At 42.6% G+C, this 288,358-nt stretch overlaps 1 protein-coding gene and 1 non-coding gene across 7 annotated transcripts; one reads left to right on the top strand and one right to left on the bottom strand.

The window, feature by feature from the left end:
• The first annotated feature begins 46,106 nt into the window (after positions 1-46,106).
• On the top strand, positions 46,107-211,514 carry NCK1 (NCK adaptor protein 1). 6 transcript variants are annotated; one of them, XM_073625494.1, is made up of 6 exons: positions 46,107-46,485; positions 91,865-91,958; positions 124,202-124,255; positions 146,500-146,743; positions 193,872-194,578; positions 208,290-211,514. In XM_073625494.1, exons 4-6 carry the CDS (start codon positions 146,518-146,520, stop codon positions 208,482-208,484), a joined length of 1,128 nt encoding a protein of 375 aa, XP_073481595.1. In that variant the 5' UTR covers positions 46,107-46,485; positions 91,865-91,958; positions 124,202-124,255; positions 146,500-146,517; the 3' UTR covers positions 208,485-211,514. The 6 variants fall into 6 exon arrangements, with proteins under 6 accessions (XP_073481595.1, XP_073481594.1, XP_073481591.1 ...); XM_073625493.1 differs by having other exon boundaries at positions 124,202-124,245; XM_073625490.1 differs by lacking the exon at positions 91,865-91,958.
• A 55,820-nt stretch (positions 211,515-267,334) lies between these two features.
• Positions 267,335-267,407, bottom strand: TRNAK-CUU (transfer RNA lysine (anticodon CUU)). Its single transcript has one exon. It is a non-coding gene; the product is annotated as a tRNA-Lys (tRNA).
• Between the last annotated feature and the right edge of the window lie 20,951 nt (positions 267,408-288,358).

The following is a 288,358-nucleotide window of genomic DNA, read 5'->3' on the forward strand; positions in this document are numbered from 1 at the left end:
GTTACAAACATCCGACTTACAAACGACTCCTACTTACAAACGGAGGGAGACAACAGGAAGTGAGAGGAAATCTACCCCTAGGAAGGGAAATTCGCTCCTGTAAGAGCTATTATGGGGAAAAGGTACCTCCACTGATGCTTTATCACCAAGGCTTGTTTCCACAACAACCCAAAATTTTCAAAATCCAATTGTCATTGGGACACAAAGTGAGGTGAAATCTTCTTAACAGGGGCACAGACAGCAAAACAAATGTTATAGGGGTGTTAACCCTTCCCTATGCTATCCAAAAAGCTTAAAAATATTTTTTTTGGCTGGAGCTACACTTAAAAAATGTACCTGTTCTGACTTACAAACAGATTCAACTTAAGAACAAACCTACAGTCCCTAACTTGTTTGTAACCCAGGGACCCCCTGTAGTCATGCTGATTAGTTTTAAATCTTTAAAAATGTACCTGATTTCAGAAGCAGGCTGGTTTCCATCTATGATGTGGGCATCTGATGCCCGCTTGTGTCTTTTTCCGGGATTCGGTGCAGCTGGCTATCCTGCATGCACCTTCCGATTTCGCACCTGCGCAGTAATGACACTGCACGGCACAGTTGATTGCAGGCTGTCATGTATTCAAATACAAAAAGAACAGGAGGGTGCACCGACCTTGTGCATTACCAAATATAGAATTTATTTATAAAATAAAACAAGAAATATACTCACGAACGAGCTTTAAAACAAGGCTTATCAATACTCCAGCAATTGCGAGTAGTATCTCTAGATGCCTACAACCTGGACCAGATCTTGAAGGAACCAGATGGCATCGCAAGTGGCTTACGCGTTACGGGGGCGAACCCTCTTCCTCAGAGCCAAAGCGATGGATTAAAGGCACAAGGTCGATGCGCCCTCCTGTTCTTTTTGTATGTTTCAGTTCTAAGGATACCCATTATTCTGAAGAAGGTAGCAAGATCTGTGACATTCCATTGACTTTGCTAAGGGGGTTGGCTGCGCCACTTACTTAGTTGACCGGGCACCCGAGCACAGGAGATTGTTTTGTGTCATTTAGATGTATTCAAATACGGCAAGATTTCATTAGGCTTCCCAAAGACTCCTGGGATAGATGACATCGACATCCCAGGAGTCAATGGGAGTCTCCTAATGACTTCATCACCTAGACAGCCAGGACAGAAAGTGCCGCCCAAAGATATTTAAAAAAGGTATATAGAAAAATTTCATTTTAGCACTGCACACTGCCCTTATATGGACACATTGCCTTTTTTAGTCAATGTCATTGGTTAAAAATATGGGCATATGTCCATATAAGGGCACTGACATCATCAGCAACCCACCTCATTATTACATGTAGAGGACGCAGGGAATGACCTGGCCCGCAGCTGATTAGATTAAGAAAAAGCAAAATTTGATAGTCCAGATAGAGACACATTCAGAAATGCCTGAGGTCAGTAATAGCCATTTATACTATGTAGGATCCAAAAAATGGTACTCATCAAGGCTCCACTGTTCTATCCAGCCACGGATGTATCAGGTGTTGGGTTAGCAAATCCTGCCTATGCTCTATTCTCTGTTGCTGTAACAAACCAGGAACCACACTCTGATGATGTCACTTCTTTTAAAAAGCATGCTGGAAACCCTGCCTGAGATCTTCCCTCTCTGACACATTTCATGCTCTCTCTGGCTCAATAAAGCTTTTAGTGAGAAGTGATATCATTAAGGGTACAGATCCTGGTTTGTTATATTTGCTGCTGATCTATTGTATCACCTCTATTCCCAAATATCAGCAGGCATGCTAGTACATGTAGTTCCATAGATTTAACTGTGTATATCCTCATCTGCTGCCTTTGCAGCTTAAAGGGGAGCAATTGGGGGAGGTAAAAACACAACTTAGCTGTGTTTTTATCACTCTCCGACTGCAAGTGTAAATAAGGCCTTTACTTAGCCCCGGTTCACACTGAGGCAGCGCGACTTGCAGCGCGACTGCCTCAGGCGACCTGGACACGACAGAGGCGGCGACTTGCAAAACGACTTCTATATAGAAGTCTATGCAAGTCGCCTCAAGTCGCCCCCAAAGTAGTACAGGAACCTTTTTCTAAGTCGGAGCGACTTGCGTCGCTACGATTAGAACTGTTCCATTGTACAGAACGGGATGCTACTTGTCAGGCGGCTAAGTCGCCTGACAAGTCGTCCTAGTGTGAACCGACCCTAAGGGTCGGTTCACACTGGGGCGACTTGGGATCCGACTTGTACGCCCTCAAGTCGCCCCAAGTCGCCTCAGAAATAGATTCAATGGGAGTGAATGCTAGCGTCTTAATAGACGCTACTGAAGTCGCTCCGAGTTCAGAGCGTACTCCCTATACTACTTTGATCCGACTTGGTAGGCGACCTGTACCATAGAAATCAATGGAAGTCGCCTCCAAGTCGGATCTCTCTGTAAAGTCAAGAGACTTTGCAGGGAAAACCCCTCCCTCCCCCCCTCCCTCCCAGAGAGCTGATTGCCCTGTGATTGGCCACAGCCAAAGTCGCCTGTCATGGAGGCGACTTCAAGTCGCCTTGTAATTTGCTGAAGTCGCGCTGAAGTCGCGCTGAAGTCGCGCTGAAGCCGCGGTACAAAGTCGCGCTGAAGTCGTGTTGCCCCTGTGTGAATCGAGCCTTAGTGTGCCTTTGCTTTCTCCTAAACTTCCTGCACCTGCGTTATTCCCTGCGAGTTTCACCTTGTCATTTGTTACCAGCACCTGTGCATATCAGGTCTTCAGCCCGCTTCAGTGTGTCTCTGATTCTAGTGATAGTGATTCTAGTAATTCTTGTCTGTCTCTGTGAATTACTACTCACTCCTAGTGATCCTGTGTATTACTACTCGCTCCTAGTGAACCTGTGTATTACTACTTGCTCCTAGTGATCCTGTGTATCTCCATGCACTACTACCCATTCCTTTTGTATCTGTGTGTTTCTGTGCTGTACTGCCAGCTTGGACTGTACTACCTACTGAAAAACAAGCATATGAAGAATGCTCACCGGCCTCATGCTTTATCATAGGACTTATTCTTTCCCGATATTTTTTATTGGTAATTTTTACAGTCTAAGTACAATACAAATTATTATCATTATTATTATAATACAGGATTTATATAGCGCTAACAGTTTACACAGCGCTTTACAATATAAAAGTTACTGTACGAATACAATACAGTTACATAGTTACATAGTTACATAGTAGGTGAGGTTGAAAAAAGACACAAGTCCATCAAGTCCAACCTATGTGTGTGATTATGTGTCAGTATTACATTGTATATCCCTGTATGTTGCGGTCATTCAGGTGCTTATCTAATAGTTTCTTGAAGCTATCAATGCTCCCCACTGAGACCACCGCCTGTGGAAGGGAATTCCACATCCTTGCCGCTCTTACAGTAAAGAACCCTCTACGTAGTTTAAGGTTAAACCTCTTTTCTTCTAATTTTAATGAGTGGCCTCGAGTCTTGTTAAACTCTCTTCTGCGAAAAAGTTTTAACCCTATTGTGGGGTCACCAGTCCGGTATTTGTAAATTGAAATCATATCCCCTCTCAAGCGTCTCTTCTCCAGAGAGAATAAGTTCAGTGCTTGCAACCTTTCCTCATAACTAAGATCCTCCAGACCCTTTATTAGCTTTGTTGCCCTTCTTTGTACTCGCTCCATTTCCAGTACATCCTTCCTGAGGACTGGTGCCCAGAACTGGACCGCATACTCTAGGTGCGGCCGGACCAGAGTCTTGTAGAGCGGGAGAATTATCGTTTTATCTCTGGAGTTGATCCCCCTTTTAATCCATGCCAATATTCTATTTGCTTTGTTAGCAGCAGCTTGGCATTGCATGCCATTGCTGAGCCGATCATCTACTAGGACCCCCAGGTCCTTTTCCATCCTAGATTCCCCCAGAGGTTCTCCCCCCAGTGTATAGATTGCATTCATATTTTTGCCACCCAAATGCATTATTTTACATTTTTCTACATTGAACCTCATTTGCCATGTAGTTGCCCACCCCATTAATTTGTTCAGGTCTTTTTGCAAGGTTTCCATGTCCTGCGGAGAAGTTATTGCCCTGCTTAGCTTAGTATCGTCTGCAAATACAGAGATTGAACTGTTTATCCCATCCTCTAGATCGTTTATGAACAAATTAAATAGGATTGGTCCCAGCACAGAACCCTGGGGAACCCCACTACCCACCCCTGACCAATGCAGAAAGAATAGAAGGGCCCTGCTCGTGGAGCTTACAAGCTAAAGGGAGAGGGATTTGGTACAAAAGGTAATAGCTGCAGGGGATGATCTGATGGAGGTGACCCAGATACAGTTCTTAGGTGGAGGTGGGTAGGCTTCCTGAATAAGTGAGTTTTCGAAGGATCGCCTAAAGGCAGACAGGGTTGGAGCTTACCGGAAATACTGGGGCAGGGAGTTCGAGAGGATGGGAGAAGCCCTGGGGAGGTCCTGGAGGTGAGCATCAGAGAAGGTAACAAGGGAGCTAGAGAGCAGGAGGTCTTAGGAGGAGTGGGGAGGACGACTTGGAAGATATCTCCAGATGAGGTTGGTGATGTAGCCGATGGTGAGGCGATGGTGTGGATGGCCTTGTATGTTGTGGTTAATATTTAGTATTTTATATAATGGGGTAGGGGAAGCCAGTGAGATTGGCATAGAGGAGCAGCAGTCACGGATCAGTTAGTAAGATGTATTAGTCTAGCAGCAGCATTCATAATAGACATAAGCAGGGATAGCATGTGTAAAGGTAGGCTAGTTAGGAGGGAGTTGCAGTAGTCAAGGCGGAAAATAACCAATGAGTATATAAGTTGTTTTGTGGTGTCATTAGTCAGGAAGAATTCAAAGTCTAGGATTACACCTAGCACCCTGGCATGTGTGGAGGGACCAATGGTTGTACCGATGATCTCAATGGTAAAGTCATGGGGAGTGGTTCCAGGAGGAGGAAATATTACAAGCTTAGTTTTAGAAAAATTACGTTTGAGGAAGTGGTATGACATCCATACTGACATGTTGCTCAGTAGGTTTGTAATACGTGAGGAGATTGGGGGGAGAGATATATCTAGGAGGAGAGATATATCTAGGTCTCGCCAGCATACAGGTGGAATTGAAAGCCATGAGAGGTTTTCAACTGGCCCAGGGAAGAGTTATAGAGAGAGAATAGGAGGGGTCCAAGGATGGAGCCTTGGGGTACCCCAACAAAAAGAGCAAGAGGAGCGGAGGAGGTGGTGTTGTATGTGACACTGAAAGTTTGATGAGATAAGTAGGAGGAGAACCAAGAAAGAGCAGAGTCATGGAGGCCAAGGGAGTGGAGTTTATTGAGTAGGAGTGGGTGGTCAACTGTGTCAAAGGCAGCAGAAAGTTCCAGGAGTATGAGTATGGAGTAATTGCCATTGGTTTTAGCAATTAGTAGGTCATTGGTGAGTTTTAGTAGAACAGTTTTAGTCGAATATTGTGGGCGGAAGCCAGACTGCAGGGGATCGAGAAGTTTGATGTCAGGGAGGTAGCAGCTCATGTGATTAAGGACAAGTCGTTCAGGAAGCTTGGAGGCAAACAGGACCAAGAAGATGGGTCTCAAGTTTTTCAAACAGGTGGGGTCCAGTGAGGGTTTTTCAAGTATAGGGGTAACCAGTGCATGTTTGAGCAGGAAGGGAAAGGTGCCAGTGGAGAGGAAGAGGTTGAAGATGTGGATTTGAGAGTTTGAGATAAAACAGGAAGGTGGTCACAGTAATTTTGAGGGGACAGGTGGTGAGGTGGGCAACTTCCTCAGTGGTAACAGTGTTGAAGGAGGAAATAGGAGAAAGGAGGAAATACAAACTTCTGCAGAGTTAATTCACTAACATAACCAAATCAACTTGGGTTAATGAGCATGTGGCAAGAATAAGAATATAGACCACATTAGATCCCATAGTCATGTACCATATTGAAAGGGGGCAGTCGCCATCCCGGCCCTCTCCGCCCCTGCAACTTTGGGCATGCAGGGGCCTAAAGGCAGACGCTCCCCCCTACACACTACTCTCCACATAAGAGCAATCAAATAGAATAATACGAAGCATTTTTAAAAAAAATAGGAACAAATTAGGAGATCTTATACCATAAACATCAGTGATCCCTCACTCGTAAGGCAGTGTCTGAGTGGACTAGTTTAGGGAAAGGTATGGCATGTTGCAGAAGAGAGAAAAAAGGGGGTAAAAGAGAGAAAGAAGTAGATAGGGTAGTTTGTGCAACCAGAATGCTGTGCAACCATTATCCAGGAGAGCTTGGTCTTAATCGTGTGAAGTGAAATGGTGGGGGATTTCCACGTCCTAGATACTGCAATATGGGCAGGTATGAACACAAAGGAGATCAGCCTCCTCACATGTCTCTGAGCTTCTAGACTGGGTTGGCCCAATAAAGCCTGTTTTGATTTTTTTTAAAGATTTCTTCCCGTCATGGAAAAGATACAATTGTATACACGGATCCAAAATCTTTAAACTTTTGGGCAGTCCCACCAAATATGGAGGAACGAGCCTCCCTGGCCACAACCTCTAAAGCATTGTGATGAGGCTCGGGGAACGTAAGAGGCCAACCTGTGTTCATATATGATCTGGAAGCGTATACCATTAGCTTAGACCAATCATCAAGTTCTAATTCTACATTCAGGTCACTTTTCCACTTAAACATTTACAGTTGTTTGGTGGGTTGTTACATTATCATTGGGTGTATTGCAGAAATTAATCCAGATTGTTTGTTACAGGAGCTACATAAAGCTTCAAGGGCAGTCCAGCTAGAAATATCTCCCTGAAATTGTAAGAATTGTGAGTCACCTGTGTATAGCGATACAGTTCTGTATCTGGAAGCTGGTGCTTTTCACACAGAAATTGGAGTGAGAGAACATCTCCCAGCAGTACAGATGTCAGCAATCCATTGAAATCCCTTTGCTTTATTTGTCCATCATTTGAATGGTGTGGGGGTGAGGCCTGGGGGTAAGGTTGGATTTGTTAATATTGAAGCTAGGGAGCTATGGGCGGAGATGGTATAATGCATTAGCCATTAAGTCTGTCCCATAAACGCAATGAAAAAGAGAGAGTGGGGCACAAAACAGGTGGCCTAGCTTTGGACGGCAGCCACATCAGGTAACTAGGTGACCGTGTATTCTATTGACGTTCAAGGTGGTAAAGCTTTGCTTGTATGAAAGCAGGCCAATTGGGCCAAACGTGCTGCTTGAAAATATTTTAAAAGGTCAGGGACCCCTAAGCCCCCTCAGCATAGGACTTTTTAATAGATAAAAACAATGCCAATATACGCAAAAAATATGCAATACAGTGCAAGTATCAATTTCCATCAAGCCACTGGAAATGTGCCCATCTACAAGGGCACAGAGGTAGCTCTGAGGAAGAGGGCATTGCCCCTGAAATGCATAAGCTGCCCCCTTGTGGATGGACATGTTTTCAGTGGCTTAATGGGATTTGATACATGCATTTTATTGTGTATTTTTGTGAGTTTATTGGCATTGTTTTTACCTAACAAAAAGTCCTACGGTAATGCACGAGGCTGATGCACCTTCTTCTTATGCCTAATTTTCAGTAGTAGTTTTCCCTTAATTGAAGTAAGCAGCAAGGCCAATGTAGTGTATGATGTGGAAGTCCCCAATGGTGGCTACCTATCTTTATAGACAAGATTGAAGAGAAGCCTGCTCTGAGCCCACCCGTGGACTGATTTGTCTTGAGGGCCTTTTCTACCTGTAGCTCTGATAAAATTTCTGTTTATGTATCATCTATTGACCTGAGATTGCAGCATCTTAGCACTGCAAGGGTCTTTTACCTGCTTATCAGCCCTTAGTTCCCAATATCTGCCTTCTCAGGGGAGTCAGAGGGCTGAAACCTGCCTTCAAGGCAACCAATCTCCACCTTCAGGAATTCAGGAAATAACAAGGCAGTTCCATGGACTCTGCGCTTCTGCTCTTCCAAGGGCCCTCACCTTTGCTGTATGTTTGGGAACACTGGGTTCTTCTCATCAATACTAATAGGTAATAGGTATCCTCCCTGTCTTAGTCTCCTAATGTACTCCAACTGTATCCTGGTACCTGCATTCCCAGAGACCTCTGTGTACTTGCGTGTTCCTCCTATATACAGTCACCCATGTGTTTCTATAAACCCAGCATTTCAATGCTCTCAGATACCTCTGTAGTCTTGTCTCCCTATAAACCTATTCCTTTGCTGCAAGTGTCTTTTAAAAGTACTCCTGTCTTCCTGTAAGCTCAGCACCCCAGTTCTGCACTAGACTCTGGTTATTTTTCCAGTATTCTGTGCTTTTCCAGATGTGCATCTCTTGTGCTTCCTAGTACCTGGACACCTGTAGCCTGCATTAGAGGAGTAACTAAAACCTTCACAGCCCCAATGCAGGAAACCATGAAGGGCCCCCCGATCTTGTCCCAGGGCCCTTTCCACTGATCCAGGGCCCTTTACTGCCATCGCGGAGCCCTTTATTACAATCCCTTTCATGTGTTCTGCAGTGGGACCCCTACCTGCATACCAGTGTGCATCTACCTCCAGCAGTGTGGGGCCGCGATGGAGCAAAATTTTTGTCCTCACTGGCCAACCTTATTATGGGTTGGTGGGAGTGATCCCACATCTATGGAGATAGTAACCCCTTTAGACCATACATTCACATGTTCCTTAGCTACATACATGATCTCCTGTTCATTTGTGACAGGAAAATTGGTAATCTTGACTCTTTTTTGACTTTTTTTAATTCCAGTGCCTGCAAATTAATGTTTACAGGGCACTTGTAAAAGAGATCTCCTTTTTGGATGTACAATTGGTGGCCTCCCAAGATAGAGCTGTCACACAGTTGTATAGAAAACCCCTGGCAGGCAATAGTTTCTTGCTGGCTCAATCTAATCACCCCAAACATGTCATCAGGGGGATACCCATTGGGCAGTACATATGGATCCATTGTATCTGCAGTGAAAGCCCAAACTTTGAAAGGGAAGCAGCTCTCCTTTAAACTATATTTAGACAGATACGATCCACTGGGTTCTGGATTGTGCCTACAATATTGTTAGGACCAAGACCAGGAAGGATTTATTGAGTAAATCAAAAATGTCCCTTTCAGGCTTTGGAGATAAACCAGTATTAGTAACCACTTACAGTCAAGAGTTCAATCAAGGTTGGAATATACAGTAGTAAGGAGATAATTACCTCTATTGTTTGGAGATGATGTCCTGTCAGACATATTACATGAGGGTAGTAATATAATCCCTAAGAAACATTGTTCATTAGCTAGCACCCATGCGCCACATTTTTTCAATCCCATACATGAACAGTCCATCACTTGGTTGCGTTTTGACCCAATGCAACTTGGTGTGCCGCTCAGGTCCTGTTGAAGCGGCATGTATGTGGATCCTTAAGCATCCTCCACTGGGAGTGCTGGTGCGGGATGGAGCTTGTCCCAGCTATGGCTTGTACAAAAGAAAGGATCCCTGTAGCTGCACATCTGTGTAGTCCCTAGGATTTATGTAAAAGTGGCAACCTCAGCCTGGACTCCAGCCAGGCCATGCCCCCAATACATTTTGCTCCACCCCTTGGAGCTTAGTCGTGGGGAATCCTAGGGACTACACCGATGTGCGGCTACAGGGATCCTTACTTGATTGAACTTCAAGGGCAATTACAAGTGTGGTACGACTGACTGTCCCTGCTACACTAATATTTTTGGGGGTGACATGGTTACATTTTGTAGCAATAGCAAGCTTTTCAATTTAAAACATTTCTTTATTGCAATACTAAATATGTAATTTACAGTATGTCATTACTTGCAAGGCTTGCAAGGTCCAATATGTGGGACACACAACCAGAAGGTTGCGGGACTGTTTTGTGGGAACAAAATTGAGATATTAGAAACAATAAATCTATGAATGTGGCCTGACATTTTAATAGCCAAAATGGGGGGGAGATCAATTTGGATTCAGTACAGATCATAGAGGGGGTTAAGGTTCCTACCAGGGGTGGAGACCAGTTCTGCTTGGGCAGAAGGGAGATATTCTTTATCTTTCATTTACATAAGTGCATTCCTTCTGCTTTAAGGTTTGAATGGGATGTTTCCCATTATCATGAGTGATCCGGATGCCTCCCTTCTGATTCCAGTAGCCTCTACACTCCCTGTTTGCATATTATCGGTGTCCGGTATTTCGGTTCCTAGACACAGGATCTCTATAGATATGTATGTATACACACATTATAATATTTTTATGGAGATCCATGTTCATACAATTTCTTGCACTTATAATCGTATCCATGGGGCATTTAATGGATCGCTGCTTGTATGGTGCGGAGTTATTATTATAAGCAAGATTTAAATGGTGGATTTGTATTCCAGTGTTTTTCTTATGATGGTATTTTTTTTTGTTTATTCAATTGTATACGCTTAAAATATTTTCTTTTTGAGGATATATATTATGTGTGCATATTTGTAAATTTACATTTATAGGCGATTGGTTTTAAAGTTCCTTCCCCTCTTTTCATAATTGTTTCAATGATATGTTTGTATATTTATATATTTTTATATTTATTAATACTTTTTCTTTATATGTTTATACAATAGATTTTATGGTTATTATTGACCTTATGGGTTAATCATTAGGGAACTGTGTCATCCATCAATGAGTTTCACCTCACAGCTTGCGGTCTTAAATGGGTGAACATTCATGAAATACTCAGTAATGAATAAGCTCTGGCATGTGAAATGCGTTTACTGGCTGCCCTGGAACTGTGTGTGTTTTTTTACATTTTATTTGGATTTACTGAATAAAGAAGTTTTGTTTTAATCCACTTTGGAGTGCCGCCACCTTCATCATCTATCTACATTTGTTGAAGCTGCGGACCGGGCTGGCACCTGTGTGGTTCCAGCATATGTCCATCTCATTGTGGGTTGCTTGGAACGGCAGGGTGTACACTGTGTGCCCTTTCTCCCCTTCCCGCATAGTTGCCAACCTTTCCCAAAAAATTTTAAGGACACTTCTTTTTTCTATGTGTTCAGCCAGCCATTGTAGGTGGAGAAGCTTCTAAAATCCATGTGTTCCTTCATTTGACCTGCAGTTGACCTCTTTCTGATCAGCATTTGACCGCCTTCTAAGCTGCCTAGGGCTGTTTTTGCATTCCCATATACTTGAACTGGGAAAAAGGCAATTCTGATGCAAACAAATGCCAGCATACACAGGTCTGTAAAGAGTAACTAAACTCTGGAAGCGGTGCACCAAAAAAAAGGCAAAGAACTGGTCACCAGAATTTCCTGTGGTCACTTTGCAGCTAATCTCTCCTCATTATTGATTTAGACTGAGATAACAGGTGATCTAGAGAGGCAGGCAATATAAATATGGTTTGGAGTATACTAATAAGTACAGGTTTCTTGGGTTAATAGACTGGTCCCATGCCACCTAAATTTTGTATGCCTCAATACTGGCCAGTGTGACCACCTAGCACAATAAGGGGCAGGGCTGCCATCAGGGGGGTACAGCCGTCACAACTGTAAGGGGCCCCGGGGGCCTGAGGGGCCCGCCTGGGCCAGAAGAAGGCAGGACAGGTGAAGGGGATCCATGCTGTGCATTACAGAAATGATCTCACAGCTTCTGCTGTTCTCGTGTCACTGAGCTCAGACATCGAGCTCTTTACTGCCACCTCTGGCTACTATGTGTATGTGCACCCCTCGTGTGATTTGTACTGAGCTTCTCAGCAACATGTCAGCTTTGTGAAAAACGGGCTGGGACCAGGTAGGAAGACCTTTTTTACAAGCAGTGGCTGTGGGGGAAAGTGAGGGGGCTGTTTTGTACAGGGAGGGGCCCGAGCCTTGTGTGTTTACAGGTTTGTGTATGTGATGGGCTGCCATATATACAGATTTGTGTATGTGAGGGCAGTGGCAGCTGGTGCTCAAAATTTTTGGGGGGCCCAAAAATTTTTTGAAAAAAAACATTAATTGCAGCCACTGTACCATCAAACGCTGCCACTGTGCCATGTGCTGCCACTGTGCCCATCAAACGCTGCCACTGTGCCAAACACTGCCACTGTGCCCATCAAACGCTGCCACTGTGGCCATCAAATGCCCATTAAATTCTGCCAGTGTGCCCTTGAATGCCACCAGTGTGACCCCTGCCCGCTCGTCCTCTGCCCGGTACTTACCCTGTCTTGGTGGGACAGCGGGTGATGGCGACGAGCGGGGTCCTTCATGCGTCTCCTGCCATCCTCATCTCCCATCCTCTCCTCCTGATAGGCGTCCAATAGCGGCAGCTGTCGTTTCAGCCAATCAGGTGACAGGTAACAGACCCGAGCACCTGATTGGCGGAGAGGTGGTTCAGTGTTAGGAAAGCGAATATGCATTCGCTTTTCTAACACAGCTGAGTGAACTGTGAGTGCCAAGCATGGCGCTTGCTGTTTACCTTTTTTGACACCTATTAGAGCCTATGGCTCTAATCAGGTGCTTCAAAAAACACACCGCCACTGTAATTCTGGCGCCCAGCACCCGCAAAGGGTCCGGGCGCCTGAATAGGGGGTGGCAGCAGCGGCCATAGATAAATTCATGCAATGCATTAATCTATCTATTGGTGATAGAGGGGGTGGCTGGAGAAAGGGGGCGGCGCCCATGCACCCTTATGGACGCACCGCCACTGTGTGAGGGGTTACCATATATACAGGTTTGTATATTTGAGGGGCTGGCATATATACAGGTGTGTGGGGGGGCTGGCATATATACAGGTGTGTGTGTGGGGGGGCTGACATATATACAGGTGTGTGTGGGGGTGGGGTGCTGACATATATATACAGGTGTGTGGGGGGTGCTGACATACATACAGGTGTGAGGGGGGCTGACATATATACAGGATTATGGGGGGCTGAGTGCGTACAGGTGAGGTGGCCAGTGTGCAGATTCAGTAGGATGGCCCATGTGCAAGCCCTGGGGAATGTTGGTGGTCAGGCTCGGGGGGGGGGGGCAGGCCTAAGGCTGTGTAAGGGGCCCAAAAATTTCTGATGGCTGCCCTGATAGTAAGGCTTAGAAGGTAGAAGAGGGCAGGTTAGGTTCTTAACAACCAAAGGAGTATGTGCATATCAACGAACTCAGAAATTTTGAGTACCTGGGGCGTTTAAACTGAGGTCCCTGCTGTGTTCACAGCACTGGATTAGGTTAAGTAATGACATTTCAGATTCACTTACACAGTTAGTTGGCTTTTGCTTTGTCCTTAAATGACTTTTTTTTTTTTTTTTTTATGTACTATACAATATGTTGCTGTATTAAACATTTTTCTAGAGAATACGAAAACTAACACTAGTCTATGCTAATCATGAATGTGTAAATGTGTAATAGCTTAGGGGTCAATAGCCGCTATGATATTAAGCCAAACTGTGGGTGTGCTGTGCAGAAATCTCTTTTGGAGAAGCTTTAAATAGAATTCTCATAAAAAAATTATAGTTAGTAAGCTCTGGAATACCAGATGCAATGCAGCATTGTGCTGCAAAGAAGCAAGGTAGAGAAGGAGAGCACCAAACTTGCTATTTTTCACTTATAATTAGGGATGTTCGGTGAACATAATAATGTCTGCAAACCTCAACCTTAGTCCAAAACCCTACTCAAGTCTACAGGAGCCATATCTTGCTATTTTTTTTTCAGGGCTAATAGGCACGCTTTTTTTAAAAGGGGCACAGGGATCAGATCACTGCCATTGGGGACACGGCTTTCTAGTAGAAGTGATTCTGGTAGCTTTACAGGCACCCAATCACTTTCATATGCTCATAAACACAGGGCTTTTTTTCTCAGAGAATAGGTGCAGGAACTCCCCCTTTCTGAGTCACCCCTTTTCTTCACCCCTACCCACCTTTGATCACCGTTCCTTGGTTCCACCCCCTACCCGTCTCCCATTATTGCCCTTTTAGAGAATATAGAACCAAGTATCATTTTGTGGTGATAAGTAATTTGTATGGAATTTGTTAATGATATCAAGAAAAACAGTAGATCTCTCCTATAACTGACCCCCCCAGAAATATAAGACCCACCCTCAGCAACAATAGGACCCCCACCAGCAACAATAGACCCCCTCCAGATAGAATAGATCCCCCAGCAGCCAGCATCAATAGACCCTGCAGCACACTGAAGCACCCCTTACCATTACATACAACCAGTGTTGGAGGTGCGTTCCCCCACTTTCCCGCTGAAAAAAATCCCGGCATAAACATACAGTATATACATACAGAGTGCAGGAATGACATTAGGGGTTTCTAAAAGGCCGCTTATTTCTCCTCAAAGAGAACCTGTGACCTGCACTATTCCCTTATATAGAGGGCTTAGCCCTCTTGTGATGGAAGTAAAGTTAAGTTAAAAAAAGAAAGAAAAAGGAAGAAAATATAAAAAAAAAAATTAAGTTTGATAAATTAAAAACCATGATTTTTTTTTTAAAAAGCCCTGTGTCCCTGTACGCCTTATGTGCACACATGTACAAAAATGATGATTGCGCCACACTTATCAAGGTATTTACATGCACAGCAGAGTAACAGCAATAATTCTAGGGCCATCATTCATGGCTAACCCTAAACTGCTGACCTGTAAAGTTACATAGTTGGTAAGGTTGAAATAGTCCATCCTGTGTGTGCTTTTATGTTAATATTACGTTGTATATCCCTGTATGTTGTGGTAGTTTAGGTGCTTATCTAATAGTTTTATGAAATTATCAATGCTCCCTACTAAAACCACTGCTTGTTTAAGAGAATTCCACATCCTTACAGCTCTTACAGTAAAGAACCCTCTATGCAAGTTAAGGTTAAACCGCTTCTCTTCTAATTTTAGTGAATGGCCGTGCGTCTTTTTAAATTCCCTTGTGCGGAAAAGTTTCATCCCTATTGTGGGATGAAACTTTTGGTATTTATACATTAAAATCATATCCCCTTTCAAGCGTCTCTTCTTCAGAGAGAATAAGTTCAGTGCTTGCAGTCTTTCCCCATAGCTGAGATCCTCCAGACCCTTTATTAGCTTTGTTGCCCTTCTATGGACCCTCTTCAGTTCCAGCACATCCTTCCTAAGGACTGGTGCCCAGAACTGGACAGCATACTCTAGGTGCGGCCGGACCAGAGTCTTGTAGAGCGGGAGAATTATCGTTTTATCTCTGGAGTTGATCCCCTTTTTAATGCATGCCAATATTCTGATTGCTTTCCTTGCAGCAGCTTGGCATTGCATGCCATTCCTCAGCCTATCATCTACTAGGACCCCCAGGTCCTTTTCCATCCTAGATTCCCCCAGAGGTTCTCCCCCCAGTGTATAGATTGCATTCATATTTTTGCCCCCCAAATGCATTATTTTACATCTACATTAAACCTCATTTGCCATGTAGTTGCCCACCCCATTATTTTGTTCAGATCTTTTTGCAAGGTTTCCACATCCTGCAGAGAGTTTAGTATCACCTGCAAATACTGAGATTGAGCTGTTTATCCCATTCTCCAAGTCGTTTATGAATGAATTAAATAGGATTGGTCCCAGCACAGAACCCTGGGAGACCCTGCTTTCCACACCGGACCATTCCGAGTATTCCCTAATTTATCAATGCCCTCTGAAGTCGCCCCTGTAGCCAGGTTTCAATCCATGTACTCACCTTTTGGTCCATGCTGACAGACTAAGTAATTGTTTATGGGGAACTTTATCGAATGCCTTTGCAAAATCCAGATACACCACATCTACAGGCCTTCCTTTATCTTAAAGACTTTTAAAGCATCGCCTATGGACAATTTGGGATACCGTAGTTTTTCATTGTTTTATGAGCATGTACAGCAGCCAGCACTACAAGAGAAATTGTGTGAATAAGTAAAGTAAAAAAGTGCAGCACTAAAATTTAAATATTGAATATTGACATATCAACATGCTATAGTGTACAATGTGGATAATAACTTCCATGTACAACCAAATAATCAAAACATCATTAACCACTTCAATACAGGGCACTTATACGCCTTCCTGCCCAGACCAATTTTCAGCTTTCAGCGCTGTCGCAATTTGAATGACAATTGCGCGGTCATACAACACTGTACCCAAACAAAATTTTTATCATTTTGTTCCCACAAATAGAGCTTTCTTTTGGTGGTATTTGATCACCTCTGGGATTTTTATCTTCTGCTAAACAAATAAAAAAAAGACAGAAAATTTTGAAAAAAAAATGTTTTTTTTGTTTCTGTTACAAAACTTTGTAAATAAGTAATTTTTCTCCTTCACTGACGGCACTGATGAGGCTGCACTGACGGGCACTGATGGGCACTGCTGAGGTAGCACTGATAAGGTGGCACTGATGATGGGCACTAATATGCGGCACTGATGGGGCACTGATAGGCGGCACTGATGGGCACTGTTATGCAGCACTGATGGGCACTGAAAGGCGGCACGGATGGGCACTGATAAGCGGCATGGATGGGCACTGATAGGCGGCACAGATGGGCACTGATAGGTGGCACAGATAGGCACTGATAGGTGGCACTGTACACTAATAAATGTTACTGATGGATGCCAATCAGTGCCAAACAATAATGCCTGCCAATCAGTGATGCCCATTATGGGCACTGATTGGCATCCATTGTGGGCACTGATTGGCATCCCTGGTGGTCTAGGGTGGCATACCTGATGGTGACAGCCCTGGTGGTCCAGTGTGGGCATCCTTGGGGGGCTGCGCTGATAATCGATCAGCACAAACCTCCCCTGTCAGAGTAGCAGACGATCGGCTCTCCTCTAAAAGCCAATCACCGGCTCTTCCTGTTTACACTGTGATCAGCCGTGATTGGACACGGCTGATCACGTGGTAAAGAGTCTCCGTCAGAGACTCTTTACCTAGATCAGTGCTGCGGGGTGTCAGAGTGACACCCCGCAACAACGATCGCTTAATGCGCGCCCCCGGTGGCGAGCATTAGCTTGATATCCTGCCGGACATCATATGACGTCCAGTCAGGATATTGAAACCGGCAAGTGGTTAACTACCGTAATTATTAACATAAATTATTTTTTGTTTAATAAATTTTTATTAAAGAAAATAAATACAGAAATAAACAGTTATGTCACAAACTGGGTACAAACATTATGGAAAAGCAAAGTCAATTTCAATGCTCGGATATTTGCAATGAGTAACAAGAAGCCAGAGATACATTAACCAGTTCTGTATATTCAAAGAGGAGGATGAAAATTAATGTAGTGATTGAGTAGAAAAGAGGCTTCTTTCAATGTAAACATAGGAATCAAAATGTAAGAACAAGATGAAAAACCTTGCTTCAGTTAAATAAGAGAGGTATAATAAAACGAACAGAAAGCATGAGATGCATAGGACTAGATAATAGGAAAGAAAATGAAAGGAGAGAAAGGGGATAGAAAATAGGATAGAGGGTAAGATGGGAAGGGAGAGGGTACGGGGATTGCTGGCATACATGTGCAAAATATTGAGTTATCGAAATTTTTGGTAACGATGTTTAAGTTATAAATTTATGAGATTTGCACTATAATATCCTTATATGAGGGGGTGGACTGAAATTTTACCCAAGGAGCCCAAGTGGCTGAGTGTTTTTCTGAAGTCCCTTTGATGTTATGGGTAATACTCTCCATGAGTTGAACTTCATCAACCTTCTGCAGCCAGGTCCTAATGGGCGGAATTGCCGCCTGGCCCCAAAAGGTGGGTATTAAAGCTTTGGCTGTGTTCAGGAGGTGAGGAATGAGTGAACGTTTATATGAGCCTATGGAGGTATTAGAGGCATGGAAAAGGACAGTCCATGGGTCCATGGGTAGATTGACCTCCGAAATCTGTGAGATCAGGTTGCAGATGGCCATCCAATAAGGGCGAATAAGTGGGCAAAACCACCAGACATGTGCATGAGTGGCTTCGTTCCCACAGTTCCTCCAGCACAATGGGGAACCGGCAGGGAACATTTGGTGAAGTCTAACGGGGGTGTAATGCCACCTAGTGAGTAGTTTGTAGTTGACCTCTGCCATTTTAGAAGCAAGGGAGGAGGTGTGTGCCAGTTGTAAGACCTTATCCTTTAGATTGTCTGAAATGGGAGAACCCAGATCAGCCTCCCACCTTGCCAGAAAGGGTGGAAACCCAGGGTTTTGAAGGGCAATAATAGCTCTATAAAATAGAGAAATACTATGCATGGGAGGGTCTTTTGGGTAGAATATTTCTTCTATTCGATTTAGATCTTGCAAACTTCTAAGCGGATGAGGGAGAGAGCTCAAAAAACATTGTAATTGGTGGTATCTCCATTTGGTGGAGGAACGAGACAGGTTTGGGATCAATGATCAAATGTAATGGTTTAAGTGTATTTCCACGAAGGGCGTGATGTAGTAAGAGAGGTTCTCTCGGTCTCCAAGATTGGAAACCGGGATCTAATAAGCCTGGTAGAAAATATTTGTGATTAAGGAGAGGTGTTAAAGGAGAGTTATACTTCCATGAGAGTTTTTTATGTAGGGCGTCCCATATGTCTAGTGAGGATATAGTGAGTGCTGAGGCGGATCGGTCAAGATTCCTGTAGGATCTGGGTATCCAAGGAACCACCGAGAGATCAGCGCCACTCAAAAGGTATTCAAGTTGAACCCACAGTTTTGAATCAAGAGCATATTTCCAATCGGCTATCCTAGAAAGTACAACCGCTTGATAATACGCCTTAAAATTAGGTAGTGCCAGTCCCCCAGACATCTTGGAGCGAAATAGTATCTCTCTAGATATCCTGGGGTGACTGTTCCGCCAAATAAAACGGGAGATCATGGTTTGCAAAATAGTAAAGAACCCCACCGGAATCCCTAGTGGGAGCATTTGGAAAAGAAAGAGTATGCGGGGTAATATATTCATTTTAATAATATTTACTTTACCTAACCAGGTGTGAGATAAGCTGGACCATTTTCGTAAATCTTCCCTAATCCTGTTAAGCAAAGGAATGTAGTTGTGCCGGAAAAGGGAGTGAAGGTTGGGAGTGAGATAGATACCTAGATATTTCATATGTTTTGGTTCCCATTTAAAGGGAAAGAGAGGTTTCAGGGAAGTCACCTCGGACTGGGGAATGTTAATGTTTAAAATTTCTGATTTGGATAGGTTTATTTTGAAGTTAGAAATTGACTGATAGGTGGAAAATGCCGACATTAGGTTAGGTATTGAGATGCGGGGTTGTTGAATAAAAAATAGTATGTCGTCAGCATATGCTGCGTATTTATGGGAACTTTTACCAACTCGAATGCCTTGAATATTATCATTGTTCCTAATTGTCGCTAGAAAAGGTTCCAAGGTAAGGGCAAAAAGGAGGGGGGACAGGGGGCATCCCTGCCTTGTGCCATTATGTAAAGTGAAAGAGTCACTCAGCGTCCCATTGATTCTAATTTGTGCTGTGGGGTTAGAGTATAGGGATAAAATACGATAGAACATCTTAGGACCCAATCCAAAATGCCTCAATGTCATTCTAAGATAGTCCCAGTCCACCCTATCAAACGCTTTTTCAGCATCAGTGGAAAGGAGTAGGGTGGGCTGGGCGCTTCTCCGAACATACTGAATTAGGGAAATCGCTCTGAGGGAATTGTCTTTTGCTTCTCTATTGGGAATGAAACCTGATTGGTCCTTGGAGATCCAGTTAGGCAGTAGGGGGAGTAGGCGATTTGCCATTACTTTGGCAAATAATTTAATATCAGTATTTATTAATGAGATTGGCCTATAACTGTTACAGAGGGTAGGGTCTTTATCAGGTTTAGGAATGACAGTAATATGAGTGGAGAGGGATTCTGGGCGTAAGCCTGAGGATTGAGAAACTGAGTTTGCATAGGCTGTGAGACGGGGAAGCAGAATGTCACTAAATGTCTTGTAGTATAGAATAGTGAAACCCGTCCGGTCCGGGTGCTTTTCCAGAGGGAGTAGACTTCAAAGCAGCTTGAAATTCCTCTACCGAGAAGTCTGCCTCCAATTCTTTAAAGATAGATGCAGGTAATTTAGGTATTTTAGCTTCTTTCAAATAGGAGAGCATGCGTCTACGTCTCTCTTTCTGAGGTAACGAGGACAAGTCATTTTTGACACAGTAGAGATCTGCATAGAACTCCTTGAAGGCCTTAGCAATATCTGGGGTTGCATGAGCGAGCTCTCCTGATGATAGTTTAATTTTGGGAATAAAGGACTGCGTTTGTTTAGCTTTTAATGACCTAGCCAATAACCTACTTGGTTTGTTTCCCCATTCATAGTGTTTCTGTGATAAGCGTTGGAATTTTCTCTTAGTGTCTAAGTTAAGAAGAGACTTTAATTCCTCTCGTTTAAGTGTGAGGGATTGGAGATGCTCATTATGGAGAGAAAGTTTATGTTGCTTGTCTAGAGCAGCTATTTGTTGTAAAACCTGTTCGAGTCGCTGACCATATTCCCTTTTCAATCTAGCGCCAAGTTCAATAAATCGTCCTCTAATAGTGACCTTATGAGCTTCCCAAACAATAGAGGGAGAGGTATCAGAGGGTTTATTTTCCTTGAAATATTGTGAAAGATGAGAGGACATTATGGAAACCTCGGCTTCATTAGTAAGAAGGGAGTCATTGAGTTTCCAGTTATTAGTGCGGCGTGCTAAGGAAGGCATAGTCAGCGTCATCGAGACAGGTGCATGGTCCGAGATAGTTGCGGTGCCTATGTGAGCTGACTGTAAGAGGGGGAGGTGAAAATGATCTAGGAATATATTGTCAATTCTGGAATACGAGTGATGTGTTGTGGAGAAATGTGAGAAATCTCTGTCTTTGGGATGGAGGAGACGCCAGACATCCATTAGTTGGAGGTCCAAGAGTCTCCTTTTGACAAATTTCAGGCGTTTAAAGGAAATATTAGATCTTCCTTGGGACGTGTCTATTATTGGGTCTAGGGACATGTTGATATCACCTGCTAAGATAGTAAGACCTTTGGCAAAATGTGATAATTTGGTTAGGATTTTTGAAAAAAAGGTAGGTTGATTTTGGTTTGGGCAATAAACGTTTGCTAGAGTACATTGGGTATTACCGATGAAACCCTGGAGAAAAAGAAAGCGGCCCGAATCATCAGCTATCATATCAGACAAACGAAAGGACACGCTTCTGCTAAACCCAATGGCCACTCCCTTAGCTTTGTTAGTGTCAGATAAACTATAGTACCATTGCGGAAAATGAGGTGAGGTCAGTTTAACCGGTGTTGTATGGGTTAGATGTGTTTCCTGAAGAAAAGCAATAGAACATACGGCTTGTTTTAGTTCACGGAATGTTTGGTGCCGTTTAGCTGCGACATTAAGCCCTCTAACATTGTATGATAGAAGCTTCAATGTAGTCATTGTTACATCTAGGTAAGAGCCTTCAGCCTATGCTTCCATGCATGCCAGCAGGGGAAAGGGAGGGGAGGAGGGAAGAGGAAAAAGGGAGAGTGAAGTAAAGAATAGAAAAAAAGAGAAGAAGGGGGAAGTGAACTTATAGAAAAATCATACACATGAATTAAAAAACTTGTGGGAAACGTATGAATTACACGCAGAAATCTGCAGTGGTCCCATTGGGGAAAGGGAGAACGAGCGGCCATCCAAAACCTTAAACAGGGATCGGATAGAATAACTTTTAAGGTCGCACGCACTCGCCAACCCCAGAAGGAGGGGGGGACTGGGTTATGTTGTTGGGGAGGGGCAATATAAGAAACGTGCCCTGACAACACACGGCCTATAACAGATAATCAACTTGTAAAAAAAATTTAAAAAAAATTTTTTTAGTTCCAGTTAAATAAAAAATAAGGGGTTATGTATGCAGGAACAAAAATCAACTTAAACAGTGAAATTCCTACTGGGTAGCATAAGTTGTAGATCATTACTGATGCGGCAACAAAACAACAATAAGAACATAAAAGGAGATCAGTGGTCTAACTAGTCATAGGTCAGAGTTTACCAAAAATAGTCAGGTAAGTGTACAAAAAGTTTACATTTGAAATCTGACTTGGCATCAATTTACTGTAGGAGAATAAGCATCTGTACTGATGGAATGTGGTTGAATGAAAAAAGACAAAGGACAAATTTGCGTAATTCAACCATTCTTTTGTGCAGATCCTGGGAGAGAGGAGCGACTTGCCTTTGAAGGGGTTTTTCTCCAAATTGAATCTGCAAGATTCGAGAATTTAGGAATGGAGTCCTGCCAGCCTGGAAGTTCCAAAGGCGGAAGATTAAGAGCCTGCAGAAAGGTTGTTAGTTCCTCCGGGAACCTTAGTGTGTGGGATCGGCCATTTTTTGTGGCAATCAGGCAGGCTGGGAAGCCCCATCTATATGTGATCCCATCTGTACGCAAGAGGTCAAGGAGCGGCTTTAGAGCTCTACGACGGTCTAAGGTATCTTTGGAGATGTCTGGGAATACGGTAATGGTTGCCCCGTCGAAATCTATGTTAGGCAGGCCCCGCATCTTCATCATAATTGCATTTTTATCTTCGAAGTAATGCAAGCGGCAGATGACATCTCTGGGTTGGTCGGAATTAGCATTGCGGGGTCTCAGAGCCCGATGTACCCGGTCAAAGCGGAGTGGTGCGGTGACAGGATTGCCCATAATGGTGTTGAAAATGCCCCGTATTGATGGTTCTAGGTCACTGTTTCCAGTGGCCTCAGGTAGGCCTCTGACCCGTATGTTGTTTCTACGGTTGCGGTTCTCAAGGTCTTCGAGCTTGTATAGGGAGGCCCGATGAGCAAATGCTAGCTGGGTAACAGTGTCCTGCAGTTCTTTAATGGCTAGAGCTTGTGTGTCTTGCCGTTGCTCCGTCTCCTCTACTCTGACCAAGATGTGGGACATGTCGGTCCTGACTGCAGTTATCTCTTTTTTGATAGACTTTTCCAAGTTATGAAACATACCTGCAAGTTCTTTTTTAAGGCCGCTCATCAGCGTAGTCATTTCGGAGCCAGCAGGGGAACTTGGGTCTTCCATGAGATCCGAGCAGTATGAAGAGGCCGGAGAGCTTCCCCTCACAGAGGCAACGTGAGATGAGGGAGAGGCGCTTAGTCTCGAGGTTCGGTCCTGATTGCCGCGTGCGTTAGCCAAATATTGTTGAATAGAGCCTGTAGATATTGAATTAGACAGTGACCTCTTGCCAGATCTTTTACCTGCTGCAGAACGAGATTTAGTTGATTTGGAAGGCATAACTGGAACTGTTAGGCCGGTGGCCGTGTGGGGCACTTCTCACTTACATTTGCTCAGTGTCAGTCATATTTCAACAAGATATGGTTGCTTATGGAGATTTTCGTGAAAAAAGGTTGCAGGTATTGAAAGTTCCACCTCAGCCACAGAGCAAGGGGAGATCTGATTGAAGCAGAGTCTGGATGAATAGGTGTGTTGGCTACAGTGAGCAAGTGAAGGCACAAATGAGGGTAGGGAGTAGTTGGTGTACAAAGATGGCCGCCGGCCTCCGGAGGTAGGCCGGAGCCGCGGACTTTCCTGGTGGTCTAGGCCGGCCGGGTGAGCACCGGTGGCGCGGAGGCCTCGGGCAACTTCGTATGGGCCCAGGTGCAAGATTTTGGTTATTTAGAGCAGCCTCAACACTGATGGGGACTGGCCGAGAGGTAGATGGTAGAATATCAGGGTACTCACCTCTGTTCAGAGGGTAGGATAGGCCGGGGCGGTAGGCCGCGGGATGGCGTCAGACCTCCGGGTATCGGCGTGCCAAAGGAGGGACCTCCGGGTAGTGATTATTGGGACGGGGGGATCCCAGGTGTGGATGGCCTCGCAGCCAGGGTGCTGTGCAGGAGCTTTTCGGAGGTCTCCGGTCCGGAGCAGCGGAGGCCCCGAGTATCAGGTCCCAAGATGGCGGCGGGCATCCGAGGCTCGGACCGAACTGTAGGCCCCGAGCCGCTTCCAAGTGCAAAATAGATTAAATAGTCCCCAGGGGTCGTAGCCAAGAGTGTCTAGATACCCCTGAGATGTGAAGATAGCTACGGTGGGCTGAGGAGGGGTGTAGATGGCTTTGGATGTAAGCCGCCTGGGCTATTAACATAAATTAAAGTGCACTGTGCAAGAAATTGACAATATTAGTCCAATGATAGCCAATGTTAGTTTGTGATTCAAAACACCAATTCCTTCACATGTGTTTGTGGGAAGATATCCAGGGGTGTAGGACTTAAAGTGGTTGTAAACCTAGTTACACCACTTTCACCTACAGGTAAGCCTATAATAAGGCTTACGTGTAGGTACTGTAAATATCTCCTAAACCTGCATGGTTTAGGAGATATTTAGCATATACCCTTGCGCTGACGTCATTGGTGCGTGCACTGTGAAGAAACCCTCTGTGCTGTTTCTTCACTAGCAAGTGCCGTGACTGTCGGCTCCAGCACGCATGCGTGAGAGTGACATCCCACGACTCCAGCCAGTCACAGAGCTTCCCGGAAGGAAGAGGGGCCAAGATGCAGTCACTAGCAGGGACAACGCAGGCATCATTTGCAGGTAAGTGTCACATAATGGGCTAGTAAACGATTCATACTAGCCAAATATGCCTCCTTTCCATGCCATTGCGCCCCTTGAAGTCTTTATGCTTTTGTGATCACAAAGGGGATATTTTATTGATGCAAAATATCCTGCTATGTATGTAAGCTTTCTACTTTTAATAAACCCGTAACCAAACGGTTTTACACTATGTAGAGGCTTTTTTGCTTTTTATGGATGCCGTAATCTAGAATCTATCAAGTGGTTTTGCGGCGGAAAAATTGTATTACTTTTGGATAATATTTTTGTGATTAATATTTTGATCCTTACCACTATATGCTTGGTTGATGTTGCCATAAGTGGCTCTGCCGCGAAGGAGGAATTACACCACTTTACCTTTGCATACCATCCCTCGGACCGTTATCTTGATTTTTGATACCACACGCTTGATTAATGCTGCCTTCTGGTAAGTGTATTTAATCTTCTCTCCTGGGTGGTGGATGCACACATTGTGGTGACTCCTTAAGTCCTACACCCCTGGATATTTTCCCACAAACATGAATGAATTGGTATTTTGATTCACTAATGGCACTATGCAATATTGTAAATTGTATGTTAATAATTAGTTAATGTTTTGATTATTTGGTTGTACATGGAAGTTATTATCCATATTGTACACTATAGCATGTTGATATGTCAATATTCAATATTTAAATTTTAGCGCTGCACTTGTTTACTTTATTTATCAATTTACTTGACACAACCCCATCATTTATATTTCACCAAAATAATAGGTATTGTTGTAGCACCCTCTAGTGTGCTAGAATAGGTTTTTTGTTGGTGTACCAAAATTGTTTGAGCTTGGCTGGCAGCCAAGCCTGTGTTTTTTATCTGGGTCAGGGTGAGTGACTCAGGGAGGGCTGGATGACTCACAGGCAGCATTTCTGAGACCTCCCCCTACTTCAGGAACTTGCCAGAAACTTCCAGAAGAATGGGAGTGGAGGTGAGGAGGAGATTTCTGGAGTATTCTGAGAGCCCTGACCAATCCCCAACAGAGGGGTTGGCAGGGGGCAGGCCCCCTCAAATACTCTGGGACAGCCCAGCTGGGGCAGTGGAGTTCAGGTGGAAGCTGGAGATGGAGTGTTAGGCTGCTGGTGGCCTTTGACGGTAGCCCCCTAGTCAGGGGGGGGTGACCTCAGGCCTGGGCTCGGGTGGGGAAGGGGCCCTCTTCACGACACACAGGGGTGTCCTGACCGGAGGCACGGGAGCAGGAGGACAGCAGGAATGAGAACACTGCTGGGCAAATCTCCAGAGAAGAAGAAAGCCAGGTGGGGTGGTCAATGTTACATGTGGAAAGGACTGGGTGAGAGCAGTCTGAGATAGATGCAGAGTCAGTATGGGAGGACTGTGGAAGTTTAGCCAAGAGAGATGCAGAAAGGGGCAGCTGCAGCCAGGTGGGCTGGCAGTGCACGAAGAGGTGGTGCTGGGATCAGTAGCCACAGAAGGACAGCTGGGCACTAGGACTTTGCTACACAAACAAAGGGCCTGCTGTCCCTAACTTTAAAGGGCATTCACTACCAATCTAATAGTGCCAGCTGTTCCTGGGAGTTGTAGTGCTTCAAGCAAGTGTTGTGCTAGAGGAGGCTGAGGAGTGTAAATAGCTGTACAGAAGTTTTATCCCTGAAGGTTCTGCTAAAGTCAAGGGGGCATCCCATATTACCCTTTTTTCCATCCAAGTTAACCTCCTAATAAAATATAAAAAAGCACTGGACTGTTCGTTGCTTTAAATGTGCTGTGAAAACACGGTGTGCCTGGCTGTGCAGGGTGGGGGATTTCTTCCTACTTGCGGCTCCTTAGGGGGTGTGCTACACTGTATTTTCCTAAAAATATAGCTTCACTAAACTCTACTTCAAATATCGTGTGACGTAAAAAAATATTGCAACTGCCACTACTTTACTCTATGGAGTCTAGGCTTACAGGAAATGCATAATATTTTGGGGGTTTCAGCAATTTTCAGACCTAAAATGTACATTTTTTTACACGTGCAAAAAATGAAACAACGTATTTGGCAGTGAAAGAGTTGAAGCTGCATGTGGTGTTACAGATCAGTACAATGTAGTCTTTTAAAAGTGATATTTAAGACACTTTTTTCAGTGCTCCCCCCCCCCCCATCAAATCTACACCAGACTCCCACCTAAGTGTCTGATTTGAATTCTGGTGGGGACACTATGCCACTTTTTTTTTTGCATCGGGTCACCCTTAAAAATCCATACCAGACCCTTAGGCCGGGTTCACACCTATGCGATTTGGAAGAGGGTTTCCTCTCATCCAATTCACATAGCAGGAGAATGTGACTGGCTCCCTACGGAGCCGGTTCACATATCTCCATTGCGGCAGCGGAGCGCACTGCACAGAAATGCTGTGGCTCATTTTCAGGGCCGAATTCAGGCATAGATTCGCCCCTGATTCATCCCTGAAACGGGGAACAGGGACACACAGCCTTCCTGTGTGATCCGCAGCATGTTCCAGCGTGAACCCGACCTCAGATAGAATAAAACTGGCCATAGATTACTTCATTTTTTTTTCAATCAGCGCTGGGCTAATAAAAAACATCTGCACAGGTTCCCTCATCTACACAAGCGGGTTACATGGAGGAATCCTTCCTGCTGTCACTGTGCTATTGTATTCTGACAGTAGGGAACCCTCCTGGATGCAGCACTGATTGAACAAAAATTTGCCAACAGTCCCATTAGAGAGCAGTTGATCATTAGTTGGGCTCCTCTGAAATGGGAACAGCCATAGATAAATTGAAATTCATCTGGCCCTGCTAAACTGTCTGAATTTCGATACATATTAGACACATGCAGAACAGAAAAAATTGTTTTGTTTCAGATAGATTCGTTATGTTACTAATTTCGTTTCATTGAGTTGTTTAGTATAGTTTATTAATTTTCTAACAAATTCCAAATTTACGGAATGACTCGAATTCGGATCAGTTGAAAAATTATCGTCTGATCTGAATTCTGTCTCAACTCCAAAGACATGCTGGTAGGTTAATTGGATCCTGTCTAAATTGTCCCTAGTATGTATGAATGTGAGTTAGGGACCTTAGATTGTAAGCTCCTTGAGGGTAGGGACTGATGTGAATGTACAATGTATATTTAAAGTGCTGCGTAAATTGACAGAGCTATATAAGTACCTGAAATAAATAAATAAAAAATAAGAATAGCTGGTTGTTAATTAACCACTTCGGGACCGCCTCCCGCCGATATACGTCGGCATTTTGACGAGGGATATCGTTGTTATGGCAGCAGCTAGCTACCATAACCCCAGTATCCTCTTCTTCAGTGAGCGGTTTCAGATAAAAGTGTTCTCTGCGGCGGGTTCTCCGCGAGGTCACTTTTATCGGTGGCGGAAGAGGGCCCCCCCTCCTGCCGCTCTCCGGTGCCCTCCACCACTTACTGAGCCATCGGTAACGGCAGAGGCGATCGGGTCTGCTCCCTGGAAGATGGCCCCCATCCTTCTCCATACCATTGCAGGGCTGAAGCGATGTCAAAACATCACTTCCACCCATAGCTCTTAAAAAGACATTTTTTTTTTTTAATTACATTTATTTTTTTATTTTATTTTATTTTTATTGCATTTTAGTGTACATATGAGATCTGAGGTCTTTTTGACCCCAGATCTCATATTTAAGAGGTCCTGTCATGCTTTTTTCTATTACAAGGGATGTTTACATCCCTTGTATTAGAAATAAAAGTGACACACTTTTTTTGTTAAAGAACAGTGTAAAAAATTAAATAAAAGGTAAAATAAATAAGAAAAAAAAAACATTTAAATGTGCCCCGTCCCGCAGAGCTTGTGTGCAGAAGCGAACTCATACGTGAGCAGCGCCCGCATATGAAAACGGTGTTCAAACCACACATGTGAGGTATCGCTGTGATCGGTATAGTAAGAGCAATAATTCTAGCCCTAGACCTCCTCTGTAACTCAAAACTTACAACCTGTAGAATTTTTTAAACATCGCCTATGGAGATTTTTAAGGGTAAAAGTTTATCGCTATTCCACAAGTGGGCGCAATTTTGAAGTGTGACATGTTGGGTATCAATTTATTCGGTGTAACATTATCTTTCAGAAGATCCATACCAGGCCCTTATTCAAGCATGCAGTTCGGCAGGCCAGGAAAGGGCTCTTGCTTCCTCCCTCCTCCTGAACCATACCAGGCCACATGCCCTCAAAATGGGGGTGCTTGGGGCAGGGGGAGCTCTGCTCCCCCCAAAGCACCTTGTCCCCCAAGGGGGCCCCCAGATTTTGCCCCCCCATGTGAATGAGTATGGGGTAGTGGGGTAGAAAGAAAAAAAAAACTGTTCTGCACCCGACAAAGGCTCCCGCCGTCCGCCAGTTCTTACATAACTAAGGGGTGGGGGCCACCCCATGACATAATCACTTGACCCCGCCCCCTGTTACATCATCGACTGGGGAATGCTGTTGGGTCAATGACGTTACAAGAGGACGGGTCCACCGGTGACATCGCCGGGTGATCCCGCCCCTTAGATGTTTAAGCACTGTCAGACAGCAGGAACCTTTGCCGAGTGCAGAGCTTTTTTTTTTTTCGGGTTGCCGGTAGTGGCAGGTATCATGATTGATGTTAGATCTACTTCAGGGGACATTCATTTTTTAATAACAGCCTTGTCAAAAACCCGTCTCTGTGTTTTTATTTACGTTTTACACTTTTTTGGTCCAAATCCGAATAACCTAATAACCAAAAATTTGTCCGAATTTATATTTGGATCAAAATGAATTGCAAATGTCTAATACATTTATGGTCAGTGGTTGTAAACCTTTGCATATACCCTATGAACTGACTAGCCTCAGGTTATACGTAGAGATGAAACAAATTCATCTACATATGCTGCATCTGTCTATCTACAGTCTTTTCTTCTCTACATCTGTTAAGTGCTGAATCTTTAAAGCTTCTTTAACATAACATCTCTCTCTGATCCTCTACCTCAAGGTCTAAATAGGGCTACCCAGAGTACACAGAAGCAGTAAGAACTTGCTCTCCGCGGTGCAGGCACAGCTCTGGGGCTTAACTGGTGCATAAAAGAGGTGTCTTCTTGCCTGTATTTACCTATGTGGAAGTCTGCTTGATTGCTTCAGAAAAAATCAATAAAGAATTGATTGAGCTGTCAGATAATATCCAATCGTTTTCAAAGGAGTTTTAAAGTTTGAAAATTTATCAAGTTATTTTTATTCTTCAATTCTTTAAACTATGATTTCTTATTGAATATAATGTAATTTAAAGTAACTTTTAATGCTTTTAAGAAATATTCCATTTTGGAATCCAGGAATTTTTCTTTCAGCAGGAACGTGGGGAAACGCAGTTCAGGCATCTCCAGCACTGTAGGGGGTGCCGCAGAGTCTATTAATTCTGGTTTCTGGGGGATCTATTGTCGCTGGGGGGATCAATTGTTGCTAGGGAGGTCTAGTGTTGCTGGTGGGGGATCTATTTTTTCTGAGGGGGGGAATTGTTATTGGGAGGGACCTACTGTTGATTGAGGGTCTGTTGTTGCTGGCTGTTGAAGGGTCTATTGATGCTGGCTCCAGGGAGATCTATTGTATTGGTAAATTGGGGTTCTATTGTTGTTGGGGTGGTATTTTGTTGCAGGTGGATCTATTGTTGCGGTGGGGGGGTATATAATTGCTGGCTGCAGAGGATCATGCTCAGAGGTGGGTAGGGGACAGAGACAACAAGGGGTGACTCGGAAGAGGGGAGTACCTGCCCTTATTCTCTGAGAAAAAAAGACTGGTTGGAACCAAATCAGTTTCTCCCTCCATCATTATGCTTCACTAAACATGTTCCAAGACTATGCATATTGGTACATGTAGTGATGTGGGACAGGGCGCTTCCCCCTCAGTGTATAACCACCCGACACCACACTACCAGGGAGATAGTAGCCCAAAGCAATCATTGGCACAAGGAATGCAGAAGGAGTTGAGATGTGTCAGCCTCTCCCAAATACTATACAAAAAAAGATTATATTTTTTCTTTAAAGTATTTACATATCCAAAACAAGTAAAATCATGTTCAATCAAGTTAAAGCATTCAGCTCTAGATACAGGCATTGTGGAGAAATGCATCCTCACTACAGAGGCACTAAGATCAAAGATTCTTACAGTATTATAAAAAAAAAAAAAAAAAAAAAGATTTACAGATTTCTTCCCCTTATTTTCTATGGCAGCACAAACTGTCATAGATATGGTAGCCTATCAGCCTTCTAATATAAACAAACAGTAGGTAATGTAAGTTGTTAGAAATAGCCTAAGGCTTGACTTCAGAGTCTGTATTGTGATCATTGAGGATCAATTAAGGTTGGTGGGGTCTTGTTTAAAAGCTCTTTTACTGCTTATTAAAATGGAAGTAAATTCCCATGGTTGATATTTAACCTACAGGCAAGCCTATAATAAGCCTTACTTATAGGTATAGTAAATATGTCTTAAACATGTACTATTTAGAAGATATTTATGTGCGAATAGGCCAGTGACGTCACCGCCACATGCGCTCTGAAGGAACGGCCACCTGGTTAATCAGACAGCCAAAGCACACAAACCCAGAAGGAAGACCGGGTAAAGATGGGAGCCCTGTCAGCGGTGACAGCGCGTTGCTGGAGGGCTTCGTTTTAGGGTAAGTTTCACTTAATGTGCTAGTATGCCATGCATACTAGCATATTATCACTTTACCTTGCAGGTGTAAATCAATTTTAAAAAAAGCAAGGTGGTTTTCTACCGCTTTAATAATATATGAGACTGTAATGTCCATAGTCAGGGCATAGGTGCGATTTAAGTTTGATTTTAAGATCTCTATATAAAAATACATAGGGGTTAAAAGCACCCGTGTTGCGGCACTTCCAAATTGCTTTTCAGGCGCTTTGGTAGCGCTGCCCATTCATTTCCATGGGCAAGGCATTTTGGGAGCACTGAAAGTAAACAGAATAGAAAAAGCTGAAGAACAATCAGGAAGCCAAGAAGTTGTGGAAACATGTGACCACAGACAGGCTAAGGCAGAAATCACAACATGAAAGGAAAATTTATGAGTAAGTTTATATGTTGTATTCTAAAAAATCATGTTGAAGACTGAGACTGCTAAAGATCACTGCTGTCACAGACACTACATTTCAGTGCTTCCACATTTGTGCTCCCTTAAAAATTGCTGTACACAATTGGTATTTTTCTCACCAAGATCCATTATATAAGATCAGAGGGAAAAAAATTAGGAGAGAAAAGGGATGGACATCATAGAAAAAAAACAAGAACATGAAAGAAATAAACAAACCCAGTTTAAAGAATTCATTTTTATACTGATTTACTTAAAGAGGAGGTCTGCTGAAAAAAAAAAATTAAATGCCAGCAGCTACAAATACTGCAGCTGCTGACTTTTAATATATGGACACTTACCTGTCCAGGGATTCCGCGATGTCGGCAGCCGAAGCCGATCTGTCCTTCGGCTCTTGACTGCTGCCACTGTCATCCTCGGTAAGGGAATAAGGAAGTGAAGCCGTGCGGCTTCACTTCCTGGTTCCCTACTGCGCATGCGCGAGTCGCGCTGCGCGTCCTCTCAGGTCCCAGCTGTGTTCTGTGACCTGTGTGTCTCCCAGAATACAGCGGGGGGAGGACGGGGTAGGCGCTGGAAGTGGCATAGATCACCGCAAGCTCCGTGGTGATCGCGGTGATCTATGCTAGGAAGTGGGAGCACATATCTGTATTAGACAGGTATCTGCTCCGTCCTCCCCCCTGAAAGGTGCCAAATGTGACATCGGAAGGGGGGAGAAATCCAAAAAGTGGAAGTTCCATTTTTGGGTGGAACTCCACTTTAAAGCAGAACTTTACACATAACAATTGATAAAAATAATGTTCTTTGGCAAGGAACATACATTTCTTATTAATAATTATGCTACCAAAATTAGTGTGTGCTGTAAATTGCCTCCAGCATTGTTTCTGTTTTCTCCTCTTGCTGGAGGCTGCCATTCTGTTGAAGCCCAGAGCCCGAGCAGCAGTTGAAGTGGAACTAACCCTACATTCACACTTATCCGTTTTTAGTGTGTTTTGCAGTTTGCAAAAACACGCTACAGTCCATTTAACATGGTTTCCTATGGCACTAGTTCACATCTATGCGTTTTGTGGTCGGTGTGTTTTTGGAAAGGGTTGGGGACTTTTTTCCCATGATTTGCAGCTAATAGATTTCAATGGAGCTGCACCAGAAACGCAAGTGGTGCTTTTTTGATGTGATTTTTGATGTGTTTTGCGGTTCTTATTTTATGACTGTATATAGCTGGTTGCTAAGCAGGGGGCCGGGAATCTGGCCGCCGCGTCCTTAGCAACCGATGAATCATCAGCTGTCAGCGGTGTCCCCGCTGAAAGCTGAATGTAAAAAAAAAAAAAATTGCCGGCAAAAAAAATGGTGTAGGGTCCCCCCCAGGTCCATGCCAGGCCCTTTGGGTCTGGTATGGATTTGGAGGGGACCACCACGCCAAAAAAAAAAAAAAAGATATAGGGTTCCCCCCAAAGTCCATACTAGACCCTTATCCAAGCATGCTGCCCCACAGTTCAGGAAAGGGCACTGATAAGGCGGCACTGATGCGGTGGCACCAATATGGTGGCACTGACAGGTGCCACTGGTATGCAGCACTGATGGGCATTGATAGGTGGCACTGAAAGGCTGCACTGATGGGTACTTATGGGTGGCACTGATGGGCATCACTGATAGGGAGACATCTGGCAGGCATTGGTAATGGGCACTGACTGGCACCATTTGTGGGCACTGATTGGCATATTTTGGGCACTGACTGTCATCCCTGGTGGCCATGGGTGGCACACCTGGTCATCCATCCGTGGTGTCCAACCCTGGTGGTCTTGGTGGCATCCCTGGTGGTCCAGTGTGGGCATCCGTGGTGGGGGCTGCTCTGATAATCAATCAGCACAGTTCCCCATGTCAAGAGAGCCTCCGATCGGCTCTCCTCTACTAGCGTCTGTCGGCTTTTCCTGCTTACACTGTGATCAGCCGTGATTGGACACGGCTGATCACGTGGTAAAGAGCCTCCGTCAGAGAGATCGGTTTAGCGGTGTGTCAGACTGACAAGCCACACCACCAATCGCCACGTCATATGACATCCAATCAGGATAACTGATTGGCCGAGCGGCTGCTCCGTGTGTCTATTCAGACATGGAGCTGCAGTTCGGCCCCAATCAGGATAACTGAACCACCGCCCGGCTGTCATTTTGCTATAGGCCGGACAGGAAGTGGTTAATTGGATAATGAATAAGCGCTGTCTTTAGCGCAAAACGTGTTTACCTGTCAGTCCTCTACTGTACCTGTACCATCTGTCATTTGGTCTCAAAGTGGTTGTAAAGGCAGAAGGCTTTTTATCCTAATGCATTCTATGCATTAAGATAAAAAACCTTCTGTGTGCAGCAGTCCCCCTAAAACTTACCTGAGGCCCCTCTCTGTGCAGCAATGTCCACGAGTGTCTCATCTGTCCGAGATTATCCGTCCTGATTGGCTGTGACACACTAGCGGCACCATTGACTGCCGCTGCTGTCAATCAAAGTCAGCTAGACAATCAGGGGAGAGAGTGGGCAGGGCCGGGTCAGGGCTCTGTGTCTGAATGGGCACAGGGAGCTGTGACTCGGCTTGGGTGCCCCCATAGCAAGCTGCTTGCTGTGGGGACACTCAAAAGGAGGGAGGGGCCAGGAACACAGAAGAGGGACCCGAGAAGAGGAGGATCCAGGCTGCTCTGTGCAAATTCACTGCAACAGAGCAGGTAAGTATAACATGTTTGTTATTTTTATAGGGAAAAACACGAAACTTTACAATCACTTTAACTGATCAATAAAAGTGGATCGTTGGTGTGCAGCCATCCAGATTTTTCTTGTTTCATAGAGGTGGTTCTGGCCAGCTCAGTAGATTGCTTTAAGAAAGGCCTGGATACTTTCCTAAATGTACATAATATAACTGGGTACTAACATTTATAGGTAAAGTTGATCCAGGGAAAATCCGATTGCCTCTTGGGGGATCAGGAAGGAATTTTTTCCCCTGCTGTAGCAAATTGGAGCATGCTCTGCTGGGGTTTTTTGCCTTCCTCTGGATCAACTGAGGGTATACAATTGGGTATATTGGATTGTACGATATTTTTTATTTTATTTATTGTTTTTAAGGTTGAACTGGATGGACTTGTGTCTTTTTTCAACCTGACTAACTATGTAACTTATTTGTAATGTTTTGCTATACCTGCAAAAGGGGCCAGCCTATTCCATTTTAAGAACCTAGGTATAAAAAAAACACAGACTACTGTTTCTAGCACCTTCAAGACCCACACAATAAGTGCCAAAGGGCTGTATGCGTTTCCTAGACCCCAGGTTGGGCACCATGGCTCTACAGTACATGATCAGAAGTGTGAAAAGGGTGCATTGAATGTTCATATGTACAGTATTTGCCAAAAAAGGTGTTTGTCTTCCCCATCACAGAAAATTGGGAGGAATCTCAAATAAGATATATACACCTGCAGGCAGATTCTGTGGAGTTGGGAGCTTATATTGTTGGGACGCCTCTTTCCTTTATCTCTCTGCACCTACAATAATGCTGGTCGTCATCCACACATAGTTCAAGTAATATTAAAGTCTTGGTTTTCTTTTCTTTAAATAGAACAAACATGTTATACTTACCTGCTCTGTGTAATGGTTTTGCACAGAGCAGCCCAGATCCTCCTCTTCTCAGGTCCCTTGCCAGCTCTCCTACCCCCCCCCCCCTCCTGCCAAGTGCCCCCACAGCAAGTAGCTTGTTATGGGGGCACCCGAGCTGAGCCAAGCTGCTGCTCCCTGTGTCTATTCAGACATGGAGCTGTGGTTCGGCCCCGCCCCCTCCCGCTCCTCATTGGATCACTGACTGAGATTGACAGCAGTGGGAGCCAATGGCACCGCGCTGCCATCTCAGTCAATGAGGAGGGAGAGTCCCGGGCAGCCAAGACATCGCTGGATCGACATGGGCTCAGGTAAGTATTAGGGGGGCTGCTGCATACAGAAGTTTTCTTTTTAAAAACCTTCTGACCTAACAACCACTTTCAGTCATTGAGCAGTCTCACACTGGAGGTCACAATCTACAGCATCTTCCTCTATAGCAAAAACCCACACTCAGTACACATGTACAGCAGGACTTTCTACAGAAGTTACAAGGCATGGTTCTGGGCTGCTACCCTTTTCTCGACAATTGCACTTCTAGCATGTCACCATGTTAAAGAGGCATCATTATATATACATCAATACAACAGACGTGAAAGAGAAACAATTGTGGAGGAAAAGAAAATGATATCCAAAAGGAGGACCATAGGACATTAACCACTTATAATGTGGAACATTGTTTACATTTTTGACACATGTTAAAATCTACATGTTTTGACAGAAAATTACTTAAAGTTGTACTATACAAAAAAACAAAAACATCTAATGTTGCAGTTTACCAAGCCTTAAATGTGGTGACTGCATTCGTTTTCTTTAATTTTTATTTATGTGGAAATTTATGTAAGAAAAAAAAATCGCAAACAGACAGGATTTTAATGCAGAAGAGACATACTATGTCTCTCCTGTATTAAAATTCCATTACCTGTCTGTACACATGTAGCGCTCAGTGTATACATTTTGGAAATTCTGAGATGAAAGAACTCCAACGCATGTGTGGGAGTGACGTCAACTTAGCCAGACCAATGAAAATAGCCGAGTATCAGTACATGGTAGCCGATCCAGCCGAGGATGACAACAGCTGGTGTAGTCTGGTAATTGCAGTCTGGAAGTTACCATGCATGCTGCAACACACATGGAACAGTGTATATCCAGCCTTAGGGACAGGGGTGCTTCAACAGAAGTAAAAACACTGCCCCACTCCTGTCATTGTTCTTTCCGAATTCTTTACCCTTTTCCAGGCACATTTCCAAGTCTACAATAAGATGCATAATGTTGAGAACTGGAGTGGAACTTTAGCCAGCATCCTCCTCCCCTCTAATAAAAAACAAATGTGTATTTCTGTCTAAAGGAAAATCCCAGACCTGAACCATGTAGATCGGATAAATCTATCAAAAAACTGACCATGAGCGGCTGTCATTACAGAGGCTCCACAGAGGATTACAACAAGCCATAGAAATATCTATCTATCTATCTATCTATCTATCTATCTATCTATCTATCTATCTATCTATCTATCTATCTATCTATCTCTCTACACACACACAATACCAAGGTGGGACCCACTGCCGTATAGCTGATTTCCTTACACAGGATTACATCTGATGTGGCACTCCTTTTCTCCACCAGATATAAATAAAAAAAAACTGCAGATGCAAGGTCAGTTTAAATTTAATTCCTTTTCTTCAATCTTCACGCATATAAAAGTTACAAGCGACTGCACAGTTTCGATGTATGAAGATTGAAGTAAAGGAATTCCTCAGTATACCTTCAGAGGTCTAATGGAGTCCATGGGTTATGGTGGATGGTCATAATGTTATGGCTGATCTGTGTGAGTGTGTATATATATATATATATATATATATATATATATATATATATATACACACACACACACATACATACATACGTACATACACTCACACAGATCAGCCATAACATTATGACCATCCACCATAACCCATGGACTCCACTAGACCTCTGAGGGTATACTGTGGTATCTGTGGCACCAAGCTGTCAGTAGCAGATCCTTTAAGTCCTGTAAATTGCGAGATGGGGCATTCAAGGATCAGACTTGTTTTTCCAGCACATCCCACAAATGCGAAATCCGACTGGATTGAGATCTGGTGAATTTGGAGGCCAAGTCAACACCTCAAACTTGTTGTGTTCCTCAAACCATTCTTGAATACATCAGACTAGGCCTCCTTTCATTGCTCCGTGGTCAGGTTCTGATGCTCACATGCCCACTTGTAGGTGCTTTTGGCTGTGGACACAGCATCGGCACCCTGGCCGGTCTGCAACTACGCATGTACTGTGTGCTTCTGATATCTTTCTATTGGAAACAGCAACTTTAGCCAACTTGAGCCACAATAGCCCCTCTATTGGATCGGACTACACAGACTTCACTCCCCGTGTGCATCAATGAGCCTTGGCTGCCCATGTCAAAGCCGCTTAAATCTTTAAATTTGCCCATTTTTTCTGTTTTCAATGCATCAAATTCAAGGCAAACATGTTCAATTGCTGCCTAATATATACTACCCACTTTCAGGTGCCAATGTAACGAGATAATCAATGTTATTCATTTTACCCATCAGTGGTCATAATGTTATGGCTGATCGGTGTGTATATATATATATATATCTATATATATAGATATATAGATATAGATAGATTACAGGCCCATTATAAAGGAACTTCACCCATCGGATGCACTAGGCATCATTTCACTTCTCACACCCTCTGAAATGTAAAATTTTAAGTATAACTAAAGGCAGAACTTTTTTTTCATTTTTGTATAGAGTGGAGAGGGATGTCAGTTTTTATTGCTGTCTGTATCCCCGTTAAGGAGATTCACCCTCTTGATTTGTCCTGTTTACCATTATCATTAAAAGTAAATGAAAATCCCACATTTTGGGTTGTCCCCAGAAAAGTAATATAGGGGAAATCTTCCATGGGGGACACTAGTTCTGGTGACCTGGGGGCCCCCCAAGGAATTCCCTTAATTTGCAGGGATTTCCTCTCACTTCCTGTTTGGCTATGGGATAGGAAGTGAAGGGAAATCTCCCCAATGGGACACAGATGGCGAAAAAAAAAATCTGACAAGGGTTATAACTCTCCCTTACTTATCCAAAATGAAAAAAGAATTTGCATATTGCTCTACTTTAACATTCTAGGTAGGCTTCACTCCCCCCAGCTGTCTTTCTGGCTTAGACCAATTTTTGTGCGTCTTCAAAATTTGGCTTTTACAGGGAGGTGGCAATCCCAAGCCCCCACTCTGGAGACGTCGGTAGAACTCGGTCTGGGCAAAGACTCCACCATCCAACATCCGGCCATTCTTCCCCACGTCCACATATAAAAACTCATATGTCGCAGACACCACTGCCATCAACACGATACTATGAAACCCCTTATAGTATGACCCCGAGTGCGGCGGTGGGACGATGTGGACATGTTTCCCATCGATCGCCCCTCCGCAGTTGGGAAAGTCCCAACGCTCGGCAAACTGGGAGGCCACAGTCTGCCATTCCTGTGGCATTGAAGGAAACTGTGGAGTCAAACCAGAAAAAATAAAATTACTACTTTTGCACATAACATTGCAAGCAGATTAGACACAAACATTCTTGGCCAACATCAGTATAACATTTATTTGAAGGAGTATTGAAAGACAAAAAGATAAGGTACATACACATATCAGATTCCTCACCCCCTCTGATGGCCCATTGTAAAAATTTTAGGGGGGGGGTTCAGATGAGTAGATGAGTTTGGGACCCAGAAAAAAAGCCTCTGGCTATCTGCCTGAATTTAAGGACAACAATAACATTTGTACACATTTTAGGGTGTGTTTAGGGTAAAGTACTACTACGGAGCTGACCAAATACATTGTTAAGTGACTAGGCTAGGTGTGTATGGGCCTGGGGAGGTTAGTGAAGGCAAATATGCATGAAGGACAGAAAAGGAGCATTAAAAGCTTACAGCATACATACAAAGAGGACATTCACAGCATATTACATTCATGGTAATTAGGGAATAATGAAAGAAATACAATACATTAGCAAACATTAAATACATAGAATGTGATGTTAAAGGATAAAACTTACCCTAATATACTCCAAAGACATGCTGGTAGGTTAATTGGATCCTGTCTAAATTGTCCCTAGTATGTATGAATGTGAGTTAGGGACCTTAGATTGTAAGCTCCTTGAGGGTAGGGACTGATGTGAATGTACAATGTATATTTAAAGCGCTGCGTAAATTGACGGCGCTATATAAGTACCTGAAATAAATAAATAAATAAATATAGTCCTTCTGCAGGACCTGAATGATGGCAGAACAGGTCTCTGGAATAATGAACCCCAGAGCCTGGGGGAGATGCCTGTGGAGAACATGAGGTCCTGCAGACTTCTCCCTGTCGCCAAGTACCGCAACGTGGCGACTAGCCTTTGCTCGGGAGTGATGGCTTGCAGCATGCAGGTGTCCTGCTTCGTAATAGGAGGACAGCAAAGCCAACAGACAGTGAAAAACGGGGTCCATCATCCAGAGAAAATTCCTTTAATATCAGGATTATTCTCCTGGATCTCCCGCAACAAAGGCATATGACAGAATTGGTCACGCTGGAGCAACCAATTCTTGGTCCATGAACTCCTCCCTGCCCTGTTCATGGACTGGGCTTGGGTCAAAGTAAGAACCCCAACACCAAGCCCCCGCACAGCACGAACTCTACGAGTACATAACCGCAACAAAACGGTCGGCTGGTCAGAATGAACTAACAGAAAGCACTGAAAAACAGAAAGGCCTAAGAAGAGCGAGCTGAATATCAGAAACGAGCGGACAAGAACGCACTGAAAAACAAATACGTACTATCATAATACACACTGAAACCCAGATGCGAACTGACTACACGTACTGACGAACAGATACGAACCCACAAGCACAAACTTAAGAGCAGTAACAATCGGAAAAGCACGAGGCTGAAAAGTGCGAATCGTCTCTCACCAAACTTCTACTAACTTGAGATAAACACGAGATTAGCAGAAGGAGCCCAAAGGGTGGCACGCTTTGTATGGAACTTTCTACGTCACCGCGTTCTTGACGATCGAAAGTTCAGAGAACTTTTGTCTGACCGTGTGTATGCGAGCCAAGCTTGAACGGAATTCCGTTGGAAAAACCATCCAAGGTTTTTCCAACTAAAATTCCGATCGTGTGTACGCGGCATAAGATTGCCCTGAATTTGGCTCCATCCATCTTCCCATCAAAACTGACCAGCTTCCCTGTCCCCGCTGAAGAAAAGCATCTCCACAACATGATGCTGCCACCACCATGTTTCACGGTGGGGATGGTGTGTTCAGGGTTATGTGCAGTGTTAGTTTTTCACCACACATATCGTTTTGCTTTTATGTCAAAAAGTTCAATTTGCTCTCTTCTGACCAGAGCATCTTCTTCCACGTTTGCTGTGTCCCCCACATGGCTTCTCACAAACTGCAAATTGGACTTCTTATGGCTTTCTTCTTGCCACTCTTCCATAAAGGCCAGATTTGTGGAGTTAACGACTAATAGTTGTCCTGTGGACAGATTCTCCTACCTGAGCTGTGGATCTCTGCAGCTCCTCCAGAGTTATCATAGGCCGCTTGGCTGCTTCTCTGATTAATGCTCTCCTTGCCTGGCCTGTCAGTTTATGTGGATGGCCATGTCTTGGTAGGGTTGCAGTTGTGCCATATTCTTTCCATTTTCAGACGATGGATTGAACAGTGCTCCGTGAGATGTTCAAAGCTTGGGATAAGTTTTTTCTGACCTAACCCTGCTTTAAACTTCTCCACAACTTTATCCCTGATCTTTCTGGCGTGTTCCTTGGCCTTCATGATGTTTGTTCACTAAAGTTCTCTAACAAACCTTTGAGGGCTTCACAGAACAGCTGTATTTATACTGAGCGTTAATTACACACACATGGACTCCATTTACTAAATAAGTGACTTCTAAAGGCAATTGGTTCCACTCGATTTTAGTTAAGGGTATCAGAGTAAAGGGGGCTGAATACAAATGCATGACACACTTTTCAAGTATTTATTTGTAAAAAAAAAACAAAACATTTATTTTCCTTCCACCAACAATTATGTGCCACTTTGTGTTGGTCTATCACACAAAATCCCAAAAAAATATATTTACGTTTTTTGGTTGTAACATGACAACGTTGTGGAAAATTTGAAGGGGTATGAATACTTTTTCAAGGCACTGTATATACTGGAGTTTTAATTTTTTTACTACTACTAATGGCGGTAATAAGCGACTTATAGTGGGACTGCAATAGTGCCATGGGCAATCTGACACTGAGGGTAAGTGATTAACTGCCACTGACATTAATACAGTGATCATTGCTAATACTATACACTGTCATTGTACTAATGCCACTGGCTGGGAAGGGGTTAACATGTAGGGTGATCAAAGGGTTAAATGTGTGCCTAACTATGTGTAATGTGTGTACAGTGTGCTGCTTTTACTACCAAATCAGCATTTTTCATCTCTGCTTTGCAGGGATGAGTCACTGACAGATTGCTCCCTCTGTACAGAGCTCTGTGTTGTTTATCAACACAGAGCTCTGGGCTGTGATTGTACATAACTAATCAGCCAGTCCCGGACATGAATCATTCGGCAGGGCTTGCTGACAGGCTCCCACTGTGTACAATTACAGCGGGTGGCGGGGAACACATCTGCGTGCCCTAAACTCAGAAGTAGGCAGCGAAGTACTAGGATGGTCAGCAAGTAGTTAAAGAGAAATTTTAGCTTGAAAGTCACTGCCTCTCTGCTCACTAAAGACTGAGAACTGAGCGATCAGCGGCCTTTGATTGCTTGGATCTTAGAGGCAGCTGGGGACAGATGCAGAATCAAACCGATGCTGCATTCACTTAGGTGAGTATGATTGTTTATTTTGAAATCCTGGACTGTAGCTGCTGACTTTTAAACATGAAAGTATGTATGTACCATTACCTACTGTCCAGTGTTGTCTTCCCTCACCCGGTTCTTACTGCTGCAGGTTGCTGGCACCGTTATCTTGAATATGGGAGCCAACTGTGGCTTCCTAAGGAACCCTAGGTGCCTTTCTACTGTGCATACGTGAGCACAGCACTTTGTGAATGATTCTGCAGGCTCCTGGGACATGTAATGTGTCCCAGAAGGCTGCAGGAGGGGAGGGGGTTGGGTGAGGATTGCAGAACTGGGAGCAGATACCAATAAAAATTGGTACTCAGTTACAGGCTGGTGGGGAGGGGGAGTGAACCAGCAGGACTTGATTTTTTGATCAGGACAGAGTGATGAAGATTTAGCATTCCAGTCAGGTTTCTTGCTGCTGTTTAGGGCACTACTGGAGATATGTCCCTTCACTTCCTGTTCTGCAGACAATAGTTTCACCAGACAGGAAGTGAAAGGAAAATCTGCAGCAAGGATACAGACAGAATACATAATCTGATGAGTTCTCTGCCTTTCTCACTCTAGGAAGGACATAAGGGGGGTATTTACTAAAGGCAAATCCACTTTGCACTACAAGTGCACTTGGAAGTGCAGTCACTGTAGATCTGAGGGGGAAATGCGAGGAAAATAAAAAACAGTATTTTTGCTTGAACATGATTGGATGATAAAATCAGCAGAGCTTCACCTAATTTCAGAGCTTCCCCTCAGATCTACAGCGATTGCACTTTCAAGTGCACTTGTAGTGCAGAGTGGATTTGCCTTTAGTAAACCAACCCCACTGTGTTTATTTGTCGGAGGTGCAGTTGGAGATTTCCCCTCACTTCCTGTTTGGTAAAGCATCAGCGGGACAGGAAGGCGAAGGGAAATCTCTGTAACAGAGTAAAAAAAACCTGACAGAGTCAGAGACCCTAACCATTACCCTACTAGAACTAAATAAAAAGTTAAACTAGGGTGAACACTGTCAATGCCCATCAGTGCTGCTCAATCTGTGCCCACAGGTGCTACCAATCAGTGCCACGTATCAGTTTCGGCTATCCATGCCCATCAGTGCAGCCTCATAAACATGCATCGGTGAAGGTAAAAAATTACTTATTTTGAAAATGATCAGAAACTAAATACAGGCCAGGTTGAATTCTGAACAAATCTTCTTTTGAAAATCAGAAATTTTGTGCATTTTGTGATCCAATTACGCCACCACTGATTTTGAAAATTTGACCAACCAAGCCTTCAATTTCACCTTATTTTGGTATGTAAAAGAATTATCATGGCTGCGAATCTGCTTTTCTTTCCAGGTCAAAAAATCATGCGCATTCCTTTTTCGATTATATTTCTCACACGATTCTCTCATCATTGACTACAAATGTGTACATTTCTCCAAAAATTTCCAACATGTCCCATCACTTAAAATTGATGGCTGCACGAAAATCGCCCATTACTGCAGCCCACTAATAGTGCGCAATTCAAATGAAAATTCTTAGTTACGATTTTCAAAAGAATATTCATTCGGAATGCGACCCATGTATGGCAGGCTTAAGAAAAACATTTTTTTTTTCAAAAAAAATTTTCGGTCACTTTCGTTTGTCTAGAAAAAAATAAAAACCCCAGAGGTGATTACCCACTTCCTGCAAAATCACGTATCTGTACATCATTTTTCTGAAGTAGTTGTACTGGGGTGATGCCTGCAGCTGCTGGCATCACCCCGGTACAGATTTTCTAGAGCCGACAGTTGGCTTTCTTGTAATAACAACTGATGTGGCTAAGCAGCTGCTCAGCTGTTATTAACAAGCAGCGGGAATGGGACATCCCCTCCTGCCGCTCCGCCTGGGTCTCCTGTCCTGCCGGGAGACCCAAACCACCAGCCGGCACGTCCGCCAGCTGGCCGGAGACCTGAACAAAGTCGGATTCGGCTTTGATCGGGTCTCTGATGTAGAAACCTGGACGCAACGTCACTTCCGGTTTACTCGGCAGCCAATGGTGCCAGTTTTTAAAAAATGTCAGTATTCAAAAATGCCAATCTTGGTGTTTTGAATACTTTCAAGTGCAAAGGAGGAGTTTGGGGTCTTTTATACCCCAGATTCCTCCATGAAGAGTACCTGTCACTGCCTATTACTGTCACAAGGGATGTTTACATTCCTTGTGACAGCAATAAAAGTGAGCAGAATTTTTTTTACAGGAACAGTGCAAAAACAGAAAAAAGTTTTAAAGTGCCTCATCCCTCTGCGCTCGCGCACCAAAGAAACCGCAAATACAAGTCGCGCCTACAAATTTAAACAGTGTTTAAATCACACATGTGAGGTATCGCCGCGATCGTTAGTGAGAACAAGAATTCTAGTGCAAGACCTCCTCTGTAACTCTAAACATGTAACCGTTAAATTTTTTTAAAACGTCGCCTATGGAGATTTTTTTTTAAGTACCGTAGTTTGTCGCCATTCCATGAGTGTGCTCAATTTTGAAGTATGAAGTTAGGTATCCATTTACACGGCGTAACATTATCCTTCACACTAAATAAAAAAATTGGGCTAACGTTACGGTTTTGTTTTTTTAATTAAAAAAATTAATTGAAGTGTATTCCCCCCCCCCCCCGCAAAAAAAAAAAAATTGCGTTTGAAAGACCACTGGGTAAATAAAGTGCAACATAAAATATTGTAATGACTGCCATTTTATTCTCTAGGGCAGTAAGGGTGAACCTTGGCACCCCAGATGTTTTGGAGCTACATTTCCCACGATGCTCATGCACTCTGCAGTGTAGTTGAGCATCATGGGAAATGTAGTTCCAAAACATCAACAAGGTTTGCCATCACTGCTCTAGGTCTCTGCTAATATATATATATATATATATATATATATATATATATATATATCTCAAATGGTTGGGTGGGTCACTTCCTTTTCTTACTTGATTTGATTATCAAAGCACGGTTAAAGTGGACTCCCAATTCTCCAACGATCTATAAATGAAAAAGAAAAATGGGACATGTGCTTCAATGCGATTCTTCTTTTACTTCAGTTCCATATGAACATGTACAAAATATATAAGCATCCCACTGTACAGTTGGGAGCATTACTGCTCTTCATCAGGCTTATCTGGCTGTGTGTAGTGTATATATATATATATATATATATATATATATATATATATATATATATATATATACACACATACACGTTTGGGGGTTCTAAGTAATTTTCTAGCAAAAAATACTGATTTTAACTTGTAATCAGCAAGTGTCAGAAATCGGCTTAGTCTTGAAGTTTTTAAATACCACCAAAAGAAAGCTCTATTTGTGTGAAAAAAATGATAAAAATGTCATATGGGCAGAGTGTAGCATGACCGTGCAATCGTCATTCCAAGTGTGAGAGAGCGGATGCTGGGTTCTTATTGGTGCGATGCTGCCACCCTGTGAATCCCCCGCAGGTTCCCACATCACACCAGACTCGCAGGCAGTTCATACTGCCCTATGCGAACCGCTGGGAGTGTGAAAACAAAGTTAATTACACTCCCGGTTCGCATATCGCAGTGCTAACTGTCAATTTGGACAGGAATCGGATTGCATTGGGTGTGAACACCCGTGTGATCCAATTCTGGTGCGGACCAAAAAAAGGGTCCCGTGTGAGTTTGGTCCGAATGCGGATTTGGCCATACAATCTGTATGGCTGAAATGGCACCGCACAGACACGGCATGTGACTTGCACTGCAGCGTGAATCACATGCGATATCGCACCAGTGTGAACCAATCGTAACAGCTGAACATTGGCCTGGGCAGGAAGGAGGTGAAAGTGTCCAGTGAAGTGGTAAAAGTAAGCCCCTGCCTGGGAAATACTGAAGAGCAAGTAGAGTTCTGAGAATAAAACACACAGAATCCCACCAAAGCCTTCCATCTTTAGGGATACCACAAAGCCCAGCATGCCCTCCCCACAGCACACATGCAGCAAGTTCTGACATTCTACGCATGCGCACTGCGAGCGGTGACGTCGTCCCAGCATTCCTTCCTAAATGACCGCCTTCGGGGGGGGCGGTACAAGCCGTGCAACGTCATCACCAAGGCACGACTGACATTCCAGTGACTGTAGTGACAGACAGCACCCAGCGTAGCGGCCGTCATGTACCCAATCACTGGCCGCTCCTCAGAGCCGCACTTATCTAAGCAGAAGCGACGAGAGCGCCATCGCAGTCTTTGAAGAAGGAGCAGAGCGGGCGTGGCTATACCGAGAGGCGTGGCTGAATCTAAGGCGTGGTGATTGAATCGCTGGTTGGGCGTGTCCAGTGGCTGCGCTTGCCGGGGGTGGGCGGGGCGAGGCTGATCGGGCTGTCTGTGGTCAGTTGAGCTGGGCGCTCCGGGCGGTGTGTGGCTGAGGAGGGAGCGCTGGAGGCGGCGAGGACACACAGGACGGAGCCCGGGGGAGCCTGCAGGTGAGTGCTCCAACCTACCTATTCCATATAGAGCCTGGCACAGGAGGGGGGACTCTCCCACAATGCTGTGCGTGAGGCCTGCGGGGCTGACAGGGCAGGAGCCCCTCACTACAGGAGACACTGCCTACCAAGCACAGTCTATAGATCTGTCTGTGTGTGTGTGACATATACAGAGCCAGGGGAGAATGGGCATAGCAACCAATCAGATTCTATCTTCTGCTTCATCAGTTAGGTTTTGGGATTGAAAACTGGGAGCTGATTGGTTGGCATGTATAGCTGCTCCCAGATTGGACAGATTTCCCTTACTGTGTGTGTGTATGTACATAGTCTGTGCTTGTATTGTATGAACAATGGGGTGGTGGGTGGTATCAGAAGCAGAGCAGTTGTGCATAGCAACCAATCAGATTGTGTTATTAACTGAGCAAGCTCAAGCTAGAAGCTGATTGGTCTGTACTGTAGTCTGCATACAATTGAAAGCTGGGAGCTGATAGGTTGGCATTTACAGCTGCTCCCAGATAGGATAGATTTCCCTCACTGTGTGTGTACATAGTCTGTGCTTGTATGGTATAAATAATGGGAGGGGAGGTCTTATCAGAAGTGGAGAAGTTGTGCATAGCAACCAATCAGATTCTGTCATTCTTAACTGAACAAGCTCAAGCTAAAAACTGATTGGTCTGTATACAATACATGATTTGATTGGGTGACAGCTGTTCCTGGTGTACAGTAAGGCCCTGTTCACACCTTTGTGTTCCAGAAATGTACAGCTGGATTATTTCCTAATGATGGCCAGTATATAAAAGGTGCCAGGACTTCTTTGTTGCCGTAGTAGGACAGGCCTATTCAGGTGAAGTGGATGCCCCATGTTGTCACATGACAAAGGTGTGAATACAATGCGTCATGTTGTGTAGATGTGAATGAGACCCCAAGGCAGGCTGTGTCATAGGATCTCCCCTATCTGCCTCTTTACCCAGCTTACCTTTTAGACCCCTTTCACACTGAGGCAGTTTTCAGGCGTTTTAGCGCTAGAAATAGCGCCTGAAAGCTGCCTCCCATTCATTGCAATGGGTGCTTTCACACCCGGGCGGTGCGCTCCCGAAACGCCCCTACCCAGTGCAATGAATGGGCAGTGCTCCGGTAAGTGCCGCAACACTGGAGCTTTTTACCCCTTCTTTGGGGTTAAAAGCACCCCGCTAGCGGGTGGCGCTAAAGCACCGCTAAAACAAGTATGGAAGGGGCCTTATACAGGTACAATAACTTGATTTTTACTGATAAAATAATATCGTTTTCTTCTCAAGTGGTAGGTTATAATTGGCCACATACAGCCTTGGAGGGCAAGATGGAGTGATGTAACCAGTTGGGGGTTTAATTGCCACTGCTATGTTTTTAGTAAACCGAAGTGTCTGTGTAGTAAATAATAATAATAACACACATACAGCTTTATGACCATCCATCTAAAATTGAGTAGGTTCCACTTTTGCCACCAAAACAGCCCTGACCCGTGTCCAGACATGGACTCCACTAGACCTCTGAAGGTATGCTGTGGTATCTGACACCAAGCTGTCATTAGCAGATCCTTTAGGTCCTGTAAGCTGCGAGGTAAAAACGTCTCCGTAGATCGGACTTGTTGGTTCCGCACGACCAATAGTTGCTTGATGGATTGAGATCTGGAGAATTTGGAGGCCAAGTCAACACCTCAAACTTGTTGTGTTCCTCGAATCATTCTTGGAACCATCTTTGCAGTATGGCAGACCACGTTATCCTGCTGAAAGAGGTCACTGCCATCAGGGAATATCATTTCAATGTGCTTGCTCAGTCATGTTTAGGCAGGTGGTACGTGTCAAAGTAACATTCACATTCATGGAAGAACATTGCTTAAAGCATTACACGGCCTCTGCTGGCTTGCCTTCTTCCCATAGTACTTCCTGGTGCCATTTCTTTCCCAGGTAAGTGGTGCACACACACACACACCTGGCCATGCACATGATGTAAAAGAAAATGTGTTTTATCAGACCAAGCCACCGTCTTCCATTGCTCTGTGGTCCAGTTCTGATGCTCACGTGCCCATTGTATGCGCTTTTGGCTGTGGACACGGGTCTGCATGGGCACCCTGACCAGTCTCTGGCTGCATAGCCCCATACACAATAAAACAACAATGGCAATTTTTTCTTCTTTCAACCTTTGAACTTCAGGGACAACATGTTTACTTGCTACCTAATATACCCCACCAACTTTCAGATGCCATTACAACAAGATAATCAGTGTTATTCACTTTACCTGTCAGTGGTCATAAAATTATGGCTGATCAGTCTATCTATCTCTCTATCTATCTATCTATCGTGTGTGTTGTGGTTGTTCCTCTACTTTGCTCTTCACTCTTCCTCAATGAATAATCCTAGGGCTGGAATCACACCGTTGTGGTTTTGTCCGGTGCTTGTTCCTTGGAGATCAGTGGAAATGCATGAAAACACACATCAATGTGCATTGTATGCCACTTGATGCTCTTCCAATGATTTTATTGGAAATTGTATCCAGCAAATAAAAAGCACCAAACACAAAATATGAATGGGCCTCGCCACTTTCACTGCTTTATGCCTAAAATCACTTCAGCAGCATGATATCCCTGGAAAGGATTTGAGAATGTTGGCACTTGTATGTAGGCAGGGATATTGGCAAAGTGTGTATAGGGTTTGTGTGTGCGTTTGGCCTCATTCCCCTTTCGCAGTAAAAAGTAGATTGTATTTAGGTGGAATTAAAAACTTTAGACTAACTATGCTTAAAAATGTTTCTACCCCTTTCCTGCTACATATCCTGCCTAACCTGTTTAAAAAAAAAATGTGTATACATACCTTTTCCAGTCCGCTCTGTTCCGGTCATGTGATCTTGCAGCTCCAGCTTTCCTTAGTGTTGGGCTGGAATTACACTTTGAAGCAGAGCTCCATCCATAAGGGCAAGTGCCGCTTGTTTGCACCCACCCACCCTCCACTGCCGCACTTTTTTTGGGGGAAGTGGGTACCTGGTTTTTACAGGTACCCGCTCCCACTTCCGGCTCAGATGGCCGCGGCGATCTATGAGCATATTTGCCCCCCCCCCCCACAGCCTTCTGGGACACTTGCAGGTCCCAGAAGACTGCGGGACTATTCACAAAATGCAGAGTAACTCACGCATGTGCAGTAGGCAACCGGCTAGTTTCCCCTACTTACAATACAGGCACCTGCACCCAAAGTCGATTGAAGAATTGGCTCGTGTGCTGCCATCGCTGGATCACTGGACAGGTAAGTGTCCTAATAAAAGTCAGCAGCTACAGTATTTTGTAGCTGCTGACTTTTAATGGTTTGGTGGGGGGGGCTGGAGCTTTGCTCTAAAGAGGAGCTCAAGTCTCCCCCAAAAAATTGAAAGTTAGCAGCTACAAGTACTGTAGCTGCTGACTTTTAATATTAGGACACTTACCTGTCCAGTGGTCCTGCAATGTTGGCACCCCAGGCTTTTTTTTTTTTTTCAACTGGCTCTCGGGTGCTGCCGCCACCATTCTTTGTAAGATGAACCGGCAGTGAAGCGCTGCACTTTGTGAATGGCCCGGAGGAGGGAGGCCAAACTTCTGTGGGACCTCGCAGTGGGGACGGGTACTTGTCAAAAACAGGTACCCACTCCCCCTCGCCCTGAAAGGTGCCAAATGTGGCAGTGGAGGGGGGGACAGCAAACAAGCGAAGTGTCCGCTTTTGGGTGGAGCTCTGCTTTAATGTCCCTAATGAAGAAATATTGAAGTGTTAAGAAAATCTCTTTATTCTTTTATTTCCAGCTTCTCTGCCCATCCTTTTGATAGAAACCCAATTTGGGGGCATTATTAACCTTAAACTCAGATGCCATCGCCCTCTGTATAGTGAGCACGTCTTGGCTAGAGGGCTCCCACCCAGTTCCCCCTGCACTGCTCCCTTTTGTCTTTTCATGTGTTGCTAGGAATTTGGTGGCTGGGAATCACATAATCATTGGTCACTATGGTGCTGCCAGCTTCCTGTCTCCTAGCAACCAATAAAAAGAGGGGGTGGAACAAGGGATCTGACGCACCCTCCCACTGCATACCTAGTGCTGGTACTTGCTTCAGGGAAGCGCCTGATTCTTGAGGCAAGCATTGTCAGTCCTAGTTCTTATTCTTCTCATTGATAGATGCATGGTCAGAAGTAGTGTGGAGGACAAATTAGAAACCTGGTACAATGGACTACATGCACTTTGTTCCTTTGGGGACAGGAGAAAAAAAAAGTGGGGAGATACAAGGTTAACCACACTGGTGATTTTCTGTTGCCTGAACTTGCCATTGAAGAAGCTGAAGCCTCTGTTGCTGTTTGTTGTGATTAATGACATCCATTTATGTTACTAACTTCTACAATTGACATGCTCTTAGCGGCTGATCAGGACTACAAGCTGTGTCATTAAAAATGATAGACGGTAGCTAATTGCTACAGAGTTGTGGTTCTTGTCAACAGTTACCTGTGTAGTGCCGTGCTGAGTACCGGTTTGTATGAATGTTGTGTTCATATCGACAATTGAGGCAGCATTGCAGGTCGATCTTGTTCTTGTGCATGGTTTAAACTACATAACACACACATCAGTCACGTAGCCTACATACCAGACTTGTAATGTTGTCTGTAAGTGTTTCCATTTGTTGACAAAGATTCTAAATTGTGATTTTTGTGCCCTGTGAGAGTAGTAATGTTCCTCTCCCTAATTCCTGCATAATTTCACAAGAGTTGACTGCCCTTACTATACTCAGAAGAGGAAGAGTATAGCATTGTTTCCCCTAGAGGCAGGAAACCGCTCGAGACATGAAATAACTTACATTTTTTTTTTACTCTGGTTGTTGTCTAAAGTTTTATAGTTTATAGAAAATAACATTTTCCTTTTTAGGTTCTAATACCCTTTAGGCTTGGGTCACACATATGCGAGAACCTGCGCGATTCTAGTACGGGTTCTCGCATCGCATGTCACCCGCCGTTGATTCATGCTGCCCTATGCGATGACTGGGAACAGTAGATCTGTCATGTCATCTGTCAGAATGGGGGTCCACCTTGTTTACAAAGGCAGATCCTCATCCTTCCTCTGTACTAGGCGATCACAGGTCGCCGGTGGGCATAGAGTCCGCCCAACCCACGGGCACGCTCCCGCAAGTGTGCAACGGGCACAAGAGCGCACCTGCACAAGCCGCCGTGCATGCAATTCGCACAGGAGTGCCACAACCTGCGGCAGTACAACTGCCGTGGCTTGTCCTTAAGTGGTTAAAGAGCAACTGTCATATGTCCCACAGCGGCTCCTCCTCTGATCCGCTGTTGACTCACTAATAGTCCCATTCACTTTAATTGGACGGCTGGTGATGTGGCAGTGACACAACAAGGTGAGGCATGTGGCGGCAGCCTTTAACAGGCACTGCCATGATGGATCTGAAATGACAGGTGCTCTTTTTAAATGTAAGGACTCATTCTTGCTGGTAGTTCAAATCTTTAATATTTGCAAACAAAATGAAGGTTTCCTACTTAGAATAATAAGCTGTCAGGTTAGTAATATCGGAACCGATTCAATCATACGGTTTGTAGTGTACATAGATTTGCAAAACAATGGGAAAAAGTAATATTCCTGAACTTTGTTTTATCTCATGGTTACTGTGACATTGTGTGAATGGATCAATGCAGTGCATGTTATCTCAGCTTGCAGAACTTGGATTCATTGAATGAGTTTACTAAAAATGTAAATATTGCAGAATATACAGCCTCATGCTACATAACTAAGCTCCATTTCATGCTGTTCATTTCAACTAAATTATTAATGTATCTTAAATAGTGAACTTTCGTTTGATAGATTTTTACTCTAAAAGCACTTATTAAAATAAATTTGATAAAAAAAAAAAAAAAAAATCATTTTTTTTTTTTTTTTATCCATGGTGTCCCACCTTTTAATTTACCTGAGCCGAATCTCAATCCAGCGCTGTGCCAACAGCAGCAGCTCTCTCCGCACTTATTCCTCACTGGACAGAGCCGTTGACTCCTGCTGCTGTCAATCCCAGCCTGTAAGGTGAGAGGTGGGGGCGGGGTTAAGCCGCACTGTGTCTGTTGATGGACATACAGAGCCCAGCTCAGGAGGTAGCTGGAGCGCCAGCAAGGGACCCCAGAAAAGAAAGATTTGGGTCGCTCTGCGCAATACCATTGCACGGAGCAGGTAAGTATGAAATGTTTATCATTTTAAGACTGAGTAGAGAGGCTCGCTGATGCAGCTTGTTAACGTGTGCGGCTCAGCCGCAGTGCGATTTCAAAAAGTCCTGTGCGATTTCAGTACAATTCAGGTGCGATTTCTAATTTTATATGCTACAATGCGCATTGGAATTCCCTTAACCACTGAAAGAAATCGCACCGGACCGGGCTTTGAAATCGCAGTGCAAATCGGCCCACGCATATGTGAATCGAAAGTATCGGTTTTAGTACTCGTGTAAATGCTAGTACATTTAGCACCACCTTAAAGTACAACTATAGGCACATTTGTTTTTCATTTTGGATGGGGGGGGGTTATAACCTCGGTCAGATTTTATTTTTTTCCACCATTTGTGTCCCATTGCCAAACAGGAAGTGAGAGGAAATCCCTGCAAATTAAGGGAATATCTTAGGGACCCCCAGGTCATCAGAACTAGTGTCCCCATTGGAAGATTTCCCCTCTATTACCTTTTGAGGGGACAACCCAAAATTTGGGATTTTTTTTTTTTTGTAAATGAAACTAGGTACAAAAACACCAGGGGAGTTTACGTCCTCTTTACAGCACACTTGTCGGTTCCTTGAAAGTCTTTTTTGGGCACTTTTGGAGTTTCAAATCTTGGCGCAAAAATTGTAAAACCTACCGTCCTAGACTAGGGCTGGTTTGTTTCCTTCTGCATCTTCTCATTGGTCAGTAAGGCTTCATGTACACTTAAACTACTCTGACGCCCGGCCATGGAAAAACGCAAAACATGGCAAAATTGCACTGCATTTTTATGGCAATTTGCTGTGTTTTGCAGCCGGCGGTCAAAACGGTCCTATCCTGAACGCGATTCTTCCACTTTCAGGAGGGGAAGGTTGAACCTACCCTACTGCAGCAGCTCCTAAATGATACATTATTATTATTATTATTATTATTATTATTATTATTATTATTATTATTATTACTATTATTATTATTATTACTATTATTAATAATATTATTATTATTATTGTTCAGGATTTATATAGCGCCGACAGTTTACGCAGTGCTTTACAACATTAGGGAGGACAGCACAAGTACAATACAATTCAATAAAGGAGGAATCAGAGGGCCCTGCTTGTTAGAGCTTACAATCTAGGAGAGAGGGTCAAGTTATACAAAAGGGTAATAGCTGTGGGGGATGAGCTAATGGAGAACATAGTGCAGTTGTTAGATGGAGGCAGGATAGGCTTCTCTGAAGAGGAAAGTTGTCAGGGATTGCCTAAAAGTGAATAAATTTGGAGACAGTCTGACAGATTGGGGTAGGGAATTCCAGAGGATGGGCGAGGCTCGGGAGAAGTCCTGGAGGCAGATATGGGAGGAGGTGATGAGGGAGCTAAAGAGCAGGAGGTCCTGGGAGGAATGGAGATGGCGATTAGGTTGGTATTTTGAGACTAGGTTAGTGATGTAGCTGGGGCAGAGTTGTGGATGGCTTTGTAACTTATTGTTAGTATTTTGAATTTAATTCGTTAGGCGAGTGGCAGCCAGTGGAGGGATTGGCAGAGAGGGGTAGCAGACACTGAGCGGTCTATAAGGTAAATGAGTCTGGCAGCAGCCAAAAAACGCCAAAAACTCCTAAACTCAATTTAGGAGCTGCCAGTGTACAGATTGTCTTTCATATTGATGACCAATCCTAAATTTTACTGCGAAAGTCAAGATTCGCCTGTAAAATTAGCTACCTGTGTTTTTGGATGTGATTGTATTGATTTGCAGTTTTCACTGAAGATAAAATTCACAACTTTTTTTTTTTTTTTATCATATGCATGGTTTTAATTGTTTAATGTGTACTCTTATATGTGGCAGTTTGTGTGGTAGCATATGGAAAATCTGCAAAACCATTGCAATTTTTTTGAAATTTCACCTTAACTACTTTGAACTTTTGACCTGAGGTAACCTTAGAAACAACAAAATGTGACACAGCATATTGCGCCATAGTGTATCTAAACTCGTAAAAAAATAGACAGGCATATGGCCATCTAGGAAGTCCCCTGTTGAGTTCCAAGCTGCTAAGCCTTGGGTTGCTTGTGACAGTTGTCATGTTCCAGGGATAGATTTCCCCGGTTCTTTTTCTGCTAAGTACATCAACAGTATCTTCTAAGATGTGTGTATGTGTTTGATATATATATATATATATATATATATATATATATATATATATATATATATATATATAATTTTTTTTTTTTAATATGAGAGAGAGAATATTTTTAACTATGACAGTAAATAGTTTAAAAAACAAACAAAAAAAACCCCTAAAAAATCCTTGCCTTCTTTCTGTGCATGTACCCCTGCAGACTCTCTACTCTGTGGCCCAGCACCATTTTTCTTCCTGTGTGAATGACCCCCAGCATCATTTTACCCACTCTCTTGAGCCCAGGTCACCATGGTCATCCTTTGTGGGAAAGTGTCATTACAGTGGTCTGGGCTCACAGGAGAATGCTGCAGAATGACACTCATATCAGTACGTGAGTACTGGGACATGAGGGAGGAATCTATGGGAAGTCACGTCTACAGCCAGAAGACTTTTAGTGAGTCTGTCCTTTGTATGTTCCATCAACCTTCCTGAGTGGTAACCAAATACCTACCTTTTGTAGAAAGATGGCCCAGTCCTCCTCTTACTGCTCGTGCATGTCACCTACCCAGTTCGTTCCTGTGGTTGGAGCCCTACTCCTTTGGTTGGCTATGGGCTGTACTCCCAATTGATGGCTATTGGCAGCCATAGGAATGAATGGGTGTGCTTGAACAGTAGGTGGATATAGCTGGAACTTCTTTTGCCTAGGTTGTGTTGGGTCAGGCAGGGCCACACAGTAAAGAACTTAGGAATAAGGTAAAAGCAAGTGTTTTGGTGGGTGTCTGAATTCAGTCTTCCCTTTTAAGATTTATATGTTTTTAGGTTTCATGTACAGGAGCTCATGGTGGTTTGTTTTTTTGCCAAAGATCCTTAACTCAACTCCATGAAAGCCTATATGTCCATGTACACACAGGCTTTCAGCAGAAGAATCTCGTTCAGGATAGAAATCCGCTGGCCGCAGGAAAACCCGGAACGCAGCAAAAACAGGATTTTGCTGCATTTTTTCACGGCTGTAAATGTAGGCTAGTGTATATGAAGCCTTAAAGTATTTTTTCCTGTTTTTTGCCTGAAAAGGCCTCTCATGTGTGGTCCTCAGACTGCTGCTGGTCGCTTTTATCTTGGCTGTGATGTCAGCGGCCTCGGCAGACCCAAAGCTGTCACACAATCTGCACTAAGTATTTCCCTTCCTTCCTTCCTCAACAGTTACATGTGAGGTGGTGGGTGAGCTGCGCCAGTAATTGGACACTCCCAGAAGAGGATGGAGGTTTATGACATAGTAAGGGGGAGGGGGAACTGTGGCTGTGCTAGTCAACTGATCTTCCTGGTTAAATTCCCTAGCAAGGTCAAAGGAATATTGCTAATGGGGGAAAAAAAAAAAGATTATGCAATGCAAATGCTTTAAGTAGGCATTAAAGTGGTTGTAAACCCTTACACACCACTTTTCCCTACAGGTAAGTCTATAATAAGGCTTGCCTTGTTAGGTACTGGAAATATCTCCTAAACCTGCGCGGTTTAGGAGATATTTACCATACACGCTTGCGCCATCGGCTCATGCGCACTGAAGAAAGGGCACGATCGTGCCGTTTCTAAAGGGCCCATGCCATGACAGTCTGCCCCCGCCACTCTGACCAGTCACAGAGCCGGAGTCCACGGCCCCGGAAGGAAGAGGGGTGAAGATGGACGCGGCCACCAGCGGGGACATCGCAGGTTTCATTTGCAAGTAAGTGTACCATAATGGACTGGTTGCGATGCATACTAGCCCATTATGCTTATACTTTGCAGGGGAAAAAAGAGGAACTAAAACCCGTCGGGGTTTACTTCCTCTTTAAATCTACATGATTTATCAGTGATCTTTAACCACTTCAGCCCCAGAAGGATTTACCCCCTTCCTGACCAGAGCCCTTTTTGCGGTTCAGCACTGCGTCGCTTTAACTGACAATTGCGCGGTCGTGCGACGTGGCTCCGAAACAAAATTGACGTCCTTTTTTCCCCACAATTAGAGCTTTCTTTTGGTGGTATTTGATCACCTCTGCGATTTTTTTTTTGTGTGCTATAAACAAAATAAGAGCGACAATTTTGAAAAAAACGCATTATTTTTTACTTTTTGCTATAATAAATATCCCCAAAAAATATATTAAAAAACATTTTTTTCCTCAGTTTAGGCTGATACGTATTCTTCTACATATTTTTGGTAAAAAAAATCGCAATAAGCATTTATTGATTGGTTTGCGCAAAAGTTATAGCGTTTACAAAATGGGGGATAGTTTTATGGCATTTTTATTAATAATTTTTTTTTTTTACTAGTTTTGGCGGCGATCAGTGATTTTTATGTAAAGGACACTGGCAGTGAAGGGGTTAACCACTAGGGGGCGGGGAGGGGTTAAGTATGTCCTAGGGAGTGATTACTAACTGTAGGGGATGGGCTGTATGTGTGACGTCACTGATCTCTGCTCCGATGACAGGGAGCAGAGATCGAGTGACACTTGTCACTAGGCAGACCTGGGAGATGCTGTTTACAACGGAGATCGCGGCAGGCGCACACGGCGGCAAATTCAAAGGAAATGACCGCGTACGTTACTTTGCGCAGCCGTGCCATTCTGCTGACGTATATCTACAGGAGCCGGTCGGGAACCGGTTAAAGTGAACATTTCAGTAACTTTACTTGGCATGTCAGGGATCTAAAAAGTCTACATACCCCTGGTAAAATGTCGGGTTTCTGTGATGTAAAAAAATGAGACAAAGATAAATAAAATAGAACTTTTTCCACCTTTTAATGTGACCAATTTAAGTGGTTGTAAACCCTAGGACGAAAAAAAACCGTCACTCCTGTGCATGTGTGCGGGAGCCGCTCGTAATGGCACACTCACTGAAGCATCGGCACGCATGTGCCTTTGCTTCAGTGCGCATGTGCCAATGACGCCGGCACATGCAAATGTAGGGGATATCTAAACCATTCAGGTTTAGGAGATATCCAGGGTAGCTACAGGTAAGCCTTATTATAGGCTTACCTGTAGCAAAAAGTGTGTTGTAAGGGTTTACAACCACTTTAACTGTACAACTAAATTGAACAATAAACAGAAATCTTTTAGATGAAGGGAAGTAAAAATAAAAAAAATAAAATAATATTAAAATAATATGGTTGCATGAGTGTGCACACCCTTAAAGTAATACTTTGTTGAAGCACCTTTTGATTTTATTACAGTACTCTTTTTGTGTACGAGTCTATCAGCATGGCACATCTTGCCCACTCTTCTTTACAAAAACGCTCCAAATCTGTCAGATTGTGAGGGCCTCTCCTGTGCACAGCCCTCTTCAGCTCACCCCACAGATTTTCAATGGGATTCAGGTCTGGGCTCTGGCTGGGCCATTCCAAAACTTTAATCTTCTTCCGGTGAATCCATTCCTCTGTTGATTTGGATGTATGCTTTGGGTTGTTGTCATGCTGAACGATGCAGCTCCTCTTCATGTTCAGCTTTCTAGCAGAAGCCTGAAAGGTTTTGTGCCATTGATTAGTATTTAGAACTGTACATAATTCCCTCTACCTTGACTAAGGCCCCTGTTCCAGCTGAAGAAAAACAGACCCAAAGCATGATGCTACCACCACCATGCTTCACTGTGGGTATGGTGTTCTTTTGGTGATGTGCAGTGTTGTTTTTGCGCCAAACATATCTTTTGGAATTATGGCCAAAAAGTTCAACTTTGGTTTCATCAAACCATAACACCTTTTCCCGGGTGCTTCTGGGAGACTTTAGATGTGTTTTTGCAAAATTTAGCTGGGCTTGGATGTTTTTATTCATAAGAAAGGGCTTCCGTCTTGCCACTCTACCCCATAGTCCAGACATATGAAGAATATGGGAGATTGTTGTCACATGTACCACACAGCCAGTACTTGCCAGATATTCCTGCAAACTCCTTTAACCAATTCAGCCCCGGGAGATTTGGCTTGCTTAATGACAGGCCATTTTTTTTTTTGCGATACGGCACTGCATCGCTTTAACTGACAATTGCGCAGTCGCGCGACAATGTACTTTAAACAAAATTAACGTCTTTTTGTTCCCCACAAATAGAGCTTTCTTTTGGTGGCATTTGATCATCTCTGCGGTTTTTATTTTTTGCGCTATAATAAAAAAAAAAGTGACAATTTTGAGAAAAACACAATATTTTGTACTTTTTGCTATAATAAATATCCCCAATTCTTTTTTAAAAAGATATTTTTTTTTCCTCAGTTTAGACCAAAATGTATTCTTCTACATATTTTTGGTAATAATCGCAATAAGCGTATATTGATTGCTTTGCGCAAAAGCTATAGCATCTACAAAATAGGGGAAAGATTTATGGCATTTTTAAATTATTTTTTTTTTACTAGTAATGGCGGTGATCAGCGATTTTTTTTTTTTTTTTTTTTTTTTTTTTTAACGGGATTGCGACATTATGGTGGACAGATTGGACACTTGACACATATTTGGGACCATTGGCATTTATACAGCTATCAGTGCATTTTTATAGCACTGGATTGCTGTGTAAATGTCACTGGCAGGGACGGGGTTAACACTAGGGGGTGATCAAGGGGTTAACTGTGTTCCCTAGGGAGTGATTCTAACTGTGGGGGAAGGGGACTGATTGGGTGAGGAGACTGATGGTTGTTCATACTTGGCATGAACAACAGATCGCTCTCCTCACTCTTGAGAGCACGGAGATCTGTCTGTTTACATGGACAGATCTCTGTTCTGTCTCTGTGTGGAGTGATTGCGGGTGCCCGGCAGTCATTCCCCCCCCCCCCCCCAGTGGTCAAAAGGCGAACCGACGTACAGCTACATCAGTTTGCCCAGGGGAGCCAACCTGATGCAGTACAACTGCAGCGGCTGGTCGGGAAGGGGTTAATGTTGCTGTAGGCCTCTTGGCAGCCTCCCTGACCATTTTTCTTCTTGCCTTTTCATCAATTTTGGAAGGATGTCCAGTTCTTGGTAATGTCACTGTTGTGCCATATTTTTTCCACTTGATGATGACTGTCTTCACTGTGTTCCATGGTATATCTAAATGCCTTGGAAATTCTTTTGTACTCTTCTCCTGATTGATATCTTTTAATAATGAGATCCCTCTGATGCTTGGGAAGCTCTCTGCGGACCATGGCTTTTGCTGTAGGATGTGACTAAGAAAAGGTCAGGAAAGACCTACTAGAACAGCTGACTTTATTTGGGATTAATCAGAGGCACTTTAAATGATGGCAGTTGTGTACTGACTTCTATTTGCTATTGTTTGAATGTGATTTCTTTATTCTGAACTCAGCTACATCCCTAGTTATAAGAGGGTGTGCTCACTTAACCTGACATTTTAACAAGAGTGTGTAGACTTTTTATATCCACTGTATGTACACAGGCAACACTACAGATAAAAAACAAAAAGCTCTGCCATTTATCTTTTAACCTCTTATCACCCACACAATGCATATCTGTTGTGGCAAAGGGGGTGGGATTTAAAGTGGAATTCTGTCCTTGTACCTAACTTGCCTTAAACCAGTCCCCTCCCCCTCCTAACACCAATGCCAACTAACCTATGTAAAAAAAGATGAGTGTATATACTCATTGATACAATACAATAATTCCAATTTACCTGTCCGTCTTCTGATACTTCTAGATGTGCTCTACTTTTGTTTTTTGCTTTTAAAAATGGACATGGCCATAAAATGGCAAGAAACTGGAGTACCCAAAATTGTTCATAGACGACACTTTAAGGCTGCATTCACACCTGAGTGTTTTGTTATGCCTGATACGCCCAACAAGCAAAATCCCATTCAATTAAATAACCGCTGTTCACATCTGAGCGTTTTGTAGCCTGAAGCTCAAACAAGTACATAAGCTTCATTTTGGGCAGATTACAGGTGTTTTGCCCCTTTTTACATTGGTGACCGTTTGACCTGTGCAAAAACGCGTGACTTTCTGCCTGAAAAGGAAACGCTCAGGTGTGAATGCAGCCTAAAGGTCTTTACAGGTTGGCGGTTAATATTTAATATTAGCTCTGCACCTGAATTGACTATTTGTTACGGCTGGGTTTTTTTTGTTTGTTTTTATTCACAAAGGAGATTGGGAAAGGATATTCTTCAATCTCCTCCAGCTTGGCATCCTGATGTAGTTTAGAGCCTGGGAACCACGGAGAGTGGCACCAGCAGGGAGCATCACCTTCTTGGCACTGTAAAGCTTCCTGGATCCTATTTACATGAACGCCAATTGGCAGATAAAAATATAGAGTACTGCAAAGTGTTGTTTTCAGGTGAAGGTCTGTTTTAATGCAGTGTTGTAATAGCACTGTCTTTTTATTTCTGTTGCCTTGGAACACAGCATGATCCATGTAGAGCTGGACTATAGCTGACTGCTAGGCAGATAAAAAAAAGGACACAAATGATTTGATGCCAGTTGTTGGCACGTACACAGCCTCTTCTTCCAATTTGACATCCCTGCAGGTGTGGGTCCCCGAATTCTCAGTGTGTGTTCATTGACATCAATGGGACTCCCTGCATGGGGATAAATGGAACACCTGTGCATACCCATGTGTGGAAACCGGGTCCTCTATGGACGTACAGTGCCTTGAAAAAGTATTCATACCCACTGAAATTTTCCACCAAAAACATAAATGGATCTTATGTGATAGACCAACGCGAAGTGGAAGGACAATGAATTAATGGTTTTAAATTTTTTTTTTACAAATAAATATCTGAAAAGTGTGGTGTGCATTTTGTATTCAGCCCCCTTTACTCTGATACCCCTAACTAAAATTTAGTTTAACCAATTGTCTTCAGAAGTCACATAAATAGCAAAGAGTCCACCAGTGTGTAATTTCATCTCAGTATAAATACAGCTGTTCTGTGAAGCCAAGAGGTTTGTTATACTTCCTCCTCATTGGATTACCTTTACATAGACTATCCCCCCTTCAGTCCATAATGAATGCCGCTGCAAGACTCATCCACCTTACCAACCATTCAGTGTCCTCCACCCTTCTCTGCCAATCCCTCCACTGGCTTCCACTCACCCAACGAATAAAATTCAAAGTACTAACAATAATTTACAAAGTCATCCATAACTCTGCCCCCAACTACATCACTAATCTAGTCCCAAAATACCAACCAAGCCGCTCTCTTCGGTCATCCCAAGACCTCCTGCTCTCTAGCTTCCTTGTCACCTCCTCCCATGCTCACCTCCAGGATTTCTCCAGAGCTTCTCCCATCCTTTGGAACTCCCTACCCCAATCTGTCCGACTGTCCCCTAATCTATCCATCTTTAGGCGATCCCTGAAAACCCTTCTTTTTAAAGAAGCCTAGCCTGCTTCTAACTAATACTGTTTTTTACTTCCTCCATCAGCTCATCCCCCACAGCCATTACCTTTTGTATCAATTAACCTTTTTTAGATTGTAAGCTCTGAGCAGGGCCCTCTGATTCCTCTTGTACCAAATTGTACTGTAAGAGTCCTTTCACACTGGCGGTTTGCAGGCGTTATCGCGCTAAAAATAGCGCCTGCAAACCGACCCAAAACAGCCTCTACAGTTTGTTCAGTGTGAAAGCCCTAGGGCTTTCACACTGAAGCGGTGCGCTGGCAGGAGAAGAAAAAATCTCCTGCAAGCCGCATCTTTGGAGCGGTGTATTCACCGCTCCAAACCGCTCCTGCCCATTGAAATCAATGGGGCAGCGCGGCTATAGCCGCGATATGCGAGCGGTTTTAACCCTTTTTCGGCCGCCAGTGGGGGTTAAAACTGCACCACTAGCGGCCGAATACCGCAGCAAAAACGACGGTAAAACAGCGCTAAAGATAGCGCTGTTTTACCGCCGACGCCCCCACCGCCCCAGTGTGAAAGGGGCCTTACTGTAATGTCTGCCTCTATTTTATTAAGCGCTGCACAAACTGTTGGCGCTATATAAAACCTGTATAATAATAATAATAGAGAACCAGGCCAAGGAACACACCAGACAGGTCAGGGATAATTTTGTGGAGAAGTATAAAGCAGGGTTAGGTTATAAAAAAAAAAAAAAAAAAAAAAAATCCCAAGCTTTGAACATCTCACAGAGCACTGTTCAATCCATCATCTGAAAATGGAAAGAGTATGGCACAACTGCAAACCTACCAAGACATGGCCATCCACCTAGACTGATAGGGCAGGCAAGGAAAGCTTTATTTAGAGAAGCAGCCAAGAGGCTCATGGTAACTGGCGGCACTTCAGAGATCCACAACTCAGGTGGGAGAATCTGTCTTCAGGACAACTTTTATTCATGCACTCCACAAATCTGCCCTTTTATAGAAGAGTGGCAAGAAGAAATCCATTGTTGAAAGAAGGCAATAAGAAGTCCCTTTTGCAGTTTGCGAGAAGCCATGTGAGGGACACAGCAAACATGTGGAAGAAGGTGCTCTGATCAGATGAGAACAAAAGTGAACTTTTTGGCCTAAAAGCAAAACACTGTGTGTGGCGGAAAACTAACACTGCACATCACCCTGAACACACCATCCCCACCGTGAAACATGGTGGCGACAGCATCATGTTGTGGGGATGCTTTTCTTCAGCAGGGACAGGGAAGTTGGTCAGAGTTGATGGGAAGATGGATGGAGCCAAATACAGGGCAATTTTAGAAACCTGTTGGAGTCTGCAAAAGACTTGAGACTGGGGCGGAGGTTCACCTTCCAGCAGGACAACGACCCTAACCATACAGCCAGAGCTACAATGGAATGGTTTAGGTCAAAGCATATTCATGTGTTTAGAATAGCCCAGTCAAAGTCCAGACCTAAATCCAATTGAGAATCTGTGGCAAGGCTTGAAAATTGCTGTTCAGATGCTCTCCATCCAATCTGACAGAGTTTAAAGCGGAACTTCAGTCATTTTTTCATCTTTCCATCTATTAAATCTTCTGCCCATGTTGTTTTAACTTTGTATAGTAAAACATTTTTTTTCTGCCAGTAATAACCTTCTACAGCCCACTTCCTGTTTCTTGTCTGGTAAAAAGCCTAGGCTTATGACACCATTCCCTCTCCCTCTCTCCTCTCTCCTCTCTCCTCTCTCCTCATGAGTCATAAGAGGGCCAATGAGAGCTGCAGAGCTGGTAGTGTACCTCCTGTGTGTCTGTGTAAATCCAGGAAGTGAACAGGCAGTGGCTTCAGCTGTCCACAGTTAATATGATTACAGCCAGACTTGGTGAAGGGAGATTTCTGCAGCATATTTGGCAAGTACAGAATCATCACATATATTAAATTATGCAAAGATGTTTTTATTACAAATCAGGTGAGCAGACTGCAGTTCCCCTTTAAACTATTTTTCAAAGAAGAATGGCCAAAAACGTCATTCTCTAGATGTGCAAAGCTGGTAGAGACATCCCCAAAAAGACTTGCAGGTGTAATTGCAGTGAAAGGTGGTTCTACAAAGTATTGACTCGGGGGGCTGAATACAAATGCATTCAGATATTTATTTGTAAAAAATGTTGAAAATCATTTATCATTTTCCTTCCACTTCACAATTATGTGCCACTTTGTGTTGGTCTATTACATAAGATCCCAATAAAATAAATTTACATTTTGGTTGTAACATGACAAAATGTAGAAGTGTTCAGGGGGTATGAATACTTTTTCAAGGCACTGTGTTCTTTAGTGCGCCCCGAGTGAATGAGGCCTAACACAGAGAGATGCTGCTGTTTGCTACTGTGAGTGATGCCTTAAAAAGAGTAAGGCTCCATTCACACTAGCGCGTTTTTTGATGCATTTTGCATTTTGCAGAAATGCATGGGAATTTTTTAACATGGGTTCCTATGGAACATGTTCACATCAATGCTTTTTTGTATCTCTGCGTTTTTGGAAAGGGTCGGGGACTTTTTTTCATGCAAAAAGCAGCGTTTTGCATGTAATGGATTTCAATGGACAAGCATCAAAAACGCAAGTGCACCGTTTTTGGTGCGTTTTTGGTGCGTTTTTGCCGTTTTTTTTTTTTTGTTTTTTTTTGTAATTTTTTTGTAATTTTTTTTTAAGACTGTAAAAAAAAATGGAAAAAAAACAAAAAAAACGCAAATCGCGGCAAAAACGCGGCAAAAACGCGGCTCAAAAACGTGCCAAGCATGAAAAAAAAACCTCCAAAAACGCTCAAAAGCAACATGCATAGGTGTGAATCGAGCCTAACTCCACTTTTGTTGAGAAAAGACACTCCCCTTTGGGTGATCTGTGTATATTGCAAGGATTTTAACAAACTTTGTTGCAGATTTCTACCTTTGAAGAAATCGCTGTGTATTTCTGTCCATGAGTCTAATGGAGTGGTTTCATAATTGAGGAAAGCTGCTGGGCCTGCATCCCTTTTAGAGGTGATTTTCCTATTGGAGATATCTCACCAAAAATTATATTTTTGTTGCAGGGGATGCCTGAAATCTGATTTGTATCTTAAGCTGGATACACACTATACAATTTTTTTTTTTCTTTTAGCTTTACCAAAACCATATACAGTAATACCTCGGATTGCGAGTAACGTGGTTAAGGAGCGTTGCACAATACGAGCTATTATGTGTTTTTAAATACTGACTCTGTTTTGAGCGTTGTCTCGCAAAACGAGCAGGATTCAAGTAGGCCTGCAACTAACGATTATTTTCATAATCGATTAGTTGGCCGATTCATTATTTTGATTAATCAGATAGTAACCTTAAAAAAAAAAGTGTGGTGTACAATTTAGTTAGTATGTAAAGTTAAAAAAAAAAGGCAATTTGTTCTATCCTATCTATCTATCCTATCTATCTATCCTATCTATCTATCCTATCTATCCTATCTATCTATCCTATCTATCTATCCTATCTATCTATCCTATCTATCTATCCTATCTATCTATCTATCTATCTATCTATCTATCTATCTATCTATCTATCTATCTATCTATCTATCTATCTATCTATCTATCTATCTATCTATCTTATCTTATCATTCTATCTATCTTATCTATCTATCTATCTTATCTTATCTTATCTATCTTATCTATCTATCTTATCTATCTTACCTATCTATCTTACCTATCTATCTTACCTATCTATCTTACCTATCTATCTATCACACCCAGAAGTAGGATGTTTGGGCATTATAACTCTGAGTCAGATATGAAGGGTGATATAAATCTTTTATATTAAAGTGGTACTAAAAGCTGAGACTTTTTTTATTTAATTTTTTCATATAGTGATTGCATTTTGGAACAGATGTTTATACGCTGTCAAACAGCTGCAAATGTACCCATTCATAGCCATTTGCTGTTGGGCAGTGGGATGTGGGCTGCAGTCCAAGTAATTGCCCAGTAGGACCCCATTAAAACATGATTATTTACGTGGACATGTAAAAAAAAAAAACTTGTACTCAAAAGCTTGCATACCCCGGCAGAGATCCTGAAATTTTGGCATTAACATTGAAAATATGACTGATCATGCCAAAAAAAAAAATTGTCTTTTAATTAGGGATAGTGATCATATGAAGCCATTTATTATCACATAGTTGTTATGCTCCTTTTTTAAAATCATAATGATAACTGAAATCGCCCAAATGTGGCCCTGATCAAAAGTTTACATACCCTGGAATGTTTGGCCTTGGTACAGACACACAAGGTGACACACACAGGTTAAAATGGCAATTAAATGTTAATTTCACAGATGTGGCTTTTTAAATTGCAATCAGTGTCTGTGTATAAAATAGTCAATGAGTTTGTTAGCTTTCACGTGGATGCACTGAGCAGGGTGTGTGAGCTCTAAAGTCACAGGGAATCTTGTTAAAATTGATGGCAAGATGACTGCAGCATGTTATCAGAAATTGTCAGACAATTTGCATTCTTCTGCATGAAAGTTGCACATGAGATGCTCTTGGACTTTCCAGCACGACAATGACTCTAAGCACAGGGCAGAGTTGACCCTCCAGTGGTTCTGGAGTGGCCATCAGTCTCCTGACCTTGAGGGCCAATTCACACCTTAAAAACGCAGTCCGGATATGTTCCAAAAGTTTTTTTCTGCAAACGCATTTTTGATCCTTTTTTTTGGTGCGTTCCAGTGTTTTTTTTTTTTTTCCCCCTCCCTTTTTTCGTTATCTTAAATAAGGACATGTGTGTTCCAGTGCATTTTTAGTGTGTTTAGGTGCGTTTCAGTGCAGAAAAAATACAGCATGTTCTACTTTTTTTCTGAAACTTACTGCACTGGTGTGAACTATGCCATTGAAAACCATATAACCTACTATCCATGCATTTTTTTATACAGAAAAAAAAACGCACTGGACTGCATGTGGTGTGAACCGGCCCTAAAATCATCGAGCCACTCTGGGGAGATCTCAAATGTGCGATTTATTCAAGACAATCAATGACTTTGCATGAACAAAAAAACGTGTAGTGGCGCTGCTAAATAGTATGAGATTTAATACATTAGTCCATCAATAAGTCCTTGAAGTGGATACTTGGTATATGTGGAGGGGGAGAGATGAAGAGAGGAGACCTGTATAGATTACTTTAGCATTCCAAAACAACCTTGGCAGCCCTTGAGGGGGGAGTAGAAAGCAGACTCCAGATATGCAAATGAGAAGAGAAACACAGAAGCCTCTAGGTTAGGACTATGAACATTTTAATGATACAGGTGCATTATCCACTTACATGGAGGTTAAGGAAGTAAGGCACGAGTCCATCCACACTGACATGGCGTTCACTGCAGAGAGTGGTTCCGAACAGCTGATATTTCTGCTTGTGGGGGAGAAATCCTAGCCAGTAGAACCACAGCGATGAAACCGAGGCTTGGATCAGTCCGATGGTGAGGGCAGGAACGTGGTGCCGGGCGTGATGACATCACTGGTGGGTTGCATTGCCGTCGCTAGAAAATGCATCCTGGGCTTTTGGCAGCTCATTCCCAGACATGAGCAATTCCTATTCCACGATGCCCTGGACATGCAGTTCCGGGCTCCTGGCAGCTGGTTGCTGACTGTGCGCTCAGCTAGCTCGGAACACCAATCCCCCCCCCCCAGCAATTCTGACAGGCACATTTACACTGATAATCAGTGTCCATCAGTGCAGTCTCATCAGTGAAGAAGAAAAATTACTTAGAATGCTCTGTCTCATAAAAAATGTTAAAAATCTTGATTTGGGTACAGTGTTGCATGACCGTGCAATTGTCATTTAAAATGTGACAGCGCTGAAAGCTGAAAATTGTACAGAAGGGGGTGAAAGTGCCTGGTAGACAAGTGGTTAATATCTTAGAGCCCTTGCACACTGGGGCGGTTTGCAGGCGCTATTGCGCTAATAATAGCGCCTGCAAACCGCCCCGAAAGTGCCGCTGCTTTCATTCCAGTGTGCAAGCCCCGAAGGCTTGCACACTGGAGCGATGCGCTGGCAGGACGGTAAAAAAAGTCCTGCTAGCAGCATCTTCGGAGCGGTGTGTATACCGCTCCTTTACCGCTCCTGCCCATTGAAATCAATGGGACGGCGCGGCTATACCGCCGGCAAAGCGCCTCTGCAGAGGCGCTTTGCGGTGGTATTTAACCCTTTCTCGGCCGCTAGCGGGGTTTTACCGCCGACGCCGCCCCCCGCCCCAGTGTGCAAGGGCCCTTAAATTAAAAAAAAAAGTTTTTTTGTTTTTCACATACAGGTACCTCTGTGTATTCATGTGTAAACCTGTGTCATGCATCTGTAAAGATACACATAAGGGCTACATAAGGAGTTTTGTCATTTTAAAATAAAGCTTTGTTAGTTAAAAAAAAAAAAACCCAAAAACTGGCTCCTAACTTTTTTTTAGCTGGCTCTAAGGCCCCATTCATACCTGAGCTTGGTATTTTCAGGCAGAAAATCACGCAATTTTACCGCGATTTTGCTGTGGTTTTTGCAGCGTTTTTTACCGCGATTTGGGGCGGTTTTTTACCGTGATTTGCCGCGATTTTGTGCAGGGCAAAAGGTCACCAATGTAAACAGCAGAAAAACACCCCAATCTGCCCGGTTTGCGCGACAAAAAAGGGTCCAGAACTTGTTTGAGCTTCAGGCGTAGGGCTTCAGGCGTTTTGGAGTGGAGATGTGAACCATCACCATAGAGAATAATTGATTTTTTTCCCCTCCAGCGTTTTGTACCTTCAGGCTTCAAAGATACAAAACGCTCAGGTGTGAATGGAGCCTTAGATTTAAATCAAATTTGTCAAGCCCTGCTTTACAATCACTGTAATGTTATTAAATAAAATTTCAAATCCGCAGCTGCTGTACATTTTTTAAATTGGCAAAAAAACATAAATGCATTATGGCAACCTGTAGGAGTCATGTGCACTGCTGGTGGTGTACGGAATGCCCCAGAAATGTTATTTCCAGCACTAAAATACAAGTTGAAACTTAGGCATCCCATGAAAATGCTGAATTTCATTTTTGGTGAGGAAAGGAATATGTGAAACAAGCAGAAGTTGTTTCAGGACAGAAAAAGGGGAGGAATCTGGTACAAAGTTTGTTAAAATCGCTGATTAGCCAAAAGTTTTTTTTTTTGTAAAATGTCAAGCCTTATTTTACATGCCTGTTTTTGTCACTTTTATACTTTTTTACATAAGCTATATGTAGAGAATGCTGTAGCAGCCCAAGAAATCACTTTTGGCATAACTCATTCTATTTGGTTAGCGTTTTCTAGCGTTTTCTGCACTAGGTTTGTCTTTTTGTATGGTAGAAAGTTTTTAGGGAGGAATAGTGTTAAGTGTCCACTGCTAAACCAATTCTTTCTAATGAAATCTGAGATTACAGCCAGATTACAGGATCCCAGTAGGGATTCAGTTTAATGCCTCGTACACACGTTCCGATTATCCTACGAGGTATCATTCTCGTTCACATGTTGTTGCATAAAACTTAATATCGAATACAACAGTGCAAAATGTGCTCTACGAAAATTAAGATTTTTGTCGTACGATTCTGGAAAAACCTTCCGCTGTGCGTAGCTACGTATTTGAAATGATGTCAAATACGTCTGACCCCTGTGTCCTTCTGGTTTATTTTCGTGTTTCCGATCATACGCGGTGTTCGTCTATCGATTCTTTTTCTTTTTTTTTTTTTTTTTTTTTGCGGACGCATACTGTACTGGATAAACGATTGTCATACGATGGGCTGTCGTCCGAGCAAAGTTTTTGTGTTTTGTCCCTTTGGATTTTGTTGGACGGACTGCCGTGATCGGCTGTCGAAAGCTGTGTACTAACAATCAGATTATTGAGCGATCGATCGTCGAAAGTGATTTTTATCATCGTATCGTGTGTACGAGGCGTAAGGCTCAGTTCATATTGGTGCTATGCAGGGAAACCCTGCGGATTCCCGCATCGCACCTGACTCGCAGGCAGTTCACACTGCCTTATGCAAACCGCTGGGAGTGTCAGTAGAAAGTTAATGACACCCCCAGATCGGTTCGCGTATCGAAGTGCGAATTGTCAATTCGGGCAGTAATCAGAACACAGTTCGGAACACCCATGCGATCCAATTCTGTTGTCGACCAAAAAAAGGGTCCTGCACAACTTTGGTCCGAATGCGATGCAAATTCAGCCATACAATCTTCTTAATCTTTTTTTTATTTCTTATTTATTTATATTTTTTTTACATAGTGGCCTAAACTGATGAAGAAATTTTTATTTTTTGGGGGGGATATTTATTATAGTAAAAAATATATATATATTTTTTTTGTTTATAGTGCAAAAAATAAAAACTGCTGAGGTGATAAAATACCACCAAAAGAAAGCTCTATTTGTGGGGGAAAAAAGGACGCCAATTTTGTTTGGGTACAGTGTCGCACGACCGCACAATTGTCAGTTAAGGTGACGCAGTGCTGTATCGCAAAAAAGAAAAGGTCTGGTCAGGAAGGGGGCAAAACTTCCGGTCCTTAAGTCATTAAATTTATTTATTTTTATAAAACAACATCTTAGGCCTCTTGCTTGAAAAAGCTCAGTATAGGTTTATTTTTGTTTTTTTAATGAGCTAAAATACAGCCCATTAATTGTAATGTGCCTGTGCACACAAGTGCACAAACAAGCGTCGAGCATTGTTTAGAAAAAAAATAGAAGAATCTGCATTTTTGGTCAGTAATTTATGTCTCGTGCACGCAAATATGCGCAAGTGTGCCCAAATGCACACAAATGCCCATTAGCTTATTGTACAGAGCAAGAACAAATTTGCGCAAGTGCGTGACAACGTGCAAACGCATATTCATGAAAATGCACAAAATTATGTGCAAATACTTCCAAATAAAAGCCTTAATTTATGTCTGAAAAAGTAGACGCTCAAACAGGAGTATCATGTGCAAAAGGCCTTAAACCTATCTGCTCTATGCAGTGGTTGTGCACAGAGCAGCCCCTATCCTCCTCTTCTCAGGCCCCCTGCTGCCACTCCTGGCTCTTCCTCTTCTCCGAGTGCCCCAATAAGCAAGTTGCTTGCTATGGGGGCACTTGTGAGTGTTCACTCCCGATCCCCACTCTGTCGATAAGCAACACAGAATGGGGCTCGGCCCCGCCACCTGCTTTCCTCATTATCTCACTGGCTGTAACGATATATTGGCCACTGAAAATTATCACCCAAAAATAGGGTTAGTGGCATTTTTCCAATGGGGAAAAAAGGTACTGATAATGGCCACCGAAAAACGAACACAATTTTATTGAGATTTTTACAGGTCATGTGACTCAAATGCAACACGGGTACGTTTTTGATGCATTTGTCTGCGTTTTCGATGGGGAGGTACATTACACCACTACAGCCAGTGTGAAGACATACATTGAATTTAAAGGGATGCATTTTTCTTGAGCATTTCTTGCGCTTTTTAAACCGCAATAGCGCTTAAACTAATAATTTAAAAAGTTGAATATTCTACAAATAGATTATATATATATATATATATATATATATATATATATATATATATATATATATATATATATATATATATTATTCTAATCTGTCTCGATTATTTTTATATATATATATATATATATATATATATATATATATATATATATATATATATATATATATATATATATGTGTGTGTTATTTATTTATTTTTTTAAGCCATTTATTCTTAATAGCATCCCAATGCATTTTGCCAAATAACAGTTGCAGTGCACAACCACTTACAATAACACACTATAGTGGGTGGTTGTGCTGCGTTAAAATAAAATATCACATACATCTAACGCAGTTCATTTTCCATATTTCCAATCCTTAGTTGATGATGATTAGGAAATTATTGTACCCTTGTCATGCTGTGTACACACACAATAAATAAAGTTTTCTAGGGGAAGTGGTGTTTTTTATTTTTTATTTTGTAGTAGTTTTTCTGTATCTTCTGCTAAGGCGCCTTTCACACGGACGGCTGTTCTGCCACAGTTAAAAGCATATAATATGTTCTCTGAAATTCAAGACTCCAGACACTGTGATCAGCTGCATTTGTACAGTGAGATTACCTGCGTTTAGATGAGTTTGTGCATTTACATGCGGCTGTGTTTGAAACATTCTTGCCATTTCTGATGTGCTTCCTGTTGCTTTTCTTTCCTTGTTGCCGCTGCTATCCGCAGGAGAAATAGCTACACTGCGATTACCTGCAGTTATGTGCAGATAGCTGCGCTAAATCGCTCCTGGACGCAGTCAATTCTATTTTTTCTATCCGCATGGAATCGCATGTAACAAAATCGCAGCTAAACGCAGTGTGTGAATGGGGCCATAGGAAAGCATTGTGTGCTTTTAGCTGTGGTAGAAAACTAGAAAATCCGCAGCTAAAAGCACCATTCTATCCGTCTGTGTGAAAGGGGTCTAAGACATGCATGTAGCTCACCTGATTGACTCCTAGTACATCTTCCCTCACTCGCTCAGTTTGAGTGATATTGTACAAGAGGCAAGTTTGAGTACTTAGGTCAGTTGTGTTGACCAGATACCTTTTTTAAACATATTTATAAAAAGGTAGCTCCTTCTTTTTTTTAATTTTTTTTATCTGCCTTGAATTCAGCCCTATGTAGCCTTGGTCTCAGTTCTACAATGCGTGTGTTGGGGATTGTACAGCTGTAAACGGGTTGCATTTAACTACGGAGAAGTCAACTCCTGGCAAATAAAAGCGGATGTGTGAAACGCATAGGAATGTGGATCCTTTTCTGTTCATGAGCCGCCCTTGAGTACTTCTGGGCACATACTCTCATGACATAGTGTCTTGAGAGACCCTTGTAATTACTTAACCCTTCCTTAATAACAGGGTTGGCTGTTGTATAGTTCTTCACTTCTAGTTTTGATGTACTTATTAAATATGTCTACCTCTAAAAGCAAAGTTTGGAAAGCTTGATAAGTAGCTGTAATATCTATACCTAGACCATATACCTGGCGTATGTTGAAAAGCCTTGGTGCATATTCTTAGTAGTTTTCAGGTTTGAGAAAAGATTTTGGCGTGTGGTTTTTGCTGGATATAGACTGCTTTGGCAAAATCTCCCCTTTTTACATAGGATTGGGGAAACTGAGATGATCTCCATGGTTGCACTATTGACCGTTGGGAATTAGGCCGGGTTCACACTGGTGCAACATATGCTTTGACTTTGGGATGTGTATAAATCAATGGTTCCCCTTAAGTGCTGTCTTAACTGGTCCAACACAAGTTGGTCCGACTTTGTAAGAATTTAAGTTGCATCCAAGTCGGATCATCGTCTTAAATGATCCATCTTGTGGCATGCAAAAAAGGCATGCCCCCCCCACCCCCCACCCCCCAATCCATACCAAACCCTTATCCAAGCATGCAGCCTGGCAGGTCTGAAAAGTGGGGGATAAGTGAGCGCCCCACCCCCCCGGACCATACCAGGCCACACGCCCTTAACATGGGGGGGTGGGTGCTTTGGGGCAGGGGGACTTTGCGCCCTGTTGATGGGGGTCAAGGACCTCTTCCCGACAACCCTGGGCAGTGCTTGTGGGAATCTGGAAGCCCTCTTTAACAAGGGGGTCCCCAGATCCCAGCCCCCCCAATGTGAATGAGTAGGGGGTACCCCTACCCATTCACCAAAATAGTTTTAAAAATAAATAACAGTACACAGGTTTTTAAGTGTGGTTTTTTTTTTTAATTAAAAATGAAGGATTTCCCCTGTTGTCGCTCCAACGTGTCTTCTTTCTACGGTGATGTCTTCTCCCTCTTCCGGTTCTTCTCCTGACACTAGCTCCCGCAGTTGTGCTAGCTTCATTCTCTGCCAGTTCCTATCTAAACATGGCGCCAGGAGAAGAACCGAAGGAAGAAGACATTGGCAGCAGAGGGAGAAGAACCAGAGGAAGAAGACATCGGCAGCGGAGGGGTAAGGACTGGAGGAGGCAGAAGACATCACCGGAGAAAGCAGACCGGTTGGAGCTACAACGGGGGACATTCTTCATTATTAATAAAGGACTTTAAAACCCATGTGTGCTGTTTTTATTTGTTTTTTATACTTTTTTGGTGAATGGGTAGGGGTACAATGTACCCCATACTCATTCACATGGGAGGGGCAAGATCTGGGTGTCCCCCTGTTCAGATCCTGAAAAGCCCCCTGCTCGCAGACCCCCACAACCACCACCCAGGGTTGTTGTTGTGTTTTGTTTTTTTCTTAAATTTTGGCGTGGGTTCCCCTTCAAGATTCATACCAGACTTAAAGGCGTTGTAAACCCTCATGGTTTTTCACCTTAATGCATTCTTTGCATTCAAGCGGGGGTCCACCCACACCGCCAAAAAAAAAAATATTAAAAGCCAGCAGCTACAAATACTGCAGCTGCTGACTTTTAATACATGGCCACTTACCTGTCCCAGGGTCCAGCGATGTCGGCAGGCGACGCCGAGAACCCGCTCGGTTCTCGGCAGCTGCCGCCGCCATCCTCGGTGAGGGAATCAGGAAGTGAAGCGTTGTGGCTTCACTTCCCGGTTCCCTACTGCGCATGCGCGAGTCGCGCTGCGTGTCCCAAGTGGTCCCCGCTCTCTCCTGGGAGCTGTGTGTTTCCCAGGAGACAGCGCGGTGGGGACGGAAAGAGGCGTAGACTCCCATGGGAGTCTATGCCGGAAGTGGGTGCAAATACCTGTCTTAGACAGGTATCTGCACCCCCCCTCCCCCCTGAAAGGTGCCAAATGTGACAACGGAGGGGGGGAGGGTTCTGAAAAGCGGAAGTTCCATTTTTGTGTGGAACTCCGCTTTAAGGTGAAAAACCTTCTGTGGTGCTGCAGCTCCCCCCCAGCCCCCGTTTTACTTACCTGACCCTGATCTTTCTACGGCCGGGAATGAGCACACCAGCTCTAGCTGGTGTCTGGTGTCCGGATTGGATAGATTGATAGCAGTGCAGCCTTTTTTTCCTGCTGTTGTCAGTCAAATCCAATGACGCGACGCTGGAGGGAGGGGCCGAGTCCTGCATTCTGTGCGAATGGACACAGATTCGGGACTCGGGAGTGTGCCTGCATGGGTGTCCACCAAGGAAAGCGCTTCTCTAACGTGGACACTCGATGCGGGGAGGAGCCACCAGCGCCGCTGAGGGACCCCAGAAAAGGAGGACCGGGGCCACTCTGTGCAAAACTAACTGCACAATGGAGGTAAGTATGAGGGTTTACAACCTCTTTAAAGGGCCTGGTATTGTCGGATCAAAGTTGTATCCCGTTCATTGAAGTCGTAGGGTAAAGTCGGATCGGAAGTCATCCGACTTCCATGTCAGAGCAGTGTGAACCCGGCCTTAATCTACGTGAGCTGAATAAAAGGACGCCTACTTATCTCCCTTTTTTCTGTCTTAAAGTTTAAAGTGGATGGCCACCCTGAAAAAAAAATTAACCTGCCTTTTCCTATTCCGCGGCGTGTCCTGTTCCTCCGTGAGCGGCCCTGTTGCCTTCTGGGAACTGTGTGTGTTCCCAGAAAACCACGGGGCCATTCACAGAGTGCCGCTCGCGTGTGCGCAGTAGGAAACTGGCAGTGAAGCCGTAAGTCTCCACTGCCTGTTTCCCTTAGTTAGGATGGTGGTGCTGGGACCCGAGAGCCGAGGGACGGGTCGGCCTCGGGCGGCCGACATAGCGGGCACCCAGGACAGGTAAGTGTACTTATTTAAAGTCAGCAGCTACAGTGTTTGTAGCTGCTGATTTAAAAAAAAAAATTTCGCTGGCCGGAATCCCGCTTTAACCACTTTTTGTGGTAAAAGTACCAAATAAAGAAAAAATAGAGCATATACAATTGTGACACAAGTCATATTGTAATTGAATGGTATTAAAAATTACATTTCCTTTTCAATCTGCAGCCTTGTAGTTTTCTGTAAAATGTAATGTTAGTATGGCAACCTGGAGGCCTTATGTAAGCAGATGTTGTATAGAACGCCCCTCAGAAAACGTAATTTCCTGCATGTGTGATTGGCTTACTGATTTCTCAGAAGTCTGCACTAAGATGCAAGTCAGATTTTGGCATCCCCTGCAACAGTGTCATTTTTGGCAAGATACGGTATCCTCAAAGGGAAATCATGCCTAAAGGGGTGCAGACCCTGCAATTTTCCTCATTAGAATCTTGTAAGTGCAGTAGCTGATTGATAATGATGCAATCACTCCCATTCCTATTTATTTGGTACGTGGACACAGACAAACAGCTTTTCTTCAGAATAACAAAAGGTAGGAATCTGCAAAAATGTTAAAATCCCTGCAATGCACATGGATCATACAAATAGAAATGTTTTTTTCTCAACAAGGGTGGAGTAAGGCTGGGTTCACATATGTGCAAAACCCACATCCATTTTGTATGGCAGGCGAATGTGACCCGTTCTCTCATGGGAGCCGGTTCACACAGGTCCAGGGCAGTCGCGGTCCGCATTTCAAAAGGGTCCTGTGCCTATTGCTATCACCGGGGATATTTGTTACCTGTGTTTAACAATTAAAGTGATTAAAAAAAATTGAAAGAACTGTAAAAATAATTAAAAAAAAAAATGCAACGCGTCGGTTCCACACGGATGCAGTTGCAGTGCCCACCATTTTATTCTCTAGGTAGGGCCTCTGCTTTAAATGTATGTTTTAGGGGTTCTAAGTAATTTTTAGACAAAAAATACTGTACACAAAGTGTCAGAAAAGGCCTGGTCTTCAAGTGGTTAAAGCAGACTTTGCATACAAATGAAAGAAATGAACATTTGGCAACCCCTCACTCTCCAAATAAAAAAAAATGTATGCTAATGTGAAAATGCATGAAAATTAGGAAGCAGAAAGTGACTTTCATCCTAGGGCTAGGACTTTCAGCCCTAGCCCTAGGCTCTGGTGATGTCGCAAGAGCTGATTGCATGCTTAGTTATTTCCTTTTTTTCTGCTTTTAAGCAGACCTTGCATAAAAATGCAAGAAATGCATATTAAGTAGCCCTCATGATCCTGAATATAAAAAATAAATAAAAAATATTCTAGGCTACAGTGAAAATTAAAAATGGGAAGAAAAAAGCGGTGATGGGTAATCCAGAATATTATAAAAAGTTGTTATCCAAATCTTTGTCACCAGAGCAAGAGGTGGGGGTTAAATTATCCAATGGAATCAAATGTCTTGACCGAATGCCTTGTGAGATTTCCTGTAATTTATTTTATTACAGGGCTTGACATGAAATTTTGCTTTGAATCTAGGAGCCAGCTAAAAGTTAGGAGCCAGTTTGTGTGCGGCAATATGTAACGTGTGTTGCAATCAATGTTTTCATGTGTAGACATGTTTACATTTGTACATGTATGTGGGGGGGCATTAGAATTTTCTTTTTTTTGGGGGGGGGGTTGGGCTTTTATGTGCTTGGGTGTAACAAAAAATGTGTGTATGTATATATATGTGTGTGTATGTATGTATGTATGTATATGTATGTGTATATATATATATATATATATATATATATATATATATATATATATATATATATATATATATATATATATATATATATATATATTATATTAATTATCTTAACAAGACACGCAGGGTCTCCCCTGTGCTCCACTGAATATAATGCGGTACAAATTGCACTGCATTACATTCTTTCCTGGCCATGCTGGGCGGACAAACTGTCAACGGGGACCCAGAAGTGATGTCATACACGTTGCTTCTGGGTAAGTGAATGTGTGTCCACTCTCATCCCTCCCCTTTACCCTGCAGCACCCACTATGCCAGTCCTGGTGTGCAGATGGGCAAGTGGAGCCTTGGATACATAGCAGGGGGGACACTTTAACCGCACATGTAAAAGCGAATTAGCGGCAATGTAGAAAAAAAAAATACCTGCCTGGCGCCAGGCGCTGCATGGGCGTCGGGTGATACCAATTGTGCATCCCTGCAAAAGTGAATGGGCTGACAAAAGCCCGGGCACCAGGACACCATTTTCTAGTCACCATGGTGATCTGGCGCCTGGGATTTGTCGAGCCCTGTTACATAATAAGTAAAAGTTTGGATCTTACCCTAGCTACGGTTAACAATTTTCACGGATATGTTCATGTGGTGGTGGTGTTAATATTTTTTGCCTGGCCTTTAGCTCCTCAGACAATGCATGGCAGCATAAATATGGTTTTGGGGATAACACTCTCATGCACATTGAAGACTACTGTTGCATGACCCTTGGAGGCAAGACCAATCTAATCTAAAGCAAATCGCACCTGTCCAGAATCGCCAAGGTTGTGTTGTTCCTGCCCTTGAACTGGCTCTGATCTTCGAAGTCAAGTAGTGGTAGCCTCTGGTGACGGGTGGTAGTCTTAGCTTTGACATATAACAGCCAGCTGTCCCAGTTTCCTTTAGTCTGGTGACTCCTAGAGTGGATTGATGTGCTTCTAAATTCTATACTATGGTACTTTTCCATTATCCAGCAGCCGTTGTGATCATCTAACTGAGAGGGATGGTTTACATTGGGCTTCTTTCCCCTCATCTGATTGGGTGTCATGAAATTCACTAATGATGGAAGCCCCTATCCAACAAGGAGGCAGGGGGCATGGTTTTGATGTCTGAGCCCCTCTACCTTGAACAGGTTAGGAGGTAGGGTGGCATGATTTTCATGTCTTGGTCTAGTGCAGGGTTTTTCTCCTCCTCACTGCTTTCATACAACTACAATCCGATGGCAAAATTATTGTTGAAACACATGTACTGACATCCCCTTAGTTTTCCATTGTCCATGCCAATATTTTTGTGGTTTTGTTGTCTTTATGTTCTCTATTAATGAAGGGATCCTAAACATGGAACAGACAGCTGTATGTACCCTCCAGAGGAATGGAGACCTTCCAATGAGAAGCATTTACAGCAAGGCTTATGATGCCACTCCATAATTCCATGAAGCTCCTGTGTTTTTTGAAAAAGTATTCATATCCCTTGAAATGTTCAACTTTTTGTCATGTTACAACCAAAAACTTAAATGTGTTTTATTGGGAATTTATGTTATCAACCAACACAAAGTGGCACATTATTCTGAAGTGGAAGGAAAATGATAAATGGTTTTCCATTTTTTTTTTTTTTTTTCACAAATATCTGAAAAGTGTGTCATGCATTTTTATTCGGCCCCCTTGCGTCAATACTTGTAGAAAAACCTTTCGCTGCAATTACAACTGCAAGTCTTTTTGGGTTTAACTCTACCAGCTTTGCACATCTAAAGAATGGAATTTTTGCCCATACTTCTTGACACAGATTTTCAATTGGATTTAGGTCTGGACTTTGACTGGGCCATTCTAACACATAAATATACTTTGATCTAAACCATTCCATTGTAGCTCTGACTGTATGTTTAGAGTCGTTGTCCTGCTGGAAGGTGAACCTCTGCCCCAGTCTCAAGTCTTTTCTAGCCTCTAATAGGTTTTCTTGTAAGATTGCCCTGTATTTGATTCCATCCATCTTCCCATCAACTCTTACCAGCTTCCCTGTCCCTGCTGAAGAAAAGCATCCCCCACAGCTTGATGCTGCCACCACCATGTTTCAAGGTGGTGATGGTATGTTCAGGATTATGTGCAGTGTTGATTTTCCTCCACACATAGTGTTTTGCTTTTAGGCCAAAAATGTCAATTTTGGTCTCATCTGACCAGAGCACCTTCTTCAACATGTTTGCAGTGTCCCCCACATGGCTTCTCGCAAACTGCAAACAGGACTTCTTATGGCTTTCTTTCAACAATGACTTTCCTCTTGCCACTCTTCTATAAAGGCCAGATTTGTGGAGTGCACGACTAATAGTTGTCCTGTGGGCAGATTCTCCCACCTGAGCTGTGGATCTCTGCAGCTCCTCCAGAGTTTCCATGGACTTCTTGGTTGCTTCTCTGATGAATGCTTTCCTTGCCCGGCCTGTCAGTTTAGGTGGACGGCCATGTCTTGGTAGGTTTGCAGTTGTACCATACTCCTTTCCATTTTCGAAAGATGTATTGAACAGTGCTTCGTGAACTTTATCCCTGACCTGTCTGGTGTATTCCTTGGCCTTCATGATGCTGTTTGTTCACTAAGGTTCTCCAACAAACCTCTGAGGGCTTCACAGAACAGCTGTATTTATACAGAGCTTCAATTACACACAGGTGGACTCTATTTACTAATTAGGTGACTTATGAAGGCAATTGCTTCCACTAGATTTTAGTTAGGGGTATCAGAGTAAAGGGGGCTGAATACAAAGTGCACACCACACTTTTCATATATTTATTAGTAGAAAATTTTGAAAACCATTTATCATTTTCCATTCGCTAAACAATTATGTGCCACGTTGTGTTGGTCTATCACAGAGGTTTCCAAAATGCGGCCCTTCGCTTGCCTTTATCTGGCCCTTGTGGTGCCATTCCATCCAATGACACCAACAATGGGGCATGATTCCCGTCGTTGGCACCAACAATGGAGCACTGTCAAAAGGGCACAATATCTTCAAATGACACCAATGATGGGCTACTATTTCTCCCACTGACACCAACGATAAGACAGAATTCTTTCCATTAACACCAACAATGGGGCACTAGTCCTCCCACTTACACCAAAGATAGGGTATGGTTTACTCCCACTGGATACCAGGACATTTTCTACTCCCACCGGCCCTAGTGCGGCCCTCCTAAAATGTGAAGGACAGTAAACTGGCCCTTTGCTTAGAAAATTTGGAGACCCCTGGTCTATCACATAAAATCCCAATACAATACATTTACTTCTTTTTGGTTGTAACATGATAAAATGTGGAAAATTTCAAGATGTAGGAATACTTTTTCGAGGCAATGTAGCTGAGGTTGTGGTTCCTGAATAACGGGAAAAGTACCTATATTCATTTGTCCCACCATGGTGTACAGCTATATTTATAGTTGACACGCTCACTTTGATTTTCTTTCTGCTGTATATTTGGACCTGTATGAAAATAAAACTATGATTTTGCTGAATATTTTTGGATGTTTTTTTTTTTTTTTTTTTTGTTTTGTTTTTCTTTTTTAAAGTTTTGAGGGATGTGTAGTCACTATTAGTGTCATTGGGCTGAGAGAATCTGGATCAAAAAACTGAATGCTTTAGAAAAAAAACAAGGTTCAGGGCCTCTTCTGTCTTCAGCCAGCTGAGTTTTGTCAGGTTTATTTTTATTTTGGCTCTCGGGAACTGTGGGATCTGTGCAGTTTTCCAGTGGGGGTAGTTAAGCTCCAATGGAAAAATCTTAAGGCTGCAGGACAGCATTTACTATCACTGTTAATTATTTTAAAGTAAATGACAGCAGTTTTTTTTCATTTATTTTTTTTTTCTTAATGGTTTTACATTTCATGTACTAACCTTTCATTATTGAACTGCAAATCACACACTGAATAAAAATAAACCACCTACATTACTATTGCATTTGAACTAATGCCATTGCTACGTTTAGTAAGCGTTGAATCACGATTTCACTACGCTCTGTCAAATGTCAAATCGCGCAATGCAAATTTCAGACGCCATTCATTTCAATGGCACCTAAAAATGCTGTTCAATTCTGCCACGAACGTCATGCGCTAAATTGTGGCAAACCACATCGCGCAAAGCTTGTGCCCGAAAGAAGTTCCTGAATCTTTTTTTGGGCGGCAAGCTTCACGTGTTGCAGTTTGCCGCAATTGCAGCATGATTACCGCCGCAGAACAGCACCACATTTTTAGGTGCCATTAAATTGAATGGCATCTAAAATTCGTGTTCTGCAATTTGTCATTTTATCAGTGTTTTGACATTGCGGACAGAATCGTGCTGCTTTTACCCATGATTCAAAGCACCCAGGTGTGAATGAAGCCTAAAATTTTTGTTGTGCGATTTTGTCATTTAACACAGTGTTTTTAAATTGTGGGCTGAATCACACTAATTCTGCCTGTGATTCAAAACGCCCAACTGTGAACAGAGCCCTAAAGTTCCCAACTCCTAGAGTCTTTCTGATCATGAACATGAAAAATCATTGAAGGAGAGAGTACTCAGGCCACTGCTTTACCAAACTGCAGTCTATTGGATGCCTTATCAGAAGGATGTTGTCTAGATTTACCAAACATAGTATTGCACATGATCAGTCTTTTCTCACCACCGACATCCTTTCTGCCTGCCAGTCTTCAGGCCCCTTCATTGGCAAGCGGGGGGTGACATCACTCCTGTGTATGCACAGGACCTAGTCACCCTGGCACAATAAGCTGAGCTGGCACCTTTAGGAATATTTTTCACATTGTTGACATTTTTGCAAATTTATTAAAAAAGAAAAACTGAAATATCACATGGTCCTAAGTATTCAGACCCTTTGCTCAGTATTTAGTAGAAGCACCCTTTTAATCTAATACAGCCATGAGTCTTTTTGGGAAAGATGCAACAAGTTTTTCACACTTGGATTTGGGGATCCTCTGCCATTCCTCCTTGCAGATCCTCTCCAGTTCTGTCAGGTTGGATGGTAAACGTTGGTGGACAGCCATTTTTAGGTCTCTCCAGAGATGCTCAATTGGGTGTAAGTCAGGGCTCTGACTGGGCCATTCAAGAACAGTCACGGAATTGTTGTGAAGCCACTCCTTCGTTATTTTAGCTGTGTGCTTAGGATCATTGTCTTGTTGGAAGGTAAACCTTCGGCCCAGTCTGAGGTCCTGAGCACTCTGGAGAAGGTTTTCGTCCAGGATATCCCTGTACTTGGCCGCATTCATCTTTCCCTCGATTGCAACCAGTCGTCCTGTCCCTGCAGCTAAAAAACACCCCCACAGCATGATGCTGCCACCACCATGCTTCACTGTTGGGACTGTATTGGACAGGTGATGAGCAGTACCTGGTGTTCTCCACACATACCGCTTAGAATTAAGGCCAAAAAGTTCTATCTTGGTCTCATCAGACCAGAGAATCTTATTTCTCACCATCTTGGAGTCCTTCAGGTGTTTTTTTAGCAAACTGCATGTGGGCTTTCATGTGTCTTGCACTGAGGAGAGGCTTCAGGCGGCCCACTCTGCCATAAAGCCCCGACTGGTGGAGGGCTGCAGTAATGGTTGACTTTCTACAACTTTCTTCCATCTCCCGACTGCATCTCTGGAGCTCAGCCACAGTGATCTTTGGGTTCTTCTTTACCTCTCTCACCAAGGCTCTTCTCCCCCGATAACTCAGTTTGGCCGGATGGCCAGCTCTAGGAAGTGTTCTGGTCATCTCCAAACTTCTTCCAGTTAAGGATTATGGAGGCCACTGTGCTCTTGGGAACCTTTAGTGCAGCAGAAATGTTTTTGTAACCTTGGCCAGATCTGTGCCTTGCTACAATTCTGTCTCTGAGCTCTTCAGGCAGTTCCTTTGACCTCATGATTCTCATTTGCTCTGACATGCACTGTGAGCTGTAAGGTCTTATATAGACAGGTGTGTGGCTTTCCTAATCAAGTCCCATCAGTATAATCAAACACAGCTGGACTCAGATGAAGGTGTAGAACCATCTCAAGGATGATCAGAAGAAATGGACAGCACCTGAGTTAAATATATGAGTGTCACAGCAAAGGTCTGAATATTTAGGACCGTGTGATATTTCAGTTTTTCTTTTTTAATAAATCTGCAAAAATGTCAACAATTCTGTGTTTTTCTGTCAATATGGGGTGCTGTGTGTACATTAATGAGGAAAAAAAATGAACTTAAATGATTTTAGAAAATGGCTGCAATATAACAGAGTGAAACATTTTTAAGGGGGTCTGAATACTTTCCGTCCCCATGTGTGTGTGTGTGTATATATATATATATATATATATATATATATATATATATATATATATATATATATATATATATATATATATATATATATATATATATATATATATATATATATATATATATATATATATATATATTATATGCTATATGCAGCAATATAACTGGTCACCAATTTACAATGAAAACAAAAATCAAAAAGGTATATTACTTAGAAAAGGAGCGAATAGAAAATAGTAACCTTCAAAGGCTGACTTGCTGATCAGCTTAGACTGTGGAATGGAGGGCCAGGGGTTGAGCCCTCCTGGCACCCAGCTTCTCTGATCCCACTCTAACCTCCTGACCTTTCAGTACTGTACTCGCCTGACCCCACTATACCTTGCCCTCCTGATCCCAATACTACCTCCTACTGACCTCTGTACGCTGCCCTACATGCCTACTGACCTCTGTACGCTGCCCTACATGCCTACTGACCTCTGTACGCTGCCCTACATGCCTACTGACCTCTGTACACTGCCCTACATGCCTAGTGACCTCTGTACACTGCCCTACATACCTACTGACCTCTGTACACTGCCCTACATGTCTACTGACCTCTGTACACTGCCCTCTGTACACTGCCCTACATGTCTACTGACCTCTGTACACTGCCCTACATGTCTACTGACCTCTGTACACTGCCCTACATACCTACTGACCTCTGTACACTGCCCTACATACCTACTGACCTCTGTACACTGCCCTACATGTCTACTGACCTCTGTACACTGCCCTACATGCCTACTGACCTCTGTACGCTGCCCTACATGCCTACTGACCTCTGTACACTGCCCTACATGTCTACTGACCTCTGTACGCTGCCCTACATGCCTACTGACCTCTGTACACTGCCCTACATGTCTACTGACCTCTGTACACTGCCCTACATGCCTACTGACCTCTGTACGCTGCCCTACATGCCTACTGACCTCTGTACACTGCCCTACATGTCTACTGACCTCTGTACGCTGCCCTACATGCCTACTGACCTCTGTACACTGCCCTACATGTCTACTGACCTCTGTACACTGCCCTACATACCTACTGACCTCTGTACACTGCCCTACATGTCTACTGACCTCTGTACACTGCCCTACATACCTACTGACCTCTGTACACTGCCCTACAAACCTACTGACCTCTGTACACTGCCCTACATACCTACTGACCTCTGTACACTGCCCTGCATGTCTACTGACCTCTGTACACTGCCCTACATACCTACTGACCTCTGTACACTGCCCTACATGCCTACTGACCTCTGTACGCTGCCCAACATGCTACTAAATTTAAAGTGACATTTAGTTTTAGAAGATTTTTCTAGGTTTTCTTCATGCTGTCTTTTATCTGGTCTTTGGGATGTGTTAAAAATAGCTAGATTTCTTGTTTTAACATTGTATCCAAGTTCACGTAAACTCTGCATATATTCGACAATAAAATAACTGTATATACACCCACATAGGTATATTCTTTTTGTAACTGTAGATTTGTCTTGCTTTTATTTACCTTGTAAACCTGCAGATTGAATTATTGTTGTGCTTGTGTATATTTTCTCTAAAGTGAACATGTAAGGAAAACGTGAAGACTGCGGCTGCTGGCTTCTCCTTATGAAAATGCTTGTCTCCTTCTGTCATTCTGGCCCTCTTGAAGCCAGTGGGTCTGCATAAGGCCTCTTTCACAGGAGTGGCTGGGGGAATGATAAAACTAGGTTTATAAGCTGCAGTTTTACTGCCCCCAGCTGCACATCTAATATACAGCCTGAGGAGGCTGCTCACATGCTGAGGCAAACTTAATGCAGCGTGCTGAGTTGTCAAACTTGGCTATTTAGGTCAGTTGGGCTGTGCTGCAAATGCATGCCACATGCTGGGCTTTTGTTTGCAGCGCATTAGGGCCATTATAAACTGCCATTCAGAAAATGCTGAAGGGGAAAAAAAAGGCATTCTGGAGTCTTCAGGATCACCTCCTGAATTCCTGACAAGTGGCTGCTTAGCCTCGCCTGAATAGCAATCCACCGCAGATTGCTTTTCAGAAAATGCAAGTGTCGCATAGCTGAACAGTCATACACTTATTATGAGGAGAAGGTTGATGGGTAATAGCTTTCCTCATGTGTCTCCTATGGCTGTGTGGGCTATTGTCACCTGTTTGTCTAATTGTGCTGTATGCAGACAACATGGATAGTAGCTAAAGATGAACATATCCCTTATTGAGCAGGTTACAGGTATATATTAAATGTTTGTACAAGTACAATGCTTTACAGTTTATGAACTTTTATTCAAAAAAAAAATAAATAACATATATATTTTTTGGCTTAAAGTCATGTCAAAATAAGAAAAAAATAAACACAAGCATGTCATACTTGTCTGTTCTGTGGAGTGGTTTTGGCCCCTCCCTCCAAGTGCCCCCAGAGCAAGCAGCTTGCAATGGGGGCACACGAGCAGGCTTGCTCCCGAGTCGTGGCTCTGGGTGTCCATTCACACACAGAGCCGCAGCTCAGTCCCGCCCCCCTCTCTCGTCATTGGCTCACTGGCTGTGGTTGACCAATGGCTCCCATTGCTGTCTTAGCCAGTGAGGAGAGAGATTCCCTGGAAAGTCAAGGCTCTCGTGCACATTGCTGAAGGAAGTTTGGGCTCAGGTAAGTATTTATTTGGGGGGAAGTTCTGCTACAGACAAGGTTTTTAATTTTTTTTACCTTCGTGCATAGAATGCATGAAGGCAAAAAACCTTCAGCCTTTACAGACACTTTAAATATGGCCTAATACATGGTTTGTTTTTCATGTAAGGCCTAAAGCTAGATAATGAGAATCCAGTTAAACAAAAGAGCCAGAAGTTCAGAACATAATGCTTGTTCACTTACTGTGTTTGAGACTTGCCCCCTTTGGGTAACCAATAACTGCAGCTAAATGTTTGCACCCCTGGTATATAATGTATGGCCCTTGGACCTCAGCAGTCTGTAGTGGGAATATTGATTAGGGTAATAGCAGTCATCTCTACTAGCCTCATGTAACCTGTTCCCAGTTTCGTATTGTCTTCTGAAGCTCATCTCCAATCAAAAATGTTTCCTGCCCACTCTCTAACCCACATTTCCTCTATTAGGTTTGCAGTTTCTGACAGTCCTCTCAACCATTATATTTATTGAATATTATGTGCTGCCCTTTCCTCATGTCAGGGGCTGCATTTGAGGCCCCTTTTAGATCAGGAATTGACAACTGGTTTACAGTAACTGTCAATCAGACCTGTAGAAAATTTAGGTTAGTCCTGATTACAGAACAGCTTTAGCTTGGGAATGTTGGATTTCCCCTCATGAACAGACATTTTCAGGTCCTTCCATAAGCATTTTTATTCAGTTCAGTTTGGGCTGTCAAATATGGGCTGCAGTCCCGGGAGTACATACGTAAGGGAAGACCCTGCAGGGCAATGGAACCACCATATAGGTGAAATTGTTGTGAGGAGGATCTTCTAGTTCTTATTTTTAAGAAAGGATAGCATTTTCTAACTTCTTGGCCCAATTATGCGGTTTCTCGGTGGCTGTGGCTTGGCGCCAAGCGGCCACATATTTTGTGTGCAATAGCACAGACAGACAGTGCTATGCCGAGAATGCGTGTGCGACCATTGGCTCACGAAAAGTTCCTGATTGCCATTGCCATTTTCTGATCATGTGACAGCCAATCATGTTGGTCACGTGGTCTTAAGCCAAGCCCTGTCTCCCGGCATAGCAAGCCCCTTAAAGGGCGCCAAGGGGTTAAAGGATAAGCTCACCTTTTTAAAAAAAAAAAAAAAAATTACAAATAAATGCATATTTTTTGCATGTAAAATTGATGTATTTACTTTTTTTTTTTTTTTTTTTTGGAGCTTGGACAGCATCACACCTACGATCGGCAGATCGCTGATGGCAAGCAGGTCTTCTGCAGACTGTCAGTGTAAGCAGTCTGCCCGTACCTCGTATGAGCAGGCAGTTTCGCACTGACAGGAAGAATCCATGAACTACTCAGGATGCTCAACTGCACCATGGTAGTTCATTAAGAACTACTACAAGCTGACAGGCGCAAAGGCTGTTGGTAGTTGTAGTCCATTCATTCACAGGACTGTGAATAAAGCTGCCACTGCCAGGTGTTTTTCTTTTGATTCTGGCAGCAAGCGGGGGGGAAGAAGATCCAACCCTCCCCCCCTGCGCTCGCTGCCGCTCAGTTTTGGTTTTGACGGTGGACCTGAACGGGGGCTCCATGCTAGTCCATGGAGCGACGGATGTTAGCGGTGACATGTCTGCTGACATCTGACCTGGTCCGCTAAAAGCAGACAGATGCCCCTACGTTCGCATCCATCCCTGGCGGATCGGATCAGGTGAGATCTGATGAAAACCGTTTTCGTCTGATCTCTCCATTGGTAGCAGCGGCCCTTGACAGGCCACTCCCCACTCAGTGAGCAGAGAGGGAGGGACCTGTCATCCTCCAGCTCAGCGGAGATCAATGGAGAGATCTCTTGCTGAGCTGGCAGACAGAGGCAGACTCCGAGGCAGCAGATCCGCCTCGTGGGAATGATGCCTCATGTTACAAGAGGTCAACTTATCCTATAAAGAAAACAAAACCGCAATCAAGTAAATGAATAATGCTGCTTCCACTTTTCATGTATTAGTTTAACTCTTACCACAATAGATGTTAGACTTCATGTTCACGGGACGTTGTTTAACCTCTCTTGAACGATTTAACTTGACAGCAAGAAACCGGCATCTAAAAACATTTAGCGACGTTTACATGCCGCATTTAGCCGCGTTTACATCTAGAAGCATATGTAAAAAAAAAAAAAATTATAATTTTTTCGTTAAAATGAAAAAAAAAAAACGTCTAAACGAAACGCTGCTAAATGTGAGTTACCGCTTTTAGCAGCGTTTACAGGCATTTGGCATTTCATATACCTCTGAACGTCTGTCTGAACCCATTTTTTTTGCATTCCAAAAAATCCTTCTAAACTCAACTGCCTAGAAACAACTATAAACTACCCTGTGTACATGTACTGATAAGATAACATAGAGGAGAGTTCAGGGGCAGCTGAAAAAAATGCCCAACTGCTCCTAAGCCCAGGTTCACACTGAGCTGCGGGAATGAAGCCGTGCAAGTTCAGCTGAATTCGCACAATTTCACTCCCGAATGCCGGTCGCGATTTCAAACACCTGTGCAGGTACAGAGACTACTTTTTGAAATCGGTGCCGTGCCGCAGATGCGGCGTCGCAGTGATATAGGACAGTGCTCTTGACTCCAGTTGCCGCCGATTTGACATGTCAAAACGCTCCAGTGTGAACCAGGACTTAATGTCTGTTTATCAGCAGCAGTGTACATAAGGCCTAAGTGTGCAATCTAAAGGCAGCAGGGCTAATGCTTAACTTTTAACTTTTTTTTTTTTTTTTTTTTTTTTTTGTGTGTGTGTTAAAATTTTATGCCATGATAGGAAACAGGGCTTTGTGCATTGGGACTGCTGCCTTAAATCACCACTAAACAAATAAACTTTGTTGTTCTGTTGGACTTAAATTTTTCAAAATGTAGGAAAAAATGGGTTGTTTTTATTGAAAACATAGTCATAGTAAGCTTTTGTCTGCACTTGCAATTTCATTTTTGTAACATGCTCAGACTTGAGACTTGGGATTACCAGTACTTCAAGTACACCTCCAGCTTTATATACATGAAGTGTCTTGCCTAAAGTAGTATTAAACCCTCATTTATTATTTTTTTTCTTTAGTTTAACAGCACATCAAAATAGACATTACCTAGTAAATTATTTTGGTCTATTCTTACCCCAGCACTTGCAGTTTACAACTTTATGCTGCTGGATTTTGCTCTCTTGGTGCTGCTTCCCTGTACTTCTGGTCTTCACAGGAAAGAGTTTACAGTGGATAGTGCAGTCTTGAGTCAGTCTGTTAACTTGGGGGAGGAGCAGTGGGCCTTGCCATCCTAGGCTACTGTGTATTTCTATTGAAAGGAGTCGCCCTGAAACCGGAAACCTGGGGCAGCAGTCATGACACCAGCTTAAACTGGAACATAATTAAGGATTAAAAGATAAAAAGCTGCATACTCAGTAAGCAATTATATCAACTGCTGAAAGTGCATAAAAAAACTGAGGGTTTAATATCACAATAAATGTATTCTTCTGTGCTGGTCTGAGGCTGTCAAGGACTACCCTAACAGAATTGTTATATGCTGTAGCCATGGATCTGTAAATGTCTTGTGTGTCTGCTAAGTACAAAGCACCATGACACCTCAGAGACTTGATTCTAGCTTTGCTTGTCCCTTTCTTCTAGGTTTTGTGACAGGTCATCATTTAGATGAGATATACCGCAGCTCACTTTCTTGTTGGCAGAATATAACGTTCAGTTACACTTGTCTTGTGTATTTTTAAAGTTCCCTAGGAATCAATAATGCCCTGCAGATGCTTCCTTTTGTGGTTGCCTTTTTAATTGTGTAATCTTCCTTTCAACACATTGGTATGCTTACCAGAAACCAAGATCCTTTTTAGATTTTTAGAGAAGGCAAAATTTGTCACCAGCCCTTTTTATAGGTCCTGTACAGCTTGGATGCATATTTTTCACCTATTATGTTCCCAGCTGTAATGCCCTATTTGTATATAGTGGACAAGAAGTCTGAGGTTAAATACAGCAACAGATGTGTCCGTGGGATTGCAAAAATATCATTTTATTTTTATTCTAGGTAGGTTTAAGAATGAATTCCAGGCATTGTATATTTTTTGCATAGTTGAGTTACGTACAACGTAATTCTGTATATAATCTACCTGGCTGATGTCCCTGGAAGCATGAAGCTGAAGTTAGCTCCTTATTCGGCCAACTTTTTATTCGAATGCAGAAATTGGCTCCTTATTCGGCCAGCTTCTTGTTCAGGTTGAATCTTTAATCACAAAAGTGATTATTTTCTAAACAATCATCTGCAACGTTTATAATTGTTGTTAAAGTTCACAATTTTGTCTCCCTAAGTGCCATGTATTTAAAGGGGTAATTCTGAATAAATAACTTTTTCTATATAAAAACTATCTTGGCTCACCCAAATTCCACTTGTTTTGTACTTACTATATAGGAAAGTTCAATTTGGCCCGAGCCAAGTGATCTAAATCGTAAGATATAGCACCCTGACAGCCATGCATGTCAATGGGAAATTCCTAATAAGCCAAGCTATTTCTATATGAAAACCATCTTGGCTCACCCAAATTCCACTTGTGTTATACTCACTGGGCATCAGGGCTGGTGCAAGATTTATTATCTAAAAATTACAGGATTTTCATATATTTACTTTGCACACCACCTTAATGAGGGAGTTTTAAAAAAAAATGCTTAGACTGCCAAAAAAATACACAGTATTTCACAAAAGTGAGTACACCCCTCACATTTTTTTTTTTTGCTCAGTCCAAATTGAACTTTCCCATATAGTAGGATTCCCAATGAGTATAAAACAAGTGGAAGTTGGGTGAGCTAGGATGGTTTTCATATAGAAATAGCTTGGCTTCTTATTCAAAATTTCCCATTGAAATGTATGGCTGTCGGGGTGCCATATTGTATGATTCATATCACTTGGCTCGGGCCAAATAGAACTTTCCTATATAGTAGGATGCCCAATGCATATAAAATACGTGGAATTTGGGTGAGCCAAGATGGTTTTCATATAAGAATAGCTACTTTTCTTATTTGGATTTTCCCATTGAAAAGCATGGGTGACAAGTTTGGTGCCATATTTTATGACATGTCACTTGGCTCGAGCCAAATTTAACTTTCCTATATAGTAGGATGCCCAATGAGTATAAAACAAGTGGGATTTGGGTGAGCCAAGATGGTTTTCATATAGAAAAAGATATTTATTCAGAATTACCCCTTTTAAATACAGCACATAGCAGTTAGAGAGACAGAATTGTTGTTAAAGCTCACAATTTTATTATACACGTTGCAGATGATTGTTCAGTAAATAATCACTTTTGTATATACAGATCCAACTTGAATAAGAAGCTGGCCAAATAAGGAGCTAACTTCAGCTTCATCCTAGAAGCAGTAAAGTGGACACCACCAGCGAAAAATTCTACGGTGGGTTGTGGTCACAAGGGAACTATCGGGTTTGTGATGTAAGATTCTATACCCTGTAGGTGTTGATAGTAAATTAAGACAGTGAGTACATATGTTTAGGACACATGTGATATATATATAATAATGTATGTGACATTAATAACTTAATAACTGTGAAAAGCTATATTTGATTTTGTTCAGTGATTTCCAGTTTCCATAAGCATCGGTCAGGTAGGGTGTATATAGATAGTTACGTTGATCCAAGCTGGACCAATGTATCCATGTAAACATATTCCTTGCCTTGAATGTGTCTGTTTACTGGGATCAATTAGCTCAAGCTACAATTTACAGACAGATCTGAATGTCTCATTCACACAGCTCCATCCAAAGTTTTAAATTGACTTAAGCTGTGCATACACACTATACATATTTGCCGAGTGGGTAGCTGTCGACCTCCCTCCTGTCTGATTATACAATTGAAGAATCAAAGGAGCCAGGTGGAAGATTGTCAGCTGAACAGCTGCTGTGTCCATTCAATTATCAATCAATTCATTATCCATTCTTTTGCTTTAAAGCGGTAGTAAAATGCAGCTTTAAAAAAAAAAAATAAAAAATCCCCTGCAAGGCAAGGTCATAATGTGCTAGTAAGCATTGCATACTAGCACATTATGAAAGACTTGCCTTAAAATGAAGCCCTCCAGCAGCGCGCTGTCACCGCTGACAGGACTTCCATCTTCCCCCCGGTTATCCTTCCAGGTTGGCGGCCTCCAGCTACATGAATGACCGGGGACGCGATGACGTCACTCCTGTGCATGCTCGTGGGAGCCCTCGGTTAGAGAACGGGCTCTGAAGATCCTGGCACGGTATGCTGGACTTTCAGCCCTGCTTCACATTGGAGTGATTTGGCATGCGATTTGACAAATCGGCGGCAATGGCACCGCCCAAATTGGTGTGACGCCGCATTTGCACCACTGCACAGATTCCCAAAAGTAGTTCCTGTACTAGTTTTGGCGACTTCAGGGTGCACTTTCCATAGACACCTGTGCAGGAACCTGCACAGATGTCTCTGAACTTGCCCCCGAAGTCGGGACTGACATGCGGGATGAAATCGTGCGAGGTCAGCTGAACTCACGCGATTTCATTCCCGCTGTCAGTGTGAACCTAGGCTCAGAGCGCATGTTATGATAGTTTAGGAGAATGTCACTGTACCTACAGGTAAGTATAGGTTTACCTGTAGGTACAAGCTGAAAAACTGAGTTTCCTAAAACTTTAAGCTTAACTCCCGGCCTAAAAAAAGTAGCCGTGATAGCATCCTTGTTCTGTACAGAGAGCAGAGCTGTATATAGGGCCCAGCAGGTCCACCCACTACAGGCTGCCTGGAGAAAAGTATAGGAGGGGCGAGACCAGCCTGATCACCCTGCATAAGGACAGGGAGCAGCAGTGACTGAGGCAAAGTTTCACGCTGAATTACTGCACAGATCAGGAAGAAACACATTAACAATAAATGATTCTTTTATTTTGCCAATTTTGGCTTTTCCCAGAGTTCAGCTGTTAACTGGCTGTAAACCTCAGACAGGAAAAATGAACAAAGCCTATCCCTCTATAGTGTGTTCTTGTCTCAATATGGAGCATGAAGTATCATTTCTGTTCTGTGCTTTGTTCCTCTGCTATCAACATGAGTCACTTCTGACACCAAGAGAAATATGGTGACAAAAGAGGGATCTCCAGCTGATTGACAGCCTCAGTTCTGTTCCAGTGTGGAGGGGGGGTGTCCCTTCCAATCAGCTCTCAGAGCTCTCCTAACTTCAGCTCTCCGCCCCCTTTTTTCTGAACTCTCAGACAAGCTTTATAATTCAGCACTTTGAACAGATGTAGAGAAAGCTGCAGATACAGGTACAACTTAAGTAGGAAAATTAGTTTCAGCTCTGTATCACCTGAGGCCAGTCGCATCACTGGATATATGTAAGAGTTTACAACCACTTTAAAATGGAACTCCAGGAAAAAAGTTTTTTGTAATGTGTACAAACAAGTTACCACTGGTAACCCTTATCCAAGGTCTGGTTTGCTGCTGTGGTAATGTAGAAGCATATATTCATTCATGCCAGAAAGTGCAGCTGCTATTCCACTTCTGATGCTGTGGGTATGAGAGTGGCTCTTGTACAGGGAAACAATTGTGTTGTTGCCTCTCCCCTTGACCATTCACAGGAAGCCTTGTAATCTGTGAAATGACAAGAGGAGAGGCAGGTAAACGACAGGCTCCTTTCACTTTATGAGCTTCACAGAGTGCCATACAGTTTATGAATAGACAACAGGAAGGGGTAATAGAATGGCTTCCCTGTATGAGAGCTGCAGCTCCAGAAGTACCGTGCTAGTTGTACTTGTCTGGATTGAGTGAAAATATGATTTTTACCTTGTACAGCAGTAATCTGGCCCTGGTATAAGCATCGCTAGAGGGTAACATGTTTGTGCATACTAAAATTACAGAAGAACCCCCCGCCCCCGAACTTCTTTTGTTTTAGGCCCCATTCACACCTGAGCGATTTCCAGCTTGTAAAATGCTCAGCTCTGAATTTCCAAAACACCCAACAAGCAAAATTCCATTCATTTCAATGGCCTCTATTCACATCTGAGTGTTCTGTCCCCTAAAGCAAAATGCCTGAAACTCAAAAAAGTACACAAGCTTCTTCTTTTTGGCAGATTACAGGCGTTTTTGGCCCCATAGACTTCAATAGAAACACCTGACTTGAGCAGAAAAACGCTCATAAAATGCTAAAAACGCAACTCTCTACCCCTAATTTCCTCTCCCTCTCTTCCCCCTAGTGCTTTCTGTTGGCTAAATAAAAATGCCTGAAGCTGTAAAAACGCTTGTAATACACTTCCTAAACGCTTTAATAAAAAGCTTGCAAAAGTCACGATACGCTCAGGTGTGAATGGAGCCTTAAGGCTAAATACACACTGCTGTATTGAGGCATAAATGTATGTCTAGACTCTCTTTGCGGTCTTAATACAAGATGACAAAGAAAAGAAGGAACAACGTATGGGGCCATGTCCAGCCTATCCGGTGCGCCAACTGTGCCCGCTGTGTCCCAAAGGACAAAGCTATCAAGAAGTTTGTGATCTGAAACATGGTTGAGGCTGCAGCTGTCAGGGATATCTCTGGTTCTAGTGTCTTTGATTCATATGCACTGCCTAAGCTTTATGTGAAAGTTCACTACTGTTTTAGCTGTACCATTCTCAGCAAGTTGGTCAGAAACCGCTCTCGTGAGGCACGTAAGGATCGCACACCACCACCAAGGTTCCAAGACGATGGGTGCACCACCAAGAGTAGCTTCCAAACCATTGTAAAGAAATCTGCTCAGATGTGTTATCCAATAAAGTGTAAAAAAAATTAGCAAAATTGTCTAGCTTAAAATCATATCGTTTAATGTTCCTGGGAAAGCCACAGGTGGTGACACCTTCTCAGGTGCGTTTGAAGCTTTAGCGCATCAGTGTAAATAGACAGAGTCCATTCACACTGAGGCAGCACGACTTGCAGCGCGACTGCCTCAGGCGACCTGAACACGACAGCAACGGCGACTTGCAAAACCACTTCTTTATAGAAGTCCATGCAAGTCGCCTCAAGTCACCCCCAAAGTAGTGCAGGAACCTTTTTCTAAGTCGGAGCGACTTGCGTCACTCCTATTAGAACGGTTCCATTGTACAGAACAGGACGCGACTTGTCAGGCGGCTAAGTCGTCTGACAAGTCCTCCCAGTGTGAACCGGCTCTCGGGGTATATCTTAGTACTAACGTGTACAGCCATTCACGTCAATGGCTCTCTTTATGTTACTACTAGTGTATTTTTTTTTATTTTTTTTATATGGATTATGTTTATTAATACGCTGGTAGTTAAAATAATTTTTCAAGATATGTCTCTCCCCTCCCTTTCCTCTGTAGTGTTGCTTCCAGCTACATGTTATGCTTGCATTTGTTTTTCTTCCCCATACTGTCCTTTTCATATGGCCATCCATGGGTTAATATTGCATCATTCTGTTTTATATTGAGGGCAGGGGATGTATGTGCCATCGGGGATGCTGACCTTGGAGCGCTGTGACGTGGGGGACCTCTTCTGTCGGCGCTCGGATCTGACACTCGGCGCACGGGGGCCGAAGCTGCCATGCTCTGTCTGGCAATGCTCGGCCTCCGTACACATGATCGCCTATGACGGGGATTTGTGTATCCCGTTGTCATGGCGATATGCGCACCGCGGGTGCCTGACGCGGATGTCAGTCCCCTCCCAGCACGGGTCCTGTCTCCCTTCCAGGATGTGATGCATACCACTCCTGGATTGGACCCGTGTGTGGGGCGGGGGGGCTGGTCTGCGCGCCGGGGACTCGGAGGGCGGCTCCTCCTGTTGGCGATGACACTGCCCCTAGTGGAGTCAGCTGTTTAACATGTGCTCTTAATTAGTAGCACTATTTAAACCACACATCAGACTGTCAGCTCACACACTGGGAGGACACTGAACCTATGGTGCAGCTGCTATGACTTGCTCAAGGTAAAAAATATAGCTTTTCTCTTTACATGTATAACTAAGCTTCACCTGTAAAGGTCTATGGAGCTGCAGTGTGTATATACATACTGAGCACCAGGACTGCTTATGGAGCTTATAGACACTTATACCCTATGCTCATTGATTTATCCATGAGCCTTTGTCTACCATTGGGACATATGCCCCCCCCCCCCCCCCCTTTTTGTGTCATTGTAGCTGCTGAACTTAGATGCCTTTCTGCGATTCTTCCCTGAAGTGTGATATCTAAGATCAACCAGCCATTATAGACAACACTTCTATGCGAGTCAGCATAGGGACTAACCCTCCACTATGCATCAATAGGTACGTTTAGAGGATTCCTGCAATTGTCTGCCTACAAGAGAAAAATGCTTATTTGAGCAATAATTGTTTATTATATTATTTTTTCTCTTTTTTTTTTTTTTTTTTTTTTTGGGTTTCTCCCCTACTGTTAGTCCAGAGTACCTAATATAGTCCCCACAGTTGGGGTGTTGTCAGTTGCTGGATACCCGCTCCAGGAGTCAGCTTATGGGCAATCCTAGTCCTCACACGACAATAGGTATGTACAATAAAATACTTATTAGAGCCCCTCCTCTAAAATCTATTAAGGGGAATCTTTCAATTAATAAACTACTAAAGCACCTCTCTGGGACCACTTTTCTCCCTTATACATACCTCATTTTTTGGTCTTTAGCTGATTAGATAACTTCCAACGCAGCTGACGGACATGACGCCCTTTGTGTCTATTTCTGACTAGCTGGCGGTGTTGGTTTCGCGGCAGCGGGTTTGGACCCCGGTGGCTAACCATTCTCTCCCTCCCCCATACCCATTTGGATGCCATATGATGTTGATCTCACAATAGCATGGTTAGAACATTTCTTTGTTACTATACCACATATTTACTATGTAAATAGTTGTATATATGGATTATTCTTGATATATAACATTTTCCATTGTGTGTTCTTTCTGTCTTTTTTTTCTACAATATTGTTCCTTAGACAGATATACACTTCACCTCCAGCCCCTGAAGAAGAGGTCGCAACCTCGAAAAGCATTGGGCCTGCACTGTCAATTAGCTCCTTGCTGATACAGCCTCAGTGGGGTTATGTGTAGTTCTGTCGACCTTGTCGTGTATATCCTGGTTGTATTATCATTATTTGTAAATTTTGGCATCCATTTTTCTTTTATTCATCGTTCTCTATTCAGTATATGTCATACTTTTAAATCTTTGATATAATAAAATGTTGATATTTTTTTTATACTTTTTGTTATATTTTGTTTGAGACTTCCGCCCTTTAAAATCCCCCCTAAGATTCCAGTGTATATGAATATAGGGATGTGGGCTGGTTGTCTCCTTCCGTAAAGTTCGTGTCACCACCCTACTTTCTATGGCTGGTTGAATGTACCACCTGCGGCTTCCTGCTAGTGAAGAAAACTCAGGGTTTTTACACTGGATATACTTTAATGCCTAAATAAATCTGTGTGCATATAGCCCAAGATGGTGGACTTTGGAGATGGCCTGTGTGTGTCTATCACTTATTTTTACCATCCGTGGTACTGCATTTATAATGCCTACTTTAATTCCTCAGGTTGCCAGTAGCATTTGTTGCGGTTTGAGATTATTTTTATTTTTTTAAATGGCAGATCAAAAATGTCCAAGATCGGATTGAAAACATATCTCTTTTTTTTTTTTTGTGCCTACATCTATGACCTATAGTCTTGTCGGGCTGTGGCTAGTAAGTTCTGTGCATGTATATTGTTTTAGTCAAGTGTGCATGTTTCAGAGAAAATAAAATAACAATAAAGAGGAACCTTAATTTCTAGGAAACCCTTTCATATGAAAAGGAAGTTGGCAGTTTTCTTCTTCTGCTTTCCTAAGGAAGCATGATAGGCATCCTACATTTTTAAAATGATTTCCCAATACAAAACTGCTAATGTAGAGATCACACCCATCACAACTGCAGTTTGGCAAGCCTAACAGAAATCGACTTCCAAATGCATATTGTGTTTGTCGGCAAGCCTTAGACCCCTTTCACACTGGGGCGGTTTGCAGGCGGCATTGCGCTAAAAATACCGCCTGCAAACCGCCCCTAAACAGCCTCCGCTGTTTGTTCAGTGTGAAAGCCCGAGGGCTTTCACACTGAAGCGGTGCACAGGCAGGGCGGTGAAAAAAGTCCTGCAAACCGCTTTTTAGGAGCGGTGTATTCACCGCTCCTAAACCGCTCCTGCCCATTGAAATCAATGGGACAGCGCGGCTATACTGCGGCTATAGCCGCGCTGTACGAGGGATTTTAACCCTTTTTCAGCCGCCAGCGGGGGATAAAACCGCACCGCTAGCGGCCGAATACAGCTACAAGAACGACGGTACAGCAGCGCTAAAAATAGCGATGTTGTACCGCTGACGCCCCCACCGCCCCAGTGTGAAAGGGGCCTTATGCTGATTGTTTTGGAAGTTTCCCTTGACCTCTTGAATAAAAAATACAGATGTTAACCACTTGCCCTCCAGAAGATTTTTACCCCTTTCATGATCAGGCCATTTTTGCTATTTGGCACTGCGCTACTTTAACTGGTTATTGTGCGGTCATTTTATATATATTTATATATATATATATATATATATATATATATATATATATATATATAATATATATATATTTTTTTTTTTTTTTGGTTATTTGAACATCACTTTTTTTGTGCTATAAATGAAAAAAGGACAGTATTAAAGTTTTAATTTTCTGTTATAAAACTTATCCAGAAATTTTTTTTTAAAAATCTAATTTCTTCATAAATTTAGGCCAAAATGTATTCTAAATGCCTTTAGTAAAAAAAAAAAAAAAAAAAAAAAAACCCCAATAAGTGTATGTATATTGGTTTGGTCACAGATCGAAATGGGTTTCCTCTTCCCGGCTCATCCCTGCTCTCTGATTTGGTCTCCTAGGATCCTAGACTACAGGGGTTATGTTTAGCCCCAATGTTATTTACGCTGAAGATATGGTGTGCATGTGTTACCAAGTTCTCTCTCTTCGCCATGCCCCCCCTATCCAATGTGCTTTTTAACCCCTTAATACCTGATGGCTTGTCCTTTGCCCGTATGTCACCCCTGGGTCCAGGCTGGTCTGTTTCAGTTACGCCAGTTTGTTCATCCTGCCACCCGCAGGTTTCGTACCTTTCAGGCAAAGTATCACATACCTAAAAATATGCTTTATTCTTACCTTCAAATTAAACACTATCTCTCCACTCTCCCCATCCCTTACATTGCCCAAACCAACTGCCTTTGAGTATATCTCCTCCCAAGGACCACACCAATTGCATTTAATTTCCTCTATCTTTCAGTTACTCCACGAGGCCTCTTCACTGACTAAGGGCCTCCATACCTATATGTGAAAATGGTCATCTATTGTTCAGCGGCCCATCACTCTCCCCTGCTGAGACAAGATATGGTCCTCATCGTCTAAAATATCCAGATGCGTGGTGCAGAGAGACGGCCTTTAAAATTTGTATTGTTTTGTACAGAACATCTGAAGTGTTACATCATCAGGATCCTTCACTCTCCCCTCTATGCTGGCGTTGTGGTAAAACAAATGGTCCTCATTATCATATCTTTTGGCAATGTGAGCTTATTGTGCCCTTTTGGTCCGTGGTAATCACTCTGCTCCAACAATTACTCGAGTTTCCCCTTCCGTTGGATCCGCTACATTATCTTTTGGGCCTCCCTTTTCCTGGGATTAGGAAATCTCTGAATAGCTAGCCTATTACATTTTGTTAGCAGCCAAGAGAGTTATTCCACTGCATTGGATATCTCCGAATCCCCCCCCTCCTGGGTTCAGCTTTTGAATGTGATCTCAGAAATTTGCATGAAGGAGCATATGGCGGCTCTAGTTTAATGATTCCGTGACATGGGATGCTTGGGATAGATCCAAATATTTGTCCCCTCCAATGCCTTTTTGAGATTGGGCTTGGGTATTGTGTACCACAATGGCCCATCTCCCTCCTTTGATGTATTAGCTTCCTATATCCTGACCCCTGGTGTATGTATTTGCTTTTTTTCTTTCATTCCTGCTCACCTTTTTGTGGTTTGATACCTGTTCTTCATGTGGTTATGCTCATTTGTTGAGTCTATATTGGTTAGCTTAAAAGTTATAGCATCTGCAAATTATGGTGTAAATATACTGGAATTGTTATTTATTTTTATACTAGTAATGGCGATGATCAGTGACTTATAGCGGAACTGCGACAGACAATTTGACACTTTGTGGGAACTGACTAACTGCCACTGACATCTCCAGTGACACGAATACAGTGATCAGTGCCAATAATATGGACTGACAGTGTACCAATGATAATGGCAGGGAAGGGGTTAACATCTGGGGCAATCAAAGGGCTAAATGTGTGCCTAACTATCTGTAAAGTGTTTACTGTGTGGTGCTCTTACTTGCCGCTGTCAGAGAGCTCTGTGCTGTTTACATACACAAAGCTCTCTCCTGTCACTCAGCGGTCACAAAGCCCTCTCCTGCCTATTGACCGGGAAACAGTGACAGGACAGCTGTGTGGGTGCCCCCATGTGGAAATGCAAAATCACGTGTGTGTGTGTGTGTGTGTGTGTGTGTGTGTGTGTGTGTATATGTATATATGTATATGTGTGTGTGTATATATATATAATGTGTATATGTATGTATATGTGTGTATATATATAATGTATGTATGTATGTGTGTGTGTGTGTGTGTGTGTATATATATATATATATATATATATATATATATATATATATATATATATATATATATATATATATATATATATATATATATATATATGTATATATATGATCCTGCGCAGCCGGCCTGCACTGTGGCAGTAAAACTTCAGTGCATGGTTGGAAAGTGGTTAAACATTTATTTTATGGTTGGGTAAATATTTATTAACCCTTTCGCCCCAACCACCTTCTGGCCCTTTGGCCCTTTAGGAGTTCTAAAACCCAGGAGACTGAGGCATGCATTCAGGTCATGTGACCGCTGTATTTGGCTGTCACAGCAGTCACATGATCATAAAGCCCCCAATCGCAAGTATGCATTGGGAGCTTACCTAACCCACTGGGTAAATATGAACCGCTAAATACTTCTCAAAAGCAGTATATAGCAGTCTTGTGACTTATATCGGTGTCTGGTTAAAGCTTGTAGGAGCTCTGACTGTCCTGTGAGGCTGCAGGGCCCCTGATCCTCTGTCTGGATTGGCCAGTGCGGATTGGTCATGTGCTGATCACATGTACCCTCCGAAGAAAAAAAAAAACCTCTCTAGCAATACTGAGCATGTGCAGAGTGCCTCCTAGGGCTCTGTTCTATCAGGAAATGGATTGGGGACAGTAAAAAAGGGGAGGATCAGAGAAGATGGGATCAAACAGCCTTTTTACGCAATGCAGAGGATTGGACTCCTTAGGTTCCAAAGTGAGTATGACATGCATGCTTTACTGCATACACAGACTGATTTTACTATTGTTGCTTTAGTAAAAATTTAAAGAGAAGTATGTTGTGTGTTTTTTTTTTTTTTTTTTTTTAATTCATACTTACCTAGGTGGATGCAGCATCTGTCCCCTGGTATCTCTGCATTGAGAACCGAGCCACCGAACATTGCCAATGGCTTGGTTTTCACAGATCCCTCTCTGCTTCTCCACGCTCCCTGGAGCGGTGAGCTGTGGAGGGGCAGGGAGCAGCGTTTCAGCGGCTCGCTGAGACTGCAATCAACCAAGGTAGCTGGCAGATCCAGACTTGGAAGTCAGGATGACGCGCTGCCTCGACTGATGGCAGGGACGTCAGCGGAGAGCGGACTTCAGACCGCTCTCTGCTGAAAACGGGTCACAGGAGTGCAAAACGAATTGCACTCTTGTGACCCAGAGGAGAAGCCCAGCATAAAAAGCTCAGGCTGGACTTCTCCTTTTTAAGTAAAATATAGTGTGTCCCCATCCTTTTTTTTTTTTTTTTTCTTCTCTGTTTTGGGTATGTTCTTATGTGTGTTTATGTAAAAGAAAACTAAAGCTAAATCTAAAGCAGTTTAAAGTGATTGTAAAGGACCCATTCAATTTAAATTAGAATTGAAAGGCAAAAGGTTTTTATATAGATATAAAAATACATTCTAAATAACCCCCCCCCCCCTTTTTTTTTTTAAAATACGTAAACACATTCTCTCTGTTCTCCGCTGCATAAGAGCTGGGGGAGGAGGAGAAGCAGTACACTGAGCTTCCCAGTGAATGGCTGTGCAGTGGGGGCATGTTAGGACAAGTCTGATCACTGGAGGATAGCACATGGAGTTCCCAGCATAGCTAGAGAACTGACCACGATGTGTTCTGCTTAGTGTGGTCTGTTTTTAATAGGAAAGCAGAAGGACTGGCAGAACCACCAGGGATTTCACACACAGGAAGCAATACTAAGAACAGGATACTTTCTCATACAAGTACATGGTACAGCAAGCACGTATCAGGGTAACAAACGCTTTAAGAATATTACTATTCCAAAACCATTCTAGTTTTCCTCCACTTCCCTTGTGATTGCTCCTTTTAAAGGAAAGCTTCCCAAATTTCCCTAACATGGCAACATGTATTACAAGTAGTAAAAGGGGTTTCCAAGACAAATGGTGGCCCTTCATTTACATTGCTATTAGAAAGAATCCCTTCTTCATAGAGCCTTCTTGTTAGAAAATGTGGAACCTCATCCTATTCACAATGCTTGGTGGACTAATGTATGATAATTGAGGTAGTCATTTTCATAGTGAATGAAAGGAATTTATGGCTGCCTTGCGATGCCATATTTCAACAGCACTAGAAATCTAGAAATCTTTTTAAATAATTGTAAACAATGAATGCGTTATGAATGGAGCAGCCCCAATCTTCCTCTTCTCTGGTCCTGCGCCAGGGCTCCTGGCCCCTCCCACTGCCCCCAGAGCAAGCAGCCGTGCAATAGGGCACCCAAGTGGGCTCATTCATGAGCCGTGGCTCATGGCTCGTCCACACCACCTCCTCTCCTCATTGGTTCACTGGCTGTGGTTGATAGCCGGAGCCAATGGCTCCCCCTGCTCTCAGCCAGTGAGGAGAGTCTGTGGAGAGCTGAGGGTTTTCCGTGCACATCGCTGGAGGAAGATCGGGCTCAGGTAAGTATTGGGGGGGCCTGCTACACAGAGGAGGTTTTTTACCTTCATACATAGAATGCATTAAGGTAAACCTTGAGCCTTTACAACCACTTGAGATCCCTTTAAACCAGAGATATGCAATTAGCGGACCTCCAGCTGTTACAGAACTAAAAGTCCCATGAGGCATAGCAAGACTCTGACAGCCAGAAGCATGACACCCAGAGGCATGATGGGACTTGTAGTTTTGCAACAGCTGGAGGTCCGCTAATTGCATATCCCTGCTTTAAACATTGTGTTGAGCTTGACCTAATTGATAGACAATTCCTTACATTCTGCACACTTGTGTTCTGTGCGTTTGTAGTGTTAACAGAGATACATTCATCACTTTGCTGACACGGGATAAGGCTCAGAAACGTTATTTGTTGATAATTTCCTCCAATAAACCACTAAGCAGCACCTTTTATTTCTCTATTTGTGTCCTAGAGTTGGCCATAGTCGGCAATGCTGAATGGGTATTTTTTAGTAGCTGTGTCTGTAATGACCTTCCTCCCTGTAAAAATTTCATGAGGAAATGTTGTTTGTTTTATCACTTTCAGAATGCTTACTCTGCAGATGCCACGTAACGCACACTTCACCAGTGTATTATCATACCAAAACAAAAACAGCTGTCAGTCACCATTTACAGCACGAGTAAACCAGGACTTAAAGAAGACAGAGGAGCTGATTAACAAAAGAAGTCAAGACCGTACAAAGAAAATAACAGGTTTATACTTACCTGCTCTGTGCAGGGATTTGCACAGAGCAACCCCTATCCTACTCTTCTTGGTTCCCCCACGGGTGCTCCTGGCTACCCCCCCCGCCCCGCTGAGTTCTACCACAGTAAACCGCTTGCTACGGGGGCGCCTGTGCTTGCTCGGTCCTGATCCCTGCTCAGTGTGTCCATAAGACACACAAAGCGGGGCTCTGCCCTGCCCCACCCACGCTTCCTTTTCACTGGCCCTGATTGACAGCAGCGGGAACCAACGGTATCTGAGCCAATGAGAAGCAAGAGACCCTAGACTCTTGTGCTCATCGCTGGCTCCAGATTAGGCTGGTATGTATTCAGGGTGGGTTGAATACAAGGACCTTCAAAATGCAAATGTGCTGCAATGCACTTCAGCACAGTATAACACCTCCTGTGCATTGTGCTGAGCGAAATTTAGCCATGTATAATGTAGAGGTGTGTTGGGGTAACATTCAAAAGGAATGGCACAGTAGCACATACATTGCCAGTGGTGTAAATGAGCATTTACAGGAAAATCTGTCATGTGGTAAAGATTGATCTTGCACTTACCATGCAAAAAACTGAATTCTGTGACACATTTACTATACCCTGTGTGTTACACATTTTAGATCCTGCCTTCTGAACTACAGAGGTGATACCTCAATTGTGATTAGGTGCAGATGGGAAACCCAGTTCAAAGTGATGTGAGCCTGACAGTCCCTGCATCTATTTGCAGGCTTCAGATGTAATCACCCATGCAGCAATTACTTGTTGATTATTGGCCCTGGACACAAATGGCCCCATTTGCAAGTGTGAATAGGGCCTTTTTTTGCTTCCCATACTTGGGTGGATCCCGATGCTGCATCTGTCCCCCGGGGCCTTCTCACTGAGAACTGAGCGATCGAACACCACCGATGGCTCAGTTCTCTCAGCTCCCCGAGCAGAGAGCTGCTGCCTGTCAGTCAACAGCTATCCGCTTTGCCCCCTCGCGCTCACTGGAGCGTTGAGCTGTGGAGGGGCGGGGAGCAACCGTCTAAGGCTCTCTTTGGCTCGCTGAGAGCCTGAGATCTGTATCAGTCCAGGCACCTGGCAGATCCAGACTTTATTGTCGTGATGATGTGGTGCCTGGACTGATTCCTATGACGAATTGTACTCCTATGACTCATAGGAGAAGTCCAGCCAAACGAGCTTAGGCTGGACTTCTCCTTTAAACAGAGATGAATTTTGAAGTTGATAAACTTTGTGATGATAAATTGATAACAGTACAGGAAGGGCAGCACAGTGGTGTAGTGGATAACACTCTCACCTAGCAGTAAAAAGGGTCGCTGGTTCGAATCCCAACCACAACACTACCTGCCTGCATGTTCTCCCTGTGCCTGCCTGGGTTTCCTCCGGGTACTCTGGTTTCCTCCCACAGACATGCTGGTAGGTTAATTGGCTTCTGTCTAAATTGGCCCTAGTATATGAATGTGAGTTAGGGACCTTAAATTGTAAGCTCCTTGAGGGTAGGGACTGATGTGAATGTACAATGTATATGTAAAGCGCTGCGTAAATTGATGGCGCTATATAAGTACCTGAAATAATAATAAATAATGATATGTAAAGGCAAAGCATGCAGGGAATCCAGGATGTTGTGAAAAGAGATGGCCAGCAGACACAACTCACAAACGTGAAAGGAACATTTTTCAAGTAAGCTTATTAGGCTTGTCAAAAATAGCTATTTCTATTACAATGTTACAACAATATTACAATAAAATGAAAGTGTATGCTGTGGACATAGATTCCCTTTGATATAATTATTACTAAGTATAATTGGATATTCTATAAATTTAGATTTTTTACAAAGCTGTGATACAATATTTTTTTCTATGTTTATATAGAGGTGTGTGTGTGTGTGTGTGTGTGTGTGTGTGTGTGTGTGTGTGTTTGTGTGTTTGTGTGTGTGTGTGTCTGTGACTGTCTGTCTGTTTAAGTCTCTAATCAACTCCAGACATAGTGAGGTCAGACTGTTTGCTGTGATAAATATCCACGTGTCCATGATGAAACTTTTCAATTCAAGCCAATTTTATTTTTTTTTCATATCAAAAAGGAGATTTCTGCTTTCGTGTGTATGTTGATGTAGATCTCCAGAGCCAAATCTGTGCAACAGTTTTATATATTAAAAGGTAAACTGTGTTAAATAGAAGATATCTAATGTCTCACTTTATCAAAAAATCCCAAAGCATTTTTTGCTCCTATTAAAGAATTATGGCCAAAGCTCTTGTGGCCCTACTTTTTCTGTGGGTCACGGGAGTGCACTTAGTTCTGTAGTCATGTGACCCAGATTCAGCCAACAGCGGCCTATAGTCAACTGTTGGCTGATGTCACAGAGCTGGTCCATGCTCTGCAGGGATCCTAACAATGTTTGTATCTACCCAGATGCTTGACCGGCACCCCACTCAGCCGCTCAGCGTACTACTGAGAGCCTGAGTCAGCCACTTCCATCCCCTCCACAGCCAAGCCTCCAGTGAGCACTGAAGGGGCAGAGCAGAGGGTGGTGACCGATTAGTTACTGCTTTGTGTTCAGATTGGACCAGTAGCATCATCTACATAGGGTAGTATGAATGTTTTTTTGTATTATTTTTTTTTTTTTTTCATTCCTGACTTCTCTTTTAAGGAAAGTGGATGAAGCAATACTAATCATTGCTTTATGACCACTTACCATTTGTACATCTATGGCCAGACGGCACATGGTCAAACCAGGAAGAAGAATTACCTGTATACCTGTTTTACCTCTAGATTTGCCTTTTTGGAAGCTTGTGTGCTGTCTGCTCTCCTGCCTCTGCAAGGATTCAACTTTAAAGTTGGGTCCAATAAGCGCTCCCCCAGTGTACCCTGTGGGTACTTTGATCAGCTTGTAGTAAAGTGTGAGCCTGCAGGAGGGAGCGTAGTGCATGGAAGAGGAGAAAGTATTCCAAACACCTGGAAGTGTGTAATACATGCAGAGGCCAGGGAACAGCATTGTGTGTGGTGGTTCAGCCCATGGGCCACTGATTGGAGTCATACAACACTCAGATATGAACACCTATGAGTGCCAGGACCCACATTGATCAATCCTGAGGTAACTAGGGGTGGAAGCACTGATTGTTGACTTCTAAATGTTTCCCTCATTGGTCCAATTGTTGTCAGAGCATGAAATTGGCTTGCTTACAGCGAGCCTTAGTCACGCTCAATAAAGTAACCCAAAATGTCTATTTTTTTTACCTACTCGGGCAATAAAGGGTGTTGCTGTACAGTTTTGTGATATAAAATATGTATATTTTTTATATGCTTTGTCTAAATTTAGGGTAACTTACCATGATGATGTAGATCTTTACTGTCATCTATTTCAGGCCTAATTTTGAGGCTGAAATTATTCTTACAGATGTTCTTCATTAGGAGTATTGGACAGATCATCTGTGTTCTTGAAATTCTTTTCCTTAACTGGAAAAAATGAACTTTGAAATCGGGAAATATATTCAGTTATTGGATTAATGTCATTCAACAGCATTACCCAGAGGTTGTGTGTCTGTACCCATTTTTATACTATTGATTTAACAGCATGGCGCACAACCGGGAAATGATTGCTTCTTGGGACTTCTTGTTCTCTGTTCCAACCTGATCAGCTATGGCATGCTTAGGAAAGGGATGGCACACAAATAAAAATTCAAATCCCTAATAGTAGTGGTGTACAGAAATGAAAATTGTGGACCGAAACTGAAAAATCAGGCTGTACTTGGTCGAAAACCGAAATCGTAATGGACCATTTAAAAAAAAAAATATACAGTGTACAGTGGGGACGGAAATTATTCAGACCCACTTAAATTTTTCACTCTTTGTTATTTTGCAGCCATTTGCTAAAATCATTTAAGTTCATTTTTTTTTTCTCCTTTTTTTCCACACAGCACCCCGTGTTGACAGAAAAACACAGAATTGTTGACATTTTTGCAGATTTATTAAAAAAGAAAAACTGAAATATCACATGGTCCTAAGTATTCAGACCCTTTGCTCAGTATTTAGTAGAAGCACCCTTTTGATCTAATACAGGCATGAGTCTTTTTGGGAAAGATGCAACAAGTTTTTCACACCCGGATTTGGGGATCCTCTGCCATTCCTCCTTGCAGATCCTCTCCAGTTCTGTCAGGTTGGATGGTAAACGTTGGTGGACAGCCATTTTTATGTCTCTCCAGAGATGCTCAATTGGGTTTAAGTCAGGCATCTGGCTGGGCCATTCAAGAACAGTCACGGAGTTGTTGTGAAGCCACTCCTTCGTTATTTTAGCTGTGTGCTTAGGGTCATTGTCTTGTTGGAAGGTAAGCCTTCGGCCCAGTCTGAGGTCCTGAGCACTCTGGAGAAGGTTTTCGTCCAGGATATCCCTGTACTTGGCCGCATTCATCTTTCCCTCGATTGCAACCAGTCATCCTGTCCCTGCAGCTGAAAAACACCCCCACAGCATGATGCTGCCACCACCATGCTTCACTGTTGGGACTGTATTGGACAGGTGATGAGCAGTCCCTAGTTTTCTCCACACATACCGCTTAGAATGAAGGCCAAAAAGTTCTATCTTGGTCTCATCAGACCAAAGAATCTTATTTCTCACCATCTTGGAGTTCTTCAGGTGTTTTTTTTAGCAAACTCCATTTAGGCTTTTATGTGTCTTGCACTGAGGAGAGGCATCCGTCGGGCCACTCTACCATAAAGCCCCGACTGGTGGAGGGCTGCAGTGATGGTTGACTTTCTACAACTTTCTCCCATCTCCCGACTGCATCTCTGGAGCTCACAGTGATCTTTGGGTTCTTCTTTACCTCTCTCACCGAGGCTCTTCTCCCCCGATAGCTCAGTTTAGCCGGACGGCCAGCTCTAGGAAGGGTTCTGGTCGCCCCAAACGTCTTCCATTTAAAGATTTTGGAGGCAACTGTGCTCTTAGGAACCTTGTGCAGCAGAAATTTTTTGTAACCTTGGCCAGATCTGTGCCTTACCACAATTCTGTCTCTGAGCTCTTCAGGCAGTTCCTTTGACCTCATGAGTCTCATTTGCTTTGACATGCACTGTGAGCTGTAAGGTCTTATATAGACAGGTGTGTGGCTTTCCTAATCAAGTCCAATCAGTATAATCAAACACAGCTGGACTCAAATGAAAGTGTAGAACCAGCTAAAGGATGATCAGAAGAAATGGACAGCACCTGAGTTAAATATATGAGTGTCACAGCAAAGGGTCTGAATACTTAGGACCATGTGATATTTCAGTTTTTCTTTTTTAATAAATCTGCAAAAATATCAACAATTCTGTGTTTTTCTGTCTATATGGGGTGCTGTGTGTACATTAATGAGGAAAAAATGAACTTAAATGATTTTAGCAAATGGCTGCAATATAGCAAAGAGTGAAAAATTAAAGGGGGTCTGAATACTTTCCGTTCCCACTGTGTGTGTGTGTGTGTGTGTATATATATATATATATATATATATATATATATATATATATAATATATATATATACACACACCGTATATATAAATATTTGTATTACATTTGATTTTTCATTTTCTAAATGAATATCGTGAATTTAAAGGGGTTGTAAAACCTTGTGGTTTTTCACCTTAATGCATTCTATGCATTAAGGTGAAAAACTTTCTGTAGTGCTGCAGACCCCCCGTTATACTTACCTGAACCCGGTTCTCCCCGGGGACGAGCACACCAGCTCTAGCTGGTGTCTAGTGTTCTGATTGGATAGATTGATAGCAGTGCAGCCATTGGCTCCCGCTGCTTTCAATCAAATCCAATGACGCCGGCGCTGGGGGGGCGGGGCCGAGTCCTGCTTTCCGTGCCAATAGACACGGAAGCAGGACTCGGGAGCACGCCCGCACAGGTGTCCCATAGGAGAGCGCTACAAGGGGCACTCGATGCGAGGAGGAGCTACTAGCGCAGCTGAGGGACCTCAGAAGAGGAAGGAGGAATTGGGGCCACTCTGTGCAAAACAAACTGCACAGTGGAGGTATGAATGACATGTTTGTTATTTAAAAAAAAAATACACAAGAGTTTAGTAACCCTTTAAATGAATATGAATTTATTTTTGACCATTATCGGCACCTTTTCAGCTGATAGGCTGCTTTCACACTGAGCAGTTTTTGAAGTGCTTTTTTCATTAAAAAAAAAGAAAATCACAGGAAAAATGCACGCTTGCTACATTTTTAGTGCATACCTCCTGCGCACCTCCGCATTGAAAACACATAAACGCACCCGTGTTGCATGTTTGATGCAGTTTTTGAGTCACATGATCAGTGAAAAACACTCTGTAAACGTAGTAAAATCGAGGCAAAATGGCGCGCAATTATCGGCGGCCATTATCGGCACCTTTTTTTTTTTCCTATCGGCAAAACGCTGATGACCCTATTTTTGCCCTATATTTTTCGGTGGCTGATATATTTGTGCATCCATACCTTTCAAGGAGATGAAGACATCTTATTTTCCTGCTTAAATACTGTGGCTGCTGACTTTTAAACAAAGGACACTTTACCTGTCCAAGGATCCTGCTCCATCCTCCCCCGGGGCTTCTTCCCCAGTCCTCAGGTCCCCGGCATGTTTAGTGTGGGAACCCAGCTATGACTCCTTGTGGCTTCCCACTGCGCATGTGTGAGCTGAGCTGTGCAATTGGTCCACAGCCTTCTGGGACCTGTGATGTGTTTCAGAAGGTTGTGGGCAGGGAGGAGTGTGTTGAACTTCAGGTGAAATTGCCGAGGCAAGCTGACCAGAAGTGGGAGCGGATACCTACCAAAACTACATACCCCCTAAAAAAACATTTTTTTCCCTTTTTAAGAGGTGAAGTTTAAAGCGGAAGTAAACCCATCCATAAAACAGTTTCATTTATTTCATTTTTGGCTGGTATCATAACTGATCACTTGTGCAGCATCATGGCAGTTGCAGATTAAACAGAGGCAAAGATGGCAGCTTCCTTGGCTGAAAACAATAGGGGGCTTACTTACACTTTAACCGCTGCACGTCGGCAGAATGGCATGGGTGCGCAAAAAGGCGTACCCGTAAGTCCCTTCGTAAATCCTGGGCTAGCGTGCGCCCGTGGGTCCCACGGACTCCATGTCCACCGGTGGCCCGCGATCGCGACGTGGAGAGGCAGAATGGGGAAATGCCCATTCAAGGCAAGGCATTTCACTGTTCTGCCTAGTGTCCATGTCCTAGGTAGCCCACCCCCCCTACAGTTAGAACATGTGAGGGAACACATTTTAACCTCTTGATCGCCTCCTAGTGTTTAACCCCTTCCCTGCCAGTGACATTTACACAGTAATCAGTGGCTAATTTTAGCTCTGATCACTGTATAAATGTCAGTGGTCCCAAAATAGTGTCAAAAGTGTCCGATCTGTCCGCCGCAGTGTCGCTGTCCCAATAAAAATCACAGATCACCTCCATTACTAATAAAAAAAAAAAAAAAATTGATAATAAAAATGCCTTAAATCTATCCCCTATTTTGTAGACACTATAACTTTTGCGCAAAACAAACAATATACACTTTTTGCAAATTTTTTTTTTTCAAAAAATATGTAGAATACATATCGGCCTAAACTGAGTTTTTTTTATATATATATATATTTTTTTTTGGTGATATTTATTATTGCGCAAAGTAAAAAATATTATATATATAAAAACAAAAAAAAAAAACTATAAAACACCACCAAAAGAAAGCTCTATTTGTGGGGAAAAAAAGGACGTCAATTTTGTTTGGGTACAGCGTCGCACGACCGCGCAATTGTCAGATAAAGCGTCGCAGTGCCGAATCGCAAAAAATGCTGCTGTTGTCATTAAGGGGGTAAAATCTTCCGGGGCTGAAGTGGTTAAGTAACTTCTTTAGATGCAAACGATTGTTTCTAGAAATTAGATCCAAATACGTTCTAAATGATATTTGTGGCTTTTAAACAACCTTCCTTTTTTATTTTTTTTTTGTTTTGAATTTTTAAAACTCCTCCAAATTATTTAGACATTTGTTTTAGCCAAGTTACACATAGCCGCTAATGATGATGTAATTGCTTCTGGAACAGTGACTGTACGGTTATTTAGCAGTAACACAAGGTATTTCCTGTTCTCCTAACCAGAAATTCAGTTGATGTAATCCCTGGTGCTCTCCCTGCTGGCTTGGAGCACTGAGATAAAATTATAAAGGAAGTGTCATTAATGTCTGTTCAAATTTTTTCCTCTTTCTGTTTTATATGAGCCATTCTAGCTGTGAAATGCAGGTGCATGATAAGGCATTTGTGAAACCAGTCTGTGTTCAAATTTGCACCTGTGTCATAGACGCTGCTTGCGGGTTCAGAGTGGGAGTTCCTGTGGTTTAAACATATTTTACACTGTTATGATATAACAACTGTGAAGTTCAAACTGTAGTTTAAGTACAGACATATCAAAACATGATTTAAAGGGTAACTCCATTTTAGAGGGGAAAAATAGCAAATCGAAAATAATATAGTATATGCAATTGCTACAAAAATCATGTTTTTTTTTTACAAGCATTTGTGATTGAATGTTATTAAAAAAATACCTTTTGCCTTTCAACGTGTAGTTCTGTAATTTTCTGTAAAATTCAATGCAATATGGCTACCCCCAGAAATGTAATTTCCTCCTTGTGTGATTGGCTTACTGATTTTCCTAGAAGTCTACACTAAGTTGGTTTAAGGCATCCTCTGCAACAAAAATTTCATTTTTGCTGAGGTACTCCCAAAGGGTTAATCATTTCTAAAGGGATGCAGACCATGCCATTTTCCTCGTTTAGAACACTGCAAGTGCATCAGCTGATTGATAATGAAAAAGTCACTCCCATTCAATAGAGCTGCACGATTAATCGTTAAAAAAAAAATCGTTCAACCCCTCCCTCACGATCTCTATCATTCATGTAACAAGTGTAGAGAATTCTCTGCTCACTCAGCTGTCAAAAGAAAAAAAAAAAAACAGGCAAAACATTGTAGATCACTATAAACATTGTAACTTTTCATTCTTACATCAAATGGATGAACTTCTGTGTGTATATGAGGGAAGTTTAACCACTTAAAGACTAAACCTTTTTCTGACATTTGTTTCTTACAAAATTAAAATCAGTATTTCTTGCTAGAAAATTACTTGGAACCCCCAAACATTATATATAATTTTTTTAGCAGAGACCCTAGGGAATAAAATGGTGACTGTTGCAATATTTTATGTCCCACTCTATTTGCGCAGCAGTCTTTCAAACGCAATTTTTTGGGAAAAAATACACTTTAATTAATAAAAAATAAAAAAAAAAAAAAAACAGTAAAAGTTAGCCCTTTTTTTTTTTTTTTTTTTTTTTACAATATGAAAGATGATGTTACGCAGCCAGAATCATGAGAGAATCGTGATCTTTATTCTAAGCAAAAAAATTGTGATTCTTAATTTAGCCACAATCGTATAGCTCTACCATTCACATTCAGACAACAGTTTTTTGTTCAGAGCAGAAACCGGTAGGACTCTGCAACAATGTTTGCTAAAATCCTGCAATGTACATTCCTCACCCAGAGGGATTTTTTTTTTTTTTTTTTTAGGAAGAGTCGAGTTATGGAATTAAAAAACAACTTATATTTTTCCCTAATAATGGGCCCCCCCAGAATGGTTAGCCATAGTGTGCTAGTATATGTGATGATATGAGACACGTGAATACCTTCTGTTCTAAAAAGTCTTTACTGTGGTACATCTAGAGCAGGGTCTCTAAACGTTCGAAACAAAAGGGCCAATCACTGCCCTTCAAATATTAGGGGGGGCCGGACTATAACCACTATGAGTAGAAAATGCCCTGGCATCGGTGGGAGTAAACCATTCCATAGGCTTGGTGGTCAGTGGAAGTAAAAAAAAAATAAAAAATTACCTCATTGGTGTCAGTGGGAGGAATAGTACAACTTAATTGGTGTCAGTGGGTGAACTAGTTCCTTGTCTCTGGTGTCAGTGGGAGGAATAGTGCCCCATGGGCCAGATAAAGGTAAGTAAAGGGCCACATCTGGCCTGTGGGCCGCAGTTTGGAGACCACTGATCAAGGTGATAAAGGGGTTTTGTATCAAATTGCATTATGCTTGGCCAGCTTTATATTTTAGGGCTCATTCATGCAGAGATTGGCAGCTTTCTTTACTATAAAAATGCTGATCTCCACATGGGGTACACAGGATGATATTTTTAATGAGCCCTAATCACACTTAAAGCGGAGTTCCGCCCACCGCTGCAAAAATTAAAAGCCAGCAGCTACATATACTGCAGCTGCTGACTTTTAATAATAGGAAACTTGCCTGTCCTGGAGTCCAGCGATGTCGGCACTGCAGCTGATGTTTCCATTAGCTGTCGGGTGCATGCCGCCTCCATTGTGGGTAAGGGAACCCGGCAGTGTAGCGTTGCAGCTTCACGCTGGGAACCCTACTGTGCATGCGTGAGGCTCTGCTCCTCTCTCCTACTGGCCCGGCGACAGGCTGTGGCTCCCGGGAAGTCAAAGACCGGTATCCTCTCCCCCCCGAAAGGTGCCAATTGTGGCATTGGAGGGGGGAGGAAACATATGAGCGGAAGTTCCCCTTTTGGATGGAACTCCGCTTTAAATGCAGCTTCTGGGTGAGCTGCGATACGGAAATTTGAAACATCTGCATTTTTCTGTCTCGCACATCAGCAGTCCTATTCTGTCTGTGCTTCTACATCAGAGCAGTGTAGCTGTGGTGAGTAGGAAAGAATGCAATATCACACTGTTACATTTCAATAAAGTAAAAAAAAATTTAAAAAAGGCAAGGTACTGCCATAACCAGCACTTCTTGCATTGTGAACATTAGCAGCCTTTAGCAAAAAGTCAGAGCTCATTAGCCTATGATATGGTTGCTCCAATTTTTTTATTCAGGACTATTTGGGCATAAGTGCTCACTTTTGTAACTTCTGGCCTCTGTTAAAGAGGAGCTTTGCCCATTTCTATTAAATTAACCCAAAATATGCTACTTTCTTTTATCCAGGAAAAGCATACTGGTAAACCCTATGAATTCTGCATTGTCCAGCACCACAATATTTGTGTATTTTTCCAGCTGTCCCTTCTGGTTTTTGCAGCCATCCCCCTGATGACACTGCAATAGATGAATGATGATTCCTCTGTTTTGTGGGGGAGCTTCTTCAGGAGGCTGCAGGAGGAGGCTTTTTTTTTTTTTTTTTTAAGTGGTGCTTTTTTTGCTTGTACTCTTAGAAGGTCTGGCGTGGGGAGGGGGAAAGGGAGGTTTCCACCTTGTGCTGCTACACTGCGGGGACCAGCCAAGATTTGAACCATGTACGAGCAGGCTGATTGTACTGAAGTCTATCCATCAATTGACTTGGGTACAACCAGCATGTTGGTAAGATCTCTAATGAGCGACCTTGCTTTTCACAAAGCATTTTACAGGTAATGAGGAAGCATTTATGTTGCCTCTTCATCGCATGTTTTACCCCTAAAAGTCCACACCACTGCACCGCAACCACATGCGGATGTGGCATGGCCACATTCACTTGAATAGGTTGTGCTTGGCAAGTGGTACTGTGGGGAGGGGGGGGTAGTGTTTTGCCACACCGCAATGCACAGTGTTGTGGCTAGGGCATGTGTATACCCCCTTATGGTCTTTGTGGCTGAGGGGTTGGGGGGTGGTTGGAAAAGTGAAGCTCAACCATCTGTTATTACTGCCCTTAACCACAGCTATTTACAAGGCCTTCTGCTTAATTTGTCTTTTTTTTCTTTTGCCTGAGCTCCATTTATGTTTAGTAGTTGAATGTGTGCAGTTTTTTTGTAGCTTATAGTAGGGAGTGAGGAAGAGTTTTCTAACCTCTTGCTGGTTTTTATTTTTGTCCTATTGGGGACTTTTTCAATCACTTGCAGTCCAATAGGCAAAACAGGAAGTGAGAGGGAAATCCCTCCAATATGAGGGAAAACATTTGGTTGTCACTAGGGTCACCAAACCAGCTGTCCCTATTGGAAGATTTCCCCTGTACAGATGGCAACTCCAGATTTGAGACTTTCATTCTTTCGCTTTCAGTGATGGTTAAAGCGGTAGTAAACCACAGCATAACGTGCTGGTATGCGTTCTGTGCACGTTTCCCCGGCCGATTTCACTGCACTTGAGATCTGTAGCAGGTGTCATGACACCCCAGAAGCAGGTCGCAAGCATAGTGCAAAAGGATTGCAAGGTACAGTAGTACCATTCTATGCTTTTGCTGTGCGTTTTTTAAAGTAGTGCATGCACTACTTTTGGCGCTGGAATCGCACTGCGCCTGGATTGTATATAAATCTCACAGGAACGCACTTGTGTGTTCCTGTGCAATATACAGTGGGGCAAAAAAGTATTTAGTCAGCCACCAATTGTGCAAGTTCTCCCACTTAAAAAGATGAGTGAGGCCTGTAATTGTGATCATAGGTATACCTCAACTATGAGAGACAAAATGTGGAAACAAATCCAGACAATCACATTGTCCAATTTTTGAAAGAATTTTTATTTGCAAATTATGGTGGAAAATAAATATTTGGTCAATATCAAAAGTTCATCTCAATACTTTGTTATATATCCTTTGTTAGCAATGACAGAGGTCAAACTTTTACTGTAAGTCTTCACAAGGTTGTCACACACTGTTGCTGGTATGTTGGCCCATTCCTCCATGGAGATCTCCTCTAGAGCAGTGATGTTTTGGGGCTGTCGCTGGGCAACACAGACTTTCAATTCCCTCCAAAGGTTTTCTATGGGGTTGAGATCTGGAGACTGGCTAGGCCACTCCAGGACCTTGAAATGCTTCTTACGAAGCCACTCCTTCATTGCCCGGGCGGAGTGTTTGGGATCATTGTCATGCTGAAAGACCCAGCCACGTTTCATCTTCAATGCCCTTGCTGATAGGAGGAGGTTTGCACTCAAGTTCTCATGATACATGGCCCCATTCATTCTTTCATGTACACGGATCAGTCATCCTGTTCCCTTTGCAGAGAAACAGCCCCAAAACATGATTTTTTGCCACCCCCATGCTTCACAGTAGGTATGGTGTTCTTTGGTTGCAACTCAGCATTCTCTCTCCTCCAAACACAACGAGTTGTGTTTCTACCAAACAGTTCTACTTTGGTTTCATCTAACCATATGACATTCTCCCAATCCTCTTCTGGTTCATCCAAATGCTCTCTAGCAAACCTCAGACGGGCCTGGACATGTACTGGCTTAAGCAGGGGGACACGTCTGGCACTGCAGGATCTGAGGCCCTGGCAGCGTAGTGTGGTACTGATGGTAGCCTTTGTTACGTTGGTCCCAGCTCTCTGCAGGTCATTCACTAGGTCCCCCCGTGTGGTTCTGGGATTTTTGCTCACTGTTACATAGTTACATAGTTACATAGTAGGTGAGGTTGAAAAAAGACACAAGTCCATCAAGTCCAACCTATGTGTGTGATTATGTGTCAGTATTACATTACATATCCCTGTATATTGCGGTCATTCAGGTGATTATCTAATAGTTTCTTGAAGCTATCAATGCTCCCCGCTGAGACCACCGCCTGTGGAAGGGAATTCCACATCCTTGCCGCTCTTACAGTAAAGAACCCTCTGCGTAGTTTAAGGTTAAACCTCTTTTCCTCTAATTGCAATGAGTGGCCACGAGTCTTATTAAACTCTCTTCTGCGAAAAAGTTTTATCCCTATTGTGGGGTCACCAGTACAGTATTTGTAAATTGAAATCATATCCCCTCTCAAGCGTCTCTTCTCCAGAGAGAATAAGTTCAGTGCTCGCAACCTTTCCTCATAACTAAGATCCTCCAGACCCTTTATTAGCTTTGTTGCCCTTCTTTGTACTCGCTCCATTTCCAGTACGTCCCTCCTGAGGACTGGTGCCCAGAACTGGACAGCATACTCCAGGTGCGGGCGGACCAGAGTCTTGTAGAGCGGGAGAATTACCGTTTTATCTCTGCAGTTGATCCCCCTTTTAATGCATGCCAATATTCTGTTTGCTTTATTAGCAGCAGCTTGGCATTGCATGCCGTTGCTGAGCCTATCATCCACTAGGACCCCCAAGTCCTTTTCCATCCTAGATTCCCCCAGAGGTTCTCCCCCCAGTGTATAGATTGCATTCATATTTTTGACACCCAAATGCATTATTTTACATTTTTCTACATTGAACCTCATTTGCCATGTAGTCGCCCACCCCATTAGTTTGTTCAGGTCTTTTTGCAAGATTTCCACATCCTGCGGAGAAGTTATTGCCCTGCTTAGCTTAGTATCGTCTGCAAATACAGAGATGGAACTGTTTATCCCATCCTCCAGGTCATTTATGAACAAATTAAATAGGATTGGTCCCAGCACAGAACCCTGGGGGACCCCACTACCCACCCCTGACCATTCTGAGTACTCCCCATTTATCACCACCCTCTGAACACGCCCTTGTAGCCAGTTTTCAATCCATGTACTCACCCTATGGTCCATGCCAACGCACCTTATTTTGTACAGTAAACGTTTATGGGGAACTGTGTCAAATGCTTTTGCAAAATCCAGATACACCACGTCTACGGGCCTTCCTTTATCCAGATGGCAACTCACCTCCTCATAGAAGGTTAATAGATTGGTTTGGCAAGAACGATTCTTCATGAATCCATGCTGATTACTGCTAATGATATCATTCTTATTACTAAAATCTTGTATATAGTCCCTTATCATCCCCTCCAAGAGTTTACATACTATTGATGTTAGGCTAACTGGTCTGTAATTCCCAGGGATGTTTTTTGGGCCCTTTTTAAATATTGGTGCTACATTGGCTTTTCTCCAATCAGCTGGCACCATTCCAGTCAATAGACTGTCTGTAAAAATTAGGAACAACGGTCTGGCAATCACCTGACTGAGTTCCCTAAGTACCCTCGGATGCAAGCCATCTGGTCCCGGTGATTTATTAATGTTAAGTTTCTCAAGTCTAATTTTAATTCCGTCCTCTGTTAACCATGTAGGTGCTTCCTGTGTTGTGTCATGAGGATAAACACTGCAGTTTTGGTTACTGAAGCCCCCCGATTCACTCGTGAATACTGAGGAGAAGAATAAATTCAATACCTCTGCCATCTCCCCATCCTTTGTAACCAGCTGTCCTTCCTCATTCTTTATGGGGCCAATATGGTCTGTCCTCCCTTTTTTACTGTTTACATACTTAAAGAATTTCTTGGGATTTTTTTTGCTCTCCTCCGCTATGTGTCTTTCATGTTCTATCTTAGCCATCCTAATTGCACCCTTACATTTCTTATTGCATTCTTTATAAATTCTGAATGCTGTGGATGATCCCTCAACCTTGTATTTTTTGAAGGCCTTCTCCTTTGCTTTTATATGCATTTTTACATTGGAGTTAAGCCATCCAGGATGTTTGTTCGCTCTTTTAAATTTATTACCCAATGGGATACATTGGCTAATGCCCTTATTTAATATGCTCTTAAAGCAAACCCATCTCTCCTCTGTATTCTTTGTTCCTAATATTTTATCCCAATTTATGCCTTTTAGCAAGGTTTGTAGTTTAGGGAAGTTGGCTCTTTTGAAATTCAGTGTCTTTGTGTTCCCTTCATGTCTCCTATTTGTGTGATTTATACTGAAACTAATTGACCTGTGATCGCTGTTACCTAAATTGCCCCGTATTTCCACATCTGTTATCAGGTCTGTATTGTTGGTAATCAGTAGATCTAGTAATGTTTTATTTCTAGTTGGTGCGTCTACCATCTGACCCATAAAATTGTCCTGCAAGACATTAAGGAACTGGCGAGCCTTAAATGAATGCGCGGTTCCCTCCGCCCAGTCTATGTCTGGATAATTAAAATCCCCCATTATGATAACACTTCCCATCCTTGCTGCTAATCCAATTTGTGATAGGAGATCCGTCTCCACTTCCTCCCTCAGGTTAGGGGGCCTATAGCATACTCCCAGTATTATTTTCCCCTTAGCTTCATCCCTTTGGAGCTCTACCCATAAAGATTCCACCTCCTCCCTAGCCCCCTCAGTGATGTCATCTCTCACATTCACTTGTACATTATTCTTGATATATAGGCATACCCCTCCCCCTTTTTTACCCTCTCTATCCTTGCGGTATAGGGTATACCCTTGAATGTTTGCCAGCCAATCATGAGAGCTGTTGAACCAGGTCTCTGAAATTCCCACAAAATCCAAATCCTCCTTGTACAACAGTATCTCTAGTTCACCCATCTTGTCCGCCAGGCTCCTGGCATTGGTGAACATGCCACATAGTTTAGACCGGTCGCATATTGTCCTCGTATTGGGTGTTTCTTGTGATCATTTTGACCCCACGGGATGAGATCTTGCGTGGAGCCCCAGATCGAGGGAGGTTATCAGTGTTCTTGTATGTCTTCCATTTTCTAATTATTGCTCCCACAGTTGATTTCTTTACACCAAGCTGCTTGCCTATTGCAGATTCAGTCTTCCCAGCCTGGTACAGGTCTACAATTTTGTTTCTGGTGTCCTTTGGCAGCTCTTTGGTCTTCACCATAGTGGAGTTTGAAGTGTGACTGTTTGAGGTTGTGGACAGGTGTCTTTTATACTGATAACAAGTTCAAACAGGTGCCATTAATACAGGTAATGAGTGGAGGACAGAGGAGCCTCTTAAAGAAGAAGATACAGGTCTGTGAGAGCCAGAAATCTTGCTTGTTTGTAGGTGACCAAATACTTATTTTCCACCATAATTTGCAAATAAATTCTTTCAAAAATCAGACAATGTGATTGTCTGGATTTGTTTCCACATTTTGCCTCTCATAGTTGAGGTATACCTATGATGACAATTACAGGCCTCTGTCACCTTTTTAAGTGGGAGAACTTGCACAATCGGTGGCTGACAAAATACTTTTTTTGCCCCACTGTATGATATGAACCAAGTCTTAGTTATATTTTACATTTCAATAAATGGCTTGGCCCTAATACAACTCAAATCACGTACAAGTGTGAAAATAATGTCTAAGTTATTGTAAAATGCTTGTAGTATTAACACATTAAGGTAATAGAAGATATGTAGAGTACTCCTGGGAAACTGAAAAACAGGATGCTGAAGTTAAAAATTGATTTTGCCAACTTTCCTTGCATTGGCAAAAAAGCGATTTTGTACTTTGACTTACTTGACACCTTGGAATTTTTTTCTGTTCCCACCTTTGCACTAGACTGGGCTAAATGACAAACTCAAGACAGTCTTGTTGAATCGTGGTTCGAGAACTTGTTTTCCAGCTTCAGACTAACTCGGCTATGTCATGCTGAAGACAGGTGACCTCAAATATGTCCAAATGTTATTTTCTTTTACCCTATTACTAGTACATTTCAGAAATTAACCACTTTTTCCTCCCACACTGGTCTATCCTCTTATGGACCAGAGCGACTTTTACATTTCCATGTTGGGATAGCAGTCATTTGTCCCAGTGCTGTTTTCAAAGGACACCTGTTCTGAGCAGCTGCTACAGGTCTCGTTGCAGGTTAAAGCCTAGGTTTCCTTTAAAAAATAGATAGAAAAAAAAAAAAAAACACAAGGAACATTGCTTACCTTTCTCCTCTGATGCATCCCAACCCCTGACACTGTAATCCGCGGGTGCAGCAGGGGGTTAGTGTTACTCACAGGTAGTCATCAAGAGTACCCGACTATGCCCACCCTTTAACCGCAAGGTAGCTGTAGTGTACTGGCATTTCTGAATATTTATTATTTATTTTTAATTAAACATAGGCCTTAAAGCCGATTTCCAGGTTTACGTTCAATTTAAATGGTTCACTTGGGCCAAGCTGGCCAAAACTAACTATTTCCTTCACTAACGTGTGCCCACTAGGCATGCTGTGTAAACTGTATGTAGCCTCAGCTACATACAGTATACACGTGCTGTGTTCCGGGTGTGAAGCGAGACCTTCCTGTCTCACAACTCAAACAAAATGGCATTGGTCTGAGCAGAACTCAGCCATTCATAGGCAGCTTTGTATTCTATTAATAAATACAAAGCTTCCTTAGATTGGCAGAGTCAGAGGGCTGGCTGATGACATCATGATCTCCAACTCGGTCAATCAGAGGAAGCTTTGTATCAACATTGATAGAATACCAAGCTGCCTATGAATGGCTGAGCACTGTTTAGACGGATGCTATTTTCCGGGTGTAAAATGGGAAGATCTCGTCTCGCACCCAGAACAGTGTTGTATACTTATGTATACCTTATTTATGAGACTACATATAGGTTATACAGCATGCCCAGTGGGCACACACACGTTAGTGAAGGAAATGGCTTGTTTGAGCCAGCTTGACCCAAACAAAGTATTTAAAGTGAAAGTAAACCTAGAAATCAGTTTAAGGTGTGTTCTAGCATGATGCCCAGGAGCTGAAAATTTCCTGGGCTTCTGATGCTTTTACATATTGGTCCATAGGAGTTCCTTGTAAAAGCAAACCTAAACTAAATGTTTCCTCGTTCTTCAATGCATTGGGCCCCAAAGTGCAAGTGTGCCATTATTGCATGTAACACACTTAGGGGTTGATGTATTAAAGGCAAATCCACTGTGTACTGCAAGCGCACTTAAAAGTGCAGTCGCTGTAGATCTGAGGGGAAGCTCTGCTGATTTCTATCATCCAATAATGTGCAAGCAAAAATGCTGTTTATTTTCCTTGCATGTCCTCTCAGATCTTCAGCGACTGCACTTCCTAGTGCACAGTGGATTTGCCTTTAGTAAATTAACCGCTAAGTGTACTTCACTACACCCGGCTCCTAAAACCCAAAGCCATTTATTATGGAGAATTTACCACAGCTTAACTAGCCACTTTCTTGGTTGCTTCTGCAAATCCCTGTTGGCCTGTGCGGGTGACCTTTTACATTAAAGGAGAAGTCCAGCCTGAGCTTGTTTGGCTGGGCTTCTCCTACGCATCACAGGAGTGCAATTAGTTTTGCACTCCTGTGACCCGTCTTCAGCAGAGATCGGTCTGAAGTCCACTCTCTGCTGACATCACTGGAATCAGGCCAGGCACCACATCATCCGTCATCCCGACCAAGTCTGGGTCCGCCGTGTGCCCGGACTGTTGCCTGTCTCAGCCTCTCAGCGAGCCGCTGAGAAACTGAGACGGCCGCTCTGCCCCTCCACAGCTCAGTGCTCCAGTGAGCATGGAGGAGCAGAGAGGAGAGCTGCTGATTGACAATCAGCAGCTCTCCTCTCAGGGATCTGTGAGAGCTGAGCCATCGGTGATGTTCGATCGCTCGGTTCTCAGTGTTAGAGGCAGCAGGGGACAGATGCAGCATTGCACCAATGCTGCATCCACCTAGGGAAGTATGAATGGGCCAAAAAAAAAAAAAACACAACTTTACTTGTTTTTTAAGTGGTCAGTAAGGAGGGTTATCTAATGCCACACATTCTGTATTGACCAGAGGTAAAAAAAAAAAAAAAAATTCTGTTTGGCAGTCTATTATATGGTGTTATTTAAATGCCTGCAACATTTCTTTTTTTTTTTTAATACTGCAGACCAATGGACTTATACTTAGGACCTAAGGTATACTTGACCTGCATCTCCACAGCTGTCCTATACATGTGGAAAAATTAATAGGAAAAACAGCCTCCTTTGTATACATGTAATTCAGGTTGGGTATGACACTCAGGCCTCAAGTATAGCCTCTGGCTTTGCACTATATAAAATACAGCTGTCTTGGTCTCAAGAAGAATCTGTAGTGATGCTTACCTTCCCAGGTATCTGCCGTAACTGATTTAAATAGAATTTCAGAGTTGTAGATTTTTCACGATTTTGGGATAGAATAGGTTCTCCAGCTATTGCAGTAATTTGCAAATGTTGATTTGTGATTGTTTTTTTGTTTTTTGTTTACAGTGGGTCTTTGATTTCTGAAGAGTAGAAGATTTGATGTGGCGAAGGTATTTACCTGTGGGTTTTTTTTTTTTTTACATTTCAACCACTGTAATTGTTCTCTACTGAGACCTCTTATTTGTGACTGACAGTTAATTGTTGCTATGTTCTTGCTTCAGATGTAACTATTTGCAGTGCAGAATTGCCAGTGCTGCCACACAAAGGCATTGTGTTACTAAAAGGTCCACGACCTGTATGTTCTAGTGTGGTTTGTGTGCCCACAGGGTTGCTTCAGCACAAAGTAATGTCCAGTACCAAGATAGGTACTCTTGGGTTAACCAATGCAGAGTGGGGTTTAGATGGCAACTCAGACCTTGGTTTGGATAGTGCTGTAATAACCACTGGATAATAAATGCTGTCCACACACCATTCACTGCTTTACTGACTGACACTGTCCATTTCTAAGGTAGGCGAAGTTTACATTTTTACTGTGACATTTGTTTTATTATATTTTTTCTAAGTTTTCTTTACTATTTAGGTAGGCCTTGCTAGTTAGTTTATTCTAAAAAAAAAAACCAAAAAAAAAAAACACACCCCAGTGATCTTTAATTTTTTTTGTTGATCAGGTAGATCTCCACCTCTTAAAGGTTGCCTACCCCTGATTGAACATGCCAATTGTAATATGGCAGCTCTCATAATATTGCATTGCTAAAAGTGGGTTTTGGGAAGATTATTTTTTTTTACCACTTCGATACTGGGCACTTTCACCCCTTCCTGCCTAGGTCAATTGCGTGGTCATGCAGCACTGTACCCAGATTAAAATTTTTTAATTTCTTTCCCACAAATATAGCTTTTTTTGGTGGTATTTATTCACTGCTGGGTTTTTTCTTTTTTGCTAAAAAAAAAAAAAAAGAAAAAAAAAAACAACATTTTAAAAAAAAAAGAAAACATTTTCTTAGTTTCTGCCAGTAAATTTTTTAAATAAGTTACTTTTCTCCTTCACTGATGTGTGCTGATGGGTGCCGATAGGCTGCACTGATGAGGTGGCACTGAGGAGGAATGAATATGCCGCACTGATGGGCATTGAAAGGCAGCACTGACTAGCATCACTGATGGGTACTGATTGGTGTCACTGATGGGCACTAATAGATGGCGCTGCTGGGGCTACATTGATAATCAGGGCACTGATGGGCCAAAAAAGCCAAGAGCCAAAAAAATGCACTTCTGTGTTTACATGTGATCACATGGTTTAAGAGCCACGTAACCCTGATCACTGGGCGCCTACGGGGGTGTGCGGCGATCACAGTTATGCAGCTCTTTAACCAGAGCGGTGACACTGGGCCGACGTCATATGATGTTGCCCCAGACCGAGTGGGGATACCCCCGGCCATCATTTTACTATACGGCAGGCAGGAAGTTTTTATGATAACTCTCGGGCATCTGGGCTCACTGCAGATTTATAAAGGCAGACCCATGCATGTCTTTAATGCCCTGGTGCCCAACATGTGGCCCACTATTTAGAGTGGATACAGGATGTTGGGATGCCACTGACCATCAATGCAAGGGGAAAAGGTGGCGGAATGGGCATTTTAAATGGCACTGGCAGGGTTTAGAAAATGTTAATAAGACATGTTAACTTGTTTATTTCTGACATTGACACCAATGCTGTGGGTCATTGTGTGGTCACTTACAATGCAAATCCCCCTGCTGCTCCTATAGAAAAACTGCTCTCACACCTGTTGTATCGCCAACACAAAATAAAAATATAAAAGATAAATAGTGTAGAGCTTTTCCCAGACCCAACAAATTTATAAATCAATATATATCAAAAATAATAAAATAATAATCAGATCTTATCCATATATGTAGTGCAAGAAAAAAAAAAATCCACCATAGAATATACTTAATACAAAGTGACCTATTCAAGAAATTAAGTGTGCATATTAATGAAAAACTCATTACACTGTTGCATCAACTAAATAAAAGTGCAATAAATTTCAGTGTAAACATTAGTTTTGCCCAAGTTCTTCCACCAATGTGAATCTTCTCAGAAAACTTTAGTAAAAAAAAAAATCAAAGCTTTCTTAAGTGTCCACACCACCACTACGATCCACCACGTGCTCCGTAGGTGTGCCCTCACTTTAATAGGTGGATCCCATACATAAAGAGGTGTAGTATGGCTTTAAAACGGGGTGTCTGTTTTTCCGCCTTGGCTTTTAGGCAGGATGGCAATTTTTTCTCCAAACTCACACTGTTGAGTTATAGACTCCACTCCACTAGTAAAGGGTTAAAGGAAGTAAACGTGGAAAAAAAACTCTCCCTACAAGGTAAAGGTACAGTGTTCAGCTTAAATGAGTACACCCCTTTTGAAAAGTAAGATTTTAATCAATCTCTCAATGAACACCAGAACAATTTCCAAAATTTCGACAAAACTGAGTTTTGTAGAACATTTGTTTAGCTTGTTACACGAAAGTAAGGTTAATATAACTTGGATTACAAATTCTTCGTTTTACTCAAATTAGTTGATGCAAAAATGAATACACCCCACAACAAAAACTACCACATCTAGTATTTTGTATGACCTCCATGATTTGTAAGGACAGCACCAAGTCTTCTAGGCATGGAATGAAAAGTTGGCAAATTATTGCAACATCCACCTTTTTTCCATTCTTCAAAAATGACCTCTTTTAGATCCTGGATAGAGTGATTCTCAATTTGTCTCTTCAGAATCCCCCATAGGAGTTTGGGTTCAGATCAGGAGAAATACTTGGCCACTGAATCACTTTCACCCTGTTCTTCAGAAATGCAACCGTGACCTTCAATATGTGTTTTGGATCATTGTCATGTTGGAAAAGTGCACGACGACTAAGGGCACAGAGTGGCGGTAACATCTGACCTTTCTTATAGAGCAGTACATCTGTGACTTCATGATACCATCAATGAAATGCAGCTCCCCAGCACCAGCAGCACTTATGCAGCCCCACAGAAGGACACTGCCACCACCATGTTTTACTGTAGGCACCATGCATTTTTCTTTGTACTCCTCGCCTTTGCGACACCATACAGTTTTGAAGCCATCAGTTCCAAAAAACGTTCATCTTGGGATCCCAGTAGTTGTCTTCTTTTCAGCATGGGCCCTGGCAAATTCTAGGTGGGCTTTTTTTGTGCATGTGCTTTAGGAGAGACTTCCTTCGTGGATGACATCCATGCATGCCATTCTTCTGCAGTGTACGCCGTATTGTGTCATGGGGAAACAATCACCCCAGTTTGGCTTTCTACTTTAGCTAGCTGCAGTGAACTTGCAGAGCGATTTTTCTTCAACCCTTTTCATCGGAAGATGCTCCTGTCCATGTGTTAACTTCCGTGGATGGCCTGGACGTCTGTGAGACGGTTGCAGTTCCATCTTTGTTAAATTTTTGGTAAAACTTTTGCTATAGTATTCTGACTGATAAGTAAAGCTTTGCTGATCTTCTTCACCTTTCTTGTGTAAAGAAATTTTTTTCTTTGACAGGCCTTGTGACATTTCTCTTTTATGTGTTGCCATTGCTGACAGCATGAAATGGGAAGGGGTTTTCTTTAGGTAACGCATTTTTATTATCAACTGTCTACTGGACACCTGTTTAATGAATAATTAGACTCGCCTCTAGTTGAATTCTTGTTAATTAAGATTTTGTTGTCTAAAATTTAGCTTTGCTCCTAAGACTTTCATTGGGGTGTATTCATTTTTGCAACTTGGTCTTGAATGAATTTGTTAGGAAAAATACTTTTATGTGTGTGCAAATGTCCCATAAGTGTGCAAAGTGTCCCATAGAAAATGTTGATTCTAAAAGTAAAGTAAAAATGTTCTGACAAATCTGTTGAGGTGTACTTATTAAAGCTGAGCACTGTATAATGTGCTAGTATGCATTGCATACTAGCACATTATGAAAGACTTGCCTTGAAACAAAGCCCTGCAGCGGTGCACAATCACTGCTGCAGAGGCTTCCATCTTCACCCGGTCTTCCTTCTGGGTTTGTGACCACTTCAATAGCCAAGCCGCAATGAAGCTGTGGCTCACAGCTCTGAAGGAACGGCATGGGCATATACCGTTCCTTCGGAGCACATGCGCTGGTGATTTCACCGGCTGCTGCTCACTAGAATATCTCCTAAATGGTGCAGGTTTGGGAGATATTCACTTTACTTAGATAAGCTTTATTATAAGCTTACCTGTAGGTAAAAATAAACATTAGAGCGTTTACTTCCACTTTAATATATGCAGAAAAAAGAGCGCTGATAGTTTAATACATTACTTAAAGTCCTGTTGGACACAACGCATCAGGTAGGCGGGTCTGTGACGTCACCACGCTGGGTGGAGTTGATCAGCAGATGCCGGGGATCTTGTGGGAGAGTGTGATACCAGTGTTTCCTTACTGGATCTTTATATTATGAAGCTGACATTTATCTGCTACAATGTGAATGAATTTTAATTGTACTATTAAAAATTGAGGAATGTATTACTTTCAGCGCTTTTTTTTTCCCTGCATATACTTGTCCTTAATGGTGGAGTGGAGTTTATGGGGTTGATTTGCTAAGCTGGAGAGTGCAATATCTGGTGCAGCTCTGCCTAGAAACCAATCAGCTTCCAGTTTTTTTGTCAAAGATTAATAGAATAAGATGAAGTTAGAAGCTGATTGGCTACCATGCACAACTGCGCTAGATTTTGCACTCCAGTTTTAGTAAATCAGCCCCTATATTTCCACGGTCTGAGTTTGCAGGAAAGACCACCACTGTTCCTGTCCCGTTTTTAAATGCACTCAACCAGTTAATAAACTTTCATTATTTTAGTTACATTTAGTATACAAAAGCTTTGTAATATTTTGCCTTTGGCCCAGGGTTTGAGTGTTTGCACCTCCCTGTGCTTTTCCACTTCTCCCTAGGAACTCACTACTATTAGGGCTTGTGTACACACTGCTTTTGAGGTGTGTTTGGCATGTCAAAGCAGGTCAGATTCCCATTGATTTCAGTAGAGTAGTGTACACAACAGACTGCGTTAGACCTGATTTACATAGTATATGTGCATTGCAGGCAAAACCACGCAGGGCAATGCAACTACTAGAGGGATGGGCAGGCTTGGGAGCCAATCAGGATTGCTGCATGCAATTGAAATACAAATTCTTTGGCAAATAAAATTGCTTCCTTCTAGGTATCTCATCTGCATTTATCTGTCTGCAGTGCCTACAATCTTCAGTGATCTCTTCCCCTTCAGGCTGTTAATGGCAGGATTGAATGTGTAGGCCACCTTTTTAGCAAGGCTGACCTCCCCTTGTCTGATATTTCTTTATGGAGGAATTGTTTATAAAGGTTGATTTTTCTTTGGCAGCTAATTAGACCCCTTTCACACTGGAGGCGTTTTTCAGGTTCACTTTAGCACTAAATATAGCGCCTGTAAAGCTCCTGAAAAATGTGTCATCTGCAATCCCAGTGTGAAAGTCCGAGTGCTTTTACACTGGGGCGCTGCGCTGGCAGGACGTAAAAAAAAAGTCCTGCAAGCAGCTTCTTTTAGGCGCTTTAGGAGCGGTGTATACAGTGCTCCTAAAGCGCTACTGTCCATTGAAATCAATGGGCAGCGTCGCCAAAGCACCTCGGCAGCCGCGCTTTGTAACCCTTTATTCAGCCGCTAGCGGGAGTTAAAAGTGCCCCGCTAGCGGCCTAAAAGAGCCTCTAAAACGACAGTAAAGCGCCGCTAAAAAACTAGCGGCACTTTACTGCTAACGTGGCCGTGTTGTCAGTGTGGAAGGGCTCTTATAGTCCCCTGTCAGGTTGGTGTTAAGGGTCTCACACTTCCCTCTCTATAGGAATGTTCCTGCCTGCACTGCACTTGTTTGAGGCTGTAGGCAAAGCAACTCTTCAAATTGAAAAAGATCGGGTGTAAAGACTGCTAAATTTCAGTTTGAATGAAGTGCAAGTACCATGAGGAATTTTATAGAATTTTGTTATGCAATTCTCAGCACAACTGCCTATTTTAGTCTTGATGGGTATGCTCTGTGTCCAGTACATCACTTTGGGAGAGGGTGGGTCAGGTGTAGACTTTTGATGAATAAGTTAAGATTTGTTCATCGGTATTTGTGTATTTGCAGGTTGATTAAAATTGATGATTATCCTATTTATATATAATCTATCTTATTTATCTATAATAAATCTGTCCATTAACTTGGATATTTAGCTATTGAGGTTTTTGTATTTTAAAAACTGTTCCCTCAGCTGTTGGGCATCTTTCTGGCAAAGGTCTACTGCTAAATCACCAAGATAAACGTATGTGCTGTAATGCAGTGACCACATCTGCTTGTCTGCCAGGCTTTTAGGAGACCTAGCCAAATGTGGCATAGAGGTCACTGCCCGATAGTTTGACTTTGATTTTGTTACTCTTCTCTGCTGTGCATTGCTTAATGTGGTTCGCTTCTTATGAAATGTTTCAACATTCTTTAATATACTCAATCTCTGAGCTATTGTCGGTAAATTATAAAGGCTAGGCAAGTTAGGTTTCGCAGTGAGGAAGCTAATAACCAGTTAATTTTCTAGAATATGGAGGTTTGAGTTGCTTTGACTGAGAATTAAAAACACATTTCCAGGATTTCTTAAACCCCTGCTTCTCTCTATGTAATAAGAGGGATGTTTCCATTATCTACCTGGACTGAAAGGCCCTATGCTGGAAATATTATAGAGGGCAGACGGGGTGTGAAGATAAACAAAACATTTAAAAGGGAAGTATGAGATTTCTTTTTTTTTTTTTCTTTTTAAACCATACTTACCTTGGTGGATGCAGCATGGGTTTGATGCTGCATCTGTCCTCTGCCGGCTCTCAGGCTGAGATCCCAGCGAACATCACTCATCGCTTGGTTCTCAGTTCTTCCTGAGCAGAGAGCTGGTGACTGTCAACCACGCTGTGTTCTCCTGTTTAGTGTTGTCAGTTTTTAGTAGGAAAGCAGAGGGACTGGCAGGAACACCAGGGATTTAACACAAAGGAAACAATGCAAAGAGAATAGGATACTTTTCAGTATTTTATTTTATTCTACTTTTAAGTACATGGTACAGCAAGCACATATCAGGAATATTTAATGTTAGGTTTACATACTCTTTACGGTTTCAGTGGGCCATGTTTTAAAACCCCACTTCTATGCGAATACTCTGTGCTTCCAGATGTTTGGAAATCCCAGTGTCCTGCTGCATGCTGCGGTTTTTCCACCTGGGTCATTTGTCACTTCAGAATATATGAGCTGGCAGGAGAAACCACTGTTTGAAGTGTGAAAAATGGATATTTAAAAGATGAGTTCAGGATTTAGAAAAAAAAAATAAAAAATGCTTGCCTAGATGAATGCAGGCTCCATCCACCCCCTGGTTCTACACTGAGAACTGAGTGATTGAAGACTGCTAATCGCTCAGTTCTCAGAATTCTGTAAGCAGAGACCTGGGTGCTGTCAGTCTTATGTTCTACTGCACTTGCTTTGGCTATACTTCTACTTTTTAATCTGACCAGTGAAATACCTGAAGTGGCCAGGAAAGGGCAAACAGGTATTGCTTTAACAAATGGGCCCCTCGATAGATTGCATAGTGATGACTCTTCTTCTAGCAGGAACTTAATCCCTGGGTCTTCTTGAAAGTCTTGGCCCCTGTTCTGGCTCTTCTTCGTTTTCAGAATCTCCACATTGTGGGCTGCCTGAATGACCTGCTATTGAAGGATCGCTTCGTCCAGGATTTTAATGCCAATATACAGCGGACTGTGCAGCCACTGCATAACTTTGTGTGGATCCTAAACTCTCAGAAGTCTGTATTGGATCCTACTCACCATATGGAATACTTAGGATTGGTCCTGGATACAAACCAGTCCTGGGTCTGTCTTTACTTGACAAATGTCTTGGGGGATTTTTGATCTAACGTTGAAGTCCGGGAGGTTGTTTCTTCCTCTATCTTGGGAGATTCACTATGGATGTAAATCTGTTGGACTAGAGGGAGTACTCAGGAACCCGGTCAGTGGAGGAATCCAAACTTCCCATAAACATTCTGGAGCTCAGAGCCATTAGACTGTCCCTTCGGCATTCAGCACTGACAGTGTGAACTTTGAAGGCTTCGATTGCATGTTCAGTCACACAACACTCGACTGTGGCAACATCAAGTATCAAGGGGTACAAGAATACAGGCAGCCAAGGAGGAATCGGAATAGATTCTGACCTGGGTGGAGCGTCACGTTAATTACCTTGATAGCAGTTCACCTTCCAGGCATAGAAAAGTGTCAGATGCCTTCCTCAGCCATAGGAAAACAAAAAGTGTAGTGCTCTGTTAAATAAAGAATAAACTTAGCATGATACAGGTGAATGTGGGCAGTGAACCCAAATGCTCTCAATATTGAAATAAGAATAAAATAACGTAAACATATGTGATAATCCGTGCATACAAGTGATTAAATGTCCATAAAAGGTCAAAGGCAAAATGACACAGTTCAGAAAAAGTTCAGACTTCATGTTGATATCCAAACAGTGAACGTGGATGTATGGCTAAAGTGAGGGGAACCACCACCGATAATCAGATGGCTTACCAAAACGTTTGAACCCAAGAGAACATACATCTTGTGTTGTATGGACAACAAATTTAAATGGACGCTTGGAATCTCCAAATCACTAGACCAGGAACACCCGGCTATCCACAAGATGGGGGGGTGTCATTTAGTAGATCAAATAAGCGCTTTAAAAACAAATGGCGGCAGTGGAGTCCTTCCAGACGCTTTTCATCTCCTTGGACATCGTCCAAGTCATCAATGGCTGGAGCAAGGAGAGTGGTCCCTCAACCTGGAGGAGTTTCAAGAACTTTGTCACAGGTAGGGGACAATGGGTGTGGACCTGTTGGCATTTTGGTTCGGCAACACACTGGGTAAGATCATTGCCATGTCCAGGGATCTTTTGGATTTTGCAGTAAACTATCTGGTGATTCTGAGATAAATTTCACCTGATGTAAGCTTTTCCACTCCTCTTCTGTGACTGCTCCGCAGATTAAGGTTGTGGGGTATTATGGCGATTCTTATGGCACCAAACTGGCCCAGGAGGACTTGGTACTTGGACGATCTCCAGCTTGTGTTGCTTTTGGACGTCCCAGTCACATATGCCTAAGCCTGTACTTTATGATTGGTCATAAAAGCAAACAGATTATTTATTATCTGTCAGTAGGAGGGGGTTTTATGGGGGTCCTAAAAGTTTGGTTTGCCAGTGTCCAATTACCTGAAGGTAGTAGCAAATAACCCAGTCATCTGCAACTAAGCATGTGCCTCGCACTGTACAAACTGATTTTACAGGCAAGTCTAAAATTGTTTTTATTTTTTTAACATAGAAAAGTGACGGCAGAAAAAGGCTGAGTAGTCAATAGTCTGCCCATTTTATTAATTTTTTTTTTTTTTACTAACCTCATTGTCTGTCTGACTATAGATTTATGTTTATTCCAAGCATGTTTGAAGCCGTTTACTGTTGTCCATCTCACTACCTTTGTTGGTAGTTTATTCCAATTGTCAACCATCCTTACGATAAAATAGTACTTTCTAAGATTAGTTTTGAACTTTCCTCCAGTTGGTTTGAGGTCTTGTGTTCTTGATTTTGGTTTCATATTAAGACTGCTTTCCTGAACCTTATTCACTCCCTTGATAAATTTAAAGGTTTCCATCATGCTTCCCCTTTCCCTTCTTTCCCCCAGACTGTACATATTAAGTTCCCGAAGTCGCTCTCGATATTTTTTCTCTCTCAAAATGCCAACGCGTGTGTGTGTGTGTGTGTGTGTGTTTGGTTTTTTTTTTTTTTGTTTTGTTTTTTTTTCTCTGTCAAAACTGGGCAACTAAAAAAAAAACATATGATATATAAAAGTGCAAGCAGGGGTTACTTTCAGTGGAACCTGCATGTTGAAACTGTTTCAAAGATCTAGATAGTTTGAAGATACATGGAAATTTTGACTTTGTTCTAATGTTGAGCTTAGCCCCACTGTCCTTTTAACATGATGGGCAGCATTGCCAACCAATAGAGAATGTTCTGAGATGGAAGGTGTGTAGCGGAACTTGATTTTATCACAAAAAACTATTTTTACCTGTAAATTCAATTTTTTTTTTTTTTTGGATGCCGATTGTTTGAACTTTTTTTTCATTGAACTTTGCATTGTAGACTATTCAACGTAGACTTTGCATTGTAGAAATACCATATTTCACCATTAGATGGTGCATGCAAAATGTTGAATTGCAGCTCTTGTTCATGGCACATTTATAAATAAAAAGGACACGTGACCTGATGAAGTGTCTTGTATCACACATAATCGAGTAAACACATGGAAGTACCTGTGTTTCTGCTATAGCTTTTTCATTTTTACAAATACGGTACATTTTATATTGTAAATAAGTTACAAAAAAAAAACCTAAAATAAGAATCCTGATATATAAGGCAATTCTTGGTAGGGCTGTACAGTAAAGATTGTTGAATAATGGTAAAGGTATTTTTCTAAGCACGGAGGAGGGTGGGACCATGCCTTAAAGGACATATACCAAAGGCACTCTTGTCTTAAAAAAAAAAAAAAAAAAAAAAAAAAAAGCCCTTTTGCTTGCCTACATTTGTCAAGTCCCAAATCTATCTTCTGGACTGTAGAGTGGAAAGGTCCTTCTTGACTGTTCACCTCAGTGCCTTGGTGACACTTCATATTAGCAGGGTCTTTTCGGAAACACCACGGTGTGAGGAGGATGATGTGGGAAAGAGTGGCTGGTCCAGATTAGATCACTGGCCTTTACTCCTGGATGTGGCATCTAATGTGAGGGTTCTTGGTTATAATGTGTGTTTTTATAGTAAAGTGTTTATTAACCTTTTGCCAACCGCCAGCAGTACATTTACTGCTGGCGGGTGGCATGCCCAGGCACTATGGCGTACCTGTATGTCGCATTGTACTTCCTGGTTTAGAAGCGTGCATGCACGCTCACCCTACTGACCTAAGCTGTGATTGGACACATCACAAGTTTGTCGTCGAGTTACAGCCAATCATTTTGACTGTATACCTTCTGATCGGCTGCGGCCAATCACAGCGCAGAGATCTGTGTGTTGGTAAACACAGCACACAGATCTGGCTGGATTTCTCCCCTGCTTTCAGTTATCGTTCAGAACTGAAAGCAAGGAAAGACTCCAGCTAGATGATCAGTTGGTAAAAGCAGCACACATACACTTGCATACACTTTTTAGCCACACAGTGGTTGTTAAGCCACTATCTCATCTTTATATCATCCCCTCTGTCAGATAAAAAGCTGTATCCTAGTGCCTGTGCTTTATAAAAAATTAATTTCTACCTGTTTTCACAGCATCTCCCAGCAATCACGTGACTCAAGGCTCTGTTCTTGCCATCAGACGGGGCCGAGATTCCCCTGCTGACTTCAGCCGGGGAGGAGAGAAATCTGCTTTTTTTTTTTTATATAAAGCACCGACATTTGGTTACAGCTTTTTATCTGACCGAGGAGATGATATAAAGATTGAGATGGTTTTGAAGCAGCAGGGAGAGGAGCAGAGCAGCGCTAGTGAGAGCTGACAGGCAGGGAGGGGAGGGGGGAGGAGGACAAAGGGAGACGGAGGATAGCTGCGGATGACTGAGGCACGTACTGTGACCATGTGGTCAGCGTACAGAGGGGAGGGTAAAAACTGGCAGGATCAGCCAGGTATTTCAGATGTTACAGGGGGCCAAATAACACAGCACAAGCACTGTGCTGTATAACATTTAAAGGGGGGGGGTTTAACAAATGCTTTAACCCCTTGATTGCTTTACTGTCACCCAGTGTCCTTAATACAGTATTATCACTGTATTTGTGTCACTAGCAACACCAGAGTCAGTCAGTTAGTGTTTCTCAAAGCCAGTTAGTGTCAGATTGCCCGCCAAACTATCACGGTCACACTAAGTCACTGATCACCATTACTAGTATAGTGTCTGTATGGATTAGTATCTTGATCACCATCAGAACTATACTAGTGCCCCCCAAGAACGCAGTGTTGGCAGTATCAGCCCTGATTACTGCCAGCACTTGTGACATTTATGAAGAAATTACATTTTATTGGATATGTTTTATATCCGTAAAAAAAATTTTTTTCAAAATTTTAGGTTATATAATAAAAAAATAATCCTATGGCGATCAAATACCACCAAATGAAAGGTCTATTTGTGAATTTTGTTTTCGTTAACAATGTTTATAATAAGAAAAGCAAAGCAGCATCTGCCTCCCTCTAGACTCGCCTTATCCTTCAGACTGTGTGAGACAAATCTTGTGAATTAATACAGCACTTCTAGTAAGCAGTCTGCAGCTGCTCTCTCTTCCTGTGCCCAGTTGCTCTTTGGTTTCTGAGTGGAGTATCGGCGAGGCATCCATCATATGAAAGTACAAGCAATCATCTGACAGCTCTTCTTGTTATTCAACCCAATGCCCTGATGACACCATCAGTGTTATCCAGTGATTGGAATCAGCGCAGGAAATGCCACATAATGTTATAATGTGTGAAATGCTCTGCCATGCTTATTGGTGAATTATATGCTAAAGGTTAATTTGTTGCTTTGCCAGATTAAACTATGCAAATGAATTGAACTCCCCTAATGTTATCCTATGTGTCCATGTCCATCAGTTTATTAGTACGGGAGTTTAGAGGATGTTTTCTGAACGTCCTAAAATCATGTTCATCAGAGGACAATTTGACAACAAAAAAAGGCTGAACGCTGTTAACCATTTCCGGATCATCCACTGTACATCTACTGCGGCAGGGCGGCCGCTCTGCGCCGGATCATGTATCTTGTACGTGGTCCCGCACTTCTTGGTCTGGGGCGTGCATGTTCGCCGACAGCGACCTAATCCCGCTATGATTAGACACAATGGGAGCTGATCTGTCCGCCGGTACCCACCGATCATTAGGCAGAGCGCCACCGATCGTTAGGCAGAGAGCCAGAACTGTGATCTGCCTATATAAACAAGGCAGATCGCCGTTCTGTCAGTGGGGAAGGCATTGATCCCGTTTTCCTGGAGCAGGTACATAGATCAATGCCTTCCCCTAGTAGAAGCACCTCCCACACAGTGCACAAACACTGGCTAGGCCAGGGCTTGACAAATTTGTTTGGAATCTAGGAGCCAGCTAAAAAAGTTAGGAGCCAGTTTTTTTTTTTTTTTTATACGACCGACAAAGCTTTATTTTCAATCTAAAAAATAACCAATCCTAAATTTACACAGAAAGACCGCCCCACTAGCGGGGCGGTCGACGGTAAAGAGGCGCTAAAAATAGCACTGCTTTATCGCCGGCGCCCCCCGCGGCTTGGTGCGAAAGGGCTCTAAGGGTCCGATCAGGTCCGCCTGAAAAACTGACAGGCAAACCTGATCAGACAGCCCGTGTGGAAGGGGCCAAGCAGGTAGATGACAAATAAATTAATTTTAATTAAGAAAAAAATAAATAAAAATAAAAGCTATTATGAAAAAAAAGGGCTACCAACATTCACCATTAGGCAAAAGGCACCAGATGACGCCTGCAATCACTTCCTTCTCTTCTCCACTTTGGGAAGGAGATGAGAGGGCAGTGAAAACAGGCAGGGGAAGCTCCATTAGCATTGCATTGGCATTGCTGGTTGTGTTGTCATACCAACGGCCACCAGATGGCGCCAGATTCTAGAAGTACTGCAGAAGGCCACAAAGCCGCGGCCTCAATTACCGGCTGGCGTGGCCCGACGTGATCGCAGGGGGGGTCGGGGTCCGCACGGAGACAGGATACTGCAGGTGTGCCGCCCCAGGTGCCAGGTTGCTAATTCTAGTTGCAAATGCGACCTGGCGCCCGGGGTTTGTTGAGCCCTGGGCTAGGCACACAGTTAACGCTTTGACTGCCCCCCTGAGGTTTACTCCTTCCCAGCCAGTGGCATTAGTACAGTGACAGTGCATATTTTTACCAATGGTCCCCAAAAAGTGTCAGTGTTCCAACTGTCCACCGCAGTATCGCAGTCCTGCTATATGTCACTGATCGGCACTGTTACTGGTAAAAAAAAAACAGAAAACTAAATATTACATAGTTTGTAGACAATGTAACTTTTGGGCAAACCAATCAATATACACTTTTTTTACCAAAAATATGTAGCAGAATATATATTGGCCTAAATTGATGAAGACTTTTTTTTTTTTTTTTATTGGATTTGTTTTATAGCAGAAAGTAAAAAATATTTCCCCCCCCAATGTCAGCCTTTGTTTATAGTGCAAAAAAAATAAAAAAATAAAAAAAAGCAGTTAATTAAGTACCACCAAAAGAAAGATCTATTTGTGGGGAAAAAGACATAACTTTTGGTTGTGTACAGTGTCGCACGACCACGCAGTTGTCAGTTAAAGTAACGCACTGCCGTATCGCAAAAAATGGCCTGGTCATTAAAGGGGGAGGGGAATCTTCCAGAGGGCAAATGGTTAAACTCTGGTCAATGAAAAAAAAACCCAAACGTTGCTAAACTTGAAAAAATGTCGCTTAGGTGAGTTTATAACACTGATTTTCTCCTGTCAGGATAAACCGCATTTACAGGAAACCAGTAGTTTCTGTCTCTGGACTTAAAATAAAAAATGGCGGCAGATAGGAAACGCACTGCACAATGCGGCAGCATAAATCTGGGCTGTTATGACAGGCAAAGTTCTGACATTCCTGTGTGTCTGTCATCATACCCCCCTCTGTTGTTAGGATAAAAAGCAGACAAACCTGCTGCAGGTAGAAAGTTGCCTACACATACCCACTGTGCTTGTTCATAGTTCTTAAAATTGTATTCCTATTGGCCAATAAGTTGGTCCATTATAGTGAGCGTGGTGCTCAACTGCAAGCTCTGACCTTGCCAGGAAAAGTCAGAACAGCCATATCTGCAGGTTTCTGACAGGAGACTTTTGTGACAAAGTGATGGGGACATTATTTCCTTCTACAGCAGGGATTCATGATTTTTGTATAGCACTTTAGAAAGTGTGGGCACATTATTAAAGAACAAAACTTTCCTGTATGGGGGAGGCCACCTTCAGTATATATGTAGAAGTGCAGTGGGCTAGATGCCTGGATACAGCGGTGTTTCTTCTAGCTTTTCCTTCCAAACAAAGGAGGAGAGGGAAAAAAGTGATTTAGGAGCACCAAAAATGTTAGATCCATCACCATTATTTACTTTGGTTTTTATTGCTGTATGTCTACACAGAAAAACCTGCGAGTAGTCACTTAGAGGAAGCAGTATTTCTTGGCCTATAATGTTGAGGTTTCAAATCCTCTTACTATAATTTGCTACTTGAGGTTTGAATGCAGGTATGAAAACTAAAGATGACACATACCTTTTATGAAGTTAAAGCAATCTTAACCCAAAACCAAAAATGGAATATATTGCTGTTTATCTGTCCTCTAGCTGCATTGGTTTTATTCCTTTTAGGTTTTACATTTAAAAAAAAAGCTGAGTTTTGTAAGCACCCCTGTTAGTGTTATGGTTTGTCTCAACCTTTAACTGCTACATCTGCAGGACAGCATGTTCTGTTGAAAATAAAATTGAATGCAGCCATCACATCTAAGGCCCCTTTTACACAGGCATTCGATCAGGTCCACCTGTCAGTTTTTCAGGCGGACCTGATCAGAAGTTCCCTAGCTCCCTGTGGACAGGTGGGTGTAAATGAACTTGTGTCCATGTACAAGTAGTAACAGACACAAATCTTCTTCGCTTGAGGGTGGGCCCATTGATCTCTAGTAGACTGTACTTCCATTCTGGCTTTCATAGATAAGCCTTGTCTTGCTGCCCTCATTAGTCTGGAACCACTGAAACAAAACAGAGGGCGTAACGACCTAGTGCATTATCCTAAGAACATTAATGTTATTAATGTAAAAAGTGGTATACTCAGAGTAACAGTTGTATCAAAAAGCTCATCACAACAAACAGCTCCATCCAGTCCAAAGTACATTATAACGTGTGACAGGACAAAAAGAGGGTCCAATAGGCTAACGCGTTTTGTTGACTAGCCTCTTAGCTGCTCTGAGGAAGAGGCGAGTCCTCAATGCTTTGGCCTATTGGATCCCCCGTTAGTCCCGTCACACGCTGTGATGTACTGTAGACTGGATGGAGCTGTTCTTTGTGATGAGCTTTGATACAACTGTAATGCCCCGTACACACAGTCGGATTTTCCGATGGAAAATGTGTGATAGGACCTTGTTGTCGGAAATTCCGACCGTGTGTAGGCTCCATCACACATTTTCCATCGGATTTTCCGACACACAAAGTTTGAGAGCAGGATATAAAATTTTCCAACAACAAAATCCGTTGTCGGAAATTCCGATCGTGTGTACACAAATCTGACGGACAAAGTGCCACGCATGCCCAGAATAAATAAAGAGAGGAAAGCTATTGGCCACTGCCCCGTTTATAGTCCTGACGTACGTGTTTTACGTCACCACGTTCAGAACGATCGGATTTTCCGACAACTTTGTGTGACCGTGTGTATGCAAGACAAGTTTGAGCCAACATCCGTCGGAAAAAATCCATGGATTTTGTTGTCGGAATGTCCGAACAAAGTCCGACCGTGTGTACGGGGCATTACTCTACCACTTTTTACATTAATAAAGCTATGTTCTTTAGATGATGCATTAGGTCGGTGTGCCCTCTGTTTTGTGGTATTATTTGTGCCCATTTACACCTGCCTAATTCCAGGTCCGACCGGAGATGGCTTAATGTAAACAGACAGCGGAGTACATTTACATTGGGCAGCCCATAGAGCTTAGCAGAGTCTGACTGTGTCCTCTCTGCATACACTGAAAGGGCACAGATGTGGCATCCGTCCCGCTCAGGTCTGATCAGCAAGGGATATGATCAAGCTGGTAAGCTGCAATATAATGTTTGCTTTTGGCTTTAATACCTCTTTAACAATTTTCTCCCTCCTTTATGCCTGGGCAAATATACACTGTTACCTTAAAGGATAAGTTCGTCTTTTGAATCGTGTGTACATGTTCCACCCATATTTAGGGTGGAACATGTAACCTGTTCCAGCAGCTGCAGAGAACCCCCACCCCCCCAAACCGCAGGGCCCACATGGCCATGGCATTCATTCACAGATCCGTGTGAATGCACAAGCTACAACTGCCATTGGCCATTGTGGCTGGCAGTTTGTAGTTCTGAATGGGACTGCTAGTTCGCTGATGAACGGCCTCTTAGTTAATATTTCACAAGCCCTGCCGCTTGTAAACAGTCCACTTCCTGTCTCAAGGCCGAACAGGAAGTGAGAGGAAATCTCTCCAAATTAAGGTAATTCCCTGGGGACCCCCAGGTTACCAGAACTAGTGTCCCCATTGGAAGATTTCCCCTCCATTACTTTTCTGGGAACAGCCCAAAATTTGGGATTTTCTTTTACTTTCACTTTCAGTGATAATGGTAAACAGGACATATTGAGAGGGTTAATCTTCCTAACGGGCCTACAGACAGCAATAAAAAAAAATTACGGGTGTTCTAATCCCTCTCTACTCTATCCAAAACTTAAAAAAAAAAATTACCATTAGTTATAGTTTAATAAGGTAACTCCCCTCCGACAGTTCTCATCAGAATGTGTTTCCCCATTGAATATCTCCCTTGTACCTGTTTTGAAGACAACTCTAAATTCTGGATTTAAAGTAGAACTATAGGCAATATTTTTTTTTTTCTTCATTTTGGATAGAGCAAGGGGAGGGTTATAACCCCATGTCATATATATTTTTCGCCATCTGTATCACATTGAAGAGATTTTCCTTTACTTCCTGTCTCATAGCCAAACAGGAAGTGAGAGGAAATCCCTGCAAATTAAGGGAATTCCTTGGGGACCCCCAGCTCACCAGAACTAGTACCCCCATTGGAAAATTTCCCCTCTATTACTTTTTCTGGGGACAACCCAAAATTTGGGCTTTTCTTTTTCTTTCACTTTTAATGATAATGGTAAACAGGACAAATGTGGGCACAGACAGGGATTCTAATCCCTCTCCCCTCTATCCAAAAAAGAAAAAAAAACATTTTTACCTTTTTGTTATACTTTAATAACTTTCAGCCTGAGCGAAAAGTCACCAATACAAATGAGAATGATTCTCCCGTGTGGACATGGTAGTTAAAAACCAACAGGGATTCTAACCCTCATTCTCCTAACCCTAACCAACATTAATTAAAAAAAATTGGCCTTGAAGTGGCTTGTAGCCCCCAGACTCTCTTGCAGTAATGGGTTTACTTTGCCTGCCGTCTATATTGTACAATTAGCTGTGCGTGCCCAGCTAGCTGTACATTTGGGGATAACCTTTCTAGCAAACAGGAAAAGAGACACAGAAGACCGCTTTAGAATTCCATTCATGGCTCCACGTGACAAATGTTGGTGTAGGTGTTGGAAACAGGACATGAATGTGGGGCAAGCACCACATGGAGGTGCACCAAGGCCGGAATGTCCATATGGACACTCCAACCTCAGGGCATCCAAGCTTCCCGGCTAGCCACTGCAGATGTCCCCGTAGGCAGTGCAGTATTAGATGAGTTTTTTTAGTTGGGTAGGCAGAGCCTGATAAAGGGGTTCAGGGTCCCTAGTTCCCCCTCAGGTCTACTTCCCTTGTGATTGACAGCAGGCAGTTGGGGATCCACAGCCTGCTATTGGTTCTAGAGTCCTCCCACAGCCCATCAGGCTCTGCCCACTATCGGCGTCACTGGTTGCTAGGAGCCTGTTTGCCGTGAAGCCAACAGTGTTTTTGATAACCAGTGATGGGGTGGTAGGGGTAGCAGAGCAAATAGTGTGGGCGCAGAGCCCCACATCAAGGAAGAAGTTTCCCAGAGTTGGACTTAAATAAATAAAAAAAAAAATTCTGCATCTAGTTATCCTTTTCAGAAGTTTTTTTTATGTCTGTTGAGAATTTTAGAAATGAAAAACCTCCAATGTACTGTATTCAGTTTGTCTTTTTAGTCAGCTTGCTTAGTAGTAACAGCAGCCCATTCCAGATATTAGGTAAAAATAGTTTTCTGTAAGCTCAAGATCTGCTTCTCCACTTCCTGAGGCAGCTGTTTTAAGTATTGTCTGATTAGACCTTGAAACAGGAAGCTCACAGTTATATTTCAAACAATACTCTGTCTTTTTAACCAACCCTCTCTGCCAACAATCAACCCTCTTTGCCAACAATCAACCCTCTCCGCCAACAATCCAGGATTCCTCGATGTTCTCCTCAGACATAACAATCTCGGCAAGCAACTAAACTAGCATTGAACCCTTCTTATCCACTTATAGTGGCAGCAAGACTTTCCAAATGTCTTAACAGGATTTTGGCTTAGTGTTGCCATAGAAGCAATGAATAACGTCTATGTTCTATTAAAACTAGCGATAGTAGACAACGCAAGTGGTCAAATAAACCAAACAAATCTAGTTGTGAAAACCATCTGCAAGCACACTAAGAGATATCCGCTTTGTCACGAATAACTAAAAATACCGTGCTGTGCTAAACCAAGAAATTCTAGTGCAAAGGTTAGTGAAATGCCTAAGAAACTATGTAACCTTAAAAAAAATACAAAACCTATACAAGTGGACATTATTTTCACTTTTAAGTTAACGTCCATGTGATGTTCCATTCTTCTCTTCACAATTAATCCATGCATCCTCCACCAGTGTAATAAATTGTCACCAACAATGAATGTATGGAGGCTTACCAGAGTTCCATGACCTTCTAAATGAATAGGTCATAACTCGCATGAATAGAAGCTTCCTGGCACACTGCAGGACACGCAACTTAATAGTAGATCAGATGCAAATCACCGAAAGATGTCAGAGTCTTTTCACATTAAGGGTAACGAGGACTCCCAGAGTCAGTTGACAGGCCTTCCTCAGGGTGACCCATAGTCCAGATGATGTGAACCAGATATCACAATTTTATTACATTCTCAAATTGTCATTTGATGAAATCGGTCAGGACTGGGCTACTCTCAAATGTCATATTTGATGAAACCCGGTCAGGGCGAGGTGATTATACAGCAGGGATCTCCAAACTATGGCCCTCCAGAACTACACATCCTATGAGGCATTGTAAAACTCTTGACATTCACAGACATGACTAGGCATGATGGGATTTGTAGTTCCTGAACACCTGGAGGGCCATAGTTTGGAGACCCCTGTACATATACAGCGATGTATCTGCCTTTTTTATGTCTATGTGCAATTTCTAGTTTTTAATAAAATTGTGATATCTGAACATCATCTTTGATATCAGAACAATCTGACATCTTTGGGTGGTTTTGCATCTGATCTACTTTTAACCACTTCCAGCCCAGATGAAAAAGAATTGGTATTTATATTGTTATACAGATTAGTGCTTGCAGCAGCTTCAGGTTTTATATAAAAAAATCAGTAAATTATAAAGTGCATGATGTTACTTGCATTGTGACATAAGGCCTGTGATTTCTAATTAAATCAGTGATCACAAGGACCCGTGTTCAGCCTTCTTCAACTCTCAGCATCATATGATCAATTTTGGAGCTTATACAATACCTTGCAAAAGTATTCACCCACCCTTGGCATTTTTCGTGTTTTGTTGCCTCACAACCTGGAATTAACATGGTTTGTTTGACGATTTGCATCCTTTAATTTAGAGAACATGCCCACAACTTTCAAGATGTTGTTTTTTTTTTTTTTTGTGAAGCAAACAACAATTAGGACAGAATAACAGAAAACGTGAAGTGAACAGCCTCAGATGATATACAGAGATGAAACAAATCTCCCTTTCTTAATTCTTTAGAATGTGCACATCATGTTAGAAAATTTCTCTTCCTGTTCACCACTGGGCTGGGGGTGGATTCTTGGCATACACTGTGTGACAGCTGATTGGCAGAAAGACACATCCCCCCCCCCTCCACTTAGGCAGAGGAAGGAAGGAATGTGTTGTGAATATACCAGCTCTCTGATAATCTATTTATAGCACCCACCTCGAAGCAAATTTCAGGCTGGTTTTATCTCGGTTGTCTGAGAAATTGTCAGAAGAACAGAGCAGCAGAAAGACACGGGACTTAGGGATTTGGAGAGAGATAAGTAAACACTACATATATATGTGCCCAGCTCAAATTTCATGAATCAGGTTTACATCCACATCAAGGTACCTTAGCTTGCCTTCCCTGTTTCTGTCTATTGCCTTGAATCCTGTGCTGCAAACATCTGTAGGATGCCATCGCTAACCTTTCTGCTAAAATTGCTTATTCCCTCTGTCATACTCTTTCACTTAATTCAGTACTTTGAGTACCTGATTGGAGCTAGTATGCAGATCAGGAGTTGTGATTCCATCTGCTGCTTTCTTGTTCTTGGTTAGTGACATTTTTTCTTTTTTACTTACCTTTTAATGCCTGTTGCTATGTGGTCCCTTCTAATCTTCCCCTTCCTCGCCACGGCGGCTGACGTCATTTGCCTTGGCGCTTCTGCTCGCTACTGCTCCTGGGAAATGTGTATAATAATTTCCCAGGAGTGAGTGGGTAGTGCCGAGGGCTAGGTTGCCATAACGGGGCGGGCACTTCCGACGAGGCCGCCCGTTGTGATGGCAACCTGTGTAGTTTCCAGCACCGCTACGTGCTGTTACTGCGCATGCGCGAGAGCAGGTGTGCATGCTGGGGAATACAGCAGCGCCGTATCCCGGAAGAATATGCTTGTGGGCTTCTCCTGCCCACAAGTAAGATGGGAATCCCCAAGAAGGCAAAACCAAAGGTATTTTTTCCAATAAAATAATCATAAAGGCAGCACTAATGACAAGAGTAAGAATTGCTAAATATGCATTATGCAACAGTAGAAGTAATTTTTTTAAAAAAATCAAAGATGTGGGTGGAACTCCGCTTTAAGTAAATATTACCAGAATTTTTTCTCTGTTAAAAAAATTAGTGCCTGAATTTCACTGCTTCATACCTCCATGAATTCTAGTTTTATAGTGTATGGTTTGCATGTTGTTTCTCCAGGTGTTCTCTTCCAACTTGCTTTGGATGCAATATCTTGGAATGTATGCCCGGGTCTCCCCATCTGCCATAGACATTAAATGGTATCTTGTTCTCCCTATTTAGTTACAGAGAAGAAATCAGTAATGGTGTGGCTAAGAGGTGAAAATGCATATGGGTGTGTGTTAAATATTTTGGGGGGTTGAGTCTTTAATACTGATCTAGGGCTTAGTGCTAATATTGCATAGCTGAGCCTGTTTGTGAAAGTTCATAGTGTATTTAATTGGGATTGTGAGGCATAAAGCAAAGGTCTCATAGTTGGGGTGTACCATGTATTGGAAGGGTAAAGAAAGCTCACACCCATCAATTTTGTTTGATTTGTTTTACAGTGCCCACAAGATTAGAAGATGACAGAAGAGGTGGTTGTGGTCGCCAAGTTTGACTATGTGGCCCAGCAAGACCAAGAATTGGACATCAAAAAGAATGAGCGACTCCTGCTTCTAGATGACTCAAAATCCTGGTGGCGGGTGCGGAATTCAATGAACAAGACTGGCTTTGTGCCCTCTAACTATGTAGAGAGAAAGAACAGTGCTCGAAAGGCCTCTATTGTGAAGAATTTAAAGGACACATTGGGTAAGTAAGCACTACCTGCAGCAATCACTTTGCATTACTTGATCCCTTAGATATGACTGATCATCTACTGGTATTGCAAAACCTTTAACTCAAATGCTTGTTTTTAACGTGTCTTATTGATTGAAAGCCCCTAAAGGCAAAAGGCTTCCATTTTTCTATGTACAACATGCATGCACACAATTCTCAAAGTAAAACTATAGGCAGGCTGTCATTGCAAATATTTACATGTTATTAACAAAAAGTAAATAAGCCAAATAGACTGGCTTCTGTAGTTTCAGGAACTGTGGAGTAACTGATCATCAAAGTTTACAGTGGAAACTATTTTCAGTTTATAGGCCTCATGCACACTGGATATTTTTGCAGCTGCTTCTAGGGAAATCTGGAATTTTTTTCTTTCCTGCCTCTAAATTCCCCTGCATGTTAGCCTATGTGCCCATGCACACATAGGCTTTTAACAGCCTTTAGTTGCAGGGAATTTTAGAGGCAGGAAAAAGCCCCACTACCAGTGCGTCCAGGAGCAGCAGAGTTTTGGCAGAAAAAAAACGCTTGACTCTGCTAAACGCGTCTAAACGCTAGGCACGTTTAGCGCTTGAGCATTAATTAATTTCAATGGCCAGATTAAATTATTATTCTGGCCAAAAAAATGAATTGACGCCCAAGCTCTTGATGAATGTAAATGCACCTAAAATACTTGTAAAAGTTCAGGCTTTTTTTCTGCCAAAACGCTGCTGCCAGGAGAAAAGAGTCCTGTGTGCATGAGACCTAACTCAGTTCACCCCCTGCCAGCAGTGACCCAGCAGCATGGCAGTTTTCTAATCCCTAATGTAAGCACAAAGTAGGTGCTCTGGAGGAGGGTAGAGAAATGTGTAGGGACAGGACTGAGACCCAGTTCACAGCTGAGCTATTTAACCACTTAGGCTTCATTCTCACGAGGCAGATCCGCTGCCTCAGGGTCTGCCTCTGTACGCCAGCTCAGCGGGAGATCACTCCGTTGATCTCCGCTGAGCCGGCGGATGACAGGTCCCTCTCGGCTCACTGAGTGGGGAGGGGCTTGTCGAGCGTCGCTGGTTACTATGGAGAGATCGAAAACGGACAGCATGTCCGTTTTCATCAGATCTCATCCGATCCGTCAGGGACGGATGCAAACGTAGGGGCATCCGTCTGATTTTAGCGGATCGGACTGGGTCGGATGTCAGCGGACATGTCACCGCTGACATCCGTCACTCAATAGACTAGCATGGAGCGCCCGTTCAGGTCTGCTGATAAAACTGACAGGCGTCCGACAGTGTGAAAGGGGCCTTAAGTGGTTAAGTGTGATTCCCGAAGCTCAGTATCAAGATTCCAATTATATTTAATGGTGCTTGTTCACACTGAGGGCTTGTTCACACTTGACTAAATTTCTAACTCTTAACAAACGCTTCTATAGCTTGTATGGCGTTAGTATGGGCGTTAATCGGCTTAAGTATTAGGAGTTTTACAAGCATTAAAAATGTGCCCTATGCACAGTTTTGAAGCGTTTGATGAGCGTTAAGCTGTTCCACAATGGAAAGTGAAAGAAATTAACTCCTTTTAATGCCCTGCAACCGAGCTGCAAAGGCTTGTCAGAGTGTTTGCGAAGCATTACCATAGACTTGAATGGGAGGCGTTGAAAGGCTTCAAATGCCTCCTGACTCTACAGGATTTCATTTTGAAGTGACACAAACGCTTCTTGTTTTGATAGTGTGAACAGCACTATGTGCTGTCTATTGTATCTTGTGCATAGGCATGTGAGGGGTGTTTTTACCACCTCTCAAACTCTTGCTATTAATGCCATTGTGAACTCATCCTAAGTGTTAAGTAGCATTCATGCACAAGTATTTTACTGCATGTCTTGTGAAGTTGAATGATAATTGCTTGTGCCTTCAGGGGCCAGCGAGGGCTTATTATAAAGCTAATTTTATGCTTGCTAAGAATATATGCATGTTTGAATTCCCATGACCTAGCAACAGTTCTGTGGTATCAAACCCATTTTATTTTTGTCCCAGTGTTTTTTTAATAGAAATATTGCATCTCTGAAATCTTAATATTGAGCTCCTAATTCAGAGATTAAATTAGCAGTGCGGCAAACATATTGACATACTGAACATAATGACATTGGCTGAGATGCCTTATTCTAGGCCTCAAACTGCCATGTCATTCGTTCTGAAACTTGGTTCCGATTCCTATCTGTGGCTTTGATCCAATTACACACACTTGGGTTGGTGGTGATCTTTGGATGATTTCTAGGAAGTAACATTTTTGGCAGTTTTACATCTTGTTTGGCCTTTAACAGTGGCATTGAGGGTTATCTTGGTTCAGCAGTTTTACTAAAGGTCTAGTCATTTTCTGTGGTATTCTCTATTGCTAGCAGTTTGTTTCGACAAGCAGTGTTTGTTAAAATGAATACATGTAATATTTGATACATTTAACAAAGTGTTGTGTTAAATGTATGCGGTGGTGCTGAGCACAGTACTGTCATTGTGCTGTTATATTGCCAAGACTGAAGTAGAACAAATGTATATTCAAGAAGGGATTTATAAGTAAGATGAAATTGAGGAGGGTCCTTTCACTGCAAAAAGTGAGGTGCTCACAATTTCCTCATAGAGGGGGGCAGTAGACTGATGTTGCCCATGTTTTCAGGGTGCTTCTCTATTAAAGAATCCATTTGAACTATGTGACTGTACTTTGCAAATCTCATCAAAATTGTGTCACTTTTGTGAACGTAAATATACTTATCCTGGTGTTTTAGAATTGAGCCGATGGACAAGAATGTTTGGAATAAAGGAAAGATGTTGAGAGAATATGTAGACTATCAATACTGACCTCTCCTATTTATGCTAGTTCCTGGATTGCATGCTAATTGAAAATCTTCAACACTTTGATCCTCTGACCTGGAGTACCTATACAGGTCTGGAGTTGACTAAGTAATGAATGCAGACACAGCCAGAAAACTACATCAGCAATGGCATCCCTCGAAATTACCCAAGTTTAGGTCACTTCTGAAATGTCGTTCTAACAAGAAAAATAAATTGGTATAAAGTGTCAGCCCTATACTTAAAACTGCTTTTAGTGCCTCCCATCTGATTGGTAGTGTCAAGGCTCTCCTGCTTCCTCTTGACATAGCCCCATACATTCCATTTGGCACATCACTATGATCAACTATCTCACTAACCAATAGGAATGTGTGGGAGGCAAAAGGGGGCAGGCAAGTTTTAACACTACTAGAAGTGCTGTAGATTGGCTGAATCAGAATGGCCCAGCATTCCCGCCTAGCAGAGCTATTGACACAGTACAGTGGAAACTGTATATTATTATTATTCAGGATTTATATAGCGCCAACAGTTTACGCAGCGCTTTACAATATAAATGCAGGTAGGTACCTGCAGTTATTACCTATCGGCAGCTTTTTTGTTATTAGATAAACAAGTCTATCTCTTTCACATCTAAACAAATGAAAAAGGACAGTTTCTCTTCCATCTGCTTGACGATAGGGAATGTGTTTACACCCCAAAAATCAGATCACCTTTTTTGTCCTTAAAACCACAACATGTCAATTTAAATGGTGTGCCAGGGACATACATACAGAAAGCCAGTTTTGGACGAGTCTTACTAATGTCTAGCCATAGGAAATCCTTAAGCTGGTTAATTAAATTATAGATGAACAATTGCAGAAGAGGCACCAATTACACAAATCCACTCAATTCAACTAGCTACAACCATGATAAATTAGGCCAACCTCTCTCCGAAGGGCTTGCAATGTAACAATGCATAATCCAAGGCAGTTTTTTTTCAAAAGCTTTTGCCCCAAAGGCACTCATAAAATTTTCTCGTCTCAGGGAACCCTTTTCCAACCCAATCCTTTGGAAGTCGGTGGGAAAAATGCCCTTACGTTGGTGGTCAGTGGTATGCAACCCTTACAGTGGTGGTCAGAATTAAACTCTTACAACAGTAAAAAGATAGTGTTATGATAAAAGCTCTACCAAGTGGCTTTGACTCTAAAACTATGCAGACCCCATCAAATGTGAATTAATTTAGCCATAATCAAAAGAACCCCTAACGATCTTTGGATTGGGAACGGTAGGCAGAACTCATTTGCATGTCCCTACCCAAAAGACCTGTGAGCTGTGAAAGCACTGACTGCTGATTTTTCTGGTGTAAGTCGATATCTGGGGCTGAAATACATAAACCAAGTTTTTAAAACTGATCTGAAACCAACCAGTGGAGTTATCTTTACCAATGCTGAGGGCCCTATTTTTTAAAAGCAGCAGTATGGCCTTAGGCTCCATTCACATTTGGCATATTTGAGATCAGGAGTAGAAGGGATGAAAACTGACCATGGTAGCACAGATGGGCTTCTCTGCTTAGTGTGGTCAGTTTACAACCAGGAAGAGGGGAACTAGCATGATCAACCAGGTATTGTAGAACTGGTACAGGGGGAAAAAAAAACATAATTCTATGAAAAAAAGTTTTCTGACTTAAACAGAGTATTAATAAGCTTTAATTTTGTAGGATTACAGACACTTTAAAAACACTCCTCAACTGCTTTATTTCAACACAAGTGTAAACTAGGCCTTACTTGTGAAGCACGATTCATGAATTGAGCCTAATGTGTGTTTCTAAAAAAAAAAAATCAAGATTTTATTTATATTTGTAATTATATGGGGGCATGGCATCAGCCATTTTAATCAGTTTCTCTTTTCTAAATGAAAAAACCCTTACTCTGTTTTCTATTGATCTGGAGTCTAAGCAGGTTATCTAGTTTGCCAGGGCTGAGAACTAGAGATGGTTTTTATTCAACTCAGAGATACTTTTTATAACAATGTGATTTTGTCTTGCTGCTGTGCCTTCTTGATTCATCTACATTTGTGAACTTTAAGGCCTAATTCGTATGGACCTCCTGTGTTTTTTTTATATTTAAATGCGACAGAAATGATGTTTTTAATGTTATATGGTGTTTTGCATTTATGTGCAAAATGTATATGCTTTTACGCATAAACCGGCTTATGTATTCTGTATAGATATTTACCTGCATGTGTTTACAAGCATTTAGACGCATTCGGAATGTGCAATCTGCTCTTGGACACACAGATTTTTTTTTTTACCAGTGCACACTTCCAGTAGAAGGATGTTACTTATGAGTTTCTCATAGTGTACATTAAAAGCTGCATCAAGTCAGATGGATCTCGCCTAACTTCCTGGCTGGTGGACATCCGGCATCATCTAGCCTTTTCCTTTCCAGTCTGAATGTCCTAACCTGCTCCTCTCATTCATTGGATTTCAGAGGCTCGGCATCGCATGTGGACATATCTAGGACAGTGTACATGTTCATACACCTGCCTAGGAACTCCCACTCCTCCATACTGACATCTACCTATCAAAGCATTTTAAAATGTTGCATAATTCTTCCCAAGAGTCAAGCTGAGGCAAGAGATGCTGTTATGTTTTCAGGAAGCTATGTGCGGCATCTTACTGCCCTCTCCTGCCAGTCCTGATCTACCCAAATTGCATAGAGAAGCACGGGGGGGGGGGGGGGGCTAAATATAAGCAGATAAAACTTCAGCTTTAAAGTGTTGTTAAACCCAATTGTAACAAAAAATGTAGTTAGGCGGACCTCAACACTTACCACCTTTTTGCTTAAATTTTCTTTTTAAATCTGTGGCTGCTTTCATTTCCAGCTCTTATATTGCTCACTTCCATGGTTCCTCTTTTTTTGGTCCCTGCTGCAACTACGAAGGAATCTACTTTAATGCTGCAAACATCCTCAGAAAGAGAGCGCCCCAAAGCCTAGGGTAGCAAGCCACAAGACTGCCCCCCCCCCCCCCCCCCTCAGCCTCCAGCTGATTGATTGACAGCGGCTACACTGCACTCATATGACATAAACAGTCTGGATGCTCCTAGACAGGAAGTTTGGGAAAACATCGCTAAGTTTGACCTAAAAACTGTAATTGCTCAGGCAAAACTTTACTTTGGAATTTATTTGGGTACTTTTTTAAATATGTTTAAAAAAAAAAAGAAAACTTTTTACTATTACTTTATATCTTTTTATTGTTAGGTCTAAACTATAAAAGATTTTGGAAGGATGGAGTTGTGTTTAAAGATTTACTAGTTGTTCATGTGTGTAGTCGGAGGTAGAGGTTGTGGTAGCAGCTGAGTAAATTACAGATTTAGTTTTCCACGCTTCATTGTGCTCATTCAAGTCAGCTGTGCACTTTGATGACCTCATGCAAACAAGTTATGTAAATGATGGTGGCAGACCTCTGGTAATGGTAAGTTTGACTTTGACGGATGAGCTCCTTCCCTTCAGGCCATGTGTATCCAAGCTCTTATCTACATGCTTGCACAAGTCAACCTTCAGCTTCAGCATCCAAGACAGCTTCCTCTGAACTTGCCATCACTCTCCTTTAACCCCTTTGAGTTTTTTGTGAATGGCTACCATAAAGGCCTTTTAGTGTTGAATAGGTGGTTCAAAAGCTGGCCATACACTAACAGATTTATCCATCCATGCTAAATACCAGTCTCCTGATGCGGTTATTGTACAACATATTCTGACAGCCAATAGCACTGGCTGAATGTTGAATTTTGAATGTTTATCAGGTGGCCAGGTTGTAAAGGGTGAAGGTTTTTACCTTCATGCATTGAGTTTGCAGCCCCCCCCCCCCCCGCCCCCCTCGAATACTTGCTTGATCCCAATCCAGTTGTTGCATGAGAGCCGAGGCTCTCCCAGGTCTCTCCCTCCTCATTGGCTGAGATACAATCACAGCCAGTGAGATGGGAGCGGAGGGCAGGACTGAGCCATGCTGTGTCCCATAGACACACAGAGGCTGCTCCGGAGTGAGCATGCACAAGTGACACCACAGCAAGCAGCTTGCTATAGGGGCACACAGCAAGGGAGAGGGGGGACCCAAGAAGAGGAGGATTGTGGTTGCTTTACGCAAAACCACGGCACAGAGCAGGTAAGTATGATGTGTTTATTATTATTTGTTTATTTTTAGAACCACTTTAAAGTAGAACTATGGGCAAAACTTAATTTTATTTTATTTTGGATAGCATAAGGGAGGATCATAACTCCAGTCAGTTTATTTTTTGACATTTGTAACTCATTGGGGAGATTTCCTTTCACTTCTTGTTCTATAGCCAAAACAGGAAGTTAGTGGAAATTCCTGCAAATTAAGAGTCCCAGGTCACCAGAACTAGTGTCCCCATTGGAAGATTCCCCTCTATTTTCTGGGGACAACTCAATATTTGGCATTTTCTTTTACTTTCAGTGATAAAGGTAAACAGGACAGGGCTCACAGGTAGCAATAAAAGCTGACAGGTGTTCTAATACATCTCCACTCTGTCCAAAACTAAAAAGTTTTGCCTTTAGGACCCTTTCACACTTGTGCAACTTGGGACTGCAAAGTCGCATGACAAGTCGTACCCCATGGTTTCCAGTGAGTACCATTCAATTCTATGCGACTTCAGGGTAGTCCCTGCACTACTTTGGTCTGACCTTGATGCGACTTGAGGTCCATAGACTTTAAGATTACACAGGCCTTTTTTAAAGTCGTGCAACTTTTAGGTCGTGTGAGTGAAAGGGGCCTAAGTTGTACTTTACAAGTTCAAAGTGTATAAAAGTAATGTTCATGCTTTTCTTAATTCTTTGTAAACTGTATGAATACATTGACTTGGTATGGATCACAAAGTAAGTGATAATCTAGTATGCCTGTAAGGTTAGTGGGTAACTGCACTAGTAGATTGGTTACCAGCTGACCTCGGGGGGCACGTTCACAACCTATGCATGCTTTGAGGCAGACCAGTCATTTTTGAAATGGCTCCAGATGTACCAGAGTGCTCCTGCTTTGTACTGAAAGTGACACTAAGCCTCGGTTCACACCAGAGGCGGCACGACTTGCAGGTCGCCTCACCGAAGCGACCTGCACACGACTGCCTGGGCGACTTGCAAAACGACTTCTGTATAGAAGTCTATGCAAGTCGCCCCCATAGTCGTACAGGAACCTTTTTCTAAGTCGGAGCGACTTGCGTCGCTCCCCTTAGAACGGTTCCATTGTACAGAACGGGAGGCGACTTGTCAGGCGACTAGGTCGCCTGACAAGTCGCCCCCGTGTGAACCGAGCCTTAAGGTACAGTTTTTTGTTTGACAGGTTTGTTTATAAAAAAAAAAAAACATACTTCCCTCCACTGTGCAGTTCATTTTGGCCCCAATCCACCTGTTCTGCGGTCCCACGGCGGCTCCTCCCCACAATAGATAACCCCATCTGGGAAGCTCTCTCCCGAGGGGGGGTTCCTTGCAGGCGTGCTCCCGTGTCATACACTCGGCGTCCATAGCAGCCGAGTATATGACGCGGCCCCGGCGCATTGGATTTGATTGACAGCAGCGGGGGCCAATGGCTGTGCTGCTATCAATCTATTCAATGAAGAGCTGAGAAGTCGTGGAGAGAACGACGTGGGGTTGTGCCCACGGAAATTCGGGGCTAAGGTGAAAAAACACTAACCTTTACAACCCCTTTAAGATCGCAGTACACATTTATATGAGTATTCACTACTGTACATTGTGCACTGTAGTGTAATGGGGTGCCATGAAGGATTAAAAGCAATGCACATATACATGTGTTATTTGAAAGTGCGTTACCTACGTACAAGTTAGGAGTCGGCTTTAACCACTTCCCGACTGCCGCACGACTATATACGTCCTAAGTTTGAACGGGTATATCGTTGTTATGGCAGCAGCTAGCTGCCATAACCCCGGTATCCCCGTTTTCGTGCGGCGGCCGGCTTTCAGATAAAAGTGGTCCCTGCGGCGGATTCGCCGTGAGATCACTTTTATTGGTGGTGGGAGAGGGGCCCCCCCCCCTCCCGCCGCGATCCGGTGCCCTCCGCCGCTTACCGGAGCCGTCGGTAGCGGCGGAGGCGATCGTGTCCTTCTGTGTCGTGTGTCTGGAGACGAGTGAGGCCAAGATGGCGCTCACTCGTCTCCATGACACTGCTGGGCAGAAGCCACGTCAAAACGTCACTTCCGTCCACGCCTCTTAAAGGCATATTTTTTCAAATGTCATTTTTCTAAATGACTTTTTTTTTTTTTTTTTATTGCATTTTAGTGTAAATATGAGATCTGAGGTCTTTTTGACCCCAGATCTCATATTTAAGAGGTCCTGTTATGCTTTTTTCTATTACAAGGGATGTTTACATTCCTTGTAATAGGAATAAAAGTGACACAATTTTTTTTTTTTTAAACAGTGTAAAAATAAATAAAATATTTTAAAATAAATAATAAAAATAAAAAAAAAATTTTTAAAACCCCCCTGTCCCGACGAGCTCGCGCGCAGAAGCGAACGCATACGCGAGTAGCGCCCGCATATGAAAACGGTGGTCAAATCACACATGTGAGGTATCACAGCGACTGGTAGAGCGAGAGCAATAATTCTAGCCCTAGACCTCCTCTGTAGCGCAAAATATGCAACCTGTAGAATTTTTTAAACGTCGCCTATGGAGATTTTTGAGGGTAAAAGTTTGACGCCATTCCACGAGCGGGCGCAATTTTCAAGCATGACATGTTGGGTATCAATTTACTTAGCGTAACATTATATTTCACAATATAAAAAAAATTGGGATAACTTTACTGTTTTATTTTTTTATTCAAAAAAGTGAATTTTTTCCAAAAAAAGTGCGCTTATAAGACCGCTGCGCAAATACGGTGCAAAAAAAAGTATTGCAATGACTGCCATTGTATTCTCTAGGGTGTTAGAAGAAAAACCATATATAATGTTTGGGGGTTCTAAGTAATTTTCTAGCAGAAAAACCTGTTTTAAACATGTAAACACCTAAAATCCAAAACGAGGCTGGTCCTTAAGTGGTTAAAGGGATTTATGTGTCAAGTTTTCCTATATCCTGAACAAAAAGCTATCAATTTATGTTGATTTTAGATTTCTTGTTAAAAAAAAAAAAACCTCTCCCTCCTTTCGATGTGTGTATGCGTTTTTGTTTTCGCCTCTTTTGTGTTGTTTAGGCAACTTGAGCCAGCCACATCTTGGATTTTGGGTCCTAGTCTGGGCATTGCCAGCTTCCGTGATGCTTTTATGCATTGGAGACATGTAAGGGCATACATGACTATTATGTTAGGCCCCATGTATATTATACCAGAAAGAAATTTGTAGGCGGCCATTGCAGCCGCTTACACCAGTCTTGGGGTTATGGTTACTCCCAAACTCACCAATAATGGGGCCTATTTACTAAGTCGTCACATACCTGAGCAACATTTGAAGCAACATCAACCTTATTGGCCATGCCTTCAGGTATTTGGTTGGCAGTATCATCTACACTCTGCCTTTTTTTTTTCTTCTGGATACCCTTAAAGTGTTTGTAAACAATCACCTTCGAAAACCCATTCAATTTAAAATGGAAATGAAAGGCAAATATTTTTGTATAGTTATTCAAAAACAAAAAATAACTTTTTTTTCCTTTATTTTTTTGTAATTTTGTAAGTAAATCATATTCCCTCTGTTCTCAGCTGCATAAGAGCTGGGGGGGTAGGAAAAGCAGCAGCACACTGATCTTCCCAGTGAATGGTTGTGCAGAGGAGGGCGTGTCAATCCCTTGGTGCTTTGTCCATTTTTTTTTTTTTACCTTGAATGTCTTCCTCCTGTTCCAAAAGACCACGACCAATTGTTTGAGGGTATTAAAAAGGTGGTTTTGTTTGTATGACTACAGATGGGGTGTAAGTTTTGTGGGTATGGTTCAACTTGGACATGGTCAGTAATGTGTTCCCAGATTTCCTTTTGAAAATCTGGCAGGGTGGATTTGATTTAAATAAAGTCAAATTGAATCCTAATTTTTAAAGAGCAACTGTCATCTCTGTCCCGCAGCGGCTCCTCCTCTGACCCGCTGTTGACTTACCCACAGTCCCTTCACTTTAATGGGACGGCTGGTGATGTGGCAGTGACATAACAAGGTGAGGGATGTGGTGGCAGCAGGTGAGATGATGCCCTCTAACAGGCACTAGCATGATGGATCTGAAATGACAGGTGCTCTTTAAATGTAAGGATTTCTTTTTGCTTGTAAGGTTTTCTATTTAGAATAATAAGCTGTCAGGTTAGCAAAACAGCGATATCAGAACCGATTCAATCATACAGTTTGTAGTGTATATTGATTTTCAAAACAATGAGATAAAGGAATATTCCTGAACTCTGTTTTATATCATGGTTACTGTGACATTGTGTGAATGCATCAATGCAGTGCATGTTATCTCAGCTTGCAGAGCTTGGATTTATTGAATGAGTTTACCAAAAAAGTAAATATTTGCAGAATATACAGCCTAATGCTACATAACTAAGCTCCCTTTCATCCTAAATAAACTAAATTATTAATGTCTTAAAGTGGAGGTCCCCTGAATTTTTTTTTTTTTTTTTTAAGTCAGCAGCTACAGATACTGCAGCTGCTGACTTTTAAAATATGGACACTTCCTGTCCAGGGTGCCCGCGATGTCGGCACCCTCGGCTCGTGGGTGCTGCTGCCACCATCTTCGGTAAGGGAATCGTGTAGTGAAGCCTTGCGGGTTCACTTCCCAGTTCCCTACTGCACATGCACGAGTCACGCTGCACAATCCGGATGGTCCCTGCTGTCTCTAGGACCCGTGTGTTTCCCCGCAGACAGCGGGGGGGGGGGACAGGAAGAAGCGTAGACTCCCGTGGGAGTCTATGCCTGGAAGTGGGTTCAAATACCTGTATTATACAGGTATCTGCACCCCCCCCTGAAAGGTGCCAAATGTGCTTCAGCTGCTCACAGTTAAAATGGTTCCAGTCAGACTCGGTGGAGGGGGATTTCTGCAACATATTTGGCAAGTACAGAATTACAGCATATATAAAATCATATGCAAAGTGGTTGGAGGGAAGCTTCAGAATGGCAAAAAGGTTTTTAATTACAAATTATGTGAGCAGACTGCAGTTCCTTTTTTAAATTAAAAAAAAAAAGAGATTTTTATCCACCCTGAAAGCTGGTAAGTTTGCATATCATACATGTCACCTTGTAGGAGCCTGTGCAGTATTGGGGCAATCATAGACAGAGCGATTTTCTTTCCTGCAACCTTAGGAATCCCTCCTGCAAGAACCACTGTGTTCTCCCAGCGGAGGAAGCCGTCCCTGCTAGGAGAACAGTGATTATTGCTAGCGGCTAGAACAGCTGCTTGCAATAATTGCATATAAAATCAGAAGACTGGTTGCACCCAATGCGGTCGATCAATCAACTTGGGTACATTCAGCCTGCCCATACAAGGTTCGAATCTCAGCAGATTCCTGCTGAACCAGCCGAGATTTGAACGGTCTATGGGTGGCTTTAGTTTGAAAACAATATTACTTCAGAGTCTTTTCCCATAGCAGATACAGCTGAGATGTCGTGCACTCTGTTGTATGGGTCCCTTTCCATGTGATGTAAAATGTATGCATGTGGGGTGACCAAGAAATGCTGTCCTATGTATTCTGGCTGTGATAGAATATGGTGTACAGTGCTGTGGAATGTGCCTGTGCTGTCATATCAATGAATAAAAGCCATGCATTGGCATCTCTGTGATTCAGCCACTGGAAATAAAGTGCCCATTCATCTGTATGTGGTTGGACAATGAAGTAACAGCATATTAAAACTTTCCAGCAGTACTGATGTTGGTCTTAAAGCGGAACTTCGTCTGGAAAGGGAAGTTATGCTTTTCCTCATTCATCTCCACCACTACTTTTGGCGTTTTTTTTTTTTTTTTTTTGTTTTTTTTCTTGGATGTTAAAACCTTTTTTATATTTTTTTTTTTTTTTTACACATACTGTCACCATAGTGAACACAGTACTTGCTCTGGGGTGATCAATGACTGGCTGCTCTGATAATAGGTTAGTGCCACCAGCCATTGTGTCTGATCACCAACACAGCAGTACAAAGTCCACACCAGTGCTGCCAGTATCCTTAAAGCAGTTTTAAACCCAAAAGCAAACATTTATTATATTGTAGTTTAGCAATTCTTAGATGTGATGGCTGCATTTCGGTGTTTTTTGGGCTTGCTTTATTGTATTTTCACCTAGCAATCCAACCAGCACATCTGTATTTCAAAAAGGTTGGCTCTCCAGCACAATGTATCAGTTTATATGGATAAGACAAACCACTTAGCACTGCCAGGGGTGATTAAAATTATTCACTTTTATGTATTCATGCAAAGCCTTTATCCCAAAAGGAACATTTGCTTTTACTGATTATAAAGGGTTAACTAGAGTTTAGCTCCAACTTGTTAGTGGGTCTGAATCTGCTAATACATTTAACACTCCCCTACTGACTGACAATGCTGCCGTGCCTCCCCTGCTCATTCCTTCAGTGTTCTCTCTAATACAGGAGTGTTACTGGCCAGATCACCAGGTGAAAGCAGAGGGGGAAAAAAGACAAAAAAAAAACGAATGCAGCCACCACATCTAATGATTGGTAAGCCGCAATATAATTGGTTTTGGGTTTAATACCGCTTTAAAGTCAATTGACAAAAAAAAACAATAATAATACACCTATTTTGTTATCACCTGTTGTAGGCATCTGGTATTTTAGTAATGTACAAAATAACAATGAGGGGGGCTCTGCACTGTGCAGTAAGTTAAAAGCATACAGTGTATCGGTGTGGACGTGTTCTACGCTGAGTTTAGGAATGAAAGTAAATTGTAACATTGATTGTTCTGTGAATGAAAGTACACTAGAATGTTTTCATAGTTTCACAATATTTGTGTGTATTCATTTACAGAGCTATCCTCTGGTGGAGTGTTAGCATATGAAAAAAAAAAAAAAAAAAGATTGCAACAATAACAAAATTTAAGTGCTAAAAAAATCACAAAAAATATTTACCTCATATTTTTTAGTGAATTGACTACTTTTGAGATAATACTACATCATTTATTTTTGCTAAAAAAGTCATGCAGTATTTATCACTTTATGAATTGACCCTATGGTCCCTGATCACCGCCACAATACTCATATTGTACCAGATGACCACCACACCTGTCCCATTGTCACCAGACTAGTGCAGCCAGCAACAGTGTTCTCGATCACCACCACATCAGTGCAGTGTTGCCACTGTCTGTACTAACCCTGGCCTGTTTATTGACCACGTTTCTGCCTGCTGCCTGGACCGATCTTTTACCTGTTTGCTGTCCATGTGTCTACCTGTGCCTGAACTCCTCCATCTGCACACCCTGCTGACTGCATTTCTGCAAGAGACCAGCCCAGCCATCCCTTCAGACAACTGAACCACAGAGACTCTTTTGTTCCTTTCTTCTGCCTCCTGTACTTCCTGGCCAGTGAACATGGCATTCCTAAGGGCGGCCATGTACCAGTAGGTTAGGCTTGCTTTGCTTATAGGAACTGGGATTGCTATAGCTGATGCTACACTAAGCTATATTCCTTGACGTATAGAGGCGACCATTGCAGTTCATTCATTTTACACAATTGGTTGATTTGTGTGATGCACCCGATTTATTATCCGATTCATAATCAGTAGAGGTGCACCGAATGAAAATTTTGGAACCGACATTCAGGATGCACTTGGTTGAAAATGACAGTTTGTTAAAAAAATATGCGTATGTGCCGGCGTAGAAGACAACCCCCCCCCCCCCCCTAATTTTCCAGTTTTTGCCTATACTCACCATAAGACGACCCCCCCCCCCCTGCCGAGGTTTCATATTTCCTTCTTGCTGGAGCCATACCGCGCTGAGCCAATCACAGCAAGTGATGTATAATATTAATGAATACAAAGCCTGCTCGGATTGGCAGAGGCTGTAACATCGGCCCGTGCCTCTCTGACTCTCGAAGCCAATCCGAGCAGACTACTGTATGTAGCCTGCTCGGATTGGCAGAGGTTGTTACTCCAATCCGAGCAGGCTCTGTATTCATTAATAGATTACATTATTCGCCGGGATTGGCTCAGCGGTGTATACGGTAAGCTACATACAGTATTACCGCACATCCACTGTCCGGCAGGCTGACATCCAGCAGGCGGAATTTTGTACCCGGCGTATAAGACGACCCTCGCTTTTTGGCCTTTTTTTTTTTTTTTTTTTTTTTTTTTTTTAGTGTAAGCGGTCATCTTATACGCAGGAAAAATACGGTATATATTTTTATATAATTGTGATATATTTGACTTTTTACTTAATATCATGAATTTAAATGACTATGAAGTTGTCTGCCGTTTTTTAGCACCTTTTAGGCTACTTTCACACTGGGGCGGGCGGCATTGACATGAAAAACGCCGCTAGTTTTAGTGGCGCTTTACCGTCATTTACTGCTTTACCGTCATTTTCTGCTTTACCGTCATTTTAGCGGCGCTATTCAGCCGCTAGCGGGGCGCTTTTAACCCCCGATAGCGGCTAAATAAAGGGTTAAATGCGCCCGTGTAGCACCGCTGCCGAAGTGCTTTGCAGGATTTTTTTTTAACCTCCTACCAACACATCGCCCCAGTGTGAAAGCACTCTGGCTTTCACTCTGGGACTGCAGGGGAGGTGTTTTTCAACCTGAAAAGTGCCCCAGTGTGAAAGGCGTCTTAGTGCAAGAAAAGTTAAAAAATGCATCCCTTTATATCCTATGTATGACTTCACACTGGTCTATTGTGCTTCCATTGTGGTGTTAAAAATCCTGCTTGCTGCAATTTTGGACAGTTACAAAAACAAAACAAAAAAACCTCCCTTCCTGTTGAAAAAAAAATCCAAACCGAAGGGCCTGGTATGGACTGTGGGGGGGGGGGGGATCCCCCACGACAAAATAAAAAAAAAATGGTGTGGGGGTCCCCCCCAAAATCCATACCAGACCCTGTTCCGGGCATGCAGCCTGGCAGGTCAGGAAAGGGAGGGGACAAGCGAGCGCCCCCTCCTGAACCATACCAGACCGCATGCCCTCAACATTGGGGGGGGTAGGTGCTTCAGGGCAGGGGGGCTCTGCGCCCCCCACCCCAAAGCACACCTTGCCCCCATGTTGATGGGGACAAGGGCCTCTTCCCGACAACCCTGGGTAGCAGGTACATCGTACCCCTACCCAGTCACCAAAAAAGCAGTGAAATTGAAGTAAAAAAAAAGTATTGAAGTAAAAAAAAAAAAAAAAAGAGCCAGTTTTTGACAAGTTCTTTATTAAAAAAAAAATAGCTCCGTCTTCTCCTGCTGCCTTCTTCTCCCTCGCCACCATTTACCCGCTAAAAACAAAAAGGCCCGCTCTTGTCCTGATGCTGTCTTCCACCATTGTGATGTCCAAATCTGTCTGTCATCTCTTATGTAACCATGGGGCGTGACTATCTGATGTCACCCAGAGAGCCCGTCCTTTTATATGTTGCATAACTGCAAAAAATACTTGTAGATCCTGCCAGAAATCCAGTATCATAATAACACTCCTGTGTTCGCTGCCTGGTGCTGAATGTTGTCAGTTTGCATTATTCCCCCCTATCGCTGGTCTGTATTATGGAAATGAGTATATGGAAAGGTTTTCTGTAGTACTGTGCTTGGATGAACAACAGGAACTAATTTACTGGCAGGATAATGTTGAACTATAGCCCCGTTGGGAGATATTTGCCTGTACAAAAAATACCAACCGATAATCTGACCCTTGTATATGTTGGACGTCCATGCTGGAAAACCGGCACCTGACCAACTCCCGATCAGCGCTCTCAACACAACAGCTCAGCGGGGGCGACTAACCTTCCATTGTTAATACAGCGGCTCCCAACCAGAGATGTCAGTTTTTTGGGGTTTCACAAAAAAAAAAACTGCGGTGTGTACCAGGCTTAACGAGATACAATTTCTGTTCAAAGATTTTTATTGAACATAATCAACAGATACATCAACAAATAGTCTCATCAGGAGATTAGGGAACAAGACTAATGCCCCATACACACGGTCGGATTTTCCAACCGAAAATGTGTGATAGGACCTTGTTGTCGGAAATTCCGACCGTGTGTAGGCTCCATCACACATTTTCCATCGGATTTTCCGACACACAAAGTTTGAGAGCAGGATATAAAATTTTCCGACAACAAAATCCGTTGTCAGAAATTCTGATCGTGTGTACACAAATCCGACGGACAAAGTGCCACACATGCTCAGAATAAATAAAGAGATGAAAGCTATTGGCCACTGCCCCGTTTATAGTCCCGACGTACGTGTTTTACGTCACCGCGTTTAGAACGATTGGATTTTCCGACAACTTTGTGTGACCGTGTGTATGCAAGACAAGTTTGAGCCAACATCCGTAGGAAAAAATCCATGGATTTTGTTGTTGGAATGTCCGAACAAAGTCCGACCATGTGTACGGGGCATTACAGTGCATCTTCTGTGACAATATACACAATAATAACAATGAGAAGTTTGACATAAATGTTTCCAGTAGAACAATACAATGTGGTATAAAGTCAGGGAATTACCATCATAGTTTAAATCTACTCAAGATGTTGACCAACTAGATACATTTTAACAAGGTAACCTGCCCATTTACCATTTGTGATTTATTCCAAAAAAGACCCACTCTGTGAAATACTGCTAATACCCATTCCAAGAGGCATGTGTTCCTACACACAATACTTGTGTATCGTTATCAACTATGTGTGAGCTAACAGACTCTGATCACAATAGATAATGCACTTTTCTTCTGTGGTTTCTCAGCTGGGTGACTCCTTTCTCTTTCAACAATATCATTTTTATATTTTACTATGTTCTGTTTGGACTGCTAAGATGAAATCTTTAGATTTTGTGGAACTACTAGTGCCAGCATAGCCTCGGACATTACAGGATTATGGGTGAGTAGCAGAAGGTCTAAACTTTCTCCTAATCATTGTTATGTGTGGGGAGGTTTGCTAGCTGTTCTGGAATCAGAAGGGTTAAAGAACAGGGAGGACTGGCCAAAGCAGTGACTTTGTTTCCGTAGGAAGGACGCGGTCATGTGACTGCTTCTATCCAGCTTCCCCCACCACAGGGGCAGGAAATTTTAGGGTGGACTCCAGAGAGGTAGAAGTTCCAGAAAGCAGGCTCTCTATGAAAAGAATGGATCTTCGGAAGATCTTCAGACACTGGTTCAGTAAGTGTGTCCCCTGCATGGTTCTCGGTAGTCGTCTCCTTGCCTCTGCTAGGACAATGCTTCTTTTTAATCACTGCTTGCCCAGTGCATTGTGCCTGAGAACAGTCCCTCCTCTTTCTTCAGTGCTTTGCACAGGATCTCACTCTCTGGGTGGTGTGCTCCAGTGCAGGTGAACCTTCATTTCTTCTAGGAAGGGCTCTGCTTTTCTTTACTGGGTCTCTACCTGTTCCCGAGTACTGAGGGTGGAGTTTGAACACCTTGTAGCTGAGAAGCGTTTAATTATTTAACATGTCTTTATGTGTTTGAAGAGGTGATGAGTTTCTTACTCCATTGCCAGATCACTCTGTAGTTCCTTAAAAGCTACAGAAACTGGTCTAAAACTTGTATAAAGAGATCCATGCCCACATAAATACACGCCTTAACAGGCTTATTTCACCGATTAATGTTAGGGCCAATTTAAAGGAATGTGTTGTGGCAACTAGCAGCAGTGCACGTTGCATGCGTTGTGGTGGCATTCATTAATAATGGCACGTAACGCACTAGGGCAACGCACCATAGTGTGGTGCAGTGCATTGTGTTCCAAATTTTGTGACTATGATTTTCGAGATGTCCTGGTGTGTTGGCAGCCCATTATTTTTCAAGGCATTGCTTTCACATTAACACAATGTAAAAAATGGAAATGAGTATAGTTCTGTGAAGTGACCCTGTTGCCATAGAGCAAGAGGTCTGTGGTGGCAAAGTTTTATTTACTGCAACACGTGGTAATGCAGAGGGGTATATGCACATTGTGGTACCATTTATTCTTCCATATCTGTAGCATGTTCCATTGTCAAAAGTAGTGCATATGTTCACATATGTGTGTTAATTTTGCTAATCCAGCCTAACTCATGGCACCCAGCATGCTTCCATTTCTCTTGTCATATTACAGTAATCTGTGATTGTAGTGTAATACTGCTCCTTGTGCAGTCATTGAATAAGTCTCAATTTTGTGTAGTGTTCACATCAGTAATATGCGTACAGTCTATAAGTTTGTGGGTATTCTTATGCACTGAGTGGGTTGTTTTTTTTAACCATCTGTGTCCTATTGGAGAGATTTCCCTTCACTTCCTGTCCCAGAAAAACACAACAGGAAATGGGGGGGTGGACGGACAGACTCCCTTTTAAAGACAGTTGTAGCTCACAGTTGCCCCCATTGAAAAAAAATGTGCTTATCTTTGTTCAGGTGACACCCTTGTCATTTTGGATATCTTGGATTTATTTCTAGTGATTCCAGAGAAGGGTGAATCCCTGACAGGAGTTATAACCTTTCCTTCTATCTAATGCCGCGTACACAAGGGCGGACTTTTCGATGGACTAGGTCCGGTGGACTTTCCGACGGACTTTCGAATGAACGGACTTGCCTACACACGATCAACCAAAGTCCAACGAATTTGTACGTGATGACGTACGACCGGACTAAAATAAGGAAGTCGATAGCCAGTAGCCAATAGCTGCCCTAGCGTCGTTTTTTGTCCGTCGGACTAGCACACAGACGAGCAGACTTTTCGACCGGACTCGAGTCCGTCGGAAAGATTTGAAACCTCTTTCATTTCTCAGTCCGTCCAACTTTTGGGTAAAAAAAAGTCCGCTGGAGCCCACACATGATCAAATTATCCGACGGAGTGCGGTCCGCCGGACCAAGTCTGCCATAAAGTCCGCTTGTGTGTACGTGGCATAAGGGCTCATTTACATGGGCACAGAGGTTTGTACAGCTTTTTCAGTCCGGAGCAGCATGGAGCTGTATGCAGGCAGCCTGTGTTCATCAATAGAGATGTGACTGTATAGACTCACTGGCACATCTGAGTTCGACAGGTATGCAGGGACGGCTGCACGGCTCTGAATGTAACCGTTGTGCTTCTGGGGCCATGCACCCATCCCTATCAAACTCAGATGCGCGAGTGAGTTTGCACAGCCGCAGTTTCTTCATTGGCTAACACAGTGAAAGCATACTAAAGGCCCATGCACACAGGTCCGCATATGCCGATGTATGGATGTAAAGGTTTGGGCTTATGTTTACATGCATCCATCATACTGAACATGGACCCTATTGGTTGCTGCCACTGCTTAGAGCCAGAAGTTAACATCAACAAGTTGATTATACAAATTAACATCGCACAAATGTTACATGTGTACATCACACAGACAAGTATTTAAAGTGACATTAAACCTTTGTTCTTTTATAAAAAGCAAAAAAAAAAGTCATACTTACCTGCTCTGTGCAATACTTTTTCACAAAGCAGCTCCGATCCTCTTCTGGGGTTCCTCACTGGCGCTCCAGGGCCCTTTTCCTTTTGGCAAGTGTCCCCACGTAAGCTGTTTTCAATGAGGGCACCCGTGTGGGCTCACACTCCCAAGACGCCCTGTCTATGTCTATTGACACAGAGCAGGTGGCTTGGCTCTGCTTCCCACTCACTCCTCAGAACATTTGATTGACAGCAGCGGGAGCCATTGGCTTCAGCTGCTATCAGTCTGCCCAATGAGGAGGGAAACGGTGACGAGAGCCTCAGCTCTCGAGCACATCGCTGGATCGGATTGGACTTGGATAAGAAAAAAGGGGGGGTGCTGGGGGGATCCTGCAGCACAGAAAGTTAAAGTAGTTGTAAACCTAGTTACACCACTTTTACCTACAGGTAAGCCTATAATAAGGTTTACCTGTAGGTACTGGAAATACCACCTAAACCTACACGTTTTAAGACATATTTACCATATATGCTTGCGCCAACATCATCGGCGCATGCGCACTGAAGAAAGGTCACGACCGTGCCGTTTCAAAAGGGCCCGTGCCATGACCGTCGGCTCCGGAGTGACGTCACACGACTTCAGCCAGTCACAGAGCCAGAGTCTACGGCCCCGGAAGAAAAAGGGGTGAATATGGATGCAGCCACCATGTCCCCGCGGGCTTCGTTTTCTGGTAAGTGCAACATAATGGGCTAGTATGCAATGCAGGGTTTACTTCCTCTTTAAAGGGGTTGTACACCTCAGTCATGGAATCTGAGCAAAGCACATATATCTGTATTGTTTACTTCTCTCTCTTCAAAGTCCTAAGTGTCGTTTCTCTCTGATGCTTCGTTCCTCTGTTATCAGCCTGAGTCTCTTCTGAGAAGTTTTCCCGACACGTGAGCGGAAATTTGTGTGTGGGGGAGCTCAGAACAGAGCTTGTCTATTCACAACACCTTTCTTCTAGTGTATGAAGAGGGTGTGTTCTTTTCCTCCAGTCGGCTCTTGCACACTGTTACTGCAGCCTCTCCGCCCCCTCCGCTGTGCTCCGGACAGATGAAGAAAGATTTTTAACATGATCTGCCCTTTTCAAGGGGTGAAGAGAAGTCTGCAGATAAACAAGTTAAAACCTATGAAGGAGCATCTGCTTTATCTCGGTTTATCATCTGAGGCTGTTCACTTCACTGGGTATTTGTGAAGTTTTACAACCCTTTTAAGGCTTTAGAACCAAGTGTTTTAAACCCAGGCCCCTGCATTACCTTTATCTGGTCTCCTACAGAACATGAAAATGCAATCATTTTAGTAAATATAAACCCCTAAATACCTTTTCTCATCAGCCGTATATAGCAGTCTTGTGACTTCTATCAGTGCTTGGTTAAAGCTTGAGGAGGAGTTTTCATACTGCACTGACTCCTATCAGGATTGAGGACCCCTGACCCTCTGTCTGGACAGTGCTGAATGACTGTGCTGATCACATGCACGCCCCCAAGTAAAAAAAAAAAACTCTCTAGCAATACACGCTAAACTGAGCATGTGCAGCCTGACTCCAGTAACTGTCTTATCTGGTTTTGGAGTCCGTGGAAGATGAGGATGTGTATGCAGGATCAAACAGCCTTTTTACACAATGCAGAGGATTAACCCCTTAGGTTCTAAGTCAGTATAACAAGCATGCTTTACTGCATATACAGACCGATTTTACTGTTGTGGGATTAGTAACACTTTAAGCAGGATCTTGCTGCTGGCAAAAGCCTATGTAAGGACTAGCGCTTCATGCACATGAGGCCTTAGACTGTTACTATTAGCCAATCCCATCCTCTTTATGGAGTATGAGAACACCAATAGAACTACTTTGTTTTTCTCAACTTTTTCTATTTGCAGCTTTTGAATATAAGGCCCATATTTTGGCGTCTGGAGCTGGCAGCACTTGGCTTACAAAGGCCTCATTCACACTGGTGTACTGTGCTTAAATGTGAAATGCTGTGACTGGCGATCATTCATTGCCCATCCCACAGGAAATTAGATCAAAAATGCCTCCCTGCCACCCTACATTTTTTGACCCGTTGTACTGACGTGCAAAGGGTCATCTTTACTCGCACAAGAGGAATATGTTCCATGCAGACAGCCTGGTAAAGTCAGTGACAGACGAACGGCTGCATGGATCTCGAAACGCATCCCTGAGTGTACATTCATCCAGGAGCAATGTGCAGATCAGGACAAAGTCTGTCTGTGTTCTGATCTGTGCATCGGTCCTGTATGGATGTACACTTGGGGATGCACTTGGAGATCCGTGGAGCGGTCTGTCTGTCACTGACTTTCCCAGGTTTCCTGCATACGACTGCACGAAACACACATGCCTCCTGTGCAGATAAAGTCAGCTCTTTGAATGGGTATAGAGAAGACTGCTGTGCCTTCGTTCATTCATGCTTCTTTTGGAGCAGGCTGCAGAGAAGGATAAGTGGGGTGAGGAGGAGGGATTGGTCAGGATGATGAAACATGGGAAAGTGCAAGTTTGCAAAGACAGAAAAGTTTGAAGCCATGTCTGCTCATGCCTTTCCATTGTGCAATGGGCCATTGAAAAATAGTCATGTGTCATAACGCAGAATGAAAAGTGTATTTGTAGAATTTTTTGATTGCACTGTAGTTTTTAAGTGCTAGAAGTACAGTTGTCAAACCGAGTTGAAGCAATCTTTGAAATCATTCCATGTGATTAGTCAAGACTTGGTAGGCTGTATGCTAATGTAGCAGGGGTTAACGCTGTGTCTAATCATATCCGTTAAACTCAGACTCCAGGCACTATGAACAAAGCTGGGTCACAAGGCTCCAGTAGATTTTTGGCAACCAGTTGGGGACCGGAAATGGATGTGAAGTCAAAACTGCAAGCAGGATTAGGAGGCACAGAGAAGGGGTTAAGCAAGTTTTTGTGTCTGCCTCTTTAGGATTAAGGGCTTTCTCTGCTCCATCCAGTTCATGATAATACATGCTGCAGTGAGGAAGTTTTAACCAGATTAGTAATTTGTAACATATGGCTTTTCTCCAGTGGAGGAGTCACAAAACACTACCTCATTCTGAGCGTGGTTTACTCGTTGAACTCTTCTGTTTGGCATACCAACAAGTCACTTCTGTGGTCTGTGTATGTTTTGTGAGATTTTCATACCCTGGGCAGATTTCCGATTGATCTGATGGCTGAGCCAAGTAGTTCCCTTTTTTGCTTGGTAGTTTGAGTTTGAAATACCTGATTTTTGTCGGATTTGCTTTATGCTCACACATACCTAGCTATTAAAAGTAACCTAATATTTAAAGTTGAAGTCCATCCTGTTCCTATCTAAGCTTAAAGCGGGGGTCCACCTATCTATCGGTTTTTTTTTTTTTTTTTTGAGTTCATTCACAAACTTTTCTTCTCAGCATTACATACTCACATATTGTGTGTAATATGTCCGCCTGTGTCAGATTTCGTCGGAAAGAATAACTTATATTATTCACTGCAGGCGGTTTCCATCTTCATTGTGGGCATTTGAAGCCCACAAGCATTTATTTCCTGGATGTGGTGAATGCTGTGCTCCCAGCATTCACCGCTCATTCCCGCACATGCTCAGTGGCATCCTGGGAAGCCTGAGACTAGCTCCCAGGAGTCTGGGAGAGGCTAGAAACACGCCTAATCCCACGGGAGGAGAACCAGGAAGTGCAAAGAAGAATAGAAAAATAAAAGGTAATTACGGCGATTTAAATTTTTTTAAACGGCATGTCAGCATCTAGGCAAGGAAGAGAATACATACAGATATTGTTCAAAATTTGGGTGGAACCCCGCTTTAAACCTGTTCACACCCCCTACTAAACACTATTCTAACTACCCTGTAAAAGGAAGCTGTGTATACTTGCCTACCAACCGCACCGTATTGCTCCCAGAATAGGTAAACTTACCTATTCTGAGAGCAATATGGTCTAGTTGGTAGGTAAGTATACATGGCTTCCTTTCACAGGGTAGATAAAATGGGGTTTAGCAGGGGGTGGGAACAGATTTAAGCTTTGTTGGGAATCGGCTAGTTTTCCACTTTAAACAGGAACTGAATTCTGAACAATATGCCCAATAAAAGGCACGTCTGGACAAATGGACTTGTCCTCAGTATTGCCTTTGGTCTTTCCACATTACTGATTTACCAGGTGGTGTTTTGCACCGTGTCTGTGTGGCTGAGGCCATATTGGTAGAAGTGGGACTTTGCTTCTTCATGTCAGAGCTGCCCCCTGATGACTGCTAGAGGTGCAGAAAGCACAGATTTACTAAATGGATAAAGCAGGCAGATCCTTGAACTGCAGGTACTCTAGTACAGCTTTCTCTCCAGCAAGGAAAATGGTGGTCAGCACAGTAGTGACATTACCAAATCTCAGAAACAGCAGAGCTTTAGATTGCCTCACACTGCAAGGCTCGAAGAACAGGAGTGCCTACAGGAAATTCAAAACTATTTTTCAGGAGGAATTCCAGAAAAGAAGGTAAACGTGGCAGGGAACTGTTTGGACACATATCTTTACTTTTTGAGTATGGGTCCACCTAAAGTAGTATCTTCTGTTATCTCAATCAGTTGTGGCCTGAGCATAAACACAATACCAGTTGCACAGAGTAAGTTGGGTACAAGTAACTATCAATGGGTTATCTAGGTGACAGGAAACATCTGTATGTCTCAGGAAAGGAGTTACAATGTGGGATCACTCAGCTGGGACAGCCATTCCCCCTCCTCCCCTCTGTTGATAATGGTCTCCATTATGACATAATAGATTTCCTCACGATGATCTGAGCATCAATTTACAGAGTGTAGACAGAAGCTCAGTTTGTTTTCTAGCCTTCAGAATAGTTATATTTATAGCCTATAAATAATGGTTTGTATTTACAGTATAGCAGAAAGTCTGACATAATGACTATGATGAGTTTCACAATGTAGCCTTTTTTAAGCTCGTTTCAACATTTTTTTTTTTTTTGGGGATTTGATTTTGTGTTTGTGCTCGACTAAAGTCAGCTCTTTGCATTCGTGTAAACCATTTGGCCTGTAAAGCAAATATAAAAATCATTGCAAAATTCAGTCATACATTACATTACATTTTATGCATATAACAATAATAAGTTTAGTCTAGTCTAGTTTGCCGGCTGACATGATGGCTCAGTGACTTTTTAATACTTTGGGTCAGGTATGTAGAACAGGAGTTCTCTCCATGTTGACAAAGAGTAAAATGTAGGCCCCCATTACTAAGCTTCCTCCTGAAAATGCTAGCGGTTTTGTGGGTCCAGTGGCTTTATTACACCCCAAGTTGCTTTTTTGGAGCAAATATGCAGCTCTGCGTGCTTCAAAATAAACAGTTGCAGCTTGCACTTGAGAATTTCTGATCATTACAAGGTAAAAATGATCTAGCCAATCCAATGGTCACGCAGGCCCTAGCACACCAGCATACTGGAGTGTAGCAGCTTTTCACAAGCCTTTGCAGAAGATCTGAAAGCCTCTGTGGCCGACAGGAAGGCTGTGTGGGAAGGAAAGCTCATCTTGGATCCTCACGAGGCAGCAGAGTGTCAAACTTGCCAAAGGCCGCAAAGGTCATCCCTCATCATCCCTGCAGCTTGGAGCCCGCTCACACTTCGGGTTGCAAGGAGACAATGGTAGTATTATGGCTATGAGTTTTGGGGGCTCCTATTTTTCATAGAAGAAAAATATTTAAATATTTTTTTAAATTTTATTTGTTCTTATACAGCACTGTTAATTTACACAGCATTCTACATATATACAGTATATATTGTACATTCTCATCAGCCTCTGCCCATAAGTAGCTTACATTCTAAGGTTCCTAACTCACATTCATACATACACATACTAGGGACAATTTAGACAGAAGCCAATTAACCTACCAGCATGCTTTGGAGTGTAGAAAGAAACCCACACAAGCACGGGGCGAACATACAAGCTCCAGGCAGATAGTCATAGTTGGCATTCGAACCAAAGACCCTAGTGTTGCTAGGCAAAAGTTCTAACCACTTAGCCACTGTGTGTTTTCAATGCATGAAGATCACTCTGCATATTTTCGAGAGGGTGACATTGGGAACTTTGGACTCCCTAAACTGCATAACAACCTGTTATGGAAGAGAGGGTCCTCTAACACAGGGTTACCATCATCTGCTGAATGTGGTTGCCTGTGATACAAAAATCTAAGGCTCCGTGTTGATCAATTATACTTTTTATTTGAAAAGTTGATTTTTATTTTGGACTTGTGTGCCCTTTAACCCCATAATGACCAGATGTTTGCTCTTGAATGCCAGAATTATTTTTGACCTGCTTAACAACTGCCTAATTTGTGTGTTGCTTTTTTTTTTTTTTTTTTTTACGTGGTTATAAACCTTAGTAAGCTCTAACGAGCAGGGCCCTCTGATTCCTCCTGTATTGAATTGTATTATAATTGTACTGTCTGCCCTCATGTTGTAAAGCGCTGCGCAAACTGTTGGCGCCATTTAAAAATCCTGTATAATAATTATGATATAAATTTGTGATGGGTCTTAATTATTCAGGTGGGTCTGTGGTTATAAACATTACTATAATGTCAACCTCTGATGGCTTCCTTACATTTTCCCTGTTAGAAAATTCTAATCCTTCTTTAAGTTGTCCAAGTGGCTTTCTAAAGCGTCTGCTTACCCCGGTGTCAGCACACTGTCAAGAGGACATGAGAAAGTTCTACCCTTTTAATCCTTTGGAGCTCAGTGGTTGAGGTCATGTGTCCGTTTAGCCCACAGCACAGATGGAGTAGAGAATTCCCATAATTCAATCTTTACTGAGCTTAGCTTCTAATGAGGAACTCAGATGTAGATGTGGTATGACATTTTTTTTTTTTTCGTTTTATATGTGAGAAATGTTCGAATTTTTCCCCAAGTTCAATATTTTCTTTTACATCTGGACACCTAGAATTCAGTTGCTGTTGTGCAGTTGAGGTTAAAAATTCTAGGCAGCAGAATAATGAAGAAAAGCTAAGTAGGTTTGTATCATTACTGCCTTAACCACTTGAGCTTCGGAAGGTTTTACCCCCTTCCTGACCAGGCCATTTTTTACAATATGGCACTGTTCCTTTAACTGACAATTGCAGGGTCCTTCGGCACTGTACCCAAATACAATTTTTGTCCTCCCCCCCCACAAATGGAACTTTCGTTTGGTGGTATTTGATCACCTCCGCTGATTTTATTTTTTACGCTATAAACAAAAAAAGACCCACAATTTTGAAAAAAATACAATATTTTTTACTTTCTGCTATAAAACATACCCAATAAAAAAAATGCTAATGATCTAATTTTTTGTTCATCAATTTAGGCCAATGTGTGATCTGCTACATATTTTTGGTAACAAAAAAAAAAAAAAAAATCCCAATAAGCGTATATTGCTTGGTTTGTGCAAAAGTTATAGCATCTACAAACTATAGGATATTTTTATTCTACTAGTAATTGTGGCGATCAGCATCTTACAGTGGGACTGTGATATTGTATCGGAACCCTGACACATTTTGGGGACCAGTGACACTAATACAGTGATCAGTGCTGAAAAATATGCACTGTCACTGTACTAATGACACTGGCAGGGAAGGGGTTAGCATCAGGGGAGATCAAAGGATTAAATGTATGTCTAGGTTGTCTTTACTCACTGTGGGGCAGGTGCTTTACTAGGGGAATCCAGAGATCCATGTTCCTGCTTAGCAGAAACACAGGATCATTGCCTTCCCTGCTGACAGAATGGTTTACATAGGCCTTACATAGCCTTGTTTACATAGGCAGACTGCTATTCTGCTTGTGTCCCGAATGTTCGGCGGGACCCGCTGATTGGCTTCCTCTTTGTCCAATCACAGTGGGAGTGGGTCGTCAGCGGCGCGCATGCCCCAGATCCGGAAGTGTCACATTACGTACTGGGTACGTGATCCGACACAGAGCGGTCGCCCTGCCGCAGTACATGTACGTGGGATGGTCGCTAAGTGGTTGGAGTTTATATGATCACAGCATATACTTTCATTTTTTTAACATCAGCATTGTAAAAACAATACTTAGAATAGTTATTTTTTACAGTCCAATGTTCACTTGGAAAGTGGTGCCTGGTTGCTGGCGATATCTTTCCACAAATTCCCTTCTCTGCTGTTTACGTTCAATTTCTAAGGACTGCATGTCCCATAAAACCTTGCTGCCTTCAAGCAGTGATTCCTGTACTGACTTCGCCTGTTGAACCTCTTCCGCTCAGCATCTCCATAGTTCATAAGGCAGGCTCTGTGAAATGTATGACACAGGAGTGCCTACTCACAGGGCTTAGTCAATATATGTCACAGAATTCAAGGAAGTAAATGTGTGGGAATAATTAGACAAGGAAACGCCTCTGCTCAGTTATCCCCCGTCTTATGAAGTACACAAATAAAATCTAATTGTTTTCTTTTCTCAGTCAACCTCAAAAAAAGTAAAAGTAGTAATCATCCAATTCATAAACCAAAAACCCTAGTGTACAATCATGTATACAACATATAGCAAAACCATAAATAAAGATCTTTAATAAAAAAGGACCTCCATGCTGGAAACTTTTTAAACATACAAATTCAATATGCACTGATTTGAATCACATTAAAAGTAATGAATAGCACAGTGTGCACCATGTATTAGTCCCACTTTAGTGCAGGGGCGGATCTGGGGGGTGGGGGGCCCAACGTGGCTGTTGCCCCCCCTCTAGAAAATAATACCGGCTTCAAGGTTTTCTCCCTCCACCACCTCACCAGATTTGAGTTACGAGGCATCATCTAAATGCAGCTGCGGGGACTTTATTTCTGCTTCCCCCGGCTCCCAGGTGGCCTAAAATATATTCCTTGGGCCCCATCAGTTCATTTAGAGGGGCCCAGTGGCATCACTATGGGGGTGTGGATCGCGGTGACACCGGGGCCGCTGCTACACACTGTAACATTACTGGCAGAGTTGCAGCAGAGCGGTGCGAGTGTCACTTCACTTCCCTGTCAGGCGGAGTGATCTCCACCCGACAGGAGCTTCCTAGTCCTGGCTGGTATGACGTCACAATTCAGATGCCGGGAGCGTGGGATTGAAGACAAGATGCTGCCGATAGGACCTGTGGCCAGAGCTCACGTGCACTGCAAGTGAGTGATCACTGAACTCATTAACACAACAAAGCCTTAACTAACACCTTGTCTTTGTGAAGTGGTTAATGCTTTGGGGGAGGGGGGGTTAAATAATTTACAATGGTAATTGTAATATGGCACATGGAGGGGGTTGTACTCATTGATGTATTTGTGACCAGTAGCAATTAACCCCTTTGTGCTGCATTAATCGCAGTGGCACCATCAGTGTTAATTAACCAGTTTTATGCTATAGCATGAGGGGGTTTATAAACACTGCCACTAGTGCCACTAATGTAGCACAAAGGGGTTAATTAATTGCCATTGGTCACTAATACATCAGTGAGTACATTAACCCCCTCCATGTGCCATATTACAATTGCCAATCATCATCATGATCATCACATAGTACAGGTGCGTTGAGCCACCGCACCTGTATTGTATGATTATCATGATAATAATGATGATATAGAATGAGAGAAAATTCATCTTTAGGCTTCATTCACCCAGAGCGTGCTTTAGACATGTATCTAGCATGCAGGGCTGTCTTTTACTGGCTTGGGGATGCATAAAGTGTTACATCCCAATGCCAGCATCCCATTTATTTCTACTGAGACACAGCCGCTATATCCCAATATGTCATGCATGTGGGTGTGGGTCCCAGAATGCATGCAGGGTGTGTTCAGGGACCCGCACCAGCATGTCATATTGGGATATAATGGCTGTGTGTCTCAGTAGAAATAAATGGGATGCATGTAACACTTTAAAATGGTGTCACTGTTTTAAACAACGTTCGGACTGTATGATATGTTAAATACGGTTCTGTAAGTAACATCTTATTTTCTGGCAGTGCCCCTCCCGAGACTAGACTCCAGATCCGCCCCGCTTTAGTGTTTGCAAAACGTGACAGCACCCCTCAATTTTCATTCATCCACGATAATGGTGAACCCTTCCAATTTAGTGAATTCCGCGTGATTCTCCACCAATCACCTGAAAGCTTTGACCTCTATGGAGGAGGTTACACTGCGCCTTGCCCTTTTAATGGGTCATTCACCTCAGTACCTCCAGACTTGTCTCCGTGACTCCTTCCTATATAGACCCTCTGGTCTATGGTATGGTATTAGTAATCTGCCTCCTCTCAAGCAAGAACTCTGATGTGTATCTAAAATAAAATAGAACCATCATTGTGCTTTATTAAAAAGATAAATTACATTTGCCTTTAAAAATGTGTGGGAATCTTCATAAAGTTTGTTGATCATTCATATTAATAGGAGTAGACAAAAAATGTTGAGCTACCATGTGGAAATTGAATGTTATTTTAAATTATGGCCATATACACTTTAAAGGCAATCTATAGCTGCACAATGATCAATGCCCAGTCCAGCCAGCTGGTGGAGAAGTCAGTGAATTTCTGTGGGCCGCTGCATAACTTCTGCAGACTCACTCTGGGCATCAAAAATCTGGTAGAATTGATTGGCCAAGCTGAATTTTCCTAGCTATAGTTTCCTGCATATACAACACTTGCCCCTTTAGGAGCTCTAAAACTTGCCTATTCTAGTATGCAAATAGCAACTTCAGATTCCGAGGTTGCGTTTTTCACAGTACAGGGAATAGGCCTTTTAAAATTATTACAACTAGGTTATAGACAGGGACACCTGCTATATAACCCCTCCTACTCCTAGCTAGCTTCATTTTTTTTGCTGGTGTTCTTGGGTGATAGACCTCTTCATTCTACTGAGAGAAGCTCACCATCTTCTATAGAGGTTTTTACTCTTTTTCCCTCTCTGGATTATATTTCAAGCTGATCCTTTAATGGTCTTGCTTGGCTTTCCTACAGCTTCTGGATCGTCAGAGTCCTGTAATGTTGCTTTGCACTGGATCTTGCTGTGTGCTCTAATTTTGGTCTGTAGCGCAACTTCTGGAGCTAGCAGCAAGGTGCTTTACAGGTCCAGTACCATGGTCTGCCTGGTACAGAGCCCAATCTCTCAAGACCCTTCATGGTGGGAGAATCCAGGGAGAAGTTTATCCTCCATTATTCCTGCTACTGAATGGTGTGCACAGGGTAGAAGCCCCCTAATCATTCTTCCTAGGGCAGCCGTTTGTCTCCCTTTTAGGGTATGGTGACAGCTATCCATCCCTCTGGTAGTGTGATGATGGCTCCAGAATGCCTGGGGTTAATGGTGGTATTGGCACCATGTTTTTTTTTTTTTTTTATATTGGCCTACGCATTATGTGGCGCTGTTACATCTACATGTTCACTCAAAACCCCTGTCCACCCCCATCCTCCCCCTGAGTGGTGCATTACTGAGCCTTTGTGAACGAGCAATACAGTGCCTACACAGCCTGACGCTCCTTCAGTGCCTGTGCCTCTTCGTTCTAGTGTAAGTTGCTGATTTTTTGTGCTCTGCCTTCTATTTGGACTGTCCAAACAACATCTGGTTTCCTGCTCTGAGAGCACATTGATGGCAGTTTATTCTAGCAACACTTGGGTTACCGCAGCCCACAGATGCTTACACCAAGACCATTACCAAGATCATCACGGAGCCCATGAAGAATAATTTATTTATTTTAGGTACTTCTATAGCGCCTTCAATTTACACAGCACTTTACAAATACATTGTGCATTTACATCAGTCCCTGCCCTCAAGGAGCTTAGAATCTAAGGTCCCTAACTCAGTCATACATATAGTAGGGCCAATTTAGACAGGATCCGATTAACCTACCGGCATGTCTTTGGAGTGTGGGAGGAAACCTTATGCAGGCACAGGGAGAACATGCAAAACTCCAGGCAGGTAGTGTCATGGTTAGGATTTGAACCAGTGACCCTACTGCTGCTAGACGAAAGTGCTAACCACTACACCACTGTGCCATCCCCTGTTCAGACCAGGTACATAAAAATAAGGCCCTCCTTAAGGCTATTCTTGCCTTAGTGTGTGTCTTGCCATGCAATCCCAGAATCAAAGGCTTGCACCTCTACCAGTAGGTCTTCTATGTGTGAGGTTAGGAAGGGTTCCTTTTGTCCCCCATAGTCTTCCAATGCAAACTCTTAAGCCTTGTACACACAGGCCACACGGGTTTCAGTAGAAACCAGCCGACCGGTTGGGTTTAAAAAAAAAAAAAAAAACTAGTGTGTACTAGGTTTAAGCCAGGAAACATACTTTGATATGAAGACATGACCTGCTAAACCAGCTAGTGCTGGCGCCAAGTTCTCTTTAGTGATGGGTCAAAACCTCCCTTTTAAGTGGAGCGATGTTTATTGGACTTATGGATCCAGAGTATTTTAAATGCCTAGGTCCAGAGTGTCATTTCCAAGGGCCACAAACTGGAGTTTCACACTCTGTTTGCTCCCAGCTTCATACTCTCCAAACTGTCGCTTTCCCCTTCATTTCCAACAGCTCCTGAATCAATGGCTTATTACCTCTGTACTAACAGTAGAATGCTTTCTAGCTTTTTTACTTAAATGATTCCCAAACTGAGTGAAGGAGTATAAACTAAATTGGTTCTAAAACTCTACTTCCTATGCATTCAGAAGTTTTGCATGGAAAATACCAGGCTGGCTATTGCTTCACTCCTTCTGGGGGGTTTTCTGGCCTTGATAGACTTCTTGGATGCATATCTGCACATTGCCATTTTTCCACCTTATCAGTGCTTTTAACGTTTTGCAGTGGACAATCAGCTTAAGGCCTGGTTCATACTTATGCAGTTTGCCATTGGTGCGTTCTACATTGCATTCTGCTGTATGTTTTGCACATGTGATTTTGCCGCTTTTTTTTTTTTTGGCCAATACGTTTGGCAGAAAAAAAAACGCAAATCGCCGCCAAAACACACTACATGCTTTTCTGCAGCTTCTCTATTAAAGTCTATGGAACCAAAAAAGCACAGTTTTTGCTTTAAAAAACGTCCCTGGCACTTTCCAAAAATGCAGTAGCTGAAAAAAAGCATAGATGTGAACGTGTTCCATAGGAAACCGTGTTAAATAGACTGTAGTTCGTTTCTGCAAAAAGCACCTAAAAAACGCATAGGTGTAAACCAGGTCTTAAAAGAGAAGTATGGGGATTTTTTTTTTTCTTTCATATTCATACTTACCTAGGTTGATGCAGCATCGAACCGATGCTGCATCTGTCCCCCGCTGCCTCTACACTGAGAACCGAGCCATCGAACACCGCCGATGGCTCGGTTCTCTTGGCTCCCCAAGCAGAGAGCTGCTGCCTGTCAGTCAGCAGCTCTCCTGCTCTGCTCCTCCATGCTCATTGGAGCGCTAAGCAGTGGAGGGGCGGGGAGCGGCTGTCTAAGCCTCTCAGCGGCTCGTTGAGATGGCCATCAGTCCATTCACCTGGCGGATCCAGACTTCTAGAGTCAGGATGACGCGGTGCCTGGACTGATCTGTGTGACAAATTGCAGTCCTGTGACCCGTAGGAAAAGCCCAGCCAAATGAGCTAAGGCTGGACTTCTTCAAATATTTTTCAAAATGTTTTTGTAAGAAGATCCAATTTTGTACCTTTTTAATACAGAATTTTGGAGACTGCTTAAAGTGGAGGTCCACCCTAAAAAAGAAAATGGCATTAAAAAAAAAAAAAAATTTGAAAAAAAAAAATGTTTTTATCTTACCTGAAACCCTTGTTGCTAGGCAGTCTTCCTAATCTGCCTCTTCTTTTTCCACGGCGCTTCCTCCTCCTAAGGTGAGCGACCCCGTTGCCTTCTGGGACATGTGTGTGTCCCAGGAAACAACAAGGCCATTCACAGAGTGCCACGCTGCTCACGCATGAGCAGTAGGAAGCTGGCAGTGAAGCCGCAAGGCTCCACTGCTTGTTTCCCTTAGTTAGGATGGAGGCGCCGCTGGCCGATCCGATGGACGGATTGGCCTGGGGGGGCGACATCGCAGGCTCGCTGGACAGGTAAGTGTCCTTATTAAAAGTCAGCAGCTACAGTGTTTATAGCTGCTGACTTAAAAAAAAAAAAAAAAACGTCTGGAACCCCCCTTCAATTGTGTGAACTAATAACAATATTAATGTTTTTGTTTTTTTTTTTTAATATAATTTTTGATAAACATTTACACAGCTATCAAGACATACAAAATAGTGCGTACATGTTACTAAAAAGTGCAGTATACGACTCGGGGGTCCTTTTCACAAACTTTCAGGACTGTGTGCATGTGAACACAAGTACGGCTATTTAATCAACAACGCTAATTCTTCCTTAGTAGTGAGCATGAGAATTGCTGAATTAAGAGCTGTTTTTTTGTGAAAAAGGGACTGGAAACCACTGTGCTCACACATAGTGCTGTTTACTTGGCAGACTTATTTTGATAGCGACCTTTGGGTTAAAACTTAATTAAGCTTTTTACATTTTTATTTTTTTTAATTTAACGACCATCGGCCCATCAATGTAAAAATAAATAAAAACGGAAAAACTTTCACTGCATGCATTCAGTTGTGCTCATAATACTGCTCACATACCTTGGCAGAATTTGATTTCTTGACCGTTTTTCAGAGAATATGAATGATAACACACAAACTTTTCTTTCACTCATGGTTAGTATTTGGCTGAAGCCATTTATTATCAATCAACCGTGTTTACTCTTTTTTTAAAATCATAATGACCACAGAAACTACCCAAATGACCCTGATCAAAAGTTTCATTTTGGCCTGATAACATGCACACAAGTTGACACAAAGGGGTTTGAATGGCTATTAAAGGTAACCATCCTCACCTGTGATAAGTTTGCTTGTAATTAGTGTGTGTGTATAAAAGGTCAATGAGTTTCTGTAATCCGGACAGACTCTTGCATCTTTCATCCAGTGCTGTACTGTTTCTGGATTCTGAGTCAAGGGGAAAGCAAAAGAATTGTCAAAGGATCTGTGGGAAAAGGTAGTTGAACTGTATAAAACAGGCCAATCAGCAGTGTTCAGACTCTAATCAAGAAGTAGAAAATGAGGGGTTTTTTTGAAACCAAACAACAGTCAGGTAGACCAACTAACATTTCAGCCACAACTGCCAGGAAAATTGTTCAGGATGCAAAGAAAAACCCACAAATAACTTCAGGTGAAATACGGGACTCAGAAAACGTGGTGTGCTGTTTCAAGATGCACAATAAGGAGGCACTTGTAGAAAGATGGGCTGCATGGTCAAGTCGCCAAAAGCCATTACGACACACATGCCACAAAGTATCCCGCTTATAATACGCCAAACAGCACGGAGACAAGCCTCAAACCTTCTGGCACAATGTCATTTGGAGTGATGAGACCAAAAATGAGCTTTTTGGCCACAGCCATAAATGCTACATTTGGAGAGGAGTCAACAAGGCCTATGATGAAAGGTACACTATTCCTACTGTGAAACACCGAGGTGGATTGCTGATGTTTTGGGAATGTGTGAGCTACAAAGGCACAGGAAATTTGGTGAAATTTGGTGCACATTGATGGCAAGATGAATGCAGTATGTTCTCAAAAAATAGTGAAGGAACATTTGCTTTCATCAGCCAGGAAGCTGCGCATGGGACGTACTTGGACATTCCAACATGACAATGATCCAAAACACAAGGCCAAGTCAACTTGTCATTGGCTACAGCAGAATAAAGTGAAGGTTCTGGATTGGCCATCTCAGTCTCCTGACCTCAGTATCATCGAGCCACTCTGGGGAGATCTCAAACATGCAGTTCATGCAAGACAGCCCAAGAATTTACAGGAACTGGAGGCTTTTTGCCAAGAGGAATGGGCAGCTTTACCATCTCATAGAGACTCGTCCACAAATACCATGAAAAACTTCAAGCTGTCATTGATGTTAAAGGGGGCAATACACGGTATTAAGAACTGGGGTATGTAAACTTTTGATCAGGGTCATTTGGGTAGTTTTTTATGTCATTATGATTTAAAAAGAGTAAACACAGTTGACTGATAACTGGCTTCAGCAATACACTAACCATGAGTAAAATAAAGGTTTTGTGCTATCTTTCATAGTCTCTGAAAAATGGCCAAGAAATCATAAATTCTGCCAGGGTATGTAAACTTATGAGCACAATTGTACTTCCTAGGGGTCGACCGATATTCACTTTTTTTGAAGCATCGGTCACAAACTTACTGGTGTTACCCGTATTGCTTCAAGGTGTTGTACCTGGGTGATGCCTGCAGCTCACCCTGGTACTGTTCTTTAGAGCAGTCGGTCGGCTTTCTTGTAATAACAACTGATGCGGCTCAGCAAGCAGAGGGAGGGTATGTCCGCTGCTCTGCCCGGGTTTCCCGTCCCACCAGGAGGCCCGAGCGACGTGCTGGCTGAAGACCCGAACAAAGCCGATCTGCTTTGTTCGAATATAGTAACCCTGAAGCGATGTCATGACATCACTTCAGGATTACTTGCATCCTAAAGGCGCCAGTTTTAGAAAATAGAAAATATTCAAAAACCTCGATCTTGAGGTTTTGAATACTTTCAAGTGAATGGGAGGGGTTAGGGGTCTTATAGACCCCAGGTCCCTCAATGAAGCCTACATGTGCTGCCTATTACTGTGACAGTAATAACGGTGATGAAGAAAAAAAAATATTAAAAGGACTGTGTAAAATTAAAATCTACAGAATATCTGCACCTGATACTGACATGAAAGAGAGCTGGAAAATCTGTATCGTATCGGCCCTGAAAAAACTATATTGGTCTAGACCTAATATATACCACCTTTCCAGCATTGTCCCCTGCCGACTCACTACTCTGTTGTCCAGCACCTGCCTCTTCCAGATTACATACTGTCCATTCTCATCCAACCTATGAGCCCATGCTGTCCTAGACACACCCCCTGGAGGGTACATTATCACATTACTCATGGACAGAGTGCTGCTTCCTTGGCGTTATGCAAGCACTACACTGTCTAGGAGTAAAAACTGAAAGGTTAGGAAAAGGAGGACCAGTGAATTCTTTATCTAGCAGCGGCAATTTTACGCAGCAATTTTTAGATTTATTCTGGTATTATTGTGGAACAGTCCAAAAGTCTGCAGGATTTTAGGTATGTATATAGGGATTAAAAAATATATATAGTGGCGGTGGACTTTGGAGAAGGAAGGCTAGCAGAGTGTTTCTTGAACTTTAATAGTAAATGCAGTTAGCTTTGTGTCAGAATTGGTGGTGTAACATGGTCAGAACTTGGAATGGACATTTTTTTTTCCCCTCATAGACTATGTATATGCAGAAGGTAATGTTTACATGGTTCAGCTGCAAGCAAGAAATAATACTGTGCCTCTTAGGAGGTGTTTTGTAAGAAGATTTTAGCAGGATGCCGCTGTGCACAACAGGAAAAAGACATTAAAGTCTCAGGAAAGAATGTTTGAAATAATTCCAGCAACCAAATGTTAAACAGCTGAAATGCATCCGGCGTCATTCAGACACGAAGGCACGATCTCTAGTGTGTGATTATCAGTTGTAGGAACACTGCTGAGAGTCCTGTCATCACAAGTCAGGGAGTGGCAGGATTAATGTCTCTTTGGTAGGATTGCTTCAGAGCTGGCATAGATTTCATAGGTAGAGGCACTTTGTTGCGTATCCATTAAGTCATTAAAGCGTATAAAAAAAAAAAAAAATTGCAGTACGTCTCTGCAAAACATACCTCATTTCCTCTGTTTTATCCCTTTAAAGTCACTGCAAGTGCAAAAGAATATCGCTCATCTCTAAAGCTCAGTTGGGTGCTGCCAACAAAGCGTTTTTTGTGGACTGAGTGTTGTCAACTCTGCTAAGTTTCTATTACTAAATTAATGAGCCACACTTCTATCTCTAAAATATGAAGGTTGGTCATTCTATAGTCCTTGATAATAGCTAGGAAAGCTGACCAAAAAGGAGTAAATAGGAAACTTTTAATACACTTTTTTTCATACACCTTAACCGCTTGTCCACAGTCGCCATTTTTAAATTGTGGCTGGTAGAGCAGTTTTAATAACTTCCTGCTGATATTACGCATATATGTGGCATCCCAAGAGTGGGTCTTTTTTCGTGGGGCCACATAAATGCGTGTCTGTTTGTGCTGATTTTTTATTTTTTACTATTTTGGGACAGTTTTCCTTTTGAGAATAAAAAAAAAAAAACAGGAGATATCCGTTACCATTTACCACCAAAAGCCCAATTTGTCCTGGAAAAGGAAGCGGCATAATCCTCCTGGATACACAAAGTAATTGTGATGATATGTACGGTTTTACTAACACATGTCAAAGTTGCAAAATTGTGCTTAGGCATTAACATTTGTTGTACCCTTAGGCGGGAAGGGGTTAAACACAATAGCAGTTGGGACTTTGTTGAAATTTGTTCAGCCAGCATTGGGTTTCTGGTGGAAGGTAAAGCCACTAGATTACTTCCACACACCCTGCCATAGGTACTACTGCTGTCACCGAGTAAGAAGCTGGAGCACAATATGTGCACCTTTAGCTTAAAGGAGTTGTAAAGGCAGAAGGTTTTTATCTTAATGCATTCTATGCTTTAAAATAAAAAAACTTTTGTGTGTAGCAGGCACCCCCCTAATTACTTGCCTGAGGCCCATCTCTCTCTCTCCAGCGATGTCCACGCATGTCTAAGCCGTCTGGGACACTCCTCCTAATTGGCTGAGATACAGCAGCAGCGCCATTGGCTCCCACAGCTGTTAAAGTCAATCAGCCAATCAGGGAAAATGGACCGGGGCGGGGCTCCGTGTCTGCATGGGCACACAAAGCTGTGACCCAGCTCCAGCGCCCCCATAGGAAACTGCTGCCTGGGGGGGCACTCGATAGGAGGGAAAGGGCCCGGAGCAGCAAAGAGGGACCCGAGAAGAGGAGGATCAGGGTTGCACTGTGCAAGGTAAGTATAACAACTAATAAAAAATAAATAAAATAACTATTAAAGTAAATGTAATTAAAAACAATTAATTGTTTGTCCCCATGTACACACAAATAAATTAATTGCATGCAGCAGGTGCACGTACGTTCGATAACATTGATTGCGCTACACGTTGTGCGTATTGTCCCAAACATCAGATCAAAGGTCATACTTCTGTAGTCATCATTAACCATTAGCTCAAAACTGATAACCGTTAAAGGCCTTTAACATGTCACCAATACGCAATTTTGGGTACTGAAATCTGTTGCCGTTTCACAGGTCCAGGAAATTTTAGGCTTCACTTGTTAGATTTAGCCATTTACCCACAAAAAAATGGGTAATATATTATATTTGTATGCCGTAAAATTAACTTTAGGGTGTTTTTCATATGATAAACATGGTAATATCTTGTAACTAAAAAGATTGCAACTACCACCATTTTATTCTCCATGGTCTCTGATTTCAGAAAATATATAATGTTTGGGGTGTTTTAACTCCTGTTTAGCAGTGTTAATTTTGGTAGCAAATTTCGATTTCGTTTTAGCCTTAGTCCTTTGACTAAAATGCCATTTTAGTTTTAGTCGTATTTTAGTCGACTCAAATCTCCAGTAATTTTACATGACTAAAATAGAATGGGTTTGGTGAAAATTTTAATGCATTATTTAAGCATTTCTTTAGAATTGCCAAACTCATTTTATACTCCTGGAGTAAAAATCGAATAACATATCACTGTATTTATAGTATGAAGGTTTGAGCATGCACTACAGACAGATTTAGCTGTTGCAAAAAATAACGTCTTTATAAATCCAAGTTTCAGAAGCAAACAAAAATATTGTTTTTTGAAAAGCAGAACTACAAAATAAAAAAAAAAAACTGTAAACTCTATTGACTCTAATGCCATTGCTTATGTTACCTGAATATATTACCAACGTTAAATATCAAGAAAAAATAAATAAAAGCCTTTTTTTTTTCTCATTTTGACAAAAATGCCATTTTAGTTTTAGTAGTCTAAAAAAGTATTAATTTAGTCACCAAAATTAACACTGCTGTTTAGGCCCAAAATGTGCGTTTTAACATACAACCCCAGTTCCAAAAGAGTTGGGACGCTTAATAAAATCTACATAAAAACAGAATGCAATGATTTGCAAATCCCATGAACGTGTATTTTATTCACAATAGAAAACCTAACAAATGTTTAAACTGAGAATGTACCATTTTAAGAAAAATAAATTAAGGTAATTTTGAAATTGATGGCAGCAGCGCATCTCAAAAAAAGTTGAGATAGATTAACAAAAAGCTGGCAAAGTAAGTGATACTAACAAGGAAGATCTGGAAGAACATTTTGCAACTGATTACATTGATTGGCAACAGGTTAGTACCATGAGTGGGTATAAAAAGAGCATCTTAGAGAGTCAAGTGTCTCAGAAGTAAAGATAGGCAATCTGTGAAAAGCTGCATCTGAAAATTGTCAATTTCAGAATAATGTCCCTCAATGTAAAATTGCAAAGGCTTTAACTATATTGTTATCTACATTACTTAATATCAAAAGATTCATGGAATATGGGCAAATCTTTGTGCACAAGGAACAAGACTGAAACGCAATATTGGATGCCCATGATCTTTTACCCTCAGCCGTAACTGCAATAAAAACAGGCAGAAATATTTTCAAAAATAAATGTCTGTGAACGTGGTTTGCCATCCCCTTAAAGAATGCAAATTAAAGTGTTACTAAACCCACAATGGTAAAATCTGAATGTGCAGAATAGCATGCTTATAGTCACTGTGGAACTTAAGGGGCTCTGTTGTGTAAAAAGGCTCTTTGATCCCGTATGGACAGATCCTCCCCCTCCTGCAGGGTCTCTTGACAAGGCCAGATAAGACACAGTGAGGGTAGTACTGCTGCACATGCTCAGTTTGGTCTCTATTACTGGAGAGAACATTTCCTTGTTGATCAGAGCTAGCCAGGTCACATGATATTGACACCACATATGTGGGCGTGTATTCAGAACCTAAATGACAGCCCAGTCCCTCCCTCCCTCCTCTATGCCCATTCACAAAAAAAGAACACAGTGGGTGGGATGTCGCATCTTGATTGATGGATGATCCGCCTTCCATAACAGCATGAGGACATCTGGAAATCTCCTCCTACCTGAACACTCAGCACTCAGGCAGACCCTACAGTTTATCATGTGACCGTGGTATGTAGTGGCAGTATTTTAATGTAAAAAGATTTATAAGCTGTGGGCACTGTGGGGGGGGGGGATGATCTATTTTCATATTATTGGGTTTACTAACACTTTAAAGTTCCATCACGCAAAGAAGCCATATGTGAACACGATGCAGAAACACTGCATTGATCTCTGTACCAAAGCTCATTTAAAATGGTCTGTTGCAAAGTGGAAAACTGAGGTCAGGCGAATCGAAATTTGACATTCTTTTTGGCAACCATGGGCGCCACGTGCCCCATACTAAAGAGGTGAGGAACCTTCTGTCTTGTTAGCGCTCAGATCAAAAGCTTGCATCTCTCAAGGGGGTGCATTAGTGTGTATGTAATGGGCAGCTTGGACATCTGGAAAGGCACCACCAGGTTTTAGAGCAGCAAATGCTCAGGCAAGAATGGGACAACGTCACTCTCACAACACTTTTCTGTGCTGAGAGCGCGGGCCCTGTGCGCACCCAGCCCACTCACGATTGGGAGCTTTCCGGTCCCCACTGGTGAGTAGGCTGGGAGCGCCCAGGGCCCGCGCTCTCAGCACAGAAAAGTGTTCACATAGAGCCACATATATGCAGCCCCTCTCCGCGTTAAAGCCCAACCACCGAGAGGCCACATATTTGCTCCATGTCTGCAGGAACAGGTTAAAAGAAGAGGGAATTCTAAACCATCATAATAAGCATAGCCCTGTCCCAACTTTTTGGAATTGGGGTTTTACTTTGCCAACTTTTTGGACGTGTTGCTGCCATTAATTTCAAAATGACCTTATTTTTTATTAAAATATTCTCATTTGAAACATTTGATATGTTTTCTATTGTGAATAAAATTATGGATTTGAGATTTGCAAATCATTGCATTCTGTTTTTATATAGAGTTTACATGGCTTCCCAACTTTTTTGGAATAGGGGTTGTATGTGCAAAAACTTTTCTGATAGAAAAGTGGTTAAATCGACACTACAAGATTTTCTTATTCTCCTAAAATAATACATACACATCTACTACTTAATGACCCTATAATCTATTTTTCATTAAATTGTTTCTTAGGCTAGGATTACATCTAGCCGTTTCCTCTGTGCAGGAAATGCAGAAATAAGGTCCTTGCACCTTATTAAACTTGAAGCCGTGGTTTTACACAGTGCAGTTTAATGCACCCAAAAATTCTCTGCATTTTTAGATGTGTTAGGGTGCCATTAAGAATTAATGGCACCCCAGTGCGTGTGCTAAAGAGCAGACCTTTTTGCCTGCAGGTGCAGGAACGCAGGCGTTTTACACGCATACCCATATGTGTGAACCTAGCCTAACTACGTTTTCTGATTTCTTGTAACATCCTCAGTGAGCTTCTGAACCTCCCCTTTACTTGTTTGTTACAAGCAGTGCCTGTTAGATGCGGTTCTGTGCACTACTTCATGCACACTACAAACCACATAGCCCGTACTCCATTTCAGGAGTGGGTAATAGAGGGTGGCTACATTCCTATTTGAGACCATGGAGAATTAACATTAACACCCTGATGACGTCAGACGTGCTGACGAAACCCGTTGGAGCACAAACGGCGTCCCTGCTTTTAATCTTAAGCTTTTATTATCACTTGATGTAAGTGAAATTTTATAGCACTATTTAATAAACTGAAACTTCACCATGGGAGGCACTCCTTTCTTCTTACCATCCTACTGGTGTCCGGAGATACTAGTGTGGACAAACTACTCGGGGTTTCCTGCTGGATAGCTGGGAGGACCATCCAGAGGATTACTCCAAATTTCTCCTGTATATGACTGCCTGTATTGGGGGTCATATAAATCTGGTGAGTGGGCTGTGTGCTTGGTGTTGGTGAAAGAGGATTCCTAGTCCCCGTACCATTGAAAAAGACACAACTTCACGTTATTTGCACCTATTGGAGATGTTTATGGCAATTATATGGACTTTGCACTTAATACGCTTTGTTTGTTAATGCCAGAACATTCATCTTTTATTCTGTATCCACTGGAGATATCGGGTGGCAATATATGAACATTGCATTTTTTATGCACTTTTATGTGAATCGTTTCATGTTTAATACCTGTATCCACTGGAGACATCTGGTGGTAACATGGTTATTGCACTGTTTGTGCACTTTAATATAAGCACTTGTAATTGAATGTTGCATATTAGAGCTGCACAATTAATAGTCAAGAATCGTTATCGCGATCTTGACTAAAGTGTTTCACAATTCTTTCTATGCAAAAATTCTCTGCTCTTCTGAAGCCACAGCCTTCAAAAGGAAAAGAAGAGAAAAATTGGGCAGTCTGCCAAGAATCAAAATATTCTTTATCAGTTAAACCTAAGTATAAACATTGTAACAAATTGTCAATGGAATAGACCTTGTGTGTAAGTGAAAAAAGTTTAACCACTTGTACACTAAACCTTTTTCTGACATTTGTTGGTTTCAAGTTAAAATCTTTTTTTTTTTTTTTGCTAGAAAATTGCTTAGAATCCCCAAACAAAATATAAATATAAATATATATATATATATATATATATATATATATATATATATATATATATATATATATATATATATATATATATATATATATATATAAATATAAAATATATTTAGGAGACATCCTAGAGAATAAAATGGTGGTGGTTGCAATATTTTATGTCACACTGTATTTGCGCAGCAGTCTTTCAAATGCAATTTTTTTTTTTTGAAAAAATGTCTTTAATGAATTTAAAAAAAGAAACCTAACCCGAAAAGTTAGCCCATTTTTTTTGTATAATGTGAAAGATTCTCGATCCTTTTATTCTTGGCAAAAAAAATTGTGATTCTCATTTTGGCCAGAATCGTGCAGCTATAATTTTCCACAAGGGAGCGTGGTTCAAACACATTGGTATTTATCACTTTAAGGCTAAATAGCCTCACAACGGGCAGCTCCATAATTTACAATTAACATATAAACTCATTGCACAGGTAAGGGATCTATTCCGATTATTATCATATAAACACCCTTTAACCAGAGTTTTTAAAAGAAGTATGGGGTTTAGAATAAAAAAAAACATACATACTCACCTAGGTGGATACAGCTTCTGCATCTGTCCTCTGCTGACTCTGCATTGAGGATGAGCGATCAAAGACCACTGATCGCTCAGTTCTCCCCTCTGTTCTGAACTGAGAGCAGTGACCAACAGTCACTGCTCTGTGCTCTGCCCCTCCAGCACTCACTGTGGAGCTCTGGGCTGTGCAGGGGACTGGAGTGGCTGGCTCAGTCTCCCAGCGGCCAGCTGAGGGGCTGAGCCAGCTACCAGTCCAGGCATCTGGGCGGATTCCCAGCCCGCTGTCAGCTGAAAACTAGTCACAGGAGTACAGAATGAAGTGCACTCCCATGATCCACAGAAAAAGTAAGGCCAAAAGAGCTTTGGCCATACTTCTCCTTTAATGTCACTTAAAGGCCTATTCACAACGTGTGTGTTGCCCATCATATTCACAATGCTAACACAGCAGATAAACATTTTGTTATGATGAGAAAATGTACAGCGAACTCTTCCTCTTTTCAGCACATTATGAGTGCAGCATTTATCACAGCACAATACACATGGGTGGGAAAACAGAAATTTTATTCAAATGGGGAAAAAAGGGCAATGCTTGTTTAAAAAAAAAAAAAAAAAAAAAAGAATGCACATCATGTGTAAAAACACAACACAGTGCAGCAAAGTACACTAATGCTAGCATTGTAGGATGAATGGACCCTTAAACTGGTTTTCTAGAAAATATTAACACTATGATTTTTACCTTTCCTTCGTAGCAGAAGCAACGAAAACTGATCAATCAGAAATGATAGAACGTTTGTTCCTGGTTGACAAACGCACAGAACAATACAAGGCTGGACCATCAGTTTTGGGACCCCCCCCCCCCTTCATATACTGTACATACATAGATGACAGGTTGGGCATTTATTGACTACATCTGCATCAGTCGGGAACAGGGATTATTATGATTATTATTATACAGGATTTATACAGCGCCAACAGTTTATGCAGCACTTTACAACATTAGGATGGACAGTACAGTTACAATACAATTCAACACAGGAGGAATCAGAGGGCCCTGCTCATTAGATCTTACCACCTAATAGGGAGGAGCACGTGATACAAAAAGGTAATAACTGTGGGGGATGAGCTGATAAAGAAAGTCATACAGCTGCCCTGTGTATGTTTGGTGTCGTCTGTTATATCTGATAAGCGTGAAGACATGTTGATCATGTTACTGTTGCCCAGAGACTCCTACTTATAGCCCATATATATTTAGTTTAGTAGTCACAGTTGTTGTGCTTTAGGCTGGGTTCACACTTAATACGGATGCGGCTCTCAGCAGGGGTCCGGTGCGTCCGTTCTCCGTTTCAGGGACGAATCGGGCCTGAATTTTTGCCTGAATTCGCACCTGAAACGGATCCAAAGACACACATGACCCCTGTGCAATCCACTCCACAGCGACCCTGGAGATATGTTAACCGGCAGTGTGCCATTGAGACCCGGGCGCACACTCCTGTCATGCAAATTGGATGCGGAGAAAACCGCATCCAATTCGCACTAGTGTGAACCAAGCCTGAATCCTTGTTTAAAAGCACTTTATAACCGTGTTTTATAATTATGATGGTTAGTTGATATCAGGGCTTGACAAATTTGCTTTGAATCTAGGAGCCAACTAAAAGATTTAGAAGCCATTTTTTTTTTCTTTAATTAACAAAGCTTTATTTTCAACAACAAAGCCCCTTCTCTTATGTAGCCAGAAGCCAGCTGAATGTCAGGCTTCTGTCAAAGGGGCATGACTGGAAAAAGGTCTGCCAATCGCCATCCGATCAGCACTCTCAGCCAGTGGGAATGACAGGCCGTTGGAGATCCCCTAGTGTGACTCTACTCTGCTGGCCACTGACTCCTCCCACCATGTCAGCGGGTGCTGCGCTGCTCTCTTCCTGCTCCATCCTCACTGCTGCCGCTAATCGTGTTTCCCATGGTGGCAAACAATGCTCTGTGTCCAGAGGCCTACGAGGCCCACGCCGCCACTTCTATCTGGGCCAAGACCCGCCCTGCAGCCCGCCATGTAATGGCAGCTGAGGCACCTATCACTGACAAAAGCCTAAGCACCAGGACGCAATTTCTAGTTTCCATTGTGACCTGGCGCCTGGGATTTGTCAAGCCCTGGTTAATTTATCAAAAGCCTTTTTTCTTTTAGATTTGTATTAGAGTACTGATGGTTTAAAACATGTTTTTGGAATTCATTGCTGTATGTGTCCCTGTTCAAGCAGAACTAAACCTTCCTCTCATTTACAGCCAAAGAAGCTGCCATTTGACCTTTGTTTGATCTGCAGTTTAATTGTGTTGCACATGTAATCAGTTATGATATTAGCCATTTGATGGCTTGACAGTTTGGTTAAGAGCACAAGCAAGTGTGACAGTTATTATTCATGGCATGTCTTTAATGTAACTGTTTGGGAATCAGTTAATTCATTGAGGGTTAGTTGAGGGGAAAAAAAATCCAAAATGATGGCCAAAAAACAAAAAAAAAAATGTGTTTTACCAATTCCCTACAAAATACAAAAGGAAAAATGTTTACGCTTTAGATATAATTTAAGAGCATTTATTACAGTAATGTTCTAAATTATTTTATCTTGTTTGTTACAGGTATTGGAAAAGTGAAGAGGAAAACAAACATGCCCGATTCCTCTTCCACAGCAGATGAAAGCTCGGATACAGAACGTCTGTATGACCTTAACATGCCAGCTTATGTTAAGTTCACATACGCAGCTGAAAGGGATGATGAGCTATCTTTGGTGAAAGGCACGAAGGTGATTGTAATGGAAAAGTGCAGTGATGGCTGGTGGCGGGGCAGTTACAATGGACGTGTAGGTTGGTTCCCCTCCAACTATGTGACTGAGGAGAACGATAGCCCTTCCGGTGACCAAGTAGGAACTTTGTCGGAAAAATTGGCAGCAGTTGTCAACAATCTCAACAATGGTCGCTCACTCCATGTGGTCCAGGCTTTGTATCCTTTTAGCTCATCCAACGAGGAAGAGCTTAATTTCGAGAAAGGTGAAATGATGGATGTGATTGAGAAGCCAGAGAATGATCCTGAATGGTGGAAATGCCGAAAGAGCAATGGCCTAGTGGGTCTTGTACCAAAGAACTACGTCACTATAATGCAAAACTTTCAGCCCAGCTCAGGTTATGAGCCCTTGCCACCTCGCTGTGATTATATAGGGCCTTCTGTCTCTGGACGCTTTGCTGGCCATCCGTGGTATTATGGAAAAGTTACACGGCACCAGGCAGAAATGGCACTCAATGAACGAGGAAATGAGGGGGACTTCTTAATCAGAGATAGTGAATCTTCGGTAAGTGCTAAAAATCTGCTTTTCATGCTCGATCCATTAGAGCTTGACAGACTGCCGTAGCCATGTAGCCTGTAAGCGCCAAAAGAACTACAAATGAAACCCAAATTTAAAAGCTTTGTTACCAGGTTCTGTAAAGTGCCTTCTGGCTGCTGGAGCTTTCTCGCCAACTTAAGCATTCTTCATTAATTTCTACTCTACAAAGAAATAACAAAGAAATATAATTTTTTTTTATTAAGCTAGCAATATTCTGTCTGCCAATTATAGTGAAAAGGAAGTAACTTACTTTTAATATGTTTTTAATCTGCTCTAGTAGGCCATTGATAAAAAAAAGAAGTAATTTAGAGGTGGAATAAAAAGTGTTAATGAATATAAATTAAGAGGACCTTGCTTAACAACTTTAATAACGGACACTTTCACCCACTTCCTGCCCAGACCAATTTTCAGTGCTGTCACACTTTGAATGACAATTGCGCACTCATACAACACTGTACCTAAATTAAATTTGTATAATTTTTTCACACAAATAGAGCCTTTTGGTGGTATTTAATCACGACTGAGTTTTTACATTTTTTGCTAAATAAATGAAAAAAGACCGAAAATTTTTGAAAAGCACGGTCTTCAATTCTGTTATTAAATTTGGCAAATAAATTATCTTCAAAATTTAGGCCAAAATGTATTCTGCTACATGTTTGTGGTAAAAACAATTCAAATCAGTATATGTTTTATTTAAAGTGATTGTAAGCCTTCGTTTTTTTTTTTTTTTAACTTAAAACAACAAACGTCATGCTTACCTCCACTTGCAACTCGTTTTGCACAGAGTGGCCCCTATCGTCCTCTTCTGGGGTCCCTCGCCGGCTCTCGCGGCTCCTCCTCACGTCAAATAACCCCCTAGGAGAAGTGCTCTCCCGGGGGGGGGGGGGGGGGGTTACCTTGCGGGCACGCTCCCGAGTCCAGCATTCGGTGTCCTTAGACACGAATGCCAGACTCAGCCCCAGCGCCCGCGTCATTGGATTGGATTGACAGCAGCGGGAGCCAGTGGCTGCACTGCTATCAATCTATCCAATCAAGAGCCGGGACCCCGTGCAGAGAAGGGACAGCACGTCTCCGCCGTGGGAAATACCGGGGCTCAGGTAAGTAAAAAGGGGGGGGGCGGTCACTGCCAGAAGTTTTTTCACCTTCATGCATAGGATGCATGAAGGTGAAAAAACATGAGGGTTTTACAACCCCTTTAAGTACCCAAACTATGTTGTACAGTGGATATAAAAAGTCTACACACCCCTGTTAACCACATGCCGACCGGGCCATAGCCGAAAGACGGCCACAGCGCAGTCGGCTTATCCTGGGAGGGCGTCCATGGACGTCCTCCCAGAATACTGCTCTCGCGCGCCCCCTGGGGCCCGCACCCGAGAACTTCCGTGACCGCCGGGTCCTCTCACGGTGAACGGTGAACGGCCGCTCATCGCGGCCGTTTACCATGTGATCGCTCCGTCAAATGACGGAGCGATCACATGTAAACAAACCGGTTCCTCCCTCCCCTCTGTGTACCGATCGGTACAGAGGGGGAGGAGAGGGGGAGGGATCGGATGGTAGCAGCGTTGTGGGCTGCATCTGTAGTGCCCACAACGCTGCTCTGTGACAAATACAGTCACATCCATCCATCCATCCCTCCATGCTCAGCCATCCCTCCATACTATAATACCCCACAATACTCTGCACTACTCCGCAACACCCCACAATACCCCACAATGCTCTGCACTACTCCGCAATACCCCGCACTACTCTGCAACACCCCACAATACCCCGCAATACCCCACAATACCCAGCACTACTCTGCAACACCCCACAATACCCCACAATACTCCGCAACACCCCACAATACCCCACAATACTCTGCAACACCCCACAATAACCAGCAATACCCCACAATACTCCGCAACACCCCACAATACTCCGCAACACCCCACAATACCCCACAATACTCCGCAACACCCCACAATACCCTGCAATACTCCGCAGCACCCCACACTACTCTGCAACACCCCACAATACTCTGCAATACCCCACAATACTCCGCAACACCCCGCAATACTCCGCAACACCCCGCAATACTCCGCAACACCCCGCAATACTCCGCAACACCCCGCAATACTCCGCAACACCCCGCAATACTCTGCAACACCCCGCAATACTCTGCAACACCCCGCAATACTCTGCAATACTCTGCAACACCCCGCAATACTCTGCAACACCCCGCAACACCCTGCAATACTCTGCAACACCCCGCAATACTCTGCAACACCCTGCAATACCCAGCCATACCCAGTCATACTCGGCGATACCCTGCCATGCGCAGCCATACCCAGCCTTGCGCAGCCATACCCTGCCATGCACAGCCATGCTCAGCCATGCTCGGCCATATTCAGCTGTACTTGGCCTCTGTATGTGGCCAGGCTGTGGAAGTCTCACACATGGGGTATCGCCGTACTCAGGAGGAGTAGGTGAATCTATTTCCGGGTGTCATTTTTGCTATGTACATGCTATGTGTTCGAAATATTGTATAAATGGACAACTTTGTGTTAAAAAAAAAAAGTGTTTTAACCACTTCCCGCCCACTGGCCATCATACGACGTCCTTGACTTTGTGCGGGGATATCTGAATGATGGGTGCAGCTACAGGCATCATTCAGATATCATCTTTTTCAGCCGGCGATTCCCTACACCATAGGAATGATCATAGCGGCTATTCCACTGCTTGATCGTTCTTATGGGAGGCGAGAGGGGACCTCCCCCCCCTTCCCGCCGCCCTCCGGTGCTTCTACCGTCTCACCGACCGCTACGATCGAAGCCAGGATCGTTTTTTTTTTTTTTTTTTTTATTTCAGGCTTCCCAGCCTAGAGGTGAGATGTGGGGTCTTATTGACCCCATATCTCACTGTAAAGAGGACCTGTCATGCCATATTCCTATTACAAGGAATGTTTACATTCCTTGTAATAGGAATAAAAGTGATCAAAAAAATTTTTTTTTGGAAAAAAGTGTCAAACTAAAATAAATAAAGTAAAATGAACAATAAAAAAAAAAAAAAAAAAATTTTAAAGTGCCCCTGTCCGTGTGGTCGCATGCAGAAGCGAATGCACACGTAAGTCCCGCCCACATATGAAAACGGTGTTCAAACCACACATGTGAGGTATCGGTGCGAACGTTAGAGCGAGAGAAATCATTTTGGCCCTAGACCTCCTCTGTAACTCAAAACATGTAACCAGTAAAAAATGTTAAAGCGTCGCCTATGGGGATTTTTAAGTAGCGAAGTTTGGAGCCATTCCACGAGCGTGTGCAATTTTGAAGGGTGACATGTTGGGTATCTTTTTACTCGGCGTAACTTCATCTTTCACATTATGCAAAAACATTGGGCCAACTTTACTGTTTTTGTTTTTTTTTTAAAGCACAAAACTGTTTTTTTCCCCCAAAAAAGCGTTCAAAAAATTGCTGCGCAAATACCGTGCAAGATAAAAAGTTGCAACAACCACCATTGTATTCTCTAGGGTCTTTGCTAAAAAAAACATATATAATGTTTTGGGGTTCTATGTAATTTTCTAGCAAATAAATGATGATTTTTACATTTAGGAGAGAAATGTCAGAATTGGCCTGGGTGCTCCAGAACGCCTGAAGGTGCTCCGTGCATGTTGGGCCTCTGTATGTGGCCACGCTGTGTAAAAGTCTCACACATGTGGTATCGCCATACTCGGGAGTAATAGAAGAATGTGTTTTGAGGTGTAATTTGTGGTATGCATATGCGGTGTGTGAGAAATAACCTGCTAATATGACATTTTTGTGGAAAAAAGAAAAAAAAAATCTTGATTTTGCAAAGAATCGTGGGAAAAAATGACAACTTCAAAAAACTCACCATGCATCTTTCTAAATACCTTGGAATGTCTTCTTTCCAAAAAGGGGTCATTTGGGGGGTATTTGTACTTTTCTGGCATGTTAGGGTCTCAAGAATATAGATAGGCCGTCAGTAATTTAGGTATGATCAATTTTCAGATATTGGCACCATAGCTTTTGGACTCTATAACTTTCACAAAGACCAAATAATTTACACCGATTTGTACTTATTTTTACCAAAGATATGTAGCAGTATAAATTGTGGCCAAAATTTACGAAGAAAAATTACTAAATTTGCTAAATTTTATAACGGAAACAAAGAAAATTTCATTTTTTTACCGAATTTTCAGTCTTTTTTCTTTTATAGCGCAAAAAATAAAAAACCCAACGGTGATTAAATACCACCAAAAGAAAGCTACATTTGTGTGAAAAAAGGGACAAAAATTTCATATGGGTACAGTGTTGCATGACTGAGTAATTGGCATTCAAAATGTGAGAGCACCGAAAGCTGAAAATTAGTCTGGTTAGGAAGGGGGTTTAAGTGCCCAGTTGTCAAGCGGTTAAAATGTCAAGTTTCTGTGATGTAAAAAAATGAGACAAAGATAAATCATTTCAGAACTTTTTCCACCTTTTTAGTGGTGACCTATAAACTGTACAATTCAATTGAAAACAAACTGAAATAGTTTAGGTGGAGGGAAGTAAAAAGAAAAAAAACCTAAAATAATATGGTTGTATAAGTGTGCACACCCTTAAACTAATGCTTTGTTGAATCGCCTTTTGATTTTATTACAGCACTCAGTCTTTTTGTGTATGAGTCTATCGGCATGGCACATCTTGACTTGGCAATATTTGCCCACTCTTCTTTGCAAAAACACTCCAAAGCTGTCAGATTGCGAGGGCACAGCACAGCCCTCTTCAGATCACCCCACAGATTTTCAATCGGACTCAGGTCTGGGCTTTGGCTGGGCCATTCCAAAACTTTAATCTTCTTCTTGTGAAGCCATTCCTCTGTTGATTTGGATGTATGCTTTGGGTCGTTGTCGTGCTAAACAATGAAGTTCGTCTTCATGTTCAGCTTTCTAGCATTAGCCTGAAGGATTTGTGGCAATATTGCCTGTTATTTGGAACTGTTCATAATTCCCTCTACCTTGACTAAGGCCACTGTTCCAGCTGAAGGAAAACAGCCCCAAAGCATGATGCTGCCACCACCATGCTTCACTGTGGGTATGGTGTTTTTTTGGTGATGTGCAGTGGTGTTTTTGCGCCAAAAATATCTTTTGGAATTACGGCCAAGAAGTTTAACCTTGGTTTCATCATAACACATTTTCCCACATGCTTTTGGAACATTTCAGATGTGTTTTTGCATTATTTAGCCGGGCTTGGATGTTTTTTTTGGTAAGAAAAGGCTTACGTCTTGCCACTCTACCCCATAGCCCAGACGTATGAAGAATACAGGAGATTGTTGTCACATGTACCTTCTCCTGACTGATACCTTTTAACAATGAGATCCCTCTGATGCTTTGGAAGCTCTTTGTGGACCATGGCTTTTGCTGTAGGATGCGACTAAGAAAATGTCAGGAAAGACCTACTAGAACAGCTGAACTTTATTTGGGGTTAATCAGAGGCACTTTAAATGAGGTGTGTACACTTATGCAACCACTTTATTATATTTTTACGACCCCCCAAAAAAAATAAGATTTTAGTTTGTTTTTCAACTGAGTTGTACAGGTTATAGGTCACATTAAGACCCCTTTCACCCTGGGGCGTTTTTCAGGTGCTTTTGGGCTAAAAAATAGCGCCTGAAAAACACATCCCCTGCAGTCCCAGTGTGAAAGCCAGAGTGCTTTCACACTGGTACGATGAGCTGGCAGGACGTTAAAAAAAAAAGTCCTGTAAGCAGCATCTTTCGGGCGGTGAAGGAGCGGTCTATACACAGCTCCTCCACCACTCCTGCCCATTGATATGAATGGGCACCGCTGCCAAAGCGCCTCAGCACTACATGGCGCATTTAACCCTTTATTCGCCTGCTAGTGGGGTTAAAAGCGCCCCGCAAGCGGCCGTATAGCGCCGCTAAAATGACTGTAAAGCGCCGCTAAAACTAGTGGAGTTTTACCTTCATCACCCACCCCAGTGTGGAAGCAGTCTAAAGGTGGAAAAAGTTCTGAAATGATTTATCTTTCTAATTTTTTTACATCATAGAAACCTGACATTTTAACACGGGTGTGTGGACTTTTTGTATGCACTGTATATATACAGTGCATCCAGAAAGTATTTACAGCGCCTCACTTTTTCCACATTTTGTTATGTTACAGCCTACAGCCAAAATGGATTAAATTCATTATTTTCCTCAAAATTCTACAAATAATACCCCATAATGACTAGTATGTATGAATGTGGGTTAGGGACCTTAGATTGTAAGCCCCTTGAGGGTAGGGACTGATGTGAATGTACAATGTATATGTAAAGCGCTGCGTAAATTGACGACGTTATATAAGTACCTGAAATAAATAAATAAATAAATAATAAATAAATAAATAAATAAATAAATAATAACGTGAAAAAAGTTTGTTTGAAAGCTTTGCAAATTTATTAAAAATAAAAAACGAAAAAATCACATGTACATAATTCTCTGGTCTGATAAAACAAAGATTGAACTCTTTGGCCTGAATGACAAGTGTCATGTCTGGAGGAAACCAGGCACTGCTCATCACCTGGCCAATACCATCCCTACAGTGAAGCATGGTGGTGGCAGCACTATGCTGTGGGGATGTTTTTCAGTAGCAGGAACTGGGAGACTAGTCGGAATCGAGGATAAGATGAATGCAGCAATGTACAGAGACATCCTTGATGAAAACCTGCTCCTGAGCGCTCTGGACCTCAGACTGGGACAAAGGTTCATCTTCCAACAGGACAAACGACCGTAAGCACACAGCCAAGATAACAAAGGTAGTGGCTATGGGACAACTCTGTGAATGTCCTTGAGTGGCCCAGCCCAAGCCCAGACTTGAACCTGATTGAACATCTCTGGAGAGATCTGAAAATGTCTGTGCATCCAACCTGATGGAGCTTGAGAGGTCCTGCAAAAAAGAATGGGTGAAACTGCCCAAAATGAAGTGTGCCAAGCTTGTAGCATCATACTCAAAAAAGACTTGAGGCTGTAATTGGTGCCAAAGGTGCTTCAATAAAGCAAAGGCTGTGAATACTTATGTACATGTGATTTTTTTTTTTTTAATAAATTTGCAAAGATATCAAACAAACTTCTTTCACGTTGTCATCATGGGGTTTTGTTTTGTGGAAATATGAGGAAAATAATGAATTTAATCCATTTTGGAATAAGTCTGTAACATAACAAAATGTGGAGAAAATGTGAAGCGCTGTGGATACTTTCGGGATGCACTGTAGCTGAATTTCTTTTCCCATTTTTTATGAATGACATCTATTCATCCAGTGTGTACTATTGTCAAGCTGTGATTGTCAACAGCTATCACATTGTACAGATGTACTGCGATTTGGCCAGTATGACCAATCACAGATTACACAATAGTACACTGACTGGCTATGAATGGAAGACATTCATTGTGTATACAGTTGTCAAGTGATCTGATGTGGTCACAGTGGTTGCATGGTACTGGCAGCAGCCCGGTACACTGATCTGTCACCTGCTGTGTCCAGTGAACACCGTAGGTGACAGATAGCACAGCAGTGCAATCGGATCCTGGGAGGACGTTATATGATGTCCACCCAGGATAGCACGCTCCCGCTCTGCTGTCATATTAGTATAGGCCAGACAGGAAGCGGTTAAAAATGGTTAAGTCCAGTTTACATCAGTCCTGCAACACCTATTGAAAATAAGGTATATAAAGACTGGGCAAACGCACAGCATTTTATATTCCCATATTTACCTGGGAATCTGGCTTCCCACTCCTGCAGGAGGCACAGACGATGTAATTATGCCTTACTACATGCTGGCAAATTTAGATATTCAAATTCTAATAATGGTAATGCCCTTCTGTACCGCCTGCTGCCACGGTTTCAAGGACCCAGATTCCTCTGCATGTAGCGGTGGGTCACATTTATTGCAGTGTTCACTGTATGTCAGAAATGCTGAATATATATTTATAAATTATCTGGCAGCAGAGCATGTCTTTTTAGAGTGATAGAACTGAGGCGTTACCTTGTTTCAAGACCACAATACAGTGCAAAGTTTTCCACACATTTTTGTGTGCGTTGCTTTGCAGCACTGAAACCAGCACTTCTCCTAATTTGAAAAAAAACAAAACGGCCAGCAATGGCAGGAAAAGAAGCAACAGAAGCCAGACATTAGGGCACCTACTACTGATTCTTCCCGGCAAGTTTTTGGAGAAACAAAGCATAATAAATCTCCCTAGAGCTTGTCATATGTGCACTTGGCTATGTGGAGCTCTGGTTCTTTGTGTGTTCATTTACTACATTTACTTTACAAGTTTCATAAAGCTGACAAGCCATGTTACAGTTTAAAAATGTAATAATGTATGGTAAATTATACATCTTAACCACTTTCAGTCTGGGCCTATTCTGACAAAATCAGTTTTTTTTGCTAGAAAACTTAGAACCCCAAACATATTTTTTAAGCAGAGGCCCCAGAGAATACAATAGTGGTTTGTTGCATATTTTTATGTCATATGATATTAACACAGCATTTTTTCTAACGCTTTTTTTGGGGGGAAAAAATACACTAATGAAAGCACAAAAACACAATGTAATACCCAATTGTTTGGTAAAATATAAGTGAGTAAATAGATACCAAACATGTTATGCTTTAAAATTTATGTATGCCTCTGGAACAGTGTCACACTATAGTACCTAAAAAAATCTCCATACGCGACACTTTAAGGGAGTTGTAAATATAAAAGTTTTTTACCCTTTATGCATTAAAGTATAACTAAAGGCAAAACTTTTTTTTTCTTCTGCTTTGAATACAGTGTGGTGTAATTGGTACATTTGTCAGTTTTTGGTGCTGTCTGTGCCCCCATTATGGAGACTCACCCACTTAATTTGTCCTGCTTACCATTATCATTGAAAGTAATTGAAAAGCAAAAATTTTGGGGTGTCCCAGAAAAGTAATGGAGGGAAATTCTTCCAATGGAGACACTACTTCTATTGACCTGGTGTCCCCAGGAGATTCCTTTAATTTGCAGGGATTTCCTCTCACTTCCTGCTTTGGCTATGGGACAGATAGTGAAGTGAATTCTCCACAGTGGGACACAGATGGCGAGAAAAAAATCTGATGGGCTACCTTTCCTTGCTCTATCCTAAATGAAAATAAAAGTTTTAGCTATAGTTCTACTTTAACCACTTGCTAGTACTTCATTTGACTTCAAGTGGTTGTACCGGAATGATGCCTGCAGCTGCAGGCATCACCCCAGTACCGTTTTCTTTAGAGCCAACAGTCATCTCTCTTGTAATAGCAATCTGAGTGGCTAACCAGCCACTCGATTGTTATTACAATCAGCAAGAGGAGACGCCCCACCCCCCTCCTCCTGCCCACTTCTACAGCTCTCCCGTTCCACTGAGCTACCAGGCAGCACATCCGCTGGCTGGCCGGAGACCCATACAAAGCAGAATCGGCTTTCATTGGGTCTAGGCTTTGGTAACACGGTGGCGATTATATGACATCACTTCCTGTTTACCTGGCTGTCAACAGCACCATTTTTTTGAAAATCAAAAGTATTCAACAACGCCGATCTTGGCGTTTTGAATGCTTTCAACTGCAAAGGAGGGATTTTGAGTCTTATTGACCCCAGATTTCTCCCTAAAGAGTAAGATCCCTTTCACACTGAGACAGTTTTCAGAAATGGCGCCTGAAAACTGCCTCCCTCTCATTTTGCATGTTTGGTATCTATTTACTCGGTATGACATACTTTTTTTTGTTTCAAAAAAATTTGGGTTATGTACTGTTTTTTTTTTTTAATTAAAATTTAAAAAAGTGAATTTTGTTCCAAAAATTGTGTTTGAAAAATCGCTGCGCAGATGCTGTATGACAGTAAAAATTGCAAAACCCACCAATTTATTCTCTAGGCCCTTTGCTTTATATATTTTTTAATGTTTGGGTGTTCTAGGCAATTTTCGAACAAAAAAAAAATATTTTCACATACATACAAAGTGCCAGAAAATGCTTGGTCTTCAAGTGGTTAAAGCAGAGTTTCACCCAAAAGTGGAACTTCCGCTTATGTCGCCCCCCCTTTCCTGGTTCCACATTTGGCACCTTTCAGGGGTAGGGGGAGCGGGTACATGTTTTTGAAAGGTACCCTGTCCCCACTTCTGCTGGACCTCGCCGTGGCAAGGTAAGTCAGAATTCCGGCCCTCACCTCCTTCCTAGTCCTTCCCCTACTATTGGGCCAATAGGAGAGTGCAGCCGCAGTTCACGCATGTGCAGTAGGGACTGACCGTGAAGCTGCAAGGCTTCAGGGCCGTGTTCCCTTACTGGCATTGGCGGCAACAGCACCCGACAACTGATGGTAACATCAGCTGCAGTGCCAACATCGCTGGACTCCAGGACAGGTAAGCGTCCTATTATTAAAAGTCAGCAGCTGCAGTATTTGTATTTTTTTGAGGGGAAGGCGGAACTCTGGTTCAAGGTAAAAAACCTTTTATGTGCAGTTCCCCTCGCAGAAGAATTTTAAAAGTCTGGCACTAGAATTATTTTCACTCTGACATTCACGGCGATACATCACATATGTGGTGTTTACTGTTTTTTTCACATTTATCACATGCCTGTCGAAGGGGTCCTGCGTGACTCCGAAACATTGCACTCTCCTTGTGTTGTGATCATGCAATAAATTACACGTTTGGACGCTATCTACGCCGTTCCATGGTGTGCTGGCAAATATTTTCATTGTGACTTGAACCAGTATCCAGCTGGTTGTTGCTGCAGCACCCATATCCGTGAGCTGATCCAGGAATGTGTGCGATGGGAATATGAAGTATTACGACACTGGAAGTGACACAATCCTCGTCGCCTCTGGTTTCTGATGTCGGAGTGGGAGGAACAACATCAATTCCTTTTACGAAATCCTTGTCGCCTATGGTTTCTGACGTCACAGAGTGGGAGGAACAACATCAGTTCTTTCACTGTGTACCCAGAATTGGATCCTTTGTGTTCCCTGATTGGACGGGAGAGCCCTGTAAAGGCTGCAGCGGGAGGGGGTACCTCCTTCTACCACCTGTAAAAGTAATTCTGCGGCTGATTACTTTTACTAGAAAGAGAATCACTGGGGCTAAAAAAAGCTATCCTGGGATCATGACTGTAGTGTAGTAAGAATCTTCATATTTCTGGGTAGCTGATGTTAAATGAGATCATTTAAGTGAAATGCTCCCTTGACTACAATCCTCGAGCAGCTAGAAGCAGACGAGCCTCTTGAAATGTTAAAAGCAACTGGCTGTTCAGCATCCCAAGTCCTCATTCTGGAGCTGTGTAGCCATGGGCATTATTTATTCTTAGCTTGAAATATGAGCTGAAATATATCTGAATTGGCAAGATTTTCCAAATTGTCTAATGAGGTTCTAGCGGCTTTCTTTGAACTCCTAACTTCTTTGATGTCCTTTAACTTCATTCTAAGGTTGTTAAATACATACAGTATATGATTGGTGGTTGTAGCTTTACACTTGCTGTTTTAGAGTTTCATCACTGCACAGCCAATACTTACATTAAAGCTAAACTCTGGGAAAACAAATACAGTAAAAGCTTTGTTTGAGAGTATTTATATATTTATATAGAGAGCATTTTGCAAGACAAGCAAAATTTGTTTATAAATCTTGAGTTGATATACAAGTAGCGTAATCTCACAACTGAGTATAAAAGAGGAGAGAGGTGCCTCTAAGTGTAGCATTATGGTCAGGGTGAATAAAAAAAATCCTTTTTTTTTTTAAATAATCTGATTTTTATTTTTCTATTTCAATCAGATCTTTTGGATGTAAATCATTTTTTTTTTATTAAATTTATTTTAATAAAATGCTTTTGGGGTAAAAAAAGATAGTTTTTATATGTGGACAGCTTTACCCCGGATGCCTGCATACTTAGATGTGCCTGTTTTAATCATCAACCATGTGAGTTGCTAAATGTTGAACCTTCGATAAATGTAACCATATTGCTACACTTAGAGGCGCCTCTCTTCTCTTTTATACTCTGTAGCTCCTGCTGGATTTTGCTTCTAATCCCCTTGTAGAGCCTTACATTTGTAGATAGGCATTTTATGGTTACACAACCTGGTCACATTCCTATAATCATTTTATATGGACTATAAACTAAAGGACTTATGAATAAATTGTTGTGGAACGAATCATCGGAGTTTCCATTATTTCTTATGGGGAAATTTGCTTTGATATAAGAGTGCTTTGGATTACAAGTTTCTGGAACTAATTATGCTCTCAATCCAAGGTTTTACTGTACCTCCCTTGCAGTGGCGCTGCACCCGTACTGCAAGGGTTAATTGCTTGTTTATGTCTAGGGGGCCAGGTAGATCAGTTTTACTTACCTGATCTTCCCCTCCCAAAGGCTCCTCCATGCTGATAGGGCGGTTCCTGAGGCCTCTTCTACCCTGCATGCTGGCCGTGTAAAGTCTCTGATGTCATCAAGACCAATGCAGTGCGGGTGCAGCCCCACTACAAGGGAGAACTTTTAGTTTTTGTGGAGTTTGGCTTTAGGATCTATATTCAAAATGAACCTGGAGAGTGTTTTAGGCCTCGCTCACACCATACGTGCATAAAAACTGATGGAAAAACCGCACAGATTTCATTAGTAGACACACAAGTTTTCATCCGTTTTCATTTGTGTTTCAGTGAGTTTTTATGCTCATTGATATCAGTTTTCGTGTGTCTTCACTTTCTCTTCTGCCTTTTTACACCATAATGTTGATAAATTTCTGTCAGTTTTTTTTATTTTTTGCTTTTTCTGTGCAGAAAACTGCGTACACGTTGCAGATTCCTGCACAGAAAAAAAACTGCTTGTAATGGCATGAACAGGGCACATAGAGGACAAAATGTTTTCTTTGTGCCCTTGTTGAACTTGTGCAGAAAAACTGACATCTTATCACATGATGTGAACAAGGCCTTAAGGCCCTGTTCACACCCGAGCGGTTTTCTGCTCGAAGCTTGTAGCTCTAAAATGCTCAACAGGCCAAATCCTGTTTATTTCAAAGACCCCTGTTCACATCTGAGCGTTCTGTCGCTCAAAAAAGTACATGCGCTTCTTTTTGGCAGATTGAGCCCCATAGCCTGCCATGAGAATGACTGAAAATGTGTTACATGTGCGTTTTACAAGCATTTTGTCGCACATCTTTGATTTTAACAGCAGCTTTCTACCCCTGATATCCTCCACCTCTCCTCCCTTTAGTACAATGGTTCTCAACTCCTGTCCTCAGGGCCCACTAACAGGCCAGGTTTGCAAGATAACTGAAATACATCACAGGTGATATCATTTGCTGTTCAGTGATTGCAGTATTCTAGTCTGTATCTCTCCAAGGTAATACATAAAACCTGGCCTGTTAGTGGGTTCTGAGGACTGGAGCTGAGAACCACTGATCTAGTACTTTCTATTGGCTAAACAAAACCGCCTAAAGCTGTAAAACACTTGTAATATGCTTCTAAAAATGCAAGTAAATGGCTACGTTCAGGTGTAAATGAAACTGTTGCAAACCAGAGCAATTGAAGTAATCCAATGAAAAATAAATGTGTTTGTGGAGGGGAATCCCGCCAAGTTTTATTTGTTAGTAGTGGTTTTGAGTGATTTATGTTTAAAAAAAATGTCCTGCAATAAATGTCTAATATTTTAATATTTTTCCTTGTCTTCTTTAAAGCCAAATGACTTCTCTGTGTCGCTGAAAGCTCAAGGCAAGAACAAGCATTTCAAAGTACAGATGAAAGACAATGTATATTGCATCGGCCAGCGCAAGTTTGCCACCATGGAGGAATTAGTAGAACATTACAAAAAGGCTCCAATTTTTACCAGCGAGCATGGCGAGAAACTTTATCTAATCAAGCCTTTGTCTTGAGAGCAACTCGTGGGAAGTGAGGGATAAAACTCCAGGTTAGGTGCATTCACCAAAAGACTGGACTCGTATAGACTTGGTAACCCCACTAGTGAACCAAAGGCATCTCCTGGCCCTGCTGAGAAGGACATTACCTGTATTGTTACCTTTCTCTCATTATGAATCGGATTATGCTATCATTTTATTTTCTATTTGCTTTACACACTTCCACCCCTGTACATCTCCCTCCTTATTTTCTACATTCTGCCTTATTATTGTAACATATCAAAGACTTGTATCGACAACATGTATCTTCTTATCAACGTTTTGGGGTTCTGAGTGATGGGATTGTGGTTTACCATCTGACACCAGAACTCCACAATGACATCTTTGTGCTGCTTTTAGTGTTGTCCACTCTGTGCTTTGGACTGTGAATCTGAAAGGTGTGTTGTGGTCTGGACTGAATGCTCTTTTCACTGTGGATTTAGCCTTGTTCTTTGTCGCATTTGCTGTTTATCAGATAGGCACTGTGTATGACTGACTGATTGTCTCCATCTGTTCCTATCCAGGACATTTCATATTTATTTGTTTACAAAATGTTCATTGCCTTCCGGGTTATTTGCATATTCAAATATTTAATGCAGCCACGTACAAAGTAGTCATACCAAATGCTGTATGTTGACCTATCCATAAAATGTCATATTCTCTGTCATTTACTTTTCTGCTGACTGTGATGCGATTGCAATCTGTGTATGATTGATTTCTCCTGAAGCAAACCCATAATCAAATTAAGTCCTGTGCTGCCCTGCCCAACTTGCTCATTTAAAGTGACACTAAAGGTTCCGTTTTTTTTTTAAATAACAAACATATCATACGTACCTCCACTGTGCAGCTTGTTTTGCACAGAGTGGCCCCAAATTCTGATCTTCTGGGGTCCCCCGGCGGCTCTTGCGGCTCCTCCCGGCGGCTCAGCCCCCTGGGAGAAGTGCTCTCCGGGGGGGGGGGGGCTACCTCGCGGGCGTGCGCCCGAGTCCAGCACTCTGCGTCCATAAACGCCGAATGCAGGACTCGGCCCCGCCCCCCACAGCGGTCGTGTCATTGGATTTGGTTGACAGCAGCGGGGGCCAATGGTTGCACTGCTATCAATCTATCCAATCAAGAGCCGAGAACCCCCTGCAGAGAGAGAGTGTCCCTGTGGGACAAGTTCGAGGGTTCAGGTAAGTAAAACGGGGGGCTGTGGGGCCGGTCACTGACAGGTGTTTTTTCACCTTAATGCATAGGATACATTAAGGTGAATAAGCACAAACCTTTAGTGTCCCTTTAAGGTAATAAAAGGGATCAGAAGTACTTTCCTTCTCGGCAGAGTCTGCTACTCTGCAATCCAATGCCTGCATCAGCTACTGAAGAGGAGAGTAATGCTGACCATACACTAGTAGACTTTTTAATTTAACATCTGTACAAAAATTCTGATCAGTACATTTGATGACTTTACGTCGTCAAAAGTACTTCAAAATTTCGTTTTGCTTTTAACATTCGATTTGGGAACGAATTTGAATAGGAACGAAATTTAGAATAAAATCCACACTGTTTTGAAAAAAAATTTCCTTCCTGTTCTGTCGCTTTAGTTGAAAACAAACATTGATTTGACCCCCACTAATGATAAGAAAATCAATATTTTAGGACTACATCTATCTACCTGTTAGGACTTTGAAGGCACAAGCTGGACGGAGGTCTTACTTTGACTATAGGTTTGCTTTATTTATCCTAATATTGGTAATCGAGTATTGAACTTCCAGGTCTCAAAGAGACTGATTTATGAAAACCGAAGGGAGGAAAAATAGGAGCTATTTGATATAGCAAAGAGATTTAAATGGCCACAATACATAAACTGTAAAATGTTTCTTAGCTGTTTATGTGAATAAGAATTTAGTAATATTCGTGGACAAATATTTAAAAGGTTTTTTGTTTTTTTATATTATTAGAACTGAAAACACTTAAACTGAAGGTTACGTTGTGAAGATCAGTATTTTATGGGACACGGTTGACTTCCTGTCCAGTAAATGCCATAGAAAAAAGAAACTGCCTACTGCTGGTTTGTTGTTTCCTGTTGCATAATGTACATCTTACATAAAGCAGTAGGATGAACAACTGAGTTCACCAGATGTCCAACTCTGACAGAACTCTTATTCAGTGATTTCATGTGCATGATAACACAAGAGCAGTTCTATTGAATGTTATCACTGGAGAGTAGATGTGGTTACTCTTGTATAGTCAGGGCCAGTGACCTTGAACTTGGATTGTGTGCTTTTTCAAGACCCATACTCTACCAGTAGGAACGAATGCAATGTGTTTGTCTTTCACATGTTGTGACCCTCTTAAATTTTGTGGCTCTTTAAAGTGTCAGTCCATTAAACGTTTTAGCAAAGTAGACTAAGTTGGCCCCTGGCTCCCAAAGTGTCATTAAACCTCAAAAATGTGTGTATGTGTGAATGCTCCCCCTACTTCCTGTTGGGAGAATGTATTCATTTTCTTATTTCTTAAACTGCCAACCCTGCAAGCCGTTACAAATCCCAAGAAGAACAGCAGTAATGCAGTTCCTGTAAATAATATTTTAACTATTGGTGGCAAAGTTTGTACTGAAGAATGCCCCCTGTCATCACATGGGACACATAGGAGGAAGGTAGGGAGTGATTGTCACTCAAATGGCTAGAGCCGCCCCATGTGACCTTTTTTTTATTGCTTGTGGGGCTGTTCCAGGTGCATGAGTGACATTCGCATAGGAGGGGCATATAGTAGGAAAGAGGGAGTCAATGCCACTCAACTAACTGGAGCTGCCTCACAACTGATGAAAAGGGTCACATGGGGCCGCTCCAGCTGCTTAAATGTCATCCGGTCCATCTTTGCTGCTATGTGCTTTCCTCCAATAGTTGGAATAATATTTAATGAATTGTATTACAGTTGTTTTTGGGATGAAAAAGGTTTGAAGAGTTGGTTTGTTATTTTTTTAAGAAATGTACAATGCTGTTTGTTTTCAATTAAACCATGTGACCACAATCAGCGCTGAGTAGCCACAAGAAAACAAAGAAATCATCTTGCAGTGATATCTGCAGGATACATCAGAGTCTTAATGCTTGGTCCGCCCACTGATTGCACACTGTGGTGTGGAGTCAGTTAATAAAGGTCACATGACCAGCATAATATATAGAGAGTAAATTAAAGTGATTGTAAACATTTGGTAAGTTTGTGTTTTCAACCACTTGCCGACCGCTTAATGTACTTGTACTGCAGCAGGTCGGCTCTATTGCACAAAATTGCGTACCTGTAGGTGATTTTGTGCAATATCCATTAGGCGGGCTCCGCCGCTGGACAGAGGGGGAGCCAATCAGCTAAAATAATTAAATAAAAATATCCCATACAATAAACAATTAATGCAGCGCTAGCAAGCAATAAATATAAAGAAAAAATGTGTGTTGCCGCTGCTGTGAAAAAGTGCTAAAACTTTAGATGTGTAAAACGAAATGAAACAGCGCTGGCAATGGAACAACACTCCAAAAATATATATGTGCATGAGAAAAGAACACTATATTAATAGCAATGTGAACATAAATAATTGCCACCTATTGCATGAATGCTAGGCTCAAATATGTGACATAGAAATAAATATACTGGCAAGATGAAATCTAAAAGGACATAATGCCAGCACAAACAAAGTGACAATAAATAAACAGACTAAAATACTGTGCAAATTCCTAAAACAATCCCGCTGGTCAGCAATGGTAGGATAGCAACCCTTCAGCCTATAATGGCAATCAGTCACCTGATATGTTGCAAGGCAAATAGGATGGACCCTGGATCATGGTCAGTGGGATACATGCTTGGAGGTGCAGGACATCATATTCCACCCAAAAACAAAAGAAGATTATATGGTGAAGCACTGTGGAGAAATATTCAAATGCGCATAACAGCGCTACTCACAAGATCAGGCTTGCAAAACAGGCATTCAGAAACTTCCGCAATCGCCGCTGATAGCGTGCATTCCACGGGAGACAGGAAACAGCGTCACTGGTTAGAACGTGAGCCGGATATTGCGTCGACGCGTTTTGCCCCTCCTGGGCATCATCAAAGACATAATGTCACATTATGTCTTTGACATCCTGGAGGAGGTGCGAAACGCGTTGATGCAATATCCTGTATTGGTCTAAATTGATGAAGAAATTTGATTTATTCACTTTTTTTATTGGATATGTTTTATAGCAGAAAGTAAAAAATATTGATTTTTTTTTGTTTGTTTTATAGCCCAAAAAATAAAAACCACAGAAGTGATCAAATACCACCAAAAGAAAGCTCTAATTTGTGGGAAAAAAGGACATCAATTGTATTTGGGTACAGTGTCGCACGACTGCGCAATTGTCAGTTAAAGTAAAACAGTGCCGTATTGCAAAAAAATGGCCTGGGGGTAAAACCTTCTGGGGCTGAAGTGGTTAAATTACAAATATGCCATACTCGCCTGCCCTGTGCAATGGTTTTGCACAGCCCTCCTCTTCTCTGTTCTCTCACCGGTGCTGCTGGCTCCTCCCCCTCACCAAGTGCCCACATAGCAAGCCACTGTCTTTGGGGGTACCCATGCATGCTCACTTCCTAGCCTGTGTGCCAATGGCTCCCCCTGATGTGCCTGAGCCAATGGGGAGGGAGAAAGGATCTGCTCTCATGCACATTGCTGGATCAAGATTAAGCTCAGGTAAGTATTTGGGGGGGGATAGCTGGACAAAGAAGGTTTTGGTTTTTACTTAATGCGGAGAATGCATTAAGTTAAAAACCTTCTGGCTTTAGAACCACTATAAAGTGTGTGGAAATTAGGGTTGTCCCGATACCGATACTAGTATCGGTATCGGCACCGATACCGAGCATTTGCCCAAGTACTTGTACTCGGGCAAATGCTCCCGATGCTTCCGCCGATACTATGACAGTCAGCGGTGATCAGCGCGTGGGGGAGTTACAAGCTTCTCCCCCCGCGGCTTTAGTGACATACAGCGGTGATCGGTGCTTGTAACTCCCCCACACGCGATCACCGCTGACTGTCACCTCATCCTCCTCCATGCCCCCTCCATTCCTCTGTCCCCCTATGCTGTTCCCCTCTGTTTCTCTGTCCCCCTCCATTCCGGCGTTCCGCTGTCACCCTCCGTTGTTCTGTCCTCCTCCGCTGTCCTCCTCCGTTGTTCTGTCCCCCTCCGTTACACTGTCCTCCTCCGCTGTCCCCCTCTCCGCTGTGTGAATGGACAGAGTCAGCTGACTCTGTCTATTCACATAACTGAAACATTGTAATCTCCTGTGATTACGATGTGTCAGTTTATGAATGGAGAGAAGCCGCTGTCTTCTCTCCATTCATTCTCAGTGCAGCTGAGGCTGCAGAGAAAGGGACTGGGGAATCTTTATCCTCGGTCTCTTTCTCTGTCTCAAAGGGGAGATATCAGAGGTCTGTTAAGACCCCTGATATCTCACCAAAGCCCCCCAACAGGGCTGATCAAAAAAAAACAAAAAACACACATATTGCAATAAAGAATAAAAAAAAAGATTGTAAAAAAATAATGAATGTAAATAAAAAAAAAAACACACAGAAACCGTTCACCCCCCCCTAAAAAAAAAAAAAAAAAACACTGTCACGTGACATTAAAAAAAAGTATCGGTAATCGGTATCGGCGAGTACTTGAAAAAAAGTATCGGTACTTGTACTCGGTCCTAAAAAAGTGGTATCGGGACAACCCTAGTGGAAATGTTTTTTAATGAGTTTTAATTATATTTGTTTCTATTTCTACATTATTTTATCTTACATGTGAATGGGTGAGTGTGGGTTTATTGGCACTTTAGATGCTTTGGATACACCAAAGGTGACCTCCCCAATATCTCTCAAACTTTGTACCTTGGCACCTGGACTTTTGGATCTCCATTTGCCTGTCCGAGCACCTTCTTTGGCATTGTCTATGGCCCCAGCAGGTGTGCAGACCCAGATACCTCATAAATGGCATCTCTGAGAGAATTGAGAAACTGCCGGGGGGGGGTTTCATTTTCTAGCATCTAAAAAAAAAAAAATACTTGGTTTAGGTAGACAGATCCTTTTAAAGGATCAGTTATCTGGATACTCATATTTCAGTTTTGGATATATGCTCTAGGTTGTATTGTCCTCTGACTTTGTCTTTTATGTGGGTTTCAGTGCTGAATTTTCTGCATCTGATTTTCTAGGTCTTCCCTATGAATCTTTGAGAGGTTCCATCCTCTTAAAATTAAATTTACTATGCATTTAAAATTAGCGTGACTCTTCCAGCTACAGCAAAACAAGTGACACCCCCATGCATGGTAGGGAGAGGTGGGAAATCCTGTAGGGAGATATTGATATTGAGGTCCTGGAAAGATAAAATAGAGGGATGATTATTTGGCTCACCGGCTTCTGTTCAGATCCAAAATAGTCAACTTTTGACTGACTAGCCCTAAAAATGTTTTTCTTTCTTAGTTTTGGATAGTGTACAGGAGGTTTAAAACGCCTGTCAACCAAGACTCAAGTGGAGAGATTTCCCCTCGCTTCCTTTGTTGATGTTAGCTTTTTAGCAGATGGAAAATGAGTAGGACTTTACAAGAACAAATCAGAGGGAAATTAAAATGATTTTATTTAGTAGAGAAGGGGAAGGTTAAATAAAACCCATGTAAAATTTTACTTCAATCGGTGTCCCTTTTGGGAAATTTTCCCTTCTTTCCTGTCTACTGAAACTGTTTGCAGGACAGAGAGTAAAGCCGCCCATAAATAGATTAAAATTTAGTCTGGTCAGCAGGAACCTGCTGATTTTTGATTCATGTATGGGCAGGTTGGTTGTACTGGTCGATCTATTGATTGACTTCAGTACAACTAACCTGTCTGGGGTTTTTTTGTACGGTTACTGCTGGTGGCAAAGATCAATGTATTCTAACAGTGGGGAAACCACTGTTTTTTGCTTGACATACTTTAACAAGGGGGTTTGGTGGGTTTTAGACGAGAACATTGGTCGGAGAGGGGTTAGATGTGACAAATATTTCCTCTATTGCTTTAGCCCACCAATGTGAAAGCCTTATAGTGGCCAGTCACGCTTTGTTTTTGCGCGTGGCGGGCGAGGTTTAGCCAGTCGATCTGCGATTTGATCAAATCTGCAAAAAAAAAAAATGAATAGCCATAACTTCCCTTTCCAGTAGATTGAGACTCCATTTAGATCAGATCGACCAGGGCAGAAAATTATTTATTTTGCATCGAACAGCAGCACTGGGATACTTTGTTCATGAATACGATCGCTTTCTGGGGAGGAGAGAAGTTTTTCTTATGCAAATCCTTTACATGCGCTCCTATTGAAGTCTATAGGGCCATAAATGCCAGATTTGAATGTAGTGTGTCATGTCCAGCCACTGAGCATTGAAATGTGAACAACCACAATTAAAAACAATAGGATTCAGCATATTGAGAATAGTCAGGTATTGGAAACCCACTACAAAACACTCAGGTGTGAATGAGAGCTTAATTTGGTGGCTTTGTCAATGAGATCATTTGTTTCCCTGAATACTCCATAACAAAATAAAATCTTAGGTGCCATTCTCTTCACTTGTCAGTCATAAATGCAAAGTTGGTGATGACTTTGCATGATCTGCATTGCTTTTGCAGATATTTTGATGTGGTGCATTTGTTTAAAGGCTAAGTTCACCTTTCTGAACATGTTACACCCGTAAATAGGAAAAACAAAAGGAAAACACCGCGCTGTGAAGGGATATTAGTGAATGATACTTGTGCAAAGACAAATTAAAAATAATGAAACTATAGAACAATCAATGATCAAAAACAATATACAAAAGCAGCTGCTAAAAGTAAGATACACGTTACTTATATAAATGGTTGTAAAGGAGCAGCGCTGTGACAAACCATGTAATACGGAGGCATACAATAAATATTCTCAAAAGTTCATTATTTGTATAATAAACAAAGTGTAAATAGGTATAGAAAGTCCCATTCAAAGGATCCTAGACAGCAGATACGTGGGTAGGTAGATGGCAGTTAATTCTTAGTCCTTCACCGCACCACTGTGATAATAATACAAATGCGCGCTTACCAAACAGCAAGCTTAGGAAGCTTGTGACCTTAACCCGGTCGGGGCCTTTCCAGGAGGGACCATCAAAGGAGAAACAGACCACCTTCGCTTGGGATAAGCACGCTGTTCAGCAGTTATCACTAATAGGAGAAATACCCCTGGCTAGGGATAAGCCTCAGGAGAAGTATGGCAAGAAAAGAAGGAGGGCAACATAGCGTGATCCTGCTTTCAATGTTTAATAAAATCAAATGGAAATACACTTACATTTGGATGATAAAAACAAGCACATAAGCCGGCCGGCTAGAAACGATCGCCCGTCCTACAGACGGTAATGCAGCACGTCAGCACGCCCGACGTACGTTTCGTCACACTCTGACGTCGTCTGGTGCCCCAGACGACGTCAGAGTGTGACGAAACGTACGTCGGGCGTGCTGACGTGCTGCATTACCGTCTGTAGGACGGGCGATCGTTTCTAGCCGGCCGGCTTATGTGCTTGTTTTTATCATCCAAATGTAAGTGTATTTCCATTTGATTTTATTAAACATTGAAAGCAGGATCACGCTATGTTGCCCTCCTTCTTTTCTTGCCATACTTCTCCTGAGGCTTATCCCTAGCCAGGGGTATTTCTCCTATTAGTGATAACTGCTGAACAGCGTGCTTATCCCAAGCGAAGGTGGTCTGTTTCTCCTTTGATGGTCCCTCCTGGAAAGGCCCCGACCGGGTTAAGGTCACAAGCTTCCTAAGCTTGCTGTTTGGTAAGCGCGCATTTGTATTATTATCACAGTGGTGCGGTGAAGGACTAAGAATTAACTGCCATCTACCTACCCACGTATCTGCTGTCTAGGATCCTTTGAATGGGACTTTCTATACCTATTTACACTTTGTTTATTATACAAATAATGAACTTTTGAGAATATTTATTGTATGCCTCCGTATTACATGGTTTGTCACAGCGCTGCTCCTTTACAACCATGTTACACCCGTAGTTAGGATGTAACATGTTCAGCCTGAACCTCTCTCACAGTTTCCTATAAATTAATAGACTAATGCCGCATACTCACGAGCGGACTTTACGGCAGACTTTGCCCGGCGGACTTTTCGAAGGACTTTACGACGGACTTTCCGAATGAACGGACTTGCCTACACACAATCCACCAAAGTCCGTCAAATTCGTACGTGATGACGTACGACCGGACTAAAACAAGGAAGTTCATAGCCAATAGCTGCCCTAGCGTGGCTTTTTGTCCGTCTAACTAGCATACAGACGAGCGGACTTTTCGACCGGACTCGAGTTCGCCGGATTGATTTAAAACATGTTTCAAATCTAAGTCCGTCCAACTTTTGAGAAAACAAAGTCCGCTGGAGCCCACACACAATCAAATTGTCCGACGAAATCCCGTCCGCCGGGCAAAGTCTGCCGTAAAGTCCGCTCGTGTGTACGCGGCATTACAAGCACCTTCATCTATTGCGGCTGACAGGTTGTAGTTCCTAATGAAGTGTGAGGGCACTGGTGAGCGCTCTCATAGTTCATTGATCTTCCTGCTCTAAAGTAACTGCCTGCTTATATCGGAGGTACAGTCAGACCGCTATCTTGAGAGTCTGCAGGAGCCTGAAATTGCATTGCTCTGCAGGCACCTTTAGAAGAAAAATAATAAATGCACATTTTTTAACTGCAAAAAAAGTGCATTTTTTTCCCCAAAGGTAAAATTACCCTTTAACCTTTTTATGGTAAAGTTCTCTAAACGGTGCCAAAATCTTAGGTTATTCTAAGGTTAGACTCACACTGCTGCAATCTGATTTTTAGTGCGATTATATATCCTTGATGTGTTTTGCATATTCTATGGGGCCAAAATCATGCTAGAATCACACCAAAGTAGTACAGGAACCCTTTCCAAAATTCTGCTGTGCGGAGTTGCATTAAATGTGAACGGGCATCATTAAAAACAATGTGATTTCCATTGTCGTGCGACTCGAGCCGCATCTGAAATTGCACTAGTGTGAACGGAGTCTAAATCTCTTTATATTTAATAGTGGGTGACACTAACAGATACAAGTATTGCGCATCAAAGATATATTAAAATACTGGTTTAATACAGTACTAAACCCATGTGATGTGTATACATTTTGTATGCAGACAGCAGAGTTTATTCATGCTTAGGATATTTATAGCCCCTATTTTAATGTTTTTATTTGAATGGCTCATTGGTGTGTTTAGCGCTGGCAGCAAAGTGGGTATACTTTATCTTGTATAGTTATTAAGATTGATAATAGTGTAGCAGAGGATGCCATAAGTGGTTTCAGTTTCCATGATAATGTGGTCTTCAAGTATTCATTTTTAATATTACAAGGTTCTCTTTTTTTTTTAAACCCCTTAGAGGAAGTATTTGAAAACACATTCAGCACATATTAAATACTGTTGAATCATCCAATTACTATTAATCTTCTCAGAGCTCCTTTCTGCAGTTCAGTATGAGCAGTGTCTTTAGGATTTACATTGCTCAGTTTGAACAGGCTCTATTAGTGAATGTTTGGGGGCAATGTGCAAGAGCTGCAGGACTTGTAATTGAGATACCATTGCTACCCATTAGAGCTGCACGATTCTGGTCAAAATAAGAAACACGATATTTTGCTTAGAATAAAAACATCACTATTCTCAGGATGTAAAATCTTTCCCATTATACAAAAAAAATTGGGCTAACTTTACGGGTTAGTTTTTTTTTTTATTCATTAAAGTCATTTTTTCCAAAAAATGCTTTTGAAAGATCGCTGCGCAAATACAGTGTGACATAAAATATTGCAACAACCATCATTTTATTCTCTAGGGTCTTTACTAAAAAAATATATATAATGTTTGGGGGTTCTAAGTAATTTTCTAGCAAAAAAAATGATTTTGAACTTGAAACCAACAAATGTCAGAAAAAGTTTTATAGTTTAAGTGGTTTAACGTTCCTCATTTACACACAAAGTCTATTCCTTTGACAAATTGTTACAATGTTTATACTTAAGTTCCACTGCTAAAGAATGTTGTGATTCTTGGCAAACTGCCTGTTTTTTTTTTTTTCCTTTCTTTTGAAGGCTGTGGCTTCAGAAGAGCAGAGAGAATTCTTTGCATAGAAAGAATCGTGAAACACTTTTGTCAAGATCGCAACGGGGAAAAAAATCGCGATAACGATTCTTTTCGTGCAGCTCTACTACCCTTACAAACGTTTGTTTTTAAGAGGTTGCATTATTCCTTTCATCAGCCTGATTTATTTTATAACGGTTTATCCAAAAGCAGTGACTTTGGAATCCATTTATTAGATTGTAGTAGTGTATTGTACAAATCTGGTTGCTATGGACTAATGTGGATTTGCCTTTGTACTATTAAAAGGAAATGTTCATTATTGTACTTTTATATGCACGAAGAAACCAACCAATGGTAACAACCAGCCACGATAATGCAGTGTATTAAAGAAAACCTGCCATGAGAAAAATATATGCTGCCTATCTTCTGAAATGCTCTGTCATGCTAAGCCACTGACCTGGAAGTAGTGTAAAGCCTGAATGTCAAAATACCCTATTTGCTGCATGCATGTTACAGGTCTAACTTTCAGACGGCAGCCAAAAATCGAACTTCAAGATCGTGGGGAAAAGTAAAATTCCTGTTTTTTATTTTTGGCTTCAAAGCGAAAAACAGCGCACTAAGAAATAAGCTTTAAATTAAGAATGCTTTCAGAATTAGAAGTGTTAATAGTTTTATTTTAATCCGTTAACAAAATGGAAAGTAAATGAACAGAAGAGAAATCCAACTCTTAGCATTTGAGTGTGACCGCCCTTTGCCTTCAAAACAGCATAAATTTTTCTAGCTACACTTGCACACAGTTTTTGAGGCTGGGTTCACGCTATTGCGAATTGGATGTGGGTTCCCCCACATCCAGTTCGCAATAGCAGGTGATTTTGAACAGCTCTCTATGGAGTCAGTTCACATATCTCAGCTGCTGCTCCAGTGCGAATTTGTACAGGAGCTCTGTGCGTCTTTTGGTCTGTTTTAGGTCCGAATTCAGCCAAAAATTCGGGCTGAAATCAGACCTTAAAACGGTGAACGAGGACGCACTGGACCCCTGCTGTGAGCCGCATGTGACGCTACTGTGAACCCAGCATGAAGGAACTCTGTAGGTAGGTTGTGCCAAACATCTTGAAGAACTAACCACAGATGTTCTGTGAATGAAAGCTGCCTCAAATCCTTCTGTCTCTTCATGTAATTCCAGACAGACGTGATATTGAGATCAGGGCTTTGCATGGGCCAAACCTTTACTTCTGGAACTCCTTGTTCTTCTTTACGCAGAAGATAGTTTTTAATGATATATGGCTGTATGTTTGGGGTTGTTGTCCTGCTGCAGAAATAATTTGGGGCCAATCACACGCCGCCCTGATGGTATGTCATGATGAATAAATATCTGCCTGTATGTCTTAGCATTGAAGACACCATTGATCCTGACTAAATCTCCAACTCTATTTGCAGAAATGCAGCCCAAAACTTGCAAGGAACCTCCACCATGCTTCACTGTTGCCTGCAGACACTCATTGCACCATTCTCCAGCCCTTCGGTGAAAAAATTACCTCCTGCTACAGGCAAATATTTCAAATTTTGACTTGTCAGTTCAGAGCACCAGCTACCATTTTTCTGCACCCCAGTTCCTATGTTTTCGTGCATAGTTGAGTCGCATAGCCTTGTTTCCACATAGGAGGCATGGCTTTTGACTGCAATTCTTCCATGAAGACCACTTCTGGCCAGACATCGCCAGGAATTAGATGGATGTACCTGGGTCCAGCTCCTTTCCACCAGTTCTCTGCTTATGGCACTGCATCTGATGTCAAAGGGAAGTAAGAATGATGTAACTTTCATCTGCTGCATAGTTTCCTTGGCCAACCACTGCGTCTACAGTTCTCAACGTTGCCTGTTTCTTTGTGCTTTTTAAAAAGACTTTGGACGCACATATCAAAATCCTAGTCGGCTTTGAAATGTTTACACCTGGGAGAGTCCTTGCTGATGCAGTATAATAACTACCTCATATCTTGTTGCTGTGCTCAGTCTTGCCATGGTGTATGACCTGTGATATGAAACTGCCTTCTACAACCTCATCAAAGTAGAGTTTGGCTGTTCCTTACCCAGTTTTAAGCCTCCTACAAAGCTGTTTCTGTTTCAGTTAATGACTGTGTTTTAAACAACATATGAAATCGATGTTCATTAGCGTCTGCTTGGTATATTTGGTTAGTCATAAACCTGAATTTAATCCTTCAATATTCCCTGACTTTGTGCAAGTGTAAGAACTGATGTTGGCTTGAAGGATAGTTGTAACTAATTTTGATTTAATTTAGATTTTTCTTCTGTTCACTCACTTTGCGTTAAACAAAATAAAATACACAATTAAAATATATATTTTGAAAGCATTGTTATTTTACAGCATTTTGTCACACCTGCCAAAAACTTTTCCACAATACTGTATGAATTCCTATTAATCACAAGGAGAAACAGCTGATCAGGGATCATTGCTATTGATATCCTAAAGAAGGAATGAAAGTCCTGTATCATGACTAGGAAGTCGCCTGGCTTACCTGTGCATACGGTAATGGGAAACATACTATGCTCTACCCATGGTAGCCCTGTGCTCAGAATGGAGAGTGATAATGGGATCTCTGGGAACTAGCACTAAAATGGTAGAAAACAGAGGGAGGAAGTGACATTACCTACAAGCTGAGGCTAGTATTTCATGTGTACATTTGTTCCATAACGATCACTCAAATATCAGGACTGGTTATTACAGAGGCTGCAATGTGGAAGACACTAGACGGTGCTAGCCGAAATAGCAGAGAAGCAGAAAAATGCCGAAAAATGAGAGGGAAAAAAAACCCTAGAAAGCAAAAAAAAAATGTAAAAAAAAACAGGAAAAGTGTAAAAATTAACAGAACTATGACAGCATGTTTCCAACTGGGAATCCATGCTGTCCATACTTTACTGTTGGGGATCAGCTAAAACCTAAAAATGATGCTTACAGAATTAATAAAATTAAAATTACAAATAAAAAAAAATAAAATAATATGAAATAATTGGAATGTAAGCTCTGGCGGCCAGGGAGAACAGAAAATGTCATGAACAAGCACTGTGGGTCCAGTACATTAAAACTAGAGAAGTAAGACTACATAACACTTTATACTTGTGTGAGTATCAAAATGTTTATATATCCAGCCAGTGGAAGTTGTTGTTTTTTTTTTTTTTTTGTTTTTTTTTCCTTAATGCACAGTATGCATCAAGGTAAAAAAACAAAAAAAAACACACTTCCGCCTTTAGAACCACTTTAAGGCTTCGTGTCTACTGCCTACTTTGACCACCAGCCTTGGGAAAATGCAGAACGTAGCAAAATCGAGCTGTCAAAGCGTTCCTATCCAGAACGCGATTCTTCCACATTCAGTTGAGGGAGGTTGAAGCTCCCCTAACGGCAGCATCTCCTAAACTCAAAACGCTTTTATGGAGTTAAGTTTAGGAGCGTTGGCAAAAAAAAAAAACTCAAGTTTAGGAGCTGCTGGTGTACATGAAGTCTAAGAATTTTGTCATTTACCATGCCAAGTTTGTGAATTTTTTTGTTGTTCCGCCACAAAATAAACCACTACCATTTTTTTTTTTTTTGTAATTAATAGAACACCAAAAAATAATCAGTGCAGATGATTAACAAAGTACAATGAGATAAATAATGGCCAGCTGAACACTTCAAGGACAATACATAAACCCTTGATAGCGTATGTCATATGAAAACAGTGCAGCGCAAGAAAAAAAAAAATAAAGGTATTCTTAACATATAAAGTCCATGAAACCACTGCAACATGAAGGTATCAGCCTCTGTGGAATAAGTGCCTGATTTCGGACATGACAGTGCTAAGGAAAAGTGCAGGCCATCCACCACAGACAACACAAGCCTCTCAGCTCCTTCATTCGACCAATAAAGGTCACAGAGCGTTATCCCAATGCCGTGGGAAGCAGACTTCCAGCGATCAGATGGTGATATGGGTAATACTCACTCCCCAGGGTATACAGTGGGGACGGAAAGTATTCAGACCCCCTTTAAATTTTTCACTCTTTGTTATATTGCAGCCATTTTCTAAAATCATTTAAGTTCATTTTTTTTCCTCATTAATGTACACACAGCACCCCATATTGACAGATAAACACAGAATTGTTGACATTTTTGCAGATTTATTAAAAAAGAAAAACTGAAATATCACATGGTCCTAAGTATTCAGACCCTTTGCTGTGACACTCATATATTTAACTCAGGTGCTGTCCATTTCTTCTGATCATCCTTGAGCTGGTTCTACACCTTCATTTGAGTCCAGCTGTGTTTGATTATACTGATTGGACTTGATTAGGAAAGCCACACACCTGTCTATATAAGACCTTACAGCTCACAGTGCATGTCAGAGCAAATGAGAATCATGAGGTCAAAGGAACTGCCTGAAGAGCTCAGAGACAGAATTGTGGCAAGGCACAGATCTGGCCAAGGTTACAAAAAAAATTCTGCTGCACTTAAGGTTCCTAGGAGCACAGTGGCCTCCTTAATCCTTAAACAGAAGACATTTGGGACGACCTAGAACTGGCCGTCTGGCCAAACTGAGCTATCGGGGGAGAAGAGCCCAAAGATCACTGTGGCTGAGCGCCAGAGATGCAGTGGGGAGATGGGAGAAAGTTGTAGAAAGTCAACCATCACTGCAGCCCTCCACCAGTCAGGGCTTTATGGCAGAGTGTCCCGATGGAAGCCTCTCCTCAGTGCAAGACACATGAAAGCCCGCATGGAGTTTGCTAAAAAAACACCTGAAGGACTCCAAGATGGTGAGAAATAAGATTCTCTGGTCTGATGAGACCAAGACATAACTTTTTGGCTTTAATTCTAAGCGGTATGTGTGAAGAAAACCAGGCACTGCTCATCACCTGTCCAATACAGTCCCAACAGTAAAGCATGGTGGTGGCAGCATCATGCTGTGGGGGTGTTTTTCAGCTGCAGGGAAAGGACGACTGGTTGCAATCGAGGGAAAGATGAATGCGGCCAAGTACAGGGATATCCTGAACGAAACCCATCTCCAGAGTGCTCAGGACCTCAGACTAGGCCGAAAGTTTACCTTCCAACAAGACAATGACCCTAAGCACACAGCTAAAATAACAAAGGAGTGGCTTCACAACAACTCGGTGACTGTTCTTGAATGGCCCAGCCAGAGCCCTGACTTAAACCCAATTGAGCATCTCTGGAGAGACCTAAAAATGGCTGTCCACCAACATTTACCATCCAACCTGAGAGAACTGGAGAGGATCTGCAAGGAGGAATGGCAGAGGATCCCCAAATCCAAGTGTGAAAAACTTGTTGCATCTTTCCCAAAAAGACTCATGGCTGTATTATATCAAAAGGGTGCTTCTACTAAATACTGAGCAAAGGGTCTGAATACTTAAGACCATGTGATATTTCAGTTTTTCTTTTTTAATAAATCTGCAAAAATGTCAACAATTCTGTGTTTTTCAATCAATATGGGGTGCTGTGTGTACATTGAGGGAAAAAAAATGAACTTAAATGATTTTAGCAAATGGCTGCAATATAACAAAGAGTGAAAAATTTAAGGGGGTCTGAATACTTTTCATCCCCACTGTGTGTGTGTGTGTGTGTGTGTGTGTGTGTGTGTGTGTATATATATATATATATATATATATATATATGAGAATCGAGAAATCTTCTAGTGCTCTCCGTATAAATTATTTTATTTAAAAATAACTTGCAGACAAGGCACTTAAACCAAGTGCAAGTATAATGGCATTCTGTGTACAAAGCGCGCAAACCATAAAGATGGCCATGGGTGACGTCATACGTAGCTCCTCCCCCATATGCATTACATCCGACTTTATATATGCCCAGTGGAGTGAGTATTACCCATATCGCCACCTGATCGCTGGAAGTCTGCTTCCTACGGCATGGATAACGCTCTGTGACCTTTATTGGTCAAATGAAGGAGGTGAGAGGCTTGTGTTGTCTGTGGTGGATGGGCTGCACTTTTCCTTAGCACTGTCATGTCCAACATCAGGCACTTCTTCTTCTTCTCTTCTTCTTTTGCACTATCAACAAAATAAGAGCGACAGTTTTGAAAAAAAATTCTATATTTTTTACTTTTTGCTATAATAAATATCCCCCAAAAATATATTAAAAAAACTATTTTTTTCCTCAGTTTAGGCCGATATGTATTCTTCTACATATTTTTGGTAAATAAAATCGCAATAAGTGTATATTGATTGGTTTGCGCAAAAGTTATAGCGTCTACAAAATAGGGGATAGTTTTATGGCATTTTTATTATTTTTTTATTAGTAATGGCAGCGATCTGCAATTTTTATTGGGACTGCGACATTACAGCGGACGCGTTGGACACTTTTGACAATATTTTGGGACCATTGTCATTCATACAGCGATCAGTGCTATAAAAATGCACTGATTACTGTGTAAATGAGACTGGCAGGGAAGGGGTTAAGTGTGTCCTAGGGAGTGATTCTAACTGTGGGAGATGGGCTTCCACTCACATGACAGCGATCACCGCTCCCGATGGCAGGGAGCAGTGATCTCTGTCATGACACAAGGCAGAACCGGGAAATGCCTTGTTTACATAGGCACTTACCCGTCCAGCGGCTCCGTGACACAATCCCTGGGAGACCCACGGCCATCGAGTCCCGCGGGCACGGTTGCGCGCGCCTGCTAGCCCCAGCTCTTAAAGGGGACGTACAGGTACACCCATTTGCCCACCGCTGCCATTGTGCCAATGTATATCGGCGTGCAACGATTGGCAAGTGGTTAATATGTAGTTTGTTTCCTGTGTGTGCATGTAAGATATATGAACCACAAATAATTACTCTACAAACATTACAGTTTTTATCTGACTAAGCAGTATTAAAACCAAAAATGTAATACATTGAAGCGTACCAATTATTCAGTGTGGTGGCTGCATGACTTTTCCTTTTTTAGGCTTTGTTTTCCCCCTCTGTTTTCACCTGGTGATCTAGCCTCCACCTGTATTAGACTTCACACATGAAACAGATGTGGCTGACGGCAGGGGTCCTATGCATCCCTGTTCTCCGTTTCAGGGAAAAATTGGGCCTGAATTCAGATCTGAAACGGAGCCAAACATGCACAGGACCCTTGTGCACTCAGCGCCGGAGATGTGTGAACCGGCTCCATCGAGAGCCGGTCACAATTTCCTGTCATGTGAATTGGATGTGGAGTAAGCCGCACCCAATTCACACTAGTGTAAACCCAGCCTTCAGGTTTACCTAAACCATATAATATGAGGTCAAACCTTAAGAGGTTCAATTTGTATGTATGCAATCAGGCAAGCCCTTGAGCTACATGGTTTTGGTAAATCTGAAGACAAAAATCTGCAGAAAATCTAATAGTCTGTATGGGGATTTAGAGTCCCTAAACTCTGGATAAAGGAGCGCAGGGGCATCTTTGGACAGCAGCACTGTTATCCTGGGGTTGGAGTGTTAGATTTACTAGCCGATTTAGATATATTAACAAATTGAAGCTAAACGTCAACCCCTAATTAGTGCCGAGGCACCAGTTAAGCATATTAGCAGTAACGAGTAATTGTTTGCTTTATGTTAGCAGAGCAGGCATACTTGCTCTTGCTCATGGAAAAAAAAAATCACGGTGTCGTTTTACATTTGGGAGTTGACAGAAACAAAACTGAATTACTTTAACCTAGTCCAGGGGTAGGCAACCTCGGCCCTCCAGCTGTGGTAAAACTACAAATCCCATCATGTCTCTGCCTCTAGGAGTCATGCATGTGATTGTCAGGGTCTTGCAATGTCTCTCAATGTCTATAACTCCACTTATAGTTTATGGAAAGGATTTTTTTTTTTTTTTACCGTCAAGCTTGTATTTCTTTGTGTCCCTGACGGGAATCTTTACCCCTCTATTTGTCCTGCTGACCATTGCTGCTAAGAAAGAGTAAGAGAAACAGACATGGCCGCTGTAATCAGCGCTCTGGGAGTGCCGATTATTTATAGGACTTTGAACAGAGATAACAATAGAGGCTTGGTGGCTTCATAATCAGCCAATTAAGCCCAGGCATTCCTTCAAATAGGAGGTGTTATACAACTCAACCAATAGAACAATGCTTAGAGGAGTGTATGGGTGTGTCTGTTCAGGGTTATGTGTATGATTTCCCACCGTTTGTACCTATTAAACTTTGCTCTTCAGTTCAACAAAGGGACCCACATGTAGTGAGAGTGGTGCATCAGAAATTGTGAATGCTGTCCCAACCAAACGCACGCACACACCCGTTTCTACCATTGGTGTGAATCCTTATCCTGCATTGTTCAGAGAACAATGCATAGCCGGATTATACTGCCATTCCTGTGTATGGAAGACTATCTGCAGGGACCCGTCATGTGCTGATCAGAAACATAGAAAGACATGAGCATACATCCGTCCACAAAGGCAGATAGGTATCAAACCGATAATGTCCTCGCAGAGTGAACATATCCTCTCCAAACGAACGTCTGCGAACACAGGGGCCCTCGCTGGCGGACATATCTTCACTCTGCAAACACTTCCCAACATCCACAGGAACCTTTTCACTATCAATGGGCCTTCATCGGTGTCGGTTTGCTCTTATGAGCGAACCGCAGCAGAACTAACACTGGGAGACACTGTGACAATACATATTAAATACATCTTAATAAAATTTCCACAACAGGGCATATCATCCAATGAGGGCAAATATGTCAGTTACAGCTATCCGAGGTGAGAATTTCTCTAATTTCCTGTTGCATCCCCAGGGCAGTAAGTTTTTTTTTTTTTTAAGGCCTAAAGTTATGTACCTGTAATCCAAGTAAATTTTTCTCTCTCGTCCATTGAGGGGCGCAGAAATACAGAGATGGTTGGGCTATACTGTTGCCTACAAGAGGATGGGACACTGGCAAACAGAAAAATTGTAAGATACCCCCTGTATAACCCCTCCTCTACCCAACATACCTCCATGTTATGCTAGTATCCAAGGAGGTCAAATTTTTTGCTAGCCTTTCATACTTGTCATTCTTTTTTATTTATCAAAATCCTTGCTACAACGCTAGTATTTTTCATCAGTGATTTTAGGCAATCTCCCTTGCTCCACTGTTGCTTGAGCTTGTTTCTACATAGCAGCTATCGTGCAATTGGCTACCATGCACCGCTGCACCAGGTTTTGCATGTTTTAGTAAATGAACCCCTGTCTTCCTTAGAGACAAGATGGCACCATTCGAAGATCCACATGGAAGGAGGAGAATTTTGCACCTGGGTGCTTCTCATCTCCTGCACGATCAGTTGATCGCTGGATGGTCCTGTGCTCCCTTGGATTGTGAGGGTAAAATTCCCGCTGCTCAGCTGAGAATGGCTAACAGGATTAGGGATGGCTAGAGGCCTCTTAGAATGAGGTTTTCAAAATGAAGTAGGAAGGTTTTCAGAGTTTTCCCTGTTAGACCCAGACATGTGTTTAGGTGGATGGATTCCTATCAATGCCTCTGCTCTTTTGGTATCTTGTGCACCAGTCTGGGTTGTGGTATGCTTTCAAACCTGCCTACCCCTGTGAGGTATCTCTTCTCATCCTTCACTCTTTTGTAGTCAGCCTCAAGTTTTATTTAGCCATCTGAGAATATAATCTTGTGATGGCTTTGTTTGTGGATAACTTGCTGGGAGACTGCCTCCTCCAGGAAACCTTTCATATCATGGGATCTCCTTTCCTTGAATCATCATGAATAAATCATGTTCACTGTGTCTTCTTCCCTTTTCTGTATTAAAGCAAAATGGCCTACCAGGTCATTGGAATACAGTACTCCTGAAATCCTACTTTGTATGCTGACAGTCTGTTTTTCTTACCTATTCAAATTCTTATTTAGTGGCTGCTTCTAGATTACAACAGTGTACTTACTTTAAATTAGTATAGAACACTAAAAGACACAATGGCAATGTGCTAGGGGAGTTAATAAACTGCGGATTCCCCAGTAATTCTCAGTCCTTAGCCAAGTTAACAGTCCTGTTTAAATCTTGCAAGGGTTACGGCTCTCTTCCTTCATGCATGTCTGAGACGTTACAAGCTAACTGTGGATATGTATTTCTTTCAGTTACTGTTCTGCATTTAACTCTCGGTGCTCTGTCGTATGTTCTGGAAAACTGCTGGTCATGTTATCCTGTCTATAAATATCACATTACATAGTAGTTTATTTGTTATACAGAGAAATCCCACAGTTCTGGCCAGTGGATGCTGGATGACTGATGTTATGAGGTTTCTCACGCTTCATATTCCCAGTAGCCTATCTGACAAAGCCAGTCCACAAATTCAATACTTGTAGCTACAGCCCCCTATTATTACATTCTTATAAGAACCCTGGTGACTCTGAACAAGGAGTATGTGTATATATTTGCATGAAGGATGGTGAAGCTAATGGTATAGCCTTTTTTGAGGCTGTGCCTTGTGCCCAGTTCCATTCCAAGCCACTTCAACTCAGCATTTTAACTGCGTAGGACCAGTAGACCTAGTCTCTGGACTGCCCCATGCGTCTGTTTCTCAGAGCCCTATTCTCTCTGATGTGGTGGTTTTCCAATCTAGCGCTGAAATCATTACAGTCATTTTTCCAGTGTTTTAGGAGGTACTTATGACAGATGTCAGTATGTTGGTCCTGGGAAGGAGAGTCCCCCAGACTTTGAAGGCCCAGGGAACTTGGTTAGGAGAGGAAACTACGCTCTCCATCAACATTCTGGAACTTGGAGCCATTCAAGTGTTCCTTGAGCTTTGGAATTTTTCAAAATGTGAGATCTCTTAGTGCGGATTTATTTAGACAATGCCAGGCTATGTCCTACATCAACCATCAAGGAAGCACAAGAAGTCGTGTCACTCAAAGGGTGATGGACTTAATGCTTACTTGAGCAGAATATCACATTCTGGCCCTGACCACGGTACTTTTACCAGGAGAGGAAAATTGGCAGACGGACTTCCTTAATGGTAAGTGGCTGGATAAGGGAGAGTGATACCCTCACACCAAGGTGTTTCAGGCTGTCTGTCTCAAGTGCAGGATTTGGCTGTGGAGGTGTTGGCATCCAAGTTCAACAATAAACTGGACAGATTTGACACCAGATCCAGGGATCCTCAAACCTTTACTGTAGGTGCGCTTTTAACTCTGGGATAAATTATCTGTGATCTATGCTAAGATTCTCTCATGGCTGTTCTGCTGAATCAGAGAGGAGGAATGAAGGATGTTTCAGTGATTCTTGTAGGACCAAACCAGCCTAGATTGCCCAGACCTTGTCTTAAGGTCCAGTCAACCATCATTCTTCTCAGTCTCTGGCTGTGACAGCTTGGCCGTTAACCCAAGGTCCCTAGAGAAAGGCTTGTCAGATTTGATTATTCCTGTTTCACCATCCTAGGAAATCAACTTCTCACAAAATATACTATTGCACCTGGAAGGCTTAATTTGTGTGGTCTAAACAGAGGAAGTTCCATACTAGATGATATTCCATAGGACATCTCCTAGCTTTTTCCCAGTTGAGTATGGATCAGTATTTGGCCTCAAGTACCCTCAAAAGGCAGATTTCAGTTTTAGTCATCCTATTTCAGCAATCGCTGGCTTCTCATTCCTTGGTCAAGGCCTTTGTTCAGGGGGTTGCTGATATAGCTCCCTCAGACACTCACTGCTGATACCGTGGGATCTCAATGTAGTCATGTCAGGTCATTGTTCAAGCCACGGTTATTTCTTGGGCTTTACACCATTAGGCATCTATTTCACAGATTTGCAGGCGTGTGACTTGGACTCGCTGGTCACGCATTTGCAACGTTTTACCAGGTGGACATTCAAGTCTCAGCGGTTGCTGGTTTAAGCCAATAGGTGCTCCAAGGCAATCCAAGTTGGGGTCCTATACCCTTGGTTTTGGCAGGCCTGTTGACATTTTTTTTTCTTTGTTGCCAAACCCTTTTGATATTACTTTTGGAAATACCAGTTATCTATTCCTGTGTTCTGTATACAAGTTAGGTAATAAACAGCCATGCAAGTAAACATAGAATATGGGGGTAAAAATGAACCTCAGGTAACATGGTGACTAGGCAATAAGCCTGAAAACTCAACCTAGTAACCGATGTAAAACCAGCTTCACGGGTGCTAACCCTGGTATAGATAGCCATCCATCACATACCCTGTCAAATTTGGAGGGAGAGCCCCTATATTGGTATATCATTTTTTCATAACAAAGGGTGGCACTCATATTGGCACTCATACAATACAATAGCGCTGCAGTGGAAGATCCCTGTTTCTACATCGCTTGTGTAGATGCTGGGATCTTTCAGTTTTTTGTCATTCAACCTGCTGGTTGAACAAAGGAAAACTCCCCATGTATACCCTGATTTAGTGCAGATGTTCTTTAAAAATAGTGCCAATGTCTCGCTTCCCAATGCCTCATAATTAAACATTGCTACATCAGATGCAGCAAGCATCCACTGCCTTGATATCCACTGCACTGGATCATGCTTACAACCTTTAGTGCTAAGGGTAAGAGCTATGCTTTTGCACTAAAGCAGGGATTCCCAAATCAGATTCCCACTGTTGCAGTAAAAAGCAGGTCTGCACTGCATTTTTGTTTATATGTATCATAGTTACCTACAGTGCAGCTCCCCAGTGACCTTCGCTGTTTGGCCTGCAAAGCTGATGGGCAGGTCGCACAGTAAAGCTTGCTGGATGAGGACATTTTAGATTTGATTCTACTATGTTAGAAGAAGGGAAAGAGCTCTAAGAAAAATAAGTGTGCTTTTAAAACCTTTAAAATTCTTTGTGTGAACACAAATGTGGGGGTAGTAGGGTCCATGCAAAAAAAAAATGCCAAAAGTGCAAAACCCAGCATACTTATTGTGGAAGCAATCTGTGCAGATCAACTCTGTAATGAAGTAAAAATGGCAATGTTACTGACTGGTGATAAGACGATGATAAAAAAAGGTGCTGATATACTGAAAATAAATGTGTGTGTGTGGGTGTGTGAGTATATATAAAAATGACTATATCTTAATTGAGATATAGATTCACACAGTTGGCTGAGGTTTAATTGTGCATGGCTAGTATGATTGATGGCAGTCAATCTGGAGAGTGGGTTGAAGGATATGGCTATCAGTCTAGAAAGAGTGCAGTGCAGTTATGAAGTAAAGGATATGAGCTTGTACAGTAAACTAATAGGCATTATATGGAGAGATGGACTATGCGCATCTGTTTGATGCGTTCCATCATAATATCAATTTGTCTTATACAGTGTGTGTGTGTGTGTATATATACATATATAGCCCTATATAAGGTGCTAAATACAGTGCTAGGAAAAAGTGTAGAATTAAAAAGAATTGCAAAAAAAGAAAACGAAGGCTGGTTGACTGAGAGTAGATGCACATACACTGAAGACTGGTCACCAAGTGCGGTAATGCACATACACTGGAGACTGGTCACTGAGTGTGGTAATGAAAATATACTGAAGACTGGTCACCAAGTTGGGTAATGCACATATACTGGGGACTGGTCACCTAGTGGGGTAATGCACATACAATGGAAACGGTTCACCGAATGGGGTAATGGAAATACACAGAAGATTGGTCACCTGAGTGGGGTAATGCACATACAATGGAGACTGGTTACCATCACATACACTGGACATTGGTCACCTGAGTGGGGTAATGCACATACAATGGAGACTGGTCACCTGAGTGGGGTAATGCACATACAATGGAGACTGGTCACCGAGTGGGGTAATGAAAATACACTGAAGACTGGTCACCGAGTGGGGTAATGCACATACACTGGAGACTGTTCACCGAGTGGGGTTATGCACATACAATGGAAACAGTTCACCGAATGGTGTCATAAAAATACACTGAAGATTGGTCACCAAGCGGGGTAATGCACATACACTAGAGACTGGTCACCGACTGGGGTAATGCACATACACTGGACACTGGTTACTGAGTGGGGTAATGCACATACACTGGACACTGGTCACCGAGTGAGGTAATGCACATACACTGGATATTGGTCACTGAGTGGGCTAATGCACATACAATGGAGACTGGTCACCGAGTGGGGTAATTCACATACAATGGAGACTGGTCACCGACTGGGGTAATGCACATACACTGGACACTGGTTACTGAGTGGGGTAATGCGCATACACTGGACATTGGTCACTGAGTGGGGTAATGCACATACAATGGAGACTGGTCACCGGGTGGGGTAATGCACATACAATGGAGACAGATCCCTGAGTGGGGTAATGCACATACACTGGAGACTGGTCACCAAGTGGGGTAATGCACATGCAATGAAAACTGGTCACTGAGTGGGGTAATGCACATACGCTGGAGACTGGTCACCGAGTGGGATAATGCACATACACTGGACATTGGTCACCGAGTGGGGTAATGCAATATCAATTTGTCTTATACAGTGTGTGTGTGTGTGTGTATATATACATATATAGCCCTATATAAGGTGCTAAATAGAGTGCTAGGAAAAAGTGTAGAATTAAAAAGAATGGCGAAAAAAGAAAACGAAGGCTGGTTGACTGAGAGTAGATGCACATACACTGAAGACTGGTCACCAAGTGCGGTAATGCACATACACTGGAGACTGGTCACTGAGTGTGGTAATGAAAATATACTGAAGACTGGTCACCAAGTTGGGTAATGCACATATACTGGGGACTGGTCACCTAGTGGGGTAATGCACATACAATGGAAACGGTTCACCGAATGGGGTAATGGAAATACACAGAAGATTGGTCACCTGAGTGGGGTAATGCACATACAATGGAGACTGGTTACCATCACATACACTGGAAATTGGTCACCTGAGTGGGGTAATGCACATACAATGGAGACTGGTCACCTGAGTGGGGTAATGCACATACAATGGAGACTGGTCACCGAGTGGGGTAATGAAAATACACTGAAGACTGGTCACCGAGTGGGGTAATGCACATACACTGGAGACTGTTCACCGAGTGGGGTTATGCACATACAATGGAAACAGTTCACCGAATGGTGTCATAAAAATACACTGAAGATTGGTCACCAAGCGGGGTAATGCACATACACTAGAGACTGGTCACCGACTGGGGTAATGCACATACACTGGACACTGGTTACTGAGTGGGGTAATGCACATACACTGGACACTGGTCACCGAGTGAGGTAATACACATACACTGGATATTGGTCACTGAGTGGGCTAATGCACATACAATGGAGACTGGTCACCGAGTGGGCTAATGCACATACAATGGAGACTGGTCACCGAGTGGGGTAATTCACATACAATGGAGACTGGTCACCGACTGGGGTAATGCACATACACTGGTTACTGAGTGGGGTAATGCACATACACTGGACATTGGTCACTGAGTGGGGTAATGCACATACAATGGAGACTGGTCACCGGGTGGGGTAATGCACATACAATGGAGACAGATCCCTGAGTGGGGTAATGCACATACACTGGAGACTGGTCACCAAGTGGGGTAATGCACATGCAATGAAAACTGGTCACTGAGTGGGGTAATGCACATACACTGGAGACTGGTCACCGAGTGGGATAATGCACATACACTGGACATTGGTCACCGAGTGAGGTAATGCACATACAATAGAGACTGGTCACCGGGTGGGGTAATGCACATACAACGGAGACAGATCCCTGAGTGGGGTAATGCACATACACTGCAGACTGGTCACCAAGTGGGGTAATGCACATGCAATGAAAACTGGTCACTGAGTGGGGTAATGCACATACACTGGAGACTGGTCACCGAGTGGGATAATGCACATACACTGGACATTGGTCACCGAGTGGGGTAATGCACATACAATGGAGACTGGTCACCGAGTGAGGTAATGCACATACACTACTGGTCACCGAGTGGGGTAATGCACATACACTGGACACTGGTCACCGATTGGGGTAATGCACATACACTGGTCACCAAGTGGGGTAATGCACATACACTGGACACTGGTCACCGATTGGGGTAATGCACATACAATGGAGACTGGTCAGATCAGAAGCTCTAATGAATTGTTATCTTTAGGTTGGTCATCCAATTTCCACTAGTGATATACATAATTTGAATCTTGCTAATAACTGCAGCGAGTATATTGACAGACACCAAAACCTTTTACTTTACTGAAAAAAAAATTATCGAAATCAGAAATCTTCTTTAGAATGATCTGTGAAAAAATTAAAAAATGATCAAAAACACCTGTGCATTTGACAGTAGATATATTCAATCATATTATCAGCTGCTGCCAGAAGACACCTTGAAAAACTGGTTGCCTAAAGCCCAATGAAAAGGGTACAGAGTTGTGAAAACAATAACTTAAAAATATAACCATCAAATATAAATACTTGTGACGTGATTATAATGTTGTAATCAAGTGCAACTTATCAATGTAATTAAAGTCCAGAAATTGTGATAGTGCTCTGTGCCACTCCAAAACACATCAACATTAGTGCAGCATATGTATTTCATCCACGTTGTCTCTTCTATGTGGGTGCCTTCTTACACCCTCCAAAAATGTGATCCCTAACTTCGCACCACACTCGCCAAAAAGAATTGACCCCAAAGGGGGATTTTTTAAAACTGGAGAGTGTAAAGTCTGGTGCAGCTCTGCATAGAAACCAAACAGTTCCAGGTTTTACTGTCAATGCTTAATTGAACGAGCTTAAGTTAAAAGCTGGTTGGCTACCATGCACAGCTGCACTAGATTCTGAGTGCACCAGTTTTAGTAAAAATCTCCCCTTTGTGTTACCAAGTGAGTCAAATTGCGCCAACGAACCTCAGGTATAAACACGATCAATACTCCAATCGGTATTCCTCCATGGTTGTTAAACCAGCTTTAGCAGCTCATATGATAGCCCAAGCATATATGGATACAAGAAGAAAGGGAAGAGAAACTTCTCATCATGAAACACTGCTTTATTAATGAAAATGTTAGAAGCCAATGCACTCACATACAAATTCTCAATGATTGCATGTAAAGCAGGAAGCGCCACTCTCACTTTACTTGTCCTGCGTGCAATCGAGTCCATGAGGCATCACCTAGAAGTCCCACTCTACACGTTTCATCATCAATATGCAATGTCCTCAGGAGCAGATACTCCTGGCTTCACCTCTGCTCAATATATGCAAAAAAAAAACTACCTACTATACCCAATGAGACATATTGTCACCCCCTGTCTTTAAGACCAATTAAAAACCGAAGGTAATTTCTATATCTCTCTCTCTCAATAAAACCAAAAATTGATTTGACCAGACTTGTTAACACCTATTGGGCTAATATAGATGAACAACACTAGACTATAAAGTAGTCTAATGATACCTTCGCTTTTGTTATAAACCATGCAATCTAATGCCCACATAACAAACTGCTATCTGTACCATAATATTACAATACCTAAAATACTCTATCACAATATATTTCTTCATTATCAGAATTAAAACAGCAGAATAGAATAAAAGAAATAAAATTCACTAATGGTTATGAATAAATAAGGTATATCATTCTAATAATTAGAAATAAAACAAATAAGGCCTATGTCTATATTCAGTTCCTCAAGGGTCAGTGTGCCCATTCTGTGGATCCAGCAAGTCTATTTTTTCAAATTTGGTACCCCTCCAATGTTTCTCTACTTTGTCAATGCCATAAAAGGATAATACTCTAGGGTCCTTATTATGAGACAATCTAAAATGCGTCCAAACGCTGTAATTACGGAAGCCTCTTTATATTATTTGTATGTTCTCCTACACATACCCCTAATTTTCTGGTTGTTCTGCCTATGAGCTGGAGTCCACAAGGGCATTCCAGCAGGTAAGTAACATGAGTACTATCACAGAATGACTTTTTTAAGTTTCATATTGCTTTCTTGTGCTGTTGGATTAGAAGTACAGTATCTCACAAAAGTGAGTTACACCCCTCACATTTTTGTAAATATTTTATTCTCTTTTCATGTGACAACACTGAAGAAATCACACTTTGCTACAATGTAAAGTAGTGGGTGTATAACTTGTATAACGGTGTAAATTTGCTGTCCCCTCAAAATAACTCAACACACAGCCATTCATGTGTAAACCGCTGGCAACAAAAGTGAGTACACCCCTAAGTGAAAATGTCCTAATTGGGCCCAATTAGCCATTTTCCCTCCCCAGTGTCATGTGACTTGTTAGTGTTACAAGGTCTCAGGTCTGAATGGGGAGCAGTTGTGTTAAATTTGGTGTTATCGCTCTCACTCTCCCATACTGATCACTGGAAGTTCAACATGGCACCTCATGGCAAATAACTCTCTGAGGATCTGAAAAAAAAGAATTGTTGCTCTACATAAAGATGGCCTAGGCTATAAGAAGATTGCCAAGGCCCTGAAACTGAGCTGCAGCAGGGTGGCTAAGATCATACAGTGGTTTAACAGGACAGGTTCCACTCAGAACAGGCTTTGCCATGGTCGACCAAAAAAGTTGAGTGCACATTCCCAGCATCATATTCAGAGGTTATCTTTGAGAAATAGAGGTATGAGTGCTGCCAGCATTGCTGCAGAGGTTGAAGAGGTGGGGGGTCGGCCTGCCAGTGTTCAGACCATATGCTGAACACTACATCAAATTGGTCTGCATGGCTGTCATCCTAGAAGGAAGCCTCTTCTAAAGATGATACACAAGAAAGCCCGCAAACAGTTTGCTGAAGATCAGCAGACTAAGGACATGGATTACTAGAACCATGTCTTGTAGTCTGATGAGACCAAGATAAACTATGCATGAACTATGCATGAATCTATCCATTAGTCATATAGGGGGTGGCGTGGAGAGAGGGGGCAGAGCCCGGTGCCCCTAATGGACGGGTCTGCATAGATCTTCTCCTACTCCCATCTGCTTATAAAAATATTAGCAACACTGGGAGCATATTTGCTCTCTTCTCTCTCTAAAATCTCTTATTGTGCCAGAAAAAAAATACTACCCAAGGCTAGTTCCAGGGCTTCCATTATAAAATTTATCAGTTCGCCTTTGAAACCTGACTTTTTTAATGCCCTTTTTAGCACTTCAAGAGCGCCGGACTGACTTATATTAGTATATAATGATTCCACATTTATGGTGGCCAAAATGCAATTGTCCTTAATTGGTACATCGCTTAAAATCTGAATTATATTTTTTTCTGTCTCTTAGATAAGCTGGGTGATCCTGTGCCAGTGGTTGCAGGTAGTAATCCAAATACTCCCCAGGCCTGCAAAACAATGAGTCGCCCTGCTAATAATAGGTCTCCATAGGTCTCCCCCATGATTTTTTCATTTTTATGTAACTCGGGTACCTGATAAATACCTGTAACCTAGGTGCCTCGGGGACTAGATACCTAGCTTCCTGAGCATGCCTTCTTTATGGCCTTTCTTTATCATTTTCTTACATCTTCCTTTGTTACTTAGATCTCCTGGTAGTATCTCATAAGTGACCTGATCTTTTAGTAGTCTAACTCCCTTTTATAATCCACTTTATTTAAAGTGGCACTAAACTCACATGATAAAAAAACTATCAATTAATGCTGTTTTCTGTATTTAGCAAAACAAAACTGGTTGAGTCTGCTGCTCTCTAGCTCCACCTTCTGTTCATGTTCCCAAATCAGCTAGGGATTTTGCAGCTGTGGTGGCAAATCTGCACATGCTCTGTTTGCAGTAAGTTTCTATGGTGAGCATGTCCTCCTTATCACATCTGAGCAGCCCATGTGACTATAGAGTCACACATGTGGGCGTATACACAATGATAATGGACAACCCACTCCCTCCGTGCCCACTAACCAGTTTAACTCAATGAGGACAGGATATTACATGTAGATAAATGTAGGCTTAACCTCCAACTTATCCCAGGACACAGGCTGGACGGGCAAGACACAGCCTGTGACTGTCAAAAATCCACCCACACCATGTTATTTCCACAAAATAATACACATTTGATTTCAAATATATATTTGTATGCCAATTTAAAACGGTTTATTGATATTATTTATTTATTTTTACTCTGTATTCCAAAGGCTGTTTTTTTTTTTACATTTTGAACATGTGACCAGAAGCACAGGACTAGAAGCTCCTCCTAATACATGTATCTGGAGCAAATTTTAATCCTCAGTTCAATACTGTAAATTCCTTTTCTATATACACTACATCACTGAGATTTAAAATCCTTTCTCCTTTGACACCACTTGGGCATCCTGGAGAGACCACATCTCGGACACAGCCTCAGCCTCTTCTAGCTTGGATATTGCCTTACTAGCCCTGGCTGATCCCCAATTTGAACAATTGGTCCGAGCAAACCACAATTCCACTGATAGCAACCCTTTGGTTGCTGTCAATATATAAGTTACATAGTATGTGAAGTCGAAAAAAGACACAAGTCCATCAAGTCCAACCTATGTGTGTGATTATATGTCAGTATTACCTTGTATATCCATCCCTGTATGTTGAATCCGGTGTCAACAGCCAGTTCATGTTGTGTGAACTACAGTTATATATATATTTTTCTAAAATGTTTCTAATATTTCTGGTCATTCTGGTCATCTTTATTTTGCTTGCCTTTGAGAACTTATGTCAGTTAAGATGGTGCCTGAGTAGATCCCCTACTCTCTCCTTGTAGGAGGAGTGGTTTTGTCCACAGGGACTGATTGTCCAGGACTTACGGGAACCCTCATGGATCCTACAACACTGATATAGCTCACGGTCTTCGTTAATATTTTACTATATGTAAATGATGACTATTTTTCAGGGTGTTATTATTTTATGTTTTTCTTGCATTTTATATAAGTTTAGTACATTTGAAAACTTTAAAGATTATACAAAAAAAAAAAAATCCTTTCTCGTAAAGCTCTCTTTTTTTTTTTACTCTGTCCACCCCTACATCGTCTGTACTTCTTTTTGTTTTCCTCTCTGGTAAACCATTGAGGGGTAGGTGAGCTGTCCTGCATAGAAAATCTTTCTTTTAATGGTGTAAGTGTACACTATTGCTTATATTAGATATATTATATTATATATTATATTATAGTATTCTGCAGGTTGAAAAAATCTGTCACCAGTTGATTAAAAGGTAACTATCATTTCACTAGGCAGAAGTGCATACTTATTACAATATTACAAATAGCTAATTAACCATTGTCCCGGAACCCCCCCAAATGTCCCCCAACAAAACAGGCATAACCATTTGTTCAGGAATCTCTAAAAAGCCAGAGGTGTGATGGATCTTGTAGTTACCTGTTTATAGCTATCTCTAGTGGAAATAATTTTAGAAACATTCAGTAAAAGAAGAGTATGTGCTCTGCTGTGTTTTGTTGCATTTTCCAGTGTTATTACTAGCTTAATCCACTAACATGTAATTTTTACCTATAGGCAATGTCACAGCGCCTCCAAGTGGTAATAAAAAAGTAACAAGTCCAGTTTCTTGGATGGTGCCTACAGTATATGCAGCATAGAGATGCCACCATAAAGAACAATAAATTAGGGAAAAGATGTTTAAAAGTATACAAAATAGTTTTGCAGATATTACAAAATATTGCATTTAAAGTAAACCTATGTCCTTCTCAAGGTGACTGACAAGTGCTTTCTAATATTTTATAGCATAAACTACCTTTTAATCCAGTTGTTCCCACCGTATATTCTGTAACAATACCACGTCAGAGCAGCAAATATAAACTTTTGTAAAATCTCTTTTCGTATATGCATTCACATGCCTGGCAATTATATTGTGGGATGAGGCCTGGGGTATTTGTCTCATCCCTGCTAAAGTATAGAGATTACGGGGTAATTCCAGGTGGTACTGAAGAAATAGAAAGGACCTTCTTGCCCACCTGTTGGATTCAGATTTTTTCTGCTTACGTTAAAAAGACTGTCGGTTTGCTTACGTTTCATTTATACAGGCTGCCTTTAAAAGCATTTTACAATGGAAGCAAACAAGCATCGTACAAAAATCGTAATTTGTTTAATCTAGGACCTGTTCCTATTACTGCACTATATTGCAACAAATTACTCCCCCTCTTCTCTTTTAATAACATAGTGGAGTGTACGGTCAAGAAACAGAAATACACATTCAACTGGGCAAGAGTTTGCAGTAACTGCCATATAAGTTAACCACTTGACCTCTGGGAGATTTTACCCCCCTTTATGACTAGGCCATTTTATGCAATACGGCACTGCGTTAATTTAACTGACACTTGTGCGGTCGTGCTATGCTACTGTACCCAAATAACATTTTTGTCCTTTATTTCCAGAAATAGAGCTTTCTTCTGGTGAGATTTGATCACTTCTGCGGTTTTTATTTTTTGAACTATAAACAAAAAAAGGCTGACAATTTTGAAAAAAAAAAAAAGAAAAATTTTTTACTTTCTGCTTTAAAACATATCCAATAAAAAATTTTAAAAAATCTAATTTCTTCATAAATTTAGGCCAATACGTATTCAGCTACATATTTTTGGTTAAAAAAAATCCCAATAAAGCGTATATTGATTGGTTTACACAAAAGTTATAGCGTCTACAAACTATGGGATATATTTATGGAATTTTTATTTATTTATTTTTATTTTTTTACTAGTTTCACCTGAAAATACATAAAAATATATGTCACAGATTTTTTTTCCTAATTACTAGCTTTCCATTGGATAAAAATAATTTAGAAAACGCTAAAGCCTAAGACGCCCATAAAAACTCCTGTACAACTGCTCAAAAAATATTTGAAGGCCAAAAAAAGAAGAAACATGCTACATGTTTTATCACCTTTCCTACTTGCCGACCGTATAACTTACACATATGAAGGCGGCTCTCCTGCACTGGATCACGTACCTAGTACGTGATCCTCGAGCCACACCAGAAAGACAGAGAGAGATTATGGAAGTAAACAAGTGGCTGAGGAGCTGGTGTAGTAAGGAGGTGTTTGGGTTCCTGGAGGAATGGGCCGACTTCTCAGTCGGTCACCAGTTCTATAGAAGGGATGGACTGCACCTAAATTAGGAGGGTGCAGATCTGCTGGGAGTGAAGATGGCCGAAAAGTTAGAGAGGTTTTTAAACTAGGCGATGAGGGGGGAGAGTCCAGAGGTAGAGATAGTCAGCAATGAACATATTCCAGAGGGTAGTATTGGGACATTAGTGGTAGGTTGACTAAAGCACATGAATCTGAGGTAAGTATAGTAAAAAGCCCTATTTGCAATCTTGGAACACCCAATAAGAGGATGGTATGCGACCGGTCTAACCTATGTGGCATGTTCACCAATGCCAGAAGTCTGGCTGACAAGATGGGTGAACTAGAGATACTGTTGAATGAGGAGGATTTAAATGACCTGGGGGTCCTAGTAGATGATGCCAAGCTGCTGCTAACAAAGCAAACAGAATATTGGCATGCATTAAAAGGGGATTAACTCCAGGGATGAAAAGATAATTCTGCCACTCTACAAGACTTTGGTCCAACCTCACCTGGAGTATGCTGTCCAGTTCTGGGCACCAGTCTTCAGGAAGGATGTACTGGAAATGAAGCGAGTACAAAGAAGGGCAACTAAGCTAATAAAGGGTCTGGAGGATATTAGTTATGAAGAAAGGTTGCGAGTACTGAACTTATTCTTTCTGGAGAAGAGACGCTTGAGAGTGGATATGATTTCAATTTACAAATACCATACTGGTGACCCCACAATAGGGATAAAACTGTTTTGCGGAAGGGAGTTTAATAAGACACGTGGCCACTCATTAAAATTAGAAGAAAAAAGGTTTAACCTTAACCTGCATAGAGGGTTTTCTACTCTAATGCCACGTACACACGATCGGACATTCCGACAACAAAATCCTGGATTTATTTTCGACGGATGTTGGCTCAAACTTGTCTTGCATACACACGGTCACACAAATGTTGTTGGAAATTCCGAACGTCAAGAACGCAGTGAAGTACAACACGTACGACGAGCCGAGAAAAATGAAGTTCAAAAGCCAGTGCGGCTCTTCTGCTTGATTCCGAGCATTCCAATATGTTGGAATTATGTACACACGATCGGAATTTCCGATAACGGATTTTGTTGTCGGAAAATTTGAGAACCAGCTCTAAAATTTTTGTTGTCAGAAATTCCGACAACAAATGTCCGATGGAGCCTACACATGGTTGGAATTTCCGACAACAAGCTCACATCGAACATTTGTTGTCGGAAATTCCGACCGTGTGTACCCGACATATAAGCGGCAAGGTTGCGGAGTCCCCTTCCACAGGCGGTGGTTTCAGCGGGGGGCATCGATAGTTTCAAAACTATTAGATAAACACCTGAACGACCACAACATACAGGGATATACAATGTAATACTGAATTATTATGAAGCAATGTTCTTGTGTCTATATTATTGTCATTTGATATTTCAAACTGAATTATCTGTACCCTGTCTTTGGTATGTTGTTAATGTTTGTTTGAAAACTAATAAAATACCTTTTTTTAAAAAAAAATGACACCCTTACGCATCTGCTGAGATGTGTGTAATCACATGCACCAAAATTCAGGGTGCTGTGGCACCATGTTACTTTGAAAAAGGGTTCCACGTCCAAATTTCCTACCTTTCCATTACAGGCTGATGTTAGGCTGAATGACCACATTTGAAGGCAGGACTTTCAAGCATGCCCCTTTACCTCCCCAGTGGGCAGCATTCAGCAGAAGTGATGGTGGATCTGACCTCAGGGGGGCATGATATACATATGAATGCCGCCTCTATTTACATATTAATTCCGCGGTCTGCAGCTATTTACATATTAATGCCACTGCTATTTACATATCGATGCAGGTTATTTACATATAAACACAGAGTAAGCAGGTGAGTCATCTGTACACGGCAAAAGGGCAGAGCTGGGCAGAAGCAGTAACAGGACTTCACACTGAGATATTGGGAGACAGCACAGGACTAAAACTTTAAGGGACAAGGGAATTTTAACTGGGATAGTTGGCAAGTATAAGGCAGCTACTTTGGGCCCCATAACAAGGATGGGGCCCAGGGCAGCTGCCCCATTTTGTTTAATAAAGATATTCCTGCGCTATCGGATGTGGAGGTGGCTAAAAGTGGAACAGCTGCATGCACCTATTAAGGTACACTAAACCTATATAACTATCATATGGATGGATGGTGCCGCGCTAATCCTGTTGTATAAGTCTCTAGTGATTATAAAATAAACTAAATGTGTATAAATGACCTAAAAAAACAGTGATGTATTCATGCAAGTGATATAGCTCACTGCACAGAATTAAATTATTAGAAATTATTATTAAAAGTGTAGGTGTAAACAAATTACAACCTAAAAATCAGATTAAAATAACAATCTTAAATAACCATAACAGTGGCAAATTCAGCATAAGTGGCAAGAAACAATAATAAATATAGCAGCGTGAATTATATTAAATAATTATCAATCTCAAATTAGCAACGTGCATTGTGCAAAACACTGTGCAACATAAATAGCTATTTCATATGATGATTTAAGGTGTTACACAACAAACATTCCATAAAGTGCAAGTATGCAGACAAAAAATATATAAATCAAATATATAAATAAACACTCCAAACTAGATATTAATAAAGTAAAAGTGAATGTCCCAAAAAAAAAAATTGATGAAAAAAAAATTGATGAAAAAAAAATTGATGAAAAAAAATTGATGAAAAAAAAGAAAATCACACAAGGAAAAATGTCCTTATTCTTGATAATATCTGTGACAGTATGGTGCTGGCATGCGCATGTAGCAGTTAAAGTGCCTGGTGACTCAGGATCTCATGCAGCTTTGTGTGCAAACACTACAGTGGGTAGTGGCCCCTTACCTCAAAGAAATGGGGCAACAGCATATGACCAAACTGGTTCTTTATCTTTTCCACCTAGCGGCTCCTATGTATTCCTCACCGTCCCAGGGTAAGGTTCCCTCAGATGTAATGCAGGGGGGTGTTTTAAAGTAGAAAAAAGGAACCCAATAGTGTAATTCCGTTTTTAAGATTACCGGTTTATTAAGCAAAGCAAGCAGGTACTCACATTAAAAACGAAATGATACAGTGTTTGTTTCCGACGAGCGGCGAGCTCGTAGCCTTCTCTCAGTGTGTCCAGCCTATCCCGTCCCTACGCGTGACGTCACACCACACGTGACTTCTTCAGGGGATAAGTATAGGCTGTAATAATGTCCTTAAATAGTGTAGTATTGGCCGGCAATGGGCGGCCATTTTCCCGAAGTTCAATGTATTATGTTACGGCGGCCATTTTCCTAGAGGTTTTTTCGTTCTGATTAGACTTACGATGTGTGTCAGCTGACTGTAATTGGCCAATAAAGACTGTCAGCTAATTCGATGCCGCTTGTACTGTCAGCAAAGGAGGACTAAGTTACTTCTATTGCTAGAAGTCAAGCGGACAGGGAAATCAGATTGCAATTAAAATAGAATTGCCTGCAGGATACTATTGATGGTATAATAATGCCCTATATGAGCGTGACACGGGCAGGGCTTGTAACAAAATTAAATGTATAATAATCAAATCGAGGGAAAAGAGGGGCAGTAAACACTGATAGAATGCCGGATATACAACAAGAATGAATGTAAATCTATATCCATATTACATTAATATTGCAAATGTTAAAAATATGGTAAAATAAAATAAAAAGATGAAATAAAATTAGCATAAAATCAATACCAACAACATAACATATATACATAAGAAAATTGAGAGGAATTGTGTATCTTTAATGACTATTAGACAAATCCTATATATAAAAAAGTGTAGGAGCAAATTTTAATTCTGGTTAAAATCCCTTCACTCCATTAGAGTTGGGAGACAGGTTAATCTTCTAAAATCTATTTATTACTCCCCTGAGTGGCATAAAAGTAGTCAGGGGGAGTATGAGAAGGAAATGGGGAATTCTAACAGTTAAGACCTTTACCCAGATCCCTCTGAGTGTATGGGATTATGTCCAATTTAAATCTAATGATGACTAGAAATGCAAACTTATATAATCATGCCTAGTGGGTAAGATGAATAAACAAATATGTAATCTTAATTAAATAGGTTTCGAATATGAGAGATATATAGTTTAAATTAATTTAAGATTATTTTAAAATATTTCATTTCACTCTATCGAACATTCTAAAATATCTCAAAGCATCTTAAAAATCACTCAGGAAACAATTCAGATCAAACTCGATGTTTAAACCACGGGGCCAGAAAGTGTCCAAGGTGAAGATCCATTTGGATTCCAATTTACTTAAGGTTCTCACTTTGTGACCCCCCCCGCCAGTGTTTTGTATAGGGGGTAATACCCCAGAATGTCAAGTTAGTGGGGTCTTTGTTGTGGCAGGTGAGGAAATGTTTTGATACGCAGTGTTTGTCATAGCCGTTCAGGATATTTTTGACATGTTCCTTGATACGGACTCTGAGGGGTCTTTTTGTACGACCTACATACTGAAGGCCACAGCTATATTCAAGTACGTATACTGCCCCTTCTGTGTTGCAACAAATAAAATCTTTGATTTCATAGCTCTCTCCTGTACTGGTTGATGTAAAATTAAACACTTTCTTATTTGGTCGTTTGGTCCTGAGGCATGCAAAACACCTCTTGCATGGAAAAAATCCGTTTCCGGAGAAGAAAGTAAAAGGTTTCTTGGGTGGGTCCACAACATTTTTCACTAATATATCTCTAATCGTCGGGGCTTTTTTGTATATGAATTTCGGGTTCTCAGGGAGGATGCCTTGTAGTTGCCTATCTGCCCGTAGGATATGCCAATGGCGCTTTATTATCCTTTCTATTTTCCTATATTGTACATTGAAGTCTAAAATAAGCGGTATTCCTTCAATTGTATTTTCTTGTTGGGTGTTTTTTTCTTTAATCAGTTGGTTCCGGTCCAGCTTAGCCACTTCATCAATTTTCGTCTTAATAAATTTTCGGTCATAGCCTTTTGTGGTGAATCTCTCGCCCATTTTCTCTGCCTGTTCAAAATATGTATCAATTTTAGTGCAGTTTCTTTTTATTCGCATTAATTGTCCTTTCGGGATATTAAAAATCCAGTTTTTATGATGGCAACTTGTGGTTGGGAGGTAGCTGTTTCTATCAACCCCCTTAAAGTGCGTTTTAGTGCTAAAGGTAGAGTTATCAAGCGAAATCTCAAGATCTAAAAAATTAATTTTTTCTGAACTAATATCCCAAGTTAATTTGATGTTTCTATCATTGTCGTTGAGCTTCATGAGAAATTCAATTAGATGTCCTGCTTCTCCATCCCATAGTATAAAAATGTCGTCAATATACCTTTTGTATATGATTAGTTGGCTTGGGCGCTCACTAAAAACATTGTACTCTTCCCACTGTGCCATAAAAAGGCCGGCTATGCTCGGGGTAAATCTGGCACCCATGGCCACCCCAGTCTGTTGATGGTAATAGGAATGGTTATACCAAAAATAATTATTTTTGAGGCTGAATTCCAGACATTTGATTAAGAACTTCCTCTGTGCGCATGGGAGTTCGGTATATTTCCTTAAACCCCATTTTGCCGCTTCACAGGCCCTATGATGAGGGATAATTGTGTATAACGCCGACACATCAGCGGTGGCCATGACCCATGATCTATTCTCTCCCTGAATGTTATCTATGACCCATAACATTTCTTTACTATCTTTCAAATAGGCTTCAGTTTTCTGAACCGCCGGCTGCAAAAAAACATCTATGTACTGGCCCATCCTGGCTGTTATTGACTCGATGCCATTCACTATCGGCCTAGGAGGTGGGTCAGTTTTGTTTTTGTGTAATTTGGGAACTGAATAGATAATTGGCGTGCGACAGGATTCTGGTATAAGGAACCTTGCTTCCTTTTTATTCAGTATCGCCTTTTTAACTCCCAGATGGACCACTTGTTCGAGCGCCTTGCGGCATCCAAACACTGGGTTCTTTAATAGTTTTGTATATGTATTACTATCATTCAGCATGAGGGTCATTGTGTTGTGATATTGTTCTTTAGAGAGTATCACAATCCCTCCTCCCTTGTCAGCCGGTCGGATGACAATGTCTCGCCTTTTGGATAGTTTGCGGATCCCACTTTTAATATAGTTCGGTTCTTCTTTTTTCTTAATTTTTACATCTTTTAATTCATCTAAAACAATCTTCTTAAAAACATCAATATGCTTATTATCCTTTGCTGGCGGGTTAAAAACTGATCTGTTCCTGAGTGAACTATGTAAAATCCCATTATCTGGTGGTTGTGTAATTCTAGTTGTTGGGGGGTTTCCTACCATGTATTTTTGTATATTTAATTTTCGTACAAATTTTTGGATACCTATGTAGGTCTCGAATTTGTTAAGGTTTTTTGTGGGTGCATATTTCAGCCCTTTATCGAGTACCCCAACTTCTTCATGTGACAATTCCAAACCACTAAGATTAAAAATCCCCTCTCCTTTTACTGTCTCTTTCTTTTGCTTTCTCTTGCCGGATCTTCGTCCTCTCTTCTTTCGGGGCTTTTTTTGAAGCCCCGTATTTCGTCTAGATTTCTCACCGGGTGATTTTCTCTGCTCCGATCTAAAAAAGGCTTGTTCGATTCTTGTTCTCCATATGGTGGAGGGTAGGGTCTTGCTGATCTTCCATCTCCTTCTCTATCTGCCAAAGGGGCATAATAATTGTGAGTAGGGATTGGGCTGCGTTCCTCCGGCCGATAGTCCCTATAGACTGGTCCTCTTCTATCATCATATCTATAATCTTGTACGGGGCTCCTCTCTCTTGGTCTAAAATATTCCACATCTCTATTATCTCTATAATCTTGCATAGGTCTCCTTTGGTCTCTATATTCATAAGGTGGGCCTCTGTGTTCATAAGGTGGGCCTCTATAGTCACGTTCTTCATATGGGGGTCTATACCAATAGTTCCGATTGTAAGATTTTCTGTAGTTCCTCCCATAGAATGGTCTTCTACCTCCATTCCGTGGTGTCCGATTATTTTGTTGAGGCCTTCTTTCATTTCGGTGTGGCGTGTAATTCTGGTATTCATTGTTTCTTCTATCACTCTCTCTTTGTCTGGGAGTCTCAGTTCTAATTTCTTCTCTAGGGTCTTGATGGTTTCTAACTTCCGTAACTGGCCTAGGTGGTTCATTCTGGAGTTGAGGGTGAAGTCTTACCATTTTTTCGGGTGTAGAGTATGTGGATGCACATTCTATTTTTCCTACTTGGCTTTGCCATTTGAACACTTGGTCATTGCGAAAGTCGTTTGTGTCCCTCGTATGTTTCTTACTTTTTCTTTGTTGGACTTCTTTGTCTTTTTTGGCAAGGTCCTTGTTCAATTGGGTCATTAAAGTTTTGTATTCAACCGTATCAATGTATTGTTCAATACTTCCTTTAAGGTCTGCAGTGTTCTGACACTGACCAGGAATCTAACGAAGAGTGGTACAAATTCTTCAATGAAAAAGGCCTAGAACTCATAGGCTTCTTGCTAGATAGAAAAAAGAGGAAAGAAAAGATAATAGATCAGAACATTGCAGACCTTAAAGGAAGTATTGAACAATACATTGATACGGTTGAATACAAAACTTTAATGACCCAATTGAACAAGGACCTTGCCAAAAAAGACAAAGAAGTCCAACAAAGAAAAAGTAAGAAACATACGAGGGACACAAACGACTTTCGCAATGACCAAGTGTTCAAATGGCAAAGCCAAGTAGGAAAAATAGAATGTGCATCCACATACTCTACACCCGAAAAAACGGTAAGACTTCACCCTCAACTCCAGAATGAACCACCTAGGCCAGTTACGGAAGTTAGAAACCATCAAGACCCTAGAGAAGAAATTAGAACTGAGACTCCCAGACAAAGAGAGAGTGATAGAAGAAACAATGAATACCAGAATTACACGCCACACCGAAATGAAAGAAGGCCTCAACAAAATAATCGGACACCACGGAATGGTGGTAGAAGACCATTCTATGGGAGGAACTACAGAAAATCTTACAATCGGAACTATTGGTATAGACCCCCATATGAAGAACGTGACTATAGAGGCCCACCTTATGAACACAGAGGCCCACCTTATGAATATAGAGACCAAAGGAGACCTATGCAAGATTATAGAGATAATAGAGATGTGGAATATTTTAGACCAAGAGAGAGGAGCCCCGTACAAGATTATAGATATGATGATAGAAGAGGACCAGTCTATAGGGACTATCGGCCGGAGGAACGCAGCCCAATCCCTACTCACAATTATTATGCCCCTTTGGCAGATAGAGAAGGAGATGGAAGATCAGCAAGACCCTACCCTCCACCATATGGAGAACAAGAATCGAACAAGCCTTTTTTAGATCGGAGCAGAGAAAATCACCCGGTGAGAAATCTAGACGAAATACGGGGCTTCAAAAAAAGCCCCGAAAGAAGAGAGGACGAAGATCCGGCAAGAGAAAGCAAAAGAAAGAGACAGTAAAAGGAGAGGGGATTTTTAATCTTAGTGGTTTGGAATTGTCACATGAAGAAGTTGGGGTACTCGATAAAGGGCTGAAATATGCACCCACAAAAAACCTTAACAAATTCGAGACCTACATAGGTATCCAAAAATTTGTACGAAAATTAAATATACAAAAATACATGGTAGGAAACCCCCCAACAACTAGAATTACACAACCACCAGATAATGGGATTTTACATAGTTCACTCAGGAACAGATCAGTTTTTAACCCGCCAGCAAAGGATAATAAGCATATTGATGTTTTTAAGAAGATTGTTTTAGATGAATTAAAAGATGTAAAAATTAAGAAAAAAGAAGAACCGAACTATATTAAAAGTGGGATCCGCAAACTATCCAAAAGGCGAGACATTGTCATCCGACCGGCTGACAAGGGAGGAGGGATTGTGATACTCTCTAAAGAACAATATCACAACACAATGACCCTCATGCTGAATGATAGTAATACATATACAAAACTATTAAAGAACCCAGTGTTTGGATGCCGCAAGGCGCTCGAACAAGTGGTCCATCTGGGAGTTAAAAAGGCGATACTGAATAAAAAGGAAGCAAGATTCCTTATACCAGAATCCTGTCGCACGCCAATTATCTATTCAGTTCCCAAATTACACAAAAACAAAACTGACCCACCTCCTAGGCCGATAGTGAATGGCATCGAGTCAATAACAGCCAGGATGGGCCAGTACATAGATGTTTTTTTGCAGCCGGCGGTTCAGAAAACTGAAGCCTATTTGAAAGATAGTAAAGAAATGTTACGGGTCATAGATAACATTCAGGGAGAGAATAGATCATGGGTCATGGCCACCGCTGATGTGTCGGCGTTATACACAATTATCCCTCATCATAGGGCCTGTGAAGCGGCAAAATGGGGTTTAAGGAAATATACCGAACTCCCATGCGCACAGAGGAAGTTCTTAATCAAATGTCTGGAATTCAGCCTCAAAAATAATTATTTTTGGTATAACCATTCCTATTACCATCAACAGACTAGGGTGGCCATGGGTGCCAGATTTGCCCCGAGCATAGCCGGCCTTTTTATGGCGCAGTGGGAAGAGTACAATGTTTTTAGTGAGCGCCCAAGCCAACTAATCATATACAAAAGGTATATTGACGACATTTTTATACTATGGGATGGAGAAGCAGGACATCTAATTGAATTTCTCATGAAGCTCAACGACAATGATAGAAACATCAAATTAACTTGGGATATTAGTTCAGAAAAAATTAGTTTTTTAGATCTTGAGATTTCGCTTGATAACTCTACCTTTAGCACTAAAACGCACTTTAAGGGGGTTGATAGAAACAGCTACCTCCCAACCACAAGTTGCCATCATAAAAACTGGATTTTTAATATCCCGAAAGGACAATTAATGCGAATAAAAAGAAACTGCACTAAAATTGATACATATTTTGAACAGACAGAGAAAATGGGCGAGAGATTCACCACAAAAGGCTATGACCGAAAATTTATTAAGACGAAAATTGATGAAGTGGCTAAGCTGGACCGGAACCAACTGATTAAAGAAAAAACCACCCAACAAGAAAATACAATTGAAGGAATACCGCTTATTTTAGACTTCAATGTACAATATAGGAAAATAGAAAGGATAATAAAGCGCCATTGGCATATCCTACGGGCAGATAGGCAACTACAAGGCATCCTCCCTGAGAACCCGAAATTCATATACAAAAAAGCCCCGACGATTAGAGATATATTAGTGAAAAATGTTGTGGACCCACCCAAGAAACCTTTTTCTTTCTTCTCCGGAAACGGATTTTTTCCATGCAAGAGGTGTTTTGCATGCCTCAGGACCAAACGACCAAATAAGAAAGTGTTTAATTTTACATCAACCAGTACAGGAGAGAGCTATGAAATCAAAGATTTTATTTGTTGCAACACAGAAGGGGCAGTATACGTACTTGAATGTAGCTGTGGCCTTCAGTATGTAGGTCGTACAAAAAGACCCCTCAGAGTCCGTATCAAGGAACATGTCAAAAATATCCTGAACGGCTATGACAAACACTGCGTATCAAAACATTTCCTCACCTGCCACAACAAAGACCCCACTAACTTGACATTCTGGGGTATTACCCCCTATACAAAACACTGGCGGGGGGGTCACAAAGTGAGAACCTTAAGTAAATTGGAATCCAAATGGATCTTCACCTTGGACACTTTCTGGCCCCGTGGTTTAAACATCGAGTTTGATCTGAATTGTTTCCTGAGTGATTTTTAAGATGCTTTGAGATATTTTAGAATGTTCGATAGAGTGAAATGAAATATTTTAAAATAATCTTAAATTAATTTAAACTATATATCTCTCATATTCGAAACCTATTTAATTAAGATTACATATTTGTTTATTCATCTTACCCACTAGGCATGATTATATAAGTTTGCATTTCTAGTCATCATTAGATTTAAATTGGACATAATCCCATACACTCAGAGGGATCTGGGTAAAGGTCTTAAGCTGCCCCATTTTGTCCTGCCTTAAAGACGGCCCTGATGGTCCTCTCAATATACAAGTGGCCAGGGTATATACACTATATCAAAGGAAAACGGGATTTTGACGATGCAATGTAACCAAATAATGATGAGAGAAGATTGTAACAAAGATATAAAAAATTAATTATTAATAAATTCTTAATAAATAATAAAAATTCTTAATAAATCTTAATAAATTTGAGATTTAAAAAAAAAGGCCACGTTTTACCACCACTCATATGAACTTCTTCCTACCTCTTTTTTGATGAATGTTTATATGTGCCCTTTTTTTTTAATCTCACATTTATTAAAAATTAAATTTTCATATCTTTGTTACAATCTTCTCTCATCATTATTTGGTTACATTGCACCGTCAAAATCCCTTTTTCCTTTTTTCCTTTGATATACCATCTCATGGGATGTGGTGCCATTCTTATTGGGTGCTTCACCATTAATTGCACACAAACTCTATGACTATATACACCATATTACCAAAAGTATTGGGACATCTGCCTTTACACACACATGAACTTTAATGGCATCCCAGTCTTAGTCTGTAGGGTTCAATATTGAGTTGGCCCAATCTTTGCAGCTATATCAGCTTAAACTCTTCTGGGAAGGCTGTCCACAAGGTTTAGGAGTATGTCTATAGGAATGTTTGAAACAAAAGGAAGAGAGGGCGCACCGACCCAGCGCATTACCACTGATAGCGTTTATTAAAACTGTAGAATAGCAAGTATATACTCACAAACGAGCTTGGATTACAGGCATGGACATAGACTGCAGGTGTGCAGAAACAGACATCAGGATACAAATGGGACCGGACATCAGGTAAATACGGCGATGGCTAACGCGTTTCGGGGGCGAGCCCCTTTCCTCAGAGCCTAAGCGGGTGAGTTACCACCCGTTTAAGCTCTGAGGAAAGGGGCTCGCCCCCGAAACGCGTTAGCCATCGCCATATTTACCTGATGTCCGGTCCCATTTGTATCCTGATGTCTGTTACTGCACACCTGCAGTCTATGTCCATGCCTGTAATCCAAGCTCATTTGTGAGTATATACTTGCTATTCTACAGTTTTAATAAACGCTATCAGTGGTAATGCGCTAGGTCGGTGCGCCCTCTCTTCCTTTTGTTTCTTTTTGTAGCTTTTGAATGCCCAACATTCTGAAGAGGGCTGCAAGACGGCAGATACCATTGAAACCTATTGGCCTTATCACACACTGAGTATCTAGACACTTGAGCGCAGGAGAGAGTTGTTCTCTTTTGGTTATATGGGAATGTTTGACCATTCTTCCAGAAGCGCATTTGTGAGGTCAGGCACTGATGTTGATAAAAAAAAAAATATTGGGTATAGTAGCCTCAAGTAAACAATATCAGAGTTTGCAGTAAAAAAGTACCATAATCCAAATTTTTTATATAGACAAAGAGGGGGAAGGAAAGAGAGTGCGGACAGTTGCTGAGGCTGTCCCCTAACACACTCAAACCAAAAAGAAGGAATTTGTGGACTATCCCGGTACTGATAGACAAACAATTAATTTAGTAAAAATTCTCATATATTACATATAAAAAACATACAGGAAGACAATCAATAAAAAATGGGAAATTAAACCTCACAGCATACAATAACTTGTAGGTTTATTCCCAAGGGGTGTATCAGATAATGGAATTATCCTCATAGATTAAAGATCCTCTACTAGTTGCGCGGTCTTAATGTCGCTTTCTCAGGAGGAATAATCTATAAAAACAGGTAGTTAATTTAGAACAAAAATACACACAATTTAGCAAATATATAATATTAGAAAAACAGAAATAACAATAACAACAATAGGAGACTGCTTACCTACAAACCAAAAGCCAAAAAGGTCCCAGGCCACCAATTCATCCCCCCCCCCCGCGGCGGGAGATTTATTAGCGGAAACTATGTCTAAAGTAGTGGAAATGCATAAGGAAATGAGTAAATACTGTATAAGGCTCCATTAGCAGAAAGAAAAAACGGAAGGGGGGGAGAGGGAAGAGGGGGGGATGGTTTTGTTCGGGGGGGAGGGGGGGAGAAAAGAAATAAGAGGGGGGGAGAGGGGGAATGGGAGAGGGGAAAAAGAAAGAGCAAAAACCCGGAGAAGAGAAAAGGAGACAGATATAAACACAAGAAGAAAAAGGTAAAATGCAGGTGGAAAGGGAGGAAAAGGAGTGGGAGGGGTGGGGGGAGGAGGAGGGAATAGAGGGGGGGAGGGGTAGGGAGAAAGAAAACAGAAGGGGGAATAAGGGAAAGGAAAAGAGAAAGGGAGGAAAGAAGTGGAGGGGGGGGAAGGGTGGAAGACTTTGTTTTTGTTTTTAATTCTAGTGTTTCTTGAACTATTTGTATTAATTTGGTGCAGATTTCATCTTCAACCATTACCTTGTATTACCTCATAAGTAATTGTTTTTCTATCTGAGATGACTTATGTTTATGATATTGTTTGGTTTTTGTTTACCCCACACCCTGAGCTAACTGGTCTCCTTGAGCCTTCTGTTTCCATTTTAACGGTGGTCATGTGACTCCCCTGGTGGGCTCGGCCGTTCTTCGGGAAGGCTGCCTCCCACTTGCAATTCCTTAATTTTGGGCCGTCTGCCCATTTGACTTGAGGCGAGCCAGACCCGGTGACGTCACACGCCGCTGATTGGTGGCGTTTTGGCGCCTTCCGGGTTGGGAAGCTCACTTACTGGGCTTCAGCCCATCAGTGAGCAGTGCGGACAGCTTCTCCAGGAGTTTGAGACTTTGGCCACTCTTACCAAGGTGAGATTTATACCTACTGACCTGTTAAAGGCTTTTTTCTTTATTTACCCAATTTTTCTGACTGTCTGTTTATTTACAGACTGGACTATCTTGATCGCACTGGCTGTTACCTTCGATCATCAGATCTGCTCAGTGCAGCACCATATGAGGTTTTTTAATCTCTGACGCTAGTAGCCCAAAGACGCTACCTTACAAGCTGCTAAGCCAGCACAATCAGTCCCTGTTATACCTCGCCTTTGGTTGTGGCCCTCCCCGGTGATTATCATCTGGCCCCCTCCCTCCTGTAGTCCAACACGTTATGAATTTCTTCTGGTGTACCTGCACCTGGCAGGTGATTCCTGGTTACCAGGATTAGTAATATATACTACCTTTTAACTACCCTCCATTTGGCTTTGTTCCTACACTTATGACTAATTCCCTTTTCATCCCACACCCTTTTCCCCTCCCCCTCCCCCTTCCTCTTCTATCCTTCTTTCCCTCCCCCCTTCTCTCCCCTTCTTTCCTCCCTTTCTCCTTTCCTTTCCCTTTTCTCTCTCCCTTCCCCCTCCCCCCCCTCTATTCCCTCCTCCTCCCCCCACCCCTCCTACACCCTTTCCTCCCTTTCCTCCTGCTTTTTACCTTTTCCTTCTTGTGTTTATATCTGTCTCCTTTTCTCTTCTCTGGCTTTTTGCTCTTTCTTTTTCCCCTCTCCCATTCCCTCCCCCCTTCTCCCCCCCCCCCCCGAACAAAACCATCTCCCCCCTTCCGTTTTTTCTTTCTGCCAATGGAGCCTTATACAGTATTTACTCATTTCCTTATACATTTCCACTACTTTAGACATAGTCTCCGCTAACAAATCCTCCATGTCTGCCGCAGGGGAATGAATTGGTGGCCTGGGACCTTTTTGGCTTTTGGTTTGTAGGTAAGCAGTCTCCTATTGTTGTTGCTGTTATTGCTGTCTTTCTAATATTATATATTTGCTAAATTGTGTATATTTTTGTTCTCAATTAACTACCTGTTTTTATAGATTATTCCTCCTGAGGAAGTGACATTAAGACCGCGCAACTAGTAGAGCAGTGTTCCTCAACTCCAGTCCTCAAGGCGCCCCAACAGGTCATGTTTTTAGGCTTTCCATTATTTTGCACAGGTGATTTGATCAGTTTCACTGCCTTAGTAATTACCACAGCCATTTCATCTGAGGGAAATCCTGAAAACATGACCTGTTGGGGCGCCTTGAGGACTGGAGATGAGAAACACTGTAGTAGAGGATCTTTAATTTATGAGGATAATTCCATTACCTGATACACCCCTTGGGAATAAACCTACGAGTTATTGTATGCTGTGAGGTTTAATTTCCCATTTTTCCCATTTTTTATTGATTGTCTTTCTGTATGTTTTTTATATGTAATAAATGAGAATTTTTACTAAATTGATTGTCTATCTGTACTGGGATAGTCCACAAATTCCTTCTTTTTGGTTTGAGTGTGTTAGGGGAGAGCCTCAGCAACTGTCCGCACTCTCTTTCCTTCCCCCTCTTTAAGCACTGATGTTGGAAGAGAAGTCCCGGCTTGCAGTCTCCACTCTAATTTATCCCAAAGGTGTTCTACCGGGTTGAGGTCAGGACTCTGTGCAGGTCAACCAATGTCCTCCACCCCAAACTTGCTTGTCGATGTCTTTATGGACCTTGCTTTGTGCACTGATGCACAATTATTTTGGAACAGGAGGGGTCATCCCCAGACTGTTCCCACAAAGTTGGGAACATGAAATTGTCCAAAATGTCTTGGTATGCTGAGCTCCCTTCACTGGAACCCCACACAATAATCCCCCCCTCCACCAAATGATGTGGACCAGTGCACAAAGCAAGGTCTATAGAAACATGGATGAGCAAGTTTGGGGTGGAGGAACTGGCCTGCACTTCAACCCGATAGAACACCTTTGGGATGAATTAGAGCAGAGACTGCGAGCCAGGTATTCTTGCCCAACATTAGTGCCTGACCTCACAAATGCGCTTCTGTAAGAATGATCAAACATTCCCACAGACACACTCCTAAACTTTGTGGACAGCCTTCCCGGAGGAGCTGAAGCTGTTATAGCTGCTCAATATTGAACCCTACGGACTAAGACTGGGATGCCATTAAAGTTCATGTGCGTGTAAAGGCAGGCGTCCCAATACTTTTGGCAATGTTGTGTAGCTTAATATAGTGTCACCTATACCAGCCCCAGTTCCTATAAACAGGACACTGAACGGTGTGGAGGTGAGTAGGGACAATATGACTGGTGTGGTGGTGATCAGGGACAATATGATTGGTGTGGTGGTGATCAGGGACAATATGACTGGTGTAGCGGTGATCAGGGACAATATGACTGGTGTAGTGGTGGTCAGGGACAATATGACTGGTGTGGCGGTGGTCAGGGACAATATGACTGGTGTGGCAGTGGTCGGGGACAATATGAATGGTGTGGCGGTGGTCGGGGACAATATGGCTGGTGTGGTGGTGGTCAGGGACAATATGAATGGTGTAGTGGTGATCGGGGACAATATGAATGGTGTAGTGGTGATCAGGGACAATATGCCCGGTGTGGCGGTGATCAGGGACTATATGACTGGTGTGGTGGTGATCAGGGACAATATGACTGGTGTGGTGGTGATCAGGGACAATATGACTGGTGTGGTGGTGATCAGGGACAATATGACGGGTGTAGCAGTGATCAGGGACAATATGACTGGTGTAGTGGTGGTCAGGGACAATATGACTGGTGTGGCGGTGGTCAGGGACAATATGACTGGTGTGGCAGTGGTCGGGGACAATATGACTGGTGTGGCGGTGGTCGGGGACAATATGACTGGTGTGGCAGTGGTCGGGGACAATATGAATGGTGTGGCGGTGGTCGGGGACAATATGGCTGGTGTGGTGGTGGTCAGGGACAATATGAATGGTGTAGTGGTGATCGGGGACAATATGAATGGTGTAGTGGTGATCAGGGACAATATGCCCGGTGTGGCGGTGATCAGGGACTATATGACTGGTGTGGTGGTGATCAGGGACAATATGACTGGTGTGGTGGTGATCAGGGACAATATGACTGGTGTGGTGGTGATCAGGGACAATATGACGGGTGTAGCAGTGATCAGGGACAATATGACTGGTGTAGTGGTGGTCAGGGACAATATGACTGGTGTGGCGGTGGTCAGGGACAATATGACTGGTGTGGCAGTGGTCGGGGACAATATGACTGGTGTGGCGGTGGTCGGGGACAATATGACTGGTGTGGCGGTGGTCGGGGACAATATGGCTGGTATGGTGGTGGTCAGGGACAATATGAATGGTGTAGTGGTGATCGGGGACAATATGAATGGTGTAGTGGTGATCAGCGACAATATGCCCGGTGTGGCGGTGATCAGGGACAATATGACTTGTGTGGTGGTGATCAGGGACAATATGACTGGTGTGGTGGTGATCAGGGACAATATGACTGGTGTGGTGGTGATCAGGGACAATATGACGGGTGTAGCGGTGATCAGGGACAATATGACTGGTGTAGTGGTGGTCAGGGACAATATGACTGGTGTGGCGGTGGTCAGGGACAATGTGACTGGTGTGGCGGTGGTCGGGGACAATATGACTGGTGTAGTGGTGATCAGGGACAATATGACTGGTGTAGTGGTGATCAGGGACAATATGACTGGTGTAGTGGTGATCAGGGACAATATGACTGGTGTAGTGGTGATCAGGGACAATATGACTGGTGTAGTTGTGATAAGGGATAATATGTATCAAGGAAGTCCCCATGACTAAGTCAATCTTTGACGAAACGTACGTCGGGTGGTAGGCGTGCTGACGTCTTCGCAGTATATTGTGTACTGGTGGACAGGTGTCTGCGAGTCGGCCAGCATTTTCCTATGAGCATTTTTTTCTCCTGTTTAATGTAAGTTCAATACTTCTTTTTTTAATAAATGATGTATACAGATTCACACTATGGAGAGTTTTTCTTTTTGTCCCTGTAATGCTGATCGTTGGTCCATTCTGTGAGTTCCAATCCTCATTACCATCAAGCGATCCACTGCTGGTGCTGGTCTGATGTCAGGAAATTGATTCCATTACTGGCTTGCTATTGCTTGCCTTGGTAAGCGTGCATTTTTTAAGGTGGAGGTTCACTGTCACTGGTGTTTTCAGTCATCATTTGCACTAAAAGGATCGTTTATCAAGATTCACTTCACAGAACGTTTTTGTCCCTAGGGGACTTTTTTACTATACTTTTTGATTATATCACCTTTCATGTGGGGATTTATTACCTCACTTCACGGTTCATAGACTGTCACATTATGTTTGTTTCATTTTATTATTATTTTTATTATCATTTTTATCCTGCAGCGCAGCTTTCTATTTTCTTTTTCCAGGGACAATATGACTGATGTAGTGGTGATCAGGGACAATATGACTGGTGTGGTGGTGATCAGGGACAATATGACTGGTGTGGTGGTGATCAGGGACAATATGACTGGTGTGGTGGTGATCAGGGACAATATGACTGGTGTGGTGGTGATCAGGGACAATATGACTGGTGTAGTGGTGGTCAGGGACAATATGACTGGTGTGGTGGTGATCGGGGACAATATGACTGGTGTGGTGGTGATCGGGGACAATATGACTGGTGTAGTGGTGATCGGGGACAATATGACTGGTGTAGTGGTGATCAGGGACAATATGACTGGTGTGGTGGTGATCGGGGACAATATGACTGGTGTAGTGGTGATCAGGGACAATATGACTGGTGTAGTGGTGATCAGGGACAATATGACTGGTGTGGTGGTGATTGGGGACAATATGACTGGTGTAGTGGTAATCGGGTACAATATGACTGGTGTGGTGGTGATCAGGGACAATATGACTGGTGTGGTGGTGATCGGGGACAATATGACTGGTGTAGTGGTGATCGGGGACAATATGACTGGTGTAGTGGTGATCGGGGACAATATGACTGGTGTGGTGGTGATCAGGGACAATATGACTGGTGTAGTGGTGATCAGGGACAATATGACTGGTGTGGTGGTGATCAGGGACAATATGACTGGTGTAGTGGTGATCAGGGACAATATGACTGGTGTGGTGGTGATCAGGGACAGTATGACTGGTGTAGTGGTGATCAGGGACAATATGACTGGTGTAGTGGTGGTCAGGGACAATATGACTGGTGTGGTGGTGATCTGGGACAATATGACTGGTGTAGTGGTGATCGGGGACAATATGACTGGTGTAGTGGTGATCGGGGACAATATGACTGGTGTAGTGGTGATCAGGGACAATATGACTGGTGTGGTGGTGATCAGGGACAATATGACTGGTGTGGTGGTGATCAGGGACAATATGACTGGTGTGGTGGTGATCAGGGACAATATGACTGGTGTAGTGGTGATCAGGGACAATATGACTGGTGTAGTGGTGATCAGAGACAATATGACTGGTGTAGTGGTGATCAGGGACAATATGACTGGTGTGGTGGTGATCGGGGACAATATGACTGGTGTAGTGGTGAGTGGGTACAATATGACTGGTGTGGTGGTGATTGGGGACAATATGACTGGTGTGGTGGTGATCGGGGACAATATGACTGGTGTAGTGGTGAGTGGGTACAATATGACTGGTGTGGTGGTGATTGGGGACAATATGACTGGTGTAGTGGTGATCAGGGACAATATGACTGGTGTGGTGGTGATCGGGGACAATATGACTGGTGTAGTGGTGATCGGGGACAATATGACTGGTGTAGTGGTGATCGGGGAGAATATGACTGGTGCGGTGGTGATCGGGGACAATATGACTGGTGTAGTGGTGATCAGGGACAATATGGCTGGTGTGGTGGTGATCAGGGACACTATGACTGGTGTGGTGGTGATCGGGGACAATATGACTGGTGTAGTGGTGATCAGGGACAATATGACTGGTGTGGTGGTGATCGGGGACAATATGACTGGTGTAGTGGTGATCAGGGACAATATGACTGGTGTAATGGTGATCAGAGACAATATGACTGGTGTAGTGGTGATCAGGGACAATATGACTGGTGTGGTGGTGATCGGGGACAATATGACTGGTGTAGTGGTAATCAGGGACAATATGACTGGCGTGGTGGTGATCGGGGACAATATGACTGGCGTGGTGGTGATCGGGGACAATATGACTGGTGTAGTGCTGATCGGGGACAATATGACCGGTGTAGTGGTGATCGGGGACAATATGACTGGTGTGGAGGTGATCAGGGACAATATGACTGGTGTAGTGGTGATCAGGGACAATATGACTGGTGTAGTGGTGATCGGGGACAATATGACTGGTGTAGGGTTGCCACATCTTCCCTTTAATCCAGGACACATATTAATTACACACGTTCTGAGGCTGATTTAATGCAGATAAGGCACCAAGTGAGTTTAATTACCACCTTAATCAGCCACAGAACCCGTGTAATTAATGTGTGTCCTGGATTAAAGGGATGATGTGGCAATCCTACTGGTGTAGTGGTGATCGGGGACAATATGACTGGTGTAGTGGTGATCAGGGACAATATGACTGATGTAGTGGTGATCGGGGACAATATGACTGGTGTAGTGGTACTCAGGGACAATATGACTGGTGTGGTGGTGATCAGGGACAATATGACTGGTGTAGTGGTGGTCAGGGACAATATGACTGGTGTGGTGGTGATCGGGGACAATATGACTGGTGTAGTGGTGATCAGGGACAATATGACTGGTGTAGTAGTGATCAGGGACAATATGACTGGTGTAGTGGTGGTCAGGGACAATATGACTGGTGTAGTGGTGATCAGGGACAATATGACTGGTGTAGTGGTGATCAGGGACAATATGACTGGTGTAGTGGTGATCAGGGACAATATGACTGGTGTGGAGGTGATCAGGGACAATATGACTGGTGTAGTGGTGATCAGGGACAATATGACTGGTGTAGTGGTGATCGGGGACAATATGACTGGTGTAGGGTTGCCACATCTTCCCTTTAATCCAGGACACATATTAATTACACACGTTCTGAGGCTGATTTAATGCAGATAAGGCACCAAGTGAGTTTAATTACCACCTTAATCAGCCACAGAACCCGTGTAATTAATGTGTGTCCTGGATTAAAGGGATGATGTGGCAATCCTACTGGTGTAGTGGTGATCGGGGACAATATGACTGGTGTAGTGGTGATCAGGGACAATATGACTGATGTAGTGGTGATCGGGGACAATATGACTGGTGTAGTGGTACTCAGGGACAATATGACTGGTGTGGTGGTGATCAGGGACAATATGACTGGTGTAGTGGTGGTCAGGGACAATATGACTGGTGTGGTGGTGATCGGGGACAATATGACTGGTGTAGTGGTGATCAGGGACAATATGACTGGTGTAGTAGTGATCAGGGACAATATGACTGGTGTAGTGGTGGTCAGGGACAATATGACTGGTGTAGTGGTGATCAGGGACAATATGACTGGTGTAGTGGTGATCAGGGACAATATGACTGGTGTAGTGGTGATCAGGGACAATATGACTGGTGTAGTGGTGATCAGGGACAATATGACTGGTGTAGTGGTGATCGGGGACAATATGACTGGTGTAGTGGTGGTCAGGGACAATATGACTGGTGTGGTGGTGATCAGGAACAATATGACTGGTGTAGTGGTGATCGGGGACAATATGACTGGTGTAGTGGTGATCAGGGACAATATGAATGGTGTAGTGGTGATCGGGGACAATATGACTGGTGTAGTGGTAATCGGGGACAATATGACTGGTGTAGTGGTGATCAGGGACAATATGACTGATGTAGTGGTGATCGGGGACAATATGACTGGTGTAGTGGTACTCAGGGACAATATGACTGGTGTGGTGGTGATCAGGGACAATATGACTGGTGTAGTGGTGGTCAGGGACAATATGACTGGTGTAGTGGTAATCAGGGACAATATGACTGGTGTGGTGGTGATCAGGGACAATATGATTGGTGTAGTGGTGATCAGGGACAATATGACTGGTGTAGTGGTGATCAGGGAGAATATGACTGGTGTGGTGGTGATCGGGGACAATATGACTGGTGTAGTGGTGATCGGGGACAATATGACTGGTGTGGTGGTGATCTGGGACAATATGACTGGTGTAGTGGTGATCAGGGACAATATGACTGGTGTGGTGGTGATCAGGGACAATATGACTGGTGTAGTGGTGATCAGGGACAATATGACTGGTGTAGTGGTGATCGGGGACAATATGACTGGTGTGGTGGTGATCGGGGACACTATGACTGGTGTGGTGGTGATCAGGGACAATATGACTGGTGTGGTGGTGATCTGGGACAATATGACTGGTGTAGTGGTGATCAGGGACAATATGACTGGTGTGGTGGTGATCAGGGACAATATGACTGGTGTAGTGGTGATCAGGGACAATATGACTGGTGTAGTGGTGATCGGGGACAATATGACTGGTGTGGTGGTGATCGGGGACACTATGACTGGTGTGGTGGTGATCGGGGACAATATGACTGGTGTAGTGGTGATCGGGGACAATATGACTGGTGTAGTGGTGGTCAGGGACAATATGACTGGTGTGGCGGTGAAACCCACACAGATGTCTCTGAAATCGCCCCCGAAGTCGGGACTGACATGCGGGAATGAAATCGTGTGAGTTCAGCTGAACTTGCACAATTTCATTCCCGCGGTCAGTGTGAACCAAGGCTCAAGTCAATTTAGCTGTGGTTCAACTGGTGCCGCTTTGAAATCGCGCTGCTTCAGCGCTATTTCAATTGCACACATTGGTGCGGTTTGCACTGCCGATTTCATTGCGGCTTGCGACTTAAAAAAGTAGTGCAGGAACCTTTTTCATAATCGCTGTGACATAAGAACAATTCCACTGCAGGCAATGGGTTGCGACTTGTCATGCGATTTAGAACTGTCAAATGGCATGACAGGTCACACCAGTGTGAACGTGAGCTTAGGTTTTGCGTAACTGTTTTTCTATTTTACTTTTTAGCTACTAAAAAAAGTCTGTTTCATTACTACAGTGTAAACGTTTTTACATTCAGGTTTGCAAAGTGAATGCAAGTCAGTTTAAAGGGGTTTTAAACCCTTGTGTTTTTTCACCTTAATACATCCTATGCATGAAGGTGAAAAAACTTCTGAGACTGACCAGCCCCCCAGCCCCCGTTTTACTCACCTGAGCCCTTCGTTCCCTCAGCGGGGACGTGCTGTACCTCTCTGCCCAGGGTTCTCGGCTCTTGATTTGATAGATTGATAGCAGCGCAGCCATTGGCTCCTGCTGCTGTCAATCAAATCCAATGACGCGGGCACCAAGGGGGTGGGGCCAAGTCTGTAATTCTGTGTCTATAGACGCAAATGATGGACTCGGGAGCGCGCCCACAGGGTAACCCCCAGGGAGATCGCTTCTCCTAGGGGGTTTACCGATGCGAGGAGGAGCCGCTGGGGGACCCCAGAAGACGATGATCGGGGGCCACACTGTGCAAAATGAGCTGCACAGTGGAGGTAAGTATGAAATGTTTGTTATTTAACCACTTCCCGCCCGCCCTATAGCCCGCCCTATAGGGTCATATGACATCCAGCAGGATAACATGCCGCAGCGCGCCCCCGGGGGCGCGCATCGCGGCGATCGGTGGAGCGGTGTGTCAGTCTGACACACCGCTACACTGATCTTGGTAAAAAGCCTCCGGCGGAGGCTCTTTACCACGTGATCAGCCGTGTCCAATCACGGCTGATCACGCTGTCAATAGGAAGAGCCGTTGATCGGCTCTTCCTCACTCGCGTCTGACAGACGCAAGTAGAGGAGAGCCGATCGGCGGCTCTCCTGGCAGGGGGGGGTCTGCGCTGATTGTTTATCAGCGCAGCCCCCCCGCAGATCACCACACTGGACCACCAGGGATCGCCATTAGGACCACCAGGGAAGGGGCAACATGTGGATGGCCAGTTATGTACCCCATGGCCATCCACATGTGCCCAGTGTGCCAAATCTGTGCCAATCAGTGCCCACAAATGGGCACTGATTGGCACAATTATGTTGCAGTGATGCCCAGCAATGCCACCCTTAGGGGCATCACTGCAAACAAGTAATGCAATCAGTGCCACCCATCAGTGTCCATTCATGCCACCTGTCAGTGCCCATCCGTGCCCATCAGTGCCCATCTATCAGTGCCCATCCGTGCCCATCTGTGCCAACTATCAGTGCCACCCATAAGTAACCATCAATGCCACCTACGAGTGCCCATCAATGCCACCTATGAGTGCCCATCAGTGCTGCCTATAAGTGCCCATCCGTGCCACCTATGAGTGCCCATCAGTGCCGCATACCAGTGCCACCTATCAGTGCCCATCAGTGCCACCTATCAGTGCCCATCAGTGCCGCCTATCAGTGCCCATCATCAGTGCCCGTCAGTGCCACCTCATCGGTGCCACCTCATCGGTGCCCATCAGTGCTGCCGTATCAGTGCCCGTCAGTGCAGCCATATCAGTGCCCGTCATTGAAGAAGAAAACGTACTTATTTACAAAAAGTTTTAACAGAAACAAAGAAAAACTTGTTTTTTTTCAAAATTTTCGGTCTTTTTTTATTTGTTGCGCAAAAAATAAAAAACCGCAAAGGTGATCAAATACCGCCAAAATAAAGCTCTATTTGTGGGAACAAAATTATAAAAAAATTGTTTGGGTACAGTGTAGCATGACCGCGCAATTGTCATTCAAATTGCGACAGCGCTGAAAGCTGAAAATTGGGCTGGGCGGGAAGGTGTCTAAGTGCCTGGTATTGAAGTGGTTAAAAAAAACAAAACAAAAAAAAAAACAAGGGTTTACAACCTCTTTAAATTTCATATGGTTCTCTTGTAAAAAAAAAAAAAAAAAAAAAAAAAAAAATCATATGGTCTTGAGCAGAATTTACAAACTGTTCAAATTAAAACACCTTCAGCTAACACACATGAAAAAAAAAAAAAAAAAACTACGCCCAACGTGGGGCTCGAACCCACGACCCTGAGATTAAGAGTCTCATGCTCTACCGACTGAGCTAGCCGGGCTATTGGGAAATCTTGTTTCCATAATTTCCTGTGGGTATGCTCTGCAGTCTAAACAGCGTACACCACATGATACCTCTGTACTATGATAATAGAGCACAGAGGTTTTGTAGAGCATTGGTGGTTCAGTGGTAGAATTCTCGCCTGCCACGCGGGAGGCCCGGGTTCGATTCCCGGCCAATGCATCTAAGTTTTTTTTTTTTACATTAATCTATAGTTAAATATGAAAATAAAAACTTAAATTGAAGAAGCCTTGTATAAATATAATGCACACACCCATTAGTTATTTTCTAGTAGTTAGTAGGACCTTTCCTGACAAATACAGTGAGCAGGAGAACAATACAGTAATGCATATACACCTGAAGTTTAACCCTTCTTAGGCTACACAAAACTTTATTGTGGTGTCTTTGGAATTGATTGGCTGCTTTTTTTTTTTTTTTAATAATCACTTCTCTATTGTTTAGTTGATCATCTTTGGCTTCAATGATTGCACTGTTTATAGCCATGCCTACCATTGAAGACTGAGGACAATGCTCAAACTACACAGCAAAATTCTAAAGTGTTTGTTAGCGGGAGATTTAACTTTTTAACTTCCAATTCCCATAAATCAATGTACTTCAAAGAAAGCATTTACTAACAAATGGGTGGGCGTGGTCACATGTGCAGCATGACTCTGCCTGCCAGACATTAACATTTTTGAGAGACAGAGACAGAGAGACAGTGTCATTTGATTTAAGCTAGATAGATTAGGCAGGACAGTCAGTCAGTTAGCTGCACTTACAGTGTATTGTGTATATATATGCATCCCAGGTGTTATATATATATATATATATATATATATATATATACACACTGTATTCAGTTTAGCTAGATCCGTTCCTGTTATTATCTTCCTACTGACAGGCAGGCTTGTGTTGTTACAGTACAGCTACCTGAAGAAAATTGCTGGTGTTCTTCTGATCCTATTAGTACCACAGTCAGGTAGCTAGACTATTTACAGTTAGTGTAGTGCGTCCTCCTCACAGTGTTCAGCTAAAGCTACAAGTTAGTTTAGTGTGACCTCTGCACAGTGTTCAGCTAAAGCTACAAGTTAGTGTAGTGCAACCTCTGCACAGTGTTCAGCTAAACCTATAAGTTAGTGTACTGCGTCCTCTGAACAGTGTTCAGCTAAAGCTACAAGTTAGTGTAGTGCACAGTGTTCAGCTAAAGCTACAAGTTAGTGTAGTGCCTCCTCCTCACAGTGTTCAGCTAAAGCTACAAGTTAGTGTAGTGCCTCCTCACAGTGTTCAGCTAAAGCTACAAGTTAGTGTAGTGCGTCCTCCTCACAGTGTTCAGCTAAAGCTACAAGTTAGTGTAGTGCGACCTCTGCACAGTGTTCAGCTAAAGCTACAAGTTAGTGTAGTGCGTCCTCTGAACAGTGTTCAGCTAAAGCTACAAGTTAGTGTAGTGCACAGTGTTCAGCTGAAGCTACAAGTTAGTGTAGTGCACAGTGTTCAGCTAAAGCTACAAGTTAGTGTAGTGCGTTCTCCTCACAGTGTTCAGCTAAAGCTACAAGTTAGTGTAGTGCAACCTCTTCACAGTAGTCAGCTAAAGCTACAAGTTAGTGTAGTGCGACCTCTGCACAGTGTTCAGCTAAAGCTACAAGTTAGTGTAGTGCGTCCTCTGAACAGTGTTCAGCTAAAGCTACAAGTTAGTGTAGTGCACAGTGTTCAGCTGAAGCTACAAGTTAGTGTAGTGTGTCCTCCTCACAGTGTTCAGCTAAAGCTACAAGTTAGGGTAATGCGTCCTCCTCACAGTGTTCAGCTAAAGCTACAAGTTAGTGTAGTGCGACCTCTTCACAGTGTTCAGCTAAAGCTAAAAGTTAGTGTAGTGCACAGTGTTCAGCTAAAGCTACAAGTTAGTGTAGTGCGTTCTCCTCACAGTGTTCAGCTAAAGCTACAAGTTAGTGTAGTGCAACCTCTTCACAGTAGTCAGCTAAAGCTACAAGTTAGTGTAGTGCGACCTCTGCACAGTGTTCAGCTAAAGCTACAAGTTAGTGTAGTGCGTCCTCTGAACAGTGTTCAGCTAAAGCTACAAGTTAGTGTAGTGCACAGTGTTCAGCTGAAGCTACAAGTTAGTGTAGTGCTTCCTCCTCACAGTGTTCAGCTAAAGCTACAAGTTAGGGTAATGCGTCCTCCTCACAGTGTTCAGCTAAAGCTACAAGTTAGTGTAGTGCGACCTCTTCACAGTGTTCAGCTAAAGCTAAAAGTTAGTGTAGTGCACAGTGTTCAGCTAAAGCTACAAGTTAGTGTAGTGCGTTCTCCTTACAGTGTTCAGCTAAAGCTACAAGTTAGTGTAGTGCAACCTCTTCACAGTAGTCAGCTAAAGCTACAAGTTAGTGTAGTGCACAGTGTTCAGCTAAAGCTACAAGTTAGTGTAGTGCGTCCTCCTCACAGTGTTCAGCTAAAGCTACAAGTTAGTGTAGTGCGTCCTTCTCACAGTGTTCAGCTAAAGCTACAAGTTAGTGTAGTGAGTCCTCCTCACAGTGTTCAGCTAAAGCTACAAGTTAGTGTACTGCGACCTCTGCACAGTGTTCAGCTAAAGCTACAAGTTAGTGTAGTGCGTCCTCTGAACAGTGTTCAGCTAAAGCTACAAGTTAGTGTAGTGCACAGTGTTCAGCTGAAGCTAAAAGTTAGTGTAGTGCGTCCTCCTCACAGTGTTCAGCTAAAGCTACAAGTTAGGGTAGTGCGTCTTCCTCACAGTGTTCAGCTAAAGCTACAAGTTAGTGTAGTGCGACCTCTTCACAGTGTTCAGCTAAAGCTAAAAGTTAGTGTAGTGCACAGTGTTCAGCTAAAGATACAAGTTAATGTAGTGCGTTCTCCTCACAGTGTTCAGCTAAAACTACAAGTTAGTGTAGTGCGACCTCTTCACAGTATTCAGCTAAAGCTACAAGTTAGTGTAGTGCACAGTGTTCAGCTAAAGCTACAAGTTAGTGTAGTGCGTCCTCCTCACAGTGTTCAGCTAAAGCTACAAGTTAGTGTAGTGCATCCTCCTCACAGTGTTCAGCTAAAGCTACAAGTTAGTGTAGTGCGTCCTCCTCACAGTGTTCAGCTAAAGCTACAAGTTAGGGTAATGCGTCCTCCTCACAGTGTTCAGCTAAAGCTACAAGTTAGTGTAGTGCGACCTCTTCACAGTGTTCAGCTAAAGCTAAAAGTTAGTGTAGTGCACAGTGTTCAGCTAAAGCTACAAGTTAGTGTAGTGCGTTCTCCTCACAGTGTTCAGCTAAAGCTACAAGTTAGTGTAGTGCAACCTCTTCACAGTATTCAGCTAAAGCTACAAGTTAGTGTAGTGCACAGTGTTCAGCTAAAGCTACAAGTTAGTGCAGTGCGTCCTCCTCACAGTGTTCAGCTAAAGCTACCAGTTAGTGTAGTGCGACCTCTGCACAGTGTTCAGCTAAAGCTACAACTTAGTGTAGTGCGTCCTCTGAACAGTGTTCAGCTAAAACTACAAGTTAGTGTAGTGCACAGTGTTCAGCTGAAGCTACAAGTTAGTGTAGTGCGTCCTCCTCACAGTGTTCAGCTAAAGCTACAAGTTAGGGTAATGCGTCCTCCTCACAGTGTTCAGCTAAAGCTACAAGTTAGTGTAGTGCGACCTCTTCACAGTGTTCAGCTAAAGCTAAAAGTTAGTGTAGTGCACAGTGTTCAGCTAAAGCTACAAGTTAGTGTAGTGCGTTCTCCTCACAGTGTTCAGCTAAAACTACAAGTTAGTGTAGTGCAACCTCTTCACAGTATTCAGCTAAAGTTACAAGTTAGTGTAGTGCGACCTCTTCACAGTGTTCAGCTAAAGCTAAAAGTTAGTGTAGTGCACAGTGTTCAGCTAAAGCTACAAGTTAGTGTAGTGCGTTCTCCTCACAGTGTTCAGCTAAAACTACAAGTTAGTGTAGTGCAACCTCTTCACAGTATTCAGCTAAAGTTACAAGTTAGTGTAGTGCACAGTGTTCAGCTAAAGCTACAAGTTAGTGTAGTGCGTCCTCCTCACAGCGTTCAGCTAAAGCTACAAGTTAGTGTAGTGCATCCTCACAGTGTTCAGCTAAAGCTACAAGTTAGTGTAGTGCGACCTCTGCACAGTGTTCAGCTAAAGCTACAAGTGTAGTGTATCCTCGGAACAGTGTTCAGCTAAAGCTACAAGTTAGTGTAGTGCACAGTGTTCAGCTAAAACTACAAGTTAGTGTATTGCGTCCTCCCCACAGTGTTCAGCTAAAGCTACAAGTTAGTGTAGTGCGGCCTCTGCACAGTGTTCACCTAAAGCTACAAGTTAGTGTATTGCGTCCTCCTCACAGTGTTCAGCTAAAGCTACAAGTTAGTGTATTGCATCCTCCTCACAGTGTTCAGCTAAAGCTACAAGTTAGTGTTGTGTGTCCTCTGAACAGTATTCAGCTAAAGCTACAAGTAAGTGTAGTGCACAGTGTTCAGCTAAAGCTACAAGTTAGTGTAGTGCGTCCTCCTCACAGTGTTCAGCTAAAGCTACAAGTTAGTGTAGTGCGACCTCTGCACAGTGTTCAGCAAAAGCTACAAGTTAGTGAAGTGCGTCCTCTGAACAGTGTTCAGCTAAAGCTACAAGTTAGTGTAGTGCACAGTGTTCAGCTTAAGCTACAAGTTAGTGTAGTGCGTCCTCTGAACAGTGTTCAGCTAAAGCTACAAGTTAGTGTAGTGCACAGTGTTCAGCTAAAGTTACAAGTTAGTGTAGTGCGTCCTCCTCACAGTGTTCAGCTAAAGCTACAAGTTAGTGTAGTGCGTCCTCTGAACAGTGTTCAGCTAAAGCTACAAGTTAGTGTAGTGCACAGTGTTCAGCTAAAGCTACAAGTTAGTGTAGTGCGTTCTCCTCACAGTGTTCAGCTAAAGCTACAAGTTAGTGTAGTGCAACCTCTTCACAGTAGTCAGCTAAAGCTACAAGTTAGTGTAGTGCGACCTCTGCACAGTGTTCAGCTAAAGCTACAAGTTAGTGTAGTGCGTCCTCTGAACAGTGTTCAGCTAAAGCTACAAGTTAGTGTAGTGCACAGTGTTCAGCTGAAGCTACAAGTTAGTGTAGTGCGTCCTCCTCACAGTGTTCAGCTAAAGCTACAAGTTAGGGTAATGCTTCCTCCTCACAGTGTTCAGCTAAAGCTACAAGTTAGTGTAGTGCGACCTCTTCACAGTGTTCAGCTAAAGCTAAAAGTTAGTGTAGTGCACAGTGTTCAGCTAAAGCTACAAGTTAGTGTAGTGCGTTCTCCTCACAGTGTTCAGCTAAAGCTACAAGTTAGTGTAGTGCAACCTCTTCACAGTAGTCAGCTAAAGCTACAAGTTAGTGTAGTGCACAGTGTTCAGCTAAAGCTACAAGTTAGTGTAGTGCGTCCTCCTCACAGTGTTCAGCTAAAGCTACAAGTTAGTGTAGTGCGTCCTTCTCACAGTGTTCAGCTAAAGCTACAAGTTAGTGTAGTGAGTCCTCCTCACAGTGTTCAGCTAAAGCTACAAGTTAGTGTACTGCGACCTCTGCACAGTGTTCAGCTAAAGCTACAAGTTAGTGTAGTGCGTCCTCTGAACAGTGTTCAGCTAAAGCTACAAGTTAGTGTAGTGCACACTGTTCAGCTGAAGCTAAAAGTTAGTGTAGTGCGTCCTCCTCACAGTGTTCAGCTAAAGCTACAAGTTAGGGTAGTGCGTCTTCCTCACAGTGTTCAGCTAAAGCTACAAGTTAGTGTAGTGCGACCTCTTCACAGTGTTCAGCTAAAGCTAAAAGTTAGTGTAGTGCACAGTGTTCAGCTAAAGATACAAGTTAGTGTAGTGCGTTCTCCTCACAGTGTTCAGCTAAAACTACAAGTTAGTGTAGTGCAACCTCTTCACAGTATTCAGCTAAAGCTACAAGTTAGTGTAGTGCACAGTGTTCAGCTAAAGCTACAAGTTAGTGTAGTGCGTCCTCCTCACAGTGTTCAGCTAAAGCTACAAGTTAGTGTAGTGCATCCTCCTCACAGTGTTCAGCTAAAGCTACAAGTTAGTGTAGTGCGTCCTCCTCACAGTGTTCAGCTAAAGCTACAAGTTAGGGTAATGCGTCCTCCTCACAGTGTTCAGCTAAACCTATAAGTTAGTGTAGTGCGTCCTCTGAACAGTGTTCAGCTAAAGCTACAAGTTAGTGTAGTGCACAGTGTTCAGCTAAAGCTACAAGTTAGTGTAGTGCCTCCTCCTCACAGTGTTCAGCTAAAGCTACAAGTTAGTGTAGTGCCTCCTCACAGTGTTCAGCTAAAGCTACAAGTTAGTGTAGTGCGTCCTCCTCACAGTGTTCAGCTAAAGCTACAAGTTAGTGTAGTGCGACCTCTGCACAGTGTTCAGCTAAAGCTACAAGTTAGTGTAGTGCGTCCTCTGAACAGTGTTCAGCTAAAGCTACAAGTTAGTGTAGTGCACAGTGTTCAGCTGAAGCTACAAGTTAGTGTAGTGCACAGTGTTCAGCTAAAGCTACAACTTAGTGTAGTGCGTTCTCCTCACAGTGTTCAGCTAAAGCTACAAGTTAGTGTAGTGCAACCTCTTCACAGTAGTCAGCTAAAGCTACAAGTTAGTGTAGTGCGACCTCTGCACAGTGTTCAGCTAAAGCTACAAGTTAGTGTAGTGCGTCCTCTGAACAGTGTTCAGCTAAAGCTACAAGTTAGTGTAGTGCACAGTGTTCAGCTGAAGCTACAAGTTAGTGTAGTGTGTCCTCCTCACAGTGTTCAGCTAAAGCTACAAGTTAGGGTAATGCGTCCTCTTCACAGTGTTCAGCTAAAGCTACAAGTTAGTGTAGTGCGACCTCTTCACAGTGTTCAGCTAAAGCTAAAAGTTAGTGTAGTACACAGTGTTCAGCTAAAGCTACAAGTTAGTTTATTGCGTTCTCCTCACAGTGTTCAGCTAAAGCTACAAGTTAGTGTAGTGCAACCTCTTCACAGTAGTCAGCTAAAGCTACAAGTTAGTGTAGTGCGACCTCTGCACAGTGTTCAGCTAAAGCTACAAGTTAGTGTAGTGCGTCCTCTGAACAGTGTTCAGCTAAAGCTACAAGTTAGTGTAGTGCACAGTGTTCAGCTGAAGCTACAAGTTAGTGTAGTGCGTCCTCCTCACAGTGTTCAGCTAAAGCTACAAGTTAGGGTAATGCGTCCTCCTCACAGTGTTCACCTAAAGCTACAAGTTAGTGTAGTGCGACCTCTTCACAGTGTTCAGCTAAAGCTAAAAGTTAGTGTAGTGCACAGTGTTCAGCTAAAGCTACAAGTTAGTGTAGTGCGTTCTCCTCACAGTGTTCAGCTAAAGCTACAAGTTAGTGTAGTGCAACCTCTTCACAGTAGTCAGCTAAAGCTACAAGTTAGTGTAGTGCACAGTGTTCAGCTAAAGCTACAAGTTAGTGTAGTGCGTCCTCCTCACAGTGTTCAGCTAAAGCTACAAGTTAGTGTACTGCGACCTCTGCACAGTGTTCAGCTAAAGCTACAAGTTAGTGTAGTGCGTCCTCTGAACAGTGTTCAGCTAAAGCTACAAGTTAGTGTAGTGCACAGTGTTCAGCTGAAGCTAAAAGTTAGTGTAGTGCGTCCTCCTCACAGTGTTCAGCTAAAGCTACAAGTTAGGGTAGTGCGTCTTCCTCACAGTGTTCAGCTAAAGCTACAAGTTAGTGTAGTGCGACCTCTTCACAGTGTTCAGCTAAAGCTAAAAGTTAGTGTAGTGCACAGTGTTCAGCTAAAGATACAAGTTAGTGTAGTGCGTTCTCCTCACAGTGTTCAGCTAAAACTACAAGTTAGTGTAGTGCAACCTCTTCACAGTATTCAGCTAAAGCTACAAGTTAGTGTAGTGCACAGTGTTCAGCTAAAGCTACAAGTTAGTGTAGTGCGTCCTCCTCACAGTGTTCAGCTAAAGCTACAAGTTAGTGTAGTGCATCCTCCTCACAGTGTTCAGCTAAAGCTACAAGTTAGTGTAGTGCGTCCTCCTCACAGTGTTCAGCTAAAGCTACAAGTTAGGGTAATGCGTCCTCCTCACAGTGTTCAGCTAAACCTATAAGTTAGTGTAGTGCGTCCTCTGAACAGTGTTCAGCTAAAGCTACAAGTTAGTGTAGTGCACAGTGTTCAGCTAAAGCTACAAGTTAGTGTAGTGCCTCCTCCTCACAGTGTTCAGCTAAAGCTACAAGTTAGTGTAGTGCCTCCTCACAGTGTTCAGCTAAAGCTACAAGTTAGTGTAGTGCGTCCTCCTCACAGTGTTCAGCTAAAGCTACAAGTTAGTGTAGTGCGACCTCTGCACAGTGTTCAGCTAAAGCTACAAGTTAGTGTAGTGCGTCCTCTGAACAGTGTTCAGCTAAAGCTACAAGTTAGTGTAGTGCACAGTGTTCAGCTGAAGCTACAAGTTAGTGTAGTGCACAGTGTTCAGCTGAAGCTACAACTTAGTGTAGTGCGTTCTCCTCACAGTGTTCAGCTAAAGCTACAAGTTAGTGTAGTGCAACCTCTTCACAGTAGTCAGCTAAAGCTACAAGTTAGTGTAGTGCGACCTCTGCACAGTGTTCAGCTAAAGCTACAAGTTAGTGTAGTGCGTCCTCTGAACAGTGTTCAGCTAAAGCTACAAGTTAGTGTAGTGCACAGTGTTCAGCTGAAGCTACAAGTTAGTGTAGTGTGTCCTCCTCACAGTGTTCAGCTAAAGCTACAAGTTAGGGTAATGCGTCCTCCTCACAGTGTTCAGCTAAAGCTACAAGTTAGTGTAGTGCGACCTCTTCACAGTGTTCAGCTAAAGCTAAAAGTTAGTGTAGTGCACAGTGTTCAGCTAAAGCTACAAGTTAGTGTATTGCGTTCTCCTCACAGTGTTCAGCTAAAGCTACAAGTTAGTGTAGTGCAACCTCTTCACAGTAGTCAGCTAAAGCTACAAGTTAGTGTAGTGCGACCTCTGCACAGTGTTCAGCTAAAGCTACAAGTTAGTGTAGTGCGTCCTCTGAACAGTGTTCAGCTAAAGCTACAAGTTAGTGTAGTGCACAGTGTTCAGCTGAAGCTACAAGTTAGTGTAGTGCGTCCTCCTCACAGTGTTCAGCTAAAGCTACAAGTTAGGGTAATGCGTCCTCCTCACAGTGTTCAGGTAAAGCTACAAGTTAGTGTAGTGCGACCTCTTCACAGTGTACAGCTAAAGCTAAAAGTTAGTGTAGTGCACAGTGTTCAGCTAAAGCTACAAGTTAGTGTAGTGCGTTCTCCTCACAGTGTTCAGCTAAAGCTACAAGTTAGTGTAGTGCAACCTCTTCACAGTAGTCAGCTAAAGCTACAAGTTAGTGTAGTGCACAGTGCTCAGCTAAAGCTACAAGTTAGTGTAGTGCGTCCTCCTCACAGTGTTCAGCTAAAGCTACAAGTTAGTGTACTGCGACCTCTGCACAGTGTTCAGCTAAAGCTACAAGTTAGTGTAGTGCGTCCTCTGAACAGTGTTCAGCTAAAGCTACAAGTTAGTGTAGTGCACAGTGTTCAGCTGAAGCTAAAAGTTAGTGTAGTGCGTCCTCCTCACAGTGTTCAGCTAAAGCTACAAGTTAGGGTAGTGCGTCTTCCTCACAGTGTTCAGCTAAAGCTACAAGTTAGTGTAGTGCGACCTCTTCACAGTGTTCAGCTAAAGCTAAAAGTTAGTGTAGTGCACAGTGTTCAGCTAAAGATACAAGTTAGTGTAGTGCGTTCTCCTCACAGTGTTCAGCTAAAACTACAAGTTAGTGTAGTGCAACCTCTTCACAGTATTCAGCTAAAGCTACAAGTTAGTGTAGTGCACAGTGTTCAGCTAAAGCTACAAGTTAGTGTAGTGCGTCCTCCTCACAGTGTTCAGCTAAAGCTACAAGTTAGTGTAGTGCATCCTCCTCACAGTGTTCAGCTAAAGCTACAAGTTAGTGTAGTGCGTCCTCCTCACAGTGTTCAACTAAAGCTACAAGTTAGGGTAATGCGTCCTCCTCACAGTGTTCAGCTAAACCTATAAGTTAGTGTAGTGCGTCCTCTGAACAGTGTTCAGCTAAAGCTACAAGTTAGTGTAGTGCACAGTGTTCAGCTAAAGCTACAAGTTAGTGTAGTGCCTCCTCCTCACAGTGTTCAGCTAAAGCTACAAGTTAGTGTAGTGCCTCCTCACAGTGTTCAGCTAAAGCTACAAGTTAGTGTAGTGCGTCCTCCTCACAGTGTTCAGCTAAAGCTACAAGTTAGTGTAGTGCGACCTCTGCACAGTGTTCAGCTAAAGCTACAAGTTAGTGTAGTGCGTCCTCTGAACAGTGTTCAGCTAAAGCTACAAGTTAGTGTAGTGCACAGTGTTCAGCTGAAGCTACAAGTTAGTGTAGTGCACAGTGTTCAGCTAAAGCTACAAGTTAGTGTAGTGCGTTCTCCTCACAGTGTTCAGCTAAAGCTACAAGTTAGTGTAGTGCAACCTCTTCACAGTAGTCAGCTAAAGCTACAAGTTAGTGTAGTGCGACCTCTGCACAGTGTTCAGCTAAAGCTACAAGTTAGTGTAGTGCGTCCTCTGAACAGTGTTCAGCTAAAGCTACAAGTTAGTGTAGTGCACAATGTTCAGCTGAAGCTACAAGTTAGTGTAGTGTGTCCTCCTCACAGTGTTCAGCTAAAGCTACAAGTTAGGGTAATGCGTCCTCCTCACAGTGTTCAGCTAAAGCTACAAGTTAGTGTAGTGCGACCTCTTCACAGTGTTCAGCTAAAGCTAAAAGTTAGTGTAGTGCACAGTGTTCAGCTAAAGCTACAAGTTAGTGTAGTGCGTTCTCCTCACAGTGTTCAGCTAAAGCTACAAGTTAGTGTAGTGCAACCTCTTCACAGTAGTCAGCTAAAGCTACAAGTTAGTGTAGTGCGACCTCTGCACAGTGTTCAGCTAAAGCTACAAGTTAGTGTAGTGCGTCCTCTGAACAGTGTTCAGCTAAAGCTACAAGTTAGTGTAGTGCACAGTGTTCAGCTGAAGCTACAAGTTAGTGTAGTGCGTCCTCCTCACAGTGTTCAGCTAAAGCTACAAGTTAGGGTAATGCGTCCTCCTCACAGTGTTCAGCTAAAGCTACAAGTTAGTGTAGTGCGTCCTCTGAACAGTGTTCAGCTAAAGCTACAAGTTAGTGTAGTGCATCCTCCTCACAGTGTTCAGCTAAAGCTACAAGTTAGTGTAGTGCATCCTCCTCACAGTGTTCAGCTAAAGCTACAAGTTAGTGTAGTGCGTCCTCCTCACAGTGTTCAGCTAAAGCTACAAGTTAGGGTAATGTGTCCTCCTCACAGTGTTCAGCTAAAGCTACAAGTTAGTGTAGTGCGACCTCTTCACAGTGTTCAGCTAAAGCTAAAAGTTAGTGTAGTGCACAGTGTTCAGCTAAAGCTACAAGTTAGTGTAGTGCGTTCTCCTCACAGTGTTCAGCTAAAGCTACAAGTTAGTGTAGTGCAACCTCTTCACAGTATTCAGCTAAAGCTACAAGTTAGTGTAGTGCACAGTGTTCAGCTAAAGCTACAAGTTAGTGCAGTGCGTCCTCCTCACAGTGTTCAGCTAAAGCTACCAGTTAGTGTAGTGCGACCTCTGCACAGTGTTCAGCTAAAGCTACAACTTAGTGTAGTGCGTCCTCTGAACAGTGTTCAGCTAAAACTACAAGTTAGTGTAGTGCACAGTGTTCAGCTGAAGCTACAAGTTAGTGTAGTGCGTCCTCCTCACAGTGTTCAGCTAAAGCTACAAGTTAGGGTAATGCGTCCTCCTCACAGTGTTCAGCTAAAGCTACAAGTTAGTGTAGTGCGACCTCTTCACAGTGTTCAGCTAAAGATAAAAGTTAGTGTAGTGCACAGTGTTCAGCTAAAGCTACAAGTTAGTGTAGTGCGTTCTCCTCACAGTGTTCAGCTAAAACTACAAGTTAGTGTAGTGCAACCTCTTCACAGTATTCAGCTAAAGTTACAAGTTAGTGTAGTGCGACCTCTTCACAGTGTTCAGCTAAAGCTAAAAGTTAGTGTAGTGCACAGTGTTCAGCTAAAGCTACAAGTTAGTGTAGTGCGTTCTCCTCACAGTGTTCAGCTAAAACTACAAGTTAGTGTAGTGCAACCTCTTCACAGTATTCAGCTAAAGTTACAAGTTAGTGTAGTGCACAGTGTTCAGCTAAAGCTACAAGTTAGTGTAGTGCGTCCTCCTCACAGCGTTCAGCTAAAGCTACAAGTTAGTGTAGTGCATCCTCACAGTGTTCAGCTAAAGCTACAAGTTAGTGTAGTGCGACCTCTGCACAGTGTTCAGCTAAAGCTACAAGTGTAGTGTATCCTCGGAACAGTGTTCAGCTAAAGCTACAAGTTAGTGTAGTGCACAGTGTTCAGCTAAAACTACAAGTTAGTGTATTGCGCCCTCCCCACAGTGTTCAGCTAAAGCTACAAGTTACTGTAGTGCGGCCTCTGCACAGTGTTCACCTAAAGCTACAAGTTAGTGTATTGCGTCCTCCTTACAGTGTTCAGCTAAAGCTACAAGTTAGTGTATTGCATCCTCCTCACAGTGTTCAGCTAAAGCTACAAGTTAGTGTTGTGTGTCCTCTGAACAGTATTCAGCTAAAGCTACAAGTAAGTGTAGTGCACAGTGTTCAGTTAAAGCTACAAGTTAGTGTAGTGCGTCCTCCTCACAGTGTTCAGCTAAAGCTACAAGTTAGTGTAGTGCGACCTCTGCACAGTGTTCAGCAAAAGCTACAAGTTAGTGAAGCGCGTCCTCTGAACAGTGTTCAGCTAAAGCTACAAGTTAGTGTAGTGCACAGTGTTCAGCTTAAGCTACAAGTTAGTGTAGTGCGTCCTTTGAACAGTGTTCAGCTAAAGCTACAAGTTAGTGTAGTGCACAGTGTTCAGCTAAAGTTACAAGTTAGTGTAGTGCGTCCTCCTCACAGTGTTCAGCTAAAGCTACAAGTTAGTGTAGTGCGTCCTCTGAACAGTGTTCAGCTAAAGCTACAAGTTAGTGTAGTGCACAGTGTTCAGGTAAAGCTACAAGTTAGTGTAGTGCGTTCTCCTCACAGTGTTCAGCTAAAGCTACAAGTTAGTGCAGTGCGTCCTCCTCACAGTGTTCAGCTAAAGCTACCAGTTAGTGTAGTGCGACCTCTGCACAGTGTTCAGCTAAAGCTACAAGTTAGTGTAGTGCGTCCTCTGAACAGTGTTCAGCTAAAGCTACAAGTTAGTGTAGTGCACAGTGTTCAGCTGAAGCTACAAGTTAGTGTATTGCATCCTCCTCACAGTGTTCAGCTAAAGCTACAAGTTAGGGTAATGCGTCCTCCTCACAGTGTTCAGCTAAAGCTACAAGTTAGTGTAGTGCGACCTCTTCACAGTGTTCAGCTAAAGCTAAAAGTTAGTGTAGTGCACAGTGTTCAGCTAAAGCTACAAGTTAGTGTAGTGCGTCCTCCTCACAGTGTTCAGCTAAAGCTACAAGTTAGTGTAGTGCGTCCTTCTCACAGTGTTCAGCTAAAGCTACAAGTTAGTGTAGTGAGTCCTCCTCACAGTGTTCAGCTAAAGCTACAAGTTAGTGTACTGCGACCTCTGCACAGTGTTCAGCTAAAGCTACAAGTTAGTGTAGTGCGTCCTCTGAACAGTGTTCAGCTAAAGCTACAAGTTAGTGTAGTGCACAGTGTTCAGCTGAAGCTAAAAGTTAGTGTAGTGCGTCCTCCTCACAGTGTTCAGCTAAAGCTACAAGTTAGGGTAGTGCGTCGTCCTCACAGTGTTCAGCTAAAGCTACAAGTTAGTGTCGTGCGACCTCTTCACAGTGTTCAGCTAAAGCTAAAAGTTAGTGTAGTGCACAGTGTTCAGCTAAAGATACAAGTTAGTGTAGTGCGTTCTCCTCATAGTGTTCAGCTAAAACTACAAGTTAGTGTAGTGCAACCTCTTCACAGTATTCAGCTAAAGCTACAAGTTAGTGTAGTGCACAGTGTTCAGCTAAAGCTACAAGTTAGTGTAGTGCGTCCTCCTCACAGTGTTCAGCTAAAGCTACAAGTTAGTGTAGTGCATCCTCCTCACAGTGTTCAGCTAAAGCTACAAGTTAGTGTAGTGCGTCCTCCTCACAGTGTTCAGCTAAAGCTACAAGTTAGGGTAATGCGTCCTCCTCACAGTGTTCAGCTAAAGCTACAAGTTAGTGTAGTGCGACCTCTTCACAGTGTTCAGCTAAAGCTAAAAGTTAGTGTAGTGCACAGTGTTCAGCTAAAGCTACAAGTTAGTGTAGTGCGTTCTCCTCACAGTGTTCAGCTAAAGCTACAAGTTAGTGTAGTGCAACCTCTTCACAGTATTCAGCTAAAGCTACAAGTTAGTGTAGTGCACAGTGTTCAGCTAAAGCTACAAGTTAGTGCAGTGCGTCCTCCTCACAGTGTTCAGCTAAAGCTACCAGTTAGTGTAGTGCGACCTCTGCACAGTGTTCAGCTAAAGCTACAACTTAGTGTAGTGCGTCCTCTGAACAGTGTTCAGCTAAAGCTACAAGTTAGTGTAGTGCACAGTGTTCAGCTAAAGCTACAAGTTAGTGTAGTGCGTCCTCCTCACAGTGTTCAGCTAAAGCTACAAGTTAGTGTAGTGTGTCCTCCTCACAGTGTTCAGCTAAAGCTACAAGTTAGTGTAGTGCGACCTCTGCACAGTGTTCAGCTAAAGCTACAAGTTAGTGTAGTGCGTCCTCTGAACAGTGTTCAGCTAAAGCTACAAGTTAGTGTAGTGCAACCTCTGCACAGTGTTCAGCTAAAGCTACCTGTAGAGGGTTGGTGGTGTTTTCCTGATCATATCACTACTGCAGGCAGCTACGTTATTTACACGTTAGTGTAGTGTGTCCTCTGCACAGTGTTCAGCTAAAGCTACCTGTAGAAGGTTGGTGGTGTTTTCCTGATCCCATCACTACCGCAGGCAGCTACATTATTTTAATTTTAGTGTAGTGCGTCCTCTTCACAGTGTTCAGCTAAAGCTACCTGTAAAAGGTTGGTGGTGTTTTCCTGATCCTATCACTACCACAGGCAGCTACATTATTTTAACGTTAGTGTAGTGCGTCCTCTGCAAAGTGTTCAGCTAAAGCTATCTGTAGAAGGTTGGTGGTGTTTTCCTGATCCTATCACTACCGCAGGCAGCTACATTATTTACACGTTAGTGTAGTGCGACCTCTGCACAGTATTCAGCTAAAGCTACCTGTAGAAGGTTGGTGGTGTTTTCCAGATCCTATCACTACCACAGGCAGCTACATTATTTACAGGTTAGTGTAGTGCGACCTCTGCACAGTGTTCAGCTAAAGCTACCTGTAGAAGGTTGGTGGTGTTTTCCTTATCCTATCACTACCGCAGGCAGCTACATTATTTACACGTTAGTGTTGTGCGTCCTCTGCACAGTGTTCAGCTAAAGCTACCTGTAGAAGGTTGGTGGTGTTTTCTTGATCCTATCACTACCGCAGGCAGCTACATTATTTACAAGTTAGTCTAGTGCGACCTCTGCACAGTGTTCAGCTAAAGCTACCTGTAGAAGCTTGGTGGTGTTTTCCTGATCCTATCTCTACCGCAGGCAGCTACACTATTTACACGTTAGTGTAGTGCGATCTCTGCACAGTGTTCAGCTAAAGCTACCTGTAGAAGGTTGGTAATGTTTTCCTGATCCTATCACTACCGCAGGCAGCTACATTATTTACACGTTAGTGTAGTGCGTCCTCTGCACAGTGTTCAGCTAAAGCTACCTGTAGAAGGTTGGTGGTGTTTTCCTGATCCTATCACTACCGCAGGCAGCTACATTATTTACACGTTAGTGTAGTGTGACCTCTGCACAGTGTTCAGCTAAAGCTACCTGTAGAAGGTTGGTGGTGTTTTCCGGATCCTATCACTACCGCAGGCAGCTACATTATTTTAACGTTAGTGTAGTGCGTCCTCTGCACAGTGTTCAGCTAAAGCTATCTGTAGAAGGTTGGTGGTGTTTTCCTGATCCTATCACTACCGCGGGCAGCTACATTATTTACACGTTAGTCTAGTGCGACCTCTGCACAGTGTTCAGCTAAAGCTACCCGTAGAAGGTTGGTGGTGTTTTCCTGATCCTATCACTACCGCAGGCAGCTACATTATTTACACGTTAGTGTAGTGTGACCTCTGCACAGTGTTCAGCTAAAGCTACCTGTAGAAGGTTGGTGGTGTTTTCCGGATCCTATCACTACCGCAGGCAGCTACATTATTTTAACGTTAGTCTAGTGCGACCTCTGCACAGTGTTCAGCTAAAGCTACCCATAGAAGGTTGGTGGTGTTTTCCTGATCCTATCACTACCGCAGGCAGCTACATTATTTATACGTTAGTGTAGTGCGATCTCTGCACAGTGTTCAGCTAAAGCTACCCGTAGAAGGTTGGTGGTGTTTTCCTGATCCTATCACTACCGCTGGCAGCTACATTATTTACATGTTAGTGTAGTGCGTCCTCTGCACAGTGTTCAGCTAAAGCTACCTGTAGAAGGTTTGTGGTGTTTTCCTGATCCTATCACTACCGCAGGCAGCTACATTATTTACACGTTAGTCTAGTACGACCTCTGCACAGTGTTCAGCTAAAGCTATCTGTAGAAGGTTGGTGGTGTTTTCCTGATCCTATCACTACCGCAGGCAGCTACATTATTTACACGTTAGTCTAGTGTGACCTCTGCACAGTGTTCAGCCAAAGCTACCTGTAGAAGGTTGGTGGTGTTTTCCTGATCCTATCACTACCGCAGGCAGCTACATTATTTTAACGTTGGTGTAGTGCGTCCTCTGCACAGTGTTCAGCTAAAGCTACAAGTTAGTGTAGTGCGACCTCTGCACAGTGTTCATCTGAAGCTACCTGTAGAAGATTGGTAGTGTTCTCATACTACAGGCAGGCAGTTGATTTTGCTAGCTGCGGTATCAGTATATATATATATATATATATATATATATATATATATATATCCCAGCTTAGTGCAGCTACATCTCACTGCAGGCCATTAGTATGTCTGGAAGGCCAACAAGGAGAGGCAGACAGTCACAAGCCAATAAAAGAGGGCAAGCAGGCTCTGTGTCTAGAGGCAACAGTGCTGGTCGTGGAGACGGTGCATCCTCATCAGCACGTGGCCGTAGGACACGCTTGGCCTTTTTTTTGTCAGCTGGCCGTGTTGAGCATGTGGAAGACTTGGTCGAGTGGATGACCAAGCCGTCCTCATCCTCCTCATCCTCTCTCACCCGTGCTCAGGGTACTTTGTCTGGAAAAGCAGCTGCCAATGCGGCCTCTTCCCTTGGCTCAATGGCATCAGTGACTCCTTCCCTAGCCCCACCATGTCCTCCTGAGGAGTCCCTCAAACTGTTTGACCACAGTGTTGGGTACATGCTCCAGGAGGATGCTCAGCATTTAGAAGGCTCTGATGAAGATACTGAGCTAGATGAAGGCAGTAACGTGAGCACAGACAGAGGGGCAGCAATCTGGCAGTCATGCTCCCCCTGCTGCAGCATACTGCCAGGTTTGCTCCACTGATGAGGAGGGAGGGGATGATGAGGTCACTGACTCAACATGGGTGCCTGATAGGAGAGAGGAGGAGGAGGAGGCACATCACCAACGAGGCAGGATGCCCTCCAGGGGCCAGCCTAAGGGCAGCACACTGACTGCATCACACCCCAAAGCTCCACATGTGCAGGGCGCTGCTGTCTCTGCTGCGTTATTCCAAAAGTTCTTTGGTGTGGGCCTTTTTTGAGACAAGTGCATCAGATCGCACCACTGCTATTTGCAACATGTCTCAAGCGTATCTCGCGTGGCCAAAACATCTCCCGCTTGGGCACCACATGCTTGACCAGACATATGTTGACCTGCCATGCAGTTCGTTGGCAAGCATATCTAAAAGACCCACACCAAAGAACAAAGAGAACCTCTCCTTGCTCCTCATCAGCTGAGATCTCCAACCCCACTATACCTTCAGTCCGCTCTGAGACCTGTACTGAGAGGAATGAAGGTGTAGAATTAAGTTTGTCACAGCCAAGTACTTGTGGGCAATCTGCTTTCGGTACACCGATGTCAGATTGTACCAGGCAAATTTCCCTGCCCCAGCTGCTGCACCGCTGAAAGAAGTTTGCTCCCAGCCATCCACATGCCCAGCAGTTGAATGCTAGCTTGGCAAAATTGCTAGTACTTCAACTGCTACCTTTTCAGTTGGTAGACTCTGCCCCTTCTGTGAGTTTGTGGAATGTGCGGTTCCTCAGTGGCAGGTACCCAAATGCCACTTTTTCTCACGGAAGGCGATTCCAGCTCTCTACCGGCATGTGGAAGGCAATGTCTATGCCTCGCTGGACAGGGCGGTCAGCGGTAAGGTGCATATTACCGCTGACTCATGGTCCAGCAGGCATGGACAGGGACGTTACCTAAGTTTCACGGCGCATTGGGTGACTCTGCTGGCATCTGAGAAGGATGCAGGACAAGGTGCAGTAGTGTTGGAGGTTGTTCCACCACCACGCCTCCAAAATGCCACTACTAATGATTTTGACACACCTCTCTCCTCCACCCCCTCCTCTTCTTCTTCCTCCATGGCCTCTTCCTGTGCTTTGTCCTATGAACCAGCGGTGCTCCGTGGGCGTTCAAGGGGCTACTCAAGTATGCAGGCCAAAAGATGCCATGCGGTGCTTGAGCTGGTGTGCTTGGGGGACAGGAGCCACACTGGGGCAGAGGTTCTGTCAGCTCTGCAGGGGCAGGTTGACGCCATGCCAACTTAAGGCAGGAATGGTGGTTTGCGACAATGGCACCAACCTCCTCTCCGCCCTCCGACAGGGACAAATGACCCATGTGCCCTGTTTGGCTCACGTCCTTAACTTGGTGGTGCAGCGGTTCTTGGGCAGGTACCCAGGCTTACATGTCCTGAGGCAGGCCAGGAAAGTCTGTGTGCATTTCCGTCGGTCATATAATGCCAGTGCTCGGCTGGCAGACCTCCAAAAGGAATTTAACCTGCCCAAGAACCGCCTAATCTGTGACATGCCCACCAGGTGGAACTCACTGTTGGCCATGCTGCAGCGGCTGCACACACAGCAGAGGGCCATCAATGAGTACCTGTGCGACTATGGCACCAGGACAGGGTCAGGGGAGCTTGTTTTTTATTCCCCACGCCAGTGGGTCATGATCAGGGATGCATGCACTGTCCTGTCACCATTTGAGGAGGCCACGAGGATGGTGAGCAGTGACAGTGCATGCATCAGTGACACTGTCCCCCTTGTCCACCAGTTGGAGCACACGCTGTGTGGAATAATGGACAGGGCACTTGAGGCAGAACAGAGGCAGGAAGAGAAGGACTTCCTTAGCTCTCAAGGCCCCCTTTATCCAGACAGTGTTCCTGCGTGCCCACTGATCACACAGGAAGAGGAGGAGGATTGTGTCAGTATGGAGGTGGAGCCTGGCACTCAGCATCAGCAGCAGTCTTTAAGTTATCATTTACAGTACCAAGAAATACATGGACTTGTACGCGGCTGGGAGGAGGTGGCTGCGGATCATGTCGTCCTTAGTGACCCAGAGGACTCCGGACCAAATGCCTCAGCAAACCTACGCTGCATGGCCTCTCTGATCTTGCAAAGCCTGCGGAAGGATCCTCGTATTCGTGGTATCAAGGAGAAGGAACAATACTGGCTGGCAACCCTCCTTGATCCACATTACAAGGGTAAGGTTACGGACCTTATCTTGCTGTCACAGAGGGAGCAGAGGATGAAACATCTTCGGGAGGCCTTGCAGAAAGCTCTGTGCAACGCGTTCCTAAAGACTGTAAGGTTACAAACTCCTGTTTCTGGACAACGTATTGCTGAGGCTTCGGTCAGTCAAAGAAGGAGCGGTGGAGAAGGTGGCCGTCTAACCGATGCGTTCAGACAATTTTTTAGTCCGCAGCCCCAAGGTATGATCGGTTCCAGCAAGGTATGATCGGTTCCAGCAACCATCACATGGTGCAGGATCACATCGTGCAAGATCTGACTTGGACACCTTTCCCACCGAAAATCCTCTGGGTTACTGGGTCTTGAGGATGGATCACTGGCCAGAGCTTGCACAGTATGCAATTGAGCTACTGGCCTGTCCTGCATCCAGCGTTCTTTCGGAATGCACATTCAGTGCTGCTGGAGGCTTTGTAACCGATCACAGGGTGCGTCTGTCCACCGACTCGGTCGATCAACTGACCTTCATAAAAATGAATCAGTCTTGGATCACCACCAGCTACCAAGCACCTGATGCTGATGTAACCGAATACATTTTTTTGAAATGTCAGATTCCTTCAAAGACTGACTATGCTGATGCTGAGTGACTATCCTGTTATACTGAGTAATTATCCTCTTCCTCCTCAATGATCATGATGATAGCTTGTAAGAACATTTTTGGTTCTGGGCACCGCCAGTCCCGCCACCAGTGCCTAAGGCCCAATCTTTCAGCCCCTGTTTAACAGGGGCGTGTAATTACAATGTTCGATGCAATTCTTTGCAGCAGGGCTAGTTCCTGCGCTCCAACTAGAGTATCTGTGAGGGGTTGCAGTGTTGTGGCAACAGCACCAGTGCCTAAGGCCCAATTTTTCAGTCCCTGTTTAACTGGGCGTGTAATTACAATTTTTGATGCAATTCTTTGCAGCAGGGCTAGTTCCTGCGCTCCAAGTAGAGTATCTGTGAGGGGTTGCAGTGTTGTGGCACCAGCACCAGTGCCTAAGGCCCAATTTTTCAGCCCCTGTTTAACAGGGGTGTGTAATTACAATTTTTGATGCAATTCTTTGCAGCAGGGCTAGTTCCTGCGCTCCAAGTAGAGTATCTGTGAGGGGTTGTTGTGTTGTGGTACCAGCACCAGTGCCTAAGGCCCAATTTTTCAGACCCTGTTCATCATGGACATGTAAATAGAATTCTTGATCTAATATTTCACAGCAGGGCCTGTTTCTGCGCCCACCAAGAGTATCTGTGAGGACTTACAGTGTTGTGGCACCACCACCACCACCACCAAAGGCCCAATTTTTCTGCCCCTGTTCAACAGGGGCATGTAATTACAATTCTTGATCTAATATTTCACAGCAGGGCCCTGTGAGGGCTTACAGTGT

This window comes from Aquarana catesbeiana, linkage group LG04 (assembly GCF_042186555.1).
Source record: "Aquarana catesbeiana isolate 2022-GZ linkage group LG04, ASM4218655v1, whole genome shotgun sequence".
NCBI lineage: Eukaryota > Metazoa > Chordata > Amphibia > Anura > Ranidae > Aquarana > Aquarana catesbeiana.

Coding starts and splice junctions, on each gene's coding strand:
- NCK1 (XM_073625494.1), top strand. CDS start 146,518: ATGACAGAAGAGGTGGTTGTGGTCGCCAAGTTTGACTATGTGGCCCAG. Junction 146,744..193,871: donor GAATTTAAAGGACACATTGG/GTAAGTAAGCAC, acceptor TGTTTGTTACAG/GTATTGGAAAAGTGAAGAGG. Junction 194,579..208,289: donor TCAGAGATAGTGAATCTTCG/GTAAGTGCTAAA, acceptor TCTTCTTTAAAG/CCAAATGACTTCTCTGTGTC.